General features: G+C 41.0%; 2 protein-coding genes across 8 annotated transcripts; one reads left to right on the top strand and one right to left on the bottom strand.

The window, feature by feature from the left end:
• Window positions 1-17,495: 17,495 nt before the first annotated feature.
• Window positions 17,496-24,206, bottom strand: LOC141938121 (syncytin-2). 2 transcript variants are annotated; one of them, XM_074856635.1, is made up of 3 exons: window positions 24,136-24,206; window positions 21,811-21,958; window positions 17,496-18,996 (listed from the first exon to the last, which is right to left on the bottom strand). In XM_074856635.1, exons 2-3 carry the CDS (start codon window positions 21,850-21,852, stop codon window positions 17,686-17,688), a joined length of 1,353 nt encoding a protein of 450 aa, XP_074712736.1. In that variant the 5' UTR covers window positions 21,853-21,958; window positions 24,136-24,206; the 3' UTR covers window positions 17,496-17,685. The 2 variants fall into 2 exon arrangements, with proteins under 2 accessions (XP_074712736.1, XP_074712737.1); XM_074856636.1 differs by lacking the exon at window positions 24,136-24,206 and having other exon boundaries at window positions 17,496-19,019; window positions 21,811-23,202.
• A 44,812-nt stretch (window positions 24,207-69,018) lies between these two features.
• NTRK2 (neurotrophic receptor tyrosine kinase 2) lies at window positions 69,019-278,099 on the top strand. 6 transcript variants are annotated; one of them, XM_074855448.1, is made up of 18 exons: window positions 69,019-69,705; window positions 86,502-86,576; window positions 86,828-86,899; window positions 94,389-94,457; window positions 98,154-98,308; window positions 112,134-112,270; window positions 116,266-116,398; window positions 117,932-118,231; window positions 123,143-123,175; window positions 127,959-128,059; window positions 129,071-129,170; window positions 150,387-150,458; window positions 187,222-187,410; window positions 219,975-220,105; window positions 230,052-230,224; window positions 233,823-234,057; window positions 271,702-271,860; window positions 272,742-278,099. In XM_074855448.1, exons 1-18 carry the CDS (start codon window positions 69,494-69,496, stop codon window positions 272,925-272,927), a joined length of 2,532 nt encoding a protein of 843 aa, XP_074711549.1. In that variant the 5' UTR covers window positions 69,019-69,493; the 3' UTR covers window positions 272,928-278,099. The 6 variants fall into 6 exon arrangements, with proteins under 6 accessions (XP_074711549.1, XP_074711544.1, XP_074711546.1 ...); XM_074855443.1 differs by lacking the exon at window positions 150,387-150,458; XM_074855445.1 differs by lacking the exons at window positions 187,222-187,410; window positions 219,975-220,105; window positions 230,052-230,224; ... (1 more) ...; window positions 271,702-271,860; window positions 272,742-278,099 and adding exons at window positions 160,123-160,191; window positions 161,056-165,926.
• Window positions 278,100-288,358: the final 10,259 nt, after the last annotated feature.

The following is a 288,358-nucleotide window of genomic DNA, read 5'->3' as shown; positions in this document are numbered from 1 at the left end:
CTGCTCTCTGGGATGACTTTTCTTCCTGCCGCAAGTTTGCTCCCTTTGTTTTACATCCAGTTAGCTTCCTATAGCTGTTAACTGAGGGAACCTATAGTGAAATGTTCTATTTCTGTGAGGTATATAAATTTGTGTGTGCTCCAATGTCGCGTCTGCTCCATTCTGCCCAATATCATCTTAAACTACATTTTGCTCTTCTTTCCCTTTCTGTCCCACACTGGTATTTTGGTAGATGAAAAGCATCTGCTTCCCTCATGCCCTTACCTTGCTTGATCCCGTAGTCTCTGAAGTAACAAATTAGACTGATGCAAAGCTATGACAGCAACAAATGTGGCCTCTTGGTATTTATGCTTTGGACACTGTTGTCCATTGCACAGTTTCTGGTACCTCACTTGAGCTGGATAAAGCATTCATCTATTAACAGACTGTGTTGAGAGAATGATTAGTACAGTTTGGTATTACAAAGTAGATGACATGCTTGTACCATTTGTACTAATAAGGTTTCTGAAAATGCTTTTAATGGGACTTCCTGTAGTGTGGATAGAAATATTAGAAGCTAGTATAATTTGCAAGCTTTCTAAGTATCTAGACATAATCCCTGAGACCATCTCGGGCATCTAGATAGTCAACAGCTTTGAAAATTGGGCTCTGTACATTGAGGATAGACTTCTAAATACGGAACTGCAAACGCCTCATACACTTGTTCCTGAAAATCTTGAATCTTTTCTATTTAAACTTTGCAATATCAGTTTTAATTTAATATTTTAGTATTCTTATGAAATTTTCTTCTGTGGTCACATCTTATCTCTTCACCCTGTGTCCTTCTTTCATCTAACATGACAATTTAGCAAGAAATAGCCTGAATGTTTCGTATAGTATTAAACTGACATAAATTGCTCTAAACTAATCTATGTTGCTCTAAGTAATTTTTCTTCATCCTTCAGCACTGAAGGTATGCAGCTTCATTTGACGTTAGCTTTTCACAAGCTCCCTAAATCCAACACAGATGCAGCTCTTGGAAAAATAAGATCTCTTATTCTTCCTAGGCAGGTCTTAGATGTTTTAGAAATAACATAACATGAACAAATATATTTGGCAGCTGAGTCTAAACAAAGAAGTTCTTCTATTCCTCTGGAAAATTTGTTATGGGTGGGAACCACAGAAATGGTACCTTCTTTCATTTGTCATCTTGTAGAATTCAGTGACATGATACATGCTAAAAGGATCTCTATTCAATATAACTAAAAATGATACAACCCAAGCTAAAATATTTAGTCATATAAGACATTATGCTGAATTCCTGAGCTCATCATTAAAACAAATTATTTTGTTTTGGGAGGGCATTTCTTTTCATCCTTGTAACATGATCGTCAAACAACCTTAGTACTTATTTTCAGTGTATCTGTTTTGACACTCAATTACTTGGTATGATGGCCAGAAACTACTTTAAACATGCCCAAATTAAAAATTAATCCTCTCTCTCCTGTCTTTTCTTCTGCCTTCTTCCCTGACAAGAGACAAGGAAACATCACAGTAGAAAGCAGTGTCAACACTCTCAAGATCAAGGAATAATCTTAATGGAGACCTTAAATGCTAAATGTTTTGCCAATGTACCAGAAGATCCCATATTAAAAGCAATTTTTATAAGGTGAGTTATTCACTGGTACAGGTTCAAGGAGGAATATGATTGCTTTTATAGTCATTGGCCTTATTTACTCAATTTCATTTTCATGTTGGATTGCACCTTGGGCTGTAATGCAGAGCAGTTTTGGACTCAGGAGCCTTCACTTGTGTTTCTGCTTTCATTCAATATGGATATATTGTGAAGAGAAAAAAATTTGGTGCTTCCTCTGAAGGCCAGACATAACCAAACAAAATACAACCTGTTATGGAGACTCAGTTTTGAATGCAACTCACTTGACTGTTGACCAAAGTCTCAGCATGAATTTCAGGTTATGTTTTGTTAGAAGGAAGGTGTTCAACTGGAGACATGTTGTCTATCTTTGCCATTCCTCCGTGTCTGAGAGAGCAGAGATCATAATTTTCAGAAAGAGAAACTATCTTTGCCTTCATTATCTCAAATTGAGATCTGAGAAAAGCTTGAAGACCTCTGTAAGCTCCTTTTTTAAGATCAAAGGCAAAGTTTAAGAGCAAAGAGGGGAGAACTGATTTAAATATCCTGCTTGGGGTTTAGGTATCTCTTGCAGTAAATTTTCTTCACTAGCAATGTCTGTGTTTGCTGAGCTTCGCATATATATCTTAAGCAATCAAATTCATTACTTTTTGCCTGTATTGACTTGAAACATGTAGCATAGCTTGTGTAAATGCTATTTATTAACTCCAAATTTAATTTTGACTCTTTTCCTCACTATACATGTGCTTAGCATGCTCTTAGACTGTAAGCAATTCCTTAGAATGACTTTGTTTAACAAATGAAGTTGGTCTTTTTCTTAAAAAGGTCTATATGCAAGTTCCCCTCTCCCTCTGGCTTTTTTTGGGCTTACTTATGCACCTCTGAGACATGGGGCTTATCTCAGCCTCAGGGAAAATGTTTTCCTGCAAGTGTCTCATGAAAATTTTGACAGCAAATCACTGACACTTCTGGAAAAGAGGGAGCACCTGAAGGGTAAGAATTCTCAGAATTCAGTAGGAAAACTTTTTCCTCCATCCACCACCCACACTTGCACTGCTCCCAAGGCCTGTAGGGATTAAACAGCCAGAGGTTATCCAGAATAATTTCCAGTGGCATGAAGCCACTGGGGAAGCTCCATCCTGTTCTAAGGGAAAAGTGAGTGATAATCTCCGAAGTCAGTCATCGCTTTAGGAGACACTTCAGAGATTCACAGCTGTAGCATTTCTTATGAAAACCCTGGAATGCAGATGTAATAGCTAATGGATTAGTGAACCCCTGAGCATCTGGCAATCTAATGCTGGGGTTAGGCCTTTTGGATCGCTGTGAGCACAACTGTACAGTAAGAAATTGCTCTGAATTTCCTCCCTGCTCAAAATATGATGTATCCAAAACCTGCTGAAGTCAAAAAGAGGTACTCAGAAAAGGATGCTTTGAGTGAATCCCAGTGTCACTCCATGGTCTTTGCTGACATAAGACCTTTCCCCTTTCACGTCATTTAACACAAGTTCTCTCTTTTGTGATGTTCTTTTATTGACCATCCCTGTGAGAACAGATTTTTGTGGCCTTTGTTTTGCTTATTTGTGTCACTGAGTTCCGATAGTAAGAACATTTTCTTTCTTGAATGAACTACTGGCTTTGTTCAGGTGGTGCTTACAGCACCATGTGTTGGGACTTCTACTCTTCTGTACCCATCTTTATCCCATACTTTTCTGGTCAGTGAAGGGTCTTGCATGATCTCACTGTAGGAGATCACAAATCAATAGATTGTGTGAACCTCACGGAATGATGTCAATTTGCCATTTTACTGGGAGGCTAAGATGGGAAAGGATTGCAAAACTTTAAAGAACATGAAAAGAACACCGCAAAGCAGCCCGAAGGCTTTTAAAATACATTTCTGAAGTTTTTTCATGTCTTATCTAATACATGGACTACCCCTTTGTGATAAAGAGATGTACTAGTATTTTCTAAGCTCCATGTAGGTGTGTATCTCAAGACACAAAGACACTAGTGATTCTCTTGGGTGGAAAAATAATAAAAGAAACTTGTGTAAATCCCTGGTTGCTTTACTCTAGCCACAGAACAAATAATTTGTATATTCCAACGCTGTTCATTTCCTTCTGTTCCCAATCCAGTGTGGCCTACTGTGGTGGTCTGACCTTGGCTAAATGCCAGGTACCCACCAAGTCGCTCTATCACTTCCCCCCCCCCCCCCTTCCCCTTTTTTTCTCAACAGGGCAAAGAGGGGAAAGAAAATAAGATAGGAAAAAAACCCCAACCCTTGTGGGTAAAAGAAAAGCAGTTTTAATATAAGCAAAGCAAAGCAAAGGTCCGCGCGCGGAAGTAAAAAAAAAGAAAACAGATTTATTCTCTACTTCCCATGAACAGGCGATGTCGAGCCTTCTCAGGAAGCAGGGCTCCAATACATGTAGTGGTTGCCTCGGAGGACCAAGGGTGACCCCACCCCCTTCCTCCTTTCTCCCAGCTTTATACTGAGCAGACGTCATATGGTCTGGAATATCCCTTTGGTCAGTTCGGGTCAGCTGTCCTGGTTGTGTCCCCTCCCAAGATCTTGCCCACCCCGTCCCACTGGGGGGGGAGAAATGTCGGAAAGAGCCTTGGTGCTGTGTAAGCACCACTCAGCAGTAGCCACACCACCAGTGTGCTATCGACACCCTGCCAGCTCCCAACATAAAACACAGCACCATGAGGGCTGCTACAGGGGAAAAAACAATTCTGGCTCAGCCAGACCCGGTACAGTCTCCACCCCTTATTCCATACCATTTACGTCATGCCCAGGTCCCACATAAGACTCATTTATCCATTCCGTAAGCTTTCTTCACTCCTCCAGATGTTCAGTGACTTGGTTCCCATCTGTCAAGATGGATGTTCAGGACAGAGCAGTATGTTTGACTGTTGGACTCCAGCACTGGCTAGGTTTGGGTCATCATCGCACGTATCTGGTTCACTCTTCGTCGTTCCTACTTCCTCCATCATTTCCTGCAACATACAACTCAGCCCACAGATTATTTTCCCAGCAAGGTTAAATCTCCTTGAAGCACACACTGAGTAGCCCCATTTTCCCGCATTACCCACCAAGTACATCCAGGTCCCTGAGCAAAAACAATCCCAGGAGTGGGCTTGCCTTTTCCCAAGGGAGGAGCAATCCACACTGCCTTCCCCAGCCATTTCCCTGTGTGTACTACAGGGACCTTATCTCCTCCCACCATATGAAGGGGTTTTGTTTGGGCAGGACCAGGACGGTTAACAGATCCTCTGGTGTTAATTAGCCAAGTGGCTTCTGCTAAATTTATATCCCAGTGCTTCCATCCCCCATTGTCCAATGCTCTCAACATAGTCTTCAACAGTCCATTGTATCTTTCAATCTTTCCAGACGCTTGTGGGTAATAAGGGATGTGATACACCTACTCAATGCCGTGTTTCTTTGCCCAGGAGTTTATAAGATTATTTCGAAAATGGGTCCCATTGTCTGATTCGATTCTTTCAGGAGTACCGTGTCATCATAAAATTTGCCTTTCAAGACCTAAGATGGTATTTCGGGCAGTGGCATGATTTACAGGGTATGTTTCAAGCCAACCAGTAGTTCCTTCCACCATGGTGAGTATGTAGCGCTTGCCTTGGCGTGTTCGTGGCAATGGTCCAATATAGTCAATTTGCCAGGCCTCACCATATTGAAAACTCAGCCATCGCCCTCTGTTCCAGGGAGACTTTACTCGTGTGGGTCGCTTGATTGCAGCACATGTTTCACATTCATGAGTGACCTGTGAGATGGCCTCCATGGTCAGGTCCACCCCTCGATCACAAGCCCATCTGTACGTTGCATCTCTCCCGAGGTGCCCGGATGTTTCACGGGCCCATCGAGCTATGAATAGCTCACCCTTGCACTCCGAGTCCAGGTCCAGATGAGCTACTTCAATTTTGGCAGCCTTGTCTACTTGCTCATTGTTTTGATGTTCTTCGGTGGCACGGCTTTTGGGCACGTGAGCATCTACATGATGTACCTTTAGAGCCACGTTTTCCACTCGGGCAACGATGTCCTGCCACAATGCAGCAGCCCAGATGGGTTTACCTCTGCGCTGCCAATTGTTCTTCTTCCACTCCTGTAGCCACCCCCACAGGGCGTTAGCCACCATCCAGGAGTCAGTGTAGAGATACAGTACTGGCCACTTTTCTTGTTCAGCAATCTTTAGGGCTAGTTGGATCGCTTTTACTTCTGCAGACTGACTTGACTCGCCCTCTCCTTCAGTGGCCTCAATGACTTGTCTTGTGGGACTCCACACAGCAGCTTGCCACTTCCAATGGTTTCCTACCACACGACAGGATCCATCAGTAAACAGAGCATACCGCCTTTCATCTTCTGGTAACTCGTTATATGGCGGTGCCTCTTGGGCACAAGCCACCTCCTCAGGCAGTGCTCCAAAATCTCTACCTTCTGGCCAGTCCATGATCTCTTCCAGAATTCCTGGACGGTTGGGTTTTCCCAGTCAAGCTCGTTGCGTGATTAACGCTACCCATTTACTCCAGGTAGCACTGGTTGCATGGTGCGTAGAAGGGATGTTTCCTTTGAACATCCAATGTAATACAGGCAATCGCGGTGCCAAGAGGAGCTGTGCTTCTGAAGTGGCTCGAATCCCCTCATATGCTGCTAGTATCTCCTTTTCAGTTGGAGTGTAGTGGGCTTCTGATCCTCTATATCCCCGGCTCCAAAATCCTAATGGTCGACCCCGAGTTTCACCTGGTATCTTCTGCCAGAGACTCCATGTGAGGCCATGCTCCCCAGTTGACGTGTAAAGTACATTTTGCACAGCTGGTCCTGTCCGAACAGGCCCAAGAGCTACCGCCCAAGCTATCTCCTGTTTGATGTGCTCAAAGGCTTGTTGTTGCTCAAGACCCCACTCAAAATTGTTCTTCTTTTGAGTTACTTGATAGAGAGGGCTCACCAGCTGACTGTAACCTGGAATATGCATCCTCCAAAATCCCACAAGTCCTAAGAAAGCTTGTGTTTCCTTCTTGTTGGTCGGTGGAGACATAGTTGCTATCAACACCCTGCCAGCTCCCAACATAAAACTCAGCACCATGAGGGCTGCTACAGGTGAAAACCAATTCTGGCTCAGCCAGACGCAGTACACCTACTGTAAGAAACCCATGTTTCCCATGTATCCCATAAATGAGATAACGGGAGATTCAGCTGAAGTACAATGGAAGAATAGCAACTTAGGTATAATACAAATAAATGTAAGTTAACTATGTATGTTCATGCAATTTTAGATACATATAAATATGTAAATGTAAACTCATACCCTGTATAAATAGGTTTGTAATTCACTGAAGCCTTACATTTTGAGAATTTTGGGGACTTACAAGTTATTATTAGAGTATTTTGCAGTGAATGATTTCTCAGTCAGAAGTGTTTTAGCCCTGCTGTAAGGGAAGACCCAACTTCACGGTTTCAAACTGAATTAGATATACCGATAGAGAACTCCTTACAGTCACTTGTATAATAGAGGCTTTCCATCAGTTCGATTATGATGTGTTATATATTTTTGTACTGTGATGAATGTGAGGCTGATAGAAAGAAAGGAGATAGCTAAACATCTGTTACACATTTGCGTTTCAGGTGTGAGCATGAAAATAAAGCTTCATTTTTCATATTTCACCCTGTGTACTGGGCACCATATTCTCATTATTAGTCTTCTATATCTTAAAACTGTAACTCCACTGTTTCTTCACATTCAAGGCCTGATTCTAATCTCTTGCTGCTCTAAATTAGGTGTTACCCCATTAAAATGGAGGATCTAGATCCTGATCTCACTGTGTGTAATCTGAAGGAAGTCTTTGCGGTTCAGTAGAGATACTCTGAATTTTCATCAGGTAACTGCAACCAGACCAAGCTCCAGCTACATGTGTATGTAAAAAACCAATATAAATGAGATCAGAATCAAGTCTGTGTTATTTTTTCTTTCTCTGGAAAATATGTTTGCTTTTAAATATGATCAGTAATATTCTAATCACAGTCAGTCATCTTGAGCAATTAGCTGAATGCTGAAAGACTAATCATTGTTTGAAGCACTTTTCAGCTGATACTTAGATTTAACTCCTCCTTTTTCTTATTTCAGATTCCTCATACTTCCTGTTTCCATGGGGAAATTCTGATGTGTGTTAGAGTAGACATCAATAACAATAATTAGGGTCTCTGAACACAATCCTTCCCTTCTGAGAGAAAGGTAAGTTATAATTCATGTGACCATTAATGAAAAATAAATACATAAAATCATAGAATCATAAAACAGCCCAGTTGGAAGTGATCTTGAGAGATCATCTGGTTAATATTTTCTTGGGAAAGGGAGCCTAGATGAGATTATCTCATGTCCTCTCCAATCACATCTTGAAAACCTCCAGTGATGAGGACTCTAGTAGTTCCTGGTGAGGTTGTTGCACTGAATGATTGTTCTTACTGTAAAAAAGTTCTTTCTTATGTCAAGATAAAACCTCTCCCAGTGCAACTTGTACCCCTTGCCCCTTGTCTTCACCATGTGGCTCCATGTGAAGAGAGAGCTTCTGTATTTTTTTGTAGTTGGCTTCTCAGTACTGCAACACTGTGATGATGTCCCTGCTGAGCCTTCTCTTCTCCAGAAAGAAAAGACCTATCTCCTTCAGTCTTTCCTCAAAGGGAAGGCTCTCCTTCAGATCCTCTCCAATCTGTCTGCATCTTTCTTGAATTTGGGCACTAGAACAGGACACAATACTCCAGGTGTGGTCTGACAAGTGCTGAGCAGAGCAGGATGATCACATCTCTACCTCTGCTAGCAGTGCCCCTGTGGATGCAGCCCAGGATCTGATTTCCCTTTGTTGCTGCAGTGACGCACTGATGACTTATGTTCAGCTTGTTGTCCACCAGGAATCCTGGGTCCCTTTCATCAAGGCTGCTCCCCAGACACACAGATCCTAGCCTGTGCTGGGCTATGTCATTCCAGGTGCAGGACTTTGCACTTGTCTTTGCAGAACTTCACACTGTTCCTGCTAGCCCACTCTTCCAGCCTGTCCAGGTCTCTCTGTAAGATGGCTGTCCCTTCTGACGTGTTCACCTCACTACCCACTTTAGTGTCACCATCAAACCTGGTGAGGGTGCTTCCAGTCCCATCATCCAGGACATTTATGAAGATGTGAGGCCCCGCACTGATCCCTGGGGGACCCCACTTGTGACAGGCTGCCAGCTTGAGTGAAAACAATTGATCACCACTCTCTGAGTGTGACCTATTAGTCAATTTTCTACCCATCTTGCAAACTACCCATCTAGTCTGTATCTTACCAGTTTGCCCAGGAGAAGGCTGTGGGAAAAATCTCCATTCTCAATTCAGTTTCTATTCTACCAGCTGTAAGAACGATGAGTGGAGGATGGAATATCTTACTATTGCATGAAATGTGTTCACTCCCAATTCCGTGTCCGGTGCATCATCCTAATACTTGAATAATCATATTTCACTCTGTATGAGAAAATACTTCTCTGCACTTTTAAGCCAGAATTCCTGCCCTGGTGTTTTCATAAATTCATTTCAACATTATGCAAGATCAAAGCCAGCTTTATTGGAGAGAGGAAATTGTGTTTGCTATAGAGATCTTCACTGTAGCTATTTTGGTATGGTCTCTGTGAGAAGGGGTCTCTGGCTTTTCTGTGTATGGCTGCACTCTTTCCACCCGTCTTTGAGCTCAGCTGCATGGTAGTGGGGGCTGCTAGCAGGCATTGGATGCACTATGTTTCAGCAGCCCTCCTTGGAAAGATCTGTTGTTGGTGGAGAGCTCAGATTCACTGAGAGCCTTGGACTGAACAGAATCCTTCACCCAATTGATAAAATGTGTTACCTTCTCTCACTCACCTTGGATTTACAACTTAATCATGGTGGTTTAATCAAGTTATTCCTGGTCTAACATGGGCTAGAAACATAACTGGAAATGTATGTCAGGGAGAGCCACCTCACTAATCTGCACTTATTGAAAATCACATACTATTAAAAGCCTCCTTTACTAAATCCACGCATATTCATGGTTACATCCTGTGTTTTTTAGTGATGCATTGACCTTAAGTACCATGACTAAAACCCATATTTTCTATTTATTTTGCTTTTATCAAAATCTGTCTTTCAATAGAAACTTCCAGATTTCCTGTCTCTGTCATTTTTTAACAGGCAGTGGTACATTAATCACTGAGATTAGGTAGGAGTAAGTCTCCTCAATTGTGATTTATTTGTGCTCATGTGTATTTTCAGTTACTTGGAGGAACTACAAATGTTAAATCTTTATGGTTATGGTAACTACATAGTGAATTATAGATGACTGTTCAATGGGGCAGTGTAATATAAAGGAACTCATCAGTGTGTGGAGCTGAGGTAGTGGCCATCAGAATACCACACTGTCCACAGATCCTGTATATGATCTGCACAGAAAATCATAGTAGTTTGTTAAATTAAAACATTTCAATGTACAAAAAAGCAAATATTACATCAAGTGAGTAATTGATAATATATATTTAAAAGCAGTTTTGAAAATCTATGGTAATGATGCTAATTGTAGCGGAAGAAAATGCAACAGTCACAAGGTTACCTCTTATTTCTAAGATGGATGTCCATATTAAAAACAAAAATCCAAACAACCAACCAAAAAACTCCCAAATGAATTTATGCAAAATAGATCTTTTTGTAAATGACTATGCAACATTTGTTTATTCAGATATATCTAGCTAAAAAGTTATTAGTTTCTTTATCCCTTCATTACTAAAATGAACTGGAACTATTTTCAGCTTTCACTGGGGAAATATTCCAGATAATTAAAATGAGTGCATTCTATTATTTTATCACTTTGCTACCACTGACAGTCTTAAGAAAATGTATCAAGCTGATGAATGGATAATATCCTGCTTGAATGGATAAGGCAATTCGATTCTCAACCATCGTCCCCTTAAAGGCTGGAGTAGGACTTTTATTTTCTAAACTTAACTATATAAACCAATGCATAATACTTGCCTGAAAACTGCTATTTTTTTCTGAACCTCCAACACAGATATTCAAATTATATACAGTTATGCCAAGTAATTGCAAGTTATGTGAGATAACTCATGGGAAGGGGAATGGATTTTGTGAGAACCAAGTAGGTGGCAGGAACAAAATCTGTGTTTATGCATTTGTACAGCTTCCTAAATCTCTTGATTTTTTTGTGGATGGTTGGCTACCTGTGTCATGACTAATGGAAATAGTAATGAATAATATGCATTTACTTCTACATGTTCAGACTTAAAGATCTCAAAGACAAAAGAGAAGCAAAAATAGCAAAGGATAAAATAACAGCTGTTGTCTGATGGAAATTATTTGTATTTCTTCAGGTTATAGGAACATCTAAATGTTAACTACAGCAACAGGTTATAAAGGAAGGCAGAAACTGGGTTTCAATTTGATGAACCTATATGCTAACAAATTTTATTTTTTCTGAATCATGGAGTTGACCAAAATATCACTTGGGATATTATATCTCTTGCGACCAAACCCCAAAATATTCATAGTTTAATGATTAGTTTATTCATGTGTATTCATAGTTTAAAAAGACATGGTCATGACTTGCCTTTATGTCACTTGAAGAAGGAAAGGATAATGCTTCTTCAGGTAACAAAAGGAAAAGAAGTGAAAAAAATTAGTGTTTAAGAGATATTCAGACTAATTTACAAAGTCAATGCTAATGAAGCATAAGGCTTGTATACTAAATGTAAATAACCTTTTACATAACATGAAAATCTGTGTTTATGAGGTAAACTTGTGAGGCAAACCTAACAAATCTGCATCACAATGAAAATGGCAGGTGTTTGAATTTTTGGGTTTTCAGGGTGTGTAGAATACTTTATTGAGTTTTGCTGGGCTGCAATTCATAAAATTGCTCAGTGAAATAAGCACACTTGACCATGTGAAGAGCTCACTTTCAAAATGCAGTATTTTGCTCAAATGCCAATGAGATTGATTGGCTAACAGCAATGTAGTGAAGCAGACATAACAATTACAAGAGTGCTAACAGGTCACATCTTCATTTTATGAAATGATTAAGCACATGTAGTTAGGATCTAGTGTCCAAAGGAACCCACAACCTCCTCTAGTAATGCCAGAAATATTTTCAGTTGCTGCTAAGAAGTTCACTATTAAACAATGCAGTATATTTTTCTTGTCTAAATACTGGTTTTAGTATTCTTTTACTTTTGTCATCAATTATTTGTTGGATTTAAAACTATTGATTTACACTGGAAAAGATGTAGCATTTTTATAAGCATAAATTATTGTTAATCAGCAAATGACTGACAGTCATAGAGAAGCTCTCTGCTGCTCAAGACAGTGGCAGGACAAGAACTTCCATGCTTTATCTTTCTTCTGTTCCCAGCTAGTAAAGTTTAAAAAAAAAAAGAAAAGGAATGTATTTTGTTTTCCTCAGCTTTCTTTGAGTTCCAAAGGCATTGAACTTTTTCATCCAAACTTCATCTACTTTAAAAAAAAATATTTCTGGAAAATTTCAACTAGAAAAATGTATGTATGAGTAATAGCAAACATCCTGTAAGTCTGGATTCCTGCAGGTTTGTGTCTTAGGCCAGATAGACTTTACTTTTCTAGAAAGATGCAGGACATAACTGCTGTTTTTCTGAAGGTATGGAATGTGTAATGTGGATTCTCAGGCTTCTAGCAACATTTGAGTTTATGTTAATCTCTTTTGCACATTTGAGATGATAACAAATTCTACAAACTGAGTTAAAAAGTCACTTACTAAGTCTAACTACAAAATCACTTGTTTTCCCAGAACTTAAAAGAACAGTGATGCCTCCATCAATTTGGCTGAAACTAGATATTAGGTTCAAATGTGATGGTCTATGGAAAAATGCTCATCAGACTGCAGATCACATTGACAGTCAGACCACCAATGCATGGCTGTATTACCCCTGTCTTCATAGAAAACTGGGAAAAACAAGAATGAAAGGTAATATGCAGTCTGAAATATGGTGGGTGGTACTGCTTGTTTGGTGGCTAGATTCTTATGATCTTTTACAGTGGGTATAAAAGGGGCAGCTCCATTAACTTCATGAAAATACCTGTATCTAATGTTACTGTGAGAGCAAAATCTAGACCTTACAGTAGACCACAGTCCTTATCCCTTACTAGGAAAGGATACACCGAGTGCAAGTGAGAAAAAGGAATCCCTGTGGGGATTTTTATTAATTCCATGTCAATTCAAAGTTTGTTAATCCAGCAAAGTTGTCCATGATGACTTATTGAAAATACAGCATGAGAATATTGATTGAGTTTCAGTCATGTAAAGATGAAAGTACCCACACGAAAAGATGCAATCTTTTGAACATCACACAACTAATGTAAAACACTAGAATGCAAAACCAGCCAAAATGTTTTAACCATTCCTTAGAGGAAAAATCCAAGCTTCTAATATTGGGACTGTCTGTGGAATATTACCATTAAAAGTAATATATTAAATTCTGCTCTCAGTTTTAGCCCCACAGCACAATTGTCTTACAGGTATTGTAAAACTCTTATTTTGCAGTTAGAACTGCACAAGTTCTGGCAGAACCATTTACCAATGAAACTAAATCATCTGTAAAAATTATATTTTTTGCTACTCTTGCTGAAGTTTCAGGGAAGATCTGAAGGAACAGTGCAAACTGCCTTGACATTTGTGGAGAAAAATGTTTGGGGTTTGTTTGCTGGTTTTGTTTCTTTGTGGGTTTTTTGGGTTTTTTTTGGTGGTGGTGGGGGGTGGTGGTTGGGTGTGGGGTTTTTTTTAATCATCTTCTCATGGAAGCAATGTTACACTTAAAGAGTTTCCCTGACTGCTTACTTGTGAGTCTGTTTGTTCCAGGTCTCACTGTGCTGATAGTTTTTCTTAAACTTACCTTTGATTGTATACCTGTTTGACTGAAGCAACGGGAGCAAATGGAGGCTCCAAAAGAGGCAGGCAATAACCAGGCAGAAGGAGGGGACCTAAGAGATGGGAGAGGCTGGAAATGGGCCCCTGCTCAGGGAGGCAGGAAAAACCACTCCTGAACTCCCTCACCTTCCATGGTGTCCCTTCACAATAGGTATGGGGCCCTGGAACTTTTGAATGAAGCAGAGAAGGATGAAGAAAATGAGTCAAACAGGGAGGAAGACCAAGGTCCACCAAGGCCGGGTCACTCTAGACCGGGTATTAAAACCAGTTCTAAAAAGAACCCCAGAAGAGTCATTGTAGTGGGTGACTCTATTCTGATGGGTGTCAAAGGCCCAATATGCAGACCAGACCCGCTTCATAGGGAAGTCTGCTGCCTCCCTGGGCCCTGGGTAAAGGACCTCATGGCAAAACTCCCTGCTCTAGTGAGACCCAAGGACTACTACCCTCTCTTGGTTTTTCAGGTAGGTACTGATGATATTACCAGAAGAAGTCCAAAATCAATGAAGAGAGATTTCAGGGCCTTGGGGAAACTGGTTAAGGGGTCAGGGGCACAAATTATGTTCTCGTCCATCCATTGCGGGGATTGATGAAGAAGATTACAGGAGAACTCAACAGATGAAATTGTGGCTCCGAGACTGGTGCTACCAGCAGGGCTTTGGGTTTTTCAGTCATTGGTTGGTATACAGGATGCCAGAAATTTTGTCATCAGATGGGATGCACCTGTCTCAGAGAGGGAAAAGGATCTTGGGGCAGGAGTTAGCTGGGCTGATTGAGAGAGCTTTAAACTAGATTTGAAGGGGGAAGGGGACAAAAGATCAGCCCATGTGAAGTGCGTGTATACCAATGCACACAGCATGGGTAACAAACAGGAGGAGCTTGAAGCCATGATGCAACAGGAAAATTATGATGTAGTGGCTATCACAGAAACATGGTGGGATGTCTCCCATGACTGGAGTGTGCCAGTTGATGGCTACAAGCTCTTTAGGAGGGATAGACAAGGAAGGAGAGGTGGTGGGGTGGCGCTGTATGTTAGGGACTGTTATGATTGCTTTGGGCACCAGTATAGTGAAGACAGGGTGGAGTGTCTCTGCATTAGAATCAGGGGGAAGGCCAACAGGGCAGATGTAGTAGGAGTCTACTGTAGGCCACCCAACCAGGACAGAGAGGTGGATGAAATATTCTATAGGCACTTAGGAGAAGTCTCACGATCGCTTGCCCTTGTTCTTGTGGGATACTTTAACTTCCCAGACATCTGCTGGAATACAACACAGCAGAGCAGGACCAGCCCTGGAGATTCCTGGAATGTGTGGGAGATAAATTCCTGACACAGGTAGTGAGTGAACCAACCAGAGAAGGTGCCCTGCTGGACTTCCTCTTTGTGAACAGAGAAGGACTGGTGGATGATGTGGTGGCTGGAGGACAACTAGGGCACAGCGATCATGAAATAATAGAGTTCTCTGTTCTTAGAGAGGGCAGGAGAGGGGGCAGCAGAACTGACATCCTGGACTTCCAAAGGGTTGACTTTGTTTTGTTTAGGCATCTGCTTGACAGGATCCCCTGGGAGACGGTACTGAAGGGTATAGGGGTCCAGGAAGGCTGGAAACTATTTAAGAAGTCTTTATGGCACAGGAGCAGGCTGACCCCAGTGCTGTAAGAGAAGTCGGCGGCAGAGAAAACCACTCTGGCTGAACAGGGAGCTTTGGTGGCAACTCAGGGAGAAAAGGAGAGTTTACAGCTTTTGGAAGAAGGGGTTAGCCACTCACAATGATTATGAAGATGCTGTGAGGCTGTGCGGGGCAGAAATCAGGAGGTCTAAAGCCCAGCTAGAAATTAATCTGGCTTCAGCAATCAAGGACAACAAGAAATGTATCTATAAGTACGTCAACAACAAAAGAAAGACCAGGGAGAGCCTCCATCCCCTGCTAGACGCGGGAGGAAACATGGTAACAAATGATGATGAAAAGGCTGAGGTGCTTAATGCCTTCTTTACCTCAGTCTTTAATAACAAGACTAGTTGTACTGAGGGAATCCAGCCTCCCCAGCCAGAAAACAGAGACTGGGAGAACGACCCCCCTGCATTCCACGAGGAGATAGTCAGTGACCTACTGCATCACATAGACATACACAAGTCTATGGGACCGGATGGGATACACCCGAGGGTGCTGAAGGAGCTGGCTGGGGTGCTCGCCAATCTGCTTTCCATCATTTACCAGCAGTCCTGGCTGACCGGGGAGGTCCCAACAGATCGGAAATCAGCCAATGTAATGCCCATATATAAGAAGGGTTGGAAGGATGATCCGGGAAATTACAGGCCTGTCAGCTTGACTTCGGTGCCCGGGAAGCTGATGGAGCAGCTCATCCTGAGTACCATCACACAACACATGTGGGACAACCAGATGATCAGGCCCAGTCAGCATGGGTTTATGAAAGGCAGGTCCTGCTTGACAAACATGATCTCCTTCTACGACAGGGTGACCTGCTTATTGGATGAGGGAAAGGCTGTGGATGTTGTCTACCTTGACTTTAGTAAGGCCTTTCACACCATTTCCCACAGCATTCTCCTGGCGAAACTGGCTGCTCGTGACTTGGATGGGCACACGCTTTTCTGGGTAAAAAACTGGCTGGATGGCCGGGCCCAAAGAGTTGTGGTGAATGGAGTTAAATCCAGTTGGCGGCCGGTTACGAGTGGTGTCCCCCAGGGCTCGGTTTTGGGGCCACTCCTGTTTAACATCTTTATTGATGATCTGGATGAGGGGATCGAGTGCACCCTCAGTAAGTTTGCAGATGACACCAAGTTGGGTGGGAGTGTTGATCTGCTTGAGGGTAGGGAGGCTCTGCAGAGAGACCTGGACAGGCTGGAGCGATGGGCTGAGGCCAACTGTAGGAGTTTCAATAAGGCCAAATGCCGGGTGCTGCACTTGGGCCACAACAACCCCCAGCAGCGCTACAGGCTTGGGGAGGAGTGGCTGGAGAGCTGCCAGTCAGAGAGGGACCTGGGGGTGTTGATTGACAGCCGGCTGAACATGAGCCAGCAGTGTGCCCAGGTGGCCAAGAAGGCCAATGGCATCCTGGCTTGTATCAGAAATAGTGTGGCCAGCAGGGACAGGGAAGTGATCTTACCCCTGTACTCGGCACTGGTGAGGCTGCACCTCGATTCCTGTGTTCAGTTTTGGGCCCCTCACTACAAAAAGGACATTGAATTACTTGAGTGTGTCCAGAGAAGGGCAACAAAGCTGGTAAAAGTCTGATGAGGAGTGGCTGAGGGAACTGGGGTTGTTTAGTCTGGAGAAGAGGAGGCTGAGGGGAGACCTCATTGCCCTCTACAACTACCTGAAAGGAGGTTGCAGAGAGCTGGGGATGAGTCTCTTTAACCAAGTGTCAAGCGATCGGACAAGACGTAATGGCCTCAGGTTGTACCAGGGAAAGTTTGGACTAGATATTAGGAAGCATTTGTTTACAGAACGGGTTGTTAGGCATTGGAATGGTCTGCCCAGGGCAGTGGTGGAGTCCCCATCCCTGGAGGTGTTCAGGAGTCGGGTCAACATAACACTTAGGGATATGGTGTAGTAGCTGGGAACTGTCAGTGTTGGGTTAATGGTTGGACTAGATGATCTTCAAGGTCTTTTTCAACCTAGATGATTCTGTGATTCTGTGACTTTTTGTCTTGGGTTTTTCATCACACTAGCTGGGTGATTTAGTCTACTTGTTTCACATGCCAGAGGCAGAGGCTTTGACATTCAGGTAGGTCAAGGAGAGAAGGAGATGACATCTAACCCATCCTCATCCTGGACATGACTTTTCTGTACCTCCCACATGGGAGGTGTCGCAGTTGAGACGGACACGACAAACATCAGATTGTGTGAAAGCGACCAAAATGGCTGCAAAAGCCCCTTTATTGTTTTAACAAGCTTTTTTATAACCTTCTTCAAAGTAGGTGTTCATACAGGATTGGTTTACTTTAGTAACTAACAGTTCACGATTGGGTGATAGTTTCTCGCCTGAATCGTCAGGACAGTTCTTCTTATCTTAGTTCTCTAATCTTGTTTCCATGGCACTTCTCGGGACTTTCTGGCCTCTCATGGATACACTGGAATGTCTTCAAGGTTAAATTCTTCTTCAGTTAGACTAGAGGCAGACCCGCTGCCTCCCCCGACAATTCCCCCTTTTTGTATTTGTGCTAGAAATATTGCAGAAACAGTCTTCTGCAGGGCCCTTTGCAGAAGACTGACAAGACATGGCAACATCAAAAGCACAGTCACAATTACCAAGATCATGACCCCCACAGTTTTGACCAGAGATATCAACCATCCAGAAAGTCCCCATCCTTTAAACATCCTTGTAAGCCAATCCAATCCGTCCTCTTCTGTTAGACGCCTCACACCATCCTTCAGCTGCTGTATACTTTTAAAAATAGATTCTGAGTGGTCAGACAAATTCATGCAACACATTCCTTCAAAATCTTCACATCCATGTCCTTGCGCTAAAAGCAAAAAGTCAATTGCAGCCCTGTTCTGTAAAGTAGCATGTCTAACACTATCAACATCAGTTAAAAGGCCACTTAAAGCTAAAGAAGTAGCATTAGTCTGTTTGCTAAGCCAACATCCCAACTTATTCAAAGTCGTTAAGGCATTTGCAACACCAACTCCTGGTGCCAATATGGAGGCCGTTATGATCTGGCCTGGATTCCAGAATTCAACGTTATCTCGACAAGAACTTTCAAACCGATGAACGGTCCTTGGGACTCGCTTATGTTTTCGAGTCATATTCAGAATCATTGACACATTTGGTGTTAATAACGTGAGACGTCCGAGGCTACACGGGCCTCCATTCAGTTTAGATGGGACGCCTCCCCAGGCACGATCTCCACAGATTAGAAACACACCAGGAGGTAATGCAAGAGGAACAGCAAAAGATCGTGAGATGTTAGTCGAAGTATAATTGCACCAAGCAGTTGAATTATGATAAGCAGCATTAGTTGCATTCACATTCTGCCCTCTCCGTGTGGTGTTATAGGAGTAATTAAAAAACACACAAGCATCCATTATAACAGAGCCTAGCAACTCTAGCTCTTGGGGTTCTTGCGTAACCTGTGGAAGGTGACTATATACACCATCCCAATTATCTGTACAATTTTTTGAAGAGTTGCAAAGAGAGAAAGCCTGAAGGGTTTGTGGGATTGGCCATGTGTCTACTGGCACTCCCACCAAACAGGTGGAGAATGGATTTTCCGGGTTCGCAGTAGAAAGGCACAAGGTTTCTTGATGTGTCATATTTGCCAAAGTTACCCAGATATTCTGCTTGGGTTGTGGAACTACCCATCCTTCAGCCTGATGCAGGTTCCAGCACAGGCCGAACACACCGAGCAGGAACCCAGCGAGGGCCGGCATCTGTAGAGACACAAGCATAACCCCTGCCCCAGGTTAATAATTCACATGGTCCACTCCACTGGCCAGTAATTAGATCTCTAACATGCACTTTGATGTCTTTTTGCAAATCCTGTTTTGAAAAAAGAGAAGAGAAATGCTGAAAAAGAGGAGGTAAAGAAGAATTATCCCCGTAATGGAGAAAGTTAAGAACATAAACTGCTTTATCTAAACATGCCTGTGGTGGTTCCCCAATCATTCCCCCTTTTTGTTTTTGAAGCTGCCGCTTCAACGTACTATGTGCACGCTCAACAATTGCTTGTCCTGTTGGGGAATGGGGAATTCCTGTAACATGAGTAACACCCCACAAATTAAAAAATGTTTGAACCTTCTGTGAAATGTATGCTGGGCCATTGTCCGTTTTTATTTGGCGTGGTACCCCAAGCATAGAGAAAGCCTTTTGGAAGTGTCGAACTACATCTTTTCCTGTCTCCCCGTTATGTGCTGTTGCTACTAAGGCATGAGAATAAGTATCAATGGAAACATGAACATACTTCTGTCGGCCAAATTCATTTATGTGAGTAACATCACTTTGCCAAATCTGTAAAGCCTGCATACCTCTGGGGTTAGTACCAAAATACACTGGTGTGTGAGTTCCTTGGCAGTCAGGGCAGGCGGCTACAATAGACCGAGCTTCCGCATGAGACAAGCCGAACTGCCGTCGTAAAGCTCGATATCCTTGGTGAAAAAATTGATGTGATAATACAGCTTGTTGCTTAATGTTAGGAACAGTATTAAGAGCCATAGCGGAAACAAGAGCATCCACTCTGGCATTACCTTCTGTATAAAATCCTGGTAAAGTGGTATGACTACGGATGTGCATGATAAAATAAGGTTCTGTCCGTAGTTGAATACTTTTCCAGAGTTCTAAAAGTACATCAAATAATAATTGATTGTCTGACATGGTCAAAACCACTTTGTCTAGTCTAGAAACTAAGTTAGCTACATATGCTGAGTCAGTTACAATATTTACAGGAACAGAAAAAATAGAAAAAACAACAGCCATTGCACGTAGCTCTACTACTTGTGGAGAACCATTTTGATATACTACTTTGTTGTTCCAGTTGTTGTTTTCATACCATACTACTGCTGCTTTACCTGTTTTTCCTGAGCCATCTGTAAAAACAGTAGGGCCGTTCACTGGTTCTGGGCGGCTTAAATTTTTTTGACCAAATGGTATTTCTCGAGCAAATTTCAGTAGTGGATGTGACGGCAGGTGATATGACACCTGTCCTTGAAAACCCGCCATGGCTGCCTGTAGTTCATAATTATTTGCCAAGCACCATTCAAAATACCAATTTTGAACAGGTAAAACAATCTTAGCTGGGTCACGCCCTGTTAGTTCTGTACATCGTTTTCTGGCTTTTATGATTACATCAGCAATAAGCTCAAACAGTCCAGGAGCAGTTTTTCGTGGTCGGAATGACAGAAACATCCATTCTAGAATGTGCAGTGGGTCATCCCACTCAGAATTCCACTGCACCAAAGCACCAAATGGTACAGTTTTGTCAATTAGTACAAAGAGTTGCACCAATTGAGACAGATCTATTCGAGAAACAAATTTCTCGTGTATAGATCGTTCCACCATGTGAATTACCTTTAATGCTTCCTCAGTTAATACTCTGGGTTCTCTTGGATCATTGGAATTTTTTAATAATTCCAATAAAGGTTGCAGTTGTGAATTGGTCAGTCCGAGATAGGGTCTAATCCAATTCAGAGATCCCATTAACTTCTGTACATCATTAAGGGTTTTAACTTCAAGGTTAAGTTTCACAGGTTGAGGCATTACCTGCCTACCTGTGACTGTTAGTCCTAAATACTTCCAGGGTTCTACTTTCTGCACCTTTTCAGGGGCGATAACTAATCCATAGTGTTGTAATGAATTTCTAGTCACATTCTCCATGTCATTCAACTGCTCCTTGTTGTTTGATGCTAACAGGATGTCATCCATGTAATGGTAACAATAACTGGTAGGGAATCTTTCCCTTACAGGTGACAAAGCTTGTGCCACAAACCATTGACAAATTGTTGGTGAATTTTTCATGCCCTGCGGCAGAACTTTCCATTGATATCTTTTTGCAGGTTCTGCATGATTGACAGAAGGCACAGAGAATGCAAATTTTTCTCTGTCTTGAAAGGCTAATGGTATTGTAAAAAAACAATCCTTGAGATCCATGACAATGATTTCCCAATCTTGAGGGATCATGGCCGGTGAAGGCATGCCTGGTTGTAGAGCCCCCATCGTGGCCATGACAGCATTGATCTGCCGCAGGTCATGCAAAAATCGCCATTTTCCTGATTTCTTTTTTATCACAAACACTGGAGTATTCCAGGGGCTCTGAGAGGGTTCAATGTGTCCAGCAGCTAGCTGTTCTGCCACCAATTCTTGCAGGGCCTTTAATTTCTCCATTGGTAGGGGCCACTGATCCACCCACACAGGGTTATTCGTTAACCAAGTTAAAACAAGCGTGGGTTGCCTAACACCCTGCAGCACAGTGGCCCCCGTTAAAAATCCGTAGTAATCTTCACCCCCCACTGTGACAAGCAATCTCTCCCCCATAGATTGAGGGGAGCTGCTGTCACATATGGTTTAACGACTGCTTGTTGGCCCTCAGGATTGGTGATCAGAATTGCCGTAGCTGCTGTTCTTGCTCGTGCGGAGCCTCCCAGCCCCACTACCCCTGTGTCCACATCCTCTGTTGGCCAGGTGGATGGCCACAGATAGTTAGAAATAATAGTCACATCGGCGCCCGTATCTAGGAGCCCCGCAAGCCTTACTGTAGTCGGTGAATGTCCATGATTTGACAGCGTGCACGTCATATGTGGTCGAGATGATGAGACAGTCTGAGACCAGCACACTTGAGGGGGTCCTGTAGAACCGAAGCCTCCATCGCCTCGCAGTCGCTGTTCTGCTTTTGGGACACAACTCAAAAAAGGAACAAGTTGAGCAAGACGAGTACCTTTTGGAATCGTAACAGGTGGATAAAGGGTCGAAACTAATGCACAAATTTGACCCGTAAAGTCAGCATCAATGACTCCCACATGCACGATTAATCCGTTTAAGGTGCTACTTGATCTTCCTATAAGTAACGCACTCAGTCCTCGTCCTATGGGACCCCTTGCCTCAAGAGGGACCTTAACAATGTCTTTTGTAACTATAGTTATTGTGTCGGCGGTGGATACATCCAACCCTGCTGAGCCAGTAGTTGCGGCTGATAGCTGCTCACAGAGGGGATTTGACCTGTTGTCTGGAGGGGATTTGATGTCCTCGCGCGCCCTCTCGCGCTCTTCTTGTGGTTTCCCTGTATCGGTTGCCCGTTAGCATGAAACTTGGAACGACATTGTTTCGCGAAATGTCCCGATTTCCCACATTTATTGCAATTAGTTCCTGGTGGGACAGTCATGGGCTGCTTGCCTGCCGACCTTCTGTTCGGGCAATTTACTTTCATATGACCGTCTTTACCACATCCAAAGCATTTTCCTGTATTTCGCATGTTCATGGCAGTAGCTAAAGCCGCCATTTTATGTTCCACTGTACCAACCTTTGAACATGCGGCCACCATGTCAGGAATAGAAGGATCTCCTGGTAAAGACTGTATTATCTTTTGGCAGTCCTCATTAGCATTATCCTTTGCTAGCTGTTTGCATAACATTTGTCTTAACGTTTCATCTTCTACCTGTTTCTCCAATGCAGCAGATATTTTTTCTACAAATTGCAAAAAGGGTTCTTTAGGACCTTGCCGGATAGCAATATACTTCTGTTTTGGAGCTGCCATTTCCATGGTTCGCTTTAATGCTGTAATCCCTATGTGTTGTGCCTGTTCAAGGACAATCGGAGGCCACGTAGCTTGCAGCTGAGGGTTACTAAATGGTCCCTCGCCAAGCAAGGCGTCTTCTCCGAGTCCTAACCTCGGATCGTCTTGTGGCAGTCGAGCATTATTTTGTGCAGCTGCTCGTGCCATCTGCCTCCAAGTAGATTGAAACACTTGTAATTGTACTGGCTGAAACAGCACTTGTGCGAGATGTGTAACATCATATGGACACAACAAATCTGTGCTGATTATTCGAATAAGTTGCATCACCTCAGGAGAATTGATTCCAAATTTCTGTGCTTTATTCTGCAAATCCTGCACCACCTTCCAACTGATCGGATTGTGCTCATCATGCTCATTTGTGCCTGCAACAGCTTTATAAACAGGGAATGCACCATAAGCCTCTGCTGCTATATCTACAGGCTTTGGACATGCCGGGGTTGGAGAGTATGGGCTGAGGCGTTCAACCAGATCCCAGTTGCCAGCCTCAGCAGCATACTTTCTAACTCCCTCCCAAAATCGATCAGGGGACCTTGGAATTACAGTTACTGTGGATGGAGGGAGAGTCCATGGCTGGGCTTTCTTCACCATGGGTTTATCTGTGATATGTAGAGTTTGTAAAGCCGTGGTTAAAGCTTCTTCTCCCTCACTTTCATTTTCGCTCTCGCTCTCTGGCTCTGTGTTACCCGCCCTATTTTCCTCCTCGGGGGGGGCTGATGGAATCACCCCTTCTGCTGCTGCGCCGCTAGGGGCCGCCGCTGCACCACTAGGTGGGGGGGGCTCCTCATCGCCCCGCAAAATATTTAATGGTGGAGGAGGAGGAGGTGGGCGAGGGCGCGATCTGCTTTTGCCCGTGAGGGGTTTCCTGCCTGCTATTCCTGAGGCTGAGGTATCCACTGCCTTTGTCCCTTTGCCACAGTCCTCCCCGTCATTGTCTTCAGGTCGAATGTCTGTTAGTTTCCCATCAGAGGCCTCACGCTCTATCTTCCATTCCTTTAAGGTTTCACTCAATAAGCGCCATGTGGTTGCCAACTCACATGCCTCTTTTTGTCCTTTAGAGACCTCATCCAATATTTTCAATCCTACTGCTTGCCATGCACTCACACTGAATGCAGTAACTGTTGTGGCTTCAAAGCCTTGCATCTTACTCCATAGCAAAATCTTTTTCAGGCTTTGTTCTGAGGTTTTAACCCCCTTTCTTTTTAATAGGGCTTTCCAGGTAGACAAAATTGTCTCCTCTTCCTTTGTTAATGACTGCCCCATAATTACAGTCCCGTTCCCGGTGGCTCACCTTTTTAGGTGTCGAAATTCAGGTCCGGACCAGGCAGATTCCCTCTGCTCTCAGCTACACCGGGCTCCGTCTCCGCGGCTCTTCCCGCCGCCGTTATAATTCTCCTTTAAATGACCACTTTGCTCTAATCACGTTGCTCTAATCAATCACGTCGCTCTAATTTATCACGTCGCTCTAATTTATCACGTCGGGGTCACCATTTGTCGCAGTTGAGACGGACACGACAAACATCAGATTGTGTGAAAGCGACCAAAATGGCTGCAAAAGCCCCTTTATTGTTTTAACAAGCTTTTTTATAACCTTCTTCAAAGTAGGTGTTCATACAGGATTGGTTTACTTTAGTAACTAACAGTTCACGATTGGGTGATAGTTTCTCGCCTGAATCGTCAGGACAGTTCTTCTTATCTTAGTTCTCTAATCTTGTTTCCATGGCACTTCTCGGGACTTTCTGGCCTCTCATGGATACACTGGAATGTCTTCAAGGTTAAATTCTTCTTCAGTTAGACTAGAGGCAGACCCGCTGCCTCCCCCGACAGGGAGGTACAGAAATAATTCTTCATTAAAAGTGCAGTTCTTCAAGATAGAAGGGCAAAGGCAAACAAATACATAGGTTTACTTGTTTTACAGTAACTCAAGAAATAGTAAGATTTAGAAAAGTGTAAACCAAAGTCTGTCATTCATGATACTGTCTTCTTGACTTTCATTACTTAAACATGATTTTTCCTACAAATCACAAAGTCTTTTTTTCCTTGTGTTACTTTCTTTCCACCCTTCCCTATGGAAAAGTGTGCTTTTGCCTCCCTTGGCCCAGCTTACATTGTGTTCTTTGAAATGCTCGCAACAGTGTGAGCCCTTGTGTATTTTAAAAGAAGCATATGGCATCTAAGTTATCATATTTCTGCCCTAATCTATATACTCATGCTACTTTTGAGAAGTTGGAAAAATCTCATTTCCCCTAACATATGCCTCAGCATTTCAGTACAAATCAGAGTAACTGAGGGCAGCAGCCTCTCTTCCTCCTGGCAGATATACAACACAGCCTGAATCCTCATACCCTGACACACTTAGTGGTGGAATTGTTTTTAACTTTGCTCAGAATTCATGTGTTATACATAGACTAGTTTCCTAAATCATCATTCTCATCAACTGAGGTAAGTTGATTTATTTTTTTTTTAAAGAGTACATTTCATCAGTTCTGACATGAGCATCACAAGCTAAAAGGTGAGGCATTAGCTAGTCACTGTAAGCTCTGTGTGTAAAAGGTAATTACAAAAAATCATCACCTTCAGAATGTAATTAATCCAGTCCTTTGACTGGCTTTTGAGATGAATTAGATGAGCTTCCTCCAGGAGTACCTGTTTCTTGTTGTTGACAGGAGCCTGGCTGGTAGCATTGCATTTGATGCCAAGTTTAGATGCCTAAATTGAAGCTAAGATCAATCCTACCTAGTGTGTTTAGACTTCAACAGAATTAAATCATTCAAGATCTACAATACTTTATTTTACAGATACCTTCCTCAGAGTGGAGAATTTTTATGTTTCTTTCCTAATTGAAAGGTCTTTGAAATCCCTCAAATCTTCATGAAGTAGAGTTGTCATGCTCTGCTCATCTTTTTTTCTTGTACACAGTAGGTTACAGCTGGATTGTGGTATTACTGACAGTCACAATCGCTATTTAACTTCTTCAGGTGTGCAAAGATAAAATCAGAATGTCAGCCACATTATCAGGATTACACATTCATTACCACCTACAATCAGCGGTTCACATCCTGATGGGACTGAGAGGTATCTTGCATTGGCTGAAGTGCTCTCAACTCAGATTATGTCTTAAATACAGCTGAGTATTTTGCAAAAGAGAAAAATACCTGCATATGTAGATGGGAAAGGCAAGGTAAAGATAAATCATACTTTCAGGTTTCTTTTTAGCCTTCCTCTGTCTCCCCATCTTTCTGTCCTTTTCAGTGGCTATCCTCCTTTCCATCTGTCTCTTCACCATTGCCTTCAACACTATGTGGACAAGTAACTGCCTTGTGGATGATGTTGGTTTTGTCTGGGAACACCTGAAACTGACAGACGATACAGCCAAAGACATACTATGTAAGACTGTGAAACAGAACCAGAGACACTAAATAGGCAACTAATATGCAACCTAGATATTCTTGTGTGCATGGAACATCCCCAGATGGTCTTTGTATCTCTTTATTGATAATGTTTTTATGGAAAGGAGATGGAGTTGGGTGGGTGTAAAGATCTAAACAGTTATCCTGATAGAGATTGTGACCATGGATTTGTAGGATTCTGCAATGCACAAGGACATGGAGACTTTATCCTCTAAATTTCTCTACTTTATTACAGGTTACCACAAATAGCACAAAAATAAAAATAATAATTAAAAACCCCACCTCTAAGAAGTATACTCAGAATCACAGAATCATCTAGGTTGGAAAAGACCTTGAAGATCATCTAGTCCAACCATAAAACATACTTATGATTAATAAAGTGAATATATATATCCAGCTATTACTATCAGCAATCAATAATATAGTATCCATCAGTAGTGTGGCAGCTGTCAATAACAGCAGTGATTGTGTAGCAACAATCAATAATAGCAACAATGAATTAGGTATATATTATTATAGGTTACATTACCATGAACTTTTCATTAGTGAAGCAACTGATCAACAGTATAACAGCAGATATAATAGATTATTTATATGGATTTATAATATCAATATCAAGTGAATGAAACAGATTTCAGAAGTGGACAGACCATCCCAAAGAGGGGAACAAACCAATCTGGAGGTAGACCCAACCATCCCATAAGTGAGAGGGCAAAAAGAACTGACCTCAAAAGTGGGCCCAGAAAGGGGCACCAGTGAGATTACAGAGCCTCACTTCAAAGGTGATCCATGTCACAGAGTCTGGAGTCAGCTAGGCATCCCTGGTGAGAGCCCAAGACCTTGCAGAAAGTTCATGTGGAGAATTCAACCTGTTTAGAAAAGAAAAAGTACATGGGGCAAGTGAAGTTCTCAGGGAGAGAGGCTCCACTTTGTATAAAAATTGAGCTCCTTTTATAACATAGAAATGTAAGAGACTGTAGGGCATCACTGCTTCGAGCAGCCGATAGATGCTGTTAATTTTGATTTTTCACCTGTAGCAGTCAATAGATGATGTTCCAATTGCCCTTTTCAAGGATGTTACTTCTTCACATGCCTAGTTCCTGGGCTCACAAGATGGAAGGCATTTCTGTCAGTATTTTTCAGCAGACATTTTCTTTTCTTCAGCAATTTTCCCCTCTAGGCTGCCTTTCTGGCTTCTCACATCAGTGGGACATCTAAGCACAAGTCTAGTTACCAGTCTGATAGCAAACCTTACAGTTTTCTTCTCAGAGTTCTAGTTTTTTTTGTCAGGTGTTTCTTAGGTATCCCGTTCATCCCACTCAATATCATCTTAAAGGTGTATTTTAATTTGGTCTCTATTCTGTATCACATCTGTTGTTGCTTCAGCACTGTAACATTTCCAGAGAAAAGAGAAAAAATTACAGCATTCCATAACTGTAAAGTGGAGTTTGCTTTAAATAAAAGTCACTTTTGTTCAGATGGGAACAGACTGTGAAAATAGATGAAACAACACAGAGGATTTTAGGTTAAGCCTAGCACAAATATTTTGGAAGATTGTAATAAATTGTCTACTTTCCTGTTATACTTAATGCAAATTGGACAGTTTATGTGTGTTGGAGGCTTGAGATTTTCAAGATTCAGGGTAGTATGTCTATATCCAACTATTATGTAAAGGCCAGAAGATTTCCAAAAAAAGGAGGCAAGAAATACACTGTGAGGGAATAAGAACTGATCAGTCTCCAGAACTTGACTGCAGATAGCAAACACTACTTCACAGAATCACAGAACAGTTGAGTTTGGAAGGTGCCTCTGGATTTCTTCTAGGATAAGCCCTCTGCTCAAAACAGGGTCAGCAAGGGCAGGTCAGGGCCATGTCTAGTCTGGTGTTGACTGGTGTTGAATACCTTTAAGGATGGAGATACCATAACCTCCATGGTAAATATGTTGCAGTGTTAGAGCACCCTCACAGCAAAGAAGGTGCTTTTTATGCTTAAACAGAATTTCCTCTATTTCAGTTCCTCTTTTCCTACTGCTGAGTACCACTGAAAAGAGTCTGGTTCCATCTTCTTTGCTCACACTTATGAGGGACTTACATACATTTATAAGATTCCCCTGAGATATCTCTTCTCCAGACTAAACAGTCCCTGCCCTTTCAGCCTCTCCTGATGTGAAGGATGCTGCAGCCTCTTACTCATCTTTACGGCTCTTTGGTAGACTTGCTCCAGTATGTTCATCTCTTGTAGGGAGCCCAGAACTGGACACATTACTCCAAACATGTCTCACCAGTGCTGAGTAGAGGGAAAAGATCACCTCCCTTGACCTGATGCTGATGCTTCTCCTAAAGCAGAAGGCTGTTGGCGTTCTTTTCACAAAGGCATATTGCTACCTTGTGTTCACCTTGTGGAACTTCAGGTCCTTTTCTGAAAAGTCATTTCCCAGGCAGTCAGCCTTCAGTGTATGGTACATGGGGTACTATAGTTCCCCCACAATACAATGGGGTTATTTCTCCTCAGGGACAGGACTTTCCAGTTACCTATGAACTTCATGACATTTCTCATTTGCCCATGTCTCCAGACTGTCCACAACCCTCTGAAAGGTAGCACAGATATCTACTGTATCCTCCCAATTTTGTATAATCTGCAAATTTGCTGCTGGTACACTCTGTCCTATCATCCAGACCATTAACGAAGGTGTTAAATAGCATCGGCACCAGTACTGACCACTGGGGTACACAACTAGGGACTGGTTTCCAAGTGGACTTCATGCTGCTAATCACAGCCTTTTGAGCTCAGCAGTTCACTCAGTCCACCTCACTGTCCACTTATCTAGCCTGTACTTCATTAGTTTGCCTATGAGGAGGATCAGGGAGACAGTGTCAACAGCCTTAAGATTGACATCTATAAAAGTCAATCCTTGACTAAAGTCAAGATAAGCAACATCCACTGTTCTTCTGTCATTCATCAAGCCAATCTTTTTATTGTAGAAGACTATCAAGATGATCAGGCATGATTTTCCCTTTATAAATCCATACTGACCATTCCCAATCACCTTCTTATCCTTCATATGTTTGGGAATGGTGTCTAGGAGGATTTGCTCTATTGCTTTCCCAGAGATCAAGGTGAGACTGACAGATACTTGCTTTCTTCCAGTTCTCTATTTGCCATGGCCTTTCAAAGGTAATTGAGGGTGGCCTTACAGTGCCATAGGTCCCTCAGCACTCATGGGTGCATCCCATGAGATCTCATGGACTTCTGTATAGCTAGTCTATTTACACATTCCCTAACCTGATCCCTCTTCAGTGAGGATAAGTCTTCCTTGCTCTAGACTTTCCCACAGGTCTCAGACATCTGGGTCTCATGAAGACTAGTATAAACAGTAAAGCCTGAGGTGAAGGCAGCACTAAGTGCCTTGATCTTTGGCATGTCCTTTGGCACCAGGTCCCCTATCACATTGAGCAGCAGGTCCACATTTTCCCCAGACGTCTTTTTGCTGCTGATATATCTATAGAAATCCTTCTTGGTGCCCTTCACATCCCCTTCCACATTCAACTGCAGGTGGGCTTTGGCTTTCCTAACCCCATTCCTTCCTGCCCTCTATTTGTACCTTACCCTGCCTCCAACTCTTGCATGTTTCCTTTTTATGTCCAAATTTTGCCAGGAGCTACTTGTTCATGCAAGCAGGTACGTCCTGCTACCTTTACTTGACTTCCTTCATGTTGGGATGGACTGTTCTTGAAGTTGGAGGATGTGATCCTTGAAAATCAATGACGTCTCCTTGACCACTCTTTCTCCTGGGCTGTACCCCATGGGATTCTTCCAAGCAGGTCCCTGAACAGGCCAGTCTGCTCTCCTGAAGTCCAGTTTTGTGATCCTGCTTTTTGCTTTGTTTTCTCCTCCCAGGATCCTGAACGCCCTTATCTCATGGTCACTAAAGCCAAGGATGCTCCCAGCCTTTACATCCCTGCTCAGTTCTTCCATGTTTGTAAACTCACTGGCTACTGGATCACCTGTCAGGAAGTTGTCATCAGCACTGTTCAGAAATCTCCTGACTGCTTGTGCCCTGTTGCACTGTCCCTTCAGCTGACAGAGGTGTCTGGTCAACCACAACCAGGTGCTTGAAGTCTGTAATGGTTTAGCCCCTGCCGGGGTCTGAGACCACGCGGCCGCTGCCCCTCCCCCACAAAGGGAGTGAAATACAAAGCCCCGATCTGAGATAAGGAGAGGTTTAATACAACAGTGCAATAGCAACACAACAAACAACAACAATAACAATAAGAATAATAGTAATAACAATGAACAGGGCAAAATAGCTACCAATATAGCAGTGAGAGAAAACCCGGCGGCGCGAACCCCACCGATCACCGATTCTTCCCGCGCTCCCGCACCAGAAAAATGTGATGCGTGCCAGGATGTGACGTCCGCATGGTATCTGAATAACCCGGCTAGAGCTCCCCCCCCTCCACTGCTGGGGAAACTTAACCCTATCCTGGTTAAACCAGGACAAAGTCCTCAATGAAAACCAAAGCTTGTGAATTTGAGGCTTCTCCCAGATACATTTGACTGTTTGTAAGAATTTATCCTAATGCTGTTTCTTTGCATTTCTTGTTAATTAGGTAAAAAAGAACCAGGAATATGTGTTCTTCTGAGCTTGGGGGCATACCACAAGTTTCAGTTGAGGGGCAAGTCAGCAGCACCAGTTCTATTCCTGTACTGAAATACGAGAGTTCTCTGGTTTGGGAGACTTGAAGAGTCAACCTCATTATTTTGTACACTGTTTTCTGGGACATCTGCTTTTTTTCTCCTGCCCACTCACTAAAAGATCAGGAGCAAAAGATTCCTTTTCTTAAAATTTCCACATGGATGCAGTAATTTTTCATTTAAGGATGAAAAGTGGAAAATATGTGAAATTATATTTTCTGATTTCTGGCAGGTAATAACTATTGCATTCCAAAGGGCTAGGAATTATAAGGGTTAAACCTGCTTAGTGCAAGATGAGGGAATGCTCATTGAAACATGACTAAACAGCTAATGATTTCTTACTTCTCCTAACTGTAAACCATGGGGCTGTTTGAGCAGAGTCTGAGAATTAAAAATACTGACGAGATTTTGTTTTCCAAAAAATGGTTCACTTGGCAACCGCATTTTAACAGTATTTTCTAAGTTAAAAGACAAGCAGTGTATTTTTTCTTTAGAACTCAAGAATTGATAATACTCAACAAACAGCTTGGTTAGCAAGCAGAATATCCAGCAGTTGCCCTAATTCTAATACCTGGTATGCAAATTAGTACTGTGGTACATGAACAAGTATTTATATTAATACTTTTGAAGAGAATTGGGATACACTAGCATAACCAGTATTAGGTTTGGCCCATATGTTGCAGAAGCATAGTAAATTGGAAGCAGTACCAAGAAAAAAGTAGGAAGAACAAGTTTTGAATTAACTTCTTTGTTTGTTTGCTTCACTCTTTCTTTTGTCTAATGACCTCTGTGATTTATGGAGTTGCAAAGCATTCTTTGCTACAGAAAATTCATGTTCAAGCTGGGAGATTTTTTTCATCTGAAGTTTAAAGAAATAAGTCATTTATCAGCCCAGAACTACTTGCAGAACTACACATGTAACTCGTTACCTGTGTAGTCATAAGTGTCCAACTCATGGTTGATTTTTAGTTCTGTATTTCTCTATTGTGTAAATCATTTTTTGACTTCTTTCGTATAAAGTATAAAGCACTTCATGATGTTTGTGATGAACTAAAGGAAATCTCATGCAGGTATCAAGATTGAAAACTAAAAAACATAACTATGGCTAACAAGGGTATTTATAACAAGCTGTGGAACCTCTCTTGATTTGAATCTAGCCAGGTTGCTACAGACAAGAATATTTGTTATCAAATGGTGTTCATGGAAAGATGTGATCATCTTGGCCAATTTCTCTTAAACAATCTAATCAAACCAGCATAGCTGCTGGCAGATTTAGCAGATTTAGTAAGAAGGATTGTGTAGGCATTGGGTTATCTACTCAGTTCAATCCCTTTAGTGTAGCAGCAGGGACATTATTTGAAAGTTTACGGTCTTCTGGCCTTTTCAAATAGAGCAAATAGCTGTGTTTAGTCCTTGTGTCATTTAATTCCAAATGAAAAACACCAGCTGTGCTTCAGAGAAAAACCTCTTTCAAATCTTGTAATATCAAGTTCATCAAGGGGCAATAAAGAAGTAAAACAGAAGTTAAATTGTGCTTGTAGGGAGAGAGACTAGAAGAACTCTCTAAATCTACTGTCAATTTATATGACCATCAGAATGTCCCAGTACTTCATGAGCTCTTGGCCCTACTGAATTCATGGCAAAACTCCTGTTCACATCAAAGGAATCTGGATTTAGCCCTAACAGATTCATCAGGAGAACTATTAGCTTGTTCTCTCTTATATTCTTTCGTAGTGAGAGAATCATTACACTTCTGTAAATATCTCAGAATTCCTTAAGCTTGCATATATGAGGCTCACTGAAAGAAATTCTGTGATGGGCTATATATGGCTGTCATTCATTTAGGGCTGATAGGAAACTGATGAATTTAAAATTATGATATTGTTAAACTAGTAAATATCAGAATCTGAAGAAACAACTTCTGTGTCTCTGCATCACAGTATTTAGATGGGAAACAGTAGACCGTAGCTTTTGCATATTTATTTATTTAACTTGGATTTTAGAAATTAAGTAGTATGAGGGGAAATAGAAAATTAGGACACATGAGGGCTGTGTTTTTAAAAGTCAGGATTCTTCATGTTTAATTGTCAATGATGTTATTTTGAAACAGTAGTATTAATTATGGGGATAATTGTGAAAAGTGAGAGTTATATTTCACTTTTGTGCTCTTTGTCAGAGTAACAAGAAGCTACAGAAGTCCTTGGGTTAGAGAGAAGAAAGCTCTCTTACTTCAACACCCCCACTCCACCCCCAGTCTTGAGAGTTCAGAAAACCGAACTGGGTCCTCTTCTTTTGTCCAGAATTACTCACCCATCAGTTGTGGTCCATGTTAGCAATTCTGACATGACAGCAGCAGGCAGCAGTCACACTCCATATCTCACCACCATACAGTTATTTTCCTCTGGTTCTGGAGTTGGACATCTCGTAGTGTCTGTAGATGTTACTTTGGTAGCATGCAAGCACTCCCGGGTAGCAGCAGCTCATGCCCAGGTTTAGCTGCTGCACAGCAGTCAGTAAGGTGGTGTTTAAAAGCACAATTCACAGATCATTGATGTTATACTGACAGATCATTCAGCAATTTACATTTTATGTGGCTCAGGCATGTGCATGTGACCACATTTCTTGCTTACTTTTCATTTCAGATTTTATCGGTTTTGACAGCATTTATAAAAACCCAAATCAGCTGTGGAGAAATTCAAGATCAGACATAGGCTTAGATTATGTTTTAGTACAGCTACTCTGAAGGTGAAGCAGATTTATACTGAGAGAAACTAATTCAGTGAGGTTTAAGACTGAATATATTGGAGTGTTTTCATAGGTATGTTACTGTAAAAGCCAGAAGAGGAACTCTCTAAGACTCATTCTGGAGTTTTAGAAAGCAGGCATTTGTTGTTGCATCCCTGGATGCACGGGGGATCATTCCACTTGACATGCATACACTAAAACAAAAGTTCATCCTTTATATACCTTAAAGACAAGAACATTCATACATTTTTCAAAAAGTCTCTACCTTTCTGCCTATCTACTACATTTACATAACGCTGCTGTTACAAAACTATATTACGCATGCGCAGGGGTCTCAGGTGGTTGTTGGTGGTTGTTTGGGGAGTTAGCTTTCTACTTCTTTTTCCCTTTTATGGTCACAAGTTTTTTTGAGGACAATTTTTTCTCCCTGGATGTTTCCCAACTCTGTTGTCCAGCCAAGCTATTCTTTTTTATCCATTTTTTTGAGCATTTCTGCCAGGGTGTATCTATTCTCAAGGTTAGGATATCTTCTCTGTACATTTTAATCACTCAGGCCTTGTTAAATACAAAGTTAAACATTGTCTGGTAAAAGAATTTCTTAATATTCCCCTCTTTGAGACTTCCAGGTATACACAGCATGACCACTTAAGGTATAATGGAATGCTTCTCTTATCACTAATTGTTACAGGCCTCAACTTGCAGGCACCAACTGCTCACAGGCATCAGCTAGCAGGTGTCAGGTAGAAGTCAATCAGATCTGTTGCTGTGAATTCAGAGAACTTGTGAGGATTGTAGGGTTAACTGTGATACACAGAATAAGGAAGAGAGGAACTGAGGCTGAGGAACATTTGTGGTTGGTTTTGTTGACTCACAAAGAAGGTCTCTTGTTAGCTTCAGAAAGCAGTATCATCCTGTACTTTCAATGTACCCAAATCAGTTGATTAGCTAATTACATAATTTTTGGAATAAGATTCTGTGCAGATCGTGGCATAGAGAACATGCTTCTCTGGGATTCCTGGTGAGGAGGCTTTTGATTTGGTGAGTCACTGAGTGATTAATGAGCAGTCTAACGAGACTAGACCAAACTAAAAAAATACACTGAGAAAAGAAACAGAACCACCTTTGTTCTTTAGAAGTGTGGAAGATGTTTGGAAAAGCCTTAAAAAGTACTTGGTGGTGCTGACCTATAGAGAAGATGACCACAGCCATTTAAATAAATCAGCAAGCTGCCCATAGAGGGTGACTGGGCATAGAATAGTTAGAGAACTGCAAGAGACAGGTTCTGAGAGTTATGAACATATTAGAAATGCATGTATATGTGCTTTAGTTTCTGGTAATTGTGAAATGAAGGGGTAGGGCTGTGCTTCAACAGCAGCATGAGCTTCTGCTTGTACCTATAGCTGAGCAGGCAACATTGGCTCTATATGTACATTACTGTGTGGTAAGAGTTCTGTGCATGGATGGAAGTGCTTAGCAAGAGTATACATACTGGCCCATGACATTCTGAAAGGTAGAGGTTCAGAGAGAAAGCCCAAGCTGGTTGTGTTCATCACCCAGATAACACTCACTGACATCTGTATTTGTACATCCAACCCTCCTTTCATGATGCTTTTCACTGCATCACACACTATTCAGATTTTTGTTTTCTAGGAACAAAATAACCAAAATGGTCCATTGCCATGGAGAGTGGAAAAGACCCTCCCTAGAGATCCTTGTATTAAAGGCATTTGTTCAGCATCATATTTTCACTAAAATCCTTGCTCTTTCTAGGGAGGAAGATGGGAATACATTGCTTTTGGAGGAGTTAAAGAAAATGATGAGATACATGGGGTTGATTCATTAGCAGTTTAGTGTTTGCATTGTTAAATTTTAAAATATCCTACATGTATTAGATGCTATTTAATATAATAACAAAATAATGTTGTGTTGTCAGACTTTATTATTACAATGTGCTTACTTTCTTTTTGTGATACCAGATTCCTTTTCTAATCAATGATCCATATATCTATTGACCTGTGTTGTGTTACAGCTAGACAACTTCTTTGCTACAGTGTTGATTTTTTTTCTTTAAAGCTGTTGAAATTTCTTAATGTTTCTTACTAATTTAGTATCAGTAAAACTTAAACAATGCATAGTACTTTCTTATTGTATTAGACAGTTTTCAGTGTGGTGTTCTAAAGGCTATGGATCATTAAAAGTATTGCATTATTTATATGACTGTATAATAAAATCACAGTTACTGTGCACTTGTGGTACTGGGCTAAATTGAAATGTTGAACATAATAATCCATTCACTCACAGGAAACGGTCAGTGACTAGTCTTACACTTAACATTGTACAGCATCTTACTGCTCTGCATGATTAAACAAGTGTTAATTTCCCTACTGCCTCTGGTCTGGAAGATTAATTTCTCTATTAGCTTTCTAAAAATAAGTTTCCATTACAGAAAACATGGACTTTATTAGAAAAGTGCCTGCTTGTACAGACAATATTTTATCTTCTTGGATTTCATCTCAAGACATTGAATTAATCAGTATGTAACATACCAGGATATGAAGGGTTCTCAATCTGAAAAACTGATGGGTCACATTAGAAATATTCAGGAAATGGGAGGAAAGGAGTTTAGATGGATGAATCAGTGTTACTGGCATGTCAGAGCTGTAGTTTTGATGTGTTTTGTATGTGAGCGAATGGGTACTAGCATGTACAGGACTACATTTCTTTATATGCCACTTGGTAGTCCCATTTGGAAAGACTTTTGATGAAAAGAAGTGTATTTCTAGCATGATCTGATCTTGTTGTGGTAGTCAAAGGGCCCAATCTAAATCAGTACCTAACCATGCTGAGCTGTGGAGGTGCAGCAATAAAATTGTCTGACCTCTGACGAGCTGCAGTCCAAAGGAACTGAGGAAGATGTAACTGAGATGAGGGATGGAGAGGGAAGGAGACAAGAAGCATAAAAGGGCAGGGTCAATCTATTAGAAAGGTGAAGTTCTGCATTAGTTTAGAACTTGGGAATTTAATTGACTTCCAGAAAAGATTTGTGCAAACAAAGCTAGGAAGTTCACTGGCTTCCAGGATTGTCTTGTATGTCTTCAGACTTCCGTCATTATTTGATTCAGTCACAGGATTTTTGCCTGTTTTTTCACTACAACAAATACAAAGGCACCTAGAATCTATGGGGGGTTATATTTCAGTACAAGTATTTCCTGCTGTAAAGTTAAGTTCTACCTATGTTTTTTAGATCCTACAGTTTGTCTTGGATTTACTACCAAAATCAAGAATAGAGAAAAGGAGAAGAAAATAGTTCTGCAGGATGCTTGTATATACGTAAAATATCTATTAAATAAATTTCTATGAGAATAATTTTGGAATGTGTTATCATTAGTAATAATTAGTAAATGAATACTGAGTAAAGATCACACTAGATTTTTTTATAACTCTAAATGAAAGCAGTTATCTAGAAACATCAAAGACTATCTTTTTCATTGAGTTCATGCTTTACAAACCTTGTATATGTGCGCTTTGTGCTTAGAAAGACAGCTTCAGCCACACTCATTTATTTACTCTGCTGAAGAAAACTCAGACTTTTCTTTCTTGAATTTGCACGCTTGTTATATAACTGTAATTGCATTGCTATCACATGCCCACAAATATTTTTCCCCTGCCATTTACAGTGTCTTTTATGCACATAACCAAAAGCTGTACTGTCCTTCAATTTTAGCAGTTAGGTTAAATATAGCTTGTTTTAATAATAAGCCTTTTTTTTTTTCTATCACATTCTTGTGTTCTAAAAACTCTCCTGCAAATTCTTATAGACGTAAGCTGTAGATAAAGTCTCCAATCCTCATATAAGTAGCAGCATGTAATGCAGTCCAGGAAAGGATAAAGCTCTTATTTTTGTTTTGCATTTCACCAGAACAGATTTCTGAACAAATGCTTCATTTCTCTATTTTCCCTCCATAAATGTAGAATCTGACTCCTGAAAGGTGACTTACAACTGAAGTTCTCCCATTTAAATGACAACAGTGCTGGGTTAGTCCCCAAGAGATTGTGACTTGCTCTCTTTAAGCCTAACAAACTCCACCTCAGCTGCAAAACGCCCGTGATGTAAAGTGTCTTGTTGTCTCATCAAGGGGATGAAAGAAGTGACATGGAGACCAGGAGCAAGGGGAGAGCATTTGTTTAGATATCCCACCAACACATTTGTGTGCCTATCTCATCACAGACCATAAGTACACAAGTCTATGGGACCGGATGGGATACACCCAAGGGTGCTGAAGGAGCTGGCTGGGGTGCTCGCCAAGCCGCTTTCCATCATTTACCAGCAGTCCTGGCTGACCGGGGAGGTCCCAACAGATTGGAAATTGTCCAGTGTGATGCCCATCTATAAGAAGGGTTGGAAGGATGATCCAGGAAATTACAGGCCTGTCAGCTTGACTTCAGTGCCCGGGAAGCTGATGGAGCAGCTCATCCTGAGTACCATCATACAACACATGTAGGACAACCAGATGATCAGGCCCAGTCAGCATGGGTTTATGAAAGGCAGGTCCTGCTTGACAAACCTGATCTCCTTCTACGACAGGGCGTTCACCACCAGTTGTGGTGAACGGAATTAAATCCGGTTGGTGGCCAGTCACGAGTGGTGTCCCCCAGGGCTCGGTTTTGGGGCCACACTTGTTTAACATCTTTATTGATGATCTAGACGGGGGGATCGAGTGCACCCTCAGTAAGTTTGCAGATGACACCAAGTTGGGTGGGAGTGTTGATCTGCTCGAGGGTAGGGAGGCTCTGCAGAGAGATCTGGACAGGCTGGAGCGATGGGCTAAGGCCAACTGTAGGAGTTTCAATAAGGCCAAATGCCGGGTGCTGCACTTGGGCCACAACAACCCCCAGCAGCACTACAGGCTTAGGGAGGAGTGGCTGGAGAGCTGTCAGTCAGAGAGGGACCTGGGGGTGTTGACTGACAGCCGGCTGAACAGGAGCCAGCAGTGTGCCCAGGTGGCCAAGAAGGCCAATGGCATCCTGGCTTGTATCAGAAATAGCGTGGCCAGCAGGGACAGGGAAGTGATCTTGCCCCTGTACTTGGCACTGGTAAGGCCACACCTCGATGACTGTGTTCAGTTTTGGGCCCCTCACTACAAAAAGGACATTGAATTATGTGAGCATGTCCAAAAGAAGGGCAACGAAGCTGGTGCAGGGTCTGGAGCACAGGTCGTATGAGAAGCGGCTGAGGGAACTGGGGGTGTTCAGTCTGGAGAAGAGGAGACTGAGGGGAGACCTCATTGCTCTCTACAACTACCTGAAAGGAGGTTGCAGAGAGCTGGGGATGAGCCTCTTTAACCAAGTAATAAGCGATAGGACAAGAGGGACTGGCCTCAAGTTGCACCAGGGAAGGTTTAGACTGGATATTAGGAACTATTTCTTTACAGAACAGGTTGTTAGGTGTTGGAATGGGCTGCCCAGGGAGGTGGTGGAGTCCCCATCCCTGGAGGTGTTTAAGAGTCGGGCCAACATAGCGCTGAGGGATATGGTGTAGTTGGGAACTGTCAGTGTTGGGTTAATGGTTGGACTAGATGATCTTCAAGGTCCTTTCCAACCTAGATGATTCTGTGAAATTCTGTGAAATATTTGACATTCATAGCAGGAGGAAAGTATGACCCAGAGAAAGAGGGTACTTCAACACCACCTTAGACTTTTCAGATTTCCTTGGATATCGAGAATAGTAAAAATATAGATTTAAAAATACAGACGTAAACTGTGCTTAATCCTATCCAGCTGAAAAAATTCCAGTTTCATAATGTTGTACTTGTGTATTATACCGTGTTTCTGTTTTGTTCAAAGGATGAAAATAGAACCTCTTTACTTATTTTTCCGAGGTGTGATTGTCTAATTATTTGAATCCCTGAATATTTCTGTGTCTCTGCACAGCAATTCTCTCTGTCCTTGGATCCAGATGTGAGTTCTTCTGTCTGACCCGTTAAAGTGCCTGGGACTGGCTCCAGAGCTGACATTACCTATCGGTGTCTGGCTCTAAATCAAGCTGGCCTAAAACATGAGCTGGAGGGATGGCATATTGTACAGACCCTGACATTCCCTTCCAAGCAAGGGAAAGTGAGGGATCTGAGAATAACACAGGGTCTGAGGAAAGCCAAACAATGCCCAAGGAGAGCAGAGGACAGAGATGCTCTGGAGACAAACTTTGTTTGAAACTGTGGTGGTTTAGGCCCTGCCAGGACTCGAGACCACACTGCCGCTGCCCCTCCCCCACCCTCAGACTGGACAGGGCAGGGAGTGAAATACAAACCCCGGGGTTGAGATAAGGAAAAATTTAATACAACAGTGTAACAGCAACAAACCGAACTACAACAATAACAATAACAATAACAATAACAACAATGAACAGAACAAGAGGTATACGGCAAGGATACAGCAATGAGGGGACTGAACCGCACAAAAGCCATCCCTGCTCTTTCCCTGCTATTTCCCGTGCTTGGGCGCCTGGACCTGACGTCAGCATGGTATTGAATAACCCTGCTAGAGCTCCCTCCCCACTGCTGGGGAAACTTAACCCTATCCTAGCTGAACTAGGACATAATCCACCCCTTTATTCTATACCATCTGCGTCATGCCCAGCTGCTATTTAGCAATTAACAATAACCAAAAAACAATTAACAAAAGTACAATATAATTCATGGCATGTTCTCACCCAAAATTAAGTCCCCTTGTGGCAAGCATCGGACCTCTCCATCCTCCTGCATCACCCACCAGGTGCACCCAGGTCCTTGATCAAAAGCAATCCCGTGGATGGGTTTGCCTTTGCCTGGTGCAGGACTAACCCAGACTGTTTTTCCCAGCAGATCCCTCATGTGCACCACAGGGACTTTATCCCCGTCTACAACATGTGGAAGCTTTGACTGAGCCGGGCCAGCTCGATTGGTAGATCCTCTTGTGTTCACTAACCAAGCGGCCTTTGCCAGATGTGTGTCCCAGTGTTTGATGGTTCCACCCCCCATTGCTCTCAATGTAGTTTTCAACAGTCCATTGTAGCGCTTGATCTTCCCAGAGGCTGATGCGTGGTAGGGGATGTGGTAGACCCACTCGATGCCATGTTCTTCTGCCCAGGCATCTATGAGGTTGTTTCAGAAGTGAGTCCCATTGTCTGACTCAATTCTCTCTGGGGTGCCGTGTTGCCACAGGACTTGGTTTTCAAGGCCCAGGATGGTATTCCGGGTGGTGGTGTGGGACACTGGATAAGTTTCCAGCCATCCAGTGGTTGCTTTCACCATTGTGAGCACGTGGCGCTTGCCTTGGTGGGTCTGTGGCAGTGTGATATAATCGATCTGCCAGGCCTCTCCATATTTATATTTCATCCATTGATCTCCATTCCGCTGGGGCTTCACCCGCTTGGCTTGTTTGATTGCAGCACACGTCTCACATCCGTGGATGATCTCTGCGATGGTGTCAATGGTGAGGTCCACCCCTCGATCTCAAGCCCACCTGTATGTTGCATCTCTGCCTTGGTGGCCCGAGGTCTCATGGGCCCACCGGGCTAATGAACAGTTCACCTTTACGCTGCCAGTCCAAGTCCACCTGAGCCACTCTGATCTTAGCACCTTGGTCCACTTGCTGGTCATGTTGATGTTCATCAGTGGCCCAACTCTTGGGTATATGGGCGTCCACATGGCGCACCTTCACAACGAGGTTCTCCACCCGGGCTGCAATATCCTGCCATACTTCAGCGGCCCAGACAGATCTACCCTTGTGTTGCCAGTTGCTCTGTTTCCATTGCTGCAAACACATTCATAGGGCACTTGCCATCACCAAGTCAGTGTAGAGATAGAGCCTCGACCACTTTTCTTGCTCAGCAATACCCAGAGCCAATTGGGTGGCTTTCACCTCTGTGAACTGGCTTGATTCACCCTGTCCCTCAACAACTTCAGTGGTTTCTCGTGTGGGATTCCACACCGCAGCCTTCCATCGTCAATGTTTTCCCACAATGCGACAAGACCCATCAGTGAACAGGGCATATCACTTCTCCCCATCTGGCAGCTCGTTATATGGTGGGGCCTCCTCAGCACATGTCACCTCCTGTTCTGGTGACTTCCCAGAGTCTTCGCTCTCTGGCCAGTTTGTGATCACCTCCACTATTCCTGGGCGGTTGGGGTTCCCTATTCGAGCCCGTTGTGTTATCAACGCAACCCATTTACTCCACGTGGCATCCATTGCATGATGTGTGGAAGAAACCTTTCCTTTGAACATCCATCCCAGCACCAGCAGTCGGGGTGCCAGGAGGAGCTGTGTCAGTGCCAACCACTTCTGAGGCAGCCCAAACTCCTTCGTACACTGCCAGTATCTCCTTCTCAGTCAGTGTATAGCTAGCTTCAGAGCCTTTGTATCCCCGGCTCCAAAAGCCTAGAGGTTGGCCTCGGGTTCCCCCATCTGCTCTCTGCCAAAGGCTCCAGGAAGGGCCATTCTCCTCGGCTGCAGTGTAGAGCACGTTCTTAATCTCCTGCCCCGCCCAGACTGGCCCGAGGGCTACTGCCTGGGCAATCTCCCACTTAATTTGTTCAAAAGCTTGTTGTTCTTCAGGGCCCCATTCAAAATCGTTTTTCTTGCGGGTTACGTGGTAGAGAGGGCTCACAATCAGGCTGTAGTTTGGGATGTGCATCTTCCAGAACCCCACAGCGCTCAGGAAAGACTGAGTCTCCTTTTTAGTCGTTGGTGGGGCCATGGCTGTTACCTTGTTTATCACCTCCACTGGGATGTGGCGATGCCCATCTTGCCATTTTATTCCTAGGAATTGAACCTCCCTTCCAGGGCCCTTAACCTTCTGTCCCTTGATAGCAAAACCAGCCTTCAGGAGGATTTCAATTACCTTCTTTCCTTTCTCAAAGACTTCCTCAGCTGTGTCCCCCCATACAATGATATCGTCAATGAACTGCAGGTGTTCTGGAGCCCCACTTTTCTTCAGTGCAGTATGGACCAGTCTATGGAAAATGGTGGAGCTGTGTTTCCACCCCTGGGGCAATCGATTCCAGGTGTACTGGATAAGCCTCTGTAAGGAACTGTGTTAGACATTGTTTGTCTCAACATTGCTGCTCCGCGACCACCACTTCCTGCCCCCAGCATCCTGTTGTTCTAAAGGAGTACGCTTTGGAGGAGACACCGAGTCCCTGACAAAACCACGACATCTGCTCAAAGCGAGAACAACGACGGCCTTGGCAGTGCCTGCCAAGCTGTACCTGCATGCAAGCTGGGTGCGGGGCAAGGAAGACATGCAAAGGATGAAGGCACTGCAGGTCGACCCCCCCCGCCAGCATGACCACCATGGACACCTGGGCATGTGCGCATAGTAGACCACGGGGCGGCACATATTACAATGAGTTCCGTGGAAATGGGCGGATTCTTCGAGGAAACAGTGGGGACTGGGACAATAAAAGGACTGTGTACTCCTCTCTTGGGGTCTCCGTCTTCGGCACCTGTTACTTGGAGCTGGCACCTCGGCGGAGCTTGAAGCACCATCACCTGCACCGAGGCCGAGCCTACGGAACATCGCTGAATCCCTGGTGATGGCGGTAACTAGCGGCATCTCTACCGTTTTCTTGCTTAGGGATTCTAACTTTCCCTTTCTCTCTGTCCTATCGCTGTTATCAGTTGTTATAGAAAATAAAGTTTACAAGGTTGTATGGCATCTGACCTCGTTTGTGTCTTAATCTTGCTCTTGGGATTGTTTAAGAACCCACCCCGATATTGGATCGGGACACCCTCCAAGTGAACGCAAACTGTGGCCTGCACTCTGGTGCTATTGGGATGGAGAAGAACGTGTTAGCAATGACAGTTGTGGTGTACCACTTGGTTGCCTTCGACTCCAGCTCATACTGGAGCTCTAGCATGTCCGGCACTGCAGCACTCATCGCTGGCGTAACTTCATTCAGGCCACGGTAGTCCACGGTCAGTCTCCATTCGCCATTAGGTTTTCTCACTGGCCATATAGGGCTGTTGAAGGGTGAATGAGTTTTGCTAATCACCTTCTGGCTTTCTAGTCGACGGATCAGCTGATGGATGGGGACCAGGGTGTCTCGGTTGGTACGGTACTGCCACCGGTGCACCGTCTTGGTGGCAGTTGGCACTCGCTGCTCTTCAACCTTAAGCAACCCCACCACTGAAGGATCCTCTGAGAGGTCGCGTAAGGTGGACAATTGCTCAATCTCCTCCAGGGCAGCTATGCCGAAGGCCCACTGGTACCTTTTTGGGTCTTTCAAGTACCCTCTCCTGAGATAGTCTATACCTAGGATGCACGGGGCATCTGGGCCAGTCACAATGGGGTGCTTATGCCAGTCCTTCCCAGTTAAGCTTACTTCAGCTTCTAATAGGGTCAGCTGTTGGGATCCCCCTGTCACTCCGGAGATACAGGTGGGTTCAACCCCGCTGTAGCTTGATGGCATCAGGGTGCACTGTGCGCCAGTATCTACCAAGGCCTTATATTCTTGTGGTTCTGATGTGCCAGGCCATCGGATCCACACCGTCCAGTAAATCCGACTATCCCTTTCCTCCACCTGGCTGGAGGCAGGGCCCCTCTAATTCTGCTCAGCATCACTCACTTTTTGTAAGAATGACTCCTGTGAGAACGACTCACAGGTCCCCTCAAGAGGGTCAAGCATACTGTTGGCCATTCTGTTCTGTCTGGGGGATTTCCAACTGGACTCTGGAGCTGCATCTCTCTTGGAAGACTCCCCTTTCATGGTGGTCTTCCCTTTCAGCTGCTGTACTCGTGCAGCTAGGGTGGAAGTGGGCTGTCCATCCCACCTCCTCATGTTTTCCCCATGGTCACAGAGGAAGAACCACAGGGTGCCCCCTGATGTGTACCTTCCACTGCCCTTCTCTTGGGTGGGGAAACGCTTGCTTCTAATGACTGAGATATTGGCCTGTGCAGGTGGAATGTAGGACATGTCCTCTTCCACTTTCTGGAGCCTCTGAGACAGTTCCCTTACAGTTGAAACCCAGGCATGTTGGGAGGAAGGGAGATTTCCCTCATATTGCCGGAGCTGGCCAGCCACTTCATCCACTGTTTGAGTCTGGGTGTCTCGCCACCAGGACACTACTGCTAATGCTTTGGAATGTGTCTCTGGTGCACTTTACAGGAACTTCCGCCACATCAGCTGTGTGCAAGGGCCTGATCTGGATCCATGGGTGACCGCTCATCATTCACATCACCATAGACCATGTCAAACACAGCCAATTCCCTGAGGTTTTGAATGCCTTTCTCCATGTCGGTCCACTTGCCTAACCAACATAGAGCATCATCCTTGTAGGGGTACCTCTCCCTCACACCGAGCAGGAGTCGCCTCCAAAGGCTGAGGGTTTGAGTCTGTTTCCCTTTGCCTTGTCAATACCAGCCTGCTTGGCTAAAGATCCCAGCTGCTTGGCCTCTCTCCCCTCCAATTCCAAAACACCAGCTCCACCATCCCAGCATTGGAGCAACCAGGTGAAAATCTGCTCGCCTGGAAGGCGGCTGAAATCCTTCTGCATATCTTGCAGCTCACTCAGGCATAGAGATTGGATGATTACCTCCGGCTCTTTCCCCTGTTCTCGTGCTGGGCCTGGCTCATCTCCATCCCTTAATATGCGAGCTGACTTTTTGGTATATTTGGTTTTCTATATCGGGGTGACTGATACTGGCACTGCTTGTCCCTCTGGCCCAGCTGCTGTGCTGGTGGAGGCGACTGGCACTGGCACTGTCTGTCCCCCTGGGCCAGCTGCTGTACCAGTAAATTCACTTTCAGAGCCTGCAGCCCCTTCTCCCCCTTGAGGGCAGTGAACAGTGTTAAAGATGACACGGTAAGCATGGGCAAGCCCCCAGCACATCACAGCGAGTTGTGTTGCCCGGGGTTTGTCAGATTGGCAGCACACCTTTTCCAAACACTCCACCAGTTTATCAGGACTCTGCATTTGTTCAGGAGTGAAATTCCAAAGCATTGGGGGTGACCACTGACTCAGGTACTTGCCCATATTTTCCCACACACCTTGCCACTCATAACTATCTGCCCTCGGGGCAGGTTTCTGGGTGGTGCTATTATTGGAGAAGTACCGCATGGCCCAAAACAAGATCTGGCAGACATTTAGAAAGTATTGTGCCACGAACACAGTGGCCTGGATGCTCCAGGGATAGCTGAAACTCTCAAAAACTGAGAGGATCTCTTCCCCTGGCTCACCCATAGAGGGGGTGAGACCCCTAACAAAAGCCCAGGCAGCAAACAGGTACTGGTTCACCCCACAAGCAGTGATACAAGCACATTATAAGCAGTCAGTAGCCAGTACAGCAAAATAAGACCCTTGACACACTTTCCACCGAGAACAAACACCAGCACTAGGAGCACACCGTGGACATAAGGATTAATCCAGCCCCACCACGCAAGCAAGTTGGCCAGCATTGCCAGTGTTCCTTATCAAACAATACAAGTAAAAACAGAAAAATTGCACCTAAAAGATTGCTCTAACACACCTTCTCCTTTTGTCCTTATCTCAACCCTCTCGTGCCCCACGTTGGGCGCCAAAAAGGCTGTGATGGTTTAGGCCCTGCCGGGACCCGAGACCACGCTGCCGCTGCCCCTCCCCCACCCTTGGACCGGACGGGGCAGGGAGTGAAATACAAACCCTGGGGGTGAGATAAGGAGAGGTTTAATACAACAGTGTAACGGCAACAAACCGAACAACAATAACAATAACAGTAATAACAATGAGCAGAACAAGAGATATACCGCACGGATACAGCAGTGAGGGGAACGACCCGGACAAAACCCGTCCCTGCTCTTTCCCTGCTTGGGCGCCCCGGATGTGACGTCAGCATGGTATTGAATAACCCGGCTAGAGCTTCTCCCCATTGCTGGGGAAACTCAACCCTATCCTGGCTGAACCAGGACAGAAACCAATAGAAAGTTTAAGTTCCCTCTCTGGGAAGTTCAGCATACATGGCTGTAACTCTTTTAAACTCCCTCGCAGGGAGTTCGTTCACTGTTTTAAACTCCCTTTCAGGGCTTTTGTCTCTGCTTGGTTTCTAATTGAAGTCCAGTAACTTAAAGATTGCAGGGCACAGTTTGGGTTTTTTTAAAAGCTAAAATGGCTTATACAATTATAATACTAACATGTGGTGTACAGCTAAGTATTTAGCAAATCCTGAGACAACAGGTACTTGACAAAGCATCTGTCAGTTTATCCATCAAAACTTGCTTGAAGTGCCTTACCACCAGTGATAGCCGGCTGTGGAATTAACAGCATTCAGTGGGGAGGTGGAGAAAGAGGTCACCACAGATTACTGTATATCATTTGATCTGTCACCATTTGCAAACCTCACATATTGATGTTCACCATTTTATTTTTATGAACAGGATTTGATAGGACCCTGCCTCTCCCTTCTAGCTTGTTACTCACCAGTCTGAAGAGAGTCTGGGATCTCCTTCATTGCTGCTCTCCAAAAATATACAAATGAGAAACAAGGTATAAATACTTTACTACTACTAAATGTGGATGTGGTAGACACCGTCATCCTTGTGATGCTAACAGAGCTGCTCAGCATCCAGACTTCCCAAAGCTCCTGTATTTCAGATACACAGCCCAGAGGCTTGCTCTAAAGTTTATGCATCATTCCTTGTAGCCAGTGTCAAGAAGTGAAAGTCTCTGAAGAGGCCGCTGGGGCTGCCTCTGACTACCAAAGTCACAGGGTTTTTTCCTGGATTTATCCATGTGGCTGATTCCTGGAGCTTGTCCTTCCTCCCAGCTCTGAGTGTTTACCTGGCTCTGTCCTGACCCTGTGTTGAGGTGAGGCCCCACGTTGCAGTAGACATCAGAGCAGCAAGGGCTGGCTGCTCTGCACAGAAATGTGAGCCAGGAGTGGGACATGGCAGCACAGTCGGCAGAGGTTGTGGCCTTGTCAGTAAGGGCCCAGTCTTATGTCCCGTGACTGCTTAACCCCAGGTCCAGTGCAAGGGATTGTGGCAATGTGAAATAATGTGAAAGAGGATTTTTTTTTAGAATGATCTCTGCTTTCCCCAGCTCTGTCTGGCGTTTAGCCCATGGACTGTGCTAATTGGACAGATTTGCTGGAGCAGAAGATAAGGCTGCTATTGAAAGTTCACTGGAGATAAAGAGCCTCTCTCTCCATCTAGGAAGGATGAAGAGGTCCTAAACATACTTGGGGGAGAAGAGATTTTTTTTCTGTATGTCAGGGAGGGTGCTTGGCTCATGCCTGAGCTCTGTATTTACCTTCAACTCATGTCTCTGTAGAAAACATGATATCAGATGTGAAAGAAGAGGAGGAACTAATTTATGACTGGCTTCTGGTCTGAGTACCAAAGAATATTTTTACTGTTAAACATGAGATGCCCTGGGTCAGCTGGAGACTGTCCAACAGTTTTAGAACTATGTGCTTAGTTCCTATTGCTCTTTAAAGCTATTACAAGAGAGGTAGGGTATAAATCTATGTTTATTAAGTCAGTATCTTTGTGTATTACACTTCTATATGGCTGAGGCAGTGTGTTACCACAAACATGATAAGTAGTTTCACTGAAGCCCTGAAAAAATTATCTTGGTTGTAAGAATTGCCTGAAGAGCATTCGGCCCAAAACTTACTTAATGTATACTTGCATATATAACTTGAGAAGTAGGAACCTCTGTAAATTCAGAAGTAACTTAGATGTCTGTGGCTGAGATGATCCAGGCTCTTTTAGAAAGGGTAGTATTGATATTTTGGCTTTATTTGCTGTAAGTGCCGAACACAAATTTTTGCTTCAGTGTTTGTAATAAGCTTTACAGGTATTTGAGCACAACTGTCCTGTGCTTGTGCTTGATAAGCCTGTATTACTGGTAACAGCAGACAGAGCAAATAGGTCTGTAAAAATCTGAACAAAGCAGAGGCGTTTGTAGGCGTAAAGATAGCTATCATGAACTTATACATGCTCGAAACTAATAGTTTTTAAAAGCTAAATGACAGTTTCAGCTTTTCAAAAAGAAGTGCTATCAATAATGCAGAGTTTTTCTTTAGAATGGATATGAATTTGCTAACGGTGCATCTGTTATACGTATTCCAGAAGTAATGTATGCATGTGTAGTAATGGCAAGACTGGGTGTCTGCCCACAAAATGGGTAGTAAAGGCACTGGAAATATGGAAATAATCACTCTATTCAAATCTAGTGTAGGAATTTGGTAAATTTTTAGTATCTTATAAGAGAGCACCTTTACTATAGCTAAGGAAGCTGGTAAGAAAAGGGATATAGTAGGTGTTTCTATGTAATAGTATTGGCTCTAAAGGTGTCTTTAAAAATTTTTATTTATGTGCTGACTCTGAAGTAAATGCAGATCTGTGGCCATGCCTGAGGATGCTACTGCTTAGTATGGACTGCAGCAGGACAGCCTCGCTGCACCTTGGTATTCAGATCTTGGACTAGCTGGGATCAAGCCTTGCTTCTGGAAACATTTTTGCTGCTGAAACTACCAGGGATTAATAATCACAGCTTCTCTTTTCTCTGCTGTGACTCTCTGATAGCAGAAAACCTCTGCCCATCTTATATGTTTTCATTTGATTCTCCACAGGTGGCTATTTCATACTTGGGTCTTAACGTTCCTTAGAAGTAAATTGTGAGCACAATAACTGCTTTCAGGAGATAAATCAAAGTCCAAAGCAATATTTGTTTATTTTCCAAAAAAAAAGTGTCACATAAACAGGATACTCAAGCCTTGGTTTTTAGGGAAAAGTTAGAATCTTCCACCTAGAGCTCCACTCTTAAGCTTGAGAGAAGCACAGTAATTCTCAACAAGGCCCACTACATGGAAAACAAACTAGACTGAGGTTGCTGTGATACTAAGCTTTCTTTAAAGCATCTGTTTTATTATTAATATATTTTTAATAGTATCTGTCCGATTGTTTTATAGACTGACTACAATTTAAGTTAATGCTGAGACATTAAAAGCTTGCCTTTTAAATTTTTAACAGGAATAAAAATGTACACAGAGCATGAACTTTGTTGAACTATCTGGATCTGATGTGAAAACAAGCTAACACCATTTCACACTTTGGTTTAAATATTTTATTGGAAGTCACAGGTGCTTTTGATTTATATTTTTGTGACCTTTGTTCCCTAAGTACTCTAAGTGCCAGTTAAGTGATCTTTTAGAGGCTTCCAAAAACCCAAGACCAACTTTTCACATAGGTGAAACATATTGGGGAACGAAGGATAGAAATTAATTTATTTAAATTGTAGTTAATTCAGTGTCCCCCCCGAAAAATCAATCAAACAAACAAAACCTAAACAACACCAACAGAGGGAAATGGAAGCAGAAGACAGAAAAAATTTTAAAGAGTAAAGTTGCCTCCATAGCTTGAAAAGCTGTCTTTCTTCCCTTGTGTCTTGTAAAAAGTTGTAATGAACTGGTGGACTGAAAACTGACAAGAAATTCTGATTGGATTATTAGCACTTTAAGATCTCTGGGCATTTTTGACTGGACTCATCACCTGGCTGTGACTTAAAAGTAGAAGTTACCTGGTAGTTTGAGTCTGACTTTTAGCTGGTTTATACTGTATTATAGTTGTGCAGTTTAGGGAAAAAAAGATCTGCTTCCCTGTTTAAAGCATAACTTGGTATTGTTTCATTTTTTCCCCTGTTTCAATTTTATCTGCTAAATTCCATAAGTGCAAGGAATTTGGTATGGCAGAACAGTAACTTCAACTCACACAGGTGAACTACAGAGTCAAAGCTTGTTTTGAAAATGTAAATCTCTTAAAACATTGTATGTGCCAGGTGTACACTGTAGTTTATGAAACCTCCTTTTGTTGATTTCCTTTCAAATAAGTAGCAATGATTTTATAGAATTTTCTGTATGCTTTTAAGAAAATGCTACACAACTTCTCTTTTCCTTCTTTGAGCAACTGTAGAAATCTAGAGCTTTGAGAATATGAGATTGTGTTGTAATTCCTAATCTTGTCCCCCTTCCTTTTCAGTTCATTCTCCTCATCCTGAACTGGTCCACACAACTACAAGGGACCTCTGGAAGTACAGAGAGGTCTAACATTACAGGCTTGAAGGACCGTACCATCAGAATTTGATGAAAAAAGTTGACTGTCACTCCAGACCCCATATCTTTATCTGGAGGACACCAGCTGCCCAGATTTGTGACCTTCTGGGATGAGCTGTGGCTCAGGTTTTGTTTGCAGACACCAGAACCACAAGACAGGGAGGACATGGCTGATGTTCTCTGGTATCTGGAGTGCACGTGCTGGCAGAACTGGGAAGTGTGCCTGCAGTTCCTGACCAAGAGGCGGCCCAAGGAGTCTGGTATTCCCCTAAAGGGATGCACCAAAGGGCACACATGTGAGCCATAGATGTTCCTAATCAGTCAATCTGTAATGCAGAAGTACCAGTTATCCTTTACTACCCCACTGAAAAAAAGCTGCAATTTATGCACCTGTGACTTACTCCTATGCACCTATGACATACTCCTATGTTTATAGATACAAGGCTATCCCATACCTTACATGTTAACAGAATTATTGACCAGAGAAATACAGTGAGCGAAACCTAAATAGTCTGTGCTTTGGCAATCAAATTTTTCTCTGTATGTTAGATAGAACACAAGGTAGATCCAGGAAACTGGAACAGCTCATTTAATGAGCTGCTTTAGTAAATTTATCACCTAACAACAACTGAAGAAAGAGGTTTATTTGCTTCAGAAATTAGAATCTCTACCCAGCTCAGAACATAGGATGACTTTTCTAAAAAAAAACCCCAAAGTATGGCAGAGAAATAGTACTTCTCAGTAATTCAGTGAAAACACAGTTATTAACAGAAGTGAGCTTGCTTTTCTTTTCTTTCCTCTTTCCAGTTTGGCTGTAATTAGCAGCAGTGAGAGATCATGGACTGTTTTACACTGCTGATGAGTCAAGCCAAAAGAGAAGGAGAGCTTATGAGCCCCGACCTGCAGCAGCTTCCAAGCATGAGTCATAGTCACTGGGTGTCTGTTCTCCTCATCTTCTGGGAATCACAGAGTCAAGAAGGCTTGTCACAGGCATCAGCCCTACCGGGAAGTCCTGATCTAAACCAAGAAATGACAGAGATCAGGGGATGATCAACCAACAGGAGTGCAGACAGCTGCAGAAGTCACTGAGTTTGAGCTGTGAATACTTAGCTGAGAATAGATAGTATTATTCACCCATTTGCTACCACCATTTAAAAAAAAGCCTAGAAATACAGAATAAAGGAATCAATAGGAATATGTCAGATGTGCTGCTTAGCCTCATCCTGGGAAATGAATGAATGAACATACCATGTTACAGAAGAGTGGTGATATGAGAGGAGTGCGAGTACCTTCCTATTTCTGGTGACGGATTAGTGGCAGCTACTACCTCTTAGCGTAGTTTGGTACAATCTGATGCAGTTTACACCTTGCCACCAGGTACCCACTAACGTAGTCTCTGTGCTATTCATCCTTGAAGACTGAATAATTGGGGGTTTTTTTTGTTTGTTTTTACACTATGCCAGGAATCCCAATGGCATTCTTGCACTTTCCCTTAATGATGAGAGCTTTTATCTATGCCAAGCAATTTGTGATATCATTTGTAGGAGTGGATGCTGTCCAGAATGTGCTATACTAATGCCTAATCTCAAAAATACCAGTAGTACCGTGACTTCCTTTTAATTAATTATGATGTCAGCTTCATGTAGGAGGCCAGCTCACAGCCTGTGAGACGAACCTCCAGGTTTCTGATCCAGGAAAAAGAATCACACCATGCATAGGCAAGCAGTTTGATACAGTTATTAAAATTTCTGGGAGTTTGCTCTCTCAAGATAGAAAACTATCAACACTTATGGGAACTTTTATTTCTTACTGTTACAAGGTCTGGTCCACACCGGATAATAGGAATGCTGTGCACGCAAAGCATGGGAATGATTCACGGAAACAGACTCTACAACTCGGGGAGAGTTATAAAGCAGGTATGTTTCCTCTGGCACCGGGGTGCAAGGGGATTTCTCCACAAAGCTTGCACACCCACAGCACATTTTACCAGAAACTTATAGAGTGTGGATATACATATTCATTGGATTACATAACACAAATATCCATACGCATAAGTAAGGCTGGGTTAGTTCAAAAGGCTGGTGTCAGCAATTTGTGTTATCTTTACACCTGCGCATTGACTCCTGGGGGGCGTCTTCAGGGGTCATTTGGAGGAAGGCTCATAGTCTTTCTCACCTTGTACTTTTCCTCGGAGCATGCGCAGATTCTCTCAGCCAATTTCTTGAATAACAAGAGTGGTTCCCACTGTTTTACCACCTCTATCTTATCTAAAAGCACCAGTCTATTAATTTCTACCGCCCATATATGGCTATCTATCCATAAACTTGCTAGAACACATCTGTTTTCCAAGGACATGTGTCTTTATTTTTGCTGAACATAGTAATTCTTGGTAAGTTTCCACAGAAAACTGTTTTGTTTTGATGAACACAATAGTCCTTGGTAAGCTTCCACAGAACAGTCAGGGCAAGCAGGATTATTAAACAATATTCAGAAATCATTAGAAGTTGCTACAAGTTGCTATAAGTAAATAAGTTGCAAAGTAGGTCATCATTTCCTTGTATCAGGAATGTGTCATTAGAAAATCCATTCCACTGAATGAGATTTAAATTGTCCCAAATTATTTCTAAGTATTGAAGGTGAATAGGGTACAGGGATGAAGAAAGAAACAAAGCATTTGGATGTTATTTTCTCATAGTTTAGATACATCCTATAAGAAAGATCTAAAAAAATTTAGAAATAGAGTCTATCAGTCCCCCTGAAATTTGCAGGAGAATCTCACTGGCTTCACACAGGTCCTGTGTGACTGAAATTCAGCTCTGATCCTGAAAAGTTGGTGTAAATTTTCTCATTGGTTTCAAAGCAGTCATAATTTCCTTGATAAAATGTAATTTGGGATGTTGATTTTGTGGCTTCATATGCTGCAAACCACGCCTCTCTTTAGTCTGCTGGAAGGAGTCGTAGGAATGTTTATCTTTGGAGATAGAGGCTTCATTCATGAGACAAAAATGATACTTCTAGAAAACAAGTCTATTTGAAAAAGGAGTAAAAATTGAAACAAATAATCAAACAAATGAACAAACAATAAACCAGCTCACACATTTGAGTACAGTGACCCAGCTGGTTCTGGGCTTGTTACCTTGGCTCTGAACTCCACTATACTTTCTTGGGAAGTTACTTGGCACTGCGTTTTGGTGCCTTGGTAACCACTCTGAATTTGGGAACTGGGACCTCTGAGCCTCTGGGTTTAGCTAGGGAATGCTTATTATCTTTGCAACTCTTTCTGACAGGAGCCATTCCATGGGCCTCACTGGTTTTGCTCTGGTCACCCACCATTCACCATCATGAGGTAACACACACCCAGGGTCTTTCAGGTGATGAAACGATTGATTTACAAAGTCTAGGATTACTCCAAGGCATATATTTTGTATTCACACACATCCTTGACTCGACGCCTTTAAATGGCATATAGCCAACCTCTTATTTCAGCAATCCAGCAATAATACTTGTTCCTATTTTCAGATACAACTTTTCTTCAGAAATTGCCTCCATTTTAAGACAGAAGTAAAAACTCTTCTGTCAAGATTGCTTGCCTTCATATGGAATCTCCCCCAAATTACAGTATATCTTCTTCTGTTTGTATGTTAAGAAAAATATTTTGAAGACTGGGTGTATTGGTAGTCCCTGATGACAACTGTCATAAAAACATAATTAAGATGGGTAGGATATCATTCCTGTAGTTTGCTATAATGTTTATAATATAGTGTAGTTTAGAAAATATACTATGGAATATTCTCTGGTGTTCTATTTCAACAAAGTAAGATGTTTTTACTAAACAAAACTGGCAAGCAGAAATCTTTGCCTTGAGATGAGCTAGATTAGCACCTCTGTTTCCCCAGTCATATTCTATTGCCTCTGTTTTTAGAGTGACTACCATGACACAAAAGTAGGATAATTCATTGTTGAGTCAGGCCTTTTGTCTTACTGTATCTTCTGTGACAAGCACAGTTTTTAGCACTATTATTGCCAGACAAAGAGATACTAGCATTTTTGATAAAGATAGCTTTGCAGGCTCAGCATAGCCTCACTTACTCCAATGCCCCAGGCCTCTATTAAGAACACTACAGTATTACTCTTGTGTTTACAGCTGTCATACTACTCTTATTATTCCCTTTGTTTACCTTTAAGCAGGGGTCAAAACGCTGCTGTATTTTCTTACTACTTTGCATTTCTCAATGTTGTCCACTCCATGCAGTCAAAAAGCATGCAAAACCTCAAAAGAATCCACCTCCCTGGACTGAGATTGAGTTTAAAGGTCAAATGGTCAATTATGTGCCTGCAACAAACCAATGGGCAATTTTCCAGTTAGGTACATCCACTTTCACAGTGTCTGAAATCCAGCAGGACCAATGTACACCATGTAAGTATAAAGCTAAGGGATGATCTGGGAGATAAGAATTTGTCTTCTATAAAAGGAAGACACCCAACAAATAGCACAGAAAAGGGAGTGGACTTTACTGAGACATGAATTGCTCCATTTTTTTTGCCCACTACTCCAGAAGGACAGTATTTTTTTAAAATGCAGGAGAAAAGCTGAAAAATTATCATTTGGCAAAATAGCAAATAACCCTGGACCCGACCCTGTATTTATGTAAACATAGAAATCACTTGAAAAAGAAGTGTTAGGTCACAGGTTTAGAAATCAGGACATTGGGTATTACGATTCTGGGCATCAGTAGGGTAGAAGGTTAGAATATTAGCACGCCAGTGATAGTCCATTGCTTCCAGTGGAGTTTCTAGAGCTTTATTTAATGTGATTTTAGAAGTGCCAAGTATTGGCACTTCCAGCAATTTTCTCTTGGGAGACTGTTCTACGGCCTAATAATTATCGCTCTGAGGCAAGCCATCTCTCTGCTTTTCCCTGCCATTGCCAACTGAATGCTATCTAGTAACACACTTAAGCCAGCCCTGTGTTCTGTGTTCGGGTCTCTTTGTAAGTTCTCAAAGATGCTCTTGATTTTGTGAAGTCCCCTTGTGTTTAGGCTCAAGTAGGAGGCATTTCCAATATTTTTCTTTCTTACTCCAGAATATGCTCTGCCACCATTTCCCAAGTCCTCTTGAGTGGCAGGCAATTGAACAGCCTGCTCAGTTTAACTGAGTCACCAGCACAGATAATGCTCAGGATGTGCAGATGATTGTGTGAATCAACTCCACAAAACCATTGTATCTTAAGAAGTGGAAGAAATCCCACCCATTTTAATAAGGGACAGCCTGCTTTTTCACTTTTGTGCAAGTTTTTAATCAACACATTGGTCTTTATATGCCTCTGTGAATTCTCAGGAAGCATCCCAGATATTCAAGAACAGGAACTTATTTCAAAAGCAGGAACAGTCAAAATACATTTTCATGGATGCTGCTTTGCTTGCAGAATCATGCGATTTCTGTTTTGTCAGCTTTAAAGTGTTTGCATTCTTGTGCTTATGGTCTGTATTTCTAGGTCGACAGAAATAACACACTTAGTGTGTTGATCTTTGATAATTTTTACAAAATATTAGCTGGATCATTGTCTTCTGGGATACTGCTGCCACACTAATTATCTTAATGTCATAGATATATTACATAGGCTTCTTAGACTATGAAGGTTTATATGCTTGGGAAGAATAATCTAATGGATATATCTTATTGTAAAAAAATGTGTTTTACACATTTATCATAACAATAATCTGTTAATAATTGATTCACAAACTCATTTTTTTATACTATTATTTACATATCATCTGTGATATTGCTACTTACATTCACTTCTTATGTAGCCTACCTTTAAAATTAAATACATATTTTAGAAATCCCGGTACAACTGAGGAAGCACGGCAGACAACCTCTTTTAACATCAGGTCAAAAGAAGAACAGCAAACATCAGGCAGTCCTACAAGATTTTAAACCCTCATGCAATTTGTGTACCATCTTAGTGATGACATAAGCTTTGCCTATCATACTCTTAGTATCTCCTGATCATACTCTTAGTATTTCCTTTCTTGGTTTTCAGAATGGTGACACTTTTTTTTCACACATGGCTAAGTCTATCTTGGCCTGACAAATCAAATGAGGTCCTGTAGCAATATCTGAAGATAATAGTTTTAACGATAATGACCTGAAAAGATTTTTTGGCATTCAGCTATACCAAATGTGTTGTGCAAACTTGGCCCCAGGTTTTCATTAGTTGTCTTGCTGCATGGAAAGTTACACTAAAGCTGCAGTGAACTTTCATGTGCCTAGATTTATCAAACCACAGTAATTACCACCCATGTACTTCAGTCCTTTGACCCACACTCTGTGGTCAATTAATAAATTGACAATCTGTTAGGGATTGAGTAAGGATGACAAGGAGTGTCAGTGGTTTCCTTTCAAAGTACACTTAAATACCATCAAATCCACAATCAATGGCAAAGCACACACATTTTAACAAAGCTTTTAACCTTTTAACCATCAGGCCATCTGCTTTTCAAGAAATATTGCTCTTGGTTCAAAGAGCAAAGCAAGGGATTGTATACATCCTACAGGCTCTTACAACTGGAATCTGTGGTTTGAATGAAGCCCTGGGAATCCCTTCAACTACACCACCCTCTCTCAAGTTAACAAAAATTGTAGGGACTACTATTCAAGAGCCATCCCATGAAACAAACATAGTCGACTCAATAGTGATGAGAATGAAGACTAAACTGGGTCTCAGTGACTCCTCCTGAGCCTCCTCAGGAGAGCTAATGTGGGTATATATGCAACATGAAGTAGGATGTAAGACCCTTTTCCTTAAAGAAGCAATGCAAAAAAAAATCACTGCTGTTTTTGAACATAAGCACCTTAGCCTCCAAGTCTAGTCACACGAGCAGCACAGAATTTCACAGAATTGTCTAGGTTGGAAAAGACCTTGAAGATCATCCAGTCCAACCATCAACCCAACATTAACAGTTCCCAACTACACCATATCCCTCAGCGCTATGTTGACTCTACTCTTAAACACCTCCAGGGATGGGGACTCCACCACCTCCCTGGGCAGCCCATTCCAACGCCTAACAACCAGTTCTGTAAAGAAATGCTTCCTAATATCTAGTCTGAACCTTCCCTGGTGCAACTTGAGGCCATTCCCTCTTGTCCTGTCGCTTATTACTTGGTTAAAGAGACTCATCCCCAGCTCTCTGCAACCTTCTTTCAGGTAGTTGTAGAGGGTGATGAGGTCTCCCCTCAGCCTCCTCTTCTCCAGACTAAACAACCCCAGTTCCCTCAGCCGCTCCTCGTGGCAAAGCCAGAGACATCTGTTCCAGGCTTGGTGTAAGCCTTGTAGCTGCAGCAGGATCTTGACTGGCCCAGCAACCGGGCATGCCAAAAGTGAAAGAAAGAGTACATCCAGCTGTGAGTAACCCGTTTCTGCATTAAAGGGCAAAACCAGGACATAAATTGGGTTTGGCCATGTGTGAACCATGACTATGGAAAGTTATTCTTAGCTACAAAATACCTGGGGAATCTCTGGTAGGCATGACTGCACAAAACTCTGATGAAGCACAGTTGTGCGTTGGGAAGAAGAATGCTGCACAGGAGGTGTCTTGTCCTGACTATAGGAGCTATAAGAAAATGCTGCACCACAAGAATTGTGGGATTTTGAACACTGCTGAAGCCAGTACAGGGGAAGAAAGGGTTACTGTGGTAGGTAAATGAATCAAATAGGAGTGGGATGCTGGACATGGATTTCAGAACTGACTTTCCTTCCTGAGGTTATATGATGTCTTCAGACATTGATCAGAAAAGGGTGAAGGATTTGAGTAGCTGGGATTCAGCAGGAAAAATCCAATCAATTACTCCAAAAGCAACAAAGCCCCCAAGAGCAGATACCAAAGGCAAAAACTGGGCTGAATTAAAGGGGGATGTATGTCTTGGGAAACAGACACTGTTGCTGTTGAACAGCTACACAGTTGGCAAAGTAGTTCTGCTACATGTAGACATGCTGAAGAAACAATCACCTGCTTGAATCAAGGTGAAAACCTGTCTTACTGGCTATTAGTCAATGGAAGTAACTTTGTAGATATACAAGCTGTATTGGAATATGATACACTTGAAATTATGGGGGATTTCCTCACCATTTTTCTGGAGAATGCTCTTTCAAACCTTTTATACTTCACTGACAGAAATAAAAGATGGCCAAGGTTTGCAATCAAGAAATGTCTTTTTGTGGGACAGTATGATCACAGAGTCAAGGTATTTTTGTCTGTAGTGCTTGTAGTCTCCAAATATTTACAGGAATGTCAACATATTTCCCCAATGGACATTCAAAGGCAGAAATCCCTCTGGGATCCGTATCCACTTAAATATATGTATCTGGAATAAAAACTTCCATATCTAGTTCACCTTGCAGACAGTAGAGAAATAGGCACTTTCAGGACATGACTCATCTGACCTACTCAGTTATTACTGTAGGATGAAATATGTCCAGCATTGTCCATTTCTCCCTGTTAAATATAAAAAGAACACAGAGTTAAGTGGTCTACATGTAATCAGATGAGTTCTGCCACTAAAGCCTGCCTCTGTTGCTAAGGAAAATGTATCTCCTTCAGAAGATGAATTCTTCAGGAGAGGTCTTCAAAACCAGATTAAAATGGTGAAAAGGTGGTGTTTGAAACCAAAAGGTTTAAAACTTCTAGCTTTCTTTCAGTTTCTTTTCTAGGTAGAGGACCAAACTTCTAACAAAATCAGAATTCTTGCTGCAGAAGCAAGGCAAAGAGGAGTACCCAGTGGCACTTGTGCGGAGTAAGTTAAACCTGTGTAACACAGGCTTCCTCTCTTAGGTATGGGGAGCAATGCATCTATGGTAAACATTCCCCTTTCCCTGTCACGGGGTGAGTTCATCTCCTGTTATTTCATCTGCTTGTTTCTTCAGCTGGGATGGACTGAAATCCCTTGAAACAGTTGGAGACTGTACCGGGTCTGGCTGAGCCAGAATTGGTTTTCCCCTGTAGCAGCCCTCATGGTGCTGTGTTTTATGTTGGGAGCTGGCAGGGTGTTGATAGCACACTGGTGTTGTGGCTACTGCTGAGTGGTGCTTACACAGCATCAAGGCTCTTTCTGACATTTCCCCCCACAGTGGAACGGGGTGGGCAAGATCTTGGGAGGGGACACAACCAGGACAGCTGACCCGAACTGACCAAAGGGATATTCCAGACCATATGACGTCTGCTCAGTATAAAGCTGGGAGAAAGGAGGAAGGGGGTGGGGTCACCCTTGGTCCTCCGAGGCAACCACTACACGTATTGGAGCCCTGCTTCCTGAGAAGGCCCGACATCGCCTGTTCATGGGAAGTAGAGAATAAATCTGTTTTCTTTTTTTTTGCTTCTGCACACGGACCTTTGCTTCACTTTGCTTATATTAAAACTGCTTTTCTTTTATCCACAAGGGTTGGTTTTTTTCTATCTTATTTTCTTTCCCCTCTTTGCCCTGTTGAGAAAAAAAGGGGGAAGGGAGGAAGTGATAGAGCGACTTGGTGGGTACCTGGCATTTAGCCAAGGTCAAACCACCACAGAGAGATAAAACACCTGGCAAACACCTGAGAGATGCTGATGATGTGCCATCTGTGTTGGCAGTTACTCCACCCTTATATTTGTACTTACCTAAAAAGTTTAGGAGAAGATCTATGATGTGAGCGAGGTGTGGTACCTGACAGTAGAGGCCCAGGAAGAAAGAAGCCATTGAGAAATACTTCTGACAGGAACAGATCCCAGAGAGCATTGCCTATGTAAATGACAAATAAAAGGACCTGTGTGTCTTTTAGTGTCTCTTCAGACACTTTTTAGTGACTGAAGAGAAGGTGCTCTTCAGGTAGGATGAGTAATGAAACTACAAATGATGGAGAAAAAACAAGTTTAAATGCTTTATATTGGCACTCTCAATAGAAGGTCCTGAATTTCCTCTGCAACTTGCCACCCGTAGAAAGGTTACTAAAATCTGCTGACTCCATTTGGAATTAATGAAACATCCTAAGATGCAGGGATCCAGCCAAAGAGCTGGAGAGCTGAGTCACTAAGTGGAAAGCAGTGCTTGCAAGGGCAATTGGGTCTGGCTCATGGCATGTTCTCAGAAAACTGCTGAGTTAAATCTGTTACTGGGCAAGGAAAGACTGAGCCATCATCACTCTTGGCTTATGTGAAACTACAGTCTAACCCAAAGACCAGTGAACCCAGGGACGTATTGATGACGGACAGTTGGATCATGCCCTTAAAAAACGGAATGCAATTAACTGGAATGCACTGATTTTAGGTTTTGAAAGTGTTGGCATAAACTATGGAAAAAGAAAGCAAACCTTAATTTTCAGTTTGCATTGACAGAGGTGAGTAAAGAGGAACCATCCCTTTCCTTCCTGCTCTCCCTTTTTGCTCTGTAATTCTTGGATGAAATGTTCAAGTGAAAAATATATTTAGTGAAAGTTCAGGCATCAACATGCAATGTGGAAAAAAAAAGCAACACGGGAAGAGAACATAATCAAGAATTTTCGGCATGAATAGAGTATATTAACAAGAATTTTCATACATTTAAAAGAGATAATCCCTACAAAAACTGCAAGCAAAATCCAATGAAAGTAGGTAAAAACTTTTGCTGCATTATCAATTCAGGCTAACAGATGGAACATAACGCCAAGGCAAAAATGTACAACTCAGACAGCATTTAACTGCCGAAGACTAAGCTGTACAGGATAGATAAGCTTCAGTTAAGGCAATAGGAATCTTTCACTGACTTCAACTTCAGGACCTAAGCTGTAAGGTGAATTCAGCTGAAATTAATGCGAATACTGTTAACAGTAGTCAACAGATATTCCTTCCTGCACTGAATTGTACATAATGTGCTTCACGCAATAAGCCTGGCTGCTTAGGGGAGGCAGCTGGACACTGCCTTAGCTAGAGATTTGGAGAAGGTACCAAAAATACTGACATTAGTTTATGCTAACACTTTCAAAACCCAAATGTTCTCAGATTGTGAACTTTTATGACATTCTCTGTGAGCAGAATCATAACTATCAGCTCTTTCTTTGATCCAGATGTTATCAAGCCACAATGCAACATTGCTTGTTTGAACTTCAGAAAACTGACACCAAATGACGCCTCTGTCTTAGCTGGACATGACAGCATGAAGAACCAGTGTTATCTGAATCTTGTGAAAAGGATTAAGAATTGGTGATGATGGTGCAGCTTAAAATGTCTCCTGCTCCGTGTGGTTGCTGTGGGAAACCGAGTGGAAATACCATAGAAACCTGCAGAACATTATGTAAGAGAATCCCTCATGCCCTGTGACCAAATCTGAGTGTTGTTGGGAGGAAAAGGCTCTGAAGGAGATGGGGAAAAGATCACAACATCTTGGTGGCCAACAAAGGCTGTGAGAGTCACAGAAGATAATCAGCAAGGGAGTGGTTTATCCATAGTTGACGGGGTGAAGGGATAGAGAGAGAAAGAGCAGGGTGGAAAAAATATTCATCAAAGGGATCTTTATAGCTTCCACTCTAGACTAAATCCTGAAATTTAACTTGAACAGGAAAGTATCCAGATGACAGAGGAGTGGCTTAGCAACAAACTTGTCAACATGTTTTCTCAAGTCAGGCCAGAGGGTGGCAATGAATTTTGTGTGCGTCAAGAAGTGATTTCATAAACAGGGGACACGACAGACATTTTCTGAGAGTAGAGTACTTTACTGTTCGGTAAAAGAAGTTGGCAGGACTTTTAGAACAATTCTTCTGTTTTCCTCTTGCTCAATCTTAAAAATGGTTAATGTCATGTAATGTCTTCTATTGTATAAAAGCTGTCCAAGCACCTGTAGAACATCAGTAGACACAGGCAAATGAAAAGGAAACAGAAACTAACAAGTACTAGATTTACATAGTATCATCTCTAACACCAATATTTTTAACATAACAAAAGAAAAAAAAAGAATGCTCCCATATACATGATTTTCAGATAGGAGATTAGATTTACCAAGCCATTCACAGTATATTATCCCTAAGATAAGTGGAAGAATTGCCTCCATTTACAGCTTTATTTACAGTACACCACCAGGATATCTCAGTCCTAAATCGATCAGTGGGAAAGGACTGGTTTCTGACTTTCTAGGTCTCTATTAGCTTGACTGCTTCTCTGCTCATGGCTGTTATCTACACCATTGTGAGAACAGGCATGCTCAGACATCACCAGTAGTTTTGGAACATGATTACAGTGTCCTGCCTGTGCCATCAACAACAAGCAATATTTACCCTTGGAGAAACAGGCCATATAATGAGATTTGACCTCAGTTTGAATGAGACACTATCATGGCCATAACAAGCTTATCTGCATCATAAATTAAATGATTTCTATCTTGAGCAATAAACAATGAGGCTTTCTTTCTTCACGTCAGTGTATTTCATATGGCCTAGAAGGACAAGGAGTCAAAAATCATGTTCGCCTCTCACTTGAAATGATCTTAACCCTATAATCATGAGCAACGCGTGTTCATGGTATGTAGTCTATGTGAATAGCAAACGATGAGAGTAGCAGTAACTCAGTAACTTGTGATGTCAACTGAAGTAGGCTGACGATGTTCCAATAGCTAAATTTTCAGATGATTTCTGATTCTTTTAATTAGTGTACTGGAGACTGGGTTTTGGGTAGTGGTTTTTTTTTTTTTTTTTTTTTTCCCCTTCTTTTTCACAGATTACTGTAGAGGAGGATTCAGAGCATCATCATCTCAGTAAGACCAAAAAATCTTTACTGTTCAGACTGTTTTTAAATTGGCAGAAAACTGTAAACTGGCTGTCAGATTTTTGTTGGCATTTTCCACCTGTTGAACCTTTGTAATCAGAAAGACAAGCGTGTCTTCCACAACAAAATACGTAAATAGGCATTCAGCCAGTCAGCTCGTTTATCTGAGGGAGAAATGATTTCTGTGAACTCAGCAAGACCATGCAATTGATACAAACCTAACCTGAACAAATACTGTTTGACAAAACCAGCAAAAGAGAACATTAGAGCTGATTGGCTGCTTTGGGATTCCTATCGCTGATGTCTTACTGGTAAACACAGCATTTCCATTTGCTGTCAGAAGGTGTCCAGAAGGTGGTAAATGGATAGTTGCAGAATCAACAAGCTGCCCTATTTGGCTGGCTACAGAGAGACTCAGAAGAGTGGTGGATAAGATAGACTGCAGTAGGTGTAGGAGCTTGTGGTGACACAGACAGGAGGCAATCAAGCATGGGGTGGATGAAGTCATCCTTTTCAAGTCTTTGTTATTGTTTTACTACCTTCAGGATGGTGTTTGCTCTCCTAGCATTACCAGAAAGCTATTTGTGGAATCCTGTCAGTCAGAAAAAAAGAGTGCTGCCTTGGACTTCAGCAGAAATATGAGATCCATGCTCCTTATAATCATTACTTTTACTGACCCCTCAAAAAATACTTTTTTTTTAATAAATGAGGAGGGTCCTTCCCTCCACCCTATGATGTGATTTCTTATTGATGAAAAGAAAGTAGCACTGTTCTCGTAGCAAACAGATGTGACCAAGGGCTACTGGAAACTCTGATTTACCTCCAGCCATCAGACAGACACAGGCTATGGGCCAAGAGGCTGGGTTGAATGCCTTGCTGCCATTAGGTCACAGAGGAGGGATATGAAAAGTGACACTCTGTGGTATGAACAGTGCCCTTAGAAGAATGATTGCCCTTGTGAAAAGGTCCCAGGTGGACATCTCTGGCAATATCGAATTGGACCCAACCGTTAGACCCTCAGGCCCTCATTTAATTCCTTGTTTATTAGAAACATGGTAGTTACAGTTAACTTCTCCTTCCCCTTTCCTCCTTCTTCCCAAAATAAAGAGGTGTGCTAATTTTCTTGAGCACAAGGTGGCAGGATTCAGCTTCACTGCAAAGCCAATAAGCTCTGACTAGTAACAGATCAGGTAAAAACGCTTCCATTATTCAGGAGTGCAAAATCAGCTATGATCAAGTAGCTAAATAAATCTGCAAATAGGTGGAACACTGGAAATAACAAAAGCCAGGCTAAGACAGAGAGTGCCCCGTGTTTGGAGGCAATGCAGAAAAGGGCTGTGTGGAAGCTGATTTTTGTCATTGAGGGAAAAGATGTGGGAGCTCAGGGGAGAAAGGCAAGTACACGTCAGAATAGTTATTAGCCCAGCAGATGCTGAAGATTTGAGTTCATATGCTTGCTCTGGGTCACAGTGCAGACGTGTGTCTCTGACCACAGTTCTAGCTTGAATGCAAGAGAATCTTCATGTGGGAATTTTCATGGGAATCAGGATATTTCTCTGGAAAACAAAAGGTTTCTGATAAAATCAGGAATCCCTGTGAGCTGTCCAAGCTCTCCCTCTTGTAACAGCTAAAAATCTCCAGACTGTAAGCAAAATGTAAGCAGTTTATTTCTACGCAGTTTTGGTAAGACTGTATGCGCTCCTTTGTACAGGATAGGATACTCCAGTACAGACACAAATCATGTGGCCCTTACCTGTTCCCAGACTCTGTGGTATAATTTCTTATTCCCCCACCTAAATAACAGTACTCTTACAGGGATTCTTTGAGTTTTCAGTTCCTATCCCTTTTCCAGAAATCCATGTTCGCACCTTTTCAGATATTTACTATAATTTCTGTGTTATGATACAAAGATACTTTATGTGCTGTGTACGAGTTAAAGTTTCAGAGTGACCAAACTCAATTTCAGGACAGTAATTTCAAGAAAACACTGAGTATTTCATCATCTTCAGGTTTGCTTCTCATACATTCAGATGAATGTGCTCTCATAACTTTACTTATGGCAGTAAAAAAAACAGGCAAAGAAATGTATATTGCAAGGGAGCAGAATCTCTGGGAGGTTGTTAATTTGTTCTTGCTACCTAAGGCAAATGTGACTCTACTTCACCTGCTCTGAGAAGGCTCTATTGCTCAAGATTCCAGTATTCTCCAAGATGATCTATTTGTCATGTTTAACTGTCCTTTCCATACAAAGGTTTTTATAATGTCAAACATGAATCTTCCTTGCTGTAAATCAAGTGTATTACTTCTTGTCCTATCCCATAGACTAGAAAAAAAATTATTACCCATCCCTTTGCATAGCCTTTTACATATTTCAGGAGTGTTATTGCATTTCCCTTCAGTCTTGCATGCACTGAAGAAAGCCAGGTCTTTCAATCTTGACTCAGAGCTCATATTTTCTAGCCCTCTGATCACACTCTATAGCTTTGTCATATTTTCAAGTATTTGTTCTAGTTTTACCACCTTCAGGATGATGTTTGCTCTTACAGCGTTATCAGAAAGCTACTTGTCTCTAGTGCTTTAGCTGTGGCTCTCCTTTCAATAACGTTTCATAGGAAGTATTTGAGCAGTTCTTTCCCACTTTCTTTAACCTGCAAGAAAACCCGTAGAAGAATGGTATTACCTTTATAAATAAAACTTATCTGTGTAGAAATAAAGTCACAACTTATCACAACATCTCTTTGTACAGCTATCCTTTTGTAAATCTAGAATTAAAAGACTCAAAGCATCCAGCTATGCCTATTGAAAGAGCTGCTGTTTCCCCCAGTAGGCCAGCAACGGTATTTCTTGGTGGGGCATTCCCTAGCTTTCATTTTGGCAACTTTGGTGGCCCCAGCATACTACACTTTCAGTTGGTTATCTTCCCACATTCTCCCCCCCAGTCCATTTGATAAAATACTAATTGTAGGGGGGAAACATATTTTTAACAGAATTTGGTAACTTACCAATGTATTTTCACACCTGGTCATTTTTGTCACCGTCACACAGAGATCTATGTGGGTAACTCCTAACTCTGCTAAGAAATTATTACTGTACAGCTCAGCAACACTCTTGTGAGAAATATCTTTGAGTTGCTGAAAATACAAACTGACGTTTACCACACAGTTGATGATACCTCTCTCCAGTGTATGCTCTAGCGTTATTTAACACTTACCTGCAGCCTTACAAGTTCAAGGTCTTACCTACAGAACTTTACTCTTCCAACACTATTGAATTATCTAATTAGCCAGTTTGATCCAACTGTGTGGTTTTACCTGAAACTTCTTTGACAACTTCTCAGTTTCCCAGAATCACAGAAAATAGAGACATGTCTGTGAAGTAATAAAGTACAGTATGTGCCCATATATGATTAGACAACTGTGAACTTATTGTCATAAAATCAGTAGAGGAGTATTGTGAAGAGTATTTATTGCCTTAAAGAGGCCATGTCTTTGTGTTCATCCAGGACAGAGAGGGGGAATTAAGCATATTTTTCAAAGTTGTAAGCAGCCTTGGCTGGAGAACCATAACGCAGGTTTTGCAGCAACTTCCAGGGTTCTGAAATTTGAATTCTGTCCTGCATAAGAGACCTTTCTCAGGGTTTTTTGAAAATGGCATCATATTGCAGTTTATGCTATTAATTTTTCTGTCTCTCTTTTTCGCTTAGATACTTTCCTCCAAATCCTTTAAAACTCCAAACTATTTTGCCTCTAGAAAATTGTTCCATGAAATTTTTATCTTACTTGCTATTCTTCTATAAATACCTTTATTTAGAGAAATACCTTATTTTAAAGCTCTGAGCGCCCTTTTACCTCAGTTTTGTATTACTTGTAGACAAAATGCCTTGTACTTGAATAATACTTTTTATGGTCCTTCCATGGTTTTATGCTGCAGAATTTGGCTTTGTTATTGCTTGGATCTCTCTTGATCTTTCTTGTGCTTTATTTAGAAAGGGCAAAGTGCTGAACTTGGTAAAGAGGAGATATATTCTGAGTAGAAGGAATGTATCTATACTACAATTTTACTTAAATTTCAAATAAATTTGGTTTAAATATGATAGCATGATTGACAATATTTTCAGTTATGTCTCTTTATATCTAGTCTTCACTCATGGCCTTATAGGGAGGTATGAATCAGTGTTTCAGCTAGGTATGGCTATGACTTTCTTAGTAGGATGTTTTTTGAAAGCAAACCTGACCCAGACTGTGACTATGCCAGGCCTATGAATGTACCCAGTAAGAACTGGATTTTTCTGTAGCCTGAGCAAATGCAAAAAGAACAGAGTGTGCTGTCAATCAATAAGGCCATGTCAAATTCATTTCTGAGCACTTTCTATAACAGTGTATTGACTACTTGTTCTGTACCTTTGTAACAAAAATTCGGTAACCTTTCTTTTTTTAATTCACCCTGATTTACTAATTTCAAGGTACTCAGTTTGGGTAATTAGATAAGAAAGGGCCGTCACCGTCTTTGGATATAATGGTACAGAGGTACGTAAACAGTCTGCCAACACGAAACAAGGACTGCCTGTCACTTGCCAGGACAGAAGGAACACAGTTTCAGAAACGGCAAGGGAAGAACATCGTTATTGGGCCCAATTTCCCAGATCAGCTGCTCTTTGCACCTGCGGGGATGTGATAGGCAGCTGTAAGTCGGGCTTGCCGCAACCGCGATGCACGGAAATAGTAACTCCTTGTCCCCCCCCGCCCCCCCCAAGCGGGCACTGTACTGGTCCATAGGGCAGCCGGGGGCCAGTTAAACACAACACCACCACCCCCCCCCCCCGCCCCGCCACCGGCAGCCGTCCCCCGCGGGGCCGGGCGCCGGGGTCGCCCCGCGGGGCGCAGCGGGGGCGCGGTGCATGGCGGCGGCGGGACGCGCGGTGGCGCCTGCGGAGCGCCCAGCGCCGGGCATTGCGGCGGCTCTCGCGCACCGGCATCGCTGCGGAAAACCCGCACCCAGGGCGGGGGGCGACGAGGAAAACGCAAAACATCCCCGGCCGCGGAGCTGTTAAGGGGAGGACGAAGCGTTTTGAGGAAAGAACGAACACGGCGGTTTAGGGTCGCTCATCCGTCGCCTCCCGGGGTCCCTTGCAGCATCGCTGTGTCTCACCCGCCCCGGCGGGGATGCCCAGGGCCCCTCGGCAGGGTGTCCCCCACCGCCCGGCGGGGCGGACTGCCCGCGCGCGCGTGTCCCTGTGTGCTTGTGCAGCGCCTGAAGGCTCCGGCGCAGACTGCCTATTGGTATCTCCTCTTCGCCACCCCCCCCCCCTTCTCTCCCCCTCCCCCCTCCTCCCTCCCTTGTCGCTTTTGTCTTTTTTTTTTTTATTTCAGTCTCATTTTATGGAGTTTCTGCCCCTCTCTGCGTCAGCCCCACGTCACCTTGCCGGCAGCTCCCCGGCTTTGGGCTGAAGCGGGAGCCGGGGCTGCTTTATTATCAGCTGCAGGGAGGAGGAGACGGTGCGTAAGGCGGCGAGCACGGCGCCCCGAGCCCCGCCGCCGCGGGCTGCACCTCCCTCCCTCCCCGCCCGCCCTCCCTCCGGCGGGCAGCGGCCGCCCAAGCCCCCGCAGGTAGGAGCGCAGCCTCCGCCACCTGCCCCCGCCGCTCCGCGCGTTTTGCAGCATCATCGGAAGCCGCCGCGGGGGCAGGCGGCGCCGCTGACCGCCCGCGGGGCCGGGGGCAGGTGCCGCGCCGGCGGCCCCGCTCGCCCCAATCCGCCCCCGTCCCGCCGCGGCGCCCGGCTCCGGCTCCCGCCGCCCCGCGGAGCCCCCCCGGGGCGGCTGCGGCTGCGGCGCGCCCATGTGAGCCCCGGCCGCGGGGTGCCCGCCCGCGGCGCGGAAAGCTGCGCACCGTTCGGGCGTGCGCCCCGGCAGCGGCGGCGGTGGGAGCAGCAGGAGGCCGTCGGGGCAGCGCTGGAGTGAGCGCGGGCGGCATGGTGTCCTGGCGGCGGAGGCCGGGCCCCGGCCTGGCGCGGCTGTGGGGCTTGTGCTGCTGCCTGGTGCTGGGCTGCTGGCGGGGCGCGCTGGGCTGCCCCGCGTCCTGCCGCTGCAGCTCCTGGCGGATCTGGTGCGCGGAGCCCGCGCCGGGCATCGCCTCCTTCCCCGTGCCGCAGCGGAGCGCCGAGGGCGACAATGTCACCGAGATGTGAGTACGGGCCGGGCCCGGCCCGGCCCCAGCCCGGGCGCGGGGGGCGGCGGGACGGAGCGGCCGGGGGACGCCGCGGGAGGGGGCGGCGGGGAACTTGCCCGCGCTGAGAGGCGCTTGCTCCGCGGGCGGAGGCGGTGGCTGGAAGCCGAAAAGCCCGGCGTGATTTAATTGGGACGCGACTTCCCAGAGACACCCCTGAGAGCCCGCTTCGATGATTAATCCTAATTGCCCGCGATGCCGTTCCCGGGGAGCGGGGCGGGGGGGGGGGGAGCGGCGCGGGGGTCGCCGCCGGTCGCAAAGGGACCGCGGGCCAGCCGGGGAGCGGGACGGGGCGCGGGGTGCTGCCGCTGGTCCCGGCCCCGGGAGTGCACCGCCCGCACCGGTCCTCTACGGCGGCAGCAGGTCTGGAAGGGGGGGTTCTTTTTACTTTCGCTCCCTCAGTTTATTCCTGCGAACCAAGAGTTTTGGTGGGTCGCTTCCCCGCCCCCCCCCCCCCCCCCCCCCCCCCCCCCCCGGCCTGATCTCCCCTGTGCTATTAAACCCAAAGAACCAAAACCGAAAAGGAAGGGAAATAAAAAGAGGGGATGCGGCAGATTCTGGTGGAAGGGGCAGCAGACTATCTTCCCAGCCCTGGCCGTTGGCATGCGAGCTTGCTTTGCCCTTCTCGGGAAGGTGGCTGGAAGGAGAAAATACTAAGCGTGTAGAGGAATGAGCATTGTGCTGTCTTTCAGCAAGTGCTGGAGGATTAGGAAACCGTCATTAATAGTAGGGAAGCTGCAAAAAGTTGTATTTTTTTCTCTTGCTCGTGTGTTACTTCCATCCTCGTTTGCCTGCAGACGATATTCGGTGAGGGACTTCTGTAGCTTTTCACGTTCAACCCTGCATCGTTTCACAGCTCTGTATTCTGTGGCATCCACAATACAATGCCTGAGAAAAGCTGCAAAGGGTCTTGCTGAGCAAAAAAATTTGGATGCTGAACTTGTAGATGACAGATCTAGGGAAAAAAACCTCAAGCTGTTTTGTCCATCTCTGTATTTCCCAATCCCCGTTGTTCCTGGCTTGTTTTCCATGGAATTTAATGTAAAAGATACTGGAGTATTTTCCCCCAAATCTACACAGGTTTCTCACTATTTACGTTCTCCATCCTTCTCTTTTTCAGTTTCCTTTAGAAACAATATAAAAACACTGTCAAATCCTGTGTGATTTTAGATTAAATTCAAGCCTTTGGGCTACCTTTCTGCAGTTTGCTGAAGTCAATTTGCTGCATTTCCCCCCATGCGTTTAGGGAAAAAGCTGGAGACATTCATTTCTACTACTCATACACTGGCCTACTTTTGGTAGATTTTTATGACCTATGTTAAAGAAACAGTCTTTCTGAGTTGTTGCAGCAGTTACTGTTTAAGATGTTGGTTTAATATTCTGTGGATTGCTTCATTTAAAAAAAAGATTGCTTTGAGCTATGCATCTCTGCTCATTTTTCCAGGCTTTCCTAGGCTTATTATCCGGTACTTTCAATTTGGAGGTAACAGGGCAATTTCCCCCTAGAATTTAAACTCTGTTTGTAAGGCCAGAGGAGAAAACACGTACATACGTATATATTCCGGCCATGATCAACTTAAAACACGTCTCGTCATTTTGCATTCATGTTTCTGGTTTTCGTTTTCATGTGTTTTTTGAGCATCACTGTCTTGGTAGCTCTTCAGTTTTTACTGTATCATTCTGTGACATTGCATGTTCTTGTGTTTGGTGATCTAAAAATAATTTTGAGTCATGGATTTCTCAGGAGATGCTGTTGCACATATTTAAGATGGACTCTTCATGCATACTTTTAACATAAAACACAGAGGCCCTTTAAGTAGTTTATATGCATAAATTAAAAATTGGACTGCAGTAGCTGTCACGTTATTTCATTGTGGGAGCTTAGTAAACAGTAAATATGTAGAGAAGCGGTTCTAATACCGTAGATATAGATGGTGGGAACATTTTTTAACGCTGCACGTCTTGCTTTATTCTAGCTAAGAAACAGGTTTAAGAGGCTGGGGCATTGCGTATTACTTGGAAAGCTTCAAGCTTGGTTTTTCTTTTATGTGCTCTATAGATACAGGAGCACAATTCCATTGGTCTATGGTAGAATTACTCTTGGTGTAAGTAAGTGAGAAAAATATAAGACAATTAATTTCTAGTAATTTTTCCCATGTATTTCCCGAGTGGCTGTGAAAACCAATCCTTCAGCTGTTACTTAGGTCCTGCTCTTGATGGGAGTGGATCCCTCACTCCTAGGCAAGACATTGACAGGTGCCCAGGGCATGTGGACTGAGTCAAGATCTTCACCTGGGCCACATGCACTGGGAGTGCTGGGGTAACTGCACTGTGAGGGTGGGCATGTGAAACCGATAGTGGTGCAGGGGATTAGGAATAGCAGAGCTGCGGTCCCACGCATCGGGCAGCCTCCACCACTTGATAAGCAGGTGCTTCAGCTCTGTTTTGGAGTGTAGGTAAATTGTGGTTTAAAGCTTAATAAACACTCTCCTCCCAGTTCAGCTGTTTCTTGATTCCTGGTTGGATCCCCTATCCAAATCTACTGATAGCAGTAGAAAGATATCCAGTGCACTTCTGCATCAGCCTTGCGAGGGCCAGCTGCTGAAACTTGGTGTGGGAGGTCATAAGACTATATATGCCTGGTGCTTTTCTTGGTCACCTTCCTTGTTGTTTTTGCATAGTTCTCTACTAAGGTGAATAAAAGACAGATTTTGAAAATTCTCTGCTTCTAACAAGATTTTAGATTTCTCCAGTTGCCTAGGGTGCTGGTGTGGGCTGGTCTTTATCTGGAAAGCCTGTGCCAGTGGTAAAATCACCTTGTCATAATAGAGCTTAATCATAATAACTGTTTGGTAGTTTTGATATTATTAGAGTTAAATTGAACTCCAGAGTGAGATCCTGCATTAAAATCATGATATCAGTCATAGAAGCTCACATTAAGGGTCAAGGACCAAGAGCGGTGAGAGCAAAATGAGCATGTAAGTATTGTTAAATCCATGTGTTGTAAGCACAGCAGCAAATAAGTAGTCCTTGGCAAGATCACTCAAGCAAAAATATTAATAGGATAGTAAATGAGTCATTTTTGAAGTGTTCAGGACTTCTTGTGAAAGGACTGGTCTAGTGTTTTCTCGTAAAGTAAAATGTATTGTTAGTATATCTCAGTGTATATGGCTCTTCAAAGACTTTGATTTCAAGGTGTCTTCTTGAAGTGCAAGTATATTCCCGGCCTAGTTTCACAGTTCTGGTATCAAGTCATTAATATATTGACTTATGATTATTCAGGTGAATGGGTTTGAAATTAATCGGTGTATTTCAGGAAGAACTGCTTGTCAACAAAACAGTAGGTGACTTCTAAGCTCTTGCCTATTAAAAGAGAGGTGATTGTGTATTGCGTACATTTCAAAACCACAAAATAAATTTCTAATGCAGTTATATGAACCACTCCAGAATTCTTAATAAATAAGACAGGATAAGTAATTTATAGTGTAAATTATTTAACAAGTCATGTGAGCTTGTGCTAAAAAAAAAGGCATTTTTAAATTCATGTGAAGCTCAGAGCTGTTGGTATTCTATGTCTCATTTTAGATTTCTAGGCTGTTGTAGATTTAATATATTAAACTGTCTACGAGGCTTCTCAACCCCAAGCCCCTTCCTCCTCAAAACACCTTTTGGCTATGCAGCATTGCATGGCTTGGCTGGACTGAAAAGTTATTTCTGGTAACTTGGAATTGTATAATAAAACATGATACATTAGGCTACAAATTATTAAAGGGGTTTTAGACAGTGGTGATGTGATAGCTGCTTCTAGGAATTTGTCTTTTTTAAAGTCTTCCTTTAAAGATCTGGGTAATTGGTTAAGGTGAATTGAAAGTAAGCATTATGAAAATCAGTTTTGTAATTTCTAGGCTCTAAAAATACTCCAAATATCACAAAGCATTGGGTTTTGTATATACTGGGGTTCTTTTTTTGTTTCCCCGAAACCTTTTGAATGGCTTGCTTTAGCCCTTGTTCTTCGTGTTGATGAGGACTGATGGGGCTCCATGGGGTCTCCCCTGGGGCTGTCTCCGGCAGGCTGAGATGAAAGAGCTCATGCTCGAGGAGGGCAGCATCCTTCAGGAGGTGCTCAGAGTTGGGCAGGGTTGGGCTCGCAGAACAGTGCCTCTCCCTCTGTGTCATTGGTCACTCAAGAGTTTTGAGAGAGGTTTGGGATTTATATACTAAAATGAAAGCTGTTTGTATGATTTCAAGGATTTGGTCTTGAATACGTTTTCAAAAAACTTCCATTTCTTTCCATACTAATGAGAAAACGGAGGGCCTGGCAGTCCAGCCTGTGATATCTTTAGGATGGCATTTTCCAGATTTCTCAGGTTCTATTTTTTCTTTATTATTTTTATGCTGACAGTGTAAGGGAGAAAGTAGTTTAGCAAGATTCTAGATCCCAAATCACTGTAAAGCAAAAACATCTACATGACTAAACAAGGGCCTTAGTTCTCCATTTTGGATTTAATTTTAAAGTAAAAGGGAAAGATGTCGTTGTCGTCATGTCCCATGCCCCCCACTCTGTTTTTTTTGGATTGCAGTTCTCTCTCTCTCCTGTGTTTGTCATCTGTCACTGCACGAATGTCTTACAAAATGTCAATGAAAGTGACTATCCAAATATCCTCGTCCAACCTGGAAGAGTGTAGCAGGTAGTGAGGAGTAATAAAAGATGAAAAACGGAGCAGAGAACTCTAAAACTGTCTCGATGCTGTATTGATGTTAAATGTATACTTAGTTTGTTACATCTGAAAAACCTCTGTTTGGAAACTGTCCTTTAAAAAGTGAAGCACTGATTGTATAAATTCATTAACTTGCATGCATTTCAAATAGAGAAATAAATTCATAGAGGTTTGAAAGCCTGTACTGTCTGAAACGTGAATACGCTCCATTAGTGGACGCTGTTTGGTAATCTCTCTTCATCCATATGTATGTAGGCACATAGCTTCTATTAAAATCAAATATAATTGGGATGCACCTTAATTCCTGTTCAATTGTGAGTCTATATTTTCGGAAACTGCAATAAGCGAACCAAACTACTCCCCCGCGAAAATATGCATATGGAGATCCTGTTTCTTACGTAGCTACTATTGACCATAACATTGCACAGTCTTACTGTGCAATGGATTTATGGGACTTAGCGGAAATGAGCCATGCCATGGAAATTCTGTTGTGAATATGCTTTTTTTTTTTTTTAATTTTCCTGGAAGAAAATGACCTGCATTGAGTGTTGATAATCGACAGAAGTGACAGCTGAAACTTAAATGTATTTAACACTAATTCAGCTATTCCTGTTTCTGGCTTGTGTTGTCATCGATAGGATACATTCTTGAAGATCTGATTTCAGGTCAGTATTCTTTGGTTCCTAGGCAAGGCCTGAAGAAATGAGATTCTTTTTGCGTAAGTAAGAGAAAGTGGAACAAGGCAGGCTAAAGGCCCAAGGCACTTTCAGAGGCACTTTAAGAGATTGTAACTCTGAATAGTGTGACTTGACCAGCCTTTTGCTAAGCCTGCTGGTCCTGATCCAGCGAGGTACTTATATGTCTTTTATTTCAGGGGGAAGCTGAGGTTGAAATTGTGGCCTTGTTAAAATCAGTGACAAAACTGGATGGAATTAGCATTTAACCAGGGTAGAGTAGTTTAGAGGACATATGGAAAGGATGATACCAACTTTGATTCAAGCTTTTTCCTGCCTATGTTAGGAAGAGAAGGAGCCTATTCCTCCATTATTTGAGGTGGTTTTGAGTTGTGGCTTTTCTTGGCTCTCAAGTGTCTTCCTATTGTGTGAAGAGTAAATATGTTGAGGCAAGAGGAAGTTGAGATTGAGTATTTTAGAGGGGTCTTTTACAAAGTTTTAGATAATTCTGTATGATAATTCTGAAATGAACCTGCACCTCCATGTGTAAAACAGTAGCAGCTACAGTGACTACAGAAGCTTGTGCTGGATCCATAGCGGATATATGCTTTACTGTATACAGTTGTCTGATGTATAAATAAAAGAAGGGTAAGACATTAATCAAAGTTAGTCCATTGCTGAAATAGAAAAGCAGTGAAATGGCAACACTTCTGAGCTCCTTATGGAAGAGTCTGTCAATAGAGCTGTAGTTGGGGCTGGTCAAGTTACCTATTTTTTCTCTTGGTTTGATGGTTGAGCCAAAATAAATTTTCCAGTTTTAGATTTAAATGAAATTATTTTTTACCTTTTTTATTTCCTAACCATACATGTAAAAATAATTAAGGCCAAATTTAGCAGATACCTTGTGAAGTGTGGATGTCCCACATTGCTCAATCAGATGCTGTATTCCGTATGAACAGTGTATAGGATGTGACTTTTCCCATTCTTTTGCAACAATTGTCTAAGTTTCTGAATGCTGGATGGCACAGCGAGCATATGTGGATAAATCATGTGCACATACTGGGGATGTCAGACTTGCTAGGCATGGACCAGGAGACTTTTCACAGCATGTGTTGCGGGCTTCATGCACTGGACTTGCTAATCATGTCTGGGACTGTCCCAGTCCTCAGCATTTAAAATCTGGCAACTCCCTACAAGCAGTGTAGCAAAGGCACTTAACTCAGCTAGCTACTCTCCTGCCAGCAATGGAGAGCTCGCTTCTTCCAGGAAGTGATTCAGGAGGCTTAATTAGGTTCCAACTGCAAATTATGTGATGGAAGTGTCCCTTTCTCTCTCCATTGAGTATAAAAAAACCTTGGGGACTCAATTCACTGCAGTGAGTGGAAAAAGCAAGACCTTCCTTTTAGTGAGCTGGGTCCCATTGTGGAGTGAGATGTTACCATGGTCCCAGATAAACCATTTCAGCAGTGCATGTGGAGAGCTACTCTGCTTGAAGCAGAGCATGGGTCTAAACTAAGGTCTTGCATGTCAGCATCTTAACTGGTGTCCTGTATGGAGTACAGACGAGGGCTCGCCTTGGTTCTTCCTGTCTGAGTCGCCTTACTTGGCATGGCGTATTTAAATGCACTTTTGAATCAGAGAGCAGGACAGTCTGTTTAGCTAAGTGACTGTGACACTTATTTGTGTAGTGAGACAGCTGAGTTCTGCTCCTGCTCCACTACTTACAGCAAAAATTAGAACAGCACGAACAGGTAAATTTGAGACTGCCCTCTCTCAGATTGCTTTATAGTATGGTATCTTCTGAGGGACTGGGATCGCATTCCCTTAGGGAGAAAAAGGGATTGAAGCTGGTACCCCTGGATGCTACTGGACCATTATTTATAGCATTTCTTCCAAATCTGTGGTCTACCTCACACAGACATGTCTTTTTTTTTTTTTTTTTTAAACAGGTGAATCTATTTGGTGAACATGGGTCTAGTTCAGGAAGGTGAAATTCCTTTTTTTTTTTTCTCTTTTTTTTTCCACTAGGTGGGTGAATAGTCTATTGCATATTCATTTCCTACTTCCCCCTCCAGTCTTGTCTCTTCCTAATTTTTAGAAATAGGTTTTGGAGCACTTTATGCATACTATGCTCCTCACCTGGTAATCACATACACTGCATTCTCCTCCTTGGAGCAGTTCTGTTGACTACTAACTATGTAGTGTATTTCAGCATATGCTGAAGTATTTTACAGTTTAGAGTTGTAGCAATATCAGTATCTTTTGAGGACTGTGCATTGCACACATATTTATACATATACACAAAATCTTAAACTTTTCGGGTTAGATTCAAATAGCTTTACAAACATTTTGAATGGGCACAGATCCATATGACATCAAGGCACCTAAATAGGAAAATATTAATGCTGGATACTACTTCCGTGCTAGACATCACCGCGGGGCCCGGGCCATGTGTGTGTGCAGCAAATGTCTTGTCTGAAGCCTCTGTCATTTGAAGGACATGGACCTAGGTGGCACAGCTGCAGGAATAGATACCACTTGTGCTGGAGGTGGGCGTGGGTGGAAGAAAGACTCTGTTGATCTTCCCTGATCTGAACATTTCTCCCAACTGCCTGAGGCATTCCTGTCTGCATGGAGACAGGGCAGTTGTTCCTTCTGTTTGCTTGGTCTGGTTGTATGCATAGTTTTCGCCTGCTGTAGAGCATTTCTGCATATTCTTACAACTTTTAATGAACAGTTTAACTTGAAGCAGTTTTGCTCTTCAGAGTGGGTATCTGAAATGAAAGGTTTAGATGGTGAGAGCCCTAACAGTTGGAGATGTCATCAAAATGCCTGCTCGATCTTGTATAATTGCAGGTGAACACTTCGCCTTCACCATGTACATTCTGGGGCGGGGGGAATGCTGCAAGGGTGTGTAGGTTGGAGGAGTGCTGAAAAGCATGTGTAGCGGTGTGGTGTGGTCATGAGAACCATAAGGAGAAACAGGCTGGTGGATGAGAAAAATATTACTCTACTCATAAGCAGGGACAGCAGAGACAAAAGCTGTAAAAGTAGATGAAGAATGCTGTGAAGTCGTGGGTAAGGAGAAGGCAGCTTTGCAGAAGTAGTGAAGTATGAAGACTTATGTAGCAAAAGATGTCACCTTGTGAAACAGGTATGTGCAGGGTGAGAGTTTAATTTGAAGGGAAAATAGTAGAGAAGATGATGTAAGACTTGAAATTATGTTAAAATGGGAAATTAATGCTTACAAAAGAGTATATTATCCTGAAGTATAACAATAAAGACATTCATGAGTGGTTTTTTAAGTGAAGTTGATCTCACTCTAGAAGAGGCAATATGTATATGTCAGGCAGCAGAATGAACAGAAATACAAAGAGAAACCTGAAAGACACGCACAGGACGCTTGTCTGCATGTACCATTGCAAGAATAATTTCCCAGAAATCAAGCTGGCCAAGTACAGGAACATGAAAAGTTATGGAAACAGTGGCACCAATGTGGCAGTCAGCACAAGTATTAGAAATACTCTGGGTACTGACAAATGTGCAGAAAGTGTAATAAACACATCATTATGCTAATACATGCAGTGCAAGTAAGAAACTGCTTATATTAAGTGAAGAACAGGATTCCTCAAGTGAAGAGAGAGTGATTTTTTTTTTTAGGAATGCTAATGGAAGAAGCTATAAATGCAAAAGATTAGCCAATGAAAATGAGGAGAAATGGTCTATACAGGACAGAGAACAGAATGGAAATAAATGTGATAAAAGAAAGTGAAATAGGGAACTGTGAAGTACACACAAATGTGGAAGAGTGAAGAGTGCCTCTGAAAGGTTTTAGCAAAAAAGTGATTTTAATGCTGTTGAAATGTTCTCTGAAAAATGCATTGGTTAAATATAAATAGTAAGATTGGTGTTGACATACAGAAGGTGGCAACCTGTTCCGGTCCTAGAAGAGTGAGGTAGATGTCAAGAGAGTCAATATCATGGGAAGTCAAAAAGGCAACCCATAACCCTTTTGGAATGCTGTGGTAACATAATGTGAAGCTGTATTCATGTATATCTGCCATTAGAGGACAAGATACGGCTTGCAGAAAACACAGATCAGTGGTCAGGGCTACACAAGGTGTTTCACGTGTCTTGGGAAAGAGGCTAGGAAATCAGTTGTGAACAATGGCAGCAGATGGTATCATTTGGAGAATGGAAGAACATCTACCGATTGGGTTCTCTATGTAATAACTGCAGAGAAAAAGGATAGAGATTATGACCATATGTAGACTCTCAAGACTTAAGTAAAAACAGAAGAAGAAAAACTATTCCTGGTTTATGGGAAGAGGAATATTGTTTGAGATGTCAGGAATCAAATTATTCAGCAAATTTAATGCATTAACAGGGTCTGGATGGATTTTCCTGGATAGATGGCTTCAAGTTTTGCAGTTTCACTCCATTGTTTGGAAGTACTACCTTTTGATCTGTATTTGTCATGTCTATTTCATGCAGTGGAATGAGACAGTGGACAGTGTAGCAGGTACAGACATATGTCCTGATGATCCAGTGAATATGCGAGCAGATTGAACAGAGTATTTGACATTCCAAGAGCCTGTAATTTTAAACTAAATAAAGCCAGGTATTAATGTCAAACAGTGGAAATAATGTTTGGGCGGGGAGGACTGATTTCAGAGGGAATTTCTTATGCTGAAACAAAAAGTGAGGGAATACTGAACATGTCAAAACCTGGAGATAGGAAAAAGACTTGAAACACTGTGAAGCATGCTGATTTATGTCAACAAGTGCTTATCTAACTCTGATGGACGTGCAACTCTCTTAAGACATCCCTTCCACAAAGTCACTGCCTGAGCATGGGCATGTGGAAAGAAGCGAATTCAAGGATTTTGACATCAACCAAGATGCTTTAATGTTTTGATTCACCAAGAGACCTAAAAAGATACACATAAAGGATGGTTAGGAGCAATCTTACTTTGCTGTTATGGAACTGATGGTTTGCTGTTCTCATTTGCATCAAGGCCAGTGACAGCTATAGAGGTGGAGTATGCAAGTGCTGAAAAAGAGAGTGGTTGTGTTGCTAGTCTTTGAAGAGTCATCACACTAAGTGGTTCTGTAGGAGAAAGAAATGTCACCTATCTTTGTATTTATTCATTCCTTTGAGATGCTTTCTTCCTTGAGAGCCAAATAATAGTAATAATAAAAAAGATTAGTCTTAATGTCTGCTTTCTGTTGAGAACTAATGAAAAGCCACATTCACTACTTCCCTTTTGTATGTTATTTAATGTGTGATTTTTAGTGTGTATATTATAATGGAACTGTACAGCAATTTAAGGCTCTTCCTAAGAGTCTGCAGAGATGATTTCAAACACAGTGGATGAAATGTGTTTTGTAGGTAAGTATAAGGTCAGTGATTAAGACATAACTTTTGAATAAATAGGTTATTGTCTGGCTAGCTGATACTTCTTTCTCACTATATCAAGGAATATCAATATTTCCAAAATATCTTTGCTAAGGAAAAGCTAGACTGTAGCTGTCAATTGTCCTCTGGAGAAATGTCAAAAATTGATGTCTTGGTGAAATACCAAATGTACGAACTTCATGGAGCTCAAGGGGGAAGACAGGTCTCCAAATGGAGAAAATTGTTAAATAAGCTTTGCATGCCATTTGGGGAAAGTTCTGAAGGTGGAGCTTGTCAAGGACATGAGTCTTAAATCTGGAAGGCTGCATGAAATGTCTTGAGAGTTTGCTTGATTTGATAGTCTGTTATTTGAAGAGAACAGAACAAACACCTTGAAGCCAAACCAGAAACTTAAGTAAGCCCAAGGGTGCATTACGTATCATTTTCTCTGCCTCTGAATATAGTAACTGTTTCCTTAAACCCTGCATTGCAGACATATTCATTTATTTTTACTTTTGCCTTCATATTTGCATACTGTAAAGAGGGAACTAAGGTTGGCTGGCAAACTGTGGGCTTTCCATTTCCTAGGGAATTGTAGTCTTAAGCAGGAGTATGGATCTGCTCCTACAGCACCAAAACAAGATTGGGATCTCTGCTGGATTCATGCTTTTTCCTGCTTTAAGCTGCTGGGTTGGCACTAATTGCTCAGGATGAAGGTTTTGGAGAAGCAATTTCCAATGGCAACTGTGTACTACTGATTGGATACTGCTGATTGGATAATCACAGTATATTGGCATGGAGCCGAATGTCCGAGACCTGCTGTGTCCTGGCAGTTCGTGCAGCCACACAAGAACAGGGACTTCTCGACGTTAACTGTGATCTGTGACCTCGTCCATGAGATGCTGAGTTCCAGATATCCCTGAACAGGGCGTTACCTGAATGTAGTATATGTGTAGTGAAGGATTTGCTCAAAAAATGGGCGTCCCTGTGGCTGTAAAGAAAGATCCCAGGGTTAATTGTGTCAGCTCCAGAGCTGCTTTACTGGCAGGTGAAGAGCTACCTCCTGTGGTCTTCAGTGACTCATGGTTAAATACTCTAAATGGGAGAAAAAAAACCCCTAAAGGATGACTTAACGAGCCTGTGATAGTGGCAATCAGTTTTTCGCTCTGTGAAATAGGAGTGATTCACAGTTTAAAAAAAAAATACCACCACAGCACTTGCTCAGAATTTGTCAGGAGACACAAGACAGCCAAGGAGTCAAGCACCTGTTTGTAAAATTGCTGAATGCTAGGTAAGTCCACAGTGGACTAAATTGACACACTGCCTCTGTCCCGAGTTACAGCATGGTTTTAGCAGTAGAGGTTCTGTTTCTTGAGGTTGGCCTCATGGAATCTGGCACTGATGGTACCAGATGGATAGAATAAAATAATTGGAGTAAGCCTGTATATCTGTAGAGAGCTTGTCACTTGTAGGTGTCTATATCACGCTCACTGCTTGCTGTTAAGTTTCCTTCCTAGAGGGAGCTTGGTCCTATGTGAAGATTTCTTGGTTGGGCAGAGACTATATGATTGGTCCCTACATCTGTCTGAAACCTGGCATTCCTGATATGCAACATTGTGTGGCTCTGTGCTTCATTTTCAAACTATGTGAGTTCACACACCTCAAGCTTGATTTTAAATTTCGTTTCAGAGCAGCTGCAAATGAAACCCATTTGAATCTGCCAAGTTTCATGAAGTATTGTGTCAAGCTTACAGATTTTGCATTGTTTTGGTGCATAACCCAGGTGTGTTGAAAATGTCCCTAAGTTTTAGTGTATTTTTTGATGAACTTGGTCTGACATTTGAGTCTGTAAGAAAATACAGCACTAGGGAACTTTGCAGTGTTTAACTGTCAGTGTTACTGTACAACTCTCACAGTACTGTAGACTGGGGACATATGTGACCTGTCATTAAATGGTAATTCAACTACTGATAGATCAATGTCTGGAGTGTGCTGACTTTTCTCCTAAGACAGATTTAGTGAAAAAATAACTTGAGAGCATAAAGTTTTCCTAAATTTCAGAAGCATTTAACCAGGGAATGCTTATTAATTTAAAAAAAAACTTTTTTCCCAGCTGTATGAACCAGAGCTAGACATATAATTGATTTATTTTTTGGAGTGTTAAGAAAATATGTTTCCCATAAAGGGAGTTTTCTGGCAACAGAAAACTGTTTCTGTTATTTGCTTGCATCTATGTTGTTTAGTGTGCGTTAGTTTTCCAGCATGTCCTTGTAGCTCCAAACAGAGTAATGTAACATATATTTATCTAGAGGAAATAGAGTAAATCAAGTAAGTTAGGAAGGCATACTTCTGCTGATGAGTTTTTTTCAGATTGAGGGAAGGATTTGAAAGAGTGAAATCCTTTTTTGAAGCACAAAATAATCTAGACAGCTTTAAAGAGCAGAACCCGCTTTCTCTTCATTCTGTTGTGGTTCAGAGGTTGCTTCACTGACGTTATACAGACTGTATCTGTGGTCTTTCATGTATGTAATGATCAGAAGTGAAGACCACCCTTCTAAAGGAGAACTTATTTGGAGGAATTAACTCTTTTATGCTGGGAATTTAAAATATTCTTTCCAGAATGTTGCAGAAGTGGTGAAGTATGTGTGACATTATTCAGTAACTGTTGAAATGTGCTGAGATGAATATGTTACTGTAGGTTGCAGTGTGCAGTCAGTAGGTGTGTGATTCTGAATGCCTTTATTAGAATTAATCAGCAGTTTACAAAGGGGAGATAAAATTAAAGCTCTGAAAACAAGTATTGTTTACTGATGACTCATTGAAGGAGAGGCAGAATGCTATAGTATAATCAAGCAAATAGTATTGTAGGCAGCTGAGGGTTTGGTTTCAAGTCAGCAGTTGCTATTAGTGAGGTGATACTGTGTGATCTGACTGGGTACTACTCAGCTAGGTTTTGGCAGCGCTACACTTTGCTGTGGTGTGCAGTGGGACCTTCCAAGCTCCTCACGTGACTTCAGCCAGCCGTGAGTCAGGATGTTTTCCTTCTGTGCTACAGTAAAAATGTTCAGTAAAAGAATAGGGTGGATATTCATAAGGCAGGCAGGCAAATTACATTTCTCAGCATTGCCCTCTGTAAGTCAGAGCTTTTAGAGTATTAATGTTTGATGATAAGTAGCATCAAGGTAGAGTAGTTGTCAAGAAGGTAAAAATAGACTTCAGTTAGAGAGAAGTTTTGTTTTGAAACTCCCTCTAAATTAAACAGAAGAACGACTTCCCCTTACAGTGTACAGCTACATCATCATACTCACTGCAATGAAAGAGCTGCAAAGTCTTAATTTAAAACAGACTTGTTAAGCAAGTAAGGAAACATAAGAGGACGTGACTTGCTTATGGTAAATTACATCTGTCCACTCTTTCTTCATGGATTTCCAACTGCGTGAAAATTGCTTTACTGTCATGTTCTGTACTGAGAAGTGTTTTTACAAATGTATTGCAGAGCAGTTATTGTTTTGAGTTAGTTGCACTTAGCCAGAATTTCTTCTGGGTCCCTGCTTGAAGTATGGTTATGGAAAATCAGTGGTTTCTTTTGGTTTCAGTTAGGAACTGGAATCATAAATCATTCACCATAAAGACACTAGTACCAGCTCAGAGTAGAGTATGCTCCCCCTCTCTTTTCTTTTAAGGAATGCAGTAGGTGAGGGAAAGAAAAGATCATAACTTCATGTTGCTTCTTCTTCCCAGATATCATCCTGTTGGTTTGTTTCCTAATGGACCAGCACTGATCTTTTTATGTAGATCGTGTGCACATTCTCAGATCTTCATCTGATGTAAATTGTGGTAGCTTCATTGACTTCAGTAGAGCTGATCTGTTTTACACTGGCTGAGGCTTACCATAGGATGTAATACACTAAGACATTTCTGTGTGACACTGTAAGTTATGTCAAGTTCTGGAGCTTCTTGTAATGGGAGGTTCTGGTTAAATGTTTTTATGATTAAAGTTGCAATGTCAGATTTGGATGGGTGATAAGTGCATTTAAGTGATGGATCTGCGTTCTGGCACTGTTTGTCAGAGGTTTTTTTGATGGCCTGATCTTCAGCTAGTACAACTGGTCGCTTGGTTTCTTTTACTCAGCTCTGAGTCTCTTCTCCCTCTGTTTCTCTGTCCATTTTCCTCAATTCCTACTCTTCTATGTTCTCCCTATCTCTGGTCTTGACAGGATTCTTGTTGGTTGAACACTGAGGACAGGATGAGGAAGGTATCTTCAATACCTCTTGCATAACTTTATTTTAGCATGATGAGGTCCAAATGATGGAGAAGGTGATAATTAAATCATGAGTTCTTCTTCAGGGCAGTTTCAGAGAAGTATGATCATTCACTTGCAGGACTCTCAGATGGAAGAATTGATAGCCTTTTATAAACTAGTTCACTGCTTTTACTTGACAAAATACATAAATTTACCAACCAACAAAAAAAAAAATAGATTAATAAACCCCAAGAGAGTAAATCAGATTGCCTTAAAAAAATCCAAGGAAGGAAACACAAAGTATGAAGGACTCTATTATCTTGTAATGGGTACACCATGTTAATCTATCCTAAAAAGTCCTGCAGAGCAGTCAGTGTCATATGATGCTGGAGTAATGTGTTTTGTCTAGAGTCATGCATTGTCTTTTTACTGCCCTTCTTTTTCCCAAGGGACAGTGAATCCCATTAGGGGAAACTTTTTGCTTTTCCTGGTACTTGGCAAGAGCATAGCCCAAGTCAGCTTTGCAGATTTGGAGGAGAGCCCAGCCCAGCTTTTGGGATTCTCAAGTTTCTGTTGGGATGTGGGCACACAGTGAATTTCTCTAACACAGCAGGTGAGGTAGATGGATTGCCTTTGGGAAAGCAATACACCTTATTTCCCATTCACCAGAATTCCCTTTGAAGAAAAAAAATTCTTAAAATGAAGCCAAGTTTTATTCTAGCAAAGAAAGCCTCCTTCTTTTTAGGAAAACATGGAGCTTTGGTTAGTTCTGGAAGCTCATGGTTAATCTCTTAAGTTTTTCTGGGACTAGGGTTATCTTTCGAGTGCATGGACTCTTTAGCAAGGCATCTCTTACATCAGGCTTACTTTTCTGCCTGCCATGTCAGTTGAATTTCAGTTTCCACCGATTTCTTCTTCCTAGACTTCACGATTTGCACTGTGAAACTTCTTCTTGCTGCAGTATATATCATACTATGCATTATCTGTAAAACATTTTGATTCCCAGTCTGTGGGATATCACTGGTTATTCATAGATCTCACATGATGATAATACAAAGGGCTGTCTTGCATGCCCACATCCTTTTGGGTTCAGACGGATATTCATGGTATGTAAGTGGACTCAGTGCTTTGGTCTGCTACGACAGTTTCTGTTCTCTTAATTTCTGCTTCTGTATGTAACATGAAGTACAGTCTCCCTTTCCTCAGTTTTCCTATTGCCACAACTTGTAAACAGAACTGAAACTACTTTGTGGCAGGGAGAAAATAATAAGTGATTAACAACATGAGAGAAAAGACTAGGGCAGTCCAATCCCCCCCGAGTGTAAGTGGGGGTAACTCTACTGCCACCCTAAAGTTGGCCCTTTTCCTGTTGTGAAATCCATGAAGTAGGGAAGTGTGTCCTGGAAAATGGTGACACTGCAATGCAGCTTTATTTACTGTGCCTTGAGGGTGACTTGGTTTCCTGATGAACAAGGCTTCATTTCCCCTGTGTAAAACTCAACTATTCCTCTTCCAGCCCTGTCCCACAAAGTACCATTTAAATGATGGGGAAGATTTTAAGGAGTGCTTTTTGCTCTGCAGATGCTCTGACTATCTTAGTGTTAGTTGCAGTGGGTCAGCAATCACTGCTGACTTTCAGACATCAGTGCTGGATCTCTGAACAGTCAAAGCCACGGAAGGATCCGCTTTCATATTTTCTTCTGTCTTGCTTTTTCAACAGTTATATCGCAAACCAGCGAAAATTAGAAAGTATCAATGACAATGAAGTTGGATTTTATGTTGGACTTAAAAATCTGTGAGTATATGGGATGCATATTTTATAAAGCTATTTTTTTCTATATTTCTTTTATAGAAGCATATGGAGACCTCATCAGACTGTAGGCCTAACTGTGTTATAGAGGACAGTTGTGGATCTTGTGGTTCAGCCTTGTTGAATTTCATCCATGCTCGTATTTTAACCATTATTATCATTATAATCACTAGTATCATTATGCTTTCCATTGTATTTTAAATGAACTGTTCTAACAGTTTTATGTATTTTCACAGAACCGTGGTGGATTCAGGCTTAAGATTTGTGTCCCGTCAGGCATTTGTGAAAAACGTCAACCTACAATACATGTGAGTAAGAACAGTGCCTGCCCAACTCATGTTAATTTATTTAATTGTGAACTTATTTCTCTCTTTTACCATTTTCTTCATAAAAAATGTTTAACAAGATGGACTTATAATGGTCTTCTGTCATTAATTGACCCTAAACATGATATGTATGGTAGGGAACTGGCAGATCCCACATAATGTGGGGTGGTAAAAAGACCGTCCAGTTCATTATCCTGTCTCTATCAATGGACTCTGTGTCTTCTGTGGTAAGTAGTGTAGCACAAAGAGTGCTTCTCTCAGCTGAGTGAGTTGATGCTGAGGGTATGATGTCCACACCATGCATCACACTCAGTGACATGGGTTTGACTTGCTGTAGTCTGATTCAATGGGCTGAACATGTTTTAGTAGCTACAGTGCAATAGGTGCATGCAGGGAGCACATCTAATGTAATTTGACCAGTGTGCATGCCCAGAGACTGTGGTATGACTATGAACTTAAGTCCTGGGGATGACTAGAAGATTCACTTGGGAAGCTCACTCAAGATCTGAACTAATGCACCCAAGCAGAATATGAGAATGAGGTTATTTTCGCACCCAAATGCAATTTGTGGTTCATGACCTTCAGGAAGCAGAATTCATGCCTGTGCAGCTTTTTGACTGTGTTTTTCTAGGTTACTTATACTTTAGATTACCAAAGGCTGAACTGATATCAAATTTCTTTATAAAAATACAGAGAAAAATGATCAGCTAAAATGAAAGACTTTGTTTCTTTTTAGTATAAGCACACATCCCTGAAGGACTGTAGTGCCTTTTGGTGGGACAGTCATGGAGTAGCTTGCTTTGCTATTTAGATGGAAAACTATGGATCTAATCCTTCAAAACACTTGAGATCATGTGAGGGGCTCAGTTCCTCACAGGTACCCTCTTTAGCCAAGTATTCAAGTGTTTCAATCCATCCATCTTCATTAGATATATTTAGCACTTAACCCCTTGCTTTTGTTAAAGTCCTAATGAGATTGGGAAGGCGTAAGGCCAAGCCTCAGGCTTGTAAGATACTTCCTTGTAATAGGGAAGAACTGTTGAACAGAGTGCAGGGCTGATTGCTTTGCTAATGAAATGAAATCACTTTCTGCACCTGTGTTTTCCAAAGAATGGCAATTAATTAATGGAAGGAATTGAACTTGAATATCCGTATCTGCCAGAACATTAACTGCTGTCCTTATTGCAGAACGATGTTGTGGTTTGAACTCAGCTGGTAGCCAATCGCCATGTGGCCAGTTGTTTACTTCCATGCCCCCCGCCTCCCCAGTGAAATAGGGGAGGGACAAAAGAAGACATTTGTAGGTCGAATAAAAAAATTTAGTAATAGTAACAAAAACAACAGTACCAATAGTAAGTCCAAAACAGGTAAAATGCAGCAGTGGCTTACCGAGCGTGGCGACAGGTACGCAGAACCTGCCACCCCTCAAGCAGCGATCTAACCACACCAGAAAATCCTGCCACGCTGACCCAGAAACCGAAACAGGCGTGAGAAAGCATGTGTCCGCCTATATACTGAGCATGACATCACCTGGTATGGAATACTCCAGTGATCATCCAGACCCGGCCCTCTAGCTGTGCTCCCTCTCAGCCCAAGGGGAGTTAACTCTATCCTGGCTGAAACCAGGACAGACAGTCACTGGAGGAGTGTGAACCAGATCTTGTTGGCTTATGATACTTACATATTACTTCATATAGTCATTAATAAAGTAAATAGATTTTACTATAATCAGTTGGTGATACAAGGGAGGTATCTTCTAGAGTGAATCTATGTATTTATCTGTGTAGCAATTGCTCAGTGAATTGTGGTTGTAAAAAATGAAATTCCATAAAGCCAAGTGCGTATGCACTGATTGTGGAAATGTGCAGTAAGAACTTACTGGCTGAGAGGCACATTTGCAGAGAAAATTGAGTGGCCGCGCTGGGAGAGAATCTCAACGTAATGTGGTAGAACAAAGCAAATTCAGACTGGGATCAAAAGGAATTTTGTGTTAGATTTTTACATCTTTTCTGTTACCTTAGCTGCTGAGAAGGCATCTATCAGAGTACTGTATATAGATTAGGACGCTACATCTACCCATCTACAAAGATATTACAGAGAAGAGCAACAGAGCTATACAAAGCTTGTAAAGCAAATAATTTAAGGAGACTCAGAGGCTGAGTGTGTTCAGTCCAATAAAGAGAAGACTGGAAAGGAACATACATCTTCTTAGCTTTAAAAGAAGAGCAATTATGATGAGGAGAGCAATCAATTCTCTCCATGACCATGAGTACAGAGTGAGAAATAATGAGTTTAATTTGGAGAAGGTAAATAGATGTTTGGAAAACCTTCCCAGCTGTATGGGCAAGCAGACACTGCAAAAAGTAACTGAGACAATTGGTGGTATCCACTTGATAGGCTTTTTGCCTGTTTCCTTAGGGAAATGGGTTTCATGCAGTCACAAAGTGTCTCTGTCCCCAGTGGTTGCTTTTAACCCAAACTTAGGGAGGTAAATGGGTTTTCTGAAAACTGACCATTGGACAGGACAGGGAGACCCTATTAGAGTTCCCACTAAAGGGAAAAGTATTATTGTGCATATGTGACGTGCCAGGCACTACAGAATCCACGTGGACAAGATGCCTTTAAAATACTTCAGCCACAGGAAGTACTTCAGCTGGAACACTCATTCAAATGTGGAATACATACCTTTTGGTAAGCAGGCTTTACTAGATCTGTAGTTCATGAAACTGCTTGTTAGAAACAAATTAGACTGACTGACATTAGTTTGGTTGATGTACATGGAGTCCTGATCCAGAATACTTAGGTTACAAACCAGGAGCTTATCCATTCTTCTACTGTGTTTTCTTTTTGGTGGGGATTTAGTAACATTAGCAGACACAGGATAAGCCCAGATAAGATGCAGAATATGAAGTAACACCACATGCTCTATATACACATGAAAAAGCAGTAAGTATGGAGACATTTTTTGTCGAGGCTGATCTATTATCCCTGCAAAAAATGCATTTGTTTGTTTTCTCTGTCAAGTCTTGATGCACACTAAAATGTTTCTAAAAGCCCTAGTGAATCACTGCTTGTTGTCATCAGCAATAAAACTCCTGTTGACTGCACTGGAAATGAAGTGCAGCCCCTGTTGTGGTCAGGACAGTGAGAACTACTAAGAGCTGAAATCATTTCACTTTGCAAGAGTAACCTCTGAGTACAGATCTTTGAGAAGTCTTGCATTTTAATTTGAAACAACAGTTTGTTACTATACCATAAAGAAAACAAAAACCCCAAGCACTTTTCTGAAGGCTGATGAAACTGTATGAGCTTTAATTTTGCTAGTGATACTATTACAGTTTTCGCTTTCTTCTATGAAAAAATCTTTTGATGTAGTTAAGCAGCTTTGTTATATGAACATAGTATTTATTTTATGAATCATATAAGACTATCAGATTATAAGGAACTTATTAACACACAATTCTTTGAGCTCTTTTTTATGATATACCTTATTTTCTTGGCCAAACTTCTATAGCCTAAATATCTTTCTAGAGTTATGTATGAGAAGATTTCAGTAATAACATAAACACCAGGAAAATAAATGCTCCAATAGATATTACTTAAGTGTAATTAATAGCCTTGCTCATCTAATTCTGGTATTCTCATTGACCTTAGACTCTGATTAGTCAACAGTTACATTTAACAAGCTATTAAACAGTCCTAGTTTAGTAGTGCTGTAATTTATAATCTTATCTGCTGCTAACAGTAATTATAATGGACCTGTGTAATACACCTGCATGGTATGCTATCAGTACCTTTAAACATAAAAATACATTTCACAGCAAGTTCATATTTCCAACAATGTTAGAAAATAGCTATTGTTATGTGCCAGGCTGTGTATAAGTGCATCTCTGAATCATAGATTTGTGAGTGTAGTATATGGACAGCTCTGGGTACTAAGATGTGTTTTGTATCTCTACACTGTTCAAGTTTAGGTAAGGCGGCCAAATTAAACCATTTGAGGCCTTGCTGCAGGTTTTGCCTTCCTTGCACACAGGATTGGCTTCAGCCATAGGCAGAGCAGGCAGTTGCCTGTGGAGGGAGACTGAGCATAGCAAAATGGCGATTTCTTAACATCATCTTCCCCCCCCCCCCCCCCCCCCCCCCCCCCCCGCCCCCGAGTTCCTCTTAGACCTCTTCCCTCCTCCTCCTTCCTGCCTACCCAGGAGTGCAATAGGCAGTAGAGCTGTGCCTGTGTTGCTAGCTGTGTGAATATTTATGCAGCTTCTCAGGCTGCTTTTGCACTCCTTACATTGCCACAGGTTTGCTTTTAGCTGAATTAGGGCTAGCAAGTTTGAAGTGAGCTTGATATTCATATGTAAAATACAGGCATCCTTTGGACTGAATTTGGATCATCTCCTTAGGTATAGCTTTGGAGCCAGTCTCAGTACTCCGGACTTTTTTTTTTTTTTTAAGGAAAAAAGGCTTTAGAACCTCAGATGGGTCTTCTTTGGGCTGCTCACCCTGATCTTTTTATGTGTAGTTGAATTGGAGAACTAATTTATATTCTCTTTCCATGGAAGTGGAAATGTGGTCCTTTACTACTCCATAATAAGCCTGGTAGTGATTTTTTCGCTTTAACATGAATTAAAAAGACTGAAGCAGGCATCTGTATATTCAATATAAAGTGTTTAGTTTATGAAAAATATATATAATGTTAAATTTATTGTCGAAGTGTCATTAATCTGTAATGGTGGTCTGAAAAATTTCTGGTGAATTACTTGTTAACTTGAAAAATCTGGAAGTGCTAAACTACGTGTGAGAAAAGACTGTAGTCTTGGAAGCACTAAATGTTTCAACCCATGGTCAAGAATATAGGCACAGGAATTTTGAATTACTTTTCTTACTGTTCTTACTTCCCTTTCTTGGTATGCATTAAGCACAACTGGTAAAAATCTGAAAAGACAAAGCTATGAAGGTGGTTTTGGTTTTTCAAAACTGGAGTTGTTAAAAACAAAATAATGACTCTTTATTCTTTTGATAGTTTTACTTAAATTATCAGTCCCATTATTTTACTGTCTCACATGGAGTTATTGATACCTGCACAGAGTGTTCAGAAAGTAACATACCTGGTGATATTTGAGCAGTAAGTCTGGTCATGAATTGGAACAACTAAGGGCTATTCTTCTGCCTGAAGGTTTGCAGTAATCCTCCAAAAGCAATAACCGGGTTAAGGCTAAATGACAAGAAGATATAGCTATGACAGCACCTAATTCTCACAGTCTGCTGTCTGATAGAGTTCGCAGCTCTGAAGCAGGCAGCTCAGCACCTCACAAAGAGGTGGGATGAGTTAGATGACCATGAGTAAGTTGAGCAAGGAAACCTGTAAGCAGCCAGGAGGAAATCTTTAGGAAGGATGGGACATCGGTCCTGCCCATGAAGTAGGAGGTCTGTTATGTCTATGCTGAGTTACTAACAACAATCCCTCTCCTAGAGTCAGTCTATGTTTGTAAGATATTATTGAAAATTTTATTTTTAAGGTGTTACTTTCTTAAAAGAAAAGAGAGGGAAATACTATCTCAGAGGATGGCTGGGGCTCTTATGTAAGATGTTTGTGGCCCATGTTCAGAGCTGTATTGTGATACTTTAGTATTTAGAAGGTGGTGGTGGTAGAGGGTTTCAATTCCTCTTTGATTTCTTTTGGTCTGGAATCAGAGTTTTAGCTTCTCCCATTAGGGTACCAGGGAAGATTACACAAAATGAAATGGCTTCATCTGGACAGAGATTTCCCTGAGGAACCTGTAGTCTGATGATTCAGAAGTCTTCCAGATATGGAAGGGCAGGGTCCTCTGCTGTGTGAAACCAGGAGTCAGACCTGGTCATCACACAACTTGGAATGTGTTGCCTTCCACTAGAGTAGCAAGGGACATGGGCACCTGCTGCAGGTGAAGCCCACTGTATATCTGGTTATATTTTGGAAAGGGTAGAATTTAGTTGCTGTGCAGGTAAGAGAAGCAGGTGCATGCCTCATTTAGTAATACCACAGGGGTATCTGCATGTGCTATTTAGTAGTGTCAGAACTGGAGGGGTTTTCCTGCATGGCGAGTGAAGAGTTCCCTGTGGAGGGATGGGGTTTGATGTGCTTCACATTGCCTTGGTGTTGGAGACAAAAAACCAAGTCCATATGAAGATTCAATTTCTTTCTTTCAACCTCCCAACGTATGGCTTATACATACTAGGGAAAAAAATCATACTGGCAGTTTTTACTTAAACACGACTTCTGTCCTACGTGCAAATTGTACTTTAATTTTGATACATCCAGTCAGGGTCCATGAGATGTTTCCACCGTCATCTGCCATAGGGCAGTCCAGTTCACCTGACTAAAGAAATAGTAGCTCATCTGTTTTGTTCTCACACATTAGGACCAGTCAATTTGTAAACTTCAGGCTGTTGTTCGACAGAAGGAATCAACGAGGAAATACAGTAAATAAAATCTCTTGAAGATTTTGTTCTAATCATTTGTAGAAGATCCAACTTTAATTTCTCTGAAAATTAGCTTGTACTCAGAGATCAAGGACTGAAAGTTTGGGAAGTAAACACTGTGTTCTTTAGTCAAAAGAGAAGAAAAGAGGTTTAATCCCTGGTTTTAAATGCAATGCAACTTTAACTGTGGAGCCCCTGTGGTTCCTTTATAATACCACATAAAACTCATGGTATTTTGGCTCATAACACGGACTTGCACTGTACTGCTGGCAGTTACACAGTTTACTGCTCTCACTATCTTTAATTGGTGGACTGATAAGACTGTGGAAAAACAGCATTATTTTGCTTTGGGGTGGAGAAGGCAATTTTGTAAGCGTGGGAGGGGAGGAGTATTTCTGATTCATTTGAACATTTCTTTGCATAATGGGAGAGGACCTTTCACTTAATTACCACTGAAACCGTAAATGCTTAATTGACATAAAAAAGCCCAATATAGGCATTTTACAGTTTTCCTTTTGATCTTCCATGTGGGTGCATATTGTACATGCAATTTGAAAAGAATAACTAAAAGGCTCTGATGTGGATGTGTGCTAGCATGTGAGGAGGGCCTATGTGAGTACAGTTTGGTGCAGCATCAAAGAAAGGGATACACCCATTTCACTTATGAATAAATTGAGCATGTAATTAACACCTGGACTTTACAAAATACTTTTGAAACACAATTAAATCTGCTGCTTTTCTGCAATGAACAGAAGTGCTAAAAGTGAAAATATTGATCCCTGCTGAGTTTGATTTTTGAATGTATTTGACTTCTGATGCAGACTGGATTCAAACCCTTGAAACCCATCAAACCATAAAACGAGACTGAGCACCATTTCTTTGCAACTGGAGTCAAAGGAATAAGGGCTTTTTAGAGCTGGTTTGAGTTCTTAATTTTTTTTGAGACACAAACTATATTTTCCGTGTAAGAAGCAATTCTAATTAATGCAATCTTTCTTTTTTCCCATAGCAATTTATCCAGAAACAAGCTCTCAAGTTTGTCCAAGAAGCCTTTTCGCCATCTGGGTTTGTCTGATCTGTAAGTTGACATTTCTTAAAATAAAGTTTATTTTTAGTTGGAATGGAAGAACAGGACTTTGAAGTTTGTTCTTTTGAAGGTAAAGGTCCATCAATGATTAGGAATGAAATTCTGATCCAAAGAAAGCAGCAATTGGGCACTTAAATGCAGAGATATTTTCATTCCAGGGCTTCAGGAACATCAAATGTATGTTTTAAAACAATGTGGAGGTCAAAATAGCCTCTTCCTTTCAGCTTTAAAATATTTTATTGTGAGAGTACTTCACACAAAACTACTGGTGTTTATTAAATACTTGAGCTAGTGAAAATACAATCTTCTAAGATATTCAAATGAAGCCTCTCTTTCATTATATTGGCCCCACAGCTGCTATGCTTATGGTTGGCTATTGAAGAACATTTTTATTTTCTTAATTCTTTGAATTGCATTGTGCTTTATATAATCATTTGGTAATGAAGCACTGGTAAACATATATTTATTGATTGTTTCAGTATTACATTTTTATCCTCTGTTCCATCAAGCAGAATTTCTGTGTTGGTATACATTCCAAAATTTTGGTCATCTTGTGCATTCTTTGCTACTGTGGTACTGCAGAGAGTCTGCAGGAGGTTTGGGAGGGCTGGGACTGCAGAGGAGAGGGAGATTGCTCTCCTGGAGCTCGGAGTAGAGTCAGAAGTTGTCCAAAATGCCAGCCCAAGTATTGCAACACCAGCCTTGCAATCACTCTTCTGGTGAGCTTCAGCATGTGAGAAATGAAATGAGCAAATCCCAGTAGCACAAAGAGAGGTTATGCCCCTTAGGTATGTTTTGTTGATAATTAAGTTGGTATAATCACTTTCTTTACAGCCCAGGGAACATTGCTCACTGGAAGTTTCTTTCATAACTTGGCGGTCGCCAAGCACTCTGATGGAGAGACTAGCTAGTTGCAGAGCACTCACATCGCTCTATGCCCTGCATAGCTCTGTTGTTTCTGAAGTCCCTGTTTCTTCATATGCTGTATCTAGTACCTGCCAAAAAGCCATCATAAGTGTGTACTTGGCTGTAGGTTCTATTTTGTAGTTGTCATGACCTCAGAAAAACAGATACAGGACCCAGACTGTGCACCCAAGCACACAGTGTGAAGCTTAGTGTTCTCTTAGTTTTTCTAAGCAGTTAGTGAAGAAATGGAGTAATCTTTACCCCTCTTCCCAGGTTGCAGAAATGTAAGAGTAGGTATGTTCTAGCTTAGGCAACATGCAAAAAAGGCAATGACTGCAATTTTGAAGACATACTCTCCTCCCAGTTTCTTGGAGTTTGTCTGCTGCTGGTAGGTTTATTGGAAAGCACAAGTCAAGCCACTCCTGAATCTCTTCCTCCTGGGTGAACAGCTTGTTTTAGGCTGTGGGTGAAGTGAGTGCTTACAAAGATCTTGAAGGAGAACAACATCAGTGGTGCTGATCTTTCTGAAGAAGTTGGTTTGCTCCTGGGCAGAAAGAAGTAAAAAAAAGATTTGGGACAGAGAGTGAGAGAGTCAAATGTTACAAATATGTGACAGGAATTATGGAAAAAAAGTCTAATGAGGCAAGGGAATAACACTTAGAGGGAAAACAACTGGCTGGTGTGAATCAGGAGTGAATATATTCGTGGTGCTAATACCAGAGTTAAACAGTGGCCATTCAGTGTCATGGTAGTAGAAGCAAGGGAAGGGTACTGGGAGTGAGCCAGACCTGAGAAAAATGGCTGGTGTGAAGGTTAAACTGCATAGCATTTGAGGTATGGAAGCAATATGTGATGAGGGACAAGTTGAGAGAGAGAGAGTGGATACAAAATTCAGATAGAGTGTTGTGGGCTTGGGAAAGAGTTGGAGTGTAGGGATAGAAGAATTAAAATTATGCAAACATAAATTTGCAGTGGGGGGAAAAAAGCAGAGCCTGAAGGGAGGAAGAACCATGATAAAATTAGTATCAGTTGAACAATTCTGTTGATAAGTAGCTAATACATAGGTGGAAAATCAGAAAGAGCAGAAAAAGAAGAATATTGGAAGGGGAATCTGAGAGGAGAATGATGCCATAAATACCTTCCAAGGAGCTTCCTCTAAATCTGAGAAACATGTCCTGTTGTTAACACTCTTGTAAATCAAAACATAAAGGGATGAAAAGTAGGGTGAAGTAGGAGATACTCACCAGGTATTGGAGGGAAGGAGATGCCACTTTGAAAGGCTGCTTCTTTTAGAACAAACTATGGCTGCAGCTGTAAAATTACAGCAAACAAGATAAAGACACATAATTTACTTTTACTAGGTCAGATTCTTTCTTACACACATGTGAAGGGCCATCATGCCTCTATCCAGCATCCTGCCTATGATGTGCCTAACTCCCTTATTGGGTTTAACACAAAATAAAACAGTGGAAGAAAAGGGCTGCTCAGTCACTGGTCAAGGGAAATCTCTCTTTTACAGAAAAGTTATACAGTTAAATAGATGGGAAGTATGCTGTTTTGAAAATGCGTGTTGTAGGTTTTGACCCAAGCGATCCTAAGGTTCATACTCTGTCTTGCACAAACAATTCTTGCCCGTGCTGTGGTGGTGTTGAAATTCAGCAGATGATTTCTGTGAATACAAATTGCTCCTTCATACACTTGTGAGAATGATTGCTGCAGCTGTTAATCTTCACAGAACTGCAGATGGCTTTTGGGAGAACAGGTTACAGCTCTGATAAACTGAGTTTTTCATGATTTTCACACTTCATGTCCTCAGGAGGCGTTTATGAGCATAGACTCTGTGGGCAGTTTGAGTTTGGTTTCTGTACATTGAAAATACCCATGAAATTTTGTAAAGAACAATTGTCCTCTTTGTAATGAGAGGCCTTACACAGTCACTTGCACATGCTTTACTGGATCTCATCTATGCCTGTAGGAGATAGAATAACACTGGGTCACTTCTTATGTAGACATTGGGATATTTCTGTTCATATTCTTCTTGGGCATTATTGCACTACATTGTTGTGTAGTTGTATTAAATTTTAAAAATAGAATTTGGTAAATTTGCTAACCTGTGGTTTAAATTCCATGCAGCATACCATATAGCTAGGTGATACGTTTCTTTTTCAGGGCCATTTTGTCAATTAGTGTTTTTTTCATGACATTACCTAGGGTTTTACTGTAAGGTTTCTAGAGTGTTGTAGCAGATGAATTTTGAAGGTTAGGTAAAATCTTCTTTTATGATTAGAGTTTGTTAGAGCTTGCCTGTAATCCATGGCTGTTTGACTCTATAAAGAATTCACCACGTCACAGCAGTAAACCATTTCTGGCATGATCTGTCTGAGGTAGCTGAGCAGAGAGTCAGGTGTAGAAGAGAGGAATGCTGATCTCAGCTTGACTCTTATGACATAAAATGCAGCTTGATGGAAAGCCCAGTTCTCCATGCACTCCTGATTTACACCAGTGAATTGGAGATACTAGTCGAGCCCCCTGTGTGATCTTTCCAATCTATGACAGTCTGGATTCTTGGTGCAAGGAGAGCTTCATTCTCTACATGGAAACCGTTAACTACCTACAGCTTGCATTGCATTGAGGTTACTAAAGTTGCATTCCTTGTCCTACTTAACTAAAGGGTTGAACTTCTACTTTCACACAGCTGCGTCCTTGGAGTCCCCCTGCCTCTCATTTTTTCTATGTGCATGACATTCTGCATTCTAAATAAATTGGGTTTTTTTGCTATAGGGTATTGGTGGACAATCCATTCAAGTGTTCCTGTGAAATTATGTGGATCAAGAAATTCCAAGAGGCCAAGTTTTACACAGAAACTCAGGATTTATATTGCATAGATGACAACAACAAGAGGACAGCCTTGCTGGATATGAAGGTCCCGAACTGCGGTAATACTCTTTTAACATAAAATTACTGCTAAATTATCCTGAGACAGGAAAAACAAACATGCTTTTTTACAAGATACCTATCAGGATGACAACAGTGCTGCTAAAGGAAAAGGCTTCGGTGGAGATATTTACCATTCAGTGGTCTTTCACTCCACATGGAGTAATTTTGGGAGCTTCATGTAAAGCTGCTTTTTTCCTTGATCCTTTAAAAATGTACCATATTCAAGTGCAGGAAATCGGAACACCGATTATAGATAAGACACAAGAATTATATAAAATGCATGTGCCTTTGTTAAACTAAATAGTAGTGTTTCCAGGCTCAATAGACTCAAAAGTTTACCTTCTTGATTTTTTTTTTCAGGTATTTAAGGTTAATGAAGTCTTTATTTTCCTTCAAAAATACAAACTCTAGTTCTGGGACCATAGGAGGAAAATTCAGAACTGCCTGCTAATAGAGACAAATTAGCGATAGCTCTGTTCTTTGCATGGATAAAACTCTGCTTAGTTCACTTGTAAAGGCTATGCAGAAGAGTCATAACAAGCTTAGGCCTGTAGCACTTTGCAGCATGTTTTCAGTTAGCTTATATGGATCTGGAGTTAATGGGAAAACGATGTAACAAGAAGGTTATCCCCTTACTTTTTTTTGTATACAACTTTGCTGCTTGTATAAGGTCCTGGGACAGCTGGTGAAAGATTTCAGCCACTAGTTGAGATTTCTTCTCATCTGTATGAGGGACAGAGGCTGGGTGTTTCTGACTCGATGTGAGACCTTCAGGAGTTTGGAGTTTCCTTTGCAGAGTGGAGAACTGGGCTGTGCAGTAGCAGGCAGGCAAGAAGGAAAGAGAGCAAGGGTATCCTCATGGAGGGCTGATTTGCACTGGGAAAGCTGTAAGTGAAGGTGAATAGCAGGAGGAGCACAAAAATGATACCTTTTCTCCTTCCGCCTTTGCCCATTGAGTATCCTTTTCTCCACTGCCTATATTGAGGGTGTGACACACTCTGATAGCAGCTGCCAGCAAGGAACAGCCATGGAGGGGCTGCAGACCCAACATAAGGGGCGCTTAATGGCAGTAGTGCGTTTTATGGGCCCGTATCATGCTGTTGGTCTTGTGTCCATCTTCCTGCTGGGGCCAGGCATGACTGTAATGTATTCATGACAAAAATGGTGCTCAAAAAATGAAGCAACCTTTAGGGGGTCTTGTGAGCTGCACAGTTCGTGTTGTGTGCTGCAGGATCTGATTTACCTGATCTGGGAGATGGTGCTGAGCTTCAGCTGGATGGATCAGAAGTAGATTAATTTGCTGGGTGTAGAAAAGTATCCTAGTGGACTGAGATCAATTAGTACAAACCAGGAACTCCAGCATACTCTTTTATAACATTCTTGGCTGGCACATCTAGAAGCTACCAGGTAGCTAGGATTTTCCTTTGAAAACTTTTGATGTTAAATGTCCAGAATTAAACCAATGAGACATTTCTTTCTCCTGAGTTCTTGACCATCTGCAGTCACAACAGACTCATCGCTGACCTCTTGATGCTCTGTGTGTGTACACATGTGTGCATCCTGTGGGCATATCTTGACTGAAATACTTGCCATGACAAGGGAAGGTGGTACTTCCAACTAGAGGGGGAAGAGAAGGAGGAAAGGTTGAGTATATACAACATTCAGAATGGAATTTGCAGTATGTGAAATTTGCATATGGGAAACATGCATTTTGCTGAAGATCTGTGTGGATATCAACACATGCCTGCAAATTATTTGTTAGTTTACAGGGTCCAAATATCACTAAACCTTACATAAGTTTTTTCCTTTTTTTTCCTTTTCTTTTAGTGGGTCTTTCCCCTTAATTTACCTTTTTCAAAATGAAGCAGTGCAAGACCTAGGTTTTTAATTAAGATGACAACATGGCCTTTTCTTAGGCACAGAATAGAGAATCCCAGGTGAAGAAGAATGAGTCTTGGTGAGCCTGGGCTGTGTTCTGGAAGATGCTGGAAAGATCCAATGTGTGGCTCTTGCTTTCAGTATTTCTGCAGATACTTCTCTGTGTTTAAAAGGACAAGACTTAATTTTTAAAAAAAACCATTGACATAGCTGGTTTATTTCCAGAGCTTTCTGAGAGGCTGATAGATAGAACTGAAATAGAAGAATAATTCAGCTTTTGACATATGTGAACTTTTTATCCTGTGAACTCCATGACCTTTTTAGCTCCTTTTCACGTCAAGATTAATTTTTGGGTATGGAGTCCTTTGAATTTTGTTAATAAAACATTTTCTAATTTTCTCTGCTAATGAAATGGTTTCATTCCATCTCTCTGGTTTGTTAAATTTTTTTCATTTAGAAACTAAGCAAACATGCTCTCTTCTTATGTGCAGGTGTTATTAATTACTTCATAATATTATAGTATGTGGCCTGTACAGTATGTGGTAAACATCTTGGTAATAGGACATCTTGCTATTGTGTGCTGTTAATAAATCTCTTGCTGGGAAGCTGGAAGAGGTGACTGTGGTTTCTTGATCATAAGGCTCTGGTTTATAGATAATTGATGTGAAAATCAGCAAAGTTCGGTGGTACTTATTATTTATATGGTGGAAGTGTTCATTAATGTGCTGATTAAAGGCTGGTGGCAATTTAGATGCCATCAACTTAGTGATTTATGTTCTTGAAGTTTAAAGCAGGTATGCTCACTATCTAGAAGATCCTTTCCAGCTGCAATATTAAAAGTGTTAATCAATTTTGTGATGTTTGCAGAATTATTTTTTCAACTGCATTTGAAATGTATTTATGTATGATGATGTCCTAGTTTCGGCCAGGATAGAGTTAGTTGAAAATTGTCAGATTCTTCTAAGTTTTAAATTCACACTTAATTACTACGTCAAAGGTTTTTAAGCTGCATCGACCACAATAGTGTTAGCAGAGCCTTCTGTGTAAAGGAATGGTGGTGTTTAGTTTTGCCATTTTCACAGCATTTGGTGGTTGTCTGTACAGCATGGACAGCATGACCACCTAGGCTATCCTCTTATTTTTGTTTCCACCTGATAAATAGCATTAGAAAATGAAGAAAGAGAACTAGATAAGTAAACACTTCGGTTTTATTACTGCTTCTGTAAGCTCTGGCGGCAATTGCCACCGGTGTATCAAGTCCTTGGAAGTGAGGCATGTCCTATGCCTGGGGTAAGGTCACTCAAAAAACCGTCAGTCTGCAGATCAGCTGGAGCTCACTGAATGCCAGGGAGGCAAGACTGTGTCTTTGGGACTGGTTATTAAGGTGTTGGTTGATCCCTCTGGTATGCATTCAGTTACTCAGCTGCTAGTGTTGAACTCACTGATACTGAAAGAAGTCTTTTTCACTTGTGGTATTTTTGGGAGACGCCTGGCTTCCACAATTATCTTTGCAGTCCTGTGTGGTTTTTTTGTTGCTCTGGATCTCAATCTGGCATTTTGTCTTATCTGGCCAATTTAGTTAATCATGATTGTTTTATATATGCTGGTGTGGTGCTTGATCTGGCTTTCATTTTTCTTACTGTCCCATCTTTGTATGCTTATTTATCATATATTGTTTCTGCAGATGTTTTCTTTCTTGTCATTGGTCATGCATGCTAGCTAAAGTCTGCTGAACCAAGTGGCAAATTAGTCACATGTACTAATTACAACAAAGGTATGTACAGAGTGGCTATTTGTTTACATGTGCAGCCAACCACCAGAAATGTTGCCTAGTCCGAGAACTATGGGATTTTATGAATGATAACATTTTTTGTCTCTTTTCCTTTGTGCATGAAGTATTGTGGTGTTGCTCTTCGTGCTGCTTCCTGTGTATGACTGACAAAATGTTAGAAGTCGTTGTAATGTAGAATTACAGTCTAAAGAGATGGGTTGCCCATTTCTTGCTCGGTTGGGAAAACCATGAATGTTTACAGGTAGTTTTTCAGATGACTACAAATGGACTGGATCTGGCTTCATTTCAGCCTCTTTCTGGTGATAGATTTTTGTCCTAGAGGTAAATAAGTAAATGGTAATGGCAGACTGGAGGCAGGGTTATAAGTTCTAAGGGGGTGAAAAGGCAAACTGAATGATTGACACGTTTATTTCTTTGAATTTACAGAAAAGATTTGTAGTATTAGTGAGTCAATAAAATAAGCATTAGGTCTTAGGCAGTCACAGTACAATGCCGTCTAAAACCACAAGCGAAGGCATAATCCAGTGGGTGTTGACATTTTTTTGCCATTATCAGCCAGACTTCACAGATAAGACTATCAGAAGGAGAACATTACAGGCAGAATGCAGTTTAAAAAAAGCCTTAAACATTCTCTGTGTTTACCTTTCAGAATATTCAGGGGCTTTCTAGCCTGTGTTGTTTATTTTGGCTCAAAAACTAGATGTTATGCATGATGTATGATAGAAAACTGTTCTTATTTTCTCTGTAAGAGTTTTAGTTCTTATCTGTGATCATGGGCTGTATTTTATGAGAGTTTTGACAGTAATGGCGTTTCACTGTTGCTCCAAAGTTAAGTTATAATTTTCCAATCTTACTTAAAAAAATTTTCATTATTCCAGCTTCTAAGTGAAAATAACCAATAATTAATGGATGTTTGAAAAGGCAACAGGATTCTTGTTTTCAAAGACACGTACATAACTTCTCTGAAAGCATGCACACTTTTATGTGTTCATGAAGCAACCAGTAACTCATACAGATGTCTAGATGTATGATACATAAATCATGTGATTTGTGAATAATGACAGTTGAATGTACGTGATGCATGTAAACATCTCATATTATTTTAAAAAAAGCAGAATTTTGTTTTATAATTCTGATTCGATTTCTGCTTTAACTTGAATGAAGCAGGTTTATAATACAAAGCAGGTTAGAAACAGAAAGAAGTAAGGCACTAAGGGAAAGAAACATGTCTTGATCACTCAAGTATTGTTCCTGAGCTCAGTGCATTGTGCAGGTTTGCAGAGGTGCTCTCTGTGCCTTACTTGACGCATTTGCGTAAGAGTGGAGTTGCGTAAGAGTGGAGTACTGATCTACAGCTATCTGACTGTTAACTGGTGGTATTCTTGCTTTGCTCTTATGATGTAACTAGGTGAAGACTGATGACTAGATAACTGTATTATAAAGTCTAAAGAAAGTACTTTTTTCACTTTAGAAGTGGAGACATTTCTTGAAGGCATCCCTTCAGCTGTATACTTGGTATACAGTATACTTGGTATCAGGAGTGCAACCCATCATTTTAATCATTTATGTAATTCTCTGAAAATGTTCCTGTTTCTGTATCACATGTTTATCACGTTGCAGTATTTGACAGGTCAGCATTATTTTCAGTATTTGCTGGACAGACATGTAATTTCCCAGATAAAGATACAGCAGTTGCAACTGCGTTACATGCACTTAGTGAATAAGAAGCCATTTGTTAGAAGTTTGCATGAGCTAGTTTTAGGCCTCAATAACTTGGATTACAAATTCCCCATTCAGGGACTTTGAGAGAAAACATGGCTGGGTACCTTCAGGAGACTACTAGCAAAGGAATTGTTGATAAGGTTGATAGCCTCTACAGAAACATATAACAAGAAAATTCTTGCAGACAAACTGTTGATATTAATATGGGGGAATGGGGTCAATTAAATGATTCAGGTGCTGCAAGATTGCTTCTTATTCAGCAACTTCCTACTAGAAACCAGGTCAGGCCTAGGGACCTTAAGAGAAAGGTCCTGGGCAGAAGTTAAGGAGCTAATGTAAACATTGGAAATGCAAGACCTTCATTTGGTTTGAAATGTTAGCAGCAACCTTCAAAGCTTCTTGTGCAGGTTGACTGTAGAAGATGGCTCGCTGTCCAAGTGAATTTGTTCTGGTGCACAGCTTTTGGTGGTTTTTGCCTGCATGGCATTCATGACGGCATTTGAAGTCCTAGAAGGGATGACATTCTGCGGAGGTTGCATTTGTTGCTGTAATTGTGAAGATGAGTTAGCAAGTTTTGTGGCCTTTGCTGTGACACACACTGGCTCTACTTACAGAAGTTTGCTTCTAGTGTTAATTTCAGTTAAACAGGGAGTGATGGATTATTTAAAGGCAAAGTAAGGGTGTATTTGCTCTGGGAAAGCATACTTTAAAGACTCATCATCTTCCGGTAGAGGCTGTACTTGTTTAATTATTTTCTGTAAAGGTTCCCAGATGAATGTGACAGTCAGGTGTGTCATGATTGGAGGCAGATTTCTTTTAGTATTTTAAAATATTTGGGTGGCTCAGTGAGCTGCCACATCACTCATTCTGCTTCCCAACAGAAAGACGTTCCTCCATAGACTTAACAAGGTGGAGGTTGTATCAGATCTGGCGCTGTAAGAAAATGAGAATTGGACTTCTAAGAAGGTATGTTGAAGCAGCAAGTGCATCTAGCAAGAAGAGGTCTGAAGTGAGCTTGTTCAGTGTGCCTTCCAGCTGCTCATTAGGAAATGCAGAAGGCATGGGAAAGTCCTAAACTCTGGTCTGAATGACTTTCCTCAGGGCTTTGGCAAGGAGCCTCTACGTTTGGTCTCAGTCTCTCCCAATGGTACAAACTTGTGCTTTTCCTTTCAAAAGGGCATAACAAGAGCTGCTCCTTTTTTTTTTAAAAAAAAAAAAAAAAAAAGAAAAAAAGTAGTGGCTACAGGAGGAGATTTTGTCATCCTTCTCTGAGTTCAGATTCAGTTCAGGAATCTAACCTACAACTTCAGGGATAATGTCCTCACCACCACCCTGTAGAGTGTGTGAGACTATTTCAGCTTTACCCTGTCAGACGTGTGCAAAGTACCATGGTCGTTGTGGAAAACACCCATCAAGATTTGCTGTGCCATATGGCGAGCATGTCTCTGTTCAGTGTTTATTCAGTGCTCTATTCAATGGCTATGTATTCTCCTAAAGAGTTGAAGAGATTTTGATCTGGGACAGTTTCTTTAATTTACATTAACACAGTGAGTAGAGTATGGAAATATGCTGGGGAAAAGGGTCATCAGGATTCCTTTTCCTCTTTCCCCCTTATACCTTTCAGATTAGTGCCTTTACTTTTCATTTTAATCCAAGGGAAATTTCTGGTTTTGTTGTGCATGATGGCAAATTTACAGTGAAGAAATGGAGAATAGGGCCTGGTGGTTAGAGCAGTGAAATGAGAAGTTGTGGGCTTCTCTTCCCTGTAGCTGGAGAGGAAAGTGATCTTTGGGCTCTGGAAAAAAAGAAGATACATGAGAGATGATAATTTTTAAAAATGTTCGTCATTTCTGCTAATTCTGTATTTTATTTGTCTTAACATGTTTTCATTTTCATTGAGTATGGTTGTGGTTGTTTACTTGCAGTAATTTTGGTGAGATTTCTGCAATTATCTCTATGTATCGAGCATTTTGATTCTGTGGTTGTGATACAACAGGAAACAGAAACTAAGATTTATGTTTCTCTAATTCATGTTTTGCATGTAAACTTCTGGGGTATCCTGTTTATAGTGCTCTAAAGATGCAGCCAGGCTGATTTTTGGCCCTGTCATTCTGCAGACTTCTGTGGAAACATGCCCACTTACCCCATGTGTGAAATCTGGCTCAGAGCTTGTTGGCTGCAGACAGTTGCTAAGTGCAACAGAGGAGGTGAATCACATATCCAGCAGCTCCTATCTTTATAGCTAGAATTACTAGAAAGTTTTTTGCTTTGATTTTATACCCATAAAAGCCCATAGGAAAAGACCTTTGGAATTTGTAATCATGCCTGTATTTTCAAACAAGGCAGAATTTTAATAGAATGATTTAGGAAAACTCTGTTTTTCTTACATCTTACATGATACGACCTGTTTGGAACCAGTAAGACCTCTGAAATTTGCAGATCCATGTGCACAGTTCTTAACAAATTGCATTGTCAGCCATCCTGTTTTCAGGTTCCAGAAGTACAAGTAGTGGGTGTTACCAAGCTGCTTAGTGCTGTAATTAGTTTATGTTTTCTGCCTGGAGAGAAGAAGCAAAACAAGGGGAGTCAAGAACCTTGGGCTGTATTGAAACCCTATGTGAGGCAAGCTGACTGGGTTTGAGCCACTGTGTCTTAGGAATTACAAGAGATATTTTATAAATCAGTGGTTCTGGTAGTCTGCCTTTACATGGTTCAGTTTGATAGATAGTTGCTGGCTCAGTATTAATTTAATCATTCTGGGTCTGATATATTTATTAAAAAGATGATTAAGGATTTCAGGAAAGGATTAAAATGACCTTATTAAACTTCAGATACAGGTGGCTACTTTTGAGAAAAAAACTGTCAATCTTTTCTTGGTGATTCCTTGTTCTTATCACAGAACAGGTTGACCTCCAAAAATGTGCCAAGCAAAAAAGAGATGTCATGGGCCATACTGAAAACCCATTTAGTGACACTGCATCATATCTAGACTCCTGGGAGTTTGTCAACAGGGCAATGAAAATCAGAGGCTTAGCATGCAAAGGATGGCATAAATGAATGGATATTGGATTTGTGGTATTCTCTCAGGTGCTCATTTCTTCATCATGTAATTTCTTAGATATTAGTGAAGCTAACTGACAGTATTGAGAGAATTTTTTGGTCAAGGTTTTTGAACAGCTGAACAAATCCCAGAACTGAAAGGTGAAAGTTGAAGCTGAAAAAGTCAGTGTGGAAATAATATTGTAAAAAAATTTGTAACTGTGAAGATAGTTAACCAGTGAACTTGGGTTTAATGATGGATTCCATTCTCCTTGCTTAAGACCTTTTTCTTCTAAAAGCTGCTGTAGTATTCTGGCTAGAGTATTAACTTGGTGCTGAGAGTTGAGTTACAGACTACAGAGTTTTATTAGTACTGTTATTTCTTAATTAGGTCATAGCCTTCATTTGACGCTTAGTGACAGTCTGGGTCTACCAAGGCAAGTGTAAGTTTTCTGTAGGAAGTAGTAAGTAGCGGCATAAAGACTCTGAACGCCCTCTAGGAATTTAGGTACATTCTTTTTATTACTTTCCATTGGCAGTTGTGTCGCCAAATGCAGTAACCTTTGAAAATTTCATCCAGAGTATTTGGTTTTGTGATTGCTGAAGTCCCAGCTGTGCACAGCAAAGATATGAGTCATTCCATAGTGATGCTTGACAGTTCCACTGTCTGATGGCCTCGGGCCATGGGTTTGCACTAATGATGGTCTGTGAAGGTAAATAGCTCCCCACCCCCGCCCCCTACCCCTGCTTAAAGGAGGGTTTGTTCCTTCTAAAGCATGAGATGATATTTGGAGAGACTCGGCTGACATAAATGAGTTCCTCTGGTTTTTCTGCTGTGTCCAGTTGTGCTGGGATGGGGAAAGTGACTGCTTATTCTAATCCAGACCTGCCTGTTCTCAGGAATAAATTGGGTATGAGAAAAGATATTCTGTGTGTGGTGAAATAATGTAGCTGTTATACACCCATACATAATAAAACACATGATTTGAGTGTACGCCTTCATCTGTTGAACTGCGTAACTCTCTACTTCAGAGTTTAAAACTCTCAGTAGCAGTTTCTGTCCCCACATTTTTGTAGAGGTTAAAGAGCTTTGGGTAGTTTATTGAGAAGAAGAGAGACGTGAGAAAATGAAATAAACCAGAGTGGTCTTAAGAAGATCATTCAGAAACTCTTTTCTCTGTCCCCTCAGAACAGGAGAGCCCTCAATGAGTTTAACGTCACAGACAAATTTCAGAACTGGTAAAAGGGAATGGCTCTTGTATATGGCCTGGACAGTATGCCTGTGAAACTCATTGCTGCAGAAGGCTATTAAGGCCAAGAATATAGCAGATTTAAAAAAGAAATTGGATGCTAGCAGGGTTATTACTGATATCCAGAATTATAATAATTAATGCTATCAAAGTTTGAAAGAGATACTGCATTTCCAGCTTTGGGGCACAGGGTAATCTCTGTCTGACAGATATCAAGATGAGACTTGTGGAAAGATGATGTCATGTCTACCTTGCATGGCTTTTATGCTACCGTCTAAACTTACTATTCCAGCAGTATACAAAAGTGTTTGAACCCGTTCTCTATTGTATCAATTACTGTATACAAAGTCCTTTAAAATGTACATATGTATCAACAGAAGCCATAGTCATCTAAAACACTGTAACCAAATTGAGTCAGGAGTAAATGCAGCATGGTTGGATATCTTTGTAGTTGTGTAGGTGTCAAAATGCTACTGACTCCTGTAAATGGTCTCACTACACTGAGCATACATATTGAGAACATGAGTCTGTTAGGGTGCATGGTGGTTTTTTAAATACAGTTATTTTTAGTACAGATTTTGCTGCTTAGTTTTATTGGTAAATCCAGTGTTTCACATTTTCTAAATACCAGGTCTCAGGCTACTGTCTGCTTTTTCCAAACAGAGCCACTTCTCAACTAGTGTATATTCTGCTGTGGAGCAATCTGGGTGCCACTGGAAATAAAAGCCAAAATGACCTTGTGGTTAAAGTTCACTAACTCAGGTTACCCAACCAGAAAAATTGAATCCCAAGGCAATTCTTGTATATGTTTCTCACCCACCTCTTATGAGTTGGGAAGGGCATAAAAGTAGACACACACAATAATGTGATCTATTCCATTCCATTCCATTCCATAACTTTTTTTCTTCAATGTTTTCTGCCAGATCTTGCAGCTGGTTTTCAGTGTAACTTTAGGAATCTACAGAATAATGACTGTTATTTTATAACCTCTGGCAGGGTAAAAGCGTGATGTAGCTGTTTCCCTCAGAGATACCACATCAGTATGACATGTGCAGAGTTTTGCGAATAAACAGCACTAGATCTAATTGTGTGGGGGAATCAGAACCAGTACCAGATGAATGAAACTTCAGTTGCCTATCCTGTAAATAAACACACTGCAGGAAGAACTTGTCTTAGAACTTAACAGCTATTAAAGGAGGGCTCTAAGGGACCAAAGTTGTTTTTATTTTTGCTTACATGAGAGTTTTCATGTGAAATGATGTGTTAGTAGGAACTGTACAGGCTTGCACAGTGAAACTCTGATGTGTCATACAGACCTTGTCCCAAATGCTGGGACCAGGAAGAAGTGGGGGGCTTTAACCTCTTTGCACGTTCAGGTCTGGCAAGAGTAGTTGGAATGGTTTTCTGAGGTGGTGTGGAAGTGTAACTTTGTAAAGTAAATGATCTCATTACTTCTCTCCTTGTTCCCTAACCAGCATAATTAATATCCAAATGTTCCCTAAGATTAGTTTCATTTCCTGCTCGTCTAGTTGACAGACACTGCTGAGATTTGAATTCACATCAGGTGAGAGCAGATGGATACCTTCACTAACAGATTACTGCATCAAGGCATACAAACTGTCCAGCTCTGTCTCAATAAACTTCAACATATGATTTATAAGTGAACATAATAGAAGAAATCCATGATGCCTATAATAGGAATCATATTACAGCACTACTTAAAGCACTGGGAGAATTGCCTAAGCAGTTATTGTATACTTGTGCTGATCTTCAAATCTCATTAGGCAGGAAAGCATTGCCTGGAAAATTATTTGTCTTCTCTTTGTATTACTTCATCTCATTTAATTCTTATTGAACTAATTAAATGTAAAGGGAGATTTCCAATACATATAGCTTCTATTGAAGTTCTAGCAAACATACTAATCTGTCCACACTGATTTGATGGTTAATTGTTTGTATGGGATGTTTTACATAAGCAGAAGAGTCTCTGTTAAACTTGTATACCTGCAAGTCCATGATGAAACTACTGTACTCTTAACTAAAAACAAAACAACCAAAAAAAAAGGAGAACCATTAGTTCAGAAAAAGAAAAGTCATTGCAAAATCATACATATATATCCAGCACAGTAGATAAGCTTGATTATTTGAGGTGATAAATTGCAAGTAAAACTTGCCTGGAACAGTTGATGAGAAATGCCTCATAAAGGAGGCCAAGGCTTTTTGCAGAGTGTAGCAGCTCCAAATAATGGTACAGTATCTTTTAAGAAAGATATGGTATTTCTAGCAGTAGAAAGGATAGAGGATAATAACTCTGTGCAACACACCATCTCTCTTGTCCTGAGTTACCACCATAACAGATGGAGCCCAAAGTCATGGACTAAATGAACTCAGTGGACATTTTGTGGACATTTGTGGACATTTGTGGACATTTTATGGATATTTTACAGGCATGGTCCATAGACTGAGGGAATGATATCTGTGTATTCTATCAAAGGATGGGAAGGGAATGGTGGTTAATGAGAATGTATTGGATAGTGTGGGACCTGAGCATGACATTATCGAATAAGGGGTGGAGAATGTACTGGTTTTGGTTGGGATAGAGTTAATTTTCTTCATAGTAGCTAGTATGGAGCTATGTTTGGATTTGTGCTGAAAACAGCGTTGATAACACAGGGGTGTTTCATTAATGCTGAGCAGTGCTTGCACAGAGTCAAGGCCTGTTCTGCTCCTCTCACCACCCCACCAGCGAGTAGGCTGGGGGTGCAGAAAAAGTTGGGAGCGGACACAGCCAGGACAGCTGACCCCAGCTGACCCAAGGGATATCCCAGCCCATATGACATCATGTTCAGCATATAAAGTTGGGGAAAGGAGGAAGTGGGGAGACATTCAGAGTGATGGTGTTTGTCTTCCCAAGTAACCGTTACGTGTGATGGAGCCCTGCTTTCCTGGAGATGGCTGAACACCTGCCTGCCAGTGGGAAGTGGTGAATGAATTCCTTGTTTTGCTTTGCTTGCACGCATTTGCTTTACTTATTAAACTGTCTTTATCTCAACCCATGAGTTTTCTCACTTTTAGCCTTCCAATTTTCTCGACCCCATCCCACTGGAGGGAGTGAGCAAGTGGCTGTGTGGTGTTTAGTTGCTGGCTGGTGTTAAACCATGACACTAGCATGTTGTGTAACTGTTTGCTATGTAAATAAACATGAAATGTGAGGTCCTCTGTGCCTGAAGTTGCTGCTGGCATTATTTTTGAAGAGGGTCAGTCTATAATTCCTTGTGTTTCTGTAAGCATTCAGCATAAATTTACTCTTTGGGAAGCTCCCAATGCTTTGGGTGCTGAAGAATGAGATACAGAGGGATTTATAGTTCTGTGAGATGGAGGGGGAGTCCTGATTCTTGCAAAGTCTGGGGTTGTTTCCTGGTGAGTGGTACCATCTCACTGCTTTTCTGGTTTCCTGAGGGCAAGAGCGAAGTCTGCTGAGGTGCCTTCGATAGCAGATCTGTGCAGTTGCTAACCCTCTCTTCTGTCCTTTCTCTCCTGGTTTGATCTGTTCAGTGCTGTTTCCCTCACTTAGTACTTAAGATCTAGGTTTTGCCTTGCTTTCTGTGAGCTGTCTCTCTGCATGAGAGGAAGGGCTGCAGTCTTGTGTGATACTGGGAGCTAACAGGATTTTCCTGTTAGTGTGGAGAACAGTGGGAATACCACAGTGTCAGTTTGTGGAAAATAGAGGTTGCTTTGCAGCTGTTACAAAGAGACAGATTAAATTTCCTGTTTTAAAGAATAAGGGAAGGCTTTTTTTTCATTTTGAAGTTAAAAACTAAAGTTAGGATAACTTTTGTTTGCTCACCTGAAACATTTCCCTATATAATTAGATGAATGTATTTCCACATGCAGTAATATTTTCTTAGGATGTGAAGCAGAGGAATCACAGAAAAATGTTACGTAGCAGCCTAAAGATTGTAGTTATACATTTCCAAAGATGCTGTTTTTACTCCCTGACTGAATAGTAACTTACCACATTGAATATCTGATTTAGCAATCTTTTTGCTTGCATTTATACAGCTTGCTTAGAATTGAGCAGTGTCTATTTCTGTCAAATACAAATGCATGAGGGTTTTTTTGTTGTTGTTGTTTCTATTGTAGACTTGCCCTCAGCAAACTTAAGCAATTACAACATCACTGTGGTGGAAGGAAAGAGCATCACATTGTACTGTGATACTACTGGCAGGCCACCCCCTAATGTGTCCTGGGTGCTCACTAATCTCGTTTCAAACCACGAGGTAAGTTTCATATTCAAATACATGACAAGTCAGAGACAGGAGGTACCTCCTGAAGGATGGAATGAAGGTTCATGTCCATCTTAACTTTTTATTAAAAAGCTAACTAAAAAAATTAATGGTGGGGTTACATTTATTTTCCAGTTATTTTAAATTCAGGGTGACTGCCATAGTGCTTTTGGAGAATGGCAGACATTCACTCCTGATGCTGATTTGCACTCTGGTTTTTGGATGTTCACTTGTAAATGAGACTACTGTAAAGTTTTGGAAATAATGTGGTGAATCAAGATACTGAAATGAGGGCTTTCTTATTATCACTGATACCTACATACAGAGAATGTCTAATCTACCCTAACCATGAAAAACACTTTGTGTCTCTAATTTTATTGTATTTTCATGCCAAAAGCTTGGTGTGATGGAATTTGGTTGTAAATATTTTGTGGCTTCTTTAGTTTTTTCTTCAACAAACAAAGCAACAGCAGGAAGCCTTGGAAATAGAAGTGAAGGTTTTACTGAAAAGAATGGCTTTTTTAAAATGAAGTATGAAGTTGTTACCTCAATAAAATCATCTAGGCAGGGTAACTGTTTTTTCTGAGATCTTTGTGTTCTCTGTCCCTACTTTCGATTGTGTGCACACTAGAGATAGAATGATGAAGTTCTTTCTGATGGAAGTGTTGATAAGGAGAAGGCATATAAGCAGATCTTCAACATGCAGCTGCTGACCTCTTAAATTGCCGTTATTTACACAGCGGGCAAGACCCTCTGTTATTTACAATTTTATGGCACTGGCTTGTCTATATTCATGATGGTGCAGACTGCCTTAAGTGTCCTGGTCTGTACAAAGTGGGGGATGTGTACTTCCAAAACTTTCTGCAGTGTGGAAGAGGCAGGACCTCTGGGGTCTTATAATGTTTGTACTTTCTTCCTTGAGGTCATTATGTTGAACCTGTATAGAATTTGACTTGCTTGTCTTTCAGCTTTCATAAGTAAGAGCTCTGCAGAGATCTATTTTTATTTTTAAAATCTTCCCTAATCTGTAAAACTAACCAAAGGCATCAGTCATCATCGAGAACAAGAAATTAAAACCGTTTGGGGAACCTATGCCAAGTTGTACTCTTTCTGTTTTTTTTTTTTATTGAGTTATGAGCTAAAACAAATGTGGGATGCTGTTCAAAAAGTGAGATCACCTCATTTTTTAACCCTCCTATCTTTGAAATGCCATGGTCAGTTTGCTTCAAGGTTTCCAGAAATATTCTGTCCTGGCATAACTTCATCTGGAGATGTCAGAGAGGCAGTACAGGTTAGCTACAGCCTTAGCTGTGGAACACAGTAATCTTTTCAGTAGCACAAGAAGGAGTGCCTTTTAAACCTCATTTGCCATTCACAGCTGTCCTTCCCTTTTCTGTGAGTATTTTTTTTGGTTTCCTTTCTCTTACTTCCATATCTGAGTGTCTGCCTCCCTTTTCTTCACCTCCTATGCTACTTTTCCCTGTTTTCTCTCTTTCATGTTTTACAAAGAGAGACATTAACAAAGATTAAAACTAAACTCTAGTCTTGCAAAGCTAACTGAATGCTCTCAGTTTGTATGCTGATGTATAATCTGATTGATGTTGGTTAGATTTTTCTTGTTCTAGATTTCAGCCCTGAGCCTGTAATTGAGCCTATCTGCTTTCAGTCTCACCTCTGAGAGTTCACAGAATCATTTGGGTTCAAAAAGACCTTTGAGATCATTGAGTCCAACCATCAGCCCTACTCTGCAAAGTTCTCCCCTACACCACATCCCCCAACATCTCATCCAAACGACCCTTAAACACATCCAGGGATGGTGACTCCACCACCTCCCTGGGCAGCCTATTCCACTGTCTGACCACTCTCTCTGTGAAAAATTGTTTCCTAATGTCCAGTCTAAACCTCCCCTGTTGCAGTTTAAAGCCATTCCCTCTTGTTCTATTGCTAATTACCTGTGAGAAGAGACCAGCACCAACCTCTCTACAATGTCCTTTCAGGTAGCTGTAGAGAGTGATGAGGTCTCCCCTCAGCCTTCTCTTCCTCAAACTAAACAGTCCCAGCTCCTTCAATCGCTCTCATAGGATTTATTCTCCAGGTCCTTCACCAGCTTCGTTGCCCTCCTCTACACTCGCTCCAGCACCGCGATATCTCTCTCGTATTGAGGTGCCCAAAACTGGACACAATACTCCACGTGTGGCCTCACCAGTGCAGAGTACAGGGGGACTATCACCTCCCTACTTCTGCTGGTCACACTATTTCTAATACAAGCCAGGATGCCGTTGGCTTTCTTGGCCACCTGGGCACACTGCTGGCTCATGTTCAGCTGCTTGTCAATTAGAACCCCCAGATCCTTTTCTTCCAGACAGCTCTCCAACCACACCTCCCCAAGCCTGTAGCCATGCATGGGGTTGTTGTGGCCCAAGTGCAGGACCTGGCACTTGGCCTTGTTGAAGCTCATCCTGTTGACGTTGGCCCACCGATCCAATCTATCCAAGTCTCTCTGTAGAGCCTCCCTATCCTCATGCAGATCGACACTCCCGCTTAACTTGGTGTCATCTGCGAATTTACTGATGATACACTCTATGTCCTTATCAAGATCATCAATAAAGATGTTAAACAGAAATGGTCCCAACACCTAGCCCTGAGGAACACCACTTGTGACCGGCCGCCAGCTGGATTTAACTCCATTGACCACCACTCTCTGGGACCGTCCATCCAGCCAGTGCTTGACCCAGCAGTTGTATATAGAGAAATGTGTAATGCGGTGTTTGCTTTACCATTCACCTCCCCTAGTGTCACACTGAAATCAAAGGGACCTTTAACTTCAGTGGAGTTGAGGCGTCATCGCGAGGTTCAAAATTCTGGTTGCACAGGACTGTATGGAGGAGTGTTCCCACATGTCCCCATTGTTTGCCACTGAAAGTCACTGTGGTTTTACAGATGCCGTGTGTTACTTGTTTGTGTTCTGTGCAGCACTGAAGTGTATGTGTACAGTAAGAAAAGTACCTCAAAAGTAGTTTTTAAAAATGATCCTAATTATTGTTTATTTTCTGAATGTGTATTGGTTTCTTTCCTATTTAAGAAAATAGTCTTGCATTTTATGAAAATTCAAGTATGGAAATAGTAATTACTTGGAGATCATATGAAGGTCCTGATTTAAGAAAATGAGGGTCTTTGCTTTTTTTTTTTTTTTTTTTTTTCGGTAATTCAGCCCTATTTTCTTTATTCAGTGTTGCATAGCTGTATATTCATATGGCATTTAAGGCTGTAAATGGTCACTGAAGTTGCTAAGAATCATAAGAATCAAGATTTCCAAGAATCATCATTCTTACCTTAATTAGCCTGTACTTAAACACATAAAGCAGTATTTGGGCAGTAGCTTAGGTAGTAGAAGGTGTGTAATTTCTTGTGGAAATGAGAAGAAGGTTTCAAGAGAAATTTGGCTAAGGAGGAGGGAGAAGACACACTGTTGTCAAGGTACAGTAGAGCTCAGAAGGCAGCAGTGGAAGAGATGTCAAGTGTAAGTGTAAAGGAAAAAGACAAAAGGAAGAGTAAAGCAAGTATTGAACAGAACATAGAAGGAAAGGAAGAGTTCAAGGAGGGCAGAGATAGACCATAGAAATCAGTCATGAAGTGGAAGAGAGGGATGAGCAAGGGTATGGGTAGAGAAAAAAGCATTTGTGTAGAGGGGAAGAAGTGTTTAATAAAAAGGCAAAAAGTGACAGGACAGAAAGATGGTTGAGTGCAGTGTTTGTAGCAGGACTTTTGGAGCTTTGAATCCACTACCACTGACAGTTACAATTAGTTTTGTAGGTGTTTTATGCTGTTCGGATAAGACACTAAAGTAAGGCTTTGATTAATTGTGGACTGATGCAGCTAAAAGGAAGGGAAAATGTAAAATGCCACTTAGCTCTGGCCAATGATTCCCTGCCTCTTCCTTGTTCTTTATGCTGCAGTTGACACATACTTGTTTTTCTAATCAATTGTAGAGTGACACAAGTAAGAACCCTGCCTCGCTAACCATAAAGAACGTTTCATCCATGGACAGTGGACTGTGGATTTCCTGTGTAGCAGAGAACATTGTGGGAGAGGACCAAGCCTCTGCTGAGCTCACGGTATTCTGTACGTACACAGGCCTCCATACAGCTCCCACGGCCAAACTGCATTGGCAGCACTGTTTTGGGGACAAATATTTTTTGGGCATGCAGGTTGTTGAAACAAACCCCTTAAGTCATGGGAACTATCTACTGCAGTTAATGCTGGGAGTAGTCCAACCAGCAGTTGTATTTATCTTTTTCAGCCCTGCGTTCTGCAAAAAGTGTATTTCTGAATGCTTTATCTTCCAGTTAGAACAATCTATAAGTAAACAAATGAAACTCAAAACACTCAATGGCACTGTCAGTGTGGGAAGACTTGTAATGGTGTGCATGTACACATACACTGTCCTGGGAATTAAGAAGTGCAAATGCATCAAAAGGCTTGTAGGATTAATTATAAGAGATTACAAATGTTTACGTTCTTACTATCTAAAGCAGCAACGGCTTTATTCAAAAAATAACACACTTGCAACATTTGTACTGCCAGATGTAAATTTATTTGTCGTAGCTTTGAATAATATACTTATTTGTCAGGACCAAGGAAGGAGGGGAAGGGACATAGAGTGTAGAGGCACTGGCTTCTTAGATCTAAGCTCCAGTCTGAATTTGTTTTATGCGAGCTAGACAGCATGTTTTCACAAGTTGCAACCCTCTGTTTAATTGAAGATGGGAATGGAATGCTTTGTGGATGGCAAACTTTGTTCATCGGCTCTTGACTGAGTAAACCAGAAAGATCACTGTAGATGTAGGTTTGTAGGTTGAAATTTGATATGTAATAGCTATGGGAAGGGACATAAACCAGAATTGAACAGTGTAAATGAGATTCTGAGTTTGACACTGTTATGAGTGATAAAAGGGCATATAACTAGATAAAATTGGATGCAGTTAAGAATAAATATCAAGGAAAGTTTCCCAATAGAGAAATAATGGGCAAGGTGTTGGAATAATCTCCTGAGGGAAACAGAACAAGTTTGTAAACTGGAGGCATTTCGCAGGTTTGAACAAAGAATGAGAAAATGTAGAGTAGAAAATTGTCTTTCCCTGACAGAAGAATCCAGGGAATTAAATAATCTGTTCTGTCTTTGATTCTATAAAGAATATAATCTGAAAGTTTGGTTTCCTAGATGAATATATTTCCAGTACTACTTGGTTTTGACCAACTTTTAAATATTTTCAATACTGTTGTGTTCCTTCAGTACTCCTCTGCACCATTTTTTCAGCAGAGTAAAGCTAAAATGAGTCACTCTCCCTTCTCAGTGATCCAGTAACTGAATGTCCCACACCTTAAAGGTGATGTGATTTCACAGGTGTTCAGTCTTTGTCTGAAACTAGTTTGTTTTGTTTCTTTCTAAAGAATGGCTTCGTTTCAGCTGTGAGCATAGTACCCTAGGCAGAACAGGTCGGTTCCTGTGTGGGTATTCTCCAAATAGGTATCATTCCTACTGATAACGTGCTTTTGTACTGATGAATGAAAAATATTTTCCTGATAACTCTGCGGGAAGGGAGGAAAAATATGTTCAGAATATTCTGATGTTCTTCACTCTTTTTTTCAATATAGTTGCACCAAATATCACATTTATTGAATCTCCAACTCCGGACCACCACTGGTGTATTCCATTCACTGTGAAAGGGAACCCTAAGCCCACGTTGCAGTGGTTCTATGAAGGGGCTATACTGAATGAGTCTGAATACATCTGTACTAAAATACATGTTATCAATCAAAGTGAATACCATGGCTGCCTTCAGCTGGACAATCCTACCCACCTGAATAATGGTGCTTATACCTTACTGGCAAGGAATGAGTACGGAGAGGATGAAAAACGGGTTGATGCTCATTTCATGTCAGTGCCTGGAGATGGTGAGTACAGGTGGTTTTTTTGTATGTTAGCAACTGCAAATTGATGAGGCTGTGGAGACAGTGCTCCTGGCCAGTTTAACTATTTTGGAGAAAGCTTTTTATATACTTTTTTTTTTTCCTTTCTGAATTAATGTCTTCAAGATTAAAGTAGTGTTTTTCTTGAACATTTTCTTCTTGTTTATTCCTTCTCAAGGGAGGCCTTGCTAGTGCTCTATAAATCTTCCCTTTGAGTAACCATACTCAGTGACAGCTAAGGCTAGTAAAAGGTTGCTGTTTCTGAAGTGTTTTCTCAAGCCTGTGTTCTGATCCTGGAAAGCACTGAGTGCCAATTCACCTCTGTAAGTTTTCTGCACTGTATATGAATGCACCTAGGCAGTGTATCCAAGACGGGCATCTAGTGCCTTGTTGAAAAATCAGTAGTGCAGTCCGGTGAGTTGATGATGATATGTTGTTTAGGACACCAGAGGGAGCTGGAGGGAAAACAAGTAACCCAGAGGCAGGATGGACAAGGTCTCAGGTCTTCACAGGCATTTTGATGTCCAATTCCCATTCATTTTGGTGGAGATTGGGCACCTACATGCCTAGGAATAGCCGTGCTCAAGATGGTTGCTCTGAAATATACGCATCTTCAGTTGCTCTAAAGGCTCCGCCTCAGCCTTCCTAAATGCTGTATGAGCAGGCTCAGGGTGGAGTAACTCACTGAACTGCAGGGACTGCTGTAAGCAGTTGATGTTCGCTGTGGTTTGATCTTTTCCCATGTCTTCAAAACCGTATGTGAAGTGACTGTAAGATTCAGAAGGCATACATGTAAATACATTGGTGTATGTGGAAAAAACTCTGAGCAGACCTTGCACAACTGGAGTGAAAATAAAGACATGTTTTTGCACAAATAATTGCACAGTCATATCTGAAAATATGAGCATATGTGTACCTTTGGCTTTTTAGCCATGGGATATAAATAGCCTTCTTTTTTGAAACAGCAATGTGCAGTGCAACTGTTACGTGGCAGAAAAAAAAGTGAATATTTAAATTCTCTCTCCTGCATTGCAGGCTACAGACAGTAAAAATATGGTCTGTATTTTTTCCGTATCAGCTTTTTCTTCTGTAGGGAGAGAGATGGCAGGTCTTTTGCTTTCCCACCCTTTAAAGAAGGTGAAGAGCTGATACAACCAGGCTTTATTTACTCCTGCTGTCCTTAGTGCTCCTCTCCTCTTTTTTCTCTGGAGTTCATTCTTAAATACTTATTACAGAAACAAGCCATGGTTTCAGCTACCGGGATCCTCTAATACTGCGTTGTCACAGTTCAGTAAAACAGTTCACCTCATAGATGTTCTGTGTACAATGGAAGTTATCTTACACCCTGATTATTTAATACAAACCTGGCTTGATTTTCTTAACAGAGTAACAGTTCCTCTAATACATTTGGGTGAGTTTATCGTTTTTTGTCTTTCACCCAAATCCCTTTTACTGTTCTGTTTTTCCTTTATGCTTCTCCCCTGTACACTGAAAATTTCCCAGTTGTGGTCTTTTAAAACAGTAAATAGAACTGTAGGTATCCTTCAAATTAGAAAGACAGCATTATTTATTTGTTCCATCCTCTTTATACTCATAACTCTCCCAAGATAGTGTATGCTGTGTTTTTTAAGCATTTCCCAGGCTCTGTGGTGGATTAAGCTTCACAAAAAGAGTATAGAGGAGACTGGACTGTGTATAGACAGGATATATCTGCATTGGAAATCAGTTCATGCATAGTGGATGCAACCAAACCAGTCTTAAAACTTAACAACAGGGGAAACTGTTTATCTGCTTAGCCTCCTCAATACTGTCATTATTTTTTTCCTATAAGAAATGGTATAGAGCTTTAGAAAACGTCATAACACTATTGTCTTCTCCACTGAAGCTGGCATAAAAGCAAATGTTAAAAAACTAGAATCCTCTGTGCACTGTATTACAATTTTTGTTTTAAACTATTACTATTTAAAGCACTGTCAGGCCTTTTCAAACCCTTAAAAGGCTTTTTCAGTGCTGTCGTTACTGTGTAGTTTCTTCTTTTGGCCCACATATTGTAAAATGAAGCATAAAGATTAAGGCCCACGCCCTGGTATTATGTTCATTTCAATGCCTTCATGACTGAATTACATACCAGCCCCGATGTTTCATGGGGTGGGGTATACTCACTGAGCTTTAAATTTGTTCTCTGGTTATTGCATCACTTATGGGCAAATGCTTTGAAGGTAAAAACAAAAGAAAATTTAAAAAAGCCACACCCTCACCTATAATCCATATGTCTATCTAAATCATATACAACTAAGTCTGATGCATGTTCTCCCATCAGCAGTGTAATACTCCACTTCTAAAGTTGTATCAGACATGATGAAGACATGGTTTGTGCTAAGATGCTCTCAACCTCCAGCATGCTACTTGCAGAACATTTTTCACTGGTCTGAGGATGAAGGAGACGAAAGCACGTAGTACAGTGGGATTTGGATTGAGTTAATGACAACACAGTTAATGTTGTAAATTAAGACTTTGTTTTAATATTAAGACTTTGTTTTAAATACGAAGGCCTGGAAGGATAAATTTCCTATTCTATTAGCTAGATTTTTACCAAACTTTAATCTGCTAAAGTTCTTGGATTCCTATGAAGCCATTCTTGCTGCTGATGACTTTATTTGAGACTACACTGCAGCAAACAGTAAGGAAGAAATGTTCATGTTTATTCTGGAGGCTGTTCTCACAGTTGATCCAAAACAGCTAATGAATGCTGGAGAGATTTTTACCAATAATAAGTATTTTTAATTAAGCTTATTCATCTACCATCTCTATTTTGAAATTCAGCTGAAGGAATCCAAGTCACATAGTATCTTGTCAAAGTAAAAGAATATGTTAAATATGCCTTAGAAGTAGCATCTTGCTTGTGTAGCATAAGAACATGGGGCTGTTTTGCAGAAGTATGTTTTTGGATTGAGTCTTTTGTTGATGCTTTATTCTGAAAATGTCAACTTTATAAAGAAAGAATTAAGCAAACCAAGTGTAGTTGATGTAGTTTATAAAGATGAGTGAATAAGATAAGTCTCTTAATAGTTTATTTACACAACAACCTGTTCTAACAGGGACCAAAACAACAATGCTGTTCTGTGCTTGCCTTAAAAATCATTGTGTGTAAATGTGAAAATTACTGTGATGAAGTTTAATGTTAAAATAACTTCAACCGATGTTTTGATTACTGAGTAGATATGTTTTTCTGTAGGGAATGTTAAATAGAAATTTTGATTTCATCCAGCATCTTGATTTTTGCAACTTTATTTGAAGTGAGGTATTTAGTTATATAGAGAGTATTTGAACAGAGTTGATAACTTCATAGTTTATATCCCTGGCAGGAGTTAGGGATTACACTGATCTGATTACTTTATTCCAGTTTCAGTAAACAATAACAAAATGTTGCCATTTAACTCAGGAATAATTGGGAAATTTTTTTGTTGTTTTTTATCCCTTCAGATTACAGAAGGTAAATACTGTTTTTCAGCAGATGAATGTTTTATACTGGACAAAGTGAATCCATGAATTTTTATGGAGTGAAAACCCTGGTCAGAAGTTGCTTGAGGACAGATAGTACAAGCTTTCTTCACTTGTTATTTATTTCTGCAGATTGACATGACAGTTCTCATGGGGTCTATTAACCTATATCTCTGGATATTAGAATATCTTCAGATGCATTTAAAAATAAACCTAATTATCTGCTGCCATTCTGCAGATAGGTTTGCAACTCTAGTATTTTCAGCACAGATTATCATGCTGTTGTCATAAACAGAAACAATGGTTCTGGTCATACTTCACAGTGGCTTGATGCCAGTGTAATGGCACTGCTATGGATTTACTCTAGAGTACTATAAATAGAATTATGCTTTTTGAAGTTTGATTCATCTTTAGAGTTTTTAACTATCTGTTAATTTTATTTCTAAACCAACAAAAAGAAAGAATAAAAGTAAGGAAGAGATTACTAGGAGCCTAATACATAAACTATGCTATAAATACATTATAGACCAGAAGGAACGGGTATGTTGAAATACAACACAAGTACGTTTCAGAGCGTGAACAGTCTAATAGTACGCTAATTTCAGTGGGCTTACTGTGCATTATACTCACATATGTGCTCAGCATTACATATGTGCAGTAATTAGAAAAAGCTGCAAACTGGAACTAGTAAAATTTAGAAAAGTGTAGACTAGACGGGTATTCATTTGCTTGTGTAAAGGCTGGCTTCTGAGACATCTGACTCTTTTGGTAAGAGGTCTGTCTGTGTATCAGCTGTGCAGCTGTCTTCTTGGAAGCATCCTTTTACAGAGTGAATGAAATGGTGCTGCTTAGGTCATTGCTACCTCTCACCCTTAATTTGTCAGGCCACAGCTAAACTGGTTTGCTCTCACAGTCATTTAACAGCAAAATTTTTTGACCAGGTAAAAGTCAGTGATTGTTAAAATCCTCACTGAAGTCTGCTTAGTCTACATAGGTGTATGGTCCAGGAGAATTTTACCATTGATTTTTCAAAAGCAATAGTTAATTGTTGCATTTATTCCAGGTGTACATTAACAGTGGACAGCAGAGTTTTGCCCAGTTGGGAAATAAGCCTGCCATTGCCAGAGCTAGTGCCCTGTGCATTAGCTGTTTCATATGAAGCGAAATGCTAACCTTTGTGATAGCTCTAAAATGGTCGTAAATGTAATCTCATAAACAGGTACTGCAATATGTTGATGTTGCTTTGCATTTGTGTAGGTACTGATCATTGTTGTTGCAAATAACATGTCAACTCTTAAAAGAAATCCTAAAGAAACTCACTCTTGCAGCATTTGCAATCTATCAATCTGTTTACAAACCTTTTTCTTTTTTTTTTTTTCTCTTCTCCATGTGCAGGTAGTGGCCCAATTGTGGATCCAGACGTTTATGGTATATATTTGTTTTCCTTTTTCTTTTCTTTTAATGATAGAAATGAAGGAACTGAAACCATTAAAAGATTGAATATCAGGCTCAGTTAAACTGAAATGACACATATTAGAACACAATTCTGAAAGGTACCTTGTATTTTTGGTTCTTCTCCTGCCTTATGTTATTTAAAATACATGAGCAAAATATGACATTTTACTTACTCTGCTGCTTTTGATTCACATTAGGAGAAGCATAAATCCACTGCTACAAATGGTTGCAGTTGATCCTGTAGGATGACATCTGTCTAATGTAGCTCACAGGCATGAGATTTCCTGAACCTTTTGGAGTCATTTCTTGGAGAAGAGAGAGTTCGTGAATTCTCCTTATATAACTTAATTTATTTTTTCAGGAATGATTCCATACTTGTTTTGCCTCCACAAATGTACCCCTAAATCCCACTTAAAAATGAGGTTGGCACAAGTAAGTTTTCCTGTAGGCAATTTATTTTGCTCTGTCCGCTCATTTGTACCTTCCCTTAATCTCTCTTGCATAAGCAGACCATCAACTCAGTGATATCTGAGTGTGTGCCAGAAGATTTGATGACACAGTGTTCACATTAGCTTTTTAGTTAGGCGAAATGTTTTGGTCTGCACCTAGTGAAAGCCAGTGTGCACTAGAATAGAAGCTGCAAAATGAAAAGCAGCTGGTTAGTTTTACATAATACTTCTGGTGAGTAGGAAAGTCCATCCTAACCAATGTACAAAACACCCTTTAGCTTCCAGCAGAAGCTCAATCTTGTTTGGAGTACTTTTTATTTGGATGAAATGGCCTATGACTCAAGTTTCCTTAAGCTGATTTAAATGTTATTGCTTTGATTCCATTCCATGTCATTAAACTTTAGCAAATGTGCAATTGAAGCATCAATTTGGCTTTAAGTGTTTAGAAATACTAAAGGATAGCCTTCCCTCCCTCCCTTTCCAAATGCTTTTTTTTCGGGGGGGAAGGTGGTGACGGTTTGCTCAGTTTCTTATGTGTTGTATTATATAAGCTGTATGCATGAAGATTTTGATTCTGAGCTGTTTATCAAGGTCCTGATGCCTGTGTATGGCTTTAACCATGTGAGTGCTGTGCTTCAATTGACTTGGGTAGGTTTCTGCTGAGATGTGCACTTTGAGCTGCGCTAGTGGATCACAGCCTGCAAGACCTAGTCCTGATGAAAGCAGCCTTCCTTTTTATTCCTGTCTTTTCTTTCCAGTGTTTGAAACTGCTGTCTTTGATCTTTGCTTCAGTGACTCAGTGCTTGCTTTGAGAAACACTTTGTAGTCCAGAGTGTTTCCCTAATTATTCCAAATTCACAAGTCCAGTTAGTGAGGTGAATAAATGAGGCCATCTGGAAAGCCTAGGAACTGCTACACTTCTATGGAGAACCACTGCATGACAGTGGCTGACAGTGGGACCCTTGGGATGATGAGGTTCCCGTCCCCAGAGACAGTGGTTTTCATTACTTTTTTTCAGACCACTCTATGCTAATGTGTTACCCACAATTTAGATTATGTTGGAAGGAAGATTTAAGGCACTGCCCCCCATCCTCCCCCCCCCCCCCAGTCCTTCCTTTAAAATGCGTTTTTCACAGCCCTGTGCTAATCATGTCGCAAATGTGCCTAGGGTAAAGGCAACGGCAGAGGATTTGATCTTGCTGGGCACTGGCACTAGCTGTGTGTGTGTCAGTCTGTTGACTATGGGTAAAGTCAATGGGAGCTGCAAGGAGATGGAGGCAACAGAGAGCAGGGGACCCTGGCCTTGATTACCCCTCTGTGCAGAGCAAAGCCCTTTGTAACTGGGTTTGGTCTGTCCCTTGTGGATTGACTTTCTGTGAACTGCGCTCCATGTGAGGTGATTTCCAAACATTTTCTGTTAAGTGTTTTGAGTATGCAACAGGAAACAGAAGAACTGATGAGGTCGCAGCAGGCTGCATGATGTCATGTTTTCCGAGGGAGTCCTGGCTGCACAGGGCACTGCCTGCCCCAAGTTGTGGAGCTGTCGCAAGTGCCTCCAGCTCACCTCTGCAGCACCTTTCAGAAAAGGCAGAGAGGGGAGGATGTCCTGGCCCTGTCTGTGAAGTAACTGAGAGAAAGAAAGCAACTCATCAGGGACTGAGCAGGAAATCAAATGCAAAGCCAGCTTCTTTGGCTCTGAGTTCACATCTTTGTCCCATGCTGCTTCTTCTAACATGATTATGAACATGAGAGAGACAACATGTCCCATATGAGCCAGCCCCCCCAGAAGACTGTGCAGAGTGACACACAGGTGCTGGTGTGACTGTGCTCTTGCCTGTATCCCAGCCGCCATGCAGCTTGTTTGTGAAGTGACTGCAAAATACTGCTCTGCCTCAGCTGCAATTCACTGCAGTTGGTGTAGTCACAGGTGGCTGTGCAAGGTATGCAGCACTGGAGAACCTGGCCCTGAAGCGATACGAGTCCCACGTAGCATGAGTCAAGAGGTGTGACCCTGTCTGTATCAGAGTGCTCAGTGTCTATGTCAGGATTTCATAGTGAAATGAACAGGAATTTGTTTTAACTCAGAATCACCTGGTTTTGGCTGGATAGCTGTTGCGCATGTTTTCCTTGCCTGGCTCACCAATTTCAAGAGTCTTTGAAGACCTGGCAGTAGTTCAAATGCAAGCACTTCACAGTTACACAGTGGGTAATGGCAATGCATCACCAGAGTCCTGACGTGGCCTACTTTAGCTCTTTCCCTTTTTAATATAAAAGTGCATTCAGAGAATTTACAGACCAGACGTGAAACACTCTGCATAGTTCTCATTAGTCCTTTAGGGTGTGATTTCCAGTAGCTTAGTACAGACACGAGCATAAACAGAAGTGTAAATAGCATCAGCTTTTGCCCACCGCTATTTACAGGTAAAATTAAGAGCAAAAAATTTCCCTCTTGAAAGTTTGTATTACAGAACCAGAGCAGCAAAGACTCTAAATATTTATTTTATATATTGGTCTTATAAAGCTACAATAGATGTAGGGTTAGTCAAAACTATCTTTGTGAAGATTTTCCCAACTAGTTGTAAAGGAAGCCCGATCTTGTAGGCTGAGATACTTGTTATAAAATGGGCTCTGCCTGCACATGAATGAAGCAGAAGTCTTCTCCTTTGCTGTGGCAAAGCATGTATTCATGGTGGCGAACGGTCTGCATAGCACCTTGTCTGATAGTCCAGGCTGCTTGTGCAGGTGAGCCGTTCAGGCAGGGTTTGTACTGTTTGTTTGCCACTTGCTACTGTTCTGACCTCACTGCATATGAAGCTATAGGCATAGAGATGCAGTGCTGAGTCAGAGAATTCAAATGGTAAAAGACCAGGAAATTAGATTTTGTTTCTCATGAAAGCTCTCTATACCTAATATGTGTTTTGGCTTGAAAAAGACCTGTTCTTCGACATGCATGGTGTAGAGCCAAAGTAGAGTATATGAGCTGATTAGACAACCTGACTGTACTGATTGTAGCACTAGTGCTAGAGGTAGCTGCGTAGCTTCATATACCAGAAAATCTGCAGCCTGCTGAGTGCTTTGGGGAAGACAGATGTGTTCATGCATGCATGAAGATCAAAAGCCCAGTGCAGCTTGTTGCTAGCATTGCCAGCTGAGCTCTCCAAACTGGCCTTGGGAGCCAAAGAAGATAACTCTACCGAGGCGCATGCCCTTGCTGACCTTGCTCAGCAGCAGCTCTGCAGTCAGAAGAGTTCCTGCCTCAGCAGTTAGTGAGAGCTATGCCTCTGCACTCCGCTTTTTCAGATTCACAGTTAGAATTTCATCTGTAGGCTTATGGCACTGATTTTAATCGAAATGTGGAAAGAAATATGCAGTTAATTGCAAATTTAAATTACAGTGCTGGAGGTGATAATAGATACAGTTATTGCCCTTGTTTGTTTCTTTCATCTGCACACATTACAGTCATAAAATTGAAATGTTATGTATATTTCCAGATGTAATCATAAAATATATGCAATTTAAAACTTTATTTTAATGTATGTTTCTCCAAGTTCTTATGTACACTATTTAATTCTATCTAATTTGAATAATTTTGACAGGAAATCATGGACTGTAAATGTCTGTTTCGTTTTTAAATAATTACAAATAATTAAGCCATGTTCATTCTTTTGATGGAATAGTTCTGCATTCACCCCTGCAGACCTGTCAGTGGAGTTATTTTGATAAATCAAATTTCTTCATACCATCTCAGGCACTTAATGTATGACAGTTTATGATGCTAAACTGTGACCTCTGTGCACACAACAGTATTTTCTTTTTCTAAACAAAGAAAAACAGCTATTTCACATTTGGTAGTAATAAACTATCTAAAAACCCATCTGCCAAGTTCTTCTCAGCTAAACAGGAGTCCCCAGGCTAATTTCTAAGACTGTCCTATATTTGGCTGAATACAAGGCTGGAGAAGTTCAGCGTAGAGGGCAGTCTTTCATTTTTAATGGGAAGTCAGAAACACATAAAAATAGCTTTTTGGGTGGAGTTCTTATTTAACTAGTTTTTCCAGTAGAGGTACACATCATGGTGTAGATCTCTTCTCAGGTTTGTCAGTCACAACACACTTGTTCGATTATCTGCCACAGGGATCCCCCCCAAAATGTTCCAGCTACATTAGCAATTATGTATTGTTTCCAAAGAGCTCAGAATCCTGAGAGTTGTTAGTGGCCTTGCCATCATACAGAGCAGAAATAATAAAGACAACCCTTTCCCTTCTAAAGTTACAAAATTATAAAAGCAACCTTTTTTCATTTCCTAAGAGTATGAAACCACGCCTAATGATCTTGGAGACACCACGAATAACAGTAATCAAATCACTTCTACGGATGTTTCCAACAAAGAGAATGAAGATAGCATCACTGTAAGTATATACATTGTTTCCTGATCTGTAGTCTTGGCGGACTTTCTGGCTATACAACTTTCAAAACTGTGGAGATTGTAGTAGGACCCTGAGCTACCAGAACACCAGAGGTATTACTGTGTTGTGATCAAAACTCAGAAGAAAAGGAAAAAAGAAACTCAAGGCTCCCCACTCTTGTCCTCCTCCCATTTTTTGAAAGAGTGAATCACTTTTCAGTCCAATTAAAATTGCTTGTAATTTTGTTTAGTATAAGTAGCTGAATTGGTAGACCTCCTCCTTTGCTGCCTGGCCTCTCATGCCTCCTGAACTGAATTGTTGGAAACCGGTAGTGGGTGGTCAGCCTGGTCGATATTGCAGCCTCTCTGCATCAGTCACTCGTAAAGCAGCAGGCAGTGGAGAGCGTGTGCATTCATGAACCAGAGATCAGACTGTGGAGTTGGGACACTGTGCTAAAAAGTCAGGAGGATCCCAGACAGTCTTGCCTTGTCTGATAATAGAATCATTGAATGGCTGAAGGTTGGAAGGGACATTTGGAAATCTTCTGGTCCAGTCCTCCCTGCTTAAAGCGGGGCCAGCATGATTGCTCAGGGTTTGTCTGTTCTGGTTTTGCTATCTCCAGGGTTGGAGACTCCACAGCCACTCCTGGAAATCTGTACCAGTGTTCAACCACCCTCACAGTAAATTTTTTTTCCTATGTGCTTTTCTTAAGTGTTTTCTTATAACATTGCACTCTGCTGGAAGGGAAGGGGGTGATGTGCACTACCTCCCACTTGTCTTGAGTGTCTAGGATGTTGGAAAAGTTCTCAGAGGTGTCTGAATCTCTGTTCTCTGCAGGATAGAAGAAACCTCAACAAGTGGCTGTTTTCTGTACTCTTTGATCTGAGTGCAAATGTTTCCAAGTTGAAATGAATCTCTTTACCTAATTGGGTTAATCTGAATGTATGCTGAATGTCTTTGAAGGTAGTTCATGAGAACAAAACAAGCAGATCTGTTTGTGTCTTCTTTTTTTAGGTGTATGTTGTGGTGGGGATTGCAGCACTGGTGTGCACTGGCTTAGTAATAATGCTCATTATTCTGAAGTTTGGAAGACACTCTAAGTTTGGAATGAAAGGTAAGCAGAGTTTTTTTATACCTACCATAATTGTGGTGGGTTGTATGAGCTGATACTATAGGCTTCTGCTCTGAGAGCGGTCAAAATAACTAGATTAACTGCCATCACATTTGTTTCATTTATTCATCAGGTAAGTAAGGTCAGAGGCAGATGTGGACAGAGTTTAGACTTTTCATCAAACTTTTATCTTCTTTTTCTTGTGACAAATCCCATTTCTCTCCTTGGTGTTGCAAAGCTCCCTGGGACACTTCCTGGAACAAAATACTACTTGAGTCAGTGTAGGTAGGAAGAAGATAGGAAATGAAATTTATTCTGATACTTGTTTGATTACAACAGTTTGATGAGAATCTATGTTGTAAGAGGTACTTCAGACCATACTACAATGTCCTGTTAAGGTGATAGATTCAAGGGGAACTAACGGCAAGAGCAGAAGGTGCATTTGCAGTGGATCTTGTCATACTGGTGCTTTCTGACAGATACGTTTTCTTGTGCTTCTGTTTGTATCTTGGGAGGTAGCAGCTGGAGAGAGTGGCAAGTGATCATGTCCCTGTGGAAGGGGGAAGTCTCAACCCTTCCGTTTATTAATTTATTTATTTTACAGCCAGATGGAGGTATGTGTAACACAGAGGTACCTGCAACAACTTAATTACCATATTATTTCACTGACATCATCAGTCTGTGTCTGGCCATGTGAAGTTGTATTAAAAGAAAACATTTGCTGTCTTCTTGGGAGGACTAGAAGGTGTTTTGCTGTGTGCTAAAGGAGATGAGCTTTTGACCTTAAGAGGTGTAGATGAGGTCTGTGGAGAGAGTGGTAAGTAATCTTTCCGTAGGCTCCTGTTAACCACATGTCCTTCCTCTCAGCTGTGCTTGTGACATAGTACCACATGGATGTATATTTTGGTAACCCTTACTTGCTATTGACAAATGCTCTTTTCAGAGACTGTAATTTCATCTACTGTATATTTTGTGTTTCTATATTCTGTTTAGAGGAGAGTTCCTGGAACAAATGAGATTTGAGCAGGGCAGAAATGTAGTCAAGTGCAGATTAGCTTGCTGGGATGGTAATTTTTTCTTTCACCTCCTTCTGATGTGACATAGTCTCTGCTCTTTGGGGTACGATTAAAAGAGGACATTCATTGTGTAATATCCTGAATAGCAACATGGAGCCAGCAGGACAGAGCTGCAGAGTTTTGGCCAATGACTAGAAAAGACTTTCTGTGATTGAACAACAGCTCAGCATACATTTTATTTGTGTCTGAAGCTTTCTGAATTGCATTTAGAGAGCTGAAGTAGGTGGAAGCTAAATGAGAGCAATGATGAGAAATATCTGATGTTAGCTCCTTAAAGCTGAATTCTTGTTAGGTTTTTCAAAATTTGCATAGAATATTTCAACGTGACATTATTGGAGAAACTAGGAAGTAGACTCTACCCTGAGGAAGAATGCACAAAATTGTATTTTGTGTGGTAACATGTTAAGTTACCTTCCAGGAAGCTCCTTACATGGTGGTGGTTTTTTAGTATCTTCAGGTGCAACTTTTCTCACAAAAATAATGCTGTTGCCTGATCAGTTAAGTTTGACCTCAGTAGTATTTTTTTGTTGCAGAATTGTCTGTGTAGATCATATTTCAGTAAGGATCCACTTTTGGGGAAATTACTAGATGAAATTATGAAAAGGCAGCAACCTCATATATGGTGTTTATTTTATTATTTAAATTTGACCACTGATGGTTAGAAAGATCAGTAAAATGGGTTCACAGTTAGGTACACTCCTTCAGAAACTAATCACAGGCATGGTATGTGTGATAATGGTTAAATGCCACTACAAATAACTCTTGAATGTTCTCTCCATTTATCATCATCAGTATTATTGCATTTATATTAAAGCAATATGTAAAGACCTGAGGTTAGAACACCAAATCAATACGTAATGCCTAGACTAATAATAAAATATTACCTGCTTTGAAAAGCCTGCAGCATAATTATATATTGAGAATTCATAAATTAACATAAACAACCTGGAGTATTTGAACCTGAGGAAAATAAGGCAAAGGTGAAGAGAAATCTTTTGCAATCAGTACTGATAAGTACAATACATTTAAAATGTGTATCTTGAAAATTCTGAATAAAAGGATCAAGCCAGCTACCTGTGGGCAACTAGAGTCTTTTGCCATTGAATTCAGTGACAGAAAAATTAGTCCCAACTTAGCATACAGACATCATGTCATAGTTAGTGATTTAATAAACAGTCTTATTAAGGAAGTGGGAGGAGAAAAATATTCAGATTGCTATTGAAAACACTTATAAAACAAGATTAAAAAATACTCATTTCAAATCTTCCCCCAAATATTAATGAATATGTTGCATTCATAAGAAGGAACTTCCTGAGTTATACCAGGCAGAAACACACAAAAGGCTGTGCTTCATTTTTCTGTTACCTTGTGAGAACATAGCACAGTCACCTCAGGTACCCTGTCATTAAATGTCTCCCTACCCTTCTTCAGTTTGGAAAAAAAAAGTAGTCACTCAGTGACTGGAGCAGTCACACTGGCACTCAATGGTATTTTTCATGTAACCATGTACATGGAAAAAGTGTTCCACTGAAATTCAGAAAAAGAAATGTGTAAATAGGCAATCAGCACTGTGTATCCCATAGGAAACATCTTTATCTAAGAGATGAAATTTTCACCCCATTTGGGTTCATAGCAGGCGTCTTGAAGTCTTGAAGACACTGTGTTATGCCTTATAGTTTTAAATGCCAGTTTATCACATCTTTTGCATGGGCATCATCTGCCCACTTCTTAGACTTTGTCCTTGATGACTCTTTGCGCTTAAAGAGCTTGAGCATGTTTGGAGTGTGGGGCTGACAGTGATAGCATCTCCTGAAAGATATGTGGAATGGGCAGTTGTGTCTGAGCTGTGCTTCATCAGAGCTGCCTGTACCTGGAAGCACTGCATATGCTGAAGAGCCACAGAGCTCACATGCCCTCTCTGTCTTCTTTTCATTACTGTAGTGAGCAGAAAATAGTCCAGTTCATGTGATAGGGAGCACCAGGTCCTCTGAGAACTTCCAGTACTTTGGCAATACTGATCAATCTCTTATCAAGATCTGTCAAAGAGCTGTGTAAAAAGAACTTAGTCCACCTTTTGACTTCTCCCTTCATTTTGTATATATAAGGTGAGCAGACAACTTGGGATATGTTCATTTCACTCAGTTACCTTTCCAAATTGCAGTAATAGCGTGTTTTTGCAGGTAAGGAGGACAAGCAAAGCAATCCTTCATCGCCATTAACAAAACAAAAACGTTTTGTTTGTGATATTCTGGATTCTAGTTGAAGTTGCGTTGCACTGTATGAAGCAATTGTTTGAATTCTTGCCTTGCTTCTTTTCACTCTGTCCTAGGGAAAGTAACAGGTTCTGATGATTAATTTCAGTATTAATACAGAACTGGTCTGTGATCTGTGCTGGAAGAGACTTAAAATAGGATTAGTACAAAAAAACCAATACTGTTCTTTCTACTCTGTGGATAAACTCTCATGTTGTGGTAGAATTCCAGACTTACATTGCAAAATTCATCAGAGTAACAGGTGAACAATTCTCTCTATTTTTCTGCTTGTGTACATTTTAAACATTTTAAACTTCTTATACAGGGTCTGTTGATACCAACTTTGTGTGAAAAGCTGCTTTTGGTTGCTTGAATCTGGAGGTGATGTTTTTAGACCATTGTAAGATGCTGCAGCATAAATGGTGAAAACTTCAGTTAATTTCTTAAATGTACTCATTAAGATTTGTAGGTTGGTCTTATGAAACACCTTGGCTTGCTGCTTGCTGGAGGATGTGAAAGTGCTTATGGTGGGAATTCACTGGAGGCTGCCAAGACAGCTTTTACCATTTTGTGGGTATTTCTGACTCCAACTAACCATCCTATGAAACTGAAAAGTAACAAGGGAACTGGAGTAAAGAGGGCAGGGGAAGGTTTGTGAACTCCATAAGAGGTTTTGTGGAAGAATAATTCTAGTCCTGTTTTATTCTACCTCCTGTGCTGAAAAATAAATGTAAACAATTAGTTGCAGCATAACCAAGCCAATGATACATAGTTTTCAATTGTTAATATAGTAACATGCCACTAAGCATGAACGGTATGAATGAAACTGATGGAAGATAAATCAGTGGATAAAGTTTGAAATAGTTAATGAATTTAGAAGGATGAAAACACTTCTGCTGATTTGAACTGCAGTAAATTTTAGCACAGGGTGCTAAAGGTATTCCTGCAACAATACAATATCCTTAGTGCTCCTTGCTTGCTAGATAAGCTGGAAGTGGATGGTTATGGACAAGAGTATTATCACAGCTGCTTTACTGTAGAGATAAACAGGAGTGTCTGCAGGTTTTACCAAAACCGGAAAGGAGAGAGAACTCGCTCCTCCCCAAAGCAGTCCCTTCTGTCTTTTAAGAAGTTAACAAACAGAATCTGACAGAAGTGGAGGGAAATATATGTGAACTTAATCCCTTTGGGGTGAGAGAGGGTTTTTTAAATGTTTGTATGAAGTTTCTGTCAGTGCTTTGAGCTGTGTGCAGTAGTGCAAAAGTAAGGGAACAGTCTGAAATTCCCATTGTACTTAGGCAGTGCTAGCTATCTTCTTATGTCTGTGAGCCTGGGTGTAATGCTTCAGAAGGTCCTGACCATGAATGCTTCGCCCCTTTCATGGTCTTCCAAGTCTGTTCAATTCAGGGTACAGAAATTTGTGTGGTCTTTCCCTGATCAGGTGACGAGATTGTGTGATTGATTTCAGAAAGAAAACAGTGTTCCTTTTAGGACAGAACACACCAAAACTTTCCTTCAAGCCCTTGCTAGCTTCTTGTCATAATTTTTTGAGAGTAAGTTTAAAATTTGGACTATCAATCAGGATGCTGTGTTCTTTCACTAAGATGATTAAAAGTTATGAACACACCCATGTATATTGCCTGCCAAAGTCAAAACGGTGTTTTCTCCTACTTCTTGATAACCTTTTTATCTCAAGTGATTTTTGTAACTTTTGTGCTGGGCATTGAACTTCCTTGAAAACTTTATAATTAAAAGCATTGGTCATTCCAACAGGAATGTCAAGGAATCTTTTTTCTTCGCTGTGTGTAATTCACTATATTGTTTTTGCTTGTAAACTCTTGTTACATTTTGAGCTTTGATCCAAAAGACAGTACAGGAGAGGGCATCTTGGAACTTGTCTTCAGTTGCAGCATATTTCTCAGTTGTCTTACGGTATTTTAGTTTGGGTAAGAAACACTGTATAACTGCATGATAAAAGCCTCCGTACAAAGCAGTATTGTCATTCTGACACAGTGCATCCATGATGACTTCAAGTCTTTAACCCTCATTTACCCAAGTAATCATATTTACATGACTTTAAATACAGTGCTGTCCAGGTAAGAGTGGAGTGCTTTACCGTTCTGACCAAACGTGACCATTTATTGAGGCTTTTGCATATTTTTAGGGCCAGCAGGAAAGATCTTTTCTGTCTTATTTGTCTGTAAGCTTATAGCAAATGGTCATTGTATTCTCTGCTTTAATACATTTTACTTCACATTATTGTGAGAGGTGGGGTGATTGCAAGGGACTTCAAAACATACCCAGCTTCATTCACATTTGTGATTGAAAAGTTAAATTTGGAGAGTTTAGTTGACTCTAAGTGAGTGGTTTGAAGTACTGATAGGGGAACTCATGCATTATCACGTCTTGCTTTTAAGCAATTGGGTTGCTTATAGTCTAGGAGAAGAATGAAACGCAGTTAGACTGGAAGAGCTTTTACTCCTTTTAATTCTAAACCAGGTACAAAATAAAAGCTTTGCATCTTCAGCAAAGACCTGCAGTTTGCAAATAGATCTGATGTTCAAAGTGATCTGCAATAAGCTTGCAGTGAGGGCTTCCTGGGCAATTTTGCCGTGTTTGCCAGATAATTAGGAAGATCAGATTGTAGCTTGGGAACATGCTTACTGCTTGACCTTCATCAAGTCACTGAAATCCTGAACTTTTTGAGTTTCCATTTGTACCTATGGAAGTGATTTTGTGCTGTGTTGTACCTACCCAAATGCCAATTCTGTGGGCGTCGATCCTTTAATGTCTTTAGAACATTTCATTATTTAGTCAATGAGCAGAATATGAAAGAGGGATTAATTCACGTGAGTCAGTGTCATAAGATAAGGTGTAGAAAAAAATGAATGTGCTCAAATCTGCAGTATTTTTAGTGAGTAAACATGTAAAGGCAATGATGATATTGCTCATCTGAACCACACACAAGAAGCTATTTTTATTGTTTGACATTGGGATTCCAGTCCCTGCAGTTGTGAGCCGATCATACAAATTGTCTCAGGTGCATTACTTCTATAATGGGGGCAGTAATATTTACTTATCACATGAACATTTGGAAGATAAAGTTATTAATGGTTCTAAGTATTTTACACTGAAGAAACAAATCGCTACAAGTGTTTCAAAGAATGAGCGCTCCTGTGAACTGATCCGTGAAAGTAATTTTGTGTAAAGAATTTTACAAAGATCTTAAAACATTTAAGCTGCCATTCTCTTGTGTTCCAATTAAGAGATGTCTCTTAAAGCATTGTTTTGGGGCTATGTCACTCTATCAGAACATACTGTTAGGCATTTATAGCTTTCCATTGTTATTATTTATATAAAATTTGGTCTCTAGGTCTCAGCTTTCTGTTTCTGTCTGCTACTAGTTTTCCTGAGACTGATCCTAAAGTGCAAGATATAAGAGAGGAACGTAGCTCTGGTTCTGTAGTAGGAACAAGGCAGTGGATGATATGCCCCATATATAAAAAAGGATTTAGGGAGACATATCATATCTGAAGCTGGGGAATTTTTAATGATGAGGTGGTACATTTGACTATGATCTCTATTGGCTGCAAAATTCAAACTCAGTTGTAATGTTTGAGGCAGAAAAGGGGTTACTAACTTGCTGAGAGCTTTTCATGACTCACAGTACTATACTGATGGGTATTAACACAGGAAAGTTATCTGAGGGCTCTTGGCTGTTACTACTGAAAATATATGGAAAGCAAGTGTAAACAAGTACCTGTTATATTCCATTCCAACTCCCCCAGAAAGAAGTGTACAAGCAGGTGATGGGATGAAGGAGTACACATGTATGTGGTGTGCGTGAAGTGAGATGAACTGGAGAACTAAGGAGATACTGAGTAGAGGACAGCTTAGAGATGAAATGTAAAGAGACTGAAGAGAAATGAGACTAATAATGGATGCAGTGGCCAGCTAGGATTGAGTATCTCCAAGGATGGAGACTTCACAACCTCTCTGGGCAATGCGTGCCCGTGTTCAGTCACCCTTACAGTACAGTTTTCCTTACATTTAAATTAAATTTCCTCTATTTCAGTTTGTGCCCATTGCTGCTTGTCCTGTCACTGGACAAGTTGATTCACACTGCAGAGGAACAAAATGGGTACGTAAAGGTGTCATGTGGATGTAGACAAAGATGCTGTCTGAGTTGTTTTGTGTTGCCTTTGAATACTGGCTTAATTGTGAAAACAGGGAAATACTGAAAGGTTACAGTAGACCATATGCAGTAGATCACATATGGTACAGCAACATCTTTTTCAGGGAAATTATTTGGCTCAGGTATGTGAGTCTCAGTTGAATAACACCACTGGGGATTACAAGTATGTGTTGCTTAGTGCTTTGCTCCGCTCCTTTTACAATACCTGTTCTATTTTATGTGAGTTTCCCTCCATTTGTGTTCCTCAGCTTTCAGAGACTGATGGACGATTCCTCCCCTGATTGAGTTGCATTGATTTTTGTTAACGGATCTGAATTTTGAACCTTTTTTTTCTTTTTTCCTGAGCTTGGGACAAAACCTGTACTTGTTCTGAATAGTAGATAATACCATTACTCTGCTTCATAAAGTTTTGTTTTTAAATGTCTGGACATGTTAACTACTTAGCAATTCTGTTAGCAGATACCAGAGATCTTAGTACAGTTGGAGTGCCCTTTTTTGTTTCATTCCTGTAAAAGCATTCAGTATTGAATTTTGCACAACAGGGGGAGATTCACCATGGGCTCAGAGCCTGGCTGGCACATACCACTGTGCTGTAACTCTCCTTACAGCTGTTGTTGTTCTGCTTCCTGCAGTGGAGCTGTGTCTTTTGAAGTAGCATGGATGGAATCACAAGAAACGAAGAATCATTTAAGTATGTTCCAGGCAAATGTGTGTGTCTAAAAAAGCTCCACAAACAAAGACTCCTCAGAGATTGAATATGATTTTTAAAGTTTTCTGATGCTTATTTGAACTTTCCCCAAATCAGGCAAACTGCTTGTTCGTTCTTGCTCGATTTTGCAAAACCACACAGGAGTAGCCTTTTACCAGCAGCTTCCTTTAATGCATCTGAAGATGCCTTTGGTATTTTTGGACAGTCTCATGGCATATTACATTCTTTGGCTCTGAATCTTTGGAAAAAGCATCAAGAATAGATTTTTTTTGCCAGGTTCATGGCATTTCTTCTTTCAGAATGAACAAGAAGTGCTGTAAAGGCATTGTTGTAGCAATGCTCTTGCTTCTTAGGAAGAAATGAGGACGTACAAAAGTTCACAGGTATTAAGAAAAATTAAGACAAAGGGTAGCCAAGCTGCTTGAATATCTAGTAAAAGGAAAACTTTAGGTTTTATTTCAATTCTGGGCAAAAGTTCAAATAAGATTGTTGTATTTGGATGAATGGATCATTCTTAAATCCCTTTTTCACACACACACACACACTTGACCCATGGTTATGATCTCCCAGGATACCTATAACCTGTGAGCAGCTTTGTATATTAGCTGTTGATGCAGCCCACCGCTGCCACCCCAAGGTTATGGGGGTAGCTGAACACACCTTTTCAAAGTGACTCATAGCTGTTTTCAGTTGTTCTCTTCCTGGAGATACTGTACCTCCCCAGTGCTTCCTCACTGGTGTGATATAAGTGTGCCTCTCTGTCTCACAGTGGCCACTGTTTTAGCCCTTCACATTTATTTACGTAAAACATTAGAGCTATATTCAGCCCTCAGCATGGATGATAATCCAGTGTAAGGATCAGAATAATATATTATAAATAATGCCTTTTTTCTCATAAATGACTGATGAGGTGAAATAAGAATGGTCTTCTCTGTTTCAAAGTAGCTTTTTGTGCTACCCTCAAAGCCTGTTTTCTCCTAACACCTGTTCTGTATCCTACATAAAAAATCAGAATTGCCCTTTTAATTTTTGTCTTCTGCCATGTTTTGTCACATTTAATGCTGTTCACTTTGCCAGTACCAGAAACCAGTAAGAACTGATGTCACTTCCAGTATGGAAATGAGAAACCAGATCTAGCAAAATGAGATCAGTCTTGTTTCTTTGAGATTTTTTTTTTAAAAAAATTAAGGCACAATTGAGAATCTTTCTGTTTTGTTCTGTTCAATTTTTTGGAGCTTCTTAAAAAAGGCATCAGATGGGAGCAATGTAACAGGGTCCTTTATAAATAAAGTGGACAAACTTTTTAGTAACCATTCTAGGTCAGTTTTATTCTTAGTGTTAAAAGTTAATGTCACTGTTTCTTCAGCTGCTCAGTGTAGGTGAATGCCCTGGGTCACAAAGTGGAGTAATGCAAACATGCAAGAAGTGTTTGTAAAAAGTCCTTCATGTGCCCCTGATAGATGACAAAGAATTTGTCACTTCTTCCTGGCGGTTTGGCCAACCAGTCTGACTGTGGTCCTCCTCCCTCTACCAGCCCCTTTCCTTCTTGCCCACTCTAAGCATTCATGGTATGATAATACAGAGCTGGCATATCTGAGAACTCAGACGTTTTCCCTCAGATCCCTTTTAGATTTTAAATGCATCATCGTCACAGACTAACACAAGGGGGAAGAAGATAGCCTACAGTCATGGCACAATCTCTGCATTGACACAGCTGCCCTGCAGGGAGTACACGAAAGCATCTGCAACTGGAGGAGTTCATTTGTAACCCTCTGAGGAATGCCTGTGTTCATGGATTTGCCTTCACATTTGACAGGGCCGGTTCCAACAAGAAGACAGTGCCCTATATGGCCTTGTAAAGTAGGAGAAATTTTAACTTTGGCTCTGGTAGGAAGACTTGGGTAATTCAAACTTGGAGAGAAACAGTCCCTAAAAATCAGTGAATTGAGTTACTATAATCCTTTGTTTCACCTGAGAGCACTCAGGCACAGGAGCTGGTGGCCACAGCTGAAATGGTTGTTACTGAAGGGCTTCCAAAAAAGGCTTGTGGCCTAATCTCTCTCTGTTTGTGCCCTTTCAAAAAGTTACATGTCTGTGATTTGTAGTAGGCAGCAGCAGAAATGTGCCTCTCAGAAATACTCGTTTTCCCACAGTAGTGTCTGAACCAGAATTTCTTTACATCCCTTAATTTTTTTGTAGAGGGCAATTGCAGCGTTCCCTCCCATGACCTCTAGAGCTGCACTGTTATCTGTCCTTTTCCTAGAGCATGTGGGGGTATGTACTAAGAGCAGGCCATGTTTTAGGTCTTCAGCTGGCTCTGATGTAGTTGCTTATTTGTTGAGTGCCTCTCTATCTGCTGAGAGTCAAATGAAAACCAGCCGTCCAGTTCTGTGTTTGTGGCTACCATCAGCTAAATATTTCTGCCCATTGCCATCCTCTTGGACGTTTTCTGTAAGCTCTCACAGCCCTCAGTCACTTTGGAGAGTGGTAGATAGCCTCTTCTGCTAAATTTCTCTTTTTCTGTGCTTCTGAATGCCAGCTTGCCAGCTAGGCAGGTATTGTAACTGCTTCTCATGGTGCCTGAAGCTCATGCATTCCAGCTGCTCTTGCAGTGGCCTCTCCCTGTGTGCTCCAGGCAAACATTAATGCAGGGTATTCTGCTGCCATCAGAAGAAGTCGTGCAACCTGCCAGTGACGCAGTAAACCTCATGTGCCCTGTGGGTGCAGGTTGTGAGCCACGTGAATGGCACAGGGCCTGTTCCCTGCCCAGAGGCTGTGAGTTTGAGCGATAGAGCTATTAAGCACAAAGGCATCACCTCTGACACATGAAATCTTTGGGCTGCAAAGGTATTCTGGATAAATGTGACTATGTGCTTGTTCTGTGCTTACATGATACCTCAGGCAGATTCTTTTGGCCCCTGTCAGAGACAGGGCAATAGATGTTCATTTGGTTGGACCAACATGGCTGTTCTTGCGTTCTGTGCGTGCTGCATACAGGAAGGCTGGCAAGGGAGAGAAAGTTTCCTTCTCTCTGTCTCTTAAGCACCCTGTTACTTTGGTAAAGAGAGTATAAAATAAGTACACATGGCTTTATTTTAGCAAAGTAGTAGTTTGGAATTTCTTGTAGTTGGTTTAGGGTGCAATTCACCAATTTACCAAATGACCTAGCATGAGTGCAGAGGAACCAGAGGAAACATTCTTCTTCGTTTTGCTCCTTGGCAAAGCAGCCTATACCTGGATCTTGCACATGGCAATGGCTACATGCCATGCACAAGAGGAGCATGATAGCAAACCAACAGAGAAATTGAGGAGGGTTTATGCTTTCAGGCTGTTGGATCATACTGTCCTGAGGCCACAGAGAGACTTGGATACTTTGAACCCCTGCTTTTCCCTTTGGTGTGTTTGGACAGTTCCTGAGCTCCGGTCAGGGTCTGTGTGTTCCTGCAGGGACTGGAAGTGTCTGTTCAGTTTCATGATTCAGGCCTAAATGTGCCAGATTTGAATTGTGAGGAGCTGATGTTCCTGGGAGAAGGATGAGACCGTCTTATTCTGCCTTCATGTGCTTTCCTTCTGTGGCAGCAATCTAGCGCAGTGCTGGTGTTGCTGGTGTTAGCTCTGGGCTGACAGTCGTACCCTCCTGGTGCCAAAGAGAGAGGAATTCCTACCGTGTGTTTGCAGTCTTTACGCAATTGGCTGTGACCCAACTGTGTCTTTGAAAAATGTTTGTGCCACAATAGGCATTCACTGTTAATCGCAAGGACATCGCCTGGCATTTAAGTGCTTAGGTACTGCAGCGATGTAACTTTCACAAACTTTAACTTGCTCCCGGCAGCTAGGACGACATTTTTGTTAAGTACAAGCTATGTTTCTACAAACAGGTGCTTTGATTGCATAAAGTATAAAGCTGGGCACTGTTCTCACTGACCACTACTTGTACAAAAAGGACGTTCATGTGCACTGTTGCGTACACCAGCTGGCCTTGGAACAATCATCTCTTTGCCACTGAGCTCCCATAATTTGTGCACACTAGATTAATTCCTGTCATTTATTACTTGCCTTTTAAGTGTGAGGCATAGAGCTTCTGAGAGTTTCCCAGTGCCTCTTCCAGCTGTCCTAACTCCCAAGTTTACTTAGATTTTAATTAGATACTTCAGAGTTAGCTGGTTAGATACCCTGTCTTTTTCCACCTCATTCCTTTGCAGCTGACTACTGATAACCTTTCCTCTCTGTTACAATTCTGAAAATGCATTCAGAACAGCGAGCAATATTATGGCAATGCTTTAACTGAATTTTTTTTTTCAGTTCAACAACTTGGTCACCAGTTTGTTTTGCTTCAGTGTGAGGGGAAAAAAAAAGAACCTAATCTACAGTGGAGACTTCAGAATTGTTTATTACTGTTACCTAGTCAAAGAGCTGTCTTAATGTTTAAAACCAAAGTAGTGTCCTTGGTAAGTGGGGAGGTTTTGGAAAAGGGAGGAGGAAGTGGGCTGCATAGAATGGTTCATTGGTATCTAAAGATGTTGGTATGCTGATGGCATCCTTCATTTAAAAAAAAAAAAAAAGGTCAGTGAGCCTGACTCTTTTTTACACAATGGCCTCTTTATACTACCCTGTTAGTAAATGAGTGTAGATGGGAATTGGACTCATTTAGATTGATGGGGGTTAGCATTTCTTTGGAGAGAGAAGTGCAGCAGGCAGAGGTCCTGCGGTTGGCTGTGTCAGCTTCCATGTGCATCTAGGAAGCATCTTTATGGTAGCATGGGAAACTAAATCCTCCCAGAGAACAGGTGGAACTTAATCTTGGCCTTTAACTCCTCAATTAACCTTGGCACGGTAACACACTGGCCTCTGGATGAGGGAGGCAACTTAGAGTGGTTCTTAAATAGCTTCTTAAATAGGGAATGAAATATCAGTGTTCTGCTGGAATACTGCTTCCAGCCAACATGGGAGGACTTAAAAAAAGCCAACAGAAAAGAGCTCCAGCTAATAAGGTCTCTCCTGAACCTGCTCTGGATGAGATATGGGCAGGACCAATTCTCCTAGGTGAGTCTTAACTACAAAAAAGTTATGGAAGAGTGAGTTCAAGGAACTGAAATTTCAGAGGGTGCCCTTTGCTGCACGCCAGATGTACCTGACTGCATTGACTGGTGTGTGTGTAAAGCACAAAAGATACAGCAAAAATTATTTTGCTAATGCCAGTAAGAAAACTGCATGTGTCTGATGGCAGGTATGAACATAGGTTGTAGCCTGAACTGATGAATCGTTTTTACACAGATTGAGGGGTTCATGTAAATTCATGTTTGTGTTCATGTATGCTTACACATTCTTGAATTGGTGTATAGCCTGTCAGCTACAGGCAGACAAATACCTTCCTAAGTGTGAATTAAATAGTTTTCTGCTTTGTTTAACAGAACTTTATTTGTCCAGTATAGTCATAGTTTAGTCACTTAAAAACCAAATATGTCAATTTTTGAAATACTTCATGGCTTCACTGCTTATGAATCACCTTCGGAAATGTGGTTGTAGCTCTGACAGATCTGTTGTTTAGTTTCACTAAGAGGGGCTGCTAATCATGCAAAACAGGTCTAAAGTTTTAAAGATGAAAAAATAAGTGATTTTTGCATGATTTTTCATGATTCCTGCAGCCAACTGACAGATTCAGTTTTCCTCTTCTGCGAAATAATGTTTTGTACTTCTTTGTGTCTATTTTTGTCTGTCTTCAGCAGTAGTACAGGTGGTTAGAGATTCCTTGTATTAGCATCACCTTGACTGCTCTGTTGTAAAGAAAACTATGTTTTCTTTTCTTCTTTCTTAGAGTGACTGTAAGGAATTCAAGGATTGTTTTGTAAAGAAGTGTAGTGTGTGGCAGTTTGGATTGAACAAATAGCTCTGAACCATAAGTCATGCAAAACTCTTAGCACAGAAGGTGAATGATATGTTATGTAAGGGTAACAGGAAATATAGTCATGGGTCAAGACTACATTGAGTAAGGTCTTGGATGCAGACCAGGGAGACTGTAGTCAGAGGGCTGATAGTCCAAGAATAAGACCAAGTAAACCTCTTTCAATTCAGTGATCTCAAGAGAAATACAGGTAATAGTTTGAGAGACAGATGGGATTTCTTTAAAAAAAAGGCGAGATCAAAGCCTGCCTTCGTTGTGGGAGAAGTTGGGCTAATTGAGAAGTGATAGAGAAGAGCGAGGGAGGTGAAAAAAGAGGTAAGGGAAATTAGGAGGGGAGATCTTCAGGTCCAAATGAGAAGACTGGAAGAGGTGAGCCGGAAGGGAATTTCTTAAAACTGTGACGGGGAAGAAGCAAAAGGTTGTAGTATACTTAAGGAAAACATTGTCATATAACAAAGGGAAAGCAAGCCAAAGAAGGCAAAAATCACTGGCTTTTCCAGGTTCGTACTGGAAGGATTGATTATATTCTGAGTAGAAAGAGAAGAGCAGGAAGGGATTAAGACAGGAGCCCAAAGTTGTGGAGAAGTGACTGAAATTGAAGATGTAATGCTTAATTATGATGAGGAAAGTGGAACTAACTTCTGTCAGTTGGAAGGATGACAGAAATGGGTGGTGTGATTTCTTGTCCGTATGGGGGAGGTCCCAACCTGACTTTGAAAGGGTGGTCCCTGATGTCATGGAGGAGAGCAAAAAAATCAGTGGGGAAGTGAAGACAGAAATGAATTGGTAACCCTATCTGATCAAAGCAAGAGAAAGACAGTGAGAGAGGAGGATTGAAAGCTGTGGAGAGTATCAGCTCTGGCAAACTCTGATGAAGTGAGAGAAAAGCCAGATGATGTGTCCCACAACAACAGCGTAAGCGTTTGTTCTAGGTCAGGCCAGTATTGGGAATGCATCCTTCACAGGTATCATGCAAAGACTGCCAGACCTAGTCCAGTCAGCTTAACTGGGGCCAAGAGCTGCTCTGAGCAATACAACAGCAGAGTGAAAGCTTGGGAAGCTGGCATTTCTCTCCTCTCTAACTGCTGCCAACCTGAAATCAAGCTCTTGCAGTCAGTGAAACTGTGCAGTTACGAGGCTGGTTTGTTAGTGTGGAATTTGATACCAGAAGGTATGTATGTTTCAGAGTAATATCGTAGGACCAGAGGAAGAAATCTGTGCTTCTGTTGTGAGAGATGTCCTGCTCGTTAGCTAATAACAGTGTCCTGCAGTCACCTGTCTCTTGCAGTGCCCCCCACTGAGTCCATGTAATCATGAATTCCAGCACGCCTTTTTAAGAAAACAAAACAGAAAAGAAAAAAATTAGAATGTTTAAACTGGAGATGAACCAAAGCCAGACCAGTAACACTGAAAATCAGAGAGCCAGGGCGAAGAAATGGGCTTTTTGTGCCACAGCCCCTACAGGATCATAAAGGTAGGAAGATGAGAAAGCTTATTTTGCAAAGCTCTGTACACCGGCATCCAGCCTGGCCCCTAGCCAGGACACCTCTGTTGGCAAAGGTTTACTTAATCTGACCTGTGCTATTCACATGTAGTCACAAGGTTGGATGTGAATACATCAAAGACTAAAGTAACTAATGTCAGCAGCAGCCAGACTTTCTCTGTATATTTCGAGGAATACAATGAATTTCAGTGTGTGCAATATGTACAGTTAAAATAATGAATGCAAAAAAAAAAATGAGGCCTCTCCCACCCACCAAGGGCAAATAACTGTGTATACAGAAGCATCTGATTAGTACTGTGGATCAGCATTGTTAAATGAGAAGGATGGCTAGTTGTGTCGTGATGATGCGTGCTGCAGGGTTCATCCAGCAGTGAGAGCAAACGTCTTTGCCCCAGCCTGGCTGTCACATCCTGTTGGTTTTTCAGCACTGCTGATGGAAATAGGAGCTACCAGTCAGTGCAGAATAAGCACTGTGATAAAATCCACAGATACTAGATTTGTAGCATGCATGGAAGAGGAGAATTTTGCCCTTGGTCTGTAAATAACAGACTTCTGCATAGGATTGTATGCACCTCAGTTTTTAAAAATCATTACAGGTCCTCTCTGATGTTAGGTGACTCTAGTAGTTATAGCCAAGATTGTAAACTTTTTTTACAGAGAAGTGTTCCACTGCATTTTATTCCTCCTTGATTTTGAACAAAGTTTGCGGAAGAGCTATGGTTCTGATCACAACTATGTAACCAAAAGTGTGAAGGTTTGTAATTTTTTGAAATGTAAAGGGAACAAGATATTTAATAATGGCCTTTTGATTTGGAATATTCTTTTTCTGTTCTTATCAGAAAAGTAATTCATAGGTCTTAGAGACCTTTGGATATGGCATTTAGATGTTGTCCAGTTCATGGCACTGGAACACCTCGTTGTTCATTACCTGTGTCTTATGGAACAGACAGTAGTAGATTGAAAATGTAAACTGAACATAACATAACATGTACATAACATGTAAAATAACATTATGATTGATTGCACCATGTAATGCCGATGGACCTGATGTAAAGCTGTCCATCACCAGATTCTTGCTAAATTTACTGTGACGTCATACTGCAGTTTTGGACTAACATTGGTTTCTGGCTTTGTTATAGTGTAGGGTTGCACATTATCCTTCATGTGTAGTCTGCCACTGTAATCCACACTCGTCTCTTTCTCTCTCTCTTAAATGAGTATCCTTATCATTGCCTAGCTTGCTTTTCCCTTACCTGTGATGTTTTAATCTTTTTTGGACGTTTTTTTCACTAGCATATAAAAATGTGGATTTCCATGGTGAGCAGAACTGTTATATTTCATAGTTCAGGGCAAAAGGGATAATCTCCTTTTCAGTGTGATTTTTCAGTACAGAATTTTTAATCACCTATGCACTTTATATAAGATAATGGTTAACATTTTATTTTATGACATTAATTCAGTAATTGTTAAGTATAGAAGCAGCACTGTTACTCTAGTGGGTTTTTTATATCCTATTACTATAGAAGGTACCTGAATTTAATTCCATAATAGTAATTCTTGCCTTTGTCAATGTTACCATATTGTCCTTGAAGAAGAAAGTATATCTGTGAAAGATTTCTGATCTCTAGACAGTGAAAATACTGGTAGTTAAACAGGCAATTAAAGGGAAACTAATCACATCGATATTTTGAAAATAGCCGACTTCCTACGCATGTGAACTCACTGTCTTTGACATCACTGAGCACTCCTTTGTGCAGATACAGGCTATAGACTTATGCCAATGCGCTGCTATGTGACAGTGGGGCAGAAGTTGTTACATTTATTCCTTCCTGTAGCAGATGGTAAACAGAAAAATCTTTTCATATTTGCTTCTTGTTGGTATACCTTTCTTTGTTGAGGAGCATCTCTCTGAGAGGAGATGTCTACAGTCAATGATCATTTGGCTGTTGGATGGTTTTCTTGGTTTGATCACATTTTTAAAAAAATCTTGGCTTAATAATTTTCCCATATTTTAACATGGTTGATTTGTTTAATAAAGGCATTTTGAAATCAGAAAAGCAGTTCTATAACCTAAGTTATGACTTCTCTGTAGAAATACATTAATAGAGAATGATTTTCAGTAGACTGCTAGATGAGCCAAGACTGAAGGAGGAGGCTTTCTTTGTGTTGCAGTAAGTAGCACAGTAGTTGGACCTACCCAAATTAAAGCTATTGGAGACAATTTGTAGGAAAGGAGACTTCAGAATAAAAACTGAAGAATGTATTGAGGAGGGAAAACTCACTATGAAGGAGTATGTAGTGAAATGTGAGATAAATAAGGAGAAAATTATCATACACCTTCCTGTATCTCATCTAGTGGTTGGCTTTCTGCTGCCCATTCATGCTTCTGTATTGCTTTGGTGCAATACAAAACAGCAGTTACCTGGATTTTTCTTGCCACACAAATTACAACTTTTCACATAATTTTATTTCCTTCCATTCTATGAAGAACTTTTTTTTAAAAAAAAAAAAAGAAACAAAACAGCAAACCACTTCTTTTTTCCGTCCAAATGGATATCCCTAGTAGAAAGTATGCTCAAAGACCTTTCAGTCTTAGGAAAGATCTAGACTGGTAAATCATATTCTGCTTCAGTGGGTACTAATGAAAACCTAGGTAGTGGCACAGTCAATCAGTAACATCTTTTAGTTGCTCACAATAATGAACATAATACGTATAAACACACATATACATATGTTTATTTAAAAATATATATAACATATATGGTGTTATGTATTACACAGTCTAAAGCACACAAAAAAGTGACACCTTTGAGTTGTTGCCTAGAGGTACTTAATGTTGTCTTGAATGAATTTGCAGTTTCTGTTCATGAATAGTTTGTAAATGTGCTGTTTTTGAGGAAGCCTGAGGAAAGATCCACTTGGATATGTGAAAAACTGGAGTTAGGAGCACCCTGTGGGAGCTCATTAATGATTCAGGATGCTTGGTTTCATTTTTCCCTCCTTCCTTTCACAACGGAAAATCTGATCAATACTTTTCTTTCAAGGTCACAACTGCTGCTTGGTCTCTGTCCTTCTCACAACCCTTGCCCAACCATGGGAGTGTTTTGCAGGATTTAATTACTAGTTTATTCAAGGTTGTCATCAATAACTCTTAGCATAGTCAGGCTTGGACAGAAAGCCATATTATTACAGGGCAGGTCTCTGCCCTGATCCAAGTATAGGGGTGATGTGCTTGTGAATGGATTCGTGTCAGTCATGAAAGGAAATTTTCCCCTCCCTTCCTATCCCCAGTAATCCTGTGGTCGTATTATGGACAGGAAGGCTGTGAAAAAGTGGGATAGCATATTTCAGATACTTCATTTTGCAAAATTTGTAAAACAGAATTGAGTTTGAGAAAATTGAGTTTCTGTCTTTGCAAAGGAAAAGATGTTTCCACTGCGTGGGTGATGATACTTCTTAATGTGTTTTGGCAATTTGTTTTCCAGAACTGCAAATGAAAGATATATTTAAAAAATAGGGTTTTGTGTACTTTTTTTTGATACATTTTTTGGTATATTTTTTCGCTTTACTTAGAAATTGGTTCAGTGTAGACTAAGTAAACTTGTTACATACTCAGTAAGTAACCTCACTTCCTGAAGTTATATTGTAAATCCTAAGGGGAGTACCAGATTCAGTATTTTAATTGCAGGAAAGAAAACAATGTTCCTCTAATGGGGGTGGAAACCTTTGTTGTGTAAAACAGCTTTCCTGTTTTGAGAAATATCATAAGCAGTCAGTCACAAATACAGAAATCTTAGTATCTTTTGTTTGTCATCCTGTTAGAGTATTCTCTCAGACAAGCTTTTCTTTTCTGAATAGGCTGCTAAAATGCAGGTTTGATGCTTTGTCTAGAGGCAAGCAAGGCTGCTTACATGCTTCAGTTTTCACATAGACATCATATTGCTTAACAGGGTCTGCTTTTTGAAATTAAAATTCTGTAGTTTTTAATTATTTAGAAAAGATATTTAAGATCTGTTAACTTGAGTAAAATGAGCTGGATGTATTTGTAGGAGCTAAAAAAGTTGGTCCAGTGTAATTTTTATGTTGGCTGAAAAATAACAAAATTTAGAGCATCCTTCCTTTTCCTGCTCTTCAGGAAAATTTGGACAGGGTAAAAGTCTGAAGTCATGACAGAATTCAAAGTTATTATAATAATTACAGGAGTGAGCTCCTGGAGGTCAACTTTATTCTAGAATATTATGAACACAATGTTTGTTGAACACAATGGATCCAAATTTGCTGTGGGTTGTAATCCCTAATCAGTCAAAGAATGTCCGCAGTTCACTTTGCTCATTCTACTAACATCATATTTAATGTCGGTCAAATCAGTTTTTTATATATTCTGTTGATTTTATGCTGTTCACAAAATGCTAATAATAGAAAATTTATTTCTATTGCTTTCTTGTGTGGGACTAGTACCTTAATGTTAATACAATTTCCAGGAAAAAAACTGTTCAGTGATTCATGTAAAATATGTTGGAGGGAATTTGTATATACGTATATATATAAATGTGCAGCTACACAAATTTTCAAGTGGTATAATTTAAGTAGATGATTTAAGTTGACCCTGCCATTTGTCTGGGGTTTGCTTTTATATGTTTTTTATATTTAGATGTTTGTCCCTACATTGAGTTTGTAATGTATGTCCAGGTTTGCTGGCCACAGATCCATTGCTTTTGCACATGAAGTTCATTTTTTCATGTTGGAAAGAGTACTGGTACCTAAAAGCTCAGGATAGAGAGTCTTGAATTTGCAAATCTTTTATGTTCATTGTTACCTTGGACTAGAAAGGGAGGAGACATGGAAACCTGTTGTTTTGATACATTGATACCTCCTGTCTTACAGGAAGCAGCAAGGGAACACCAGGATCTCTGGCACAACAGAGCGCAACTTGCAGAAGCTTTAGGCAATGCAAGCTGGTTAGAGGTTTATTTCAGTACTGGGAGTAAGGAGTAGAGCCATTTTGATGTTAGGTCTTCTGAGGATTCTTTAATGCAGTGAATTACTGACTTGGCTGTTAATGAATCAGGTTTTTGTCTGTATATTATCCCCAGAAAAAGCAAAACCCCCCAGATAAAAAACATAAACCCTGAGCAAAAAGTGCTCCATGCAGTATGACTAAGTATTGACCTTGACTTCAGTGTGGGCTATCTGTACATTAAGTTCATCTTTGCAGGCCAAGGATATACAATAAGTGAAGAATATCTCCTTACTGTTTATCATAAAGCAAGATATTACATTTTTTTTGTAAATATTTTTAAGCCATGCACATTTCTTAGCTCTAAAACACATGTAAAAGCTGTGTCTGAGTCCGGTCCAAAATGTGTTAGTTAATAGAGACAGCCCTCCTCATGCTGTAGATAGGTAACTGTGAAAAATGTGAACTGGGAATAATCTAGAAGTATAGCAATTGATGTTTTCTCTCCTGCAGAGTAGGATGGAAAATAAAGCAATTGGTGAAGAAATATTAAAATAAAAGAGTATTGGCAATTGCAAACCAAACTCTTGACAATTGCATTAATGATAATGCATTCCATTCCAGTTCATGGTGAAGTAAAAGGAGTTGGTCTGGTAGATCAAATATGGCTTTCAATGCAAGACTGCGACAATGAAGGTGAGATGATAAAGCTATTCAGACTCCTAACCTATAAAGAGCAAAGACTGTATTGTTTTTAAATATATGTGGTGAATTTACAGAATTATTTATTCTTAGAACAGATGTCATTATAAAATACTACATTTGTTTTCAGCTTTCAGTTATATTTATGGGCTGTATCTATCCTGTTGTGTATACATACATTTTTGGTTGAAAAAATGTATATGCGGTCAAAATCGTGTATAATTAATGACATATGTCATTAATTATACCCAACAGGGCTTGGTAGGGACTTTGTTCTATTGAAATATTTGATAAATGGGGATGGACTAAATAACAGTGTGAGAACGTAACTTGCTGTCCTGTTTTGCTCATTACAAATACATTGTGACGCAATTGGTAAGAATCCATTTGGTGTAAGCAAACTTGGCTGTATATCTAGGAAGAGTCCCAAATACTGTGTTTTAGATGAGTGTCTTCAGATGAGCGGGTTTTGGTTTTTTGTGTTTTTTTAAGTTTGCTAACATGTTTTCAATCATCATCTTATTTTCCACTCCAGACAAGAGTAAAATCACAAGAGCTCTCAAATACCTGTTAATACATTTTTCAGACAGAATGTCAAAAACTGATATATGTTCCATCAATAGTGATTCATTGCAGCAAGCCTAAATAATTAGAACTGGCCAAATACCAAGGTTTTGTGTCCTACATTAACAAAATTGGTACAGTTATTTTGAAAATCATGTAACCAGTTGCAATACTAGCATCATTTCACGTAACTGACTCACCTCTTCCATTGTACTTGAAGTCATCAGAAATAACTCAATTCTGTATTATCTGTTAAGTGGTATCCCTGGAGAGTAGGCACAGTGTGTGGTTTGTGTATACTATATCATTTCACTCAGTTCTAGGGCAAAGCACAGCAGCGTTTGAGGCTACTAGTATGCAATCAAAGCATATGGGGCTAGGATACATTCTCTGGTCCTTCAGGAAAGGCACAGATCATGTCCATACATTTAAAACTTTCTTGTCCCTTATCCCTCAAATAAGGTGGTCTCATACATACTATGTGTTGTAAATAATTCCTGAGTCATGCTCTCCTTTGAACCATACTGGGACATTGTCTGGGAAAGTGCTATTTATCTTAGGCCAAAATGGTACCTTCATTTAGTATAGATTAAGTAACTGTGGATAAAAAAGAAGATACACCCTTGCTCAAGTCTGGGCTCTGGCCTTTCTTTATTTGCTGACACAGATGTGCCTGAGCCTCTTTGTCTTTGAAGTCTTTAGCTTAGTAGATGGGCCTGGAAGGAACTAGTCTTGTACATCCCATTTACACTGAAGAGTTTTTGGTTTGTTAACTACTGTTTGGATCTCGTTGTGTGTCTGTTCCACATCTGAATTCACACGATTACTCTGGTATGGTGGAGTCAATCAAGCTCTAATTTGCAGCAGACTTGCTCCATGTAAAGCTGAGTTTATTTTCTGGTAGGAGGTTGGGGAGATGGGGATGAGATGGAGGTGGCATCTCACGAAAGGAAGGGAAGTGTGAGCTCTATTGCTGATTATTTTGCAGTGGTACTAGCACAGCCCCTTTAGGGGGAGTTGTCATCAATCTCTCCTCTTTCGGAAGAAATATCTCTTATTTCAAACACATTTCAAGCATTTTGTTAACCTTAATACAGCTACAAGATCATTCTTTCTGTTAGAAAGAGGGAAATTGAGAAGACACACCTCAGCAATACTACAGAAATAACGGAGCAATAGCACCATTCCTTTCCTGGTTCTGTCCCTACAAAGTTATATGACAGTAAAATGTTTCTGAGTGGTTTTCTTTGGTTGGGTAACAGGACAGGAATTTGTTTCACATGCACAGAGAGCGGAAGGATATTTCTGTTGCTGCTCACACAGCTTGGAAAGTTCTGTTCCTAGTGCATCAGTGGTAGCAGACAAATAGGATTCGATTACGATATTTAGCATATATAGCATGCTGTGTGCCAGACATGGATGAGAAACCTAGCAGTTCCTGTTTCAGGAATACAGTTTCAAATAAGAGAATAGTCTTATTCACTTACTTGCTAATAGCCTCCCCTGACAGTTATGGCAATAATCAACTAAACATGGTATCTGTGATAGACTCATGTCTAATTGATTTCATGTTAATTAAATTCAGAATTGCATGGTATCATTTAGTAACATTGTTTACTTTCTCCCATAAAGTTGTTGAGTCTTCAGAAGGGGTTTTTTGGCTGTAATTTAGGTGCAATTAGCCTTTTAAATCCAGTATGTGATTTGTTCCATCAAAAGGGTGCTGTAAGAGGTAACATTCATAAATAGAAAGAGTGGGAGCTTTCCTTTTTCCCAAGACCATTTTCCTTCTCCATTCCTTGGTGTATCCTGTGAAGAGTGTGCCTTTGAATGGAGATCCATTTTGTGCCTATGTAAAACAGAACAGAGTGAAGCAAACCAAGGCCAGCCTGGTATAAATGCACATTGTTTTCACTTTGGCTCCAAGCAGCTGTGATTCAGAAGACTCGAACTGCTTCATTTAGTACTGTGTTGTGCAGTATTTCTCCTTAAAAATATTTTCCATCTTCTGCGTTTGGGACGAATCATGGGGATATTCACAGCCAAGCAGTGTCTTTGGTGTGGTTCCAACTTACTGCAGTATCTGGGGAGAAAGAAAAGTCCCTGGAGCCTTGGAATAGGTGCAGGAGCTGAATGTATATACTTCACCTGCCTACAGAATGTGTGCCAGACTTTGAGATGGCTTTTCAGGAGTGTAAATCCAGACCATGATGAGGTACATGAAGAAACATCCTATGCCTCATCCTTCTCTTCTTTCAAAGCCCATGTGTTGCTGTCAAGGAGGACTGATGTAGATAAGATTCAGTGGAAGGCAGCTGTAAGATTGTCTCTTCCCTCTGCTGTGACATTAGGATTTATGGTAAGAAATAATTAACAGGGCTTTTGGGGTATTTTGGGTTTTTCCCTATGGGACCTATGTCTTAATTTTTCTATCAGGAGAGAGTTTGTGGGGTGAAATACTTGAGCCAAGATTGTATTGAAATGGGGCAGTGATTTCTGGCCCTGACCTTAAAGTCTGCACAGGATGGAGTAAGGAAAGATGCACAGAAATGATGTAGTAATGTTCATATAGCAAAACAGTAGCTGGGCTAGCTGGTGTTTGGCTCTTGGTTGCTTGCTGTCATTCTGTTATCCTCATCATTGACCATGTACAGATCAGGTTTTTTAGGAAGATCATTAATTGCTACATGGAAGTGCTTGAATAGTAGTGACTGTAAAGGAAGGCAGTTCAGATTAATGAAGTAAAAAAAAAAATTGTTTTACTAGAGGCACTCAGTGATTAAGATACTCATCTTGTAAGAAGTATTCAGACTTCACAGACTCAAGGTAAAATGACAGGAAGCTGGAGCATTGCTCAGTAATAACTATAAGACCTGTAACAGTCAAAGGAGTTAATACTGTTGTAATGCAACAGTAAGCAAAATAATCCTATTATAAATGAATATATATGATATAGTTCCACAACTCTTATTGTACTGGAATGAGCAACATTATTTCCCTAATTTGTATATAACAACTGGCTTGCTAGTTCTTGTCAAAAGGCCATATGTATTGAAAATGTGGAATATCTACTGATCCTTGAAATTATGCAAGATAACATGATGGTAGAGTTGGATTCAGTATTCAGGTAGAGACAGAATGGTTTCAAAGTTGAGAGTGATTCTCTTGTTCAAAGGGGTAGGACATAAATATGCTGTGTCCTTTGTGTGCTCTGATCTTCTTTCTTGTGGCTGTAAACTGACACTTGTCAAAAGTGTATCTGTGTAGTAGCATTTCTGTATTTTATGTGCATACCAATGAGTGTATTAAACGTAAATGCTAGGGATGTCATAAGGTAAACAGCCTTTTTTCTTAACAGTTTTGGCTTTTCAAATACTTGGAGAAAGCTTTAAGAAAGTGTTCCTTGATATATTGTTTCATGCAAATAAAGTGTAAAATAGCCTGCAGACATCTATGTTTTAAAATGTGTATGCAGACAGGAATTGCTACACCCCTTCCTATGAACTGGGTTTCTATTAATGTGCATTCTAATGCACATTAATGTGTTCTATTAATGTGCGTCCTACTAATGTGGTTCTGTAGGGAGTTGCTGTTACTGCAGGGTTCTGTTTCAAAGTCTGTACAGTTGCTTATTCACACTCTCTTTTTCACTTTAACCTGTCCCTGAATTAGAAGCTGTGCAAAATATATGCACTGACTAACTCTGAGCACTGGTGGTTTGAGATTCAGCTTTTAGTGTCCTTGACTCTCACTAATCAATATCAAGCAGAACAACTGCAGCATCAACAGCAGTACTGTAAAAGGAAATGTCTGTTGGATATTGTGGTGGATGATATCAGGGTAATGACTCTCCTTGAGAAAGATGCAATATTTTCTCCTTAAGAGTGCTGAGCATGAATGTTTCGTTTTCTGCTGCCTGCTTGGAAAATTAACATGTCTTCCAATGTATCATACCGGGAAATAAAATAAAAAATCCAAATCAAACTAAGGAAAAACAGATTAAGATATTAAATGATACTTGTTAGCAATGTAGAGGACTGTTAGCCCAGAATATTTTTGGCCTCTAAAATGCTGAGTAGACAGGTCAAGTTTTACTGTCTCTTGGTTCTAACTCGTTTCACACTGAGAACAGCTTTATAGGGTTCTATACTAAAGTACATACAATTCTGTTTGACTCCCTTTTTCATTTTATGAGCTTGTAGATCAATGAAACAAACCATTGAATGCTGCCTGTAACACTAATGGTAATGGCTCCAGTTTTATTAAGCCCATTTGAAAATCTCGTACAGGTGGTAGCATCCATAAAATGACAAACTATGTATCCTTATCTGTGGAGCATAAATTTAAATATTAGAGGAAAAGCTAGTGATAGTGGAAAAGAAATCTTTTTAATATATTGCAGTATTTTGAAGAATTGTAAAGGAGAGCAAAAACTCCTAAGTTTTGGGTTACTATAAATAGTCCTGAGGTTAATATGGTACTGTATTGTATACTGCCTTCCTGTTGTTGTAAGCAACTGGAGCACATAAGAGGGTCAAGACTCTTTACCTTGGTGTACAGCTTCATGGGGTAGACTGTTTAATCTCTTCTGGCCCTAGTTTTTCCAATTATTAAGTAAATTCAGTTATTGAAAAATCTGAGCTAGAAAGAGAGACTAATGTGAAATTCAGATCTAGAATTTTCTGGGAATCCCTGGCCTGTAATACTTTAAGAGTGTGTCCAGGTCTGTGTGGTTTTAGATCATTGGTTTTCATTTGTTTGTCTTCTATCTATGCTTTTATCTTTAGGTAAAAAAAAAAGTAATATTATGTATGTCATTAGAGCTCTTAATGACATAAATTAAAAATACTGTCTTGGTGCCTCATGGGTTAAAAGCAATGTTTAAAAATAAAGGAAAAGTTGCATTAAATGTTTGTGTTACTGTGCTCTGAAACGCAAGGCAGTTTTGAGCCTTGTACATGTAAAATCTGCAAAATCCTAAGAAAAAGTATTAATTTCTTCAGACAACTTTATCTTCTGTGGCTGTGTAGACACTGCCCTAATGAGGCAAGACATTATTCTTCTTTGTGCAATAAACATTCTCCAGAAACCTATCCAGGAGCCTCTCCTTCCTTCCAAATAAAAATGAGGTGATGTTTTGTCTTCATTTAGCCACAGCATTAGCCAGCACTGCTCTTTGAAGCAGTGGCTCAGATCCAAGAAGCAAATAAAACTAGGAATGAATTGTTTCATTTAATTTTCTACTTGAATCCAGAAACTGACAAATTTGATAAGAATACCTTTTTAGGTAATGCAACTACATCTTCTCTTTGCTTTCTTGTCTTCCACTCAGCAGTATGAGCTTTCTCCATATAAAGCACTGTTCATTTAAAAAAAACAGAGATACATGTCATGTTATATTCAATTTCCTCCAAGCTGGAAAAAGTAAAAATGTAAGCTGATATTTGTTTCAAAATACTCTGTTTGCATCAGGGCCCCAAGTAACATTCTGCTTAGGATAAACCGTATGTATTTGGTGAAGAGAGAAAGTGTAATGAGGCTTAACATCATAGAAACTTTCAGTTGCTCAGCACTTCTTTTGCTTGTGATTTCCCTTGAATGCTTGATCTCCAAATATAAGCAACTCATATGTAGAGACATATTTGGAGAGTGGGATGTGAGTATATGAAATGTAGTTTTGAATTCAGTTTTAAGTCATCACTACAGGAAACTTTTATTTACTCTGGCAGAATTTAGGTCAAGTTTGTAATGACCAAAAAAGTTTGACTGCAGAGCTTCAGTTTATGTACAACTCATTGGAATACATAATTTCAAATCCTGTTGGAGTAAAAAGGATTTCAGACAACTAAAATTTATCATCTCTGTGAAAAAAGTTCAGAAGATGACCATGTCATAACATTTTCCTTCCTGAATGACTTTGGTGAAGGCTTGTAGGGAACACAGCCAGTGAGAAGGGGTATGATCAAAATTATTTGGGTCAGGGGGAAATTGAGCCCATGGATGTGTGACTATCCCTGTAACAGTGATGTTCTCAAATACGGTAACGCATTAGATGTTATTATGCATTAGGTGTTACGATTCCATTAGCTACTCAGTTCTGTGTTGTCTGCTGGTTAAATGACAAAAAAAATTGCCTTCTTTACATATAAAAAGGATTATGTTTATGAAAGACTCTTCTTTTAGAATGAGTTAATATATAAACATACAGGGGTTTGCTATTATACTTTGCTTTTTATGCTCTCTTCTCAAATGAATAGAAAAGCTAAAAACAATTGGTCTTAAAGGCATTTTGTCCTGCTCTTAGGAGAGTAAACTCTTGGGAAGGGTTCATCCAGTGTCTGAGATACAGATCTGCAAAGCTTTTGAGACAGTCAGCTGTGGTACTTCCAGAAAGCCAATTGTAGGATTAAAAAAAATCCTCACCGTTGCCTCAACTGGATTCATATTAATAACATAATTCAAACGACACTTTCTGTAGTACATTCTCTTTGGGAGAGAGCAGCTAGACTTAAATTTGATGTCCCCAAAACAGTGTATTGCAAAATCATTATAATGTTTGATAATGAATACAGTGCTCACTTCAAAACTCTGAATGAAGAGGTGATATTGGACATAAAGTATCAGCAGGTTACATTTTACTTACTATTTTCTTCATTGTCTTGCACCCATTTGCATCTGAGAGAGACAGATACATAGTGTTCCCTTAAAGGATGAATGAAGTTCTGTTATTCCTTGTACAAGGAAGATGGATAGCTTTTTTTCTCTCTTCCACTTTTATATTTTTTTATTTTCATTCTTTAGTGTACTTTCCTCTGCAAGTCTGAGTACCAGCTTACATAACAGCAGTGTTTTTTAAAAAACAGTATTAAACTCAGAATCCAGTGCCCCATCAGCAACTCAAAGCGCCACAATCAGGCTTTGCCTCAACCAGCCTAACTGACTCCTTTTGAACTCTGAGAAGCCAGAATAGAGGTTGACAGTTAGGACATGAGAAATCATCTTCTAAATACCCATTGCCCATAATATTTTGCCTCTATTAGCAAAATGACTCCAAATAGTCAGAGATCTAGTATACAAATTTAAGTCCAGAATGCCTGCTGCTTAATGGCTTTGCAGCTTTTTCTACTTCCCCTGGAACCATTTTTTTAAAGCACTTCAGTTTCTTCGTCTCCATATTTCAGTCCTTTTTTCTTGCTCCATTTCACCTGTGTCCTGTCAGAGCCTTCCTATCCCCCCTACCCTTCACCTCCCTGCAATTATTCTGTATTTTGGTGTCCTTTTCTATATACTTTACCTGGTTGCTTTCCATGTTTCAATGAACAAAATCAATAGATTCTTTTTTTAACCTTTTTATTTTCTTTTTTTTTTTTTGAGACTCACTTCTAGTAACCATTTTTTTCTTTAAAAGATGTATTTATTGTGATTAATTCTTGTGACTTCAGTAAGACTTGCAGGACTCCCTTGTGAACTTCTTGACTTCTGTGGACTGCTCAGGTCCTAGGTCTGAGGCTTCTTCCATACTGGTTGTTTTAGACAACACTCCTGACTACTAGAGTCACTAATATGCATGCAGATGCAACTAAGAATATAAGCAGATCTATTGTCTACCTGTGTTTTGCATAGTACTGTTCACTAAATAGTAGTTCATCACTTAACAACTTCTCAAATGAAGTTGCAGAGGTGACTTTAAACACAGCAATGTGATTTCAGTTTGTTTGCAGCAGACCAGATAAGAAGCAAACTGAAAGGTCAGAAAGCTTTTGCTTGCATTGATTTGCTTTAGTGTTAGGAAGTGTGGTGTAGATGTGTGTTTTTATGTAAATACATATATCTGTCCTTTGACTTGGTCTCCAAGAATGTATGCAATCTCACAGATTTAAGGAAACAAAATTTCACAGAGGAGGTCTGAATGGCCTAGAAAATTTGAAGGGAAGGTAGCAACCATGCAGTAACTTTCAATTCTAGACTGCCAAATCCTGATGATACTTCCTGTTTTCCATCTAACCTGTAACTTCCAAACATCCTTCAGAAAATTAATTAGGAAATAACTATAGTAGCTCAGTAAAAATACTACAGAAAGACCTGGAAAAGCCTGCCACCTTTGTACCATGTGCAGAAACGAATCCTCAGTCTTCCTCAAACTCTGTTAGATGGAGTTTGCAACATGCATATACAGTCATGAAGGTCAGCACATTTTACAGCTGTGCATTCTTCTTGACATTACAGTAGGCTTTAAGGGCTGTGATATTAATACACCGCTTGATGAACTGAATTTTCGCTGATACGGTTTTGGTTTTGAATTCTCTTACTGAGAATTTCATGGTATGGCAAAACTATATTAATTCACTTTTAGGTATTTTATGTATGTGAGAAGAGGCAGTAGAAGTAGCAATGATGTAAACTTCAGTAAGATCACAGATTCCAACAATAATGAGGTGTTCCTTAGAAATTCTTGATGATGAAGATACTCATCACTACATGTGGATATGACCATAAGAAACTCATCAATGTCAGTGTAGCCTAGAGCCTTCCTTTCCAGGTAAAACAGTCCCTGTGCAGGAGCCTAGCTGTTCAGAAATGAACACTTGAACTGATACTATATTTTTGTCTGTAAATTAACCAGGTCCCTTTGTTTTTCCTGATGCCTTACACTAAACCTTATCAATTGTTTCAGAGAGAAGGAATTTTGCCACACCCTTTGGAAATGTGTGGTGGCTCAAGGCTAGCATGTTCAGCTTCTGAATGTGCCATTACATACTTTCAGGGTAGAAGTACTACAAGTGCCTCAAGGTTAAAACAAGAAAGAAAATGCAATGTAAATGAATTAGTCATTGTTACTTAATACTAACAGTCAAATTCAACTTCTCTTGAAGCTGATAGCATAAGCCTCACTCATTTAAGGCAAATCAAGATTTGGTCTGAATTGTCGTTTCAAGTGCTGTGGAATATGGATTAGCTTTCACTATTTATAAACATTGAGAACTTACTAAAGCAAGGTTAAAAAAAACCCAAATCAAACAAACCAAAACTACTGAAGAAGTTTACATTTGCAGGATAATAATACAACTCTCACTTTTTTTTCAAATGTCATTAGAACAAGTAATGGTGACTGTCAACAGTGATGTACATAATAACTCAACTGCATCAGATAACAACAGACTGGGTAAGACAATGCTGTTCTAGGAAGTATTTGTGCTATAGAGGCAGATAGTTGGATTTCACACAGGGCTAAACATAGCCTTTTTAAAAGTTCCTAGCCTTAGACAGGTAACGTTTCAGTGATAAGTTTCTCCTTCATCTCAGATCAGAACATGACCCAGAGGTTTTTACTGTGTTTCAATGTGCCATCATAATTAGTTGTTGATTTTTAAGTTCCTTTTGAGACTTAGAAACAGTAAATGTTAGGATACTTAACTAATATTTCCCCCAGTTCCACTAAATACTTAACTAAAATTTCCCCCATTACACAGTCATTTAATGACATTAAGGGCAGGAGCCTATTTGGAGCAGACAGAAAGAACAATGTGCACAGAGCTAAGGTGTGAAACAGAAGTTATAGATGAACCAGGTGTATTTAAAGTAGCTGTGTGGTATAGCCGGGTTCCCTTCACTTAATTGGTGAACGAGACCACAGACAGAGAGCTTGATTGTGCACGCAGGCTTGTTCACCACAGGCCTTCGGGCAAGGCAGGACACATGACTGAGGTTTTTCTGACCCATGCATAATGCAGTCCCTGGTTGGAGAATTCTAGATCTACTGCATTACTACTCAGTAAGAATATTTTGATATGTTAAAGACAAATGAGTAACACACCTTATACATCTTTAGTTAAGAAATAAAATTGTTGGCCACAATTCAGAGCTAATGTTATAATTTTCATAAATTCATGTATAGTTTCTGGTTAACATTTTATGTATGCTTTAAATGCATTTTATGTTTATGTGTTTGATTGTCAAGTATTCATTTGTTTTTCTTTGACTTTTTTTTTAAAGCATGATTTCTCACATTTTATTTTGTTTCTTTTAGGTTTTGTTTTATTTCATAAGATCCCACTGGATGGGTAAATGAAATAAGGAAAAGATGTGAGAGGGGCTGTTGAGCTTGTGGAAGCTGTATGCTGCACACTAGGGAGTGGACAGTGTTCTTGACCAGTGAAGTGCCACCTCCCTTGGACTTCTGTTTTAGACTTTGGTTGTGTTTGGAGAACTGTAGAAGTACATTCAAATCAGTAGCTGTTTTTGCAAGAGCAGGGCAAAGCCAAGCCCTGAGGCAGCTATAAACCTCCAGAAAGCCCAGAAATAAGCTATCACACTCTTTTGTATTGCCTTGTCCTCACTGTGTCTTCCAAAATGACATTGAGATAAAATTACGTTATATTGTTTCCTCTGTCAATTTTTTTTCTGTTTGAACTTAACTGGAAAGATGTTGGTTTTATAAATAATATTTGTCAAAGGTGAACTGCAAAGTTGCTTTTATTTTATTGCATGGCTCTGCAAAACTTCTGTAAATGCTTAATTTGAGTGTATGTGTAAACTTATTGATTTCAGTGGGAATGCTCACACCCTTAAACTTAAGTTCTTGTATATTTTCAGGATATGGCCTTAAATCATAAAGCAGTAAATTGCAGAGCTGGCCCTGCACATCTTAGAATCATAGAATCATTTAGGTTGGAAAAAAACTTTAAAATCATTGAGTCCGACTGTTAACCTAGCAATGCCAAGTCCACCACTAAACCATGTCCCTAAGTGCCTCATCTACCAGTCTTTTAAATACCTCCAGGGATGATGACTCAACCACTTCCCTGGGCAGCTTCTTCCAATGCTTGATAACACCTTTTGGTGAACAAATTTTTCCTAATATCCAATCTAAACCTCCCTTGGTGCAACTTGAGGCTGTTTCTTCTCATCCTATTGCATGTTACTTGGGGGAAGAGACCGACACGCACCTCACTACAACCTCTTTTCAGGTAGTTGTAGAAAGCAATGAGGTCTCCCCTCAGCCTCCTGTTCTCCAGGCTAAACCACCCGAGTTTCCTCAGCTGCTTCTGGTAAGACTTGTTCTCTAGACCCTTCACCAGCTTCATTGCCCTTCTTTGGACGTGCTCCAGCACCTCAAATGTCTTTCTTATAGTGAGGGGCCTGAAACTGAACACAGTATTCAAGGTGTGGCCTCACCATTTCTGAGTACATGGGGACAATCACTTCCCTAGTCCTGCTGGACACACTCTTTCTGATACAAGCCAGGATGCTCTTGGCCTTCTTGGCCACCTTTGCACACTGCTGCCTCATATTCAGCCAGGTATCGGCCAACACCCCCAGGTCCTTTTCTGCTGGGCAGCTTTCCAGCCACTCTTCCCCAAGCCTGTAGTGAAGCATGGGGTTGTTGTGACCCAGGTGCAGGACCCAGCACTTGGCCTTGTTGAACATCATACAATTGGCCTTGGCCCATCAATCCAGCCTGTCCCAATCCCTCTGTAGCACCTTCCTTCCCTCAAGCAGATCAACACTCCCACCCAACTTGGTGTGGTCTGCAAACTTACTGATGGTTTACTCAATCCCCTCGTCCAGATCATTGATAAAGACATTAAACAGAACTGGCCCCAGTACTGAGCCCTGGAGAACACCACTTGTGACTGGCCACCAGCTGGATTTAACTCCATTCACCACCACTCTTTGGGCCCAACAATCCAGCAAGTTTTTTAGCCAGCAAAGAGTATGGCCGTCCAAGCCGTAGGCAGCCAGTTTCTCCAGGAGAATGCTGTGGGAAACGGTGTCAAAGGCTTTACTAAAGTCCAGGTAAACAACATCCACAGCTTTTCCCTCATCCACTAAGTGTGTCACCTTGTCATAGATCAGGTTAGTCAAGCAGGACCTGCCTTTCATAAACCCATGCTGATCACCTGGTTGTCCTGTACATGCTGCGTGATGGCACTCAAGATAATCTGCTCCATGACCTTCCCCAGCACGAACGTCAGACTGTAGTTCCCCAGATCCTCCTTCTGGCCCTTCCTGTAAATGGGCATCACATTTACGAACTTATAGTCAACTGGGACCTCCCCAGTTAACCCGGACTGCTGATAAATGATTGCACGTGGCTTGGTGAGCACTTCTACCAGCTCGCTCAGTACCCTTGGGTGGATCCCATTTGGCCCCATAGACTTTGTGTGTGTCAAAGTGGTGTAGCAGGTTGCTCACCATTTCCCGTTGGATTATGGGGTCATCATTCTGCTCCCTGTCCCTGTTTTCCAGCTCAGGGGGGGCTAGGTACCCAGAGAACAACTGGTCTTACTATTAAAGACTGAGGCAAAGAAGGCATAAAGTACCTTATTTATGTATGTGGTTCCACTGACTTTACCAGGAAGATGGAGAGTATGAGCTGTATGAAGAAAGGTGGCAATACTGTTTGTTAGTGCCTTTGCGTATTGAACCAGTGCCATCACTTACACATTCAGTTAGGTTGTGCTTATTCAACATAGTCCATAAGTTTGAGTAAATGTACAAATCTTTAGTAGGCTGGAATGCTGATTCTGAGCCAAGAGCAAGAATAACAACACTATACAGTTGGTCCTTCAAACGGTATACTTAACAGACATATTTAACTGTTCATATTTAACTGTGAAGTATACTTCAGAGTGTGCTTCAGTATACTTCAGAGGAGAGCCTACTCTCTTCTGAGAAGAGTTTACTATAAAAGTAAGTGAAAGCACAAGCATTTTGCAGGAGCAAGGACTGCATGTAGATACAGTGCTAGATGTTCATTTTCATGCTATTTACTTACCAAATTCTGAGTTTATACTCTGATCTTTTCAGTTTAGGGAGTGATAAGAAAGATGAAGTTTCTCTCCTTTTAACAGAGTTAGCTACAAAGACTCATGACAAAAGACTGAGATAGGTGCTTACCTTTCTATGCATTTTGATTACGTTTCTGAGCTGTGGTTTGATTTTAATTCCTTACAATTATGTTTAGTTAAAAAACAAGAGATGGTATTGTTTTGTCTCTCCTGTATTTGCTTTTCATTGTTTTTGCTTTTTACTTTCAGCTATTTTCACTCTTCATTGAAACACTGTTGCCTTTTCTTTTGCTGCAGTCTTTCACAGCATACGCCATCCCTCTTTTTCCACAATACTGCCTTAACTCTTCTGTTCTATCTCCATATACTTACTTTTTTTGCCTTTTAAGACTCAGTCCTTTGACTTTTTTCTTGTGCTCTCTTTAATCTCTCACATCCAAGTTCTTCCTGCTGTGCTCAGATTTTGGAAATGTCCTTATTAGTTGAGAAATATGTCCACATTTGCATTCTTCTAGGCCTATGTAGTGAGATATTTTATTTCTGTTGCCACTGGCTAGGAAAGGGGAGTTGCAGTTGCTAAAGTGCTTTCTTCCCGTCTCCAAAATCTGTGCCAAAGATGTGTTGTTCTCCCCACATTAAAGAGGAGGACAGAGCTGGAAGTCTACTTATGACCTAGGAATTGTGGTGCCTTTGTCGCCCTGCACATACTGTGGTGATCTGGGGAGGAATGGCAGCAATTAAGGATATCCATCATAGTTCCTGTTTGAAGTTAGATGTCAACAAGTGTTCTACTGTTCCTCAGAAACAATATTAGGAATGTTTGCCTTTTTTCCTCCCTAAGTCTGTGTGGACGTAGTCTTATTTTAGAGAGCTACTAACTTTCTCTTCTGCTTACTGATTCTCTTCTAACTTTCTTTTAATTATTTTCTACTCAGACTTCTTTCTTACCCATGAATCTCTCCTCCAGTTGAAATAACATCTGATGCCATTGAGCTGATTATAAATCAATGGAGAATCATTTAGGCCATCAATATTTGAACTAAAGTCAGTGGAGTTACATCAGATGTAACTCATGAGCAGAGAGAGCTTGACCCAGTAGCCCAGATTCCAGTCTTAAGTTTTGCTGGGACAAAGTCAACATATTTCAGTTATGTATTCACAGTTTATTGCCAAATAAATGAGGTGAGAATCTGAACCCTTTTCTTCTGGCAGGGAAAAGGCAAACTTGCAGAGCTGGAATTTGGCAGTTGATTTTTGAAATATTTAATATTAAAAGGTAGTTCTTTCTGATTCATAATATTTATATGCATAAATGTGCACATTTATTGATTGGGGATTTTACGTAATTTTTTTGTAATTTATTTTGTAGCACTTTGCAGTTCATCTTTATGGTATAGGAGTAGGTTTGACCTTCAAATATTCCAGCATGTACTGACACAGTATTTTGGATTTTATGTAATCGTGGAGGTAACTTTAATAAACCACAACTGATTTATGCACCAGTGAAATATATATATTTATATATATATAGTAGAATATCCTTCTTACATATTTTGTACTACTTCTTTTATATTAGCTACTAAGTGCACTATTACTTGATGCAGATATTCACAGAACCCTATGGATTACAGCACATGATTTGTTCCTAATAATGTCTTAACAGAGATGTTAAATGCTTGATGGAAAGACTACATATTCCTAAAATGGTTTCTTTTTAGTATGTGGAATCTCTTAAAGCTAAGGGAGCTAACCTTTTAATATGAAAATTATAGTATCCACTAGCTCCTGTCTTTCAGCTTGATTGTAAGTGACATTGCTTGTAACTGTAGAGATTCTGATCTGCCCAAATGGTGTTGGTTTACAAAGGGCTCAGTTAATTACAAATTCTTGACCTCCTTAAAATAAAGTGCGACTCAAACTAAGAATCATGCAGGAACCATTAGCATGGTAAAAGTTGCTGAACATCCAGGATTTGATATTAAAAAGCTTTTATATTGTTTCATTGAGCAATAAAAAAGGCTATGAAATGTCGAAAGGCAGAGTTGCTATTTTTTTTCACTGTGCCAGACATGAAACTAAAATAAAAATGTGTTTCTAATGTTCTGAAGGGTTTATTTGTACTAGAATTTATTTTAAATTGACATTTAATATAATAATATCATCTCAGAGACACTGAGATAAGCTGTTTAGCAGTTTGATGGGCAGATTAGTGGGGGACTGGAGAGGAAGCACTGCTGGGGGTATTTTCGGTGTGAGGCAGGGTGTATCATCCTGTATGTGTGAATTTGATGAAAGTTTGACCAGTGGCTGGGTCTGTGTTGCAAACAAGCATGTTGTTCCCAGGCAGAGTCCAGAGTCTGTGTTGTGCTTGCTGCAGCTGCCTGCCATGCCAGACAAGCTGGGGGCCCTCGTGAAGGCTGTTCCTACAGAAAGGTGTTTCAGGACTGTGTCTGTTTTTGATGGGAGTCGTGGGAGCTCACCACCAGGGCAGATGGAGGCTGCTGTGACACATTTGCATGTCAATATGTGTGTGTCTGAGTACTGTAAACTGTACAAGGCAGTCCCCAACTTTTCCACTGCCTTTGACTACCAGCTGGATCTCTCCTATGCAGCATTGAAGAAAACCATTCATTTCATTGGGAGCAAGTTCCTTGGGGCCAGCAGACAGTGCCAAGAAAACCTGTGGACAGCTAGTTGGAAACAATTCTACTTGAAATAGTTCTCACAGGAATTGGTCTTTCTTTTTTGACTGCTGGCATAAGCACTAGAAACCTGTTTCTTTCCTAGGGTGCAGCCAATCCCTAAACACAGTTTTTCAAAGATTAAAAAACTTATGGAAGTTCGCCATGTAGGAATGACTGGTACGCTTCCTACTGGCTCTTTACGCAACAGAGCTCATACAGAGCTCCAGTTTCTCAGTCCCTCCACCTAGTCATCCATGATAAGTTGACAATCATCAGCATGAAGACCAGCGCTTTATTTGCGGCTGTTCGAATGCTTAAAAACTAGCAAATGGTCTGTAAACTTGGAAGCCGTTATCAGACAGATTAAAAAAAATGCATCCTCTCTGACATCTTTGTAATTCAACCCTCCTTTTCCAGTTGTATATTTAACATTTGAAATCATTTGAAAGTTATTAATGGATTAGGCAGCGAAGTATTTTGTTCATGTTCATTTCAAAAGAAAACTCCAGAAGCTTGCCTGAAGGTTTTTAGTATTTTCTTCTTCTTCTTCTTCATCTTCTTCCTCATCATCCTCTCTGGCTTCTTCTCTTCCTTTCAATTTTCAGTGTTTCTGACTTTCCTTCTCTTTTGTTCTTGAGAGAGCTCAACATCCTCCTTTGTGAGCTGTGATAAGCTCTCTTCTCCATAGGGTACAAATGTGCAGGGTCTTTGAATATCCTTTGCTGTCATTATGTGATGGTGTAAAGTATTCCAGATTATAATGTAGGCCTATGTTGTGCCAGATTTTGTCATCTGATCTTGACAGCAGGAGTTCATGGATGGCTGGAAGTATTGAGAACTGTAAATACAGCATTATAGGCAGCACAGAGAACATCGGTACAGGGTTTTTCACGTGTTTCACAGACCATTTCATTGTCCCACTTCCATGGGAATGTGTGTCCCCAAACTTTTGAAGTTAGCTTCCATTTATTCTGTTTTTCTCATGTCCATACAAGTTAAATCTGCTGTGAAAAGAGAAAATGATGCATTAATTAGAAATTAATATAGCTGTTATGTTTCACAAGCATGCAGACTGTATGATTGAACTTGTAGAAGATGTTACTGTCCTTTAATCAAACCTCATGGTTAACTGGTTAACTTCTTTTCATAAAAAATAGATTGAAAAAGCCCACATTAGAGTGTGTATTGTTTTGATACGGACATGCCATATCCTTCTAATTTTAATAGCATCCTTCCATGATTAGCTATATTTTTGCAGCTGCAAGGAGTGTGATGGATAAGCACATGTGTCCTGGCCTGGAGCAGAGTTGCAGGCAGCGTAGAGCCAAACTGCTTTCATTTTGAAGAGGACAATTCACCCACAGTCCCTAGAGGCAGCAACTCACAGCAGTGTTACTAAGCAGATTATGTCTTAATATAGGAGGAAACTGCCCTCATCGCATACACATTTTCACTGTAATTTTGTTCCTCTGCTGGAATGACAAGAACAAACATATAAGATTTCAGGGAACTATCAGATAAAGAAGCAAGTATAGGGTGAAGTCATGGACTTCTTGTGATGGCTTTGATTTTTCCTTCATGTAAGCAGTGTAGGTCTCACTCCTCAGGCATGTTCACAAAACAGAAAAAGAAATCCTGATTTTTTCCTGAGATGTTTTTTAACACAGCTATTTCATTGATGTTACTGGCTTTATTAGTGTGAGAGCAGACTTGGGCTGCCATGCCACTGCAGAAATCCGAGACCAGAGTCTTTTGCAAATACATTTGGAATGTCTTCCACTGCCATTCAGAGCCCTCTGTCCCTTGGTCTTTCTTAGATTTCAGGTTCAACTTAAAAATAGGAAGAGAGTCATTCTGTTGATATCAAAGTGTAGAACTTAAGCATTCTTTACTAAAATCTATTTTTCACATGTTCAAAAAGTAATACTGTAAATGATAGCACAAAAATGCCTTCTACCATAACATCACATCATAAAAAAATAGTTTGCTGTAATCTATCAGCAAGCTGTGAGTCTTTACTCTCTCTCTTCCTTCTAATGCTTCATGTTGAAACTGTTTCATATTTCTTGTAATAGGCAACCATTGTTTTTATTCCTAAGTACTACCATAACAGTTTGGACAATCTATATTTACAAAAAATGTACTTGACGAAATTACTTTTAGCAGGCCAATAAAGTTTTGTAATTCATTACCATTGTGTCTTTTACTTTCTGTAAACTGATCACAATTTCATAGGTAGTTGTGCTGTGTATTGGAAAATATGTGAATCTTGGAATTCCACATGTGTTAACTCTTGTTATAAATGTGCTTATTGTTGCTTTTATTCTCTGATAAACAGTGAGATTCAACTCCTTAATTATATTTTTATATCATCTTGAATGGTTACCCTACCTAAAAAACACCTTCTGCCCCCCCCCCCCCCCCCCCCGCCGTTTGCAATAGTTTTATTTCTATTTAATTTCATTTAAATGTATGTGTGTTTAACATGTACATTCCATCAGGTGTGTGTGTGTGTGTTCAGATCAGATGACTATTTGACTGTTGGCCATAAGACAGCAAATTTTATGTGTCAGGCCATGCTTCATCTGTCCAGAACTTAAAGTAGAAAAAGTTGGTTGGTTGAATACTTAAGTAGGCTGTTCTGATTTTCCAAACTATTTTGAGGTGTGTTTTGCTTTGTGACTTCAGTTTGTTGGCCTGGACCATCTGAATTTCTTGACAGACACAATGAAACAGAGTACACAATAATGTTGAAATGGTTATGTCACAGTTTAATTCCATTTTTTTTTCTTTTTTGCTTTTTACTAGGGCATTTCGTATTTTCCTGTGAATTTGCTGTATTTGGACTATAGCAGATGTGAATGTTGCATTATGTTCATTTTCTTGCTTCTGAAATGATTGGTCATGTTTTTGTCTCCTGGGAGCTCAGTGCATCTCTGAGCATTGTACTGAATCTGCTTTGTATGCCTGTAGGGAAATTAGAATTTTTCATCTATTGGCACCTACTGTTACATATATGCTTTTTTATTATCATCCATGTAAATATGCTTTTGGAACTAATTTGATGTATCCTCATTATCTAGAAGAAACAGGCTTGATGGAAAGGTCCTTTATTTTTCTAAGAGAAGGTTTCAGTAAGACTTGCTATTACAGGTAGACTGTGATATTGATTAAGCTGGTAGATAAAATTATTTTAAGAAGGTATTCAAACAATATAAAATATTAGATTATCAAAAATGCTTTACGAAGTAGAAGAACACATTGAAATTGTGATGTATTGGATATTTTTTTGAGTGGTAGCAAGCTTGCCATTTGAAATACTCTAATATAGGGTTTGCAGCCTCAGCAGAGCAGGAAGTTATTACCTAGGGAGAGCCATCAAAAAATTAAGCTGAGTAAAGGCAAAAGTGAAAATAGCTATTTACACTGCTCAGGAAATTAGGAGGTCAACAGGGTAAGAAGTAGCATAAAGTCTTAATGTTCTTGATAATCCAAATCAGTGTAAAAATACAAACAAGGGCTCATTTTTTAATTAACATGAATTGTAACTTAACAGTATTCTTGTAGAAGTCTTTATTTTGTTCTTTTAAATGGGACAAAAATACAAGCAGCATGTATTGGATATTTGTATCTTGAGAAATTGTTATTTCTGTTTAATTTCTCCGTTAACATACTGAAAGAATAAAAGGATAATTTCATACATAAGTTTATAATTCTCTTAATGTTTTAAAAGTAAAACAAATTTAAAGATCACCTTTCAGGTTGAGTAATTGATGTTTCTTCCTATATTATGTTAGTAATCAGGCTCTAAAACAAAAATACAGAGCACATAATAAGCAGTGCTTTGGTTTTTTGCAGTTTGATGCAATATACAAAGAGAATGGGTGCAAAAAGCCACAGAATTCTCATTTCTGATATTTAGATAATTCTATTGAAAGACCTTTCTGACAATGTGTTTTACCTATAAAAAGCAGGTTTCTAAACTAAGTGTTCCCTAGCTAGTTTGTTGAAGGTGACAGATACTTCAGATTTAAATGATAATGTTTTGTTTGGCTTCTGAGTTACTATCCAGAGCTCTAAGACTTTCATCATCAGAGCAAAGTTAACAATAAAGGGGCCAGATGTAATTAAGGTCCATAAACAGAGAATGCAGTTTCCCCTAAAATAATCCCCTCAAAATATAAAACAGCAGTTCATAGTATGTGATAAGAGACAAAAGTGGGTGAAGAGAATTAAAAGGTGCATTTGAAAGAGCTGAAAATTAATTTGGATTAGAGTTCTTGTTTGGTGCACAAGTTGATACTGTGTTTAACATGAACTGCTTGCTCTGGTAGTTGAAAACGAATAATTTAGAAACCACTTGTTTGTTTTATTTATGCAATTTGCAATTTGTTTCCAAGAAAACAGCTAGTTCTATATAAACCTTTCTCTGAGGGCTGGGTAACGTTTCTTTCAGATTCATGTCAGCTAGTGCTGAGTTTTTGTTATGTCCATTTTGTTATGTTACTCCAGCAGACATCCCAGCATACACCTTGCTGCCCAAACCAGAATTCCCCTTTCTTTTTCTAAAGATGCATGCCATGTAACCACTTCCAGTGCTTCCTCATGAGACGTAGTGTGATGCCGAGGTCAGAACTTAGAGGTTAGCTCACACTTTTCTGCCCCAGATGGTCCCAGAGTGAAGGTCAATAGGGCTAGTCATGTCAGAGATTCCTGGTGCACTTGTACCTAATTAATACATAGTCATAAGAAGTTGTTTTGCGCCTGTTAAATGTCTTAAGACTTCTAGGAAAAATCCAAGGGCTGCATGTACCTGTACAGATTAACTATTAGAATTAGAACAAAATATGAAGTCTCAGTCTATGCTTTGTAGAAGGAAGCATTTACATAAGCCTGCCATTTTCATTCAGATTCAAAACAGTGTATGTTGCCTTAAATGGGAGAGACAAATTATGAAAGAGTATCAGTGTTGGCTTCCTCATGGTAAGTCCTGCTCATTGATTTTTTATATTAATGTCAGGTGGTTGGATGAAAGACTTCAGTTTCTCTCTTAGTTTTATCTTCTATGAGCCAAAAGTATTTTTTTGGAAGTCTGAGGTACCACCTCTGTGTTGTAATAGAGCTGTCTGCCTGCCTTGGTGAAGTCTGTCTTCTGGGTACCAAGTAGCCCAGTGATAGATACCTCAGTCCCTGATCAGTCTTGTGAAGGCTTCTGCTACACAAGCAGTAACTCTGTGTTATTACTAATTGCTCAGCTGTCTCATATTTCAGCACACGTAATGTTTTTTAAATATGACCCAAATCATCAACTTGTTTGCCTATGAGAGCATGAATCAAAATCAGGTAAGTTGACTGTGAATTGCGTGAGCATTTCCTTTCTCCAGTAACTACCAGGCATTTGAAGTATGGTTTTGAAGCAGAACACATAGAGACCAGCTTTCTACTTGCTGTGTGGTATAACAGGTTACCTTTTCCCATATGTCATCATTGGTTTTCCCTTGGATGTTGACATAATCTCTTTCCAGGTAAAAGTCACACTTTTATCGCTCTTCATCTTTGTGTTAAAAGAAGCATGAAGGGCCATGTGCCTCTTCAATAGGAGGCAAAGATATTTGCTTTCTAAGGAGGACACCAAGTTGGCATTCCCTGATGCTACATTACACTTCAATGTAATCCAAATGTATATATAACACTGTTGCTGTTGAACTCACTACCCTAGAACCCTGGCAAAGTTGTTACCTGTTGTTAAGAGGCAATGGCGTTGCCTCTGAGGGCAGTGGCTGCTAACTGTGGGGCTCTTAACATTTTTTTGCTCCTGGGTTCTGGTCTGAACTTCGCCCATGGTGAGAGCAGCTGTAACCACTAGTGATTAATAGATAGCCCACATAATAGCAGTTTGATCAGTGATTACCATGGGACAGATACTCGTGCCAGGAAAGGGCAACCTTTGGCAGATGAAGCAGGGAGGCTGACGGTTGATAGCAGAGAGACTGAGTTATCCTATCATCAGTCTAATTACAAAGGGTTTGATCGTCTCTAGGAGGGGAGTGGAAATTCTGAAAAACTTCTCATGTTTTTTTTCCACATTGGGAGACATGCAGGTCTTGCTTTGGGTGCCATAAATCAAACTACTGTGAGATTTATTTGTTTAATGCAGAATATAAATGTAATTTTAACTTGCTGCATTTATAAGCAATTCTATCTGCATGTTGCAGGATGCAAAGAGTCTGTGCAGATGCTTGCCTGGTTATACCAGAGCCCTGGTTCTGATCCCAGATAGAGCACAACACTGTATTCCCCTATAAAATAAATCAGGGGTATTTACTCATCTGCAGTTAGGGACAGGAGAAATCATGCATGTGTGTGTGGTCCTGCCTGGAGTCACATCCTTCTCTTACACAAGTAATTTTATCTGCGTCAGGATTCTAGGGAGGCCTGTTAGTGTAGCACATTAAATTGTCCCTGAGTAATGTGTAACTGCTGTCTTTAGCATTCTGAAACTTTCTGTCATTGCTGCCTACAGCAGCAAGTGCACAGATTGTGTAGCTTTCTTTGCATTACGCTTATGCTTATACCATGTGACTGTAAAATGCTAACAGATCAGTCTCTCCAGCAGTGAATATATATGCATGGGATTCAAAACCATGAGGAACTCAAAATCAGTAGAGACTGAGAAAGGTATGAGTCAGATCCTTTAACCAATTCACATCAGCTAAGAGACCAACTTAAATATTTGCCATTTGTAAGTACTACTACTCCCTACTATTTGGGAATGGTAAATTCTAAAGCTTGAAATTTACTGTCTGTGAACATTTGTAGGAGTAATCATCTTAGGTCTTGCCAGACATTTAACATGAAAAGGAAATGCCAACAAAATGAAGCAATGCAATTTTAATTCTAAAACTGTAAGGTTTTTGTGGTGTTTAATCCATAATAGCCAGATTCCGTAAAAGATCTGTATTTATCTGTAGTTTCATTTTTTCTGCAAAATGATCTTTTAGGAGATTATGTAGGTGTAAAATAGTACTATATGTTACAGTTTTAGTCATATGTTACTAACAAAGTGAATAAAGTAATCTTATTTTTTACTACTAGTATTGAATGAGTTTATGATACATACTTTGAAACTTGCTTTAGAACCCAGATCAGTGAGTTTAATTCAACAGGGCTAGCTTATTTTAAACTTAGGACCACAATTTCTTTATGCTGGTGTTTGAATCATTAGTACTGTATTTATCTTTATTTTGCAAATGATGGTCATCCTTAAATATATATTTTTTTCATTAAACATTATAAGAAATATCCTTGGATGTGAATATTAGTTAATTTTTTAGCAATAATTGCTTGGCAATTTGAAATGACGTTGATGCCAGATGGCACTGCTAGTGATACAAAACGTCAGAAATCTCTTGTAATACTCTTGAAAATGAAGTTTCATTTTTTAAATGACATCTGTAGTGAAATCCTACGTTATTCTTGCTTCCTCATAAAAATTTAAATGGGTGAGTAGGTCAGGACTTAATTTTTGCCTCATTTTGCAGGCTAGTTAGATAATTTAGCTGTTTCAAGTTGTCATATCTTCGTTCCTTGGGTTTTGCTACCACATCATGAAAACACAGAGAAATTGGCTGGTAAAGTAAGAAAAGTTGGTACTGTCTTAACAAACGAAATTCTGATGCCTCTGGAAACTGTATTGGAGAACAAAACCATCCCAACCACTCAGTCGATGAACTGTGTACTTTTTTAAAATGAGATTCTGTATCCATCTAAGGTAACATGACCAAGGAGGGAGCAGCCAGCAAGACCTGAGGACCCAGAGGCAATGTGGCATCCCCTCCTGCAGAGTCAGGTACCCAGCTAGGGATAACGGGCTCCTCTGGTTACCAGTGCGGTCAAGCAGCCTCTGGCAGAAGCCCAATGAGGCTGTTATGTATTGGCTACTTCCTGCCATATCTCTTCTTAGGTGTCTTATCTCTGTGGCACAGAGCCCAGTTTAAAGCCTCCTAAAGGGGAGCTCCCAGTGCTGGAGCAGCACAGATACTGTGCATGGCTTCAGTAGATTTCTGTAATGATGAGTGTGCAGAGGAGGGAAGGGAGATGCTGCAGGAGGGATTCACTTCTGCTGGCTCCCAGCCCAGCATTAAGCGCTCTCCAGCAAGCTAGCTTGTCCACCTCGCATCCATCCCTCCTCTGCAAGTCCATGTGACTGCATGACTGAAAGGTAAAAGACCAAAATCTTGCTAACTTTAATAATCCCAGCAGCACCATAATGAAAGCCTAGCTCTGTAGTTTTTACATTTCTGGTAGCATGCAGCGAATCATACTGGTTTTAATCCTCTCCCTAGCATGATAAAAGTTGGAATTTCAGATTTTGGTCTTATATTAATTTTTCAGCAAGAAAGAGAAGTGGATTTTATAGATTTTCCGTTAAACATTAAGAAAACATGAAACTGTCATTCTCTATAACATAGTGGTACAAATATGGGCAATTACCTTTTTGGCATTGCCTCTTGGGAATAATACAGATCTATTACTTGAACCCATTCCTAACATAATTCATGTGTGGCCATATATTATAGATGCTGCTTTTCAGTGACACAACTAAGTGCCACAGCAGCACAGTACTTCATTTGCTAAAAAGGTTGTCATCATTCTTAATACAAAGACAGCAGTCCTTATTCCACTGTCATTCATAGGGATTTTGCATCATCGTCAAGTTAATAAATTACTCTCGGTTGATACTAAGATGAAGGGAATTAGACGCTCAGTATTGCTATTTCACTTTTTCTATTTATAGGATTTCATGCTTCATGTTTGGTTTCACTCTTTCACCCTATCCCCAGATTTGTTTGTCTCTACATTTTTGATGAACTAGTGAGTTGCAGCTTAGCACATTGTTTTGGGTTAAGAAAAAAACAAACAAAAACCTCATCTGGAAAAATCAAGTAAGGTGTAGACAAATCTTCAGGGGAAACAGATTCTTTCTAAAGACTGTGAAGATTAAAAGCTTTCAGTTTACTGAAATTATGGCATAAATGTGGGGACTCCAGAGAGTGAAATACTAAGGGATTATGTTCCTGCATTGATGTTCAATTCTTGGTTATTTAGTATTGGTGTGCTTGAAGTGAGAGTGTGCATTTTTCATGCACGTGGGAAGTGCACGTGTCTGCCTTTTGCACTCTGGTCCCTTGAGACTTGTTTGTATGTGACCATTGCAGACTCCAATTCTAAATCTAGTCCAGTGCAAGAGAGGATTGTGGCTATGCATGGTTTGTTTTGTCTTGCAGTCTCTGAGGTCAAGAAGATTATTTTTGCAGATCAACTCAGAAATACGCTAATCAGGAATATTTTTATGGTCTTCAGTTGGTGCTCATGTTTTACACATCTTCATTAAATTCATACAGAATTGCCAAACCATTTTATTCTGCTTTGTAGTATTTGCTTCTAGTAGTGGCCAACAATAAGGCTATATTTTCAGCTTCCTTTAGCAGTTCCTTTCTGAGAGTATTTGATTTACATGCAAATTAGTTCTGATAAACCTGTTGCTAAGAAACAGCCATGACCGAATTTTTGGTAAAAGAGGAAGTTACACTGAGAATAAATGAGTGTCACCCTAAAATACTGCTATATAATGCTAACATATAAATTACAACATCACAGGAGGCCATGTGGACAATTGGGAACTGAATATTATAAGGTGATAGGAAGCTGCAGAGTTAAATCCAGAGAGATGTTAGAAAAAGAGATGACAGATAAGGCAAGTGGTCAAGACCGAATCAGTTAAGGGGAGGTGAAACTCTTCATAAAGGAGTAAGTGAGTAAATAAACAGAGGAGGCACATCAGAAAAAAGCTAGGGGAGAATACTTTGTAAAGTATTCAGAAGTAATTTGTGAAAACATTATATGCAGCATCCTGAGAGAAGAGAAACACTGCTTTATTTAGAGCCCTGCATAGTAGAAACGGTGATGCTTTCAATATCTTAGCAAAACCTCATTGTGGTTTTGTGACCAGTTTTACAATTAATGTGTCCATTTTCAAATCTGCTGTAGCGAAACTGCCTGAGTTTGGTTTGTAGTGTGGCCACCTCTGGGATCACTGATAGCTGGTACGATGCAAATAGCTTTGAGTGTGGGGCATTTTCCTGTTTGCCATAGAGGCAATTCAAGGAGACTTGGCAGGAGAGAGGTGACAGGAGGAATCTCCAGCAAATGAGACATCATGTGGCAGGGAGGAGGAGGTGTCTGTAAATGGCAGTAGAGTATCAACATCTAGCGGCAAGTCAGTCAATTTGTGCAGCTAATCCCATAGTTTGTGAATTATGCTGCTGGGACAGAAATTTGACATGTTGCCTTTCTATCTGTGAGTGTCATTTGCTCCACTGCAGAAATTTTTAGATCTGCATTCGAAGAGGGTTTTGAGTATGTAAGGCTTCGCTGCCTTAAGAATCACGCTTGGGGAAGGAACGGTGTTGTTCAGAGGCAGTTCTGCATCTTTGATCTGAAGCTGTATTGGCAGGGGTATTCCTCCAAACAGTCTGTTCAGCTCCCTCCCATCTCCAAAGGTGAATTGTTTTTTAAACAATGTCCCAAAAGATCTAATTGAGCATAATCCAGAAGTCTATAACTATGGAAATGGAAAACGATTGCTTTTCTTTATGATTTCTTAGAGGTGCACAAAACCACCACATGCTGGGTGAGTCTGTTGCTAAGGCTATTCAACATAGGAGAACATGGCAGATGCTTCACCTGGGTATCACAAGAATTTCTAGTGACACATGATTGCTGAGCACCAAAAATCCTCCCAGAAGGTTCTGGCCAGTCTCCTGCCAGCCAGCAAGGTTTTCTTAGCAGGGGTTGTGATCTCTGAAGGCCAGGGATGTGTATAGTTGCTGAGTGCTTTAGGGACAGGGGCTGTAGAGAAAGCCACTGCAATGGCTGCTGTGGCAGAGACTCAGAATGAATCAGTTTCACTGTTGCTAAGTAATCTAATACAAATTGGAATAAAAAGTCAGGCATTGATGCTCAGGAGGGAAAGTAAGCTATCTCTTGCTTTATGCTCACTGAGAGCCAGTTTTGGACAACCTGTCGTCTTCTGTGCTGAAGCCTCCTGCCCTTCCAGCAGTCCTCTTCCAAAGGCCAGATACTGCCTCCTGAGCACATGCAAAATTTGGACCATCAGGACCCAAAGCCCGTTAACTCAAGGAGAGAGTGAACTACTGTCAAGGAGAGAGTGAACTACTTGACAAGAAATAGGTAACTGAGTTATTTCACCATCTTCCCATGCCCTCCTCTTCAGGTGTAGATGGGCCTTTGAATTTTATTTTTAAAACCTGTTCTCAAGGATGGGGAATGTTTGGAGATGAAGAGAAACCAGTCCAAATCAGTGCAAGTCCAAGAAAGCTTTAGTTGGGCTGCAAGATCATCTCAGTGAAAGCTGAGTAAAGAGCAAAACCAGATTTCTGCAGATGTTGTTATAATTTGAGCATGATGTTTGGGTTGATTGTGTATAATCATTTAGTTTTCCTTCTTTGCAGATTGTCATGTTTCAGGTTAGCTAGTGCAGCTGTAAATAAAAAATGAGTTGGAAGCTATTAAGCTGGAATGCTTGTTGAGAACAAATTGAGAGGTATATTTCAACGTAGGACAGTGTTGACTCCATAATTCATGGAGTTTTGGGGGCCTGTAAGAATCTTACACTCACAAAAAGTGAGCAATGATACAAGACTCTGTAGTTAACACTTCCACAAATGAAAACTGTTCAGAAACAATTAAGGGGGAAAACCCCACTGAAATAAATTGTATGTAAAGAATGCAATTAAATAATGTATGTTCTAGTAGAATAACCCACTGTAGACTGTGGATTTGTACATCGCTGGTGTGCTTCTCACCTGACTAAACCTATCTTGATTCTGCAGTCTGGAAAAGTAACCTGCTAATGCATTGAAATGTGTGTACTTTATTGATATACACTATGTATTTGTTGAGCTACAGGCCTCATTTAGTTCTGAACACACATAAATCAACATCTGAAGAACCCAAAGTGTTTTCTGTAAGACCCCTCAAGGTCTACCTTTTTGTCATTATGGAGTATTAGGGCTGAAAGGGGACCCAGGAGATTCTTCCTGTCCTAAACCTGTACCAACTATACCTGTATCTTTTCCAACAGATATTTTCCTGATGTGGCTTCAAGAGCTCCAAAAATGGAGATTTCTGAGTCTTGTGTAAGCAATTCCAGTGTCTTGAGGATGTTTTCCTAACATTTTGCTTCAGTCTCTCTTGATGCACTTTTGTCATGCAACTTTTCATTCCTATCCAGCATAGACTTAAAATAAAGATTGTTCACTTCTATTGGAAGGCTATCCGGGTGTACCTCCTCAGACCTCTGTTTAGTATAAATAAAACCCAATTCTTCAGGGTTTTATCAGGTCTCTGATTATTTCTAGATTTTTCCATATCATGTTTTCAGCTGATCTGCTTGGATAGTTTCATTAGTAGTGCTTTTTTCTTTTAAAAGCATTTCTCCACAATCTAGCATATCTGCCATATCATCTAACCACATCTAACTAAGCAGAATTTAGAAAATTATTCAAGTTGACTACTGCAAATAACTTTGCTGTTCTCCCAGATAAAGACTGACTGCAAAAGCAGCATGGCGAAACTTGTGTTGCTTCTGTACACATTGTAATCTTGTAGACAACAGAGGACCTCATTCCCAGCCCTAAGAATGGGAATTCTAATACAGATTATTCATGAGGAGTATGGAGGGAAGCTATTGTTAATTAAATAGTTTTTAAATTAAATGAAAGGCAACAAGGATTTAATTTTGTCTGAATTATTCTTTTTCACTTGATGCCAACAAACGCATTCCAGCTGATCTTTTTTCTTATTGCAGTGATTTTTCATTGTAGTATTTTTGAAGGATTGTAATTTTACCCACATTTCCAAGATATCCAAACCTGCAGGTGGCTATAATGAATGGTCTTGGTGATCTATATTAAAAAAGATAAATCATTTTTTCTTTCCTTCTTTCACATTTTCTGTTGCCTTATATCCTTACTTCTCTGGCTCACATACTCATATTGATTAATACACTACATCCCTGCTAGATTTTTGTCTCAGGTCTGTGTTTCATTTGACTACCAATAATGAGAGGCCATAAATTCCTCATTCTTTATGATAGGGCACATCATCTGAGCTGCACATACTGAAAAAGTGTCCACAAAGCAGTGGACAGCTGTATAGCCATTCTACAGCTGAAGGAGGGCTGTAAGTCCCAAAGTGCTCTATGGTTCAACAGCCAGAGCTGGCAGCCCTTCCCAGGTCCTGGTTATGACTTTGACAAAGATCCCACCTCCAGCTCTGGGCAAATCAGTGAATCATGCAGAGCTCCTCCTGTCATCTCCAAATTGGGAATAATAGTAGCACGTACGTCACAGAGGACAGACAGTGATGATTTATTGGTTAGGGTGCTTAGGAGTTTGAAGATGTGTAGCAGATTGCGGTTGTGAGATCTGTTATACAAATGCCTCCCATTCTGGCTGAAAGGAGAAGGAAATCAGCAAACTTTGTGCCACAGGCTGAGGCTTCACAGATGGCATCCCTGGGGAGAGCTGGCCCTGGAGTGAAGCTGGGGCAGAGAGGGGTCATTCACCTTTCATCCTGCACAGACAGTACTAGCAAATCCAGTACATGTTAGAGACCTCATCCTTTTTCCTACAGGGTTTTTCAGTGCTGCAGAGGAGGTTTCTTGGGTGAACTGCCTTGCCAGTCTGTCCCAGACCTAGACACCTGTGTCTTTGTCCCTGTGTCCTGTAGGTACCATGGCTTTCAGGAAGTGACTTGCATTATGAAGGGGTCACATAGGTTATCCTAAGGAGTCCTCCCTATTTGGAAACATCCCTTGCAGAAACTATAACCTCTGGAATGCTCTAGGCGTGTGTGTAAAGGGTTGTGTGAATGTATGCATACAGGGGCATAGATGAGGCTGTGAGAAGAAAGGCAGCTGAAAGGAACTAACTGGGATTCTTTCACAATCATGTTCCAGAATAAAACTGAGGCAAACAAATACGCAGCTGTGGCTCTTAGGTTCAACGCCACAACAAAAAGGCCTGATGAAATACTTGAGTGGCTAAAATCTGTGTGCAGTCATTTCAGTGGAAATTACCCAGATTGTGTGTTTGTTGCTCTCTAGAGGAGTTAGGCATTTGAAATAAGTTTTCCAGCAAAAGAAACATGCATTTTGGGGGAAAGGCATTTAAGTCAGTGTAACTGACCTTTTGACACCTAGAAACACTGAAAATTTGGTAATGTAAAGCTGAATAACATACCTATTATTTCATTAGACTCAAAAGTAAGCATTACTTAAATTATTCTGTGTAGGAAAGAAAATAATCCATCTCTATAACTTATTTGCTCTGTATGAAAGTGATACAGTGATAACAACACAATTTAGTCTTCTTGTGAAGCTGCCACAAATGAGGAAAGACAAAACATAGATTTTTCACATGAAAACAAAAGGAAACCACCTTGGATTCTTGATCATCCAAATGAAACATTAGCTCAAAGTGGTGTGGTTTCATTATGATTTTCAAACAAGTGTCTCCACTTTGTTTTGCAATGATTGTAAGTGAACAGACTTTTAAGGGCTGTTTCTTGAGTTTAAATGTTTATTTTCATCTACTTACTTCTGCAAGATACTTCCAAGGAGCCCCCTCCCTTCTGTTATTCAGAGATTGTTAGAAGTGCATGCTGACAGGGAACAGAGACATTTGTCTGCTGAGTGTAGGGAAAGTTCTCTGGCTCTCCATTCTGGTTCCCCCAACTTCCTGGGAGCATGCTCTTGAATGGGAACTGAACTTCTTGGGCAGTGTCAGAAAGTTTTTCTCATCTCATATATCAACAGGCAACAGAGTACAAGCTTAAACAAGCACTGGTGGGTGCAAATCAGTTAAACAGATTAATGATATCTGTCAGAAGATTTGAAATTATTTATCCTCTAAACACCCAAGCCTGGCAAGTTTCAGTTTTCTGAGTCACAGACTTAATGTCTACAATGTGGTTTTTGGCTCAGTGTGCTGCACTGGGATAGAAGGACATGCACTCTTTGAGCTGTGAAGAGCAGTGTGCTTCAGCAGGATGGACCTGGGTATAATGTTGTTTGAGGTGATCTTATTCTGTGTTTTGTCCACCACAAATAAAGGAGGATTAACCTCATAATACTTGTTTCACAACTGAGTGTGACACTCACTATTGAGATTACTTCACTGAGGCTAAGACTAATGGCTGTTCTCTGAGGAGCTGGCAGAGGTGAGGATATGTGACAAGAAGGTTCGGTTGGAAGATGGGGAGAGGCAAGAAAAGAGGCTTTGCATAGCTGAACTGCTGAGAAAGCATAGGAGCACCTTGCCTTGAGCTTTCCCTCATTAAAAGCATCAGCAGCTGCAAAGTAAAAACTATCAGTTTAATAAACCCACTCTGGATATGCAGAAGAACCTGACTTTACTTTGAACAGCTCCACCAAGCAAAGTGAGACTAAACTGGTATCTCTTTGGGAAGCTTATTCAGCTGGCTTTGAATTTTTTTTCTTGTGTTCTATTTATGCCTTTTAATTCAATTCCCTGTATTCAGCATGCAGCATTTTAAGAGACCACTAATATAAAATAATGTTTCTATAATTGCATTACTTTCTATTATGCTGGGCTCTCTTATCCAGCCTAATAGAATTGCGTAAACATGATTTGATATCACAGTTGCGTACAGTTGTTGAACTTAGGAATGCAATGGAATATTCAGAGTAAAGCTTATAGCACCTTAGTCAGAAAAAAGTGTGCCAAACCGTGATTAATAAGGTGTCTTCCAGAGGGAGTGAAAGATAAGATAGCTATTCAAGAGTTAAGCTAAAAAGGTATCTGTTCTGGTAAGAAAGTGGAATCCTAGCTTGATAACAGGAAAAATTGAGTATCTGCTCTTGCTAAGCATAAAACTTACTTTTTAATCATGCAGAAAAGAAGAACTTAGAATCTATAGCAAATATCGGAGTCTCATGGGCAAAGAAATCTTCTGCAATTGCTTTTTCAGAACACACCTCCCAAAAGGAAAAAGAGAGAAGATTCAGTATGACCTCAAAATTCAGCAGAGGTGATGCTGACTGATGTGACATGCACTTACTGTCCTGCTTTTGACTTGATGGTGTGCCATTACCATGTCACGGCAGAGACTGGTCCCTGTTCCCAGAGGAAGTAAGAGCCAATGCTAGCGCAAGGTCACTTGAGAGATTTTCCTAGCAGTCAACGTAATTTTTCATGGGAGGAGCCATGGTTATGAAGGCATCACAGCACAAAATCATCTCTGTAAATAAATGATCTCTTTACCTGAGCTGCCTTGTAACACTTGACTAAGCAGATGCATCATTGTAACTACACAGCTGCAAGTACAAAGCTAAAACAGGCTGGGTTTTTATAATTATTACTCTTATTGTTTCCCAGTGTGCCTCAGCCATTAGTAGTGACTTTAGGGATAATTGGAGTGATGTATGATGCACAGAAGTGTGTTGTGAGGAGGATGTAGGATATTGTAGCATCCAGGAGATCTTAGAGCTTGGAGAGCAAACATGCAGATTAGATTGTTTATATCTTTGACACAGTAGGTGGAGGGAGAAGTAGATGGTCACAGTTCTCATTGGTGAACATCTAAACTAAAGTCTGAGTATATATGCTGGCAAGACCATGCCAGGTGCAAACAAAACCCATATGTTCTTTCTGATTCTGCATTTGAGAGCCTCTCCTTTTTATTTTTTGCCTGAGCCTGCTTAGCTGAGTCATGCCGTTACTCACTTTGGGACTCCTGTACTTTGAAACACAGGAAGGCCGTGTGGATTATTCCAGTGGCAGCCAGTAGTCAGATGTGTTGCCACAGCCAACTACCTAAGTATTAGCAGAAGTCTGAAATAATGCAAAGCAAAGTGTAGCCCCAACAAACAGTGTAGATAGGTCTTGGTAGCATGTATGTTAAAACAGCATTAACTCTGATGGTGATAGGAGCAGCAGGAAAGGCTGTATTTTATAATCTTATAATTTTATAAACTCCTTCTCCTGGCCAGAAACATCAACACATCTTGAAAATAGTTAGTTTTATAAAATTTTATTTCTAAACCTAAGGAAACTCACATTTGTTGGCACCACCAATGTCAAGGACAGTGCAGAGATGCACTGTTGAAGAGATAGCACAGAAGTGAGTTATATTTTGGGGAGGGATGCTGACACTAGTGAAGGTAAACCATGACCCACACCCCAGCTGTGTTTGTCTCCAGTTTCTGTGGGATGTGCAGTGAGAGAAGTTTGCTGTTTCTGCCTGTCCCCATACCATGTGCCAAAGATCATTCACAACCTAGGTGTGGGAGGTATTTTGGCTTTATGATAGCTTGACAGTTTCAAATACAATTGGTTTTCTTACACGTCACCACTTTTTCAGAGAGCTGCTGACTTTTGTACACAGAAGGGATTTTTCCTGGGCCTAGGTGATGCAGAATGGATATATTTTTAGCTCAACATCAAAGAGAGAAGAAATTCAGCCCTGCAGTGTGCAGCGCTTATGTTTCTTCTCCAAGGCAGGCTACCATTGCTCATCTGGCACCAGCTTCTATCTCCTTAAGATAAGGAATACAGTCTAAAAATGAAATTGAGTGAAGATGTTGAGCAGCATATTTGAAGATGGAGAAGGCCTCTGGAGATTTCTTAAAAGCTCAACCTGACTGTGAGTCAGCTACTGGCAATAGCTAACGGCTATTGACAACCCATGACTTTTCACTCCCACAAATGATGTTTTGACTAATATTTTCAAATTTCAGGTGTGAAGCCAACAGCAGATTTTATAAAAACCAGAATCAGTAATAGGTTACTGAGAGTAATTACCATACTCATTCTGCCCTTGACAAATAATCCAGTGACCCCATTTCATCTGGATGAAACCACACTTTAAGGCACTTCAAGAAATTATCCTTTAGTTTGAGCTCAGTGCATATTCAGAAAAGGGCAGCTCTAGCTTCTTGTCCGTACAGGTGATGGCCTCATCGTGCATCTGGAAAACGGTTCTGCGTTACTAGAATATCAGTCATAGCCAGCTGCAGTGCTGGCCTGTAACTGTAATGTGACTTAGTGCATTCAAAAAATGAAATGTAACTTTATGGTAAGTGGATAGTCTGGCAAATAAGCAAGTGTGGAAACAGTCTGTGTACCAGTTTGCTCACACTGATGAAAAGGTCCCAGCAAAAGGGAAGTTTGACAGGATGTGAGGTCAACTGCCTCTGATACACAAGTATTTCCATCTGTTGAGTTCTCATTGTCTTAATTAGAGAAGAAATATACAGGAAATAAGATTTTTGAACCCAAACAACTATTTCCAAAGAACATTGCCTGAAAGGGATCACTAAGTAACACAGCACAAAGTTCCCAGAGTTTAATTTTTCTTAAACCATTTCATACCACCAGGAATTGCTTTGGAACCTCATTTTCCAGGTTTTCTTCACCTACATCAGGGACCTGAATATACTCGGAGGCTGCTTCATACCACACAGAAGACTAGTTTTTATCAGTTAGCCTGATTGAGTAAATAGATTTACTGAACAGTTGTCTGCTTTTCACCTGCAGCACTTTGAGGTTTATACTGATTGAAAAAATAGTTCGCTGTACAAAATTGGGTCTTGGAGTAGCGCATAAATGATTTGATGAACAGAACAAGTTTCTATTCATTATCCCATTTTAATGTCTAGAAATGTGTAATGGTCACTTTTCCTTGCCATCACTGCATGTGTGGTGGAAGCAAAGAATGACAAAAGAGCCTCCTCCTGTGCAGCAGAGAGCAGTAGGGCTGAAAAGAACTTAAGAGACATGCCTCTATTAAATACAGAGCCAAAGGAATTTACACATTTGTTGTAAAAGAAGGGCTTTGACCCTCATACTAAAGCTATATTAGGATAAAAGGACTTTATTTTCCAAGAAAATGTGTATTTGTCAGCCTGCTTTTTGGAGCCATTAGCTTGACATTCAGAAAGTTTAGAGATGTAAGGATGATGTCTAGAAAAAAATGAATGCAGTTTTAAATGGGTTTGCACTCTAATGCCACTGCACACAACTCTTGCACACCTGAAAAATGTGTTATGTCTTCATGTAAGTACCTTGTGTGCGATCTGAGGGACCCTTTCCCACAGTTTGTTAGGCTCTGCACTTCATTAGAGGAAACTTCACCAAAAACTCTTAATCCTGGCAGCCTTCCTGGTAGAATCAATCTTTTGAGGATCTGGGTGATCAGTAATGACAAAACCAGCCTTGGTATTAGTATTTCACTTGATAAATTGCAGAGATCTAGGCTTCGTTTACATTTGTCAACAGTGACTTTCCAGTGAAGTGCAAGGTATTTGAAAAATGCCCTCTAATGTTTCAGGCTAGGGGGGAAGTACTTTTTCAAACTATGAGAACATTTCCCTCATGCACCATTAAACCAACTGGAGAGAGGGAAAGCAGAACAGGGGTGGGAGTACACTTGAGTCTCTAAAGGTAGGGTTGAATAGCCACATGCCAAATTATTTGTTTTATTCCGGTGAGCCGTGCCATGAAATGATAAAGTGTTTTTGTTAATGATGCAGTGAGCCACAAAAGAGTTTCTTTTCTTTAAAGCTGCCCTTTCTTGGCTTCTGTGTCTGGGACTGCCTTAGTTTTCATTTTGTTCCTTAATTGTATATGTGCTATGGTGGATCCTGCCCATCTTCTCTCATGTCCTCAATGATGTGTCTATAGGACCTGCTGCTGGTCCCCATTCTCTCTCTCTCTCTCTCTGTATCCCCCATCTCTCCTGTAGACACAGATGCCATCTATGTGGTGCGTTACTCAGCTCTGTCTTGCCTCTGCACTGTTCCTTCTGTCCAACTTAAAACTTAGTCCGGGACTTCAACATTTTATCTCTATTGCACTTTTGTTAAAAATATAAAGGACTGAGTGAGAACAAAACAAGAACTGTGACTGAATTACTGATCCAAATAAACCGCTTTCTGGAAGGTGACTAAACTCAAGTATGGATGGGGGAGCCAGTGGGATGTTCCCCTGAGCTGGATGAGCCCCTCTGCAATGACCCCAGATTTTGCAGCAGGGTGGGGTGTGTCTTAACCATTACTCTTCTCAGTGTCTGCTCCATACCTCTGTGACTGTTCAAACTGTCCCCTGGATTTTTGCTTTCAAATGTGTTGTCTTTCAGAAATTACCATCCTCCCACGTCAGGATGAGCCCATCTCCTCTGTGTCTTTTGTCTTGTTATAATGCCACCTCAAATGGAGGGCAGGCATTCCCTGGATTTGTGACAATTACTGCTGTGTGATCCAAGTAGGGCATAAGGTAAAAAAGTTAATGTGTGTATTTCGTAGCTTATTTCTGAGAATGACAGAAGGAGTTCAACAAATTTGGAAATCTTCCCCAGTGACAGACGATGCTGGACCCTGACATATTTAGTCTAGGTGATCTACCATACAATAATTTGCTTCACATTCCAGCTCCTAATGGAAAAAAACCACTGTTCTCCATCTGCACCCAGACATATAGAATTCCTGAGGTAAGGTCAATAAGGCACACAAAGAGAACTGTTGACTACAGGGATGGAGAACAAACTAGTCCAAAAAAAAAAAAACCAGAACCATGTGCTGAGTTACAGGAAAATCTTTGTTTCTAACTCTAGGTCCTTCTTCAGTTATCAGCAATGACGATGATTCAGCCAGTCCCCTCCACCACATCTCAAATGGAAGTAACACTCCATCTTCTTCAGAGGGGGGTCCTGATGCAGTCATCATTGGGATGACAAAGATTCCTGTCATTGAAAATCCACAGTATTTTGGAATTACCAACAGTCAGCTCAAGCCAGACACCTGTAAGTACAAACAACTGTATGTGTTCCAGTCATTCATTTTACCTGTGCAAGTGCTGGGGCTCCTTAACAGAGCTAGCAGAAGAAAATGCTCTAAATTCCTGGGAGTGGAAGGGTGGGGTAAAAATGTATGCAATTTGTTAAAGGAACATGGGATGAACCGCTTTACATCTGTCAACACCAAATTCAGCCCTTGTGATGAGTCAATGAAGTCAGCAGTGTTAGGCTCAAAGCCCGATCCATATTTCATCAAAGTCACCAGTAGCCTTTCCATTGATTTCAGTGGTCTTTGGCCAGTCCTGTGCACTGAATGTGTTCTTGGGGAAAAAACAAATCCTGGGTCAGAAACAGAAGTCAGTATTGTTACATGCATGCTTTTAAATTGATTGTATTGGCAATGAACATAACCTAACTTTGAAATCTGAATATTTTTAAAGTTATAAGAATGATAAAGTTAAAACTTAAATTCTTTTAATTTCATTGTATAATTCAACCTCTAGAGCTGGAAAAGGTGTTGAATATTTAAAAGTAGAGCAGGAGGTCACATGATGGACAATAAATGTCACAAACACATTTTTTCGTATTCAGTTAGAAGCAGGTGAAATGTGAAAAAATATAAGAGTTAAACATAATTAACCATGAATAGTTAAAAAAGAGTATCCTTAACTTCAGATGCTACTCTTCAAACCTAGTAACAGTTTTAGAATTGGACATGTGAAATGTTGATTTTTGAACCAGTGATTAGCATTGCAGCAGATAACTGAAAAAATACCTAAACTATGTTGTGATTGATGGTAACTGCACTGCTTACTATTTTTCATCCGTACATTAAGGTCTTTAAGTGTTGCAGAGAAGGTTGTTCCTGCCTCTTTTTTCATCTTTTTTTTTTTGTGTGTGTGTGGATATACATATATTTCTGAAGTGTCACTGGAAGTTTGAACTGTTTCTCTGGGAAGTCACTCTAGAGATTCCCAGTACAGCTGGTGAGCATTGGGCTTGCAACTAAGGGACGCTACATCCTATCTGTATCCTACCCTGAATCATATTGCTTCATAGCACAAACTGTAGTCTAGGGGCTTACTGCCAAGGTCAGAAACCTTTGCTTCCAACTTTGCAAGGCTTAAATGCCGTAACAGGAATATTTCTTGACCTGTGCACAAGGGCATGCATGCATACATGTATTCATGAGTTCTAAGATTGCAAAGACTGATGCTGGACTACCTACCTATCTTGTCAGTATTAATGCTCATCTACATCTAGGTTGTTGCACTAAGAACAATCCACAGAAGGATGTTCCTGCAGTGCAACAGAAGGTCTTTTTCTGCCTTTTTATTGTACATCCCTGATGCTTGCTCTTACGATAGCTTTTTTGTGAGCACTATTTTGTGATTAGAAATGCTCCATTATCTCTTCTACCAGAGGATATTTGAATAATCTGGCCTAGCATATGCAGTGGGAGGCATAAGGTAATCACTGAGTTGCTGATACTTGATCAGCACAAGGAAAATGTTATACAGATGCATTCTGATTAGAACATTAATTCCTGTGAAGAATAGAAGCCACTAGGGAATCAGAAATGGGCAACATGCCCATTAGAGGTCTCTAATGTTATATTAAAGGCCATGCTTTTAAGTATGAGGCTACTGTACCTCCGTTCCCAGCTGCATCAGATAACATTATAATTGTTTAAATAAACATCAGTGACTTTCAGCATTAATGTTGAAACAACATACATGCTGTTCTGGGGAAAAACCCAAACTGTACCAAAACACAGAATTCGCTCACATTTAGTAAGCTGCACATTAAGCACAGACACATTAAATCACAGCTGACTAGTGCTAAGTAAGTCCTGATCCTAAAAATATGTAAGTCTGGGTTTGGTTTTGTGTGCTGCAATGAAACCCACATGGTGTCAGGAAAATTAATCTCAGTACATGAAGTTCAATTTGTGCATAAATGCTTACAGGATGCAACTCAAGACTTTGCTATGGTGCTTTGGGAAGGTTTGTGGGGTTGGTGCTCTGCATTCTGCCACATTGTCATGGTGGTCCCAGCCTTTGTCTTTTTATTGAGTTAGCAGAGAGAATCAGGTAAACTGTGTCAGCATATAAACCAAGGCAGATTTCTCCTACCACACTGAGCATCTGTCCAATAAAGAATGTAACTAAAATTGTCTCAGACAAAAATGGTCTTCCCAGAAATAATTTCACATACGCTCTCTTTCCATCTCTCTCACTTGCTTTTATGATTACAGAGCTGCCCTTGTCCTTTCTTAACCTGCCAACCTCCTCCTGATGTGTATATCTGGTATTTATAAACCTCTAAGCCAAGTGTCTCTCATACCTTTTTCCTGTTTACAATAATGCCAGCTCCAGATGTCATCTGGTTTCTCATCTCCAGCAAGATAATTAGCATTTATATTTATTTACTATCTGGTTTAAGTTCCATTGTCTGCTAGCATTAAACACAGCAATCACTGAGAGTCATGGTGGAAAAGATTCTTAGTATTTAGTGTATGTTGGTCTATGGAAGGAGGTGAGACTTTGAGCTAGGTGAAACTGTAGTTTTCACAGTAGTTGAAGGAGTATGTCTGCCATGAGTAGCAAGTGGAGTTTCTTTTTTGTTATCTACTTAAGGCATATTTTGACTTTCATACAGATAACCATTTCTGAACACAGTGTATCAAGCTCCATTGCAAACTATTAGAAGTGTATGTGTTTAAGAGATAATTTAAAATTTGATTGTGATGCATTTAGTTTGAAATTCCATCACTGTATCAGTAAATGGATACTTTTGCTACTAAATAACTAAATCCTAAAGAGTGATGGCTTCTAAAGAGGCAATCTCAGGCTAAAAGTTAGAGCACTTTCCTCTTCTTGAGAAACAGCTTTCAAGGTGTGAAATGCAAACTGATGAAGACCAAAGACCCATAGACTTGAGGGCTTGGGTTCCAGTTATTACTCAGGACTGAATTTCTGCCCTAGGTTTCATCACAAATTTATCTGTTAATTGACATAACAGTACAAAATTATTCTTCATCTTCCAACTGGGGTTGGGTGATATTTCCCACTCCTGCTGCTCATCATCTTAACTTTTAAATTGATTGTATTGGCAATGAACATAACCCATTTTCCTTGCCAGCAGACCCACTGATGCTTCTTCAGCACTTGTCTGTCTGACACCCTATCACAGCACTTCTGGCTTTTCCTTTCCCTGCCATGTACGCTTGATTGTTGATGGCTGGTGGGCTCATCTGCCCCTCCAATATCTTGAATACTTCCACCTTGCAAGTTTACAGTCTGTGGGGCACAGACGTGTTTCAGACACGTACCAGACTTCTTGGTTCCTTTTTGTGTGAAATCAAAAGGTATTTCGTCTTTGGCAGTGCTTGGCTAGCAGTGACAACTCTGATTACAAATGTGTGAGAGAGAGTCTGCAGCCTGTACGTGGTGAAATGTTCTTTGCACTTAAGTCATTATAAACCAGGTTGTGCTGTATTAGCATCAGCCTGCAAACCTCTTGCCTGGGAATTACCAACAGTGTTCGGTTGCTGTGGTTGAAAATTGGGCCATAACTTTGTAGTGAAGTAACATCACCAGGTGCAGAAACCTTGCATGGATGGCAAACCTTGCAAAGATTTTTGTCCCCTGAAATCAACTGAGAACAATGTAATAGCTTGTAGGCATAGATGCTAACTATTGCTAGATGGTTAGCTTCGCTAATCTTGTGAGCTGTCACAGCCCCTAATCTATCTGGTATTTTCATTAATACCATGATATTTCAAAAATTAGTCTTCTACATCTCTGCACAGAAATTGTAGTTGCTAAAGTTCCCAACTGAGTCAACCAGACCTGTTGAAACAGGACAGAAGAAACAAAGCCGTTTTTCCCCATGAAAGGCTACAGACTTTCTTCATTCATCACTTAGCTTGCAGCCTAGTGCTTGGAGTGTATCAGCCCATTATTATTACATTTCCACGATTAATGATGGAAGTGCAGTCGGTAAATAACATTGCTGTGTTGGTAGCAATGTGAAAAGTAAAACCTGAGGAGGGGGCATGCATAAAACATAAGTGGAAGTGCCCAGGTTGAGACTCTCAGGGCAGAATTTGAGTAAAAAACTGCTTGTAGGTGGGTTTGGGATTTTGGGAATCAGATTGTTCTCTACAATGTAACACCCATCTACAAGAGAGGCAGAAAGGAGGATCCAGGAAACTATAGACCTGTCAGTCTGACCTCGGTACCAGGGAAGATCATAGAGCAGATCATCTTGAGTGCCATTACAAGTCATATAATGGACAACCAGGGGATCAGGCCTAGTCAGCATGGGGTTATGAAAGGCAGGTCCTGCCTGACAAACCTGATCTCCTTCTATGACAAGATGGCCTGACTATTGGACGAGGGAAAGGCTGTGGATATTGTCTACCTGGATTTTCGAAAAGCATTTGACACAGTTCCCCATAGGATTCTCATAGAAAAACTGGCTGCTCATGGCCTGGATGAGCGTACGGTCTGCTGGATCAAGCACTGGCTGGATGGACGGTCCCAGAGAGTGGTGGTCAATGGGGTTAAATCCAGCTGGCGGCCGGTCACAAGTGGTGTTCCTCAGGGCTAGGTGTTGGGACCATTTCTGTTTAACATCTTTATTGATGATCTTGATAAGGACATAGAGTGTATCATCAGTAAGTTTGCAGATGGCAGCAAGTTAAGCGGGAGTGTCGATCTGCATGAGGATAGGGAGGCTCTACAGAGAGACTTGGATAGATTGGATCGGTGGGCCAACGTCAACAGGATGAGCTTCAACAAGGCCAAGTGCCAGGTCCTGCTCTTGGGCCACAACAACCCCATGCATCACTACAGGCTTGGGGAGGTGTGGTTGGAGAGCTGTCTGGAAGAAAAGGATCTGGGGGTTCTAATTGACAAGCAGCTGAACATGAGCCAGCACTGTGCCCAGGTGGCCAAGAAAGCCAATGGCATCCTGGCTTGTATTAGAAATAGTGTGACCAGCAGAAGTAGGGAGGTGATAGTCCCCCTGTACTCTGCACTGGTGAGGCCACACGTGGAGTATTGTGTCCAGTTTTGGGCACCTCAATACGAGAGAGATATCGCGGTGCTGGAGCGAGTGCAGAGGAGGGCAACAAAGCTGGTGAAGGACCTGGAGAATAAATCCTATGAGAGCGATTGAAGGAGCTGGGACTGTTTAGTTTGAGGAGGAGAAGGCTGAGGGGAGACCTCATCACTCTCTACAGCTACCTGAAAGGACATTGTAGAGAGGTTGGTGCTGGTCTCTTCTCACAGGTAATTAGCAATAGAACAAGAGGGAATGGCTTTAAACTGCAACAGGGGAGGTTTAGACTGGACATGGGGAAAAAGATTTTCACAGAGAGAGTGGTCAGACAGTGGAATAGGCTGCCCAGGGAGGTGGTGGAGTCACCATCCCTGGATGTGTTTAAGGGTCATTTAGATTAGATGTTGGTGGATATGGTATAGGGGAGAACTTTGTAGAGTAGGGCTGATGGTTGGACTCGATGATCCCAAGGGTCTTTTCCAACCTGAATGATTCTGTGATTCTGTGATTCTAAATCTCACCCCAGTAACCCCCACCCCTGACCCATGAAGTCACTGAGGTTGTTTGGGTGCAACTGAAAGGAAGGCTTTGCCTTTTCATGAAGAGGTTTGCAAGCTCCAGGTTTCAGGCCCCCTAGGGTGGATAAATAGCAGCTGCACTGACATCAATTTGCACTTCCCAGCTAATCCATACTTGCAACTCACTCAGTCTAATCCCTAAAGATATTATCCATGATGGGGAAAATAGCATACTTGGCAGGGTCGTTGATTAGCTGGTGGGTGGTTTAGTGGCAAGATGTTTTCAGTAACTGGCTATACATACAGTCATCGTGTTTCAGATGATGTGGTATGGATTGTGGCTTTCATATGAGAAATTTGTGTATATTGATGAGATAGTCTTAATATTTCATCTATATTTCTGCAGTTTGGGATTGTGTTCCTTCAAGTATAAGAGTCTGAATGTGCAGTTTAAATAATAATCATCATACTTCCAGTTGGCTTCTGTTAGAGAAAGTCTGCAGCTGAATACAAGCTGATAGAAGTAATTTTTGTAAATTAATTTTGATTTATGTTGCTGATCTGAAAAAATGAATTTACAGTCTACAGCTCCAGTTCCACAGTAAAATTACTGGTTGCAAGTGCGATGCTAATTTTAAAGGCAGAAGTTTTGAGAACATCCCTCTCCTATCCCAGTTTGAACACTGAACTTTCCAATTTATGCTTAGGGATTTTTATTTACATTTTAGGGATTGTTACACCATTTAGTTAAAGGTGATCTCAGACTTCTTCTGGCTTTTCTTGTTCTTTAACTATGGATTTCTTTTTAACATATGCTTAGCCAGACTTTGGTTCTCCCCGTTAGGCAGGAAAGTGGCAGAAATGCTCTGCTTGAGTCCACCGCCTTCTTGAATAACTTTTAAGGGAGAAAAGAAGCAGGAGTGATTTTCTTATCATTTTATTGTGACTCCCACAGTACTGGACTTTTCTCTTTAAAGCCATAGGTCTTGGAGTCTGGGGATGATGTCAGATTTCATTTTAGAATGAGAAAATTGTGAAGAAGAGCTTGAGAATGTGAGCCAGACCCCAGAAGGCTGAGGAAATAGAAAAAAAGATCTGCATTTGGTTTTCTTCTGTTTATTACATTGTGATTTTTTTTCACCTCAGTTTCATGATTTGGGAGCTTTTGAGCATAGCAGCAGCATTTGAGAGTGCAGAGCTGGCCCCGCTCTGCCAGCCTGGGGAGATGGCCCTGGCATGGCTGCTGCAGAGAGCAGAGGGGATCAGCCAGATGCCAGGACCTGCTGAGTTACATTTCCTCTCCCAGGCCATTTGTGGAAGGGTGCAGCTGGCTGTAGTTCAATACCCAATTGTTTCCATGGCTCTGACCAGTCACACCCTGCAAGATGGACTGGTTTCTCAATTTTGGAGTAGGCTGACAACCTTCTCCCCAACCCTTGGATGACTAGCAATGGGCCATTTGACATGAAAAAAGAAGTAGTTGTCTGTATTTCCAGGGCAGGTTCAAGAAAAGGAGTGGATGTAGTCACCCAGTTTGTATTTCTCAGTCATCCTGGAGTCCCGCAGCAGAGCCTGGCCCCAGCACATGCAACTCCTCGCTGGGTGCATGGGCTCTCACTGCAGAGTGGGGACGTGAGAGTCTGGTAACACGAAAGCTACAGGCAAACAGGAAAATTCACCAAGAGCCTCTGTGCTGCAAGGATCTGCCAGGCCTCTGACCCAGAGCAGCAGATTTGTTCATTTCTGTGTGCTGCTCATCCTTCACACACAGTAGCCTGTAGAAAACAGCAATGCACAGTGAGCAGACTGCCTGCAACGGACAATCTGCATTTGACTTTATTTCCCACGTACAAATTATAGCATATTCCAGGTTGTATCTGTCACCCTACACTTTCCTACAGTTTTGAGGAATAGGGGTATTTTTTGACACATTACAGGGTGAAAAATAGACTGAGTTGGTCCCTGTGCATAGAAGAAGGGTCTCTCAAGAGAAACACTCTGTCAGCATTTCCATCTTTTTTGAAAGGCTTTTATATCTGAGTGACCACAAAAGAAAGGCTGGTATAGTGGTTTCTTAGCCAACTAAGCCTTAAGCCTGGGGATTTTCCATCAACTTCCGAAGTTTGCAGAGCTGAAAATTTATAAGCAGCTCATTTTCCCATAAAAGACACCATGACCTCAACAGCCAGAATGCAGAGGAGCAAAACTGATCAATCTTAGTGAAATCCAGACTGAGAAGAAAAACCTCACTGTCCAAGCTGAACTGGCCAGTATTGACATTCATAGCTAGTCAGGATTCAGAGGTTGTAAGGCTTAACAGGGCACTCACTTCAGGATCTTCAGATGCTGAAAACCAAAAAGCTTTAGATGGTGAAAGCCAAACATGAATGAGGTTGAGATTACAAGGAAGGATATACGTATTATATTTATTGATTGTCCTGATCCCATTGTGTGCTTTACTCTGGAGATATTTTATTGGCTAGGCAAATGTAGAAGAGAGAGATTGACTAAATAAAGTTATAAAGATATGTGAACGTATATTTTATCTTTTTGACTAAATACTTTCGTAGTTTGATTGCAGTCAGCATTTAAAATGTGTGTCTTTGGAATTGTTCATCAAGTCATACATAAGTCAGAAATGTCAACCATATACATCGGTGGTGTATTTCATTAGCTGCATTTGACTTTTATTAACTGGGCGAGAGATCGGTCCCCCAGACCATAGCATATTGAGTCTCAGGTATTTTTGCCAATAATGTGGTCACATATTTCCTTTCCCAACAAATAAAATGTAACAGGGAATAAATAAATTCATGAGAAACTAGATTTTTGAACTCCTGCTTCTCATTCTGAGACTCAGCAGACCTGCATTTTTTTTTTGTTTTCCAACCAGATGGAAGAAATTCTCCCAAAGGCAGAAGCCTTCAACTTGAAAAGCATGGGTTTCTACCTCCTTAAAAATTCAGAATTGGAGAGAAGGGAATATTTCCACGTTTAGTGTAGAGGTGAACCTATAGAACCATTTTTGCCCCCAGAAGTTACTTGAGTTGGAGTCTTGATTTGTCCATGAAGTCAATTTACATGTAATAAAAAAAGCAAGAAATCATGCTTTCATCATACAGAATCTTGCTCTGTGACCTGAATTACTTGGTAAACTACTTGCTCTGAAAGCCCAAATGCTGGAAATACAACTACAAGAAAGAACAGCTTGGACTATGATCTTTAGTTTGTGAATGGCACGAGCGTTTTGTCACCTGCAAATACAGCACATGAAACATACTTCTGGCTAAATAGTGGATGTTATAAGGAGATCTGAGCAATGAAGATCCAAAGCATGCATTTCAAGTACAGACACAGAATACAAGGCAAGACAGCATGAAACATGCACTCTCAGAAAAGTGTCCAGTGTCAAAGTTCAGGCAGAGCATGCACCTGCTTGTGTAAATTTGTCAGGTAAACTTCAGATAAGCACACTGTTCTTCTTCAGCAGAGCACTGAAATGCACTGTCAACATCAAGTCCAACCATGGGTTTCATGTGAAGAGCATTCTTAAGGACTTTATGAAAGATGAAGTGAAATTAAACACGTGTGCAAGCCTTCTCTGGAATTAGGATATTAGTCAAGATCAAAAAACCCAACATGGTGCTTTTTTAGTAGATGTAATCTCAGTGGCATTGCTACATTCAGTTTGTCATTTGACAATACATCTGTATCAGAAATACATACACTATTTTGGCAGCAAAATATGTAGCTAGATCAGTAATACATAAATGACAAATAGCACCGTTTGTATTGTAATGATTAAATTATGCCTTTCAGACTCTGTGCTGCATACTGAGTTCTACGGATGTTGATTTTATATACAGAAACCTGCATATGTACGTGAAAGTGTAATGCGAAAATAACATGACAGAGGTTAAATGAGTAGTACTTATATTTAAGCTGAATGGTAAAAAAAAAAAAATCCAATATGAAAACCTCCTTATCATGAGCCTAAGCATAGGAGCAGGATTGGGCCTTGGATTCATTCCTTTGTGTCAGTGAGAGTTTTGTCTAAATAAGAAATACAGGTCTCAGGGAAGCAAGGTAGTATAAATAAGAATAAAATGAGACTTTTTAAGTCTGATAAATGCTAAAGTGTGAGAAAATCAGAAATAAATAAAATAACTTTGTAGCCAAAATTATTTCATAAGCACTACTTCTAGTTTTTCTGAGTTCATCACCAAGCAAATGCATTGTTATTCAGAAACATAAATGTGTAAAATGCAGTTAGTCCTGAGCACAAGCTCACCCAAAGATGAATTTTGGGAGAAAATGATCATGAATACAGTTGTCCACAATAAGCATCAGTTAAGTCAGGGTAGTATTTATTACAGTTGCAGTGTGAGCCGTGTTGTTTTTCAGCTGTGTATAACATGTTCACACCTCTCACCAGCAGCTGTCTCTGAGGAGTTAAGTCTGTCAGTGCTTTTGAGACTGTGGCTTTTGAGAGCGGTTTAGCAGTTTGTGTTCTGGAGGAGACTGTGCAGTTTGCAGATCTGCCCAGTGCAGGGAGGCTCTGGATGACAATGGGTTACGTTATGCCTGGAGCCATCAGAACTCCATGGCCCACTCTGAATATGTGCATGCCCCTCCTATTTATGTGTTTCTGTGTAGGAATGGGGGTGTATTGGCTTGCATGGCAGCCCATGCGCCCAGCAGTTCACCTGCTCTATTCCTCCCTTTCCTACATCGTTTGTACTCAGATTCAGTGAGAGAGGTGCTTTCCCATTGCATCCCACTGGTAGTGGATCTGCACAGCTGGGATGCAGAAAGCCCATGCTCCCACCCTTGCCTCATCTTCCCCTGCAAGCAGGAGGGCTTATCAGCTGCTCTGGGGTGGCTGATCTCCCAAACCTTTCTTTATTCTGTGGTCTGTGCAGTTTGATTATCATTCTGTCTTGAAAAACCTTTCCCAGCAAAATCGCTACTGAGGTTCATAAATTCTGAGTACCTTTGGTTTGGTTTTGACAGGGTTTTGCTGGGGAGCTCCTCATTGCCTCAGGCTTAGCTGCATGTGTGTTATGGACATAGGATAGGCCAGCAGCAAGTGGGACCTAATAGCCATTTAAAATGTTGTCAGAGATAAAAGTAACACAGTTGGTAAGATTCTGAAATATTCTGTAACATTCTTAAAATATTTTTTTTCAGCATTAACTTGTTAATTAAACCTCTTAACAGACTTATTTTCCACAACAGCAGTTGGGGAAAAATTATAAGGCTGTTTTTTTCTCACTGCAAGGTGTTTAATTAGTACACCTGTTTGAGTTTAGACCTATATTCTGTATAATAAAATACCTGAGCTCGGCATTTTTGACTCGTTTAAAAAATATGATTATGTGGGTAGACAATTCCAGGAACATTCTCTGTCATTACTTAACAAAAGTAAAACCCCAGCTGCTGAAACATATCTTTATAGCCCTCCCTTTCTCACTTTCTTTTAAGCTAGTTTTCTTTTGGTCTGTTGGACAGAAGCGAGGGCACTTTTCAGTACTCTCTTAGCTGAGGATGCTGAAGGAACTTCTGCTTAGTGGGGCTGTGACTGAGGGGCACAAGGAGAAACAGGCAACCCTTGAGCTCAGTAGTTCCTGGGGCCTTGAGGGTTGGTATGAATTTCTCAGCCTGTCGTTGAGCAGGACATTCCACAGAGGACAGGTTATCTCTCTTCAAATGAATACTCACTAGGTCTTATCTCTAGCCCATCAATGCTCATAATAATTGAAGACTATTATTTGCAGATTGTGGGGGAATCACTGTGATTGAAGTACAAAACCCCTGCAGGAGAAAAAGGTGTCAGATAACATAAGTCAAGACTTTACAACCAGGTCTGAAATTGTTAAAGTTCTGTTGATGAACATTTGTGCAGTACCTCTGGCTAGCGACTTGCCCATTAGCTTTTGGGGGCAATTAAATGCTTAAATGGAAAACATATTGCATGAGAGTGTTGTTTGCATTTAGAAACAATATGTGGTGTATACATATGAATTATCACTCATTTATATAAATTGCAGCATATCTCTGTATAACTAATAATCTTTCTAGGTTGGTTTTTTTTTTTAAGATTTCTGCATTTGGGGAATCTAAATTCCCTTCTCAGATGTCAGATAGGCACATGAAAGGACCATCTCAAAGGCATTCAGGTGCTAAATCAACAACTAATTAGTTTTCTAAAAAGCCCCTGAACAGCTTGGAAGTCTGGTCAACAGAAATCAGAGTGTTAATCAGCTTATTGCTTTGGACAATTCCAGTAAATGATTGCTTTGCCTTTAGCTACCTAAATGCCTTTGAAAACTGGTTGCTGGAAACTGTTGAAAGTCAGTAATTGTACAGGTCACAGGTGCAGGAAAAGGCTTTCAGTCTCCAAGAGGATCCCTTAGCAGCACTGAGTTGTACTGGAAGGTTGAAGTCAGAGTTAAGCAAATGGGAAGCGAAGCTGTCTTCACAGTGGCACGCACTTCCCCTCTTCCCTCCTCCCACCTTGGTTTGTTTCCCACAGCATTGGAAAGAAAGAATGGAAAGTGGGGTGGTTGTCTCTATCATGTGGTTATTTATTCCCAAGATTGGATATGGAGAAGCCAAATCTAACTTCAGACAATCTCCAGTTTATATCATTTTGAGGGAAGTACAGATCTGACAGAATTTTCAACTGCCATTATGAATACTTCTTTGAGCTGTAGTTTCAGTTAGAAACTTTGTGAAGTGAAGCCATTCTCACACAGCTCCTCTCATTTCTGAGTGTTGCTTAGGATTTGTTTAGATTTGGTTTCTTAGGCTGTCTTTCAAGGATGTGCTTTCATTTTTTTGGTGCCCACAGCTTGGAAGGCCTGTGGCTGCCTTAACAAAAGAAAAGAAATAGCTGAAAACAATATCCATCAAGGGGAACATGTCCCACACAAAGTAGGGAGGGACAGAAAAAGGGAGAAACAAATGGAAAAAAACCAAAAGAACCTCAGTCTCAGCCTTTGGCAAAGAAAGAACAATACATGACTGATTTGCTCCTACCACTTGTGCAGGAGGACATGATTTGTCTTGTCCCTGTTTTATTCTCATGAGAAGGAAAGCAACTGTTTTGTAGTATTTGCAGTCTCCACTCAAGAAGCTGTTGAGACTGGAATAGCAATGGGATTGCTTTCAGACAGAAATGCGTTGAGCAGCACTGTGAGGAAAAGCTCCTTCCTGGGTAGTAAAGTGCAAGGCAAAAGCTTATGGGTCATTCTGGTCTAGTGGAAGGTGTCCCTGCCCATGGCAGGGGGTTTGGAACTAGAGGATCTTTAAGGTCCCTTCCAACCCAAACCATTCAATAATTCTGTGATAAGGTATGGAATATACCTTTGGTCAGTTGGGGTCAGCTGTGTCCCCTCCCAATTTCTTGTGCACCCCCAGTCTACTTGCTCGATGGGGGGTGAGAAGCAGAAAAGGCCTTGACTCTGAGTAAGCACTGCTCAGCAGTAACTAAAACATGCCTGTGTTATCAACACTGTTTTCAGCACAAGTCCAAAACATAGCCCCATACTAGCTACTGTGAAGAAGATCAACTCTATCCTAGCCAAACCCAGCACAGTGTTGCTGTTAGATATATGAATGGCTGAGAGACGAATCTCTGCCTTATGATAAAGAAATAAGGCAGCAGACTACAGAAAAGTTGTGTCACAATAGTCCCATGAATTTCTCTCCTCTTACAGAGGGCTTTTGTAGGTGTCCCTTTCAGAAAGACAGAATTCAGAGAAGTGCTAAGAACACAACTGCTGCAGAAACATATGCAGGATTTTTTATCCTCCTGTCCAAAGAAGGGCAATTGTTTAAATGGAAATGCAGTCTAAGGAAAGATAGCAATCCTGGGTTTAAATCTTTCCTAGATCTCCATTCTCTTATAATAAGAAAAGGAGATACTAGCTTACAAGCTCAGGTATAATCCCTTTGTGGTCACAAGCCGCCCATCATTCCCTGCTCTGTTTTCTGCTGGCAGAGCCTGAGAAGCCATGTCAGTGCTGAGCTGGACTTGGAGTTTTGCATGGCATGTTAACTCTGGGTAATCAGGATAAGAAGGCCATAGATCAAAACCTATTTGTACACATCCGAGCCAAAACCAGCAAGCACTGTTTTCTTTGCATCTCAGATTCTGTGCTGGAACAAGCTTTATTTAACCTCATCTGTGACAAACCTCATTGTCTCTGACAGGTGTGTATTGGAAATTAGCTTTTGGGTTGTTGCTTTTAAGTAAACTAACGAGCCATTTAATACTGTGCAAGCTAAGCATTTCTGCATCTTGGTGTTCTTGGTGTGTGTTGTTAAGCTGTGCAAGCTGTAAGATGACTTTAAATAAAATTGCACTTCTGGGTAGCTACTACTCAGTCTGATCCACAGAAGGTGATGGTTTGATTCATAGGAGACAAGTTTTTTCTCCCTTCCTCTTCAACCCAATGAAAGGTGGCAGAGCAAAGCATCAAGGAAAAATAGTGTAAAGACTTACAAAATGCACACTGTACCCATGAATGCAAAAGATACGAAGTATATTAATATATTCAGTCTCTTAATGTGATACTCTCTTATAGCAAGATTACAGAACAAAGGAAGGGCAATGCAGACTCTTTAACATTTTGCTTGTTACTTTTAACAGGCAGCTGCTCTCTGTATGGCTGTAATTCACTGTATGTCATCAGGCTTTGCTCCAGGGAATACCTCCCGTGTTGCAAACATGGAGAAAATATGCTTATCTCTAGGTGTTGTTTAAGCCACCAAGCATGTTGTTAAGAGTAACACTGTTCTACAGTGGCATCATAAATATAAACTCTGAGATACAATTACTAATAAAACTCATTAGATGGGAGAAAACTGAAACAACATCACAAAGGTGAAGCAGATAAATCATGCTTGGACAATAGGGAAACTGTAGGGAGAATACAAAAGCCAACAACTTGCACATATCCCAAGCAACAACCAGAGAGTGCTCCACTAAGAAGTGGCACTCCGTGAGACAGTGATGTGTACAAATCTCCTTCTCCCAAAGAGAAGGAAGGAGAGGGTGGGGGAGGAAAAGGAAATAAAAGATAAGAAAGACAAAAGGGTAGGCCTGTTGGTCATTTACTCCAATTAAGCCAATATTTTGCAGCTGTACTGTTCCAAAGTTCAAGCAATTAAAATCACTAGCTAGGTTTTGCCCTCCCTGACTTCAGGATTTGGATTCAGGGAACAAAAGGATTTGGACAAGTAGGCTTTGCTTTTGATACATGACCTGACTTGATAAAAGCAGCAGTGTTTGGTTAAGGATCTTTTTAATTGCCTTTCACTAGTGTTCATCAAGCTTTCCTTCTTCTTGCATTTCATCTTGACAGCCAACTAGTTGAATATCCAGGTTGAGTTTGGAAGGGGTTTTTAGCCACACTCCTCTGGAGCCTCAGTGAAGAGAACTAGAGGTTGGCATGACAGGGCCTTGTAACTGCAGCTTTAACCGTCCGTTGATTTGGTTTTATAGATTTTTAACTGAAGTTTATTGCTTCTCTAGATGTTTAGGAAGGAATTCCTCTTGAATCCCTGATGGCATTTCATTATGGTCATAATTATAAAATGTCTCAGATCTTTGGGGAGTGTGAAAGGATCAATAGAGTACAAGACAGCAAAGAACAAAAAGCTCTTCTGGGTCACCATTTATTTCTGTACCCATCTGTGCCCCCCACCTCCAGACTCCAGCTGCTACTTGTGCTGCTGGAGATAGGAGGAGAAAGATTATTAGGGAGCTGGGATAAGGGAAATGTAACAGCAGCGCTTGTGAATATCAAAGGGACAGGATATTTAAGAGATACTGTGATTTGCATTGGTTGCTGAAAAGCAGAGGAGCCATTCTGCAAATTTTCTTTGTATTAGGAATATTAATATAACAGCGTCAACCTTAATGAAGATGAAATGGCCCATCATAATCCAAATTCTAGCACAAAAATACTTCTGTATGCAAATGTTTGCTCTTTCAAAGGATTTGTACATTGATGAGTATTTACAGTAGCATAGGAATTAAATTGCAGAATCCTTCTTTGATGATTATTATTTTGTTCAGTCTGGAAGAGATTTTCTGAGCAATTACTTTTAACTCACGGCATTCAGATCAGGATATAAAGTTTGTCAAAAGTCAGTTGTATTCAAATCTTGAGTTTTGGTTCAAACTTCTATAACTTCATTAGATCTTTCTTACAATTTTGCCATGCTTAAAGCTGAGTTTTAACTTCCATACTCTGATGCTTTCCACTTGCATGTGATTTTTACTGGATAAGTTTCTTGAGAGTCAAATATGACAACCTCTGGATAAGAATGAGGAAGATGATCAGTGGAACAATGTGCTGATGTGCAGGCATCCTGCATAGGCTTCGGTATGAGATTGGCATCCGGTTCTTCATCTGATGACAGCCTTGAAAGAGTGGTTCCTCCAACATAATGCAAAATGAGGGAGGAAGGTCCTAGCCTTTACAACTTTGTACAACCAGAATAATGCAGCTTTTACTGAATTATTCCATCTTCAGTACAACTCCCCCTCCAAAGTTCCAGGGTAATAGCTGAGATTTTAAATGCACAGAAGTAAAGCTGTTCAAAAATAGAATTTTCCTCATATGGGAGATTTCAGCATTTCAAAATTACTTTCTGCTTTAAAATCAGAATGTAAGTTAAAGCAGAGAGCTTGATTCAATTTTGTCTCATTTTGAATTAAAATGTTGAAATGGAAAAATCTGCATCTTCAATAAAAATAATGTGGTATTTTAAAATGAAAAGTTTATTTGGGCAAACCAAAGTTATGGGTAAGATTTTTATTTTGGTGTTTTATGGGGTTGGAGGAAGAAAAGATTTTTCCACTTTGGAATGTTGAATTTGATTTTTTGTTTTAGAAAGCCAAAAAGGTATCTGAAAAAATCAACATTTTCCTGCTGATGAATCTTTGAAACTTTATTTTACACCATTAACATTTTTCAGTCAAATTTTTTGACTGGCTTTATGCTGACATCAGTGCTGTGATCAAAAATTTGGATATCCTGACTTGCATTCAATTAATATTTGACACATTTTCTTTCATTCCTACACCTGTTTCCATTAATTTTCTTGTTGAACTTACGTGGGAATGAGAGGGACTCTAAAAGACTGAAGTGGTTGTATGTAACTGCAAATGATATGCAACAAATCCAAACTTTCTTGGATTAAAGGGTGAAACTCCACTGAAGTCAATGGAGCTTTAAATATTGGCACCACCAGAAAATTTGTCCCATGAAGTGCAATTGCATTGTCACATCTTGAATGCACTTCATTCTCATGATAGACGTTACTAAAGGAGTCGCTTTTCAAGCACTTAGGAATTTATTATTCTCAAAAAACCCATTTCCTCAGAGAGATCAAAAGCTCTTCTCATCACCATAGGGAGCCCATGGGAATTTCAGCATTCTGAAGTACAGCAGGTATCCAACTGCATTAAAATGTTAACTCCTTTTCTTTTTTCTTTTCTATGTTTTAACAATGCTTTGGTTTTGTCATGAATCAGAAGTGGTGGAATCTAATTATTTTTTGCTTGGAAGGAAAAACATTCCAGCAGGAAAAATGTCACATTAAAATCAGATTGCTTCCAACTAATCCATAAAAGAAATTCCCCTAGTGAAAAGGCTCTATCCCTGATTGCTTTGTATTACTAGTGTGATGCTATAATATCATTTTTATACTGTGTTTCTGGCAATTTTTTGGTATTATCTATGCAGAAAATAGATTGCAGGTCTCCTCTAAAAGCGAAATGTTTTTTCCTGCTTGGCTGTACAGCAGAGCTGGAGTTTTCCCTCCTTGCCTATGTTGATATTTTTCGTTAAGAGAGGAGAATGACGCAATTATTTATTATTATTTACATGTGTTACTCCAGAGCCTCAAGGTCCGAACAAGACCTCATTGTGCAAAGGCTTGTGGGATTCCATAGCTTCAAATAACCCCTCTTCAGGCTATGGCCCCACTCCTGTAACCTGGAGCTAGTTGATTGACCTGCGGGCAGGTTACAGACCTGGGGCTTCACAGAGGGTGAAGAATGGGGGAAGGATGCTTTGTTGTCTTGCCTGCATGAGCAGGGAGTCCCAAAGATTAAATCCCTTGCCCCAGATCACGCAGGAAATCTGTGGCTGACGCTGAGGTGGAAGCCAGATCTCCTGCATGGCTCCCTTGGCCCCTGACCCATCTGTCCTTCCCGCCGCCGGTGTCATGTTGGCCTCCAGCGCAGAAACTTCTACCCGAGGAATTTTCCATTGAGTTCTGCTGCTGATGAGTTTCTTTCTCACCAATAGGTGGAAACTGACAGCCCGGTTTCTCAGGTGACACAAGGAACGGTTCTGCCATCCCAAATGAGGCAGGAAAAACATCACGCAGAACAAGGAATTTTCCATAAGAAACTGTACCATAGCAACTGAAAAAGACGTTGAAGCACATTACACTTTCTCAGCTTGTTGCAACCTGTGCTTTGATGCAACAGGACATCAGAAAAGCGAAGACTTGTTTTTTTTGTTTTTCTTTTCCTCACTTATTTCTTTGGCCAGGAGAGTGATTGCTTTAACTGGTGCTGCTTGATCATAATGAATTTATTGCAAAATTGTGTAACCTTTCCACATCCGTCTCCAAAGTCTGTGCCAGAGCCTGTGTTCTGGCATGCATTGTCATGCTATAGCTGGGAAGGGTGAGAGAACTACATCTGCAAACTTCCATAAGAGATCACAAGCTTTTGAAATTGTAGGATAACTAACCAAATGGGGTGCAGAAATATTTCCAACAGGCTGGCAGCTGTGCAATATATGGCATCCAAATAAAGTTGAGTCACTAAGAAGTAGTGATAAATAAGCTAGCAAAAGTTTGTGTTTTTTTCTAAGCATACCCCAAATATGATTGTCTCCTGTATCCACAGAAAACATCACTGTGCAGAAACAAGTGGCTGTGATATTGCTTTGAATATGGACAGATTCTTGCTGTACTAGGAATAGCGTTTGATTAAAATGTTGTATAAAATCTTTAAGGGAAGCCATTGCAGGGCAGATGTTTCGCTTGTACCTGAGGAGCTGTAACAGGCTGTTCAGGATGAAGAAATCTAAATTAACAGAGCCTAAAATGCTTAAGTGAGAAAACAGGAGAAAATCTGATTAGCACTACTAATCAGCGGAGGTCTGGAGAGTCCCTTTCTTTGAACTAAAGCAGTTAGTCGCTGTCCTGTTTTTCAGAGTTCATAACGCACCTTGCCCATATTTAATCTTTCCCTTGTGTTCCTTCTCAAGCCCACCAGCAGTTCAGTCTTGCACTTCTCACTAGAGACAATAAACTCCATGGTGTGGATGATCTTCCTCTCCTTTATATCTGCAGACATGAATTACTGGGTGGAAAGCTGCAGGATATAGCACATTATATAGCAGCATATAGCGCTTAGAGATACGGTGTAGTTGTTAGGTTAACGGTTGGACTAGATGATCTTCAAGGTCCTTTCCAACCTAGATGATTCTGTGATAAATTCTGTGACATTTGCTATGTGTGTACCGTCTTTTCATTCAAACTCACAACCTGTCCAATATCTGAGGTATTTCTGAGGCAAGGTAGACCTATTTTCTGTAAGACTGCTTGTTTCATGTTTCCCTCAATGTCAGTGACAAGTCTGTCACTGAGTTGGGAAAGTTCTATCAGACTCCTGCAGAGCTGGGCTTGGATTTAAAACGCTGTACTGGAGCAGGAGTTGTCACAGCTGTCCTTAACAGGGCTTTCAGCAAGGTGTGTGTGTGAAAGCACAGTACTTCTTGTGCAGTAGCAGGGATAATGCAGGTTCTCGAACTACTTGCTCCTAGCTATTGTAGCTAGCTTTCAACTTGGTTAATTATGAACAAAAATACTAAAGTCTTGAGAAGAGATTTTTCCCAACAATGTTGCCTGTATCCTTAGCTAGAACATCCCTCATTAGGATGCAATTTACCATTTTCCCTAGTTTCCACAACAACTGGTATTTCTGATGCCTGCTTGGCACAATATGAAGGAAAATTATTCTAGTAGCTCCTGTTCAGAAATCTTTATTTGTTTACATTCATGAAGGTGTGGAAAGAGACCTACAGCAAGTAGTTTTGAAGTACTGGTTGTGGTATGTTAATCCCTGAGGGCCTGTTTATCTTTATGCAGGATGGTACACATAAAAGACTGTAAACTAACAACATACAGACTGGAATAAGCAGAGAATTAGGGCAGTTAGCTAAGCAGCAGACCTTCCATTTTCTTTTGTTCATAGCAAGTCTTTGGGGTTTTTTGGGGGTCTTAAATTAGGGGATGCTGTGGGTTTCTTAATTGCTTTCTTCAGCAGCTTCTCATTGTGACTGTTGATCTAGAAGGACTCCACTGAGTTTCCCAGTTTACGTTTTGTGAGTGAGAGCAGGATTAGTTTAATGGCATGCAAGATAATACTGAAGGCAATGCAAGAGAAACAGTTTTGTTGTAAAATCTTTTTTCTGAATGTATTTTTTTTCTTTCCAGTTGCTTTTCTTTTTGACTGTGTTATAATGCCCTTAAACTGCAAGGAGGCCAGAATCTGTAAAAATAAAAGAAAGAATTCGTTGCAACCATATCTGAAGAGTTTCCAGTTCAGATTTTGAAATTAAGAAAGTGATGGCAGCCAGGAGTTTGGGCCATTGTTTTCAAAATATACCAAATAAGAACCCTGATAATACAAAACTTGCACTTTATAGCTTTGTGATACTGTCCAAATAGGAAGTAATCAGTATTTTAAAAAAACCCACTATTATGAAACAGCTAGGTAAGCATTTCTGGCCTTGTTTTCTGGGTGGGGGAAACAATGATAAAGGGATTAATTCAGCAGAAGCCTTATAAGAGTTGTTTGCCAAAGCACTGATGACAAATACCTTTTCATGTCTCTGTGTGTGTCTAGGTTTCAGAAGCAAACAATGTTGCTTGTCTGTAGTTTCTCTGTAAGGAAAAATGCAAATCAGTAATGGTTATTTTTGCAGTTAGAGCATGTTATATTTTTGGAACATGTGGCTGAATTACCATTCTCCTATTGAAGAAAATGTTACAACAAGGGAAGAATAAATGTGACAGAAGCAATGGTGAAAGCAACACACTAGCCTATAAGTTAGTTGAGAGTTGTACGTGGGAAAACACTGGAAAAACTACTCAATAAATCTTGAAATTGATTTATAAATAATTATGTTATCTTCAGACCCATCCTCTTCCTTTAAAATTCTGACCAGAAGGACAGGCTAGAAACAGAGAGTCCTGGAAACTGCTTGAGGACCATTTTGTGGATGTTGGACTACCAAAAAGCAAAGTAGCCCTCCAGGTCTGTAACAGGCTTCAGACCGGTCCCTCCTAAAAGCAGGTCTGTACTTGCCCTCCTGCTTGTGGTGGTCTTGCAGGAGGCAGCAGTTAATCAACACTGCTTGTAAAGTGGTCTGTTAATGTACCCTGGTGACATCTTGTCTGTAGGGCTAACAATAACGCTTTGTATACCTCAGTGTTTTAGTTAAGTGCAGATGTCATGCATATCAACGGACAACACCCATTTCCTTAGCTGCAAGTGCCAGTTCCCAGCAACTTGAGACAAAAATCCAGCTGTTTCACTGCTAACAATAAAAATTATGGTAATTTTTAATATTTCCTGTACTGATAAACACATGGAATATTCTGCCATTACAGTTCAACAAATGTAGCAGCCAATTGCATTGGTTACTGCTGCTCAAAATGCTTTCCAAGTACATGAGTATGTAGGCAGCTGGTATTTATTGCTCTGGGAGAGAACTTGAACTTCTGAAGGAAGGGGAGAAAAAACCAACATTTTGCCTATCTTTGTTCTGTGCAGACTGCAGTTGCTGTAAATATCATCGTGTACAGTAGTTGGAACAAAACAGTTTTGTTTTTTAAAAGCAGCAGTCATATAGATGCTTTCTGGTCCATGCATTTTTGGTTTATTGCAGAGACTGCCAGAATTACATTTGCATTCATTTCAGTCTACAAGTAGTGTTACAGAAGATTCAACTGTAAGTACTTTCCAAACATAAAGAGTGCAAGGGAGAAAGGTGACCATGATTTATGGTGACATCATATATGTGCACTAGCTATCACCATAAAATTAATTGGTACTAATTGGTCAGAGCTGCCAAATCAGTCTGCTTATGAGCGTAACACTCTTCTTTAGGTCATGTTCATTATATTGACATCATATGTCAGATCCTGAATAAAGTTCATTCAGATACTTCTGCCGTTCTTCTTCTTGTTTGCCCTGCTATGTGTGTGTGCTGCCATCAGTGAGAGTTCACGTCTCAGCAAAGACTGGATCTGTGTGCTTTGGGAAATACATGTCTCGGGTATCTGCCCAATGGCCACTTCTCCAGCAACAGCGGGGCTGTGGGAGGGCATCCTCCAATTGAATCATGCCTGGCATTTTCTTCTTTCTTGGAAACTGACTGGAACAAAATGTTCAAAGCTCTTTCTTCCTCTCTTTCATCTTTTTTTTTTCCTCTCTCTTTTAGTCTTTCACTTCCATGCCTCAAAAGGCTGTAACTGGGTTCATTATTGTGTGATAAATCAGCAGTAAACTTCTATGCATTTTGCTTCATTTGGGCAGCTCCTGTTCCTTGGTGACAGCTGCTTGGCTCAGCACACTGTAATTATCAACTCAAAACCAAGATGCTTCTAGGTGCTGAAAGCATACTGGCAGAAACTGAACTTGTCCTCAACCTCATCATGGGCCACAGCTTTAAAAGATCTCATTTAGTGGTTGTTTGGTTGTGTTGTTGCTGTTGGTACTGGGGCTCTGACAGTGCATTGTCACAGTGGAGCCTGTGGGAAGCTGTTGTTATCCTGAAGGAGTACAGGTCTTTGTTTTTCATTAGCTGCTGACATACCAGATAGTTAACTTTTTATTAATGTATTTGTGTTCACGCTCTTTCTCTGAAATAAAGTTTTATTGATATGTGGGAGGGGATTTATACATGTTAGTGAAAATTTACAAAGGCTTTATTTAAACATAACTCTGAAGGAAACTTTGCTGAGAAACAGACCTGTTGTTTTGTTGTCTGTAGTGGAACCCAGGCACTCTCTGCCCCTACTTTAAACCTACCTCCATTTGGCTTGCTGGCTGAACAGACAGGCTACATGCTGACAGAGTGACTGGTGCCTAGCTGTCCACAACCACGGGGCCATACAGAACATGTCATTGCCTCTGATCCACTAAAAGGCAAGTGGCCCTGGGCCATGTGTTGTGCAGATCAGTTTCAAGGGGCTGTATGTAGCTGAGACTTTTGCTTGCTCACCAAATTTGTTTCAGAAAAGAAGGTGGACTCCTCCTTATTTGCCTGAAATGTAAAGAAACATAATTTCGACTGACAGATATAACACAATCCAGAGGTCAAGTGAGTGGAAGGAGATTTCTCATATTCTCTGCTAGATCTGTTAACTAGATGGGTTTGTTTTCATGTTACATGAAAATGATGTGCAGATCCAAGAGGGGAGAAAATACATGACTTTTTTTTTGCAAGAGAAATGATCTGGGGAAATCCTGTTGTTTCCATTGTCAAGCCACAGCTTTTCTTTTCTCACTGTATCCATGGGTCAGGTTGGGTTTTCTATCAGGACAATTAGAATAGGCACCTTCTATTAAAAAGGCTTTGAAGTGTTCTCAAATCTTGCTGGGCTATAGTTTAGTGTAATTTACAGAGCAGTTCCAAGCAGGAGCACCACTGTTTGCTTAAGCAAGGGGCATGACACAGTCTCATTTGCATCATTCTCTAGGATTTGGGGAGGTTGTTAGTCCCTGGAGAATGATGAGAAGTCACCCAGGCTGTAGAAACCTCATGATCTTTACACATAGGATAATTTGTGTTGTGTAAACATACACTTTGCAGTCTTAGTCCTTTGGAGGATGCAGAATGGAAGAACCAGGTCAGCAGAGGAGGTGATGTGCAATCTACAATAAGCAGTACTTTTTGAGCTTGGAAGATTAAGCATGTACTATATTCGTATGGAAACAGAGGAAGATTTTTTTCCAGTGCATGTGCAACAAGACAAAAGTCATCTTTTCTTTTCAACTGTTGAGGATCAGATCCTGAAAAACACTCAGCACGTTCAGTCTTGCAAACCCTTGGTGACTTCATTTGAATGACCTATGAGAACTTGTAGGGCTTTTGTTTGAAGCTAGTACAATGTAATAATCTTTTGACTGCTTTGGGCTGCAGTAGAGGTATCTGGCACAGCCCGGCAGTAAAGATGAATTTTCTGGGTGTACCTTGCATGCATGTGCTGCCAGTTACAGCTGCCTTTGTTACACATAAGCACTGGGATTCTGAAACTGTAACAGGAGCCAAAGGGGAAATGCCTTATGGGGACATAAGCCTCTGTAGATGGCATGCCCTAGCAAAGAGGTGTGCCAGCCTGTCAGTGAAACAAAAGCAGAGCAACAAATGCCTCACCATGGAAGGATGCAGAAATGCTGAAGGACTGCACATCTGTAAAAGAGAAAGGCCTCTTTTCCAGGTCCATTCAACTTTTATGATGGTTTTGCTAATCTCTCCTGTCATGTGGGGCTTTGGGACCATATAATTGTTAGTACTAACCCCTTCTGCCTCCTCAGACAGGGGGCAAACTGAAGTTCTTTTCTTTTCAGTGTATAGGAAGACTCAACTTCTTTTCTCTCCTTTCTGCTGATTTTGTTTCTCAGTGAATAATATAGAGATCTAGTGAAAGGGCAAGAAATGTTTCTTCTTTGGTTAGTTTGCAATGCCCTATGTCTTTATGTGTCTTTTGTGGGTCCTCCTCAGAAATAGCCAAACCTCTAAGTTTTCTGTGTGTTTAAAGGCTACTTACGACAAAACCTAGGAAAGGGGGCAGTACACACAGAATGGTAAGAGCGAGTAACCATGTAGTGGCAAGACTTAACTGTGTGCAGTTAAGGAAGCAGGCAGAGACCAGACCTTCTTCCAGTTTACCTCAGAAACCAAAAGGAGTTTACCCAAAGAAAGCAAACCATGAGTGTGCATAAGATTCAGCTTTCTTCATGGAAAGCTGCACAGTGTGCTGCAAACTGATAGAACTGTAAAAGGTGATCTGAAGCAGGACAAAAATTATTAGGAAAAGAGTAAATAATATGCTTAAAAGTGATATATAAAAGGCTGGGTTTTGTCATGCTCCTAAGATGTTTTCTCTATTGTTCCCTTTTATTTCCATGCACAATGCAATTAGCTGCAACAGGGCAGACCTACCCAGCTAACATGGCAGATCAGAGACTATGCTATCTTTTAGTAAAACAGTTCAGCAAAAGGTAAAGATTGAGTATGTGCTTAACTTTTATATAACGGAATAGAATTTGGGACTTTGAGCTAAGCATGTGGTGTATTCTTTCACAGGCTTGAAAGCTCCATTTACTTTTCGTGCTTCATTTTGAAAGGCCACCAGTAAAACCCTTCTGTCCTCCTTTATATCGAGTTACAAAATGATTTCATTTTCCTTTTAAAATGAGAAGAGAAAAAAGCAAAGCAGAAAAACCTACATCAAAAATAGGTCAAGCTCCTTTGAATTTTACCTTTATAGCCACTTAGGCCAGGCTTGAATACGGCTCAGTCTCTGAATGTGTGATGTTTCTTTCAGGTCCTGCTTCTTAGACTGACATCCTGGGATGCTTTTCAGAGTATGCCTATTTCTGAAAACAGAGGTAGAAAAGAATTAATATTTTGAAGACAGTATGTTTATTAGCCCTTCTTCCCTGCAAGTGTCTATTATATGAAATATGCTACGTGGTACTTCCCCATCCTTTGCTGAGTGCTTCTATTTCTGCAGCACAGAAGACCCTTCACGATTATTATCATGCTGAGGATTTCCTGATCTGATCTAAGAGAAGGGGATGGTGGTGAGATCATTGTCTCCAGTTAACTTAAACATGGAAGACAGACCAGATTTGCCACAATAAAATAATACTAGCAGAGGTTTTATACAGCAACTCACGCACAATAGCCTTTAAGTTTTACAATCATTAATCTTTTGGAAGAAGTGCATTGAGATTGGCATTTACAAATTAAGTGTATACACATCTGCAAAGGCAATGTTTGGTCAAAATTCCAGCAAAAATTCCACCAAAATTTTCTGCTTAAAGCTGATTTACTGTACTGTGTTGAAAAGCTGTTAGTAGGCTGGAAGCAGCATAGAAGGAGAAATGAAGAGCAATTACTCTCTGCTATTTATTCGGAATATAGAGCACCAAATTTAGCTTTCAGTTATTCTGATATATCCCAATTATTTTAACATGTAACAGATCAAATCCATATTTAATACGTATTCATAATTGAAATAAAAAGCAGTTTCAGGTTGCTAAGGCTTGAGGGCCTTATGTACCTTTGGTTTTGTATGCAAGGGCAAATTCATGCCTGGAAAAACTGTCAGCTTATTATTCTTGTTATTCTGAAGGGTGAATTTAGCTCATAAAGCTCATGCATTTAAGGCAATGATATCATTGTTACTATAATTTATTACTAAGTATTTCTTATTTGAAGATAAGGATCTAATCAAGTATAGCAATATGCCTATCTGTTGCCAAAATGAGAGGATCTTGGCCAACTAAAACAAATCAATTACCATAACAAAAGAGTAAGATAAACTGTCTTACCAGAAATCAAATATTAACCCCAAAAGACAAGAAACACTTGAGTTTCAGCCAGAGAAAAGCCACGCCAGCTACAGCAAAATGAGTTTACAGTAGGAAAGAGCTGTGCTGCCCCTGCCGCTGCGGGCAGGTGGAGGAAGACTGGGCACCTTCCTAGGAGCTGCAGCACTGTCACAAAGGGAAGCCTAATTTGCAGCTAAGACAATAGAAACTCTGGGGTTTAAAGTATAGATCCTGTGAGGATTTAAGTTGTAAATGAAGCAACTGAAAGGTTAAGCTGCAGCAGTCACAGATTGATTTGTCATCTGATGTAGCTCTCAACAGCTAGGAAATCCCTGGGAATGATGCCATTCCTGTGAGTGCTCACAGATTTGCCTTTCATAAATTTCTCCAGTTCTTCCAGGAAGACCACTGCCTATTCAGCTTGCCCATTAAATGTCTCCTCAAGCCCCACTTGGGGTCTGATGCCTGTGAAAAATCTGGCAAATGACTGAGGGATAACTGTTTTACAACTGTTGAATTAAACTGTTCTTTTTCAAAGAAACAAAACAGAATACAAAGTGTTTCAGAAGCAGTACTGTACAGGTAATGTGGCAAGGCCCAAGTGCCTTTCTGGCCTAGTTCTTCTGTGGATCCTCCACTGTCAGTTTTGTAAAGCTTGTACCAGCACCTTTCATTTCGAGCAGAGTACCTGAGGAGTGGGTTTTCTGTCGCTTATTTTCCTTCTGTTAAATAGGTGTGAGTTGAATCTCAGCTGTGGACTATATATATATATATATGAAAATATCCTGCTGGTTCATTTGTGCCTACAACAGCTGGGCATCGGTCTTGCATGAGAATTTTTTGCTGCTGTATGGTAAAAATTAAACAACACTAGCACTACACAAAAATATATATAAAATAGTAAGTCATGAATTTTGTATGGGATAAATAAATAATCAGAAGTATACTCTCAGAACTGAGCTGGCCTATTTCTGCATCCAGACAATGCTGACAGCTTAAAAAAAAAAAGAAAAACCCCGCATTGTTTTTCTTGGCTTTTATTGCTAGAGAGTAGGTATCTCAATGTGCCAAAATTTCTACTCTGGCAATAACATGCAGAACTGTAGAGATGCTACCACTACAGAATCCGATGGCCATTAGGTGGACTTGCTGTCTGGTGTTTGTAGTGATTTTGTATCCTTCTGCTATGGGATTCTCTCTGAAATTCCACCCCTCCTTTTATGTGAATGGCAGATGCTGCACAAATTTGGTATACTGTCTGAACAGTCACTCAGCCATTTACACATGTTTTTTTCTAGCAAGATCTTAGAAATAGTTGAATCTTCACAATTGCAAGAGAAATGGTGGGAGAAGTGAAGAAACTTGCAAAATGTCTTTCTGTGGCACCTCATGTCACATCACAAGCTGAGTCTTTTCTGCAGCTGCTTTTTCCTTATGCAACTGTAAATATTTTTATAATATTACCTTGCCTGGTTACTTGACACCTTGAAGATCCTCATTCTCTTCACAGAGTCCTGGCACAACACATTTCATCAGGACTGTTCCACGTGAGTACCGCTAGCAAAATTTTGAACAGTATCCTAGAAAGCAGACTCAGCAGATGATTAAGTGGGCATGCAACACACCAGGATCTTCTGGTGTTAGTAGTACAGTGAGCAGTGATGATGGAGCCTGTCCGCTGTGGCTCTTACTGTCCATCAAACACTGAGTCCATGTTGCAGTTCTCTCCATAAGGATATATCTCTCGTCTGCTCTGCTGTTCTCATGAGGCATATCTGAAACTTATAGCACTTCTGATATTGTAACTGGGTGAGGTGTTCAAGATGAGACATACTCATGCATACCACATAACTATATAATTTTCATGCTCTTTAGGAAACACAGACTTAAAAGGAGTAGTGTGATCTTTGGAGCTGCAGAAATATAGGGAGCTGATTTTATGTTTTTATCAAAACCTTGTGGAGAGTGATACAAGAATGTGGCTTCCAGCTGGTAAAAACAACTGGAAACAACTTCTTTTAAAAGGTTGTTGAAAATTTTTCCAGGGAAGAGCCATGGAAATGACTGGTGGAGAAATTGTTTTCCTGGGAGGGTCTTCCATCTCTTTGCCTTACCAAGAAGAGCAAGAAGAGTGTTGGTTATGTATATTTAATACAAGACCCAAAAAGGCTGCTCAAGCTAACAGAGAAAGTCTCCTAAAACCCAAGGGAGGGAGATGCAAGCCAGACAAGCTAATACTTAAGAGGCAAAGAAAAAGGCATGCATTTTTATTAGCAATGAAAATGATTACACATTAGGGCAAGTGAATAGTTGAGACTTTCAAATCAAGACTGGCACGCCCACTTTCTGGAGGCAGTCTCCTGCCAAGCACATGTCATTTAACTCAGTACCATTCTCCGTGCTGTGTAGAAGGTCATCTTAGGTGGTGTAATGGTCACATGCGGTGGTAAAATGTTCAGACCTATTGTTTGTGACCAAGGGAAAAACACTTGCACTCTGTCACAGCATTTCACTTTTTAATTACGTGCAGAAACATCTTAAGAATTTATACTGCTGAATGTCCTGCTGTTCATGGCTGGAATCAGTGACATCCAACTCTGTGGAGGTGAGGTGATCCCGAGTTGCCTGTTTTGCTGGGACCCACTCCAGAATGTGGTGTGACCCTCTCTGTTCAGCCTCACCATCAAAGGTAGATTACCTGGGGAGTGCAATCCCATGCCTGCAGATAGTGTTTGCAGGATAAGGCTTTGATGCGTCATTTCTAGTGCAACATGTTGTTTGTTAGTGAGTGAAATACCTAGAAGTCCAGGTTTGTTGGTGGGATATCTTTGAGACCTTGAGATGAGAAGAGAGCCCTTACTCTGCAGTTGTGCTCCCTGTTGCCAGCGGAGTCCCTGCAGTCATCCGTGGGAGTCCCCTGCTTCTGTGAGCACAGGTGTGTGGTTATTATATAACACTGCAGCCTCTTTTCAGCATTTACCCTTGTTTGAATTGCTCAGTCTCATTTAATATTTTATGTTTTATTTTTCTCTTAAGTGTTTCAACTTGACTTAGCTCTTAGCTTAATGTAATGTATTTTTTACAGTAATCAGACAAATCTTTTAAACCGGGATGATGTGCTCTTAATAAGTACAAATGGCAACTCAAAGGCAATCACAATTTAGAGTCAAAAGGAGGAAAATACATAGCCACCATTTGAATGTTTCTGTATCTTTGCCTGTGAGACAATGTTATGAGACCGTTTCTTTGGTAATTCAGTTATGCCACCTTTCTGGCCAAATTCTGCTTTATTTCTTCAATGTAAATCCAGGATAATCTCTTGGACTTCAACACAGATAAGTGGCTTTATCCTGATATTAACTGAAAGTAGCTTTTGACCTGAATTTTTCAGTCTATCTCCTGTGAAATCTCTTCCTACTGAAGACAGTGTCATTATGGCTGGGGCTCTGAGTCTGCTAAATGGATTTTTTCCTTAGCTCATATTTCCATCACATCATATGTGTTTGATTGTTCTTATATTTAATTTCTGCCCATTTAGTCACATTTACTGTCATTTCTTATTTGTTTAGTAAATTGGTACAGCTCAGAAAGGTAACAGGGATGGATAGAGTGTGACAAGGTGCAAATATATTCTGCACAGATCTCTTCTGCGGCTTGCTGTGTTTTGGTTTTGGCAGTTTGGTTTATGGGATGAGCTTTTTATTCAAATGCTTGGTTTATATAAGAGCATTTAGCAGCAGCTCTGAGCGTACTACAGAGAAATGTTTTATATGTTTCTTATTTATTTTTACTCTATTGTTTGTGAAGTCCTCCAGGAACATCACAAAAACTCTTTGTATTGCTAGGGCCAACATTGGGGATGTGCTGGGTTCAAAATGGAAAGGACCCACACAAATTTCAGAAAGTCAGTGGTGCTCATCACCAGGTCTTTGGCAGCTGTGGAGAGAACCAAGTGAAAAATTGCCTCTGCTGCAGTTTTGCTGCTGACGCCAGTAGGACAGGATCTCAGCCCTACTCCCTGTCTATGGGCTTTGTGGACATTTTAAGATGGTGATGCTGGTAACGTGGAGCTGAACTTTTCTCTCTCTAGGAAAGGAAGAGAGGCGGCCTCCTGCTGATATTGATCAAGCAGAGGGAAAGAGAAGAATTTCCCAAGAGTCAGAGTTGAATGGCAGGTTTGGCAGGGGATAGCGGGGAGTACTCAATTATTAGTAAGCATTTTTTAAAGCGCAGGTCACAAGGTGTGCCACGCTCCTGTGCTCAGATGGTGTGCTGGGGCAGCAGTTCTCCCTACGTGTCTGCCTTGTGACTGGTATTAGCAGAGGCAAGGGATGCCAGTTAACTTGTGTCCATGGGGAAGAGGTGTGTTTTGGTTCACACATATCTTGTGCTGACTGTATTTTGTGCTTTACTTGAAAAGCCAGTGCTAAGGAGGAAATGAAAATAAAAATCAAATTCCTACTGACTGCAGGGGAGCTGCTCAGGTAGCTGGCCAAACAAAGCGTACCCATATGAATGCATCACCATGATAAAACATAATCTTATGCTAGACCAGAGTTTGATGAGTGATAAACATTGGTACCTTGCAGTCTCATTTCACATGTACTCAGCTATTAATGGGATGTGTGACATCTGCTGGGAGACCTGGCATTGGAGAGGGGGAGCGGGCAGTGCCCCCTGTGCAGCAGCCAGCTGCAGGGACAGGAGCAAGCCCTAGTGGATTTGGTGTGGCATGGGGAGAAGCTGGCTTTCCTCATTCTGCCCCCAGGGTATGGTGGACCTGCTTGTGTGCTGGCCTGGGGGTTTCTGGTGGGTGGCAGCTGGGTCTGGTGGAGGTCGACTGCTTGGGTGTGCTGCCTGCCTGGCAGGCTCATGATGGAGGAGCCTGGAGATATCTCTTACTCTCCTGGCTTGCTCCAGCACCAGGCTCCCCTTGTACACACACCTGTGGATACAAAGTGCATTTATATACAGTGCACTTGGGTTACATTGCCGTAGGCTTAGGGTGTGGGGGACACGTATTTTTCTCTCGTAGACCATGGGCCCTTTCTCCAAATGCTGGTGACAGCAATGGGGACAGGCTGTGCCATTTCTCCCCACTGTTGTTACCAGCAGCACTCCATTTTCCATCTTATAGTAATGGAGGCAAAGTGGTTTCTGTGTAAGTGGTCACCCAGTTTGGAACAGGCATGTGGCCAAGCAGGAAGGCAGGGGTTGGTCTGTATCTGAACGTATCCTAAATTATTGGCAGGGTTCAGTCCTGGTCCCTGCAGTTAAGCATCCAAGGTGAAATTCATGCCTTTTCAGAAGCCAACTTGATGCCTGTGCACTGCTATTTACTTCGCTACGTTTAGGATTTAAGCTGCAAATAGGGTTTGTCCAAGCAGGGTTAAATTTCAGTGTTTGCAAAAGCAGCTAAATGCACTGAGGTTAAATTCATCACTGGATGCTGACTGTTTTGTACAGTTTCAGCAACACAAGCTGTCAACCCTGTTGAGTTGGCCAGTTAAACTGCCCTTACAGCTGCTTTATTTAGCTTGAACATTGCAAATTGATCATGTCTTCTACAAAATTTGGTACAGTCTTTTAAATATTAAATCTCTTAATGGGAGCTTTTGCTGAAAGGAAAATGTAAAATGAGTTGAACAAAAATGCTCAAGGACTTTAATGTCTGAATCGATTGATTCTGGGCAGCAATTGAACTAAGGCTCTGTCCACTATGCTGACTAAAACCTCTGTCCATCTTTTATTTCTTTTACTTCAGAGAAATACTGTAAGTCATGTTTGCGAGAATGAAATTTCTATCTTATTGTAACTGTAGCATAGCACAGAGATGGAAAGCAGTTGAACAGGTGGTAAGAGAAACAGAGTAAGTTGGATTTATTGAAAGAGGGCGCATTTTGTCTTCTTGGATTAAGTTAATGTTAAAAATTTTTGGCTTTGGATGAGAGAGTTCAACTATTGTTAGAGGTACAAAAATAGAAGTGGTATGAGAAGGGTTTGGTTTGTTTTCTGATTATTTGTATTCATGTTTTTAAAAAAGCAGCCTTGGCTGTTATGTATGCTCAGTGGCCTTTTCCCAAGTGACTCTTAATTCCATGTATTCTTATCCAGCAAAAACACTACCTTTCAACTATAAATACATTAACTCAGTGTTTTTGAACAAAGCGTGAATGAATGACACATGTTCCTTCCACAACATGTACCCCACTCTACAGGCAACCCTGTCTCCATGTGGCTGTAAGCATGGGCCCTGTCCCATCCTGGACTTGCAGCTCACTTCTGACCTCCATTCTGTATTCTCTTCACAGTTGTGCAGCACATCAAGCGCCACAATATCGTTCTCAAAAGGGAACTGGGAGAAGGAGCCTTTGGGAAGGTCTTTCTGGCGGAATGCTATAACCTCTGTCCTGAGCAGGACAAGATCTTGGTGGCAGTGAAGGTAAAAGAATCTAGGGTTTTCATTATTAATTCACAGTTGCAACTAATGCTATTTTATTTGTAAATGATCTTGTTTGCCTATTATGTAGCCCAGTGTAACTGTTCTGATATATGTGGAAGGGTTCACAAGGCTAATGGAGTGTTAAGAGAATGTGATATTTGATCTTGCTGTGGCTTATAAAATGAGAGCTGAATTTCATAAGGAAAAAGGGGAAAACAGACTGTGTCACTTTTATGATCTATCTAAAATATAATTAGTGAAAAATAATGTCTAGGTCATTAAAAATACATGTGACGTGTGTCTAAAAAAATAATCTATTAGTAGCTAAGTGAATAGTTTATGTGTATAACTGCTAGTCAAAGGCAGCCTTTCTTTTTCAGGATTGTGCCATTCTTTTAGTCAGCCACTGAAATTATCTATGGGTAATTGTCATTAATATAGCTGCCAGGAATGCTATAACAAACTTGTGGATAATATTGTCATGTGCTCTTAAACACTGGCTGTATGTCAGACCTGGAGGAGTCTCCAGTCAACTCTCCCAAAATACAGAATCACAGAATCATCTAGGTTGGAAAAGACCTTGGAGATCATCTAGTCCAACCATTAAATAAATACAGGCCAGAGGAAGAGGAAAATGCATGAAAACAGCTATAACCTTGGAATTTCAAGTACACAGAATAGTTCTCACATTTCTGGCAGAAAAAAGAAGGGATTTGTTTGGGTCTCCTAAAAGGCACAGACTACATGGTACGTTGGGAATCTACCAAGAAGTAAGAAGATTTCCACCTTGATCTCGGAGTTTGGATACCAAACCTACTTCACCATACCAAGCCTTTTCATCCCCCAAAATGGAAGGGCTGAGGTTGGTTGTTGACCTCAGGTGTGGATGTATGCTAGAAAACAGTATCAGTGAAACTACACTCTTAAGAGTTTGCAAAGTCTTCCTGGAAACAATCTCTTATCTCCATCTGTAGTGTTCTGCCAAAAGCTGAAGGTGTTCGGCATTTGAAGTATCTCATTAAATGCAGGGGGAGTACACATTTAGAATTTGGGCTGTGTCTAGGGATCAGAAAATAGTTTTATTTGATCAGTCACAATCAGGCAACCAAGTGTACATTTTAGATCAAACCATACAGTAAAAGAAATTGAGTAAATCATTGTGCTGAATTTGGAAATAAGAAATAGAGTTTTGGATCTGGCAGTGAGAGAGCATGAAAGGATGGACTTGTAGAGTGCTTTCTTGCTCCATCAAAAATAACAGGTTTTTGGGGTTTGCCAAGGTTACAAGCTTTTTGATACTTGTGAGTTGTTCAGTCACATTGACTGGTGAGAAAAAATTAAGCCCTGAAGTTATATGTCATAGACAGGAGAAAGCAAGAGATATGAGATGACAAAACAAGATCTGAATGAATTTTCTATTGTATTTCGGGGAAGCTAGAGTGGAAATTGCCTTTCCTCTACCGCTTCAGGGAACTGCTTGATAGCAAAATAAAAGTCTTTCCATTCACTTGCTCACTTTGAAAGTCCTGACCAAATGGAGCCTAGTACTTCTGCTGTTAAATGCTGTGCCGTGCTTGCTTTCTACTGCTCTTTCTCAGTGTAATTCACAGGAAAAGCATTCAGCCTTTAAAGGGAGAGATGTCTCCATGGGTTTAGATGACAAATCTATCAGTTTTCTGGAACAGTTGTCATACTATTCTTTTTTTTACCAAATCCACTCATTGTAGTGTCCTTAATAAGAATCTTGCAGTCAGCAGTGGAATTACCTCCAAGGACAGATTATGCCCATTTTATGTTTCTCGTACTGGCTCTTGAAGATGTGACTCTGACTGCTGTCAAAGAGCGAATTTTTTGGCAAACTATGTCATTGGATTGAATCCCCTTATAACTGAGAGGTTAATTGCCTGGTGCTTCTCTCTTTCAGCGTGGTACCAACTGTAGTTCACAGGTATGCTCCAGTCACAGTGGAGGTCAAGCAATGGGACTTCACTGATGTGCAGAGAGGTAGCTGGAGGACTGTGTCTAGACCCCACCACTGGGGACAGGGTTTGGCAGTGAAAATGTGTGACTTTTTTATTTAGTCTTAGAGGAGCAGACCTGGATGCCAGCAGCAGAGAGCAGCTCCTCCTGGCACACAGCAAGGGCTTTAGAGAGCTTCACCCCCATGGGCAAAACCACAACACACCTGTCTTGATGAGCCCAGTGGGAATATGGACTTGGTGAGGAATAAGGTGGTGCCAGGGGGATTTTGGCAGTGAGGAGGCATAGTCTTACCTGCACAGGGTGGATCAGGATGGCTGGTGGTCCCTGCCAGCTGCCTGTGCCTGCTGGTTGCTGGGCAACTGCGGGACTCGTGCCTGGCCCTGAACATCATGCGGTCTGACTCAACACGCATCCTTCTCCTTTTCGGCCGGCCAGTATCCAAAATGACGTTACTGCAGCAAATTATTTAGGAGCTAAGAGGCCCAGAAAAATCTGAAAGATACAAATTCAGACTTAGGATAAACAGTCCAAAGTGCTTGAGCTTTTGGTCCTTGGAAGAGGAGAAAGACAATCTGTTTAAATTTGTTTTGACCATCAGGCTTTTTGTGGGGAGCATGGAGTGTTTGGAAATGCTTTCTGTGGGTCAAACCCTGTGAGTTTAACCACAGGTTAAGCTGGATGCATGGGCATTGTACTAGCCTTCTCCCCAGGTGAGTTTGCTCATCACATCACTACACCATTTGCTGCAGGCACTTTCAGAGAACAGAACATGGAGGAAGGAGAAGTTATCATTTCCTTGCAGGCCATTTTGCTATGCCGCAGTGATTGTTCAGGCCTGGATCAGTACTGTCTCCTCATAGGCTTGGATCCCCAGGATCTTGCACTAGTTTAACCCAGCTGGAGGTGAGGATGACTGTTAGGGCACAGCTTAGCAGCTGCCTCTGTCTCCCCTGAGAGGTTGGAGGGGGATTCACCCTGTGCTGCTCCTGGGTTGTGCTCAGCTAGCAGACTGGTGTGTTCATGAGGTGAAGAACGTTTCCACGACACCTGAAGAGGAAAACCAGAGGTTTCCAGTCCTTTGGGTCTTCAGTTCAGAGAAGGGTCAAACCCACCCCGTCACTTCTTGAGGAAATATTCCACTCAGCTTTTGTATGGTGATGAGGAACAGTAATAAGGATTTCATAGGGGAAAGCTGAAACAGTATAAAGGACAACTGTTGTGAGAGTTTCGTTACCCTGAATGTAATGCCGGCGAAAGCCATATACCCCTGCATTTGCTCTGACTCACCCATAAATGCATCTCTGTGGTGTTGGGGTGGGCTAAGGAGCTGGTATTTTGCACTTGCTACAGAGCACAGATCTGCAGAGACCAGATGGTATGTGGGTACCTGGGCAAGGACTCTGTGGAGGAGAATAAGTATGGGTTGGCAGTCCGAATGTCACAAGGATGAACTCAGCAGATGTGGAGGTTCTGTAACAGCCGGGAGGTCCTTCTGTTGCCCAAGGGAGCATATCCCTCTTCCTTAGCTGCTGGCCTGAGTGGTTGGAAAGTACATGTGGTTGTATCTCGGTTCCTACTTGGGAAAAACTCGTATCGGTTGGTGAGAGTGCTTTATATACAGAGTTTTGTCATACTTGTCAGTAATTATAATAATAATGAATATGTCTTTTTCTCTCTTTGTGCTCTTACATTTTTATTTTGGTTTTATTTTTTCTCTTGCACTGAGAACAAGCTAAATACATTAGTCAATATCATTTCTATGTAAATTCTATGTACTTACTATTTTTTTCACATTTCAGTCTCCTCCTTGCCTGACTGTCAGCTGCCTCTCATGTATTGGGTCTATTCTGTGCACTGCATGAAACAATAAAAAGGGGGTTTTGCAATGGTGGGTGACAGAAATTCAAGTCTCCCCTTGGTAGTAGAAATCCTGCCTGAGTTTTAGCTGGGTTTTAGACCTTTCTGCATTTTGCTGTTTGACAGAAAATGTGCAATTGCCATGGCAACTGCTCTGTCATATGGTAATTTTTCTGTTTCTGTGAGAGAAAAAGCGTCTTCTGAAATATACAATATGCCATCCTCAGAGGGCAGAGCTGTCAGCATTTTCACTGTCTTTCCAGGGAAGGAACCTGCTGAAAAGAATATCAGCCTGTGCTTTTCCCTGTCAATTTTTTTTTGTGAGTTGCTATTATTTAAAAATGGTTTTTATATGAATTGTTTTTCTAATTCTGTTGTTGAGAAGAATTACAGTTCAATTGCTTTATACATGAAACCACCAGAGGAAACTCAAGTGACAACAGAATTGTTCCCAGTGATTTCGTTATATAGCATAGATTGGACTGTGGGTTGGTGTGTGTATCATGTTAAAGCATTATCCCAGAGCCCAGAAGCTTTGGAAGACATTTCAATTTCAGTCCTCATTTGATTCAGATGTGATTGTGTGGGGACTGTAGTGGGAAGCCAATTTGATATCTACCTTAGATGGTATAACTGTGTATACTAATATAGCTTGTGAAGCTTTGATGATGCAGTATACTTGTTGCATTGTTATTGGTAAAACTTGTGGAAGAAGGGTTCTGGGCCTGAAGACACATGAGATTCATATGTGAGTCCCTCAGGGAAGTGACATCTGTGGCATGAGTGATTTCTATTGCCTCTAGGATCCACAGAGCCTGAAATCCACAGGAAAAAGCCCCCGGACTTGGTAGATGGCTATCCAGTCTGCTTTGCTCCTTCTGCCCCTGCCTGAACCTTATTACGGTAGCTGTTAATTTTTCAAAACCTGTCCTCTGTTGCTGAGGAGAGGGTCTCCAAAGAGGAGGATAGCATCGGGGGACCCTTCTGAAAGCATCAAAAACCCATTGCAAAACCACAACCGATAAGGCAGAAGCCCAGGGAAGAGGGAGAGCCTCAGGTCGCCTTCCCCCTGAGCGGGAAGAGCACGCTGTGACTGAGGGCAGCGGGGACTCAGGGCGGGCGGAGACTGGAGTGATGATGCCCAACGCCCTCATGTACAAGAGCAGCCTCCAGGGCCGTGGTGAACAGGGCTGGCGAACTGGGCGTGGCGCGGCAGTTGGCGCAGGCAGGGTGAGTGGAGAGGGCACAGTCCCTCTCCTGGCTCTAGAGCTCATCTGAAATAGTTGTCATCTTACCGTCCTCCACGAGTAGACTGAACCATGGTCTCCACTCACATCAAAACCACCACCAGAAAGAACGTGGCGACCCAGACGGAGCTGCCAGGCAAACATGCAGCGGTCCGGGTCCCGGGCTGCAGGGAGTGCCTGAGCCCGTCAGTCCTGCCGGAGGGCAGCAGTGACAGCACCCGTGTGCGCTGCGATCAGCTGGTTGACCTGCTCAGCCTGGTGGCGGAACTCAGAGAAGAGGTTGAAAGATTAAGATGTATTAGGGAGTGTGAAAGGGAAATAGATTGGTGGAGTAGCACCTTAGCACCCCTGAAGCAACAGGAGCAAATGGAGGCTCCAAAATAGGCAGGCAATCACCAGGCAGAAGGAGGGGACCTAAGAGATGGGGAGATTGGAAACAGGTCCCTGCTCAGGGAGGCAGGAAAATCATCTCCCGACCTCCCTCACCTTTCATGGTGTCCCTTCACAACAGATACGGGGCCCTGGAACTTGTGAATGAAGCAGAGAAGGATGAAGAAAATGAGTCAAACAGGGAGGAAGACCAAGGTCCACCAAGGCCGGGTCACTCTAGACCAGGTATTAAAACCAGCTCTAAAAAGAACCTCAGAAGAGTCATTGTACTGGGTGACTCCATTCTGAGGGGTGTCGAAGGCCCAATATGCAGACCAGAACCGCTTCATAGGGAAGTCTGCTGCCTCCCTGGGGCCCGGGTGAAGGACCTCACGGCAAAACTCCCCACTCTAGTGAGACCCAAGGACTACTATCCTCTCTTGGTTTGTCAGGTAGGTAACGATGATATTACCAGGAGAAGGCCTAAATCAGTGAAGAGAGATTTCAGGGCCTTGGGGAAACTGGTTAAGGGTTGGGGGCACAAATTGTGTTCTCGTCCATCCCTTCAGTTGCAGGGATTACAGATGAACTTGTGGCTCCGAGACTGGTGCTACCAGCAGGGCTTTGGATTTTTCAATCATGGGTTAGATTACAGGACGCCAGATCTTTTGTCATTAGATGGGATGCACCTGTCCCAGAGGGGGAAAAGGATCTTGGGGCAGGAGTTAGCTGGGCTCATTGAGAGAGCTTTAAACTAGATTTGAAGGGGGAGGGGGACAAAACTGAAACTCCCAGACGTAAGCCCCAGGGTAGATTACCAGAGGTTGTGGGCTGTTGTGCCAGCAACGACCCTCGCCCTGCCATCTCAGTGGAGGCAAGGGATGGAGACATGCAGCACAACAAAGATGCAAGGGATATTGATGGATCAGTAACTGTAGTAACACCTGTGAAAGCTCAAGCCAGACTTAGGACCTCTAAATGTGAAAAGGTGCTGGGAACATCAGCCCATCTGAAGTGTGTGTATACCAACGCACACAGCATGGGTAACAAACAGGAGGAGCTTGAAGCCATGATGAAACAGGAAAATTATGATGTAGTGGCTATCACAGAAACATGGTGGGATGTCTCCCATGACTGGAGTGTGCCAGTTGATGGCTACAAGCTCTTTAGGAGGGATAGACAAGGAAGGAGAGGTGTGGAGTGGCGTTGTATGTTAGGGACTGTTATGATTGCTTTGAGCACAAGTGTAGTGAAGACAGGGTGGAGTGTCTTTGCGTTAGAATCGGGGGGAAGGCCAACAGGGCAGATGTAGTAGGACTCTACTGTAGGCCACCCAACCAGGACAGAGAGGTGGATGAAATATTCTACAGGCACTTAGGAGAAGTCTTACGATTGCTTGCCCTTGTTCTTGTGGGATACTTTAACTTCCCAGACATCTGTGGAAATACAACACAGCAGAGCGGGACCAGTCCCGGAGATTCCTGGAATGTGTGGGAGATAACTTCCTGACACAGCTGGTGAGGGAACTGACCAGAGAAGGTGCCCTGCTGGACTTCCTCTTTGTGAACAGAGAAGGACTGGTGGATGATGTGGTGGCTGGAGGCCAACTAGGGCACAGAGATCATGAAATAAGAGAGTTCTCTATTCTTAGAGCAGCCAGGAGAAGGGACAGCAGAATTGACGTCCTGGACTTCCAGAGGGCTGACTTTGACTTGTTTAGGCACCTGCTTGACAGAATCCCTTGGGAGGTGGTCCTGAAGGGTATAGAGGTCCAGGAAGGCTGGACACTCTTTAAGAAGGAAGTCTTAATGGCACGGAGCAGGTTGTCCCCAGGTGCTGTAAGAGAAGTCGGCGGCAGAGAAGACCACCCTGGCTGAACAGGGAGCTTTGGCTGCGACTCAGGATAAAAAGGAGAGTTTACGGCCTTTGGAAGAAGGGGCTAGCCACTCACAAGGATTACAATGAGGCTATGCAGGGTGGAAATCAGGAGGTCGAAAGCCCAGCTAGAAATTAATCTGGCTTCAGCAATCAGGGACAACAAGAAATGTTTCTATAAGTATGTCAACAGCAAAAGAAAGACCGGGGAGAGCCTCCATCCCTTGCTAGATGCAGGAGGAAACATGGTAACGGGTGATGAGGAAAAGGCTGAGGTGCTTAATGCCTTCTTTGCCTCAGTCTTTAATAACAAGACTAGTTGTACTGAGGGAATCCAGCCTCCCCAGCCAGAAAACAGAGACTGGGAGAACGATTCCCCCGCAATCCAGGAGGAGATGGTCAGTGACCTACTGCATCACATAGACATACACAAGTCTATGGGACTGGATGGGATACACCCAAGGGTGCTGAAGGAGCTGGCTGGGGTGCTCGCCAAGCCGCTTTCCATCATTTACCAGCAGTCCTGGCTGACCGGGGAGGTCCCGACAGATTAGAAACCGGCCAATGTGACGCCCATCTATAAGAAGGGTCGGAAGAATGATCTGGGAAATTACAGGCCTGTCAGCTTGACTTCGGTGCCCGGGAAGCAGATGGAGCAGCTCATCCTGAGTACCATCATACAACACATGCGGGACAACCAGATGATCAGGCCCAGTCAGCATGGGTTTATGAAAGACAGGTCCTGCTTGACAAACATGATCTCCTTCTACGACAGGGTGACCTGCTTATTGGATGAGGGAAGGGCTGTGGATGTTGTCTACCTTGACTTTAGTAAGGCCTTTGACACCATTTCCCACACCATTCTCCTGGCAAAACTGGCTGCTTGCGGCTTGGATGGGCACACGCTTCGCTGGGTGAAAAACTGGCTGAATGGCTGGGCCCAAAGATTGTGGTGAATGGAGTTAAATCCAGATGGCCGGAGTGGTGTTCCCCCAGGGCTCAGTTTTGGGGCCACTCCTGTTTAACATCTTTATTGATGATCTAGACAAGGGGATTGTTGGTGTTTAAGAGTTGGGTTGACATAGCGCTGAGGGATATGGTGTAGTTGGGAACTGTCAGTGTGAGGTTAATGGTTGGACTAGATTATCTTCAAGGTCTTTTTCAACCTAGATGATTCTGTGATTCACAAGTAAAGCACGTGTTTTCTCCGACAGTCATCTTTTTAGTCACTTCTTCACACATACATATGTATAATACTAGAAAAGTGGACAGAATTGTCTTTGTTAAAGAAAAAACTTCAACAAACCGTGACTACTGCAGCTAAAACATGGGTTTGTTGGCCAAATCATTCCGCAGTATGAGCTTGTTCTCTGTGTGTTCTGATGAGTGTGGTTGGTCCCATGCTCTGTATATGAATTCAAGGTAGAAAATAAAGTGATTAGATGGCCAAGAAAAAGCATCTTTAGCTAAGATAATGCCACTACTTTTGTGTTGTATCTTGCTTTGCATTAAGTCTAGGTGTAGTTAAAGTCCAGAGTTATAGAGCCCAGACATAAGTTTCCATGAATAATAATTTGTGAACATTGGTAACCTGATGTCTTTCTCTTATTGTTTTAAAAATACTGTTTGACTTAGTATAGTGCATCCACTGTACCTTTTGAAGATAGAGCATAGTAGTGGTTTATTATAAATTATAATTATTCCTCATTTAACTGGTGTCAGAATTTTCTTATTTTTTGGTGCATGAAGGTGTTTTCTTGCTCAGGAAGTGTATCTCTTAAGAAGAGATCTGAAACTACCTGTGTGGCAGTTAAATTAGCAGTATTTCATTATACAGTTAAGCCTTCTATTTGATCCAGTGTTGTTATATTTCCTTCAGAATGAAAATATGCAAGGATTTAGAACTGTATAAATAAAAGGGGGTGAGAAAAATTGACACCCCAGAATTCTGATCTGTATGTGCTTCTTCTCTGTCTATCAATTCAGGCTTGATCCTCCAGTTACTTGTACATAATCTTAGGCATGAATTTCATAATCTCTGGCTGAAGTCTCAGGTTGTATGTTCTGGTCCAGGGACGTACCCATGCATAGATCTACCTAATGTATAGCACACCATAGGGGCCAACATCAGCAACAGCAACATTATTAATAGGTAAAGAATGCGTCTATGTTCCCACTAAGTATTTTAAGCAAGCAGAGTTTTATTTTAAAGAATTTACAAGAAAGGTAAATACCAACAGAATACTAGGATTTGCCTGAGTTAAATGCTAAAAGATATGAACCAGCTGTGTACCAGTATACTTTTTGGATGAGATCAGTTTATTTGTTCTTGTTTGGAAAACACTTAGCACAGTAAGATCAAGAGAATTCCTACATCCTCTTACAAGACAAATCGTTGTTTGGGATGGCATGTGGCAGGAGAATGAACATTGTACTGCCATTATTTAATTGCACTTAAACATCACATCTGCATTTTGAAAAGAGTTATTAAGGAAGTACTTCCTTCATCCTTTATGCAGTAGAGTGTCCTTATCTTACCCATACATTGCCATCCCACATGTTCACTATCTTCTGCAAACATCTTCCCTTCCTTACATTTTTGTTTTCTATACCAGACACTGAAGGATGCCAGTGACAATGCCCGCAAGGACTTCCATCGTGAGGCAGAGCTGCTAACTAACCTGCAACATGAGCATATTGTCAAGTTCTATGGCGTCTGTGTCGAGGGTGATCCACTCATCATGGTCTTTGAGTATATGAAGCACGGAGATCTTAACAAATTCCTCAGGTAAATCCACGAGCACATATTTTACTGCTGAGCCAGAAGTGGGCAGACAAGGTAGGTGTTACTGGTACTTAATGTCAAATTAACTACTACCACTGGAAAATGCCAACACCTAAAAGTGCAAATCTGTGCAACTCTTGTGTTCTGTACTGGGATGTGAGGCTCATTGTTTCTTTGCCTATTTGGAAGTAGCATTAAGTCAAGCCTCATGCTTTGCACCACAGGAATGGGAACCAAAGAAATATTGTTTCCAATATTTCAGTGTATTCTGAAATGTTTGGTTAAGTCTTACAGTAGGAATCATTTTCTTGTAGGCTTTCTGGTATTGCTTGGGAAGATCCCACTCAACACCTATCACTCTCTGTAGGCGTCTAAGAGCTTTTGAGATCTAACCCCTTTCCTCTTCCCTCCTCTCAGTGTTTTGGGAAGACTGACAGTAATCTGAAGCAAGAAAACTGTAAGGCATGGAAACTTCAGTGCAATGGAAAATGCCACATCTTGGGTTCTGGATTAGGGCTGTATTTCATAAAGCTGTTCAGAAATGTGCATCGGAAATTGAAATTTGGCAGTAAAGCAGTCATAAATAGATAGATGGTACCTAAGGTTCACAATAAAACTCATGAACCAGGAAGCTATGAACAGTGGCCTTGTGTATATGCCATTTCCACTAGCATGTACTCGTTGACATAAAAATAAGCAGTTAAGAGACAGCTTTTTCTCCTATGTAAAAAAACCAAAAACATTTGCGTAAGGGACTGTTCTTTCAAGGTCTTCTATGGTCATTTTCATCAAAGGATATCACAAAGACATTTCAATGTAGTGAGATCTCTCCTGCTAAACATAACTAGGGGTACCGCCATTTTGGAAAGATATCTGTGGCAAATCTGTAAAGCAAGCAAAACTGATGTCCCTTTAAATGGGTTCAGATTTTCTATTTGACTGAAATGGCTAGTGACTGCTAGTGTTGCCATTTATGCAGTTTTGATAGCCTATGTGAAATGAGTTTGCTGTCTTTCTAATCTCCGCTGAACAAATAGCCACACCACAAAAGCAAATGACATCAACTAGCATCCTCCCTTTTTGCCAGGGCTGCCAGGTTGGGCAGGGAGACCTGGACGTGAACTGAGGATACAGAGCAAACACTACTACTTTTCCCAGACTGATTGTGTCTCTGGCAAGTATATTGTCAGAGCCATGTCAGGGCACTTACATTGGCCTCCTTGGACCTCTGCCATGAATCAGGAGAGAACTGCAGTTTCCTAAGATGCCATCCCAGTACTTTTTCAGAACACTGAATTTCCATTAGAAGAAGCCAGATTTGCAGCTAATAAGAAATAATTTCTATTTCCCAAGAAATCCTTATTCTCTGATTCTTTTTGATTGGCCTTTTCTTAACTCGTAACTCTGATTTTGAATTATTGTACAGAAAAGTAGTTTAGCAGACAGCATATTTCCTACTTTAGGTCTTCTCTTTGTTTAATTAATCAGTCTTTGTCTTTAGAACATAAAATGATTGTGCTAGGACAAGCTGTTAAACCTTAGCTCCAATTTGTCATTCCTCTCACGTTTACTGCAGCTTGTGCTGCAGATCAGAGGCTGTAAGCAGGCTGTGTTTCTGAGCCGGTATTTCTTACCCTGCAGCGCCACCAAAGGCTGTCGGGGAAAAATGAATCCGAAATTTAACCCAAATGAGCCTTGCCTTCTGCCTGCAGCCAAAGGCTATTGCAGACCTAGGACTAAAGCCTCAAAGTCATCCCTGCCCTGTGCTTATTCTGGCTAGTAGAGGCTGATGTGGATCCAAGGAAATCTCTGTCAATGTTCCTGGCTGTTGCACATGCTGAGGAGCACCTCGTTTACAGCCAGCACCAAGAGGACAAGCAAAGTGGATAGAGTGTTAAGAGTAATCCAAAAGTTTCATTAGATACAGGCCATGTCCTTAAGGAAGCTAGTGAAAGATGAAGTTCTCTAATTTAGCAACTCAGAGCTTCATGACTAAGAGCAGTCATTTAAAAAATCCATGCAATGAAAAGATACAGTGCTTGTCAACAGGAATTTGCCTGTGAGTCTTTGTTGGAGATTTCATATCCTCCAATTGATTCCCCCTCAACCCAGACCAGTTGAATGGCTGCCTGTATGTACCCTGTGGCAGAGAGCTTCTTTGCCTGGTACCAGATGCAGTCCCAGCAATGCTACACACCCTCCTTCATTTCTTTCTCACATCTGTCACTTTGCTTATGAAGTTCTTCCCTTGGGGCAATTTTAATATCATAATTCTAATAGGTAGTGTGAGATTTGATCTCACAGACTTTGATTAATTTGCAGCCCTTTTCCAAACTCCTGTGCCCTTCCCCTAGGGACAAATTAAGGCCTCACCTCTATGGATTAGGAAGGTGATTCTCTGAAACCCCTCTTTGTAGGAAGGAAGGACTTTCAAGAGAAAATAAAAATCAGTTTTAGAGTATTTAAAAAAAAAATTGAGGAGGAAAGAGGAGAGGTGGTCTCTTAGAAAGAATAGTCTGCAGGAATGGAATAAAAAAGTCTCCTGAAAATGCAGAATAATGGAATGGTTGGAAAGGGATATTCAGAATATTATAAGGTGTATCAACTGAGGAATGATTGCCAGATGACCTCATTAATTGGCTAAGGATTAGCTAGTAATGCTTACTATAAAATGTTGTGTGTAGGCATGTTTGTATCTTCAAGATACTAGGTTGTTACACATATACCAGAGCTAACATAGTTAAGATGGGTGAAGCATATGTGTTCTAGTACTTCGCTGGGCTTTCCAAATGCACAATGGCTCTCCTTCTGCTGCAGCGTATACAAGTTTTTCATTAATCCATTGATTATTGCATCTTAGGGACTTGCTTGGACTTGAAGCTCGTATTTCTGAAGCTGTTTCATTGTTCCAAATAGTGTTTTGAGTCTTATTCCTATTGTCAAAAATTCCCATCTCAGGCAGGACTCACCATTGATGATGCAACAAGCAAAAATGGTTTCCTGCTGTGCATTTGGATAGGAAATTAGAAGTGCAAATCTAAAATTGCTTCCCTTGTTTCTCAGATGGCATCTCGGAAGGAAGTTAGCTTTATCTTCTTTAAGAAATGATGGAAGGGTCAATGGCCTGTCTCCCTGTACAAATCAAGGAATGCCAGTCATAGGAAAAGTGTTGTTATACATGTCACTTAATAGCCTTTCACTCTATTGCCTTTCACTCTTCTAGAGTGATAAAGGTTTTCCTCAGTTACCAAACAGCTACATTTGCCAGCCTTTGTCCAGAAAAGATTAGTATAATGGAACAGGAAAAAGGTGGTGGTTTCAGACAGAAGGCTATTGTTATGAACTCATATGCCTTATTTCCATGAGAAATATATCATCTGTTGTGTAATGCTCTTCACACTACTTGACAAAAAACACACAAAGTGATGACAAATTGGAAGAAGCCAAGATACAAATTTTCCCCTTTTGCACCAATGAATTTGTAGCCCTTTTTGTTATTATATTTGAGCAAGTCAGTTGCGTGGTTTTAGGCTCACTAACGCCTTTCACCTCTCCAGTTTACAAGTGGCCTGTCACTTAATCAGCTTGTACTTTGGTGCAGGGCACACGGACCAGATGCAGTACTGATGGCAGAAGGCAACCGTCCTGCTGAGCTGACCCAATCCCAGATGCTTCACATTGCCCAGCAGATTGCAGCTGGTATGGTTTACCTGGCATCACAGCACTTCGTGCATCGGGATCTTGCTACCCGGAATTGTCTGGTTGGTGAGAACCTACTTGTGAAGATTGGGGATTTTGGGATGTCTAGAGATGTGTACAGCACAGACTACTATAGGGTAAGTGAACTGCTGTAATTGGTAATAACCTAGGTCTTGTTCGGTCATCTTACCACATTGATGTGACTGATTCTGCTTTTACACTTGACCATCTGTCTGCCAGGTAATTTAGAGGCTGGCATATGGAGACCCTGGTTTTGAGTTACAAAGTTTTGGTAAATTTGGAGAGAGTTAATCAGAGTAAGATTGGCATGTCCTGTTGTTTAGATATGTTGGCTTTATATTCTAATAATAAATCACAGAAAAGTCTTTTTCTCTGGGCAGAAATTTTGCATGTTTGCTTGGCTTTAGTGAAGAAGAAGCAGCAGCAGATAAAAAGGAAGAGTGGGTAATCAAATTTGGGCCAACACTTTGAAGTTACTAAAGTACGTTCTTATATATTGCTAAGACAAAAGGAAATTGTAACTTTCAGGTATTGTATAATGTTTCCATTTGCTAGAGGAGGTGTAAGTACTGGACAGCAGCACTGGACCAGTTTGCTTTACTCAGGAAGAGACTAGGTGAGGAACTGTTACATATGCCACACCTGAAAGGCTGTCAGTAAGTTTTTCCTGCCTTACACTAGGTCTTTAGTCCTGCTGCTTATAGTTGAAGAGTTGGTTTGTGGTGAGTAAGAGTAGCCCATCTCCCTTGTTCATTCTGGCCCAGGCCGTTTTCCCTGAGCTTGGTTGCCATAAAATGATCTCTGAAGTTTGCAAAGGGCTTCTAGCATCGCTAGGATAAACAGGAGTGTGTACATTAATTACTGTTGTTGATGTTTTCTTTATACTATATGGCAAGTAGTGTAGATGACAGTTTGTTGTTTGCTACTGTGTTGGTAATTTCATGATTGGAACTGAAGCCATCAGTCATTGGTGGCTTGGGGAAAGCAATTCGTGGCTAAGCTGTTAGTTTATAAACCCTAGAGTTTATCCCGTAAAATAAGGCACTCAGCATCTTTAAGCACATTTTCTCTATCTGCCTCTCACACGACTTGTTGCCACTGAATTCCTTATAGATAAAATGAAGGCTTCTTCCTTAGCCACCCAATTTGGGCTGCTGTGTCCATAAAGGAGAGTGTCACCTCAGTCAGTGTTTATGGGATGCCTGGAACAAGATTGTCTCTACATCTGGCTGAGGCTGGAGAGGGCAGAGGAAGCTGCACAGAATTACTGTTGAGTGTTGTTTCACTTAGCAGCTGAGAAGTAACAGTCTCCTCTCTTCTTTGTCTTTTCTTTCAAAAGGCAAACCTAGTACTTAGTAAACATATGAGACAGATTCCTCTTATATTTTGTTATTTTGGAAACTTGGCACTTCAAGCTATTTGATCAATGTAAAACAAGCATGACTGCACTTCAGAACTTGGAAAAATACACAGAATGGTAATCACTGCTTCTGTGTTTGCGAGGGCACCAGTGAGCCCCAAAGGCCAGAGTTTCTTGATTTTGCATGAGCAATACTTGTTGGGACTGGAGGCATGTCTCTGTTTTGTATTTCTGTGAGACTGGATTTGTTTACCATGTTTGACATTACACTTAAGAATGAATGTCCATGCTTAACAGTAAGTGTTTGCAAAGGCCTTGACAGCCAGGGGCAGCATTTTTGAACAATAAATGCTCTGCTTATTTTTGGAAAAAAATAATAACTCCCTGCTCTAGCAAAACTACCTGCAAAAACTGATGGAAACTAAGTAAATGGTATGGGCTTCCTGGAGACAACTGAGGCCTGTCACAGGCATGTGATAGTATACTGACTCTGGCATTATCTTACCTGCTCGTGTACCTCTATGTTTAATCCTTGAGCCTTACATGTGAGCACTCAAGCAAATCTGCTACCTAAGGAAACACAAATTTAGAAGAAGACCCATGACCTGGAGAAAGCAGCTGTTCACCAAAGGAAATTCTGGGTAACCTGAATAGTCCTTGGGTACCTCTCAAAGGACCTCATTCAAGGGGTACACTGCATTTCTCACTGACTCTTATACAGAATCACTTTCTTCTTTCCTTCTTTTCTTCATCTTCATCACTTTGTTTGAGGCCAAGGGAGGACCTGTGGCGTCCAGGGTATAACAAAGGAGAAGAAAGAGGGAGTAGGGTGAAGAAGGTGCAATCACGGATGTGAGAGGGGAAAAATAAGGCAGGAAAGGTAAGTGTAGAGAGGTGTTAGTAAAAGACACAAGTGCGAATGAAGGGAGAAAGAAGTAGACAGGTGCCAGAGGGGCTGAATGAAGTTGTATAACATGGCTCCATCCAAATTGATGGTGTAATCTTGCAGTATGATGGATGGGTATGAAACTTAAAGTTGGATTGTTGCTTGTTCTGCACACTGAGTAAAACAAGAAGGACCATTTCTCTGGCCCCTCATGTTCCAGCTTTCTTCTAGCTGGTGCAGAGGAAGGACAGAGCCACAGCCTGCCCTGCCACCATATTTCACAGTGATAAAAGTTGGCAGTTACAGTTGAGTCTGTGACGTTTTGGCCTGCCCTGCTTGGGCCATATGTGGGCAGGTCAGAAGCTGGTTCTGAAACAGTCAAGGCTATGATGACTTCTGAGATGGTTTCCTGGAGAATTATATCCATGACAGGCCCAAGTAATGAAACTGTCAGCGATAACACTGGGATGACACTGACCTACCATACCTAATTGTTTCTAGCAGGCTAAGTCTTTGTAACTGCTCAGGCTTAATCACATACGTAGAAGCCATTCTTCCCCAACCTTGACAGCTTTATCTGATGCTTGTTGGAAGGATTTACATATCTCCAAAGAGCTCTGCAAGAAATGGTTCATAATTTGTGTTCATTAATACACTGGAATAATTTTTTGTGGGATTCTACCACCCTGTCAGAATGTTAGATTTGCCCAAGATGATTATTTATAGTTTACTTCTCTAAGATAGGGGTGATACCCAGTCCTTGTTCACTGTTAGATGGTTAATGACATTCTACATTGAATCAGCTCAGTGTGTTAAGAGATGCTTCAGGGAAGAGGGGACGAGAAATAACCCTTGGGCTGGGAGTACATGTGATGCATGGTCCTGATTGCACAAGCTTTCCTTTTTCTTCTCCATTCTTCTTTCCTTTTGTTTTTTTTTCGTCAGGCAGGAATCTTGTGGGTGGGGGGAGGCCTGGCGTACATGCTAGCATTCAGTGTAACAGCAATAGTTTTCAACAGGCAGGCCAGATGAGCCCGGGGACATGAAGAAACTGCAGTGGCTTTTCTTACCCAGCACTGCTGTCCACCCCAGGCCAAACTAAAACAACTGTCAAGTAATTAGTTTGGTCTGTGTGCCAAACAGCTTCAGTGACACTCTGCTTCACTGCAGTCCTTGTAGCACAGTGGATCGTTTCACAAAGTTATTTACTTGCAGAGCTTAGGTCTCAGGTTCATTAGGAGCTTTTATTTGTTTTGTTGATGTCTGGTTTTTGTTGTTTGGACTCCAAAACCCCACAGGCCAGGGTTTCCCATCTTTCCCTCTGATACCCAAGTACTGTGACTCAGCTTTCAGTGGCTTAAAGTATTGACAATGAAGCATGGGAACAACTACTTTGCTAGTATTTGTTCTTGCACTCAGAGATAGTGTATTTGGCCCCTCTTAAGCTTCCAGTTCAGGTTTGCAAGTGGTTGCTCAGTACTTGGTCCTAAAATACTTTTCTGCATTTTTTTGTCATAAGCAAATAGCTAAAAAAAAAAAAAAAAAAAAGGAAGGTCGTCTTATCCCAGTACTTGGAAAAACTTAACAGGGATATGCTTTAAATATCCAGCTTGGTCAGCCAGCTACAGGCTTGAGCCCAAGATTTTGGATGAAACTGTGATCTCACTGGAGTAAGCAAGAGCTTTGCCATTAACTTCATTAGGACCAGAATTTCAGCCTTCCACATTTTTATGTTTGTCCAGTGCAGGATAGAAACTGTGTTTCTGATTTAGATTTATGGAACTCAGTTGTGCAATCCCTGTTTAGCTATTGTATAACTTACTTGCCTTTATGCAACAGCACAAGGAACAGTGGAGAAAATAAACACTCCTTTCATTTGCTTGTACAAACTTCGCAAGGATCTGTCAAAAGACTGGGACTGTTAGTGAGGTTTTCATCTTCCTTTAGGCCCAACTTGCCCCTAAGGGACAGAGGGGTTCGTAAGTCACAAATTAGTTTCCTCCACTTCTGGCACAGATAGGACAGAAGAACCCAAGAGGATGTGTTTCAGTATAAAGTCCAGTGACCTGGTTTCTCTCTAAAATCTTCTGCATATTTTGTACTATGTTTTGCTATTTAAGCATGTAGGATTGGAAGAAGCAACATACTGAGCTCAAGCCTTTCAGTCTTGCAGGAGGCCATGCAGTAGGTGTTAAGGGTAGGAGAAACTACAAGAAGCTAAGACCTCCTCAAGCCACATGAAAAGCCCCAGCACTCATTAACATTTTAGCCCCTTATGTATACGGCACCAAACCCCATAAAAATTCCAGTCTGCTAAAGGGAAAAGAGGAGGAGATCTCAAGGGTATCAACAGTGTCCTAAGCCCTTAAACAGAAATTATGTTTGGCAAAAATTCCTGAGAGATCTTAGGAAGTCAGTCACACCTGCCACACAACAGGAGGTGACATCAATCCCCATCAGTCTGTCTCAATGAGAACTACCTTCTGAACTGGCAAAGTGTATAGTGCTGTGAGTGCATGAGCTAGCTGCAGCAGCCTGTGGCATTACTGGGGTTTGGTGATGCACCTCTGAGCACATCTGGCCCTGTCACCTGTCCTCAGTACCTCAGAGCAGTGCAGGAACTGAAGGTGACCCAGAGCCAGATCATACAGCAAAAAGGGAAACAAAAATGCAGGCAGCCAACACAAGTCCCGAAGAAAGAATTTAGTTAAATAAATGAATACAGAGCAGCCTGCAAAACACTGACAGGCTTCTTCTCAGATGTCTCTCAGATACCACAAAATTAGATAGCAGCAGTCTTGTGTCTCTGAAGCTTGAATTTCTAACTCCTGGAACACTCCTGTTGTGTCACACAGCCCCTTCCATCAAAGTGGATGTTGCAAATAAGTAGGATCCTGTGCTAGGGCTTCCCCTGGAAGACTGCTCCACAAGCTTGCTGTCCTAATGGCTGCAAATTTTCTTTTTTATCAGCAACCTGAATTAACTCATGACCAATGTACACCTACTTGATCACATTATTCTCCTCCCTTCGTAGCCTTCAAGTCTCAAAGTCTATTTAGAAAGAGTACTCTTGTCTCCTCCAGGCTGTTTTGGAGGGTTAAAGAAGGCACGCTGTCAGGAAAAAAGGTTCTTAATTTTTCTTCTCCTCATAGTAGCCTTCTCCCATGACTTTCAGTGTGTGAAACAGCAGTTTCAGTGTCTCTTTCTGGTACAGACATCACTAGAACTGTAAGCGGTATTTTCCAGTTGAGATTTTGCCCATTCTTGGATCAGAGGTACTTCCCAGCCTGTAGTGAAAACATGCTGCAGAGTACATCCTAGGCTCCTATAGCCTGTGTCATTGGCACACAGTCCCTGTATTGTCAAACAGTGCCCTAGGCCACTCTCATCTTCCAGTCTTTCTAAACAACATCCCATGTTTTTGAAGTTTTTGGTTTCAATCCCTCAGTGAATGACTTTGCAGTTCATACTGGCACATTTTGTACCTCTAGTGGTTGAGAGAGACTGTTTCTTTTATTTTTAGCTTCTTTGGGGGCTGCTTTTTTTAAAAAATTAAAATGCAGGTCTTGTTTAATTTGTTGGTGAGTAAAGAACTAAAGAAACAGAATCATGGTACCAAAAAGTAAACAGCCAAGGAGTGAGAAAGATTTTAAAGGAACTTTCCTAGATTTTTGTAGCTTTGTTTCTTAATGTTTTGTTTCTTGATCACTTCTATTTAATGTTAACATTAAATGAGTATTTTGGGGAAAGGATGTCTATTTAAAACATAAGAGTTCCCATGCGCTTTCAGTTAAGAAGTGAGAAGTATTACACTTCTTAGCCTCCCAGGAAGACTCCCAGAAAAACTAAGGGTTACACAATTCGCTATTCCAGGCCAATTTTAAAAATACCCAGCTTTCAGACCTTCTCTTTACATAAAAAGTTCAAAAACCCTTTTGAGAAACCATTTTGACACTTGGGAGTATTATAGTCATCAGCAAACAGTCCCAATTCTGATCTCCACTGTTGCTTAGCAAAGCTGAATAGCAGTTTGAAGACAGTGAAGTAACATTAGTATTAGAATAGTGAAATGGCAAAGAGCATCTTGCCTGCTAGGCATAGTCCTTCCTTCATGTGTGAGCCTAATATTGTAGAGTGCTATATATCTGGCAACTGCATGATACATTTTTCTGGTGACTCGTTATATGACACATTTGCTAAAAGATAGTGCTAGTAAAATAATCACCAGAGAGTGATCTTGCTTAAGCTATTTCCAGTACCAAATGCCTATTTGCAAAGAGAATTAATGCATGACAGCAAGGGGCTAAAAAAAAAAAAAAAAAAAGTCTGGTTTATCATTATTTGGGCTGTAACTAGCCAGGCAAGCACCACCATACAAATGTTTACAGTGAGGAACAAGTGTCTGTCTATTCTGAAAGGGCAATAGCAGCAAACACCTGCAGGTCTCAGCTGTCACTACAGAGATGAATACCTGTGTGGGTGAATTTGGAGGAGGCTGCACTAAAGAAAACAAGAAAGAGTTACTGAGAAGTCAAGCAGCTTGTCAAGGCATCCTCGTAGGTGTGTGTATTGAATTGTCACAGTTTGAAAGCACAGTTTGAAGACATTTTATTAGCTGCTATTTTTGCATCCATTGCTCAAAAGGAAATTATCTGCTTCCCTACATGGGCTTCTCAGCTCTCCTCCTCCGTCAGAGGCTCATTGCATCATGTGTGGTGCTGGGGAGGACAGAGGGTTCCAGCAGCCCGGGAGGACGTGCACAGATGATTTCATGCAACTGGAAACATTTCAGAAAATAATGGGCCAGCTAGAAAGATGGAAATCTGAATTAGCTGCCTTGAAGTCGGTGCAGTAACTCTGAACTTAACATAATTGCAAGCAGAGTTAGGCCTAATTATTTTAGAGGGCTTTTAGGAGCTTCCTGAAAGTCATCACAATGTCAGCATTTAGAAACTTGTATGCCCCAGGACATGGTGTTATCCTGATGCTAAAGGATCAGCACCAGGGCTTGATCCATGTTACTACTTGCCCATGCCAGAGTATATTCTGTTGTGTGCAGGGAGCATGCTCTTTCCCCAGCTCTTACTTACACATCCCCGACTGCTGGTGTTTTGTCTGGAATGGCAGTTTTCTAACCTGCTCAGTTCTACACAGAATGGCCTAATTCAGCTTTGTTTTCAAGCAAGTACAGTTCCATCTTTTTTAGCATGGCTACGCATGTAGTCACTTCCCAAATGAAGTTTTCTCATCATCTTCACACCAGGGTCATTGGTCTTACTTAGTTCTGTTTCCATCTGTTTTCACTGACACAAATCCTAAGAGGGGAGTCCAAGAAAGTTTTCTGTATTAGTGTTAGAAGAGGAACATCAGATGTCCAGCATGTGTAGTATGCTGCATTTAACAGTGAGTTCTTACTAAACTCCATCTTGCAGGGTTAATGACAAGACAGTAATAGAGAAAATGAGATTTTTAACTGGGAGGTTGTAACATACTTTGTTTTGCCAGATTTAAGTCCCCTCTCACATGAAATGTGTAAGTGAGAAGCCAGCTCCACAGCTCCTGGAGCATATTCTCCTTCATTCTGTGAGATCTGAGCATAGAGAGGGCAGAAACAGAAAAACATAATTACTAGGCTGAAAAATGGAGATGATTAAAAGACAAACTAGAGTAGAGTGACCTTGCTTCTGTGACCAGTTACTTGATTACCCATTGAATTTGGGTGTCTAATTATTCCTTTGTAAATCCACCCCCACTAGATTTACACCAGTAAAATTATTTACATCTCATGCAGGATGTCAAGAAATAGGTTCATCTTGAGAAAATAAGTTCAGCCAGGAAGCAGCATCTAGAAAGATATGCCAGGAAATGCAGAAATCCTGTTGAACCACACTGTAGCTAAAAGCTCTGAATGTATGTCAATCAAAAACCTAATCAAAGTGTTTGGAAATTTACAAATGGAAATTTTCCCTCTGTTTGCTTCTGTTAAAGCTTTGAGAATTTACTGTTTGGTCCCATTTTGGTTATAAAACAGATATTACAGTTTCAAATGGATGGAAATTTTAGGTTTCCCATCCCATTTTTAAAGCATTTTAATGGTGTGATTTTCAGTGGGGTTACTCCTGCTGTATGCAGTCGGTAAGAGCCTTAGGATCCATATGCACGCCTATAGAATAGCAGGAAGTTTACAGAGTCAGCATCACTGGTGGCTGACACAAGCTTTTCTGTTGAGGGTCTCTTAGCACAGATGTTCATTAACTTAAAAAGTCCTTTTAAAATTATATATACAAAACTGAATCATTCTCAAAAATAACCACACATATGGATATAAATTGCAGGAAAGCAATGATTCACACATTGAAATTAGCTTTATGAACCGCAATTTGGAGAGCTTTGCAGAACTCTGATCGAAATCAGTTCATTCCATTAAGTAGCAGCACAGCCCTACAAAGCCATTTTTGCAGGTGCTGAAATGATTTGACTGCTGTTTAGATGTTTAGCACAAAAGAGGGCCATGTCCTCAATCCCAACCCTGTTCACAATTTGCTGGATTGTAGTTTGAATATTGGTGAAGACTTTTTCTGTTGACTTTACTAGAGCCAGTGTTCTGTCTTGGGGCTTTAGAAAGTGAAAAGTTCACAGGCAACATTTTCTGGAAACCAGGCATAGAAGGGCAAGAGAAACAATGAAGTGATTTCTGGAGTTTTTCTTCCTGGGCCAGGTCTTTGTGCAGGCCATTATTGCCATTTAGTAATTGCAGGGAGAAACCATGTGTAAATATCTGGAGAGAGAGATACTGTACTGTAGTGCTACAGATTGTCACTTTTGGCAGGAAATCTGCAAAGCAAATGACAGAACTCCAAAGGTTAGCAGCTGAAGCTGTTGACTTTGTGTTGTGCGATGCACACAGTGCGAGGAAAAGATAATGTGGGAACAAAATGAGAAAAAGATCTCTGGGAGGACTGTGAGCACAGTCAGAAACTGGAGGGGCAGCTCTTGCTGCTGCAGAGCACTGGTGCACCTTGTGCAACCGTGCCACTTCCCCAGTGATGGTGGGGACAGCAGAGAAAGGCCACCCAGGGGAAGCAGGACTAAACCGGAGTTATCCTTTGAGGACCAGTCACAGAATCAACTCCCAGCAGAGTCTCTGCAGGCTTCCAGCTGGAAGGTTTTCTTATGCAAATGGCCTCTCTTCTTGCAATAAGGAGAGCAGTTGCTAGGCAGTTTTCCTAAATATGCATTTTTTTTTCTGAGCCCAAAGAACAGTGGACACTCTTGATTCACAGAACTCAGGAAGCACAGAAAGGAAGAACTAGACAATTAGACGATGAAGTGCTGTAATGGGGTGGATCGAAAGGATGAGAGGACAACATCAGCTAGTAATAGCGCAGAGCCTACAAATCTGGTTCTGGGGGTTGGTGCATGCATAGTGAAGAGTTACTGATGGTGAGTGGAAATGGGGAAGAAGGGAAGCCGTTTGTGACACTGCAGGTCATTTAGATCTTCTCTGCTCTCCGCATCCTTCGGTTGTCTGACAGAGCACCTGGTCAGCCAGGCAGCTTGCTTGTGTCCACTCCAATATGGAGGGGAAGGGAAGTCATTGGCAAAGACTTGCATCAATCTGAGCCTGTTGGCATTGGTGACAGAGAACATGGACATGCTTTAGATTACCTGTGAAGTTGTAATGCACATGCCTTTGTGAAGCCTTTTCAGTATCAGACATCATGAACAGTACTGAAGTTTTTGACGAGTGGTGAGGAACATCTCTCCAAGCTTCCTAAAAGATGAGGACCCCACAACTGAGGTGATTTTGCATCTTGCAGGCTCAGGAACTTTGTAAGTAGATGTCAGAGATAGCTTGGCTTTGCACTAATCCAATCTTACATAAAATGGAGCCAAAACACTTAGAAAATGCTGTCAGGCTTCTAGCTGTGGCCTAACTTTAAGAAGAGATGAAGGCCTGAGTTAAGGTGGGTGAGGGAATATGCATCAGATATCAAGAACAGATAAAAAAGATTAGAAAAGATCGTGGTGACTCAAGTGTTTCTGTCTCCATCAGGCAGGTAAACAAATCTGCAGAAGAAAAGTCACATGAATGGGAAGTTACTTCATTCTTCCCAGTGTACTGAAATGCTTTCAAGAAACATACCTAGCTTAATACCCTTAAATTTACTTTCAGGAATTACTATTTATTTGTCCCTTCACAGTATCCTTGCAAAGCTGCTGGCCAGCCCTTAAGGATTTGAAGGGCTTGCATTAAATTTGATACACAATCAGTTCCTACCTCTTCTCCCCAGTTCATCTCATCCAGGGCTTGATATTGCAATAGTGATGTCTCATGTCTTTGGTTTGGGACCAGAGTCAGACCCATTGAAATGCTCAGACAGAGGTACCAAACCTTAGATCCAAATGAAGTTTCAGAACTATTCCTGTATTTAGTCTTATATCTTTGTGTTTTTCTCCACTGAGATGTAAAAGTTATCTTGTCTGTTCTCAAGCTATTCTGCCACACATATTTCTGTTGGTCAAAAGTTTAACATGTTGAGTAGATGAGCTTTAGTTTAAAGCCTGTGGAAACATAATTTTGCTCAAGTCATATTTTTCTCTTTGCTGATCAATGTAGTTAGCTTTTAAATTGTATTTTAACTCTTGTTTTGATCTGGAATAATAATGCTTTTAATTTGCTGTGGATTTTTTTACCTTTGTAACAATTATGAGGAAAGACTGTTTGAGTTTGGTTGGGTTCACAGAGCTACATTCCCATATGCATTAATGTGACCGGGAATTCTGCAGAATTGGTCGAAACCAATCCAAATGGGTAGCAAAACATATGAAATCAGAATGCTTTTTGAGATTAATTTTACTTCTGAGGAATTTGCCTAAACCACCTTATTCTGAGTTGAGTCATGAAGAACGGTGATGTGGTGGTCCCCAGGTTAGAGGCAATTAATGAATGGTCAGCAAGGATTTTCAAGAATCTTTATCCTTGCTGATGTAGATGAGACCAAACCACTTCCAGCAACATTACAGAAAATACATGCGCTGCCATTTTTTTCCATATCAGGAATGCTGCAACATTGCTAGTTCCAATTATTAAAAGAAATAATTAGTTTAATTACTTCCCTATCTGCCAACTCAGAAGAACAGCTTGAATTCTTACATGCAAACAAATGCTGGATTCTGTAAAGTGTCTTTTCCTTCTTGGGCCCTTTTGCTGAGGGCAAGAATTGTGAACAAGAAATATAATGGGGCAAGATGTGTATAATCAGGAGGCTAAAGAGCAACTGAAGCAAAAGGTCATTACTGTTTCAGAAACAAATGTGTCTGCACTGACCTGATTGAGAGTGTGAGAATTTTGTAAGTATAAGGAGTAAGTCTGGAAAAGCCCTTTCAGCGGGAACAACGCAGAGCACAAAGAAGCCCAACTACTTTCGAGGTAGAAATGGATACACTTTGGAAGAAGCTTTAATGATAGTCATCCATGATACTTGGAGCTCATCAAACCCTACTTCAATCCTCTGTTCCACATAGCTGTGTTCAAGCTTTTCTCCACAACTGTGAGCCTTGGAAGTGAACATTTTTAAATTAATGTCATTTCAGTTATTCACATAATCATATACTTAGAAGCCAGGACTTTAAGGAAGAGTTATAGTGCAAGACTTCTGATAATAGTGTAAGAGGCTGAAAATCTACATCTACAAAAAATAATGAGCCTCTGCAATAAAGGAGTACCAAGTGAAAATAAAATGGGTTAGAAGCCATTTTGAGATAAAGGAACCTTGAACTTGCAATACTTTAAAGCACAAAGTACTGGTTTTTTTCTGTTGCTATTGGAAATGAATATGATCTAAGCAGTTAGTTTTGTAGCCTATACAATTTTTATAGAAGACAGAAAGACGCTGGTACACATTCAAAGAATGGAAACTTGTCTAGCTTCCAGACCAATGAGCAGACTGCCATTGACATCAAGGGGGACAGGATTTTTACCTTTATCCTTATTAATTGCAAATTTTTGGTGGCTTTACATCTGTTTTCACTTCTGTGTTCACTGCTGTATCTAAAGGGTGAAAAAAAAATCACATCAGCCTGTGATCCAACCCTTGGATGCCACACCATGAAGCAAACGAATGTTTTGCTGGAAATATAAATTGGCTTTTTTTCCAACTGATATGTAAAATGTGATGCAGACTAAGCCTCCCTTAGGAGATTATTTTGTAACATCATTTAGTCCATTGCGGGGGAGGGGGGGGGATGTCCTTCAAATTATTTTATGACCTGCGAGATTATGTCTGTATACATCTGTACAACACAGAAAGGGAGGGATCTTACCAGGGCAAAGAAATTACTCATTTTCTTTCTCTTTTTAATTTTCTTTTTTATTTTTTTGGTGATAGAATTTTAGGAAGATAAAGACCTGTTCATTAAATATATTGCCACATATTCTTTGATAACACATCACTGTTGCAATTGTTTCAGTGACAGTATAAATATAAAGGGGGAAAAAAAAAAGGCAACATGAATGACAGACATGACAATTACAAATCATTTGTCCTAATGTTTTTGTCATCTACCTTCCTCATACTGCCTCAGCCCAATCCCATGAAATAAAAATGTGATGTTATCTGGAGAATATAGATTCTTTCCAGATTGATTTACCAGATGCCTGTCACCACCAAGTCACTTTGAAAGGCTAAGTGATAGGCTGGGCTCTTTGCAAGTTACTGCTCTGCATGCAGTCCTTTTGCAGCTGATTGTGCTGCCAATGTTATTTTCTGATGGTGAGATTTAGTGCAGCATAGCTGGCTGACAGTATCCTTGTTGGAGATTTTTCTTGCTTGTGAGCTAAGCGAAGGGCAGGGTCCTGCATTCTTGGCAGTCTGTTATATCCATGAGCTGTTTGTTTTTTGGATTCAGCAAGCAGGGTTTTAAATCATCTTTAGCAAAACAAGACACAGAGAAAAAAGACAGATCAAAATAGAGCTGAATATTTCATGTCATAATTTTGGCAGCGTGTCTCATCTTGTCTTCTACATCGAAAGCACCAGTGAAAAAGGGAATTTTGCAGCTTTCAGTCGTGTGACTTTTCCATGCTCCTTGAGTATCCTCACATATTCTAGGACTAGTCTCTCATGCCATATCAGCCATTTTTTAGAGAAAAGGATCTAGTGTTGAGTACTTACGTGGGAAAAGCAAAACTGCATTAAAGTAAAGCTCAATGCCAATACACAGTGAGTAGAATGTGCCCCTCAGCAGAAAACCGATAGATACTACTTGAATCTACAAAATAAAGTTTATATATTGTTTAAGATACACAAGGCCCGATATTGCCGTTTTCTGCAGAGTGGAATTCTGTTGAAAGTGATCGAAAGATACATCTTACACAACTCCTACCTGTTTGCAATGCAGTTGTGATTTTTTACATCAATCATGCTTGGAGAAATATACAGTTTTGACCAACAAATGTTTCCATGGCAGTTTGGAGAGAGACTAAATAGTGGGTTTGGTGCTGAGCCAGCTTGCTTATGCCTACATATTATGCAATACTAAGCTTGTTCTCTGTCCCGATCAGCTTTAGGTAGTACAATAGAATGCTAAATAGAAAAGGAGGAAACTGAAGGTTATGCTGTGCTATACGCAGTAAGAAGCCCTTCAAATACAGCTTTAAGCACAGCTAAAATGGCATAAACTAGGAAATACAAAGAAGACTCACAGAGAGGTTTGTACAGCTCCACTGCACAATGTGAGACTGATGGTATGTCTAATCTGCAGGCACTGCTAGCTCTAAAACTGTGGCACGAGCTTGATGCAGACTATTCAGAAGCAGGGTGAATGCTCCTTTTCTGGGGCATACACTTCTCTGCCAGTGCTACTCACAAAGCTGAAGCTATCTGCTTTCAAGGTAGCTTGTGTTTATATGTTCTCAGTCATGTCGTTAGGGATGTGGAAAACAGCATTATGTTAATTAACACAATTAATCAGGTGGAAAAAAAAAAGCTGCTTTCCTAGTTATTTCTTGTAATCTGGCAGTATTTTACAACATCTTAATAGATTAAGATAAAAGGCAGCAAAAATAGAAAACAAAAACAGAACAGATATGGTTCTGTTTAGCCTTCAGGTTACATAAAGTAAGAAATTACTCTGCACCTGTAGTTGAATAAGTCCCTATTGTAAGTAAAGCTCACGGGTAGTGATGGATTTAAAAACTGCCTGTGATTCTTAAAACTCCTGGCTTTGGAATAATAATGACCTCAAAATTCCAGGAGTAACCATTCCAGAGGATCAACTCTGAGAAATTAAGGGAACTAATTGTGAAGAATCAGCTTAAGTATTGGGGAAATGTGGATTTTCTTTAAATAAAGGTGCAGAAAGTGTTTGAAAATGGTGTCTCTAAATCACAGGAGAAGATGGGGAGCAAGAGGTTGCAGAACTATTTGTGATTTCACCGCATAAAGGACACTGGGAGTAAGCAAAAGCATACGAGAGGGAAGGGCTAATGGCCAAGGAGGGATACAGTGAAAAGTGCCAAAAAGCATTTGAGATTGACTTGGAAAAGAATATTAAAATAAACAAGAGAAGGTCACTTGACTGTTAAATATAAAGAGAATGAGGAGGAAAGTGCCGCCGCTACAGACGTGATGATGTGGAAGCAAGAGTCAGTTTGACCTGGTAGCAAAATTAATTTTTAACATCAGGTCTTGAAAGAACAGTGACGAATATGAAGATATAGGCAAAGTGGCTAAGGGAACTGAAAACTTGAAGGCTAAACCTGGAACCAGGCATAGACAAGAGATCCTCAAACAATATGTGACATGGACAGCTTGTTTTATGATGGGAGACAAAGAGTTCGGTGAACTCTTTAGGCAGCATAAGCCAGCAAAGAGAAGGTCCTGCTCTCCTGCTAGTCTCAACAGCTAATTTCTGCATCATCTGCTTTTCTGCACCAGCACGGGTGTTTCTACAGCCACTGAACAAACTGTATTGATGAAAAAATCCAGCTGAAAACCAATAATTTTTTTTCCTGGTTGTGGGGAGGGCCAAATACTTCTCCAAACCGAAGTACAGTACTAGGGCATTCCTGCTTAAAGTCCTTGTTGAAGGAGAGTCTGAAAGAACTGTGCTATATGAGTGCATCAGAAGAGTAAATAAACATCAGGGAGGGGAAAATACTATTTAAACTAAATGACAGTGTTTGAATAAGAACAAATGGGTACAAGCTGGCCATGAAAAAATTTAAGACAGAAGCTAGAAAAAGGCTTTTAACCATCAGAGGAATGAGGTTCTTGGACAGCCTGTGAACTGGGAAGAAAACTGTCTCATTTTAAGGTGGTACTGTGCAATTTATGAAGGGAATAATGCCCTGTAGGTGAACTATGTGATAGGGTGCAAGGACTTAGCATATCCCTCACAATTCTTAGTTCGTACCTTGAAGCACATGAAGAACCAAAACTACTGATTGTGTCAGAAGTATTTGGTTCGGCAGTGTCAACATGAGTACAGTTTGAAGCATAGATACTACTTTATTTTGTCTGGATCAGTTCGTCCCATCTTTAGTTTGCATAGAATATTCAAAGTAGTTACTAGCATTTGTGAAAGGCAGCTTAAAGTGACTGATTTTTCATGGCAAGGGAAAAGTTTTGAATATAAATTACTTATTTATGAAAATACTTGCCAGTAGCTCTGCAACTCTTGTAACTTCTTAGCTTCTCTCCCTGCTTATGAAACCATACACACATCAGAAACTCAGGCCTGACTTTGTATCCTCTCAGTTCTTTAATTCTGTATGCAGTCTCCCCTCTCTTGATTTGATTAGGTTTAATTAGACTTTAACCCTCCACATTCCAGGCAGGTTGGATTCTAGTTTTACAGATACTTCTGTTTGACCACAGTCAGAGCAAATAACTGCTACCTTGTTGTTTCTCGGTGTTCTCAACTTGTTATTAGGTAAAGTCAGAAGAAGATTTTAAAGGATGAAAACATGTAAATAGTTTTTCTTCTGCTCCATCTGTATCTTCCTTCTATTTTCTTTACATTTTCATTTTTTTCAAGAGGGGTGACAATTTGAACTTATCTTTTCAGCCCGTGCCCATCTCAAAAACTTGAGTGGCTTCTATTTGTGACAAGGTTTATTACGACCCTTGCTGGGTCGTTCAGCAAGGCGAAAGTTACCCCTTAGGTCAAAAAGCTACAGCTTTACGTGCAAAGTGGTAAGAGCATAGAGGCTTCCATGCTGGATTATGCCAGGTTCTCACTGGAGTTTTAATGTATAGCAGATTCATCACATTCATTATTGCATGTTATATGCCCTGCTCCAAACTTTTTTCACAGACAGCATGAAACCATTACAACCTTAGCACTGTCTAGAGCTTTCAAGTTCTGGAGGTCTGTTCAAGTGCTGGAGATCCCCAGTATGATAATGAAGGGAGCAGCAGTCCAACACTGATCTGACAAACAGGACACCCATATGGCAGTCTTCTGGAGTCTTGCATGGTAGAGATGGGGAAATGGGCAAAGGCTGATTTTCCTGTCAGATACAATAGCAGAAGATGTAATAAAGCAAACCTATACCTGTTCTCAAAATGTGAATGGTATTTTTTTCTCACTCTACCTTTCCCTACAACACCTAGAAAAAAGAGTATTCTCTTAGAAAGGGATCGGTGGAAGTTGCCTTAAAGTTCACTTAACAGTTCATCCTTTATTCTGTTGCTGAGGCTGGGACTAAGTTGAATAGCATCAAGATCAGTTGCTTGATTTCCAGCAGGTATTGGGGTGCATTGTTCTGGTCTTGCTCTTCACTGCAAGCATTGGGAGCCTTGAATAGCGGGAAACACAAGTCCCAGGGTGGTAGTGGAGCTTTTGCTCCACATTGAAATCCCAGAGAGTATCTCTCTGCAGCTGTAATTTTAATTATATAGGATGATCTTCTGCCTTTTACAGAGCAACTACTCAGAATTTAAAAGGAGTCTGGAGGCTTCTGGGGACAGGCAGGTTAAATTATAGTTATTACCAGGCAGCTATTTCAAGATTACTACCCTCTGAATAGCGAATCCCCCGCCTCCATGAAACACAAACAAAACAAAAAGTTTACTTGTCCTTCCAGAATTCTTCTGGCATTCAACTCATAACTTGCAATTTCCAGCCCTTCACCTCAACTCTTTCTTTTGCTTTGTAGAAAAAAACTAATCATTATAGTTTCCAGTATGTCAGACTAAGGTCCTGAAATTAAAAGACACAGATACTTGTTTGGTTTCAATAGGTTTTGATGTGTAAATGCTAAAATTAGTTCTTTCATGTGCATGAAGGAGCAGGGGGCTGTGCATACCCAAATCTGTACATTGCTGTTGTTTTTGTGGAGGTGGGTTGCTAAACACTTCCCAGTGTAAAAGGTCCTCATAGCCTTCTCCACTGCATTGTTTAAGGTTGAGCTTGTATGAGTGCCCAAGCCACTCCAGCACACTGCTGAAAAGGGCTCTCACATCAGTATCTGGAGAACACAGACTGTGTTCCCTCCTGCCACAGCTCTCCCACTGTATTCACAGAATCACAGAATCATCTCGGTTGGAAAAGACCTTGAAGATCATCCAGTCCAACCATTAACCTCACACTGACAGTTCCCAACTACATCATATCCCTAAGCACTGTGTCGACTCTACTCTTAAACTCCTCCAAGGATGGGGACTCTACCACCTCCCTGGGCAGCCCATTCCAACACCTAACAACCCATTCTGGAAAGAAATGTTTCCTAATATCCAGTCTAAACCTTCCCTGGTGCAACTTGAAGCCATTCCCTCTTGTCCTGTCGCTTGTCACTTGGTTAAAGAGACTCATCCCCAGCTCTCTGCAACCTCCTTTCAGGTAGTTGTAGAGGGCAATGAGGTCTCCCCTCAGCCTCCTCTTCTCCAGACTAAACAACCCCAGTTCCCTCAGCCGCTCCTTGTACGACCTGTGCTCCAGACCCTTCACCAGCTTCGTTGCCCTTCTTTGGACACGCTCGAGTAATTCAATGTCCTTTTTGTAGCGAGGGGCCCGAAACGGAACACAGTATTCCTACCAAGGCACTGTATCCTCTTCCAGGGCATCCCACAAGTGGGATGAGCATCTGTTCTTCTGAAAGTCAGCAAAGAGGCAACAGGTTTGCTGTAACCACGACGCCGATGCTTGGTCCCAGTGCTGACCCATTCTACATTCTTTCAGTATAGCAGTTCAGAGACAGCATAGTTAGTCCGGTAAATGAGGAACTAGATGTCTCAGCTGCAAGCTGAACCTTCCGTGGTCAAATCCTGGGGGATTGTTATGTTTGCACAAGGTAGATATGGAAGGAGTTAAATGGGTGGCCACACACTGAATGATGAGATTAAGAAGAAATATTTAACAGTTTCCTCATTTGCTGAGCACAGTCTAGCAAATGTACAGAATTAAACAGGTTCTGTGGAAAAAACATTCTTAGATCTTGTAATTAAAAATGTTTTCCATAATGCATATTTAGATTGCTAGTGGCACTGGAATCTTTCACTCCAGAACAAATCTGGATATATCACATATATAAATATATAAATCACATTTATATCATAGATGTAATTAAAAAATATTTATACATAAATTATACAGATGTAAACATGTGATCAGCTGCACCGATGAAGTACATTCACAAATGCTTCTGCCTTTATCCACTACCCATAAGCATGTTTGCCTGCTCAGAAGCCCAACTCTGCAGAACTTTTAAAATGCTAAAGATCTTCTAACATTTCATTACATTTTAATTCAACATGCAATGGATGTTTTTTATATCCCTACTAAATGAAAGGTTTAACCCGGTCCTTCTGATATGAAATGCATATGGTACATGAGAATAAGCAATATAGTGAGGTGCAAACAGGGCCCATCTTCAAAATTAGACATCTCATAGATACATGGAGCTCTCCATTCTGGCCTAGTTCTCTCTGACAAGTCAGGTGCTGTCCTGACTGTTCTGACCTGCCCAGGCAAGCTCAATATGCATGTGGTCTCCAGTCTTTCTAAGAAGTGACTGAGCGTATTTTTAAGTGTAAATCACATTTGCTTGTAAGCTATCAATCTGCCCTATCTCTAGCCATTTTATATGGGTGTTTTCTTATGCTTCGATGTTCCAGAATCTATAATCTGTGGATGAGGGATGTTAGGGTGCATTCCTGCCAGTTCCCATTAGTATCTGTTTATGAACCAGTTGTTCATGAATTTGTCTAATCCTTGTTTGTACTTACTGATACTGTCTACTTTCATAACTGTGGCAGCAAGTTCCAGAAGTTTAATACCCATTATGTAAAAAAGTACTTACTTTTATCTGTTCTGAACTTTTAAGTAAACCTCAACTTAAGTGTTTTAGTTCTGCTTTTCTGTGCCTCTCCAATTACATTACATCCTTCTTGAGCCGTGGAGACCAGAACTGCACACAGAACTAAAGGCATGTGGGGCCCCATGACTGTGTAAAGTGGAAGAACCTGTGCTGGTGGTGCTCAATGTGTTGAGTTTTTCTGGCAGCTTCTTCTGACTGAGCTGTTGGTGTCAGAGATGGCTCCAAAATCTCCTTCCCGAGTTGTTGCTGCCAGTGGTGGGTGTAAACATAGGTTACTAGGTTATTACACCTATTTATCCTGCATGTAGTTAACTGCATTGAAGCTCATCTGCTGCCCACTCTCTCTGTTTTGTGAGATCCTTCTCGCAAAAGCCTCTCCAAGAACTTAGGATCACCCCACACTGGGACTCATTGATAATGCCCTCCCATTTGCAGGCCATTGATGAAGATGTTGAATGTAGCTGGTCCTGACACTGACCTCTGGGGACTCCACTACTGCCTCCTCTCTATCCTGAGAAGTGACCTTGAAGTCCTACTTGCTGCTTCTTGTCCTTTAACCAGCCTTAGGTCCATAAAAAGGCCTTTCCTAAACCTTGCAGCAGCTTAGTTTCCTTAATAACCTTTGATGTAGAGCTTTATCAAAAATGTTTTGAAAATCCACATATGCTTTGTCTGCTGGATCACCTTTGTTCACATTCATCCTGACTCACCTGTGGGCCACCACGAGGCTGGTAGAGTGCAATCCCTTTCTACAGAAGCTTTTGTTTCCTACTCTGCTCAGAAAGATACAAACTGTTTTTATCTATGCGTCAGCTGCCTGACACAGTTGCTCTTTTTAATGGTAGTCATAGCTGAATGCCATTTGGTTCTGGTAGCATTACAAACAACTTTTGTATTTGCTTGAAAAAAAGTTATTTTCCCTTCCTGTAATCCTCTAACATTTTCTGTTTCAAACATTATTTCTTATTTAATAAAATCATGCTCAGCTGCATGAAAGTGGAGGCTTATACAAATGCTGCAAACCCTGTAAACAGTTTCCTTTCTTAGGTTAAGCATTCTTTTATGTTGACCTGCAAACACTCCTTCTGCACTTTGTCGTCTTTTATGCACTGGTTTGCTATAGTAGCAACTTATGTCTCACAGACCTAGTGTATTTAAATTTATAATGGGGCAATCCTCTTCCTTTTCAAGCCAGTGGGAGCTCAGCCTCCTTAATGGCAAGATCAGGTGCAAGACAACATAAAGTCTCTGAAAGAAAAAATCCAAGCAGAAGTCTGCTTTTGCTGGGTTTAGCTAAAGAGGAAGTATGCCTGTGGGAAACAGTTTGGGCTGTCCTTAGCTGTCATGCCTAAGGCCTGAGTCACTGTGCTCCCCAGTTAGTGCTGCAGTAGATCCTCCTGCCTCACAGGAATACCAAGCAGGGTGTTTATTGGGTGTCTTGGGTACTTCAGCTCCAAAACCCTGCACCACTTCATGGCACGGTGCATTCTGACTTGGATCTGACGTAAACTCCCAGCATTAAGCTGGTTGTTCAAGTGGTTGGGACAGAGAATGAGAGTTGAAATATTTGTTACGTCCCTGGCATGAGAGGGTCTGCTTGGGATATAACCAGCTCCATCTAGTCTTCAGAAAAGAGCTGACCCAGTCTAAAATTTTCTGAATGTTCCACTAAAAGAACAGTGGGGCTTTTTTCTTCCTTGTTTTGTTTATTTGTTTGTGTATTTTTGGGAGCGTGCCAGTTTTATTGACCTTCTGAGGGCTCCCTGCGTGAATAAATCATATCATGGGGAACTTTGCTTAGAACAAAGACACCCAAGGAGATTCTTCATTGCTCGCTGAAAGCTTACAAGGTTACTGGGTGCAAGTGACGGTGTCCTTTGAAGGCTGAAATTTGGGTACTAACTCAGATTTAAGTATACTCTCATCTTAACCCCCTTATATGCCCAGAAATCCTCAGGAGGCAGAACTGAGGACAAAAGTGCAGTTCCCATTGCCACATGGCCTGAAGTAGAGTCCAGAATGTTTTTGGACACAGAGCTGAAGTTGAATTAGGTGCCTGCCCAGAAAAGGCATCAGTGCACACAGACGGTGCCACAAAGGCTGTGTTTCCATGTGACTGCAGTCCCGCAGCTAGCCTGGGAAAGAGAGGCAAGACTGAAAGGCTGGGCACGGGATCACAGCCTTATTGCCTAGGCAGGGATTTGTCTTCTGCCAGCTAGTGCTTTGCAGAGCCTGAGGCCCCCTTGAACCTTTCACTTACCATAATCAGCACTTTTTCTGGCTAGAAACAGTCCTTCAGATGTGTGAGTCGTATTGGGGATTGTCAAAACCCCTTTGATGACATGGCCTGTGCATGCGCTAAGGGTGTTTGATACAGACTGTAAGTGGATGGGAGGGAGGGATGCAGTTGAGAAACATTTGAAATATTTTGAAGAAAAATGTAGGTAACGGAGGGTTAATATGTTTTCCCCCTGAATGTCTGCTTTCTTATGCCCAGCATACAGTCAGGTTGTGCAGTGCCTTGGCAGAACAGCCCAGAACAGCTCCCGCCATGGTCAGCATTACCCCTTCCCACTCCTCCGCCTTCACACCCCCTTGAGCATCCCCTTTTTTGAGCTTAATCACTGGAATCTTCTCCAAAGGTTGGTACGGCAGGTTCAGGGCGTTTGGAGGCTCGGTTTCCATGGCAGCCGGGCTCCTCAGCTCCCAGACGGCAGCTCGGGAGGAGACGGGGCGGGGGGGGGCGGGGGGGGGGGGGCGCGGAGAGCAAGAGAAAGTCATTAAATGTGCCAATTAGTATGCAGGGCCAGGGCTGCAGTGGCAGGCAGTTCTCGCAAAGGCGGGCAGCAGTAGGGGTGCCCTGGCTGCACGGCAGACCAGCGGAAGATGGAGTCACAGGCATTTGGCTACAGTGCGCGGGAGCTGAAGGGCAGCTGCCACTGGCTGAGGCAGCAAGAAGGGTACCACACCAGACACATACCAGCTGTTTTGCAGATGAGCTCTCTGTCATCATTCACACTCCATAAGCTAAATGCCCCAGAAATAAGGGAGCGCCTAATTTCTTGTTGGGCAGGAACAGGGACAAAAATTACACATTCTGAAATTCGTGCATTTGATAACCAGTCAGATATCATGGTGACATTCAGCTGGAGAACTGCAGAGAGGGGAGGGGGAACTTAACTGAGATGAAGGTAAGATATTTTCTCTGCTGCCACTTAGCTTGTAAAGTATGGCAGGGCATGACTTCTAGAAAAGATGCAGCTTGGAGACCAGGGTGCATTTTCATGGGAAGACACAACAGGGCTCTGCCTAATTCTAGTGCTGATGCTGAGCAACATACTGCCCCCTCCTGTAGAGCATCCAGTTTCTGTTGGACATGGATTTTTTCTTAATTTCTTCACCTAGTTTGACTTTTTTTTTTTTAGATTTCTGTGTTCTGTTAAATGGTTTCAATATTTTGTCCTGGGCTGACAATATTTCAGTCAGAGCTATATGTATTTTATGCAGCTGTACAGGAGCTATAAATGTTTTGTGATATTTCTGAATAAACAATGCAACGTTACAGTCAGAAATTGCTAAAGGGATTAATTCTCTTGTGATACAGATGTGCTAAAATATTTAATCTCTAAAAGGAAAGCATTCTAAGTATCTTCATAGGACATGCTGCTATTTCAGATTTTGATTTCTTTTTAGAAACTGATCACTTTCTCCCATCATTTCACTTTGCATGGAAAAAATCTGTATAGATAATTTCAGAAGAATTTGCCTGTTAATTAATCATTTTGGTTTTGCTTGGTTTTGTTTAGGCTGTAATATAATCCATTCCCTTCACACAATATATGTTTGCTCCCTATAGTATGTTTTAGTGCTTTACCTGGGATCCAGTTGTTTCAAGACATGATTTATTGATCTTGTGTAAATCTTTGTTTGTTTTTTCCTGTGAATCTTTGTAAAACGTGCCTTCCCTCAGTGCAGATCTTGTGTATCTGAGTTGTACATGGAGCAGTTTTGAGCAGGGGAAGAATTCCTCCAGGAATTCCTTCTAGAAGTGATAATGGAAATAATTTAGGGACTATGGTATTGCATTGAGCTGCTCCTCATGCCCCTGCCAACCTCTCATCATGCACACTGCCCAGCGCCTGAAACACATTGGGAATCCTCTGCATGTTGGACTCCCTCATATTCAAGGAGGTGCCACTGTCTGCAGGAAGCTGCCCTCCAAACGCGTAATGTTGCTTTTCAGCTCCCAGCCCTCCAGCAGCACACTGCTGAGATTTTTCTTAGCAGACCTCTGTAGGTCTTTGCTTCACTTCAGAACCAATCTACAGGATGCACAATATCAAAAAACATGTTGTAGAATGTGTGACCTAAATTGAGTGTCCGTCACATTTTATTTTTAATTATCTGAGTACATTTTGTTTTAAGTTTCCATTGAAACTGAAATCTTTTGGGAGCATCTTGGCTGGTTTGTTTTGCTGGAAAACACCAATATTTTTCATTTCAAAATTTCTTGCTCAAAACTATTCCAAATATTTCATGTTGTGAAAATGTTCAGTACTTTTGCCTTATACAGCATCAAAGTCATTTCAAAACATCAATAATTCTGATAAAGAGCAGAACTTTTTTTGACCACTGTGGTTTTGTTGAATAGACTAGTAAGGTGACTGTAAGTAGCCTAGGGAGAAGTTCATATAAATCAGGATTTCTGGGAAAGAGAAGTTTAAGGGGAGGTGTTCTCAGTCCAGAAGAAGTAAAAGGTGAAATTTCAGCTGCCTTGCTGAGTCTTTTTCTGCTTATCCCATCCTTACACTCAGCTGCTTCTGATACTTCTGAATCACAATGTATTAACATGATAGTCAAAAGTTATTGTGATTCTTCTATCAATCAGTCCTTAGACTACAGACAACCATCTCTTCCTTTAGAGAGATAGCTATTATTCTTTGTATTGTCAATACAGAACAAAAAGGTCTAAGGGCTCAGTTCCACATCAACTGCTTCTGGATACTGTTGCACAATATGAAAATACCCATTTCTTCAGAAGAGTAGAAAAAGGTTGAACTCTAGAACCTGCATCCCAGCTCATGCTTATAGATTTAGCTCTATCTTTCACTTAAGTTAGTGCATTTTTCTCTTTCTTTGCATACATACCTGTTATTCTCATAATTAATCATACAGTGATAGTATTTTATAGTATTAACATAAAATATTAAATTTAAAATATCTTTATCTTTACTAAAAATCTTGACAATATTAATGATAAGATTTTCCCATGATTATGTCATGTTAAAATTAATTACTCTGGAGATGAATTTGTGGCAAATACATTGTAGTGATTGGCATCCATCCCAGTGCTAACAATTAGCAGAAAATGTACATTAGTTTTTCTCTTGCCCTCCAGCTGAGAGCGTCATGAGCAACTTGCTTGGGATGGCCTTGGCATGGCCCCACAAAGATTAATTTCACCCTTAGTGCTAAAGCATGATCACAGTATGCAAGCCTTGGACAGAAAAGGTATTTACAGATGCTGAACTTGCCAATTGTGTATTTCTACTTAGGCTTCTCAGAGAACAAGGGCATGGATAGTAATGGTAAAGGATAGTTGACCCGGTATTAGACATTGCAGAAGAAATTCCTGATACAAATGCAGAATAACCAGAAGCTGTACTTCCATTGCAAGACAGTGCAAATGCATTAACAGATTTGGAGGGAAAATCTACCTGTGGTGGCAGATGTAATCCCAAGACCCCTACCAATTTAGGGTCAGTCTGTGTCCTGTGGTTCTTTCCCCAAACCTCTGCCTGAGTTTCACCTAGGGTGAGCACAGAGCCTTGCCCCAAGAGGCTTTGCTCCCTGACTCAGGGGAAAGCCCTACTGACAGTGACAGCTGAAAAGCACAATTTCATCAGGGCTTTCTGACAGCCGCTCCCAACCTGTGAAATCCCCCAGGAGCCAGTGGAAGTTGCCTTGTCTCCTGCCCATAAGGGTCCCTGAGGTCCTGCAGGGCAGTGGAAAACTGTCTCTGTGTTCTCTTAGAGAACGTACCAGTTCTGCCTTACTCTCTTATTCGCTACCCTGCTCTTGCGGGGGAAAACAAATGAGCAAGGACACTGCAGTTTTTGTGTCCTATGTGCTGGGGAGGTGAAATGATACTTACTATTCTTATTCTGGATATGGTGTTCATTTCAGCAGTGTTCATTCTGAATGTTGCATTCCTTGTGCTGAAGTAGAAGAGGGTTGAGTCTTCTCGTAAGTTGGCAGTGTGTTGATCATAGATCACGTTATGCAGGAAGCTATTAGTGTTACTGCGTATTTGCTGAAATAACTGAAAGGCACATGCAAGATTAGGGCTGAAAGTCTTCCAAGGCTTCAGCCGATCCATAAGGGGACTGAGTGCAGTAAGAGGGTTATGTGGGACATAGTGCCCATGGATGACTGCTTGTGTGCTTGCTTATTGGAGACACTTTGTAATAGATAGAAGGCTGACTGGTCATCCATTCCTGCATGCCCTGATCTATGGTTGTGACCATTTTGCTTTTTTCCCAGGTCCCGTTCATCCTCTATGCTCCTTCCATCCCCACACCCCCTTTTCTGGTGGTATTCATCTTGATTCCTTTCTCCATTCCCCAGGGCTATGCTGTTGTTGCTTAGTTTAGTAGATGATTCTTCATTAAAGTGCTCTTGCTGAGCATAAAGAGGCCCTTATTTGAGTAAGTGCCCATCAGGGGGAGTAACCTGTATTAGGTTCGTTTAACAGGGAAAGTTCTCCCCTGCTTTCTCTAGAGTCAAGACAGTCTTAGAGACAGTAACTTCCTTCTGCTGTTACTGTGTCAGGCCTGTCACAGGACGACATGGACGCTGGGAAGCTATCTGATCTTAAAGAGTAAGAAGTTGGATTGAATTTTGTTCAGGAATTGTCAGACTTAATACCTGTTTGGTAGAAGCACAGTCTGTATTGTCTCACATACGATACTCACTGTTACCTCTTCAGAACAGGCAAAGTACGTACACGTAGCATTATTTTGGGGTTTCAAATGGCTAACTTCCACTTGACTACTTCCCTAGCTCAGTAATTCTCACAGAAAACAGGAGCCACCTCTCACTTTCCAGAACGGTGTCGTATTGACCATAACAGTGAGATCTCAGTAAGACTTAAGTAGCCTTACCAAAACCACTGCAGTACATTTACTATCATTCTGTAAATATTATCCTATGTAACTAGATGACAGATACATGTCAAAACTAAGTGGCATACATTTTGTGATGGAGTCTTCATGATCTTGCATTAATTCTGTTCCTTCACTACCCAGTTCATGTTTCTCAGCAACAGAGCACCCAATCGCTCATACATGGATAATCATGCAAAGCGTTCAAAAGAATTGAAAAGCAAGTTAAAACAGATCGAAGCACAGTTCAGCAACTTGGAGGACATTCATTTAAAATGTCAGTATTCACATGGAATTGCCATGCTAGCAAGGCACCCTCCTTTGTCAGTGTTAGCTAGTCAGTGATAAACCAACTGATAAAATGAACATGAGACTTGTGTAACACTCATTTCGGATGTTCTGGAAGACTGGAGCTTTCATACAGAATGGGTCTTGCACAGTATGGTGGCTTTCCAGCTCAAAATCATTATGGAAGGAGGAAGATCCTTTCAGGAGATAACTTAGTGGTGCATCTGTTTTGTGTTAAAACCCTCTTAGCTAGTTCAATGACTGAAGTGTCTTGAAGGGGTACTCCTACCTGGCAGAGAGGAAACGAAAATAGAACAGGGCTGCAGCCTAAGTATGGGGCCAAGGCTAATGGGAACACACCCTTCCTGTAGGCAACAGTGCACCATAAAATGAAAATATCCTGATGGATACAAGATCCAGGGATGTTTTCAATGGAAGTAACCACAGAGGCCAAGATGCAAGGTTAGGTGAAGGTGACAGCCTAATACACAGAAAGAATAATAGATTTACCTGGCAAGAAAACAAAGAAAACTATATACCAAGGCCTGAGACACATAACATTTTAATAAGAACACCACTGAGTACATTTGATAATGCTCCATGTGGATCAAGCTGAACATATCCAAAGGGTATTATAAGGTAGCATGGCTTTAAAAGGAAATGCAGACTTCATGGAACAATATTTCAAAAGTTTTCATCTGAAGCAGATGAAAAATACTCTGAAGTGCAAAGACTCACAAACATTATTAGGGGTATCATATCATGTAACCTGCTATCATATAACCAAGTTAAACTGCAGCTGCTATGGTGAGCCCATTTGTAATTTTTTACAAGTGGCTAGAAAAGGTGTTATTATTATGTATGACATATATGCAAGGGTGTGTAGGAGCCTCATGTAGATCAGGACTTCATTAACCTAGGAATTATACAAGTAGACATTATACAAGCATAAGGCAAAAAACTAGTGCCAGCCTAATTTAAATATGACTTGGTTTGGTACCAGATTTTCACAGAGGTTGATTTGAGAGTCCTAGTCTGAAGTATTCCTGAACTATCCAAAACACTGGGACTGTAGGCAATTGTAGAAAACCCCAAACAAATTGAAATATGTTTTCTTAACAATATGATACATTCATTTCCCACATGGCTTATTTTGAATATCTCCAGGACCTCCTTGAATCTAGACAACTCTAGAGTCTGGGAATGCTGCATGTAAGATTTATATTGAAGATCATACAGTTGACCTGCACTTTTAACAATAGAGATCTCAAAATATTAAATGACTGACCTAACTACTTTGGTGTAAAATTGCAGCCTGTTTTTTAAAAAATGGGGCGTCTAACCTTTGAGCTCTCAGTTTTACTGCAGATCCTGCTTTTTTTTATTTGAGCCGTGAAACTAAAAATACATTTATGCATTGATTTTTAATTAATTATAGTATTACAGCAGTGCAGCAATCAGAGGACTCAATGTTTAAGAGGATTCTTATTCACCAAGAGAGGAAGGTGAGCATGCATGAGGAAGGAACCATCTCACTGCTGCATGTTTACAGTAAGGAGTAGCTTCATCCTAGGAGAAGGTAGAAGATTTTCCAGAATGCTCCCTTGGGGGACTGCAAAATTTGTGAGGGAAAAGCAGGGAGAGTAGGTGTAGCTGTGGGTTTCTTTCACAACCACCTCTTCTCCTTTGCCCACACGCCACTAGCATTTGGTGAAGGATGTGTGGAGTACGTTGTACAGTCCGTGGTGTGGTGTGGAAATCCGTATGTGTTAAATCTTCAGGGAGCCCTTACCTGAAATGCAGCAATGCTGGTGCAGAGTCCTATATCCTTTCAAAGATCACTGTGACCCTCCTCTGGTCCCTGGGATCACCTAGTAATGAACAAGTTCAACAGGATTTATGTCAGAAAGCCAAACCTCCACCTGGTGACATGCCATCACGGAATGGATCCACCCAGGGAAATCTTAGAGTTAATTTCTTCTAGACTGACACTTTCTGCGAATGCTTGCATGTCAGGAAATTATTTGGCCTCATTTTAGAGGCAGAAGGAAAGATGCTTGAAGCATCTTAGAGGCAGAATTTACAGCTCAGTGTTGGTGTTAAACAAATGCAGTCATGTGAATTCTGAGCTATTGTGTAAACAATGCAGTATAGCATTTTCCAAATGGAAAGTGACAGTGCTGAGGGTAGAGACAGGCACAATTAAGAAAAAACCCGAAAACCAAATACAAAACCAAAAACCAATGTTGTGGTTCCAAGCCCTCTGCTCCCTGTACACCAGTGTAGAAATTCAGCCAAAAGTGATAAAATTATTTCATTACTGCTTGGGCTACACTTTGGTTCTTTTGTCCAAGAACAATATTTTAAGCATGGCTTGAGGAATAATTCAACATATGAATTTGATAAGAATAATTCAGAATTTTGCAAGCCCTATAGCACTGAGTAATGTTTTTTGGTTTGGTTTTTTTTTGGTAGTAGTGGTAACTGGTATCTTTAGTGATCATACTGCATGTTGTTTGATGGATGCCTCATTTCAGAGCAAATGCCTGTTTCAACTCATAGAATGATGTCATGGTACAAGTGAGGAGACAAAAATTAGAATTCATGGAAGGAGAACAAAAGAATTTTTTCTGTTGTATTTTAGTGAAACTATTCTCTTGTGTTTTCCAGTTTATGTAAACAAATTATGGTCTAGAGAAAGTGAGAAGCAGGAAACATCATCAAGAATGAAGAAGAGAAGGAAAACGAGCACAAGGACCTTACCATTGCCTTATTTATTAGCATCTGGCTGAGGACCAGTATAATTTAGCATCTCTCAGGTCACTGCCAACATGGCTGTTTATCTGCATAGGTTTAGATTAATCTGTTGACACTATTAGTGTAGACATTCCCAGTGCAGGCGCTGAAGACAGATCAGGATTATGGTTGTGGTCATACTTCTGCCTTGCTCTTTAGGCAAGTGGAGAGAAGTCTTCACAGAAAAGAGCATTTGCTAATTCTCTGAAATAGTAAGATTATTGGTCTCCCTTTGAATTCATGAAACCTTGCTCTGCCTTCTTGATGCTTCTGGCTGGAAGGAATACACCTCTGAACTCTCTTCAGGCAGTCAGTAGTTGACAGATTTGTTCTGACATGACTTGCCCAGCATCGTACAGGTAGCCTGAGAACAAGCCAAAATAGATGACATAAAATGGTTGACTTACTTATGTCTGTTGTGCATTGATGATTCAAAACATCCTCTTTCACTTGTGGGGAAGATGCAGGAACTCAGTAGGTTTGCCCATATTCTTCAGGTTTGAGAAACTAAAGACTCTACTCATTTTGTTACGTCGTATATGTGTGACAGTTTGTTAATCTTGCTATTTGTGATAAATTAGCCACTCAGGGAAAGGGGGAGAGGCTTTCTAACAAAAGTCAAAGAACTGGAACATCTGAGACATTTCAGCCCAAAATTGTGGTGCTCCCATGCAGTGTACATTATAGAAACACTTCTGTGACTCACAAGGGAGAAGTAAAGCTACAAACTGAGCCCTGTTGCTCCCCTCTTCTCCTGTGATGTAATTTGACATGACCGATAGAGCCAGACATGCTATGTTAACCTACAGTAAATTTGAAAAAAATGTGGTTTTCAGTAAAATAAATATGGGGAAAGGTTGTGATCTCTAGTACTTGAGAAGTAGCTTTCAGACCTGACATCAGTGTTGGAGATATCCTGGTGAACACAAACTGGCTTACGTGGAATCGTACTTGGCTTTCAGAGTCTGTCCTTGAGTAACTGCTACTTGTTGATATTGACTCTGCAGTTCAGCTATTATCTCATCACATTGCACCTCAAACCCCCTATTTAAAGAAGCAAACAGAAGTTAGGATTTCGGCTATGGTACAGACTTGTAGAGGTCAGTTTTCCAATGCATATTAAAGGTTATTTTTAAAACCTCCTTGGTCCTGGTAGCCCAGACTACTTGGGATTAATATAAAAGTGGAATTTGATATTTTGTAAACTGTTTGCTTTAAAAATCAGAAAGGCAATAGTTGTAGTTCATTAATATTGCATTGCAAAATTGTTTTGCTGTCAACTTGGACACATTAGATGATCATCCCAGAGCCTGTGAGAATTTTAACGTGAGTTATTCCAGCTGCTTGTCTGCTCGTACCTGATACCTCTCTTCATCCACTGGTACAACCTGCAGACACTCAGGTGTGGAAACAGTGGTAGGGTGCAGATGACATAGTGATGGCTTTTCGTAAAGCAAAACACAGGACTTCACATGAGCTTAATATTCTGAGTTGCAAGTCATGTTGCTGGGGTGATCATTAACTATGCTATGGCGTAACTTGATATGGCAAAGTGTTTTAGAAAGGAGAGGTCATCTGGTTCAACATGCCAAGTCTTCTCTAGCTTATAGGAATCCCATCTCGCTGCTTTCTCACCAAGGTCCTGAATTCACATCTTCAGAAATGAATCTAAATGTCCACTGAAATACACTGTTCAAGTTGTCTTTCCTTTCAGTTTACCACAGTACACCTCCCTTGCTTATCACTTAGATTATCATTTATTGTTTAACACCAGAAATGTTTCTCATTTTAAAGTAAAAAAACTTACATTTTAAAGGAATATACTTCTTTTTTTCATTCATACACACTTCATCCTGGGACACTGAAGATCCTATAATACACTGACTTCACAGTGCTGCAGATTTCTACTCAGTTAACTTTCCTTCTGTCCCTCTGATGATAGGGAACATTTCTGTTAATCAGAGATGTGAATCGTGTCACCTTCTTCATAGCACTCGTCTGATCTTACCTCCAGGGCACTTCATCTTCCTTTCTTGGAAGAGTAAGTGCTCTGTAATGCAGTAAGGACTACAGTTTATTAATTATCCTGTATATTTGGCTGACCCAATATGATATTGTGTTGTGCAAAACACAACAATAGATATACAGTTTCTATATCTTTTAAACTTAGCATTTGAAAAGATCTTTCGAAGATGCCAAACTGTAAGATACATTCAGTCATTCACATATTTTAATTCCATGTGGTAGCTCTCCTTCATTCCACCCTTTTGGCAGAATTGTTTCTAGCCCTCCATAAGCATTGCTGAGAAGTTTGATAAGAACTGCGTATTACAATGTGTGACCCATCTACATAAAAACATAGGAATAGCTTCTCCAATGGCTCTTCTATTCCAGGATCCTATTACTGTGAGTAACCAGTGCTTGCAGAATAGTGTGAAAACAGGTTAAGCATATATTATTTCCCTCATGTACTCTCTTAGCCTCCAGCACTCTGCAGAGCATCTTTCCTGGGCCAGAGATGGTATCTTTGTGTTTGATAGCCCTTGTCAGATTTTATCCTCCGTGAGTGTGTTTAATCACTTTTTTGATCCCAGGTAAGCCTTGGAGGTTGGCAGTATCTTGTGGCAATGAGTTCCACAAGCAACTGTACAGTATGTTATGGGGTGCCTCTTTTTGTTTGTTATGAACCTGACATTTACAAATTCAATTTGTTGTCTTCAGGTTCTCACGTTCTGTGTAACTCTGAGCAATTGGTCTTTATTCATCTCTTCTCCATACTGCTCATGGTTTCATAGAGACTAATGAGAGGAATTGTATCTCCTGCAACACAGAGTTGACGCACAGTATTGAACTGATGTTGCGCAACTGAAGAGAGAATTTACAGTGTAATAAATGTTGTTCTAGACATTGTTTTAGTCTTCTGGCAAGACCACTGTTAGAATTAAGAACTTTAGACATAAGCTCCTTTTGAATAGAGATGAACTAAAGCAGGGTTAAAAGTGAAAATGAAAGGACACCTCTTTAGCTATTGGTTAATAATCTGCCTTATTTCATAAATGGAATGGCATGGCTTGTTATGACTGTTAAAATAATATATTGCTTTTCTGCAAATAGACGTGGCAGGACTGATATTTTAAGAGGAGGCATTGACTTTGTCTGCAAGGCTAGGGCATGGAAGAAAGGAAAATAACAGTTATTGATTTTTTTCTTGTGCTGAGAGAAACATTTGCCAGCATTTTATGAGGGGGAAATATCCTGAGATGGGGAAACAAGTCAGAAGACCAAAACATAATAGTGAAAACTACCCTGAAATGCTGTAATCCTGCAAGTATACAGGATGCTTTTTTAGGAGGGGGTGAAGAAATTAATCAAAAAGTATAGCTTGGTTCCAGTTTGACAAACTAAGATCCAGTTGTGTTAAAGAGACTGAGTATACACTTGTCACATGACAGTTAGTTTAAGCATATGCTGAACTGTGTTGCTGCTTTCAAGACTACCACCCTGAATTGCAAAAGGTCTGAGCTCAGCAGGGCTCTGGAGAGATGCAACAGTCAAGCTAGACAGGGCATTGGGTAGGGTCAGGGCTGGAACCCATGGTCTAGTCATTCAGGTTCACTGAGCTCACAAAGTAAAAAGATTACTTTTATTCTGTTGGCAGAAAAAGCATCACTAGTCTTCAGAGAATATACAAAGCACTGTGACACATATTACTGCAATGGCACTCTGTGGGAGTCGTGGGAACCTGGGAACACTGAACGTAAATGAGGAAGTCTGTTTTCCAAGGCTATGCAATTGGTTGCTGTGCTTTTTACTGCATGAATTCAGAGTAATCGACTACTGAAAGCCAGAAATTGAAAAAAGTGGGGAAAGGGTTATGTAATACAGTGCCTGCAAAAGCTGGGGGTTGGATTTGACGTCCTCTCCAGGAGTGCTGGAGCCTCTGCAAATATGGCCACCAGTATTTAGCAGGAAGAGACTTTACTCCCTGTTCTGGCTAGTCCCTGTCCTGTCCTTTGGTCAGTGCCTGCATCACCCCACAGCATGGCTCTGGAGCCCCAAAGCCCTCTGTGGTACCGTCAGCATCACAGCCCCCAGTGCTGCTATGGTAAGAGTGGATTGCAGCTGGCATGCATTGCAAAAGTGTGTCCAGTTCATTCAGCCCTCCCTCTTCATGGTACAAATGCTGGTGTGAATTGATTGAGTGGTCATCTTAGCAACTTTATTTCTTGTGCCTTTCCAGCCTGTGGCTTGCGGCTTATCTGTGCAGCCCCACATACACTCTGTTTCTTCTGTTATCTCTGTAGGTTGCCTTCCCCCAGCTCCACCCACAGCCTCCTGTTCCCAGCAGGAGCACCAAGCTTCATTTTCTCATTCTTTGTAAGAGAGCTACCCATTTGCTCACAAATATTGGGCAACAGGGCTTTGGTTTCCCATGGCAGTTGGGCAGTAGAAGTTGAAACAGTGACCAGGGCAGGTTATGAACAGATGCATTTTTAATTGGCATAGGGAAATTGCAGTGATTGCCTACAACCTGAAGGTTGATGACAGTCAGCTGAGGGCTCTTCTCCTAGCAGTAATATTAATGTGCAAGAAGGCTGGGTTTGCACTGGATGGATGGATGGATGGATGGATGCATGGATGCATGGATGCATGGATGCATGGATGCATGCATGGATGCATGCATGGATGGATGAGTGCAGACTCTTGGGCAGCAAAAATCAACTTCCACAGAGTTACATACTAGGCCTGGTTTCCTTCTTAAAACCAAATTTCTGCATTAGACAAGACTCACCATTTCCTAGTGCTTGTGAAGGAGGATACAGAACATACAATGCCAGAAAGTGAACAAACTATCGAACTCTAGAGTTAGATGCCCGGCTTCAAGGCTAAGACATGGTGCTTGTACAGCAATCCTTGAAACTTGACGTTTGCAAATAGATGAAAACAATTTTCAAGGTCGGCTTATCTGGCACCTTTCAAAGTGCTAAATTCATTTAAAAGATGAGTGCTAAAAGTAGTGACAAGTGGAATGATGTATTGCTGAAAGTGCAACATTTCATATGTGGAACAGTATAGTGGTTTCCCCTGGCATTGCAGTCTCCTCCCTGTGGATAGTTTGCGCATTGCAAAAGCTAATTCACCAGGCTTTCTGGTTCAGATTCTAGCTCAATATTGGTAGTAAAAGCAACTAGTGAACGTAATACAAGGCTACTGCTGGGCTAGGGAGTCCATGCTTTCATAAACTGACAGTTGAAAGCAAGTACATAAGTTCCAAAAAGGATCTGCAGAAGTGCTATTCCACATAAAAATGAACCATCATAATGTAGCTGCTTTCAGGTAAGCATCAAGAAAATTTACCCTAATTTGTATCTACAAAATGGTCGTTTTTGCAGCATTTTTACAGCTACAGTATAGATTTTAAAGTGATAGCATATTAAGTTAAAACTGTAATTCTTTTAAACCTGTCATAACCTTAGCTAGACTGAATATAAAGGTGTTATTTACCTACAACAGTAATGTGCTTAGCACACAACCATTTTAGAATTATGTGTATCAAGCAGCACTGCAACAGTGTGCACAGCAGAGACTTTAAACTGCAGAATGCTAATGATATCTGAGACCTGTGTAATACTTGTGTTTCTTATTAAAGCATATGCAGAAGGCATCCTATTGAAGCACTCGGCACCTTTAAAGTTTGGTTGATGTAGTCATGTTGTTCTTCCTTGGTCCTTCTTGCAAAACACTCCTTAGCCTTGTTGAGAGTTTGGCAACAACAGTGAAAAGGCACTCCACCTCTCTTTACTGCTATTATGGCACAACTGTGGGTACTTGGACACTACAGTCCAAGAAGGATCAAAAGAAGCTCACAACTGACTGGCAGTTTGTTTCAGGCATCCTGCAAACAATGGTGCAGAGCCCCAGGCTTCAGTTCAAGAAAGCTCTGAAGCACATGCTTCATTTTAAGCGTATACCTAATGCAGCCCTTAATGCTTTTCTGAGCTGAGTGAGTGTTGACCCAGTAACCACTGTTCATTAATAGAAAAGGAAATGTGCATTTAGAAAAAGTGCCTTTGGCCAGGCCCTGACCCATGCTTTCAATGTGGCTGAACTGAAATCTGAGTTGAAACTGAAGGTGCTCTTGGACCACAGGTAGATGCTCAGCCTGCCACTGGTGATGCTCAGTGTTACACGGATATACTGTCTTCATTGCAATGCCATCTGGAAAGAAGAGGACCCTTTATAATATTTATTGATACTTTGAAGGCATTAAATATTATCTTCTCAAAGATGCTGAGGTGTTGGCAGTAACTTTGCCTAAAATGATTGATAGTGATAGAGATGGAGAGACCTCAGGACTTCTCAGTCCTGGACAAATACTCTGCCCCAGTGAAGTCTTTTACCTTCAGGGACAGAAATGGACACAGATCCGGGCAAGATGATGTGCAAAGAACACCAAAGAGCCCCATGTACTTACCTGTAAATTGAATTCTTGCTGTTAGTACTGATGAGTCAGTCTTGCTATGAGAGGCAGCTAGGTCTGTGTTGTTACAGATCAGTGCATTGAAGAGTCATTATTTGTGGCAATTTATCACTCTAGAGGTGTGTCATTCATTTTACTGAACGATACTGTAAACTCAGTATGGAGTCCTACCTCTGTGGTTCTGTAGCAAGGAACCATGGCAAAAGAAGATTTGGAGAGTGGGGTTTTATTAATTGTTTTTTCAAAATCTCTTGATGCAGGATGTGACAAATAAGAAAAACTAGAAACACGTACTTCATTGTTTATAGCTTTCATTAATTTTTAAAGAATGAGTCAAAGAAACTGCTGAAAAGAACCAGTAGCGGAGACTATATGATGAGCAGATCTAAGAGCCATTTTTAATATTTGATGAGACCAAAAACTTCTCATCAGTAACCATGTTTTAATTGGCACTTGCCCTTTGTCCGAGTGTATGTGGCTGCATGTTTTTAACTTTTCTGACTTTATAATGCAATACCTCTCAAGATGGGGGTAAAAGTGGTGGTTCAGATCTGTTTGGATGCCATGTCAGTTTAGGTTATGATTATGTGGGAAACTGAAGCTTTGTTTTCATCTCAGCATGTTCATGTGTTACTTTAAACTCTCCACATCGAGTGACTTCTCAGTCAAAGATGATTAAAAATACTGATGCACAGAGCCTTACAGCCTGTCTGCCTGCCCGAGGGGTAAACTGTAACATGTTCTAAGAGACTTTCAGAATGGCGTTCATTCAATGAAAGATCCCGTTCAATGTGAGCTGATTTGGATAGGAGTCCATGTCTTACAAGTTATTTATTATCGGGGAGTATATCCAAAGCGCTGATTTTTTTTAAAGCTGTGTAGGACTGGGTTGTTAATGTGGAACAAAATAATTTAATGCGTTAACTATGAAAATTATCAACAAAAAATAGCATTGCTTTAATTCACTCAAAATTAGGATATTAAACCATACAGATCCTGATCCTACCCTGTCATGAAGTAAGACCACTGTTTCTTCATGAATTTCAGTTGATATTGCTGAGTTTCTAGGAGAATCATCAGTGCAGATTTAATTTCATGAATCTTCTTTAGTTTCCCGAGTGTTAAAATGGGGAGTAAAACTGCCTAATTTGAAGTAGGTTGGTAAGCTAAATTAATTCATAATTTTATAGAGCTTCCTGTTCCTTGAGTATGGTGTGCGAAGCAAATGTTAAAGATGACTTTGAACTTCAGAAACAATGTTGTTGGAGATTCTGTTGAGAAACCTATCATGGTAGTGATTGTTGTTGAGGGACCATGAATCCCTAGTTCTTAAAAGCTCCTCAAAGTGAATGGTATCAGATGGGAGAAAAAGAAGCCATAGATTCTCCTTATTTAATGTCTTGATACTCTTGTGCAGGTCTGGAGGAATTATTTCTGACTCTTTCATTTGTTTTTCTCAGGTTGGAGGTCACACCATGCTGCCCATTCGTTGGATGCCTCCAGAGAGTATCATGTACAGGAAGTTCACCACAGAGAGTGATGTCTGGAGCCTAGGGGTTGTATTATGGGAAATATTTACCTATGGCAAACAGCCATGGTATCAGCTCTCAAACAACGAGGTGTGTGTAACACATTCTCAAATTGCATTGGGAAGGCTGGCACATTAACTGTTGGTGTAGCTTCTCTGGAGAAGGGATAGCAACAAATTTATTTAGTAAAGGCAAAACCCCTGATAGCAGGTATTTATGGTATTGTCATTAAAGTCATGGTTGAATTTCTTCCTTGTCACGCTTTTCTCCCCAGGGATGTAAGTTGTCTGAGCAGCGCTATACCAGTTTGAATTTAGCTTTTTCCTTTGTATAGGATCGCATCTGGTCTGGATATTGAGAAAGATCATGAAGCAATGAAAATGAGCTTAGCTAACTCCTGAACGGGCTTTGGGTGATTTCAATTCCATATCATACATGTCATTGTTGCAGAGTGGTTATCCAAAACCATTCTTGAATAGATTGAAGTAATCTTGAGATCTCTTGATTTCCAAGCAGTCTCAAGTAACCCTTTTCCAGAGATTAGCCACAATGATAAGGAGGGAGGGAGGGAGGGAGGGAGGGAGGGAGGGAGGGAGGGAGGGAGGGAGAGGTACTGATGCTCTGTGTGAGCAGCATGCAAACTTAGTCTCCTTCTGAGATGAGGTGAAGTTGATAGATGGGTAGAGAGAGGAGGTATGGGATTACTTCCTGGCTGTCATTCCCTCATGAGTGGAAGGGGCAATGTGGATGAACTTAACATCAGTGAAGTCACTGCTCCTTGACAACTTACATTACAGTGCTTTTCACAGATCGCTGCTCATGCGTCTACCTAGAAACGTAGCCCTTGGCAGAGTTGTCTGGGTGACTGCCACCAGTGAGGGTGCTGGGGCGATTAGCAGTTAACTCTTCCACGGATGACCCCCACGTAGTTGGCAAAGCTGTGCTGATCCTTTCCTTGTGCTTCCTTGTAGGTGATTGAGTGCATCACTCAGGGCCGAGTCCTGCAGCGACCTCGCACATGCCCCAAGGAAGTGTATGACTTGATGCTGGGCTGTTGGCAACGGGAGCCTCACATGAGGCTCAACATCAAAGAAATCCATTCCCTCCTCCAGAACTTGGCCAAGGCATCTCCAGTCTACTTGGATATTTTAGGCTAAAATCTCCGAGCATTTCTTCTTATGGGCTGTGGGAATGAATGTGTTCAACTGCCGCTGAACTCCATTAAAAATGTGTTCTTTGACAGTATTCATGACAAAGTTGCGGAGAAGTTTTCAAAGGGCAAGCAATGTGCACTTCTCCATCTGTAGACACAGTATTGACTTTTTAGACATTACTGAGATGTATCTCCTTTCTCTATCTCTCTCTTTCAGTTTCTATCATTTTTTTCTTCTCTCCTGTCTTTCTAATCAGTTTGGCTTCTGCATTATTGTAACTCTGCATAGACAAAGGCCTTAAAAACCTGATCTGTTATATCAGCAGACTCTTCAGTTTGCCCACCACAACTAACAATGCCTTGTTGTATTCATGCCTTTGATGTGGATGAAAAAAAGGGAAAAATATATTTGACTCGAACTTTGTGTTTTCTGCTGTACAGCTACTAGGAGTTTCTATGGATTCACCTCAATTTTTTTGCTTCGGCATGTGGGTGGAAAAAAAGAAGACTGGTGTTCTCTACATGAAGCATGTTCCTTGCAGAGATAAAGCCAGATGGAAAGAAGACAGTCTTGTGTGCTACACTGTCTGGAGGAATTAGGGGATCAGATGGCATCCAACCCCACAAAAAAACACTTAAATGATTTGACGGAAGGCAAGAGGGGGTTTAGCACTTTCCCTGAAGAGTCTTTCTGAGGATTAAAGGGATTGTTCAAGGAGGCGCTTTGCCAGCACCTTTCATTGCTAGATACAATTAAAAAGGAAAAAGATGCTGCCTGCACTGCACACAATTATGTTACAACATGATAGACTAAACACATGCCCTTATTTTGTCTTCTGGTAGGATGTTGTCATGCCACTGGTATAAAAATGTTCTCCAGCTAGTCTTTTTTTAATAAAGGCTGAAGCTAGGCTTATTAATGTACAGTATTAATTTCAGGATCATATGTTGAAACTAAGGGTTTTGATAAGATAGGACAAGCTATAGATGCCGGGGCATCTTATACTGTGCTTGTCCAGCAGTGTATTACTTGCTTCCTCAATCCTTTTTTTTAACCATGCAAGCAAAACTGTGCATGGTCTTTGTCGATTAATGCCCTTTGTGCAGAAACTATCACTCATCTTGTAGTACACCCTAGTAGGCATAGCGAACTCATAATGATACAACTATTTCATTAGAAGGGGCTAATGGAGGACATTAGCCATGTTAAAATGCCTTTACAATGTTACAGATACAATAGGCTGATATAACATGAATAACTTAAAGCACAGAGATCACTGGTTATGTTTGAGCCATAGCAGGGGATAGAGATCTCTAGAGAAAACAAATTACTCTGAGGTTATGGCTTACTATTCAGAGTGCAAAGACCCTGAGCTCAGCACCATGTTCGTATTGGTACTAGTGCTGTCATTACCAACATTCACTCTTTCGTAAATAATTTCTTTTTAGTGGGATTGACATTGTATATGTACAACATTTGCATGGCCACTGTGTTGATGACAGCTGCATGGGCATACCTGTTATTTTTCAAACCAGAAGTTGACAATTTCAAATTTAGAGTTAGGATTATTTTTAATATGAATTCTTACAAACGAAAACCTACCTTACCTATTCCTCAAGACTTTTGCCTCCCTCTGTGAGGGGGCGTTACTGCAAAAAAGTGATCTTTCTTTCCATTCTCTCTTTTTGTTATTTCTTACTGATATGAGCCTGATCAAAATAGTCCTTCATCTTTGTGTTGGGGATATTTTATTTAATAAATTAAGCATTTTATTTTTGTAAGTATTCCCATAGCACAATTAATATATAATTTGCTCACATATATTATTTATTGAGGCACTTTAGGTTTTTCTTTCAGAAGCTTTTAGAGCTAGCTCATAAAGATTCTGAACATTTTCAGAAGAAAACAGTTCACTGGACACTGATCAAGTTTTACCCTTCTCAATGTCACTGAAAAGGCACCATTACAAATAAACATGACAGTGTAACTATAAAGCCATACTCAGTATTTCTGTAATAAACTAGATGTTATTTCTTAACCACTACTAAACTGGAAACAACACAAAAAGCCAGAGGAAGATTCCTACAAAGTGGGCCTTAAAATTTTATCTAGACTGGTTTGGAAATTCACACAGCAAGCTAAAGACTGAGCATCCAGTGAAACCCATTCTCTTGAAAATCTAAATGTTGTGTTTTAAAGGAATTTGAAATTTTCAAAATAACAGTGGTGGAAAAGAAAGGTGTCAGAGTCCGCTCTTACTGCGCAGTGGGGAGGAGGCTGCAGGTGGTGGAGGGGGGTGCTAAATTTCTACTTGCTGTATTCTGTCTTAGTTTCTTATGAGCTGAAGAAAAAGGCATCTGAGATGCTGCTTCTTTTTGAAAGCAGGCTCCGGCCTGAAAGCAAGTTTTGCAAGCTCTGAAAGAACGTATACCAAAAATAACCACAAAACCCTGAAAATGTATGTAGTGGCATCTTCTTTTTGATTTACTAGTGAGACTATAAGAGTAATTTCAGAGAATAAATAGTGTTGCAATGCATTGTGCAATAACATAACAGTATGTTAAACTTCTAATGGACCAAATGTTCTACAGAGCCACTGGTATGGATAACCTTGACCTATATCATTAATGTTCTTGATAGTGCATAACATCTATAATCACAGTAGGCAAGCTATAAACTGTAGCTATACATAGTTTGTGTTTGTTCATGGAAAGGTGGGTAAGTGTAGCAGAATGAGCAGAGAAGAGAAAGAAATATGTTCAAATCACAATGAAGGGTGAGTATATGTGCATATTCATCATGCTTGCACTGTCAGCTAAATCTTATACACTGAGTAAATATGACAATCAGGCTCATTTAAAAAGTCTTTCTGGACTGTGCTATGAACTGATCATATATATAATATATATTATATATGTGTGTTTGCATATGGCATATATATATACACACACATAGCATATACATGTATGCCTATGTCTGTTGTATTTTATTTATATATGTGCAGACATGCATGCACATTATGTATGGGCTGTGTGTATATGTATAAATTTACATACACCTACGTTATTACAAGTGATGATTAGAGTGCTATTAATAAATTGATAAAGTCTGCTGAGTAACCAGAATAATCTTTTTTTCCTTTGATAATTCTTTTCCTATGTTTGTAAGATTCAACATTTTAACTGATGTGCAGCAGAGGCAGTGCTAGAATGCCAGAGATAAAACAATAAGCACTTTTCTTCCCCAGATGATTACATAAAAACATTTCTTCCACTCCCATCTCACTTGTTGATTTCTCACAATTAAATGAACAGACAGGCTTCCAAGCTTGGAAAACAGAGTTTGCATTACTGCCATTTCTGGATTTGTGCTATTGTTGTTTTAGTGTCCTAGAATAACAGTGCAGCTCCATTAGGATTTTATACTCCTCTGCAGTAACGAAATAATTTCAAGGATGAGCTGGTATATTCAGACTACAACACGACTTGTAGGAAAATGAGAATGCCAAAATTCAGCAGTAATAATAGCAGCATTCGCCACACTCTGTCCATCACCCTCAATAGATCTGCAGAACTCAGAACTGGCCGTGGAGAACAGAAACTTGTAAAGCAACAACCCCCCATGATGCATGATGGAGTGTACCCTTTTAAAAGGACTTTATTCATTTTTGATTTGTAAACCAATATATCTATATATTGTCTACAGTTTAATAAGTAACTGCCTATTTTATCTAATTTTCTTTCCTTTTTTCATCCTCTCTTGCTATTTCTTTATTGCTTTCCTGGATTCTCTTTTCCCTTCTTTCCTTTTCTCCTTCTTTCCTTCTTTCCTCTTCCTTTCTCTTTCCCTCTCTTTCTGTCTCTCTCTGTATCCTTCCCTACCTTTCTGAGAGATTGTTTTTGTTGTGGTTGATGTAGACTTTTACAAAACACTTTAAAAAGAAATTAAATAACCCAATAAAATTATTAGGTCACTGGATGACTATGGTACAATGCGTATGTGTTAGAACAAGTCTGTGTCTGGGTTGTTGCAGCTTGTAACTGAATTTCAAATACTAATGTAAAATGTGAGGGAGGGGAGTGGGGAGGGACTGGGGATCAGGGTTACTAATCAAAGATGAAGGTTTTGATAGCACAGGAAGTTGTATTTGTTGTGAGGGCTGGGATGAACCACTGCTGCTTCGAATCAAGAGGTCCTTCAGAGCCTTAGTTAAAACACCTTTGTTTGGGTGGGGCAGGGGTATATGCTACATTCATCACAAACATGAAGAAAAAAAAAAGTCTACATGTTGCAAGGAAAACACTGTGAATTTCACAATAGCAACGAAGTGACTATTTTACCATCTTTTAAACATACGTCTCAGGAGAAGAAATGGGATATGATGGGTATGTTATTTTTCCGTCTATGCATTCTAGACCAGGTCTGTGGGGGTTTTTTGTTTGCTTGTAGAAGGTTCTGAGTGATGACCGGCTGGTATTTTATAAACACTGAATACTTTGGGCAAGGATAATAGAAGCTGCTAGTAGTGAGGCCATTTGATTGCAATATGTGAGAAAACAGAGATCAAATAGAATCTTTCCAGAGGCCTATATCTTGCAGCTTGTATGTATCTTTCTGTAACTTAAAGAAAAGCAGCTAAGAATGTTTTGTATACAGGTAATTTAATTCAACATTGATGTTTAATTGAATCACCAATAGAGAATCAGTTAATTATGAAATATTTGTCCCAGCCCTGCTCTCCACCTATACTTTATGTATATATATTTCTAGATACCGCTCTCTTTGTCACTTAAGGTAAAGAGGAAGATATCTACATATAAATATAAATCTCTATATTGTCACCAAACTGTGACCTGGTGTGTAGAGCTATCTTTCTTCTTTCTTTTTTCTTATTCTTTTTTTTTAATGTGATGTCTCTGTGTAGTGGTTCTTGTTTTGCAGTTTGTTATAACAAGCCATTGCTTTAAAACTTTCATTGCATCTTGGCTGATTTCAAGGTGATGCCTAGGTATCAGTGTTAAAAGTTTTTGTTTGTGAATCATGTGACCGGCTTCTCTCAACATGACATGGAAAGTCTCTTGTATTACAGTGTATTTAATAAAAATTATGTCTTACAATAAACAATGTCATCCAAAAGTCAGATAAAATGATTACTTTAAAAAAGCTAAAGATTTCATGAAATGTTGTGTGCTATTTTGTTTGAATGCTTTTGTTTACCTCCATTCTTTTTGAAAAGAATGAAATTAAGGAGCAGTTTTGTACACTTACAAACATGACATATTTGCACTCTAAAACTGTAAATAAAAAACAGGTCCCTGAACTCATAGCTGATGAAAGAAGAGACCTATAGTAATAGGGCAAAGAAATATCCAATCTGAGTGTGATGACAGACTCTTTATTCTTCGTTTTCCAAATGAATATCCTATTTGAATGGTTGTTCATTTGGGGAGCTGGCTTAGCAAATACCTGTTTATCTTCTAGCAGAAACAGCCCTTCAGATACTTTCTGGCTTTTTGCTGAAAGTGTCTCTCAAACCACAGCCCCATTAAAAATGTAGTTTGTTCTTTTTAACTCATGTCAGTCTAGAATGAATATATTGTGAACAAATATAGCATTAAATCCAAGTCCTTGAAGAACATAATTAAGATTCAGAATGCAGAGTCCTTAGACATCCAAAGGAAGGTTCAGCAACTTGATTAAAGATCGCTCCACAAGCTATTGATCTAAACCAAGTCCTTCAAGGTTAAAGTAAAACAATATGAGAGCCACTTTATGACTGTGTCTGCTTCCCTCTGCCAAGAGACCTTTCTGAGATAAACAAGCTGGTTACAAGCATTCAAAAGGTCAAAGGAAAATAATCCACTGAGAAGAAGCCTCAGGATAAAGTTTGTCCAAAGCTGTGAAAATATCCTTGAACCACACTAAAAATTTGTTGTTGGCAGTTTGTGTTCATCCAGTGACTTAGAACTACCTTGCCTGCTTTCATGGTAAAATCTGGATGCCTTCCAGACTTGGTGGGATAACTGGTCACAATGAAGTCTGTTTGGCAGCAGGAAGAACTGCAGAAACTCTCAGCACCAAGCCTGTGTAAACATCACCCTGCAGTCCCAACAGCATGGGCATGACAGCCCACACACCCTCCCACGGTTCTTTCCCCAGGGATTTTTAAGGCCAGAGGCACATAGCAGCAGCAGGGACTGGACACTGCCACTCCTCATGCCTGCTCAGTGCCACAAGACACGAAGCCAGATGAACCAGCAGGGCCCATGGACAGCCTCAGCAGTATTTTTGCAGCCTTGCAACAGGGCAGGTTGGTTGTTCCTCTCTTGTACAGCCCAGCCCCCTCAAGACTACAGTTTGAGCTTCTCCCCAGCAGCCCTCCCGCCTACCCAAGGTATCCCATAGCTCCTTCCCAGCTTATCCCAGACTTCCTAGATGCACCTTTGGGCAGGCAGGAGGTGTTGATACATTGATACCCTTGCTCATCTCTGGTTAGGGGAGGAAGAGTTTTGTGTGCTTTCATGTCTTTCCCACCTGTGTGTGTGTGGCCCTGCAGCTTGCACCATGGAGGTGCTGGTTGATGGGAATCTCAACAAGACCCAGCAATGTGTGCTTGCAGCCCAAAAAGCCAACTGTATTCTGGGCTGCATCAAGAGAAGTGTGGCCAGCAGGTCGAGGGAGGTGACTGTCCCCCTCTGTTCTTGTGAAGCCCCACCTGGAGTCGTGCATTTAGCTCTGGGGTCCCCAATTTAAGGAGGACATGGATCTGCTCGAGTGAGTTCAGAGGAGGGCCATGAAGGTGATCAGAGGGCTGGAGTACCCCTCCTCTGAAGACAGTCTGAGAGAGTTGGGGTTGTTCAGCCTAGAGAAGAGAAAGCTCTAGGAATACCTTATAGCAGCCTTCCAGTACCTAAAGGAGCCTAGAAGAAAGATGGAGAGGTACTTTTTACAAGGTGGTTTGGCGATAGGACAGGAGGTAATGGCTTTAAACTGAAAGACAGTAGATTTAGATTAGATGTAAGAAATTCCTCACAGTGAGGGTGCTGAGATACTGGAACAAGGTGCTCAGAGAATTTGTGGATACCTCCTCCCTGGCAGTGTTCAAGGCCAGCTTGGACTGGGCTTTGGGCAACCTGGTCTAGTGGAAGGTGTCCCTGCCCATGGCAGGGGGGTTGGAACTAGATGATCTTTAAAGGTCCCTTCCAACTCAAACTGTTCTATGATTCTATGGTTCTATGTCCCACAGCAGAGGCTCAACTCAAAAGTAATGACTGGTGCCATTTTTATTGTCTTCTGTTCACTGTACTTGTAAGGGTAAAGGTGTTAGTTCAGGCTGCACAAGGAGCTTGTAGAAGACCCTTTAATGAGGCTGACGAGGTTCCTGATGCTCCAAAACACATCAGACTTGGTAGCTGGTTTAAGGTCACTGGTTTCTGCTGCAAGGTGCACAACCAGCCAAGCACCCTCCTGTTTGCTGCTCAGCGACAGCCTCATAGAGCCTCGCAGCAGCCAAAGACCCATCAGCAAGTCTGTGCCTGCCTTCTGCATAAAATCCACGGAGAGTTGTGAAATACCTAACAGGCCAGGAGGGATATGCAACAAAAGTCCTGTGCCTGCATCTGCTAAGGCTCAACAAACTTCCACAACTGATTTCATGATGAAGAAGTCTTTGTGCTAAATGCTTCATGTAACAGGAAAATCAATCACCTCGATCACTGTGTTATTTTAAAAGTGATTCATGGTGTCTATTGATTATTCCCATTAGTATTTTTTAATAGCTATAATAATTTATTTTCAAATCACTGAGAAAGTTTATGTTACAAAAAAGAATGATGGACCTAGAAAGGATGAAAAAGAATCTTGGATGTCATTAGGACAGGGTCAGGCAGACTCTACTAAACCAGTTCACAGGTTAGCTTACCAAAGCAACTTATTAATATTTACCATAAACCATAGGTTCTGATGGGCAAGACTTCATGTAAGAAAGAAAAATACTTGAAGTAATCACCTGAAGAATCACCCGACTCATTTCTATGCTAAGAGCCCCGTGCTTCAATTTCTTGAGGACAGTTTGATATGCACAGCATGCACAGGGTTCCTTCAGTAACTCCTACCTTTTGAGAGATGAAGGTTTTAGGGCTTGGGGCTATTTTTTATCAGTGATGCAAAGAAGAATACTAATTAAAAAGACCATAAGCAGAACAAGAAATGCATGGAAAAACAATTGCTTTACTTTCTTGAGCTGATAGTCACATCATGCAAATATATGTACTATCACAAATAATCACAATTTGAGCTAAAATTCAGCCTAGACCAGGGATTAATAAGGATGCTCAGAAGAGGAGAGCTTGTGCTTGTTCTGTCTGGTGTCTGTATTAGATGGTATGCAAGGGAAGAAGAGATGGATGGGAGATAAGAGAGTGAGTGAGCAAACCCTTGTTTAAATGTGATGTAAATATTACACATGTAGTTTTACTGTCCCAGTGTCTGACCTTAAAGACAAATAAAACAGACACTTAACAAATTATTTACACATATTTTGAGCACTTCCAATACAGAAGAAGATGTTTCTAGGCCTAGCAATGCTTTATTATGATACAACGGCTGCTAGTCTCATGGAAAGTCCAGGTCTGCCACTCTATTATCCTGATTTTTGCTTGCCTTTCTTTTTCTGAAAGTTTCTTTAAATACATAAAAACTGATACTGTTGTTCAGTGTGTCACAGCATGGGCAGAGCTGGTTTCAGAGTTAATTAATCTGAGTTTGCCATCTAGCCCAGTTAGAAACTGTTGGAAATGAATAAGTAATTTATGGGTGATTAGCAGAGAATGGGAATATTGACACAGGTACAGGCTCCTACTGGGAGTAACCCAAGTCCTTCTCTGGAAGATTGGGTCTGCAAAAGGAATATAAGGCATTTAGCACCTTCTCATTCACAAATTTCTGAAAACAATTTACAACTGGTTTGTGATAGCTGCTCAGAAGAAAAAAAAAATCTCCTCTCTAGAGCACCTTTCTGTATGCCCTTCTAGCCCAGTGCTACCAGCCCTCATCCTGGGTAATATTTAAATGGAAATGCATTACCAGGACAGAGCCTTCAAATTTGGCAGACATGATCAACTTCACCCTCGAAGCAGACACTTCCTTGACAGTTGGTTTTCGCACCTTTAAGTCTCCTTTAATCTCTGTGCCCAAATTGTGCAGAGACATCGAATGTGCTCAATATGTGTGAGGGTAGGTGAACAGTATTTATTGTCCATGCAATAAAGAGGAGAAAAACCATATAAGTGAGAGTTAGCCAAGCCTGCAAATCTGACAGAAGCTGAACTTGTGGTCTCCAACCCCTAAGCAGAGCCGAGAGGCCCATGGTATCTACTGAGAAGCAACGTGGGAAGGTCTCTTCTCAGCATGTTCATGTCTTACCCCACCAATATAAATGTTTCCCTCTCCCTTCATACCCCACAGTACAGGAGGCATAGACTAGCTGCAGAATGGGTGTCCCCATGGGGGAGAGCACATCCTTGGCCCTCAGGCTTATGTGGCTTTTGGGGAGAGTCCTGGCAACCAAGAAGTCCCTGTCCCCAAGTGGCAGCACTGATTGGGTTTCTGTGTGTCCACATCCTGATAGAGGTGATGGGTATGATTCCCCTTTGCTGGCAAATGCTGCATCCAGTGCTGACAAAAAGCCTTCCGTCCTTCTGCAGTGAGTTGGCGCAGTCCCATGGGATGCTTGTGGAGGTGGCATGGCCTATCTGCAGTGTGAGCAGGGTGTGTGTGGCTCTGGACAGCCTGCAGCCTGTAATCCTCCTCAACTCTTTCCTGTAGCCTCCGGAGCATCCCAGGGCTGACACTGGAGAGGAGGAGGGAGGCCACTTTCACTGAGGCAGGCAAAGGGCTAAGCATGCAAAGATCTTCATCTTAGGAGAGTGGGAAAAGGTGTTGATCACTGTAGTGGGAATTGCTTGTCATCCTGTTCATCACAAACACCCTGCACACGGCTGCCCACACTGCCATCATCACATGCTGCTTTGGTATCAGAGCACCCAGCCAGAAAGTGGGGTGGCTGTGAGGGCTGCAGAGCTGCCTGTCTTGGCACAAGCTGGTACTTGTAACCATGGCACATCTCCTCTGTTTTGGGTGGACCTGCTGGCTGGGGGATGCCACTCATTGCTGCTTGGACAGCCCTGTGTCCTTTGCCGTGCAGAGGGCTGGTGACTGGGCTTGGCCCTGTATCTTTGTCTTGGCCATTTTTTGGGTGCCTTGTGCAGCTGTTTGCCTGGTAGCAGAAAACCGGCTGGGTTCAAGCCCTGCGCCAGGAGGGGACCAGCTCCCTGGGACCAGGTCCCTGGCACCAGACACTCATCTGTGAGGCACTGTCTAGCTTCTCCCTGGCACAGCAACTGATAAATCACCCAGTGACGTAGCTTTGTAGCTTTAATGATCTTGAAACTGAAACACCAAAATACCTGTCTTGGTTATATTGCACCAATTACATCTGCTCACAAAGGGAGAACTGATATACTTTGTCCCAGAGACTATTTAAACAGTCCTCAGAGGCACACGCAGTCACATCACCTTTCACTCATTTGTCTCATCCAGGTGACACCCTGGGTGCCACCAGCAGTACTTGCACCCATGTGCCTCGTCACTGCCAGCTCTGGGTGCACCCTTCTCAGCCCCACGCATTCCCACCACTTTTGCTGAGGTCAGTTTTGGGAGACAACACAGGGGCACATGGACAAACCCACTGCTGGGAGTCCCAGCCAGTGCTGCGGAGGGTGGGCAGAGGTGCAGTCCTGTGCTCCTCACATGAGCACTGGTGCATTTTGCTTTCGCTGCAATTGATTGCTATTTCTAAAACTGGATTTTTATTCATTGGGTGAGTTTTTTCAGCACTTAGTTAACCTGCTAAGAGCACTGCTGACATCCCCAGCTCCTATAATTAACGTTTCAAGAAAAATCATGGCTGGGAATGGCTAGTCTTTAGGAGACAAAATAAGAGAAACGTATGGATCTCATATCCCCTGCTCCCCTCTCCTCTCTTGATCCAAACACAGGGGTTTTGGCACAGAGTCTGTCTTCCAACTCCTCCAAACTGTTACACAAGAAAGAAAGTCTCTGCAAACAATCCATTGTAAACTTGGGTCATCTCTTTCCACTTACATTTTTTTGCACTGTTTTGTGATTTGGGGAATTACACTGACAAATGTCATTAGCACCAGTCATTTTTAGCAACCCAGAATCTAAATAGGCTTGGATGAGGGAAAGCAGATGGAGAGTAAACATGGTGCCTCCAATACCGCAGAGGCCACTAAATAAATATGCACCTTGCTTGGTTAAAGTAACACCTATTGGCAGTAAAAGTTTGGGATTTTTTTACCAGTGGGGGACTAATCACTCTGGCAAGAGCTATGCATTCTGTAAGCTGTTCCAGTGCTCTTTTGGCTCATCTTATGTCGTACAACCTCACTGACTTCCATGCTGAGCAACTGGGTAGGGATCAGTGAAGTTTGTAATATGAAATTGATAATTGCAGGTCACACTGTTTTCCCACGGTGTGCAAAATCCTATCACTCTGTTATGCATGTTGCTTAGCCATTGTTTTCAGACTAGATTTGCTGCTAAACACCTACTTGTAATATGACTCAGGGCAGGGTTCAAAGATGTCTTTCCCAAGCCAGAATGGTATGGGTAATTTGGCTGCCAGCTCTTTTTGGACAAAGTCAGTATTTTTTTCAGAAAGCCAGAAATAGAACCAGTGGACATGAAAATTCTTGATTTCAAATCTGTGGCACCACCATGCCCCACTTGGGTCTCACCATGATTAGCAGAATACAGCTGCAGAGTTGATGGTGGCAGAAGCCATAAAACCCAAACCAGCAGAGACCATGGGCTGTGGCATGAGCAATAGGGATGTCTCCTGGGACCCTGCCCAGGGATCAAACCCTGCTGTTGTTTTACCTTTCAGAGGTCAAAGCCTGGGGTGCTCAGGGGAGCAGGTATGATGAGAAATGACTTGGGAGAGGGTTTGATAATCTCATGCCAGACTAGGAAATCAAGCTGGTGCCAGCCAAAAAAAAAAATAAAATTGACAGTCTGTAGCACTACCTTGAAATCATAGCAAAGCTGTAACATGCAAAGTGAGAAGAACAACAGTAGCATTGAAAGGCAACAAAGTGCACCTGGCATTGCATTCATCTTTCTGGCTGTTTGGTTACCTGCTGTGATACTGATGGCACTGAATAACACTGTCAGATCAAGGTAACCCTTCCATGCTGTTATTTTCTCTTTTAAACATACCAGCAATGTGGGCAGCCAGCATCTTGGAAAATAATGCAGCACAGATTTGTTGCATTTTACCTTAAAAAGACACTGCCAGCTGCTGCCTTGCCGCTGTTCTCGCCCCACTGTTGGCAATTCCCTGGTGAGTGGGTCACTCAACAGGAGATAGACACACAAGCTCATTTTCTAATGATGCTTTGGTAAGGTTAATGCTGGTAGCCTTCATCTCACTGGCTACCCAAAGCTCAGTTTCTGTGTCTTCCACTTCTGCTCTGACATAAAGCCTTTGTCAAGAGACACAAGTTACCATGGCAGTGCCTCTAAAATAGAACTAATCCAACACACATCAATACCTGTACAATAAATATAATAAAGTACTACTTATAACGCATTATTCTGCATTCACTGGGTAGTAATTTGTGCAGAGGGCTGCAACTAACTCTTTTTCATTTAATTATGGGAAAGTAATTCTTCAAATCGAAAACACTCTGTGCTTGGGAAGGAACAGAGCAGAACTGCCAAGTGATTAAAAAGACAGAGCTCTGACTGCTAAATAAGAGCTGGTAATGAGGTTGCTCTTCATGGAGAGGCTGATCTCCCTCTGACCACACTGGGTGCTGGATCAGGCCCATACTCTCAGAGAAGTGCAGGCTTTTAAGGGTTTTTAGTAAGATTGAGTTTTATTTCACAGGAGATCATGATTGTTATTCGCGGTCGTTGCAGGCTGGAGCAAAGATCTCAGCAGGTCAGGACACATGGCTGTAAGTCAGGCAGAGGGATATCAGCCAGGTTCCCTTCCCTGAGATGGGAGGCTTCAAAGGTGACTAGAAAACCAGCTATATTTATGCAGGTGTGAGACCAAGTCTGTGACATGAAGGATTTCCCTCCAAGGCATTGGTCTTCCCAGTTTGGGTTGCACATATCACAGCCTGCCAGGCTGCCAGGAAAAGCTCACAGAAAATGTCTATCTTCGGATATCACCTAGAGTAAGAGAACAGCTGTTCTGCACAGGTGCCTAAGACTGGACTACACGATCCAGAGCAGGGTCTTCCAGTCTTGTGACTCCATGCTGGGAAGACCTTCCAGCCTGCTCAATTGCCTCTAACAGACCAAGGCTTTCACATTAAAAGTGTTCTTCCCAAGCCAATCCAGACCAAGCTGTTATACTGTTTTGCTTACTTGAGCATTATATTTTTTTTTTTTTTTTAAGAAGATTTTGTGTATTATGCTTTGTCGCTTTTAGAAATCTTGATAAACTGGGTTTCTGGCTCAGTAGTTTGCTGCTCTAATTGACTGTGAGCAATGGAAGGTCTGTAATGAATATCTATGGGGAAACCTTTTCGCTCCCTCCAGAAATACATGTGGTAAAACTTCCTTTGATGCAATGGGTGACACTTGCAAGAGGTTTATGCTCGGATGTCAGTCTGAATGATTTGGCTGAACAAGCATGGGAGTGTTGTTGAACAAATTTTCTATTCATTCCTTCATTCCTCATTTAAGTAACTGTTGTACTGGTGCTTACACACCTGTATAAACTTGTCATTCTGAAGATAGGGCAATTTTCCTGGCAGTACTTCTGAACCCAATTCTTTCTGTTATATTCACAGTGAATAGCATTCACTGTTGTATATGGTGCCACTGAATGAGGTCTGAGAGCCAGTACCATAAGCACGTCTGCCTCTTGCATCTTCACTGATATCTGCCACAGCAGTATGCTTGGGAAAAGATTGTCTTGGGACATTCCTCCCATTATTATAACAGTTCATGCAGTTAGGACTGGAGTTTGTCGGTTACTTTTTTGAACTGCTGCAACATAGTCGTGATATTCAGTAAAAAAACAATGAATTATAAAGAGGGGTTTAAATAAATTAATACGTGAAAAAAGTGTTAGTGATGTTGTTAAATTGCATCTCAACATTAAGACAATACTCCCTTTTACTTGCTGGTGTTAAAAAAATACATTATTTCAGAGAAAAATTAAATCACTTCCATGCAGTTGTATAATATAGCAAAAAAAACAGGAGCTATATGAAATATAGCAAAATACAGACATACCCTAGGAACAATCAAAACAAGATTCAACAAAACACGAGTGAACTGTTTCAACTGTGTGCATAAAAAGTAGAATCCATTTTGCCTTCATAACATTTCATAACATGGTTTGAACTTACTAGTGACAGACTCTTTTTCATTCTTTATTACAGACTGTCCAGTTCCTAAGGGCAATTTAATTTTTTTTTACCAACTAAAATGTGTTTCTGGTAAAAGTATTCATACAAGAAACCAGTCATAGTCCAAAAGTAAAGCTGGCTAACTGTTCATTGAGATTTCTCTGTTGAGACATAGACTTTTTTCAGAACTAATATTCCTAAAAACATGTGTATATATCTACAAGAAATCTCTTTTGAAAGTGTAATCGTTACTTTAATTTCTCTCTCTTTCTGTATATACGGATACATATACATGCATACATAATTTCAATGATTTTTTTTATCATGTCTCTTCTTAGCTTCTGTTCTGTACTTTTTCAAATCTTCCTGAATTCTGGAAAAGCTCTGATAGTGGAGGTAGGAAGGGCATGGGAGAAAGCTCCAAGTAAAGGACACTTCTGGAGACTTGGGATGAGTGAACACTGTGAGGAGTACAGATAAATCTGCTATGGGTGCTATCCAGTAGTTCTATGGAAAAGAAGAATAAGCAAGGCCAGGGAAGTATAGGAGAGAGAAGAAGGGAGCTGGAAAGATGAAATACATGGAAAAGTTTAACTGTGTGAAATCTTTACAATTTCAGAATTTTTTAAAAAATTAAAAAATTAAAAATGGTATCTTGGTGATAAAAGTTGTAGAACAACATGGACATGATTGGCTTTTCCCCTCTACTTTGGCCATTGGCTTGATGAAGACAATACAGGATGAGAGAATTTGGTATTCAAGATTAAACACTGCCTGCATAGCTGTTTAGTTGTGGAATAGCTGGTTTTATTCTAACAGTGAAAGTTTATAATGTGTGCTTAGTCTTCAAGAAAAGTAAACCATCCACTGTTTTTTTCTTATGGTTAAGTGGTGGTCAGGCAGTGCCTTAAGGCCTGGCAGAGCTTTCATTTAAGTCAGTGGAAATCTTCCTGTTGATTTCAGAGGGCTCTTATCTGACTA

Source organism: Strix uralensis, chromosome Z, assembly GCF_047716275.1.
Source record: "Strix uralensis isolate ZFMK-TIS-50842 chromosome Z, bStrUra1, whole genome shotgun sequence".
Classification (NCBI taxonomy): Eukaryota; Metazoa; Chordata; class Aves; order Strigiformes; family Strigidae; genus Strix; species Strix uralensis.
The sequence above is the reverse complement of the archived record's forward strand: the minus strand, read 5'-3'. Positions and strand labels throughout refer to the sequence as shown.

Bases quoted from the DNA above. Each gene is read 5' to 3' on its own strand.
- LOC141938121 (XM_074856635.1), bottom strand. From the start codon at position 21,852: ATGACGTGCACGCTGTCAAATCATGGACATTCACCGACTACA. The intron at 18,997-21,810 runs GTAAGGCTTGCG...GTGTCTCTACAG, and splicing joins ATGGACATTCACCGACTACA to ATGCCGGCCCTCGCTGGGTT.
- NTRK2 (XM_074855448.1), top strand. From the start codon at position 69,494: ATGGTGTCCTGGCGGCGGAGGCCGGGCCCCGGCCTGGCGCGGCTGTGG. The intron at 94,458-98,153 runs GTAAGTTGACAT...TTTTTGCTATAG, and splicing joins CATCTGGGTTTGTCTGATCT to GGTATTGGTGGACAATCCAT. The intron at 129,171-150,386 runs GTAAGCAGAGTT...ATTCCATTCCAG, and splicing joins CTCTAAGTTTGGAATGAAAG to TTCATGGTGAAGTAAAAGGA.